The following is a 287,519-nucleotide window of genomic DNA, read 5'->3' as shown; positions in this document are numbered from 1 at the left end:
CCTCACAAGTAATGCTTCGAAATTTTTCAAACTTCTGCCGCTTTCGATATATGCAAAGGAAATATTAAGGTTAAAATGAGCTCAGCTTGTGCCTCGCTAATTCAACGACAATTTTGAGACTTTGCGTGTTGTTTCGATTTATTGAATATCCGTGACCAAGTTTGAAAATTGTTGATTATCATTTAGGAAAAATATAGGCCATTATGTAACAGCAGAACATGAGAGAAAAACTAGAAAATTTCTAAGCTCAGTTCGCTACATTGTAAACAGAATGACGCTAAATTTAAGCTCTCTTTTTCCCCTCCTTAATTTGTCTATAAATTTCTAGCTTGGCGTGATACATAGGTTTAATGAGAAAATATACGAAATAATTAGTTTGAAAATTATAGGTTAATATTTAGGGAAAATATAAACCATTATGTAACAACAAAACATGAGAGAAAAACTAGAAAACCAAGTTCAGACGCTGCATTATGAAGGGAGTGGCGGTAAATTTAGGCCCGTTTTGCTCTCTCCCTAATTCGTCTATAAGTTTGCTACTTGATGAGGTGTGTAGGTGTATTGTTATACTAAATTTGGCCCAATTTGAAAATTATATGTGATTATTAAGGAAGTACATGTACAATATGCATGCATATCTTCATATAGATTCAGAGAACACGGCTAAGGGATTCTAACCCATTCTCTGTAGATTCACTCTCTGACGGCACCATTATCTGTAGATACAGCGTAGCTTAGTTACGATAAATCTACACAAAAAGTGTCTGAATTTCAAAGCTGCAACGAATCTTTAAAAATAGAACTTAAAAAATATTATAATTTTTTTTTTTTTTTTGTATAAAGTTAGCACTTTGTAATACTGTTGAAGCCAGTTTAGAAATTCCAGACACAGTCCAGAACATTTTTCCAGAAACTGTGCAGATAAAATATTTTGCAAGTTACGCTAAATCTCTTAGAGTAGATCTAACAGAGGAAACGTTTCCATATTTGCTAAGAAAATGGTAGGCCAATGAGTAACGTTTTAATGTATCAGTATGATAGATCAGGGGACATTTGTCTCAACAATTAGTTAGAAGTATTGAAAAGATACTTCACAACTCACTGATACTAGTAAATCTAGAACTAATAGTAACATAAGGACATAATGTTTGATCAACTAGTCTTATGTTTTAGTGACATATGAGTAGTGAATTGGCCCGAAGAACTGGTAACTCTAAGATTTATCTTGGGTCTCTTGATCATTGTACACGACCTAGTACCACGCAGCCTATGACTCACTTGTGGGCCGCGGGCTATGGGATGAGAACTGCTACACTATTTACATTCATTATCAAGTTAATCATAGGTTACAGAGTGGGTGTTGGTTTGTATTATCTTTGACTTTCCTGAAAGAGATTTTTTCAGAATCCATGGGAAATCTAACTTTTTGTTTCCCGAATCTTTGTGCCACCAGACTACATCTTTCCTTTCCTTCTTTCCGTTATATTTAATTTGATAAACTGACTGACTCAGTTTAAAAAAAAAAATGAACAAAAAAACACATAGATAAAATTTTTTATTATTTTTTTATTGAAACAACAACAAATGACAACAAAAACAATGTAGAAAAGTAAAAATCAACTTTATCAAAAAGTAAAATGTCACATTCATTATTCAAATAAAAGCAATCGAAAAGGATGTCAGATTTCAAATTTTATTGAAACAATTGGATAATTTGTTATGATTATTCTCGATAGTTCATGCCATTTCTATATAATGTTAATTACATTTCTCTCCAAAACTGACAATACGAAGATAAATTATGCAAACAAGACACAGTTGCCTGCTCGAAAAATGAACAGACAAATATTTACCTTATGAGTATCTTTATATATGATTAGTTTCATTTAGAAACTCAATTTATAATATGAAAACTTGACAATTACAGAAAGTTTCATGAAATTTTTTTATTTTTCTTCTTCACTATATATTCACATCCGATTCATTTAATATTTTTACTCACTTTATATTCTATTTTTTAATACTCGAAACATTATATTTTAATAAAATAAAGCATATTTTGTCAAGTTTTGTGTTACATATTATTATATACATATCTCCTACCGCTAAAGTGCAGAAAACAGTTATTCTGTGGATTATAAAGGTAACGCTAAAGCTACGGAAATTGTTTCATTTCTCAAATTACCTAAATAATTTGCACATTATCCACTAGGTACAATTTACCTGGATAATCTACCACATTATCCACTGATCACTCGTTAAAGTGAAAATCGGCATTCTCCCCCCCCCCGTTTTAATATTTATTAGAGATCTCCTCTATAATCATAATATTTTTTTTTGTCTTTTTGACAAAACTTTTAACACGTTGAATGCCATGGGGGTCACCGGTCACTGGCACTGAGTTTATTCGTAGTGCCACGGTGGTCACTGGTGAACCCAAGATTATTAGAAACACATAATTCAAGTAAATTTTTAATGTTTTTTATTTTTTAATATTATTATCGTTACTGAAATGGTTTGAAGAAATTAATGCGATACATACTAAGAAAATCATTTTGGCCAGACGGGCAAAGCCATGTAAAATTAGCGTGGCATTCAACGTGTTAAAAACATACATTAAGGATGGATATTGTGACACACATAACAAATTTTAAATGGATTATATAAAGAGAGGTTTACTGATATGCTCCTATATTAGAGAGCAAATCCTAAGCTTGTATTCTTCTTGAATCAACATATCGATGTCATATGGCTCTGTTCTCAGAAAATATGATGGAAAAACCATCATGTTTCATTATGAGAATGTTTTTTTTTTGTTTTTGTAATTTCTTTTGTTTTCGTAGTGGAATAATAGGCTGAGCGACATTCTGAAAATTCTCAAATTTTCCAGTATGAAGATATATTACAGTTGATTGAATAACAGGGTATTATTTAAAGACCGTCTTTATTACAATTTTTGAATCCTTATCAAAAATGAAAACAAAAAAGTTCGAACCTGGGGTTCGAATGTTTATACGTAAGCAAGAAAAAAATAAAAACGCTATCAAAATCTGATAAATCGCATGGCAGAAGAGCGGATGTAATCAACATAATCAGATTTGATTGGAGGTAAAAACTTGAAGGTGTTCCTAATGATTGTCTGGCAACTCCTCTTTATTTTCTACCGCAATCAAGCTTGTTATGTAGTTTATTACATGCGCATTCCTGTACTGCGATTTGTCATATTTCGAATGTTTTTTTTCCGGATTTAAATCTTATACGACACCTAATGTATATACTTTTTTGTTTTCATTTTCTGATAAGGATTCTAAAAATTTTTTTAACTGGTAAACATTGGTAACTAACATTGGTTTAGAAGGGACGGTATACACTGTATATACAATTAAATAATTCTGACATGTTTTTCAAAAGAAGGTTTTTACATACAAAATAGATACTTGATGGTAAACAGATACCTGGTTTACCTAAAGTTACTGAAATTTCGCTTTAAATTTTCTACCAAGCTTTTCCTTACGAGAAACGATTATAGTTGATCTAAAAAGCTTATTAAATTCTTTTTTAAAAAAAATATTTTATAAGTTTTTAAAACCTACGAATTTTAAATTGCATTTTTAATATATATATATTCCTACAAAATAAAGAAAAAAGTATGAAAAATATTTCAAACAAAATTTCTGCCTCGAAGGATTAAAAGATAAGGAATTCGCTTTATTTTTAGTCAATTTAAACTTCGCTTTTGATTCTGAGAAGTAATTTGAAGTCTTCAGTTTTTCCTCTTAAAGCATATATTTTTCCTTAAATTATTCCTTCCAGAACAGTAATTAAGGTAAAATATATCCTTGTTTTAAAGAACATTATACTGTTAAAAAAGAAACATTATACTTTCTTCACAATTAAAATATTGCTTGATTTAAGTGCATCTAATAATCAATTCAAACTGTTTAAGTTCTTTTCGTTTTTCAGTTTCTTATTTACCTTCCAAACAACTCACGAAGTCTTCTAGCATCCAAGTTATTGTAGTATCCTTGACTGAAATACATGAAAAAACAAATTAGTTTAAAAATTAAGTAATTACAATTTGGTTGTATTATAATAATACAAAATTTTTATTAATTGTAATCACTTTAAAGGACCTTTTTTGGTTCATAGGGTGAGTATGGGTCATTTGGTCATAGTGGTGAAATGTAGCTAGTATCTTCACTATTATGCGATGTTTAATGCTAAATTAAATATAAATTTCAAATTTCTATATTTTGCTTGTAACGATATTTGATACTTGATAATGATCCTTGTTTGTAACTATGCGTGAGGTATTATGCGAACAAGAATTAATGTATCCATATACTGAGAAAAAAAGTATGGCCAAAATTACCTGAATATAGTAAAATTTACAGTGTTTCAGGTTTTATGGAAGCATCAAATTCTCGGTAATTCTTATCAAAGCATTTTGGTAATGATTTTGGTGAAATTAACGATAAAATAGGTTTTTTTAGAGGTTCTTTTACCACATGTTTGATAGTAAATGCGATAAAATTTGGTAATTTTATCATGATATAATAGAGTAGTTGTTTCCAAATGATGTACCGCGGAACCCTATAGTGGAAGAGTTAAATGAGCTCCATGTTTTATTACTTTTTAAAACCAGTGATGGGTTTTGAATTCATTATTTATTTAATCCTTCAGTTGCCTTTATGAAATTATTTCAAGTAAAGGAAATTATTTCAAGAAATAGAAAAAAAAATTTTTTTAAGGAAAATATATTTCCAAGAACAATATATTGAACAGATTATAAAAGGAATATATTAATTTATAAAATTTTGAATTGATATTTCCTATCTCGCTTTTCAAATTAAAATATAATAATTAAATTCTTTAATGAAAAAAAAAATGTTTTCTTAATAACCATTTTCAACGTTTATATTAGTTCTTTCAAGTTTTGGTAGGGCGTCAAACTAAATACTAACACCTGCCCAACTATAGTTTGTCTAAAATAGGAACTCCCCCAGACATTCGTCTGGACCTGTGGCGGTGACTATGGTAACGAGGTATAACTATTTCAAATAGGGGTGCAGGGTCACTGTTTTGGAGTGGTTTCGGCTTGGGTCTCATGGTCTATTGTGTTAGTTCTAGAGTGAAGCTACCCTCACTAAAATGCACCATTCCTGTTTCCATAGCACCAGATGACTTCAAACTTTGTGGCGGGAGAAGTTCTTAGCTTAGACAAAATATAAATATTAATCCGGCCCAAGTAAATACTAACACCTACATACATATGGTGCACTGCTTCCGACAAGAACAAATAGTAATAAACGAGTCAAAAGAACAGGACTGCCAAAAAAGATAGTTTTTAACAACATATCTATAAATAACTGAAGTGAATTTTCTCTTCAAACTCTTCAGAATTATACTTAATATCATACGATATCAGCAGGTTTGAGTAGAGAAATTTTTTCATTTATTCCACTTATAGAAAATATTGCCTCACACAACAAGCTGTAGTAGTGAAGGTAAGGAACTCAAGATTTGTTTTTGTTTACATTTATATTGAAAACGCCATAAATGTACGAAATAACATCAGTTGACTGAAAGTTCAGGAGAGACTACTAAGAACATATGTGCGCATGTATATATATCTATATATACATACACACGCACATACACATACTGTAAATCAGTGTTCCCCAACCTTTTTATCACCCCGGACCTGTCAACGTTTGATAATTTTACCACGGCCCGCTGGGGGTAGGGGCGTTGATTGTTTATATTATAGATCATTTTGATTTTTTAATTTTAATTTAATTGTATTTAAACACGCGTTCAAAACAAAATACAGTTACACCAAAAAATAAATATAAAGTGATTTAGCATTTTAACTTACTAGAACGTTAAATCAATGAGAACCCTAAGCTTGTTTCTTTGCAATGAGACGGTTACATCTGGGGGTAATCGGAGACAATGATACATTACAAAAATTTATGTCACTATCTTCGGGGGCCCCTTTTTTTTAAATAAATTTTTTTTAATGGAACACAGATATTTTTAATTTGGGGTGTAAATTCAGTTTCAATGAAATGGGCGATCCAGTACCATTTGATCCACGGACCGGTACCGGTCCGCGGACCGGGGGTTGGGGAACACTGCTGTAAATGACCAAAATTGGTGGTTGTTGACTTCCACCAGTGAATGTTGGCGTTGGTAAATGTCCGAAATATATACTAGGACCAGTTAAGTGCCACTGCCCGGTATACATTTGCCCATTATGCCCTATAACTACATCAATGTTTTTTAAGGTCAAGTGCCCCTGCCTAGTAGGCATTTAACCAGTTCTCCGAATACTAATGTTAGTCCTAATCTATCTTCAGCAGATATTAAGATATCGAATAAATACAATAATGTCAACGAATATCTTAATCTACTCAATCAAACACAATCCAAAATGATACTCATTTAATTAAAATGAAAACTTTAAAAAAATATGACCGAAAATATTACATTTAAAGTCACAAGTTGCAAAATTTATTAAAAACTAGCCGCATTAGGCGGCCAGCTGTCCGCCACGCTAAAGGTTTTCACAAATAAAGTTTTTTAAAACATAGCAGGAAATCTGAAGATTAGTGGACAATTGGGTATACTATAGCCTACGTCACAGATCGTGTTATTCCTACTAAATTTAACTAGTAAATTACTAACTAGTAAATTCCTACTAAATTTAACTAGTAAACAGCATTTTCTGCGAACCTGATTTCTAGCAACAAGTAAAAGCATCAAACGAAGTGTCTTGTTATAAGTCGCTACTCGCCAAGTTGGAATTGTATTAGTCTAGTTTCTTTGGAAATAATTTATATTGTTGTTTTACCGAAGTTTATGAATTTAGTAAGCATATTTAAAACTCAGTTTATTAATTAAACTAAAAGGTAAATGTTATTATTAGTAAGTGGAAGTAGTTGTGCTTTTTTCATATTATACCCAATTAAAGTGTTCCTGTCCTGCAATTTTGTCTTCATATCCAGTTCTGCTGCAGACTAAAGTTAAACTTTTCTCCACTTTGATAAATGTAAACTAATGCGAACCTTACAATTAAATTATTAATTCCTTCGTATATTATTGGTTTAATTTGTCGAAAATTAATATTTCAATTGTAAGGTTCGCATTAGCATACATTTATAATAGTGGAGAAAAGTATATGCATTTTTTAATAGTTTTTTGAATATGACTCTTTGAAGACGAAAAAGCATAGATTTTCTTACAAAATGACTGATAACTAAAAAACTAATCCAAATTTTTGAAAAAGAAAAAGAATACTTCTTCATTATGTCAAAACACAATTATGTGCCGAGTTTCGTGCCTGGGCGAGGCTTCTGGGGCGATATATTGTGATTACAGATAGACAGACAAACAAACACACACACAGCCGCGTTTATTATTATGTATAGATATTGTTCTAATAATTTTAACTCTCCATGGTTTTCGTTTATAATAAATTTCAATTTTATCCCAAAGAATTGCTCTCGTTATATTAGTAAACATGAAACACTCCAGGTACAGTTACCGAAAATGACCACAAAGAAAGAAAAGAAAAACCTTTCCTTCGGAAAAATTTTTAAAAATGGATTGCCTTTTTTCTATATTAAAAACCTCATATAATATTTATTACAGAACAAAATAAATAAAGAAATCTTACCATCCTGAGACACTCTCTGCATCATCGCAGGATCCAGTTTTTGGATTGAATACAAGCCCCGGATCACAAGCTAGCAATCGGGGAGCCCTTGATCCATCAGGAGTCAGAATGCAAATGTAGAATTTCCTGCAATCACCAGCATAAGGATATCGAGGATCTTCGAATTCCTGTAAATCTCTCTCTGTTGGCTGTGGGCATTGGAAACGAAGCAGAGCTGCAATTTATACGCCATTTTAATATTTACCTTGTTAAGGAGCATTATACTGGATAGGTCAAATAAAATCAGACCAAAGAAGAAACAGTTTCAATAAACTTAAAATCAACGGCTATGTTAAAAAGAGAAAATAAATTGTAAGAAAAAAGGGTCAATTTATCTGAGGGATTATCAGATGAGTGTGGTAATCATGAATCTGCCGCAATCAATGGCATTATTTTCGGCACTGAATGATAATCTTTATATGCTTAGTTGATCGTTATTTTGTTGAGTAGAACTTCTGAAACTGCGTTTTTCTTAATCTAACAATGTAAAGTGACCGTAACGAGCAACAAATAATGATAAAAGATTGGAGTTATTTTAACTATTTCAATTGGGGGGGGGTCGTAAAAGCAGCCATGTAACCTTTACGTAATATTGATTAATGCTGATTCATTGATTATTTACTTTTTTTAAACTTCGTTTAAAGAATGAACACTTAGTTAGTACTTATACACACAGGGTGATCTGTAACCACCACCCTTGATATATATTTCAATAAACTTTATCAAAAAAGATATTAAGAGAGGAAAAATTTACTGAAACCCGAAAAATCATTAATAAGGAAAAAGTGAGATTAAAAAGAAAAGCAGATTGATTGCTGTTGGAAGGAAAAGTGTACCGACTATCCTCATGTTTCAATAATTTCATGGGTCAATCAAATTGATTTTAATGTTTTTAATCCTGTTTTCCTCTAGCTGTGAATAGTGAATTTTGGTATGATGAAAAATTCCTTATTTCTTCCTCACTTTGATATTTATTTACAACCCCTTATTTAAGTACTTTTTTTGACATATGACATCCCATATGACAAGGACTCTCACTCTATGCGTGTATATATATATATATATATATATATATATATATATATATATATATATATATATATATATATATATATATATATATATATATATATATATATATATAGATATATATATATATATATATACATACACCGAAGAGCCATTGCAGTATGATCACCCTGCTAATAACATGTAGGACCACCTTTAGCCCTCAAAACTGCTAGCACCCGCCGTGGCATTGATTCCACAAGGTGCTGATAGGTAATTTGATGTATCTGGTACCAAGCGCTCACCAACCGGTCCTGCAATTCCCTCACATTGTGAGGGGGTAGCGTGGCAGCACGAATTTGGATTTCCAAGTAGAACCACAAATGCTCTATTGGATTACGATCAGGTGAATTTGGGGACCAAGACATGACTTGAAAGTCACTGGAATGTTCCTCGAACCAATCCATGACGGTTCGACCCTTATGACCTGGTGCATTATCCTGTTGGTAAACACCATCCCCCGCAGGAAATGGTGAACCTGGTGTGCCATGAATAGGTGAATCTGGTCTGCAACTATGTTCAAGTAGCTTACAGACGTCAGGGATAGTTCTATGAGGATTATGGGTCCTAATGTGCCCCATGAAAACATTGCTCCTGGGCGAGAAACCATGAAAACCTGGGCGAGCCCATTGTTATAGATGGAGGGTGGTCATAATGTAATGGCTCTTCGGTGTATATACATATATACGCGATATTAACCTCATAAAAAGAGATACTCACACTCAGAGTCACAGTTTTCCACTTGATCTGGCCAGTCACAGTGAGCGCTGTATTCGTTATAAGCTAGTCCCTCTGGACAATAAAATGAGAATGCGTGTCCCTCAACGCATTGCCAGAAACGGCTGCAGTCTGTTTCGTGTGAGTAAAGACCATACAATCGGGGACAATGCTCCGTTGATACGGGAGGCTCTACAAATAATAATAACAAATTATTAATATGTAGTAACAGTTCACGCTACAGGGTGTAGTAAATTAGATTGATAGTTTATAAGTATTTATAACAAGGAAGCGGTTTAGTTTAAGAAGAAGAAAAAACACCTTGGCGAATTCATGTGATGGGGCATAAATTTTTTCTCTCAATGTTCCTGCATTTTACTCAAACTTTTTTCGGCCGATGGCGCTTCAAGCAGTAAAAACAAAGAAAAGCTAAGTGAAAACTTTTTTTGAACGATGTTTTCGAAAAACGATAAAACGATGTTTTCGAAATGTCCACGGTGAGCTATAATCTTATGTCGCAATTATCGGAAAGCATACAAATTGAACCAAAAACTGCTGTGAAAAAATATGTGCCTCGTCATGTAAATTTCATGCAAGAATTGTTTTTCTTTTTTAACCTTAATTGTTATAAATTTTTGAAAACTGTCAATATAATTAGGACTTTAGACCCTCTAAAAATGTACGATATTTATATAGTAGGTAATAAAACTGCAAGAAACAACAATAATTGAATTTGAGAAATTTAATTAGAACAACAATACTTAATTGATACAACAATAATTTCATTAGGGAAATCTAAGGAAAGGTTGAAAAATTGTTTGCTCCCATTTTGTAACTTTTCTCGTTTATTTTCTGTAATCAAATCTACTTATTTTTATCCTTAACTAAAATTTATTAGAAAAAAAAAGAAAAAAGACCAAAGCACCGGATAGTACGAAAGAGCGTCGACAGATTTTTTAAAATTTATTGAATTTCATAAAATATCCTTGTACTTAGTGGATACTTATAAAAATTCTGTGACATTAATATATATATATATATGTTTATTTTTAGAATGCATAGATCTGTGCCGTTGATTTTGATGTTTATTAACGAAATGAGACCGAATACACATTATGCATGCACTGTTGATGATACAGAGAATTCCTAAAAAAAATTGCGTGTTTTGTTTGTTAATTTTTTTGCATTGCATAAACACTGATAAATCTAGCATTTCTTAAGAAAATAATAAGTATTTGCTTTACATGAAACTTTTATTTGACGTAAGAGGAAGATGAAATCAGAATTGTTTGTTGTAATTGTAGTTGTGGCTCATTTCGTTGCACTAGAGCTGCACAATGGGCTATTGGCGACTGTCTAGGAAACATCCCTGAGGTTGATCCAAAGAAATGCCATCACAATTTTGATCCTCTGCAGAGGGGATGGCACCCCCTCTTCGGTAGCCCGACTACATACAGGCGAAGTCTAGCACTTTGCGGTAGAACAGTTTAACGAGGACCAATACCTCACACCCTTGGTCCCTACACAGACTGATCCAAGTGGTCACCCACCCGCACACTGACCGCAGTCAGTGATGCTTGACATTGGTGATGCTGGGAACTGAGTCTTAACAATCAGTCCATTGCGGGACCAGAATTGCTTGACTTTTAATAGCGAGCGAGCAACTTAATCAAGTCAGTTTCAGTAATTTTCTTAACAACTTCGGTTGTTTACATAATGAATTTTTAAAGAATGAATGCCAAAAGTAAAAATGTAAAAGAAGCAGCCTTCTTCTTTAAAGAAATTGACTCTTTTTAATTATACGAGGGTTGTTTTTTTAAGTAAGGACCGTTTGAAAATAAAAATCAAACGAAGGAAAATTTTCATGAATCAAATTTATTTTCAGATTCTAGATACATTTTTTTCAGCTCTGAATTTATTTATTTTAGTTTATTTTCTGACCACCCATTAGGAATAAATGTTTCCTTGAAAAAATTTTGTAAATGGCTGTGCGTTGAAGGTAGAAGAATCTAAATATGCACCGTCAAATTCAAACGGCGACAAGACGCGTCACAAATGTCAAATGTCACAATGGTCTTAATAAAACAAAAAGATGGGAATTCCCTTCGGATTCTCTTGAAAAGTCATTAGGTACCAAAAGTGAAACTTCTAGATTTGAAAAACACATTCAAATCACGTTCTATATTCTCCATAAGGATAAAATAAACAGAACAGGTAACGTTCGTTTGGGGATTCTTCCAAGCAATCACTCAAAGGTTTACCTTGCCGATGGCCGAATTTAAATCATGTGCTCGCGCATCCTTCTTTATCTTGATGAAGTACCAGACAGCACAATGTTGCATTAATGATCTAAATGGAGGTCTAGAGTGAAGAATGAAAGTTTTATTTTAAACCTTTAATTACGTTGTCTTGTCGTTACGTCAGTAGAAATCAGCCTTTGATACAAACTGCCAAATTATTGATGGTTGTTGATTGCTCGTATGAAATGAACAATCAACGCTATGAAATGATCAATCACTATGAAATGATCAATCCCTATGAAATGATCATAAGTGAATGTGATTGGGGTAGGAATTAAAAGATCTGAAGTTTTAGAATTTTTCGTTTCTCAATTTACAGTTTAAAGAGTGCAGAATATCATCCGACGATGCTCAAAAGCTTTTTGGAATGCATTTCCTCGCAAATCCTTTGCGGTTTTCAAAATTGAGAGAAAATATTATTGTTTCGGTCACACAGGCTTATTTTTCTCTCTCCCTACTTATAGATTAAATAATTTTTTATTCAGCTTTACCAGCATTTATTTAAATTTCCAAATCAATTTTTATTTGATACGAATTAAAAATATTATTATTTCATGTTTTGTGGAATTTTATAAAACTAAACATAATTTCTCATTAGGTAATTTTTTATTTACATGTCAATATAACAGAGCAAAAAAGCTGAAAATAAAATAATTTTTTTCTTTTTTTAAATGTGTATGGTACTATAACTCAGTATGTATGGAAATAATGTCTAAAGATCTTATGTAGAGCCTGATTTACTAACCCTTTGACGCAGAATTTTTCTTAAACATATTTTTCATACTTTTTCATTATTTTGTATTAATTTAGATCAAAGTAAGTGAAAAATATTATATTTAGTATTTTGATAATAGATGATTATGAAATACAGCATGAAATACTAATGTCTTGTTCTGCGTAAAAGGTAAAATCTTTCAAACACGGCTCAGTTCAAAACAATAATTTTTCAAATTTGCATTTATTTGCAGTTATTTTAGATCTAAGAGAAACAGTTACTCATCGTTGAAATTTCTTTAATTTACAAAATCAATTATTGATAAATGTTTGAATATGAATGGAAAAAAAAACTTTTTTTTCCAACTACTATTTTTCAATTTTATATTTTAGTACAAATATAATTCCTATAATCTGACAGATTCTAATTCTAATTATTCTAATCTTTAGTAACTATTAGACTGCTCTTTTATAATTTAAAAATATTAAAATGAATTTTTGCTTGTAGTTAGAGCGTCAGAAAAGGAAATATATATCCCATCTGCGTCAAAGGACCTTAGAGGACCCTTAAAAACCATTTTCTTTCCATCTGAAGAATTGCTTTCTAAAATTCTGAATTACGAAAGTTGTCCTCACACACCACAATTCTCTTACGTTATGTACACATATGATTAAAAATATTTTGTACACTGGTATTTGGTACAAGATTACGTACAGTGTTACGTACAGGCTGTTCCGTGCCTAACTCCCCCGGATCTCTAAATCGAGCCCTGAAAGGAACATATCAGGGAAACAAAATCAATTCAAAATCAAGTTAAATTATAAAATTTTAGTTATTTGTCCGTTCTAAAGCCTAGATAAGTCTTTATGGTAAGATTATAAATATAGTTTAAAATCATCACTTTGCTTCGAGTATAAGGTACTTAAACAGTAGCGTTTTTATTTTCCCTGGCGACAGAGCTTCGGAAAACCTTATTAGCAATCACGATCGGAGCATCCTATAATCTTGATTCTGGTGATAAGAGATGTATCATGGTTGTTGTCCGAAATGGCAACGCTTTTAAGTTACGTAGCACATATTGACTTACAGTCATGGCGGATATAACTTGTACTGTACCTTTCTGCGCACGTGACTCGATGTCAGGAGTGAGGAATGGAATGTTCCAACCCAGCTTTCATCTAGAAATTTAAAATATTCTTCTACCAACTGAGGCACCAGGATACCTTATTTGTTACATCATGCTATTGTTTTGATGATTAAAGCATAAACATTTGTTGGTTCCCATCACCATAATTTGATTGATAGAAAGGAAAATAATGCAACTTACGTAAGGCGGACCTGTAGCTGCAATCAATTTCGAAGGGTAGGTCGCATCGCAAGACGTCCGAACCCTGCCTGTCATCGAACACCAGGCCATCCGGACAGATGCCCTCCCTCAGAGTACCATTTTCGCATTTGTAGTACATGTCGCAGTTACGTTCGTGCGCATAGTACAAATTGGAAGTGCCTGATGTGCACTGACGCTGAGAAGCACCTGCAAAATATTTTTTTAACCCTTGTTATCTTTATACTAAAATTTATAAAATTATCAAACTCCAATTTGGTGCTTCATTCAGATAGTTACTAGTAAAGTTTTTGAAAACCACAACGAAGCTGGATAGACAGAATAGTGTATAAAGATCACCACATTTTTCAAAGGTTTCATATCAGAATGCTTGAAAATTAAATAATTTTCAGAGATGTCCATACTGATGTCCCTTAAACGTCAACTTACCTGCACTAGTGCATTAATTGATCAATTGGTTGCCAATAACAAACAAAGGTGATTAATGTCTCCATTGACAAGCAGAAATAGAAATAATTAGTAAATCGTTGAAGGGCTTTTGGTGAATCGTTACTTTGGTGAATAATTAGTGAATCGTTACTTTTTTACATTGCATAAAAGAAACTCATTTTCACTCAAGATATGGGAAATTAAGACGATTTTATAGTTTAGCCAGGAAAGTAATCTAAGGTTTGATCCCCTTTTACTTTTTGCGCATTTTTCTTCGAAAATTATTTACGTGACTCAAAAAATTTTTGCATTCATCTGCAAAATTATTTTTACCTAATCATGTAAGCGATAAAATTTAATAACTGTTTATTATTTTTTATTATTTGATTAAATAATGTTAAAAAAAATTTGAATTGTAAGGTTTACAATTTTTTACAACCTGAACAATATCATTTTAATTGATAAAATCTAAAATTGTAAGAATTTTTTCTAAGCAAAAATTTTTTTTAAGAAAGTCGTAGATATTTTAAAATTTATATTTCTCAAGAAACAATTTGATCGATTTATTACAACTTTCGGATTTTGTCAGTTAAAATTAGACTTATTTTGACATTGTAAAAACTTTCATGCGTTTTATTTCATAATCTTTTCATTTCATAAACGAATTTTGTGATTGTTTGTATAAAGTGTTTGATTCGCATTAAAAGTTTCAGAGGTATAGCAAAAAGTAAATTTAAAATTAAGGGGTTTCAACCATTATCATGGAAAAACTATCGGGACCATATTTTTAGAATTATGATTGTTTATCTAGGTAAAAATATGCTTTGGAGTCTTAATTCAAAACTTCTTATTTCAGGAGGATTCAGAGATATTTCTCAAAAATTTGTTGGTAGAAAACATGATAACAAGCAAGAATCATTTAAAGCTATATGATCGCAAACGCAATGCAGATTCACTATATGCGTAGAAGGGGTCACAAGCAGAAATAATTTATTACACAAAGTCGCGATTGCACATGATTATTATTAAAAACTAAATTTCAAATTAATAATTCAAAGTTACGAATGCCAACAACTACAAATTTTTGGTGTATCGGAAATAACTCCATTTGCAGAATCAATTTATGCCAGCAACTCTAGTGTTTTCATGTAATTCCACAGAAGATCAATAGGGGATAGATCTGGTGAATAAAATGGCCACGGGATGAATACAGAAATGAGTTGTGATAGATTCTTTACGTATGATATTATTCTTGCCAATTATCACGTTCCTGACTGCACAAACATTTCTGAATAATAGCTCTGAATTATCCTATAAATCCCCTGCAGTATTACAGGAAATGGAAATAACTACTACCACATGCTTATAATATTACATCAATATCAATTAAATATGTCTTCCTATTTTTCGAGTTGAATAAAATAAAGGGCATTCTTATCAAGTTAAAAACAATAAATATCTGATTAATTAAGATTATTTCTAAATTTTTTAATTTTACTTTATTTTATTTTTTGTGAGCTATTATTAAAAAAAATAGAGCATGACGATTGAGAAAGTATTAATTCTTTCGTGTATATCAGTGCGTCTTAAAATGATAATAAATAAACCGAGCGATTATTAGTAAAAGAGCTGAATTGATCAAAAGTCTCATTAGATTATTTCGCTTCAAAATAAAAACTTGTACAATTTCATTGAAACATGAGCAAATATTCGAGTAAAACTTAAAATTTTATTTAACGTGCATAAATTATGTGTTGATAAGCTTTATTTTATGGGTGTAAAAATTTTATTTAATGTATGCTATCAGAAAAGTTGCAAATCGGTCTTGATATAAAATACTTTAAATCGACCGGGAAAACATAAAAAACTTTTTATTTTGTACTTATCGTATGACTATGTTTTAACAATATTAATTGAACTTAATTTCTTAGTGCAGCAAGTAGGTTCATATTTTAATTTGCTTTCTTTAATAAGTATTAATGTTTTTTCATGTTATTTTTTTTTTAATTTTCAAATAATTTTTTTATGAAATTCGTGTTTTATTATAAAAGTGATTTATTGAATAAATAAAGTTTAATTTTTCTTATGTTGTCAACTCAGTGATATTTCTTGAAAGAAAAAGAAATCGGAGAAAAAATATTTCACATTTTCTATGTTAGGTTTTCTCATAGATAAGTTAGTGATAGTCATATTTTATACTTTACCTAAAGAGTATTAGTCATTGCATACACTGCCTAAGTAAAGTAAATAATTATCATACTTCTAATTTTGCCAGTGAACATTATATAAATGAATATTCAATGAATTACATACGTAATTGATACGGAATTGTTATAAAAATTATTATCTAGATAAGGTCTTAAAATTAAAGTTAAAAATCGAATCACAGTATAATGTTATAACTTTCATCAAAAGAAACTTAGATTATATATTTATCCTTTAAAAGAAGATTTTTAAATAAAAACGTAAATTATAATAGATTCGTATGCGTGCGATTTACTGCTGCAAAAATTACTGTTTATTAAATTACTTGAAACTATTATTACTTAAAACCAAACTAAAAATATCAATTTATGACGGAAATAACAAAATTTTTAAATTCATTGTTTTAATGAATGCAAGTTAAAGACGTTCCACGATGTTTAAGTTTCGCTTATCGTAGGCGGAACACTTTGAAACCTTTTTGCGGGTTTAAAAGATTACGAAGGGGAAAAAAAAATAAACCAATACAGCGTTGCCACCCCCGCTGTTATAAATGTATTTACTTTTAACACATCTCAACAAGATAACATAAAGGAACTAATTTCGCTCTTTCAATTTCCGCAGACGACAGCAGTTTCGCAAGAACTTTAGAATTGTTGACAGCTATTATCCTTGGCGACCTGAAGACGAAGTTAGAAAACTATTACTTTCGAATTTTCTTTTGTAAGCGATTCGGGGTTAATCCATCTGACAACACAACGAGTTGCCCTTTGTAGGTTATGCACACACAAACTTACGATTAAATGTTTAAAAAACACGCTAGTGGGCAAAACCGAAAATTTTGTAACAATTTGTTTCGTATCTAATATTTTAAGTTGAGATCGTCTTTTCCTTTCCAGTGATAAATATTATGATTATTTTGTTAAATATATGATTGTCTTTAAACAGTGTACACTTGGTAGATGAAGCTAATAATTCGCACTACGTATGACATTTAATCTCGTATTTTCAGTGGTATTTACTAAAATGATAACTGAATACAAATTAATTGATTAATAAATTTAATTTTTTTCCCCTAGACATAGCGAAAGTTTATTTTTAAGTCAGACCTAAAAGGAAAAAAGATATATTATTAACCAAATATTTAATATGTGAATGAAGCTTTTTAAAAGAGGGTCAAAAAATGACTCTTGTCAAATTTATGTTTATGAAAAAATAATGTAAGTGAAAAAAAATGGTGAGTTTATTATGCATTTTTAGAACTTTCACTAAAAGAGGAGATGATGCATATTAAATATATGATTTTTTTTTCACTTATAAAATTTTTTTCAATGTTACGGCATAAAAAATTTTACATTATTTAAAACGCTGCCATGGCAAATTCAAAATGCTGAAATTAATCAGTTAAGTATTTTTGAGAAATAAAAATTTAAAAATATGATTAGGATCTTCAACTTCTGACAAAATGTCAGGGTTGTATTTTCGAAAATGTGGGTTCTTTTCACATATTTTGGGGGTCAAAATTCTGAATCGAACGATTAAATAAGCAAATAAATAGAAGTAAAGTAATTCTGAAAATTCATGCATGGTGGTTTAGTATTTTCACTTTGTTGGTTGTACAAGTGTAAGCAAAATAATGTTGTTATTTGAGAAAAGTTTATAATTTAATTATCATCAAATTCAGATAATAACTTCATGAAATTCACAATAAATTTATTAAACAATATTTTTTTAAAAATTCTAATGGAATTTGACTCATACAATTATGATTTCAATTAAGCTTAAATTATACAGTACAATTCTTGAATTTATAATTCATAATTTCAATATATGATTACATATTCAACAATTCATAGTGATTTCATTCGTATCAGTTTTTTAACGCAAGCAAGGTTGTCTAATTAATTACATATTTCATACAGAAAATAATAACTCATCAAGAAAACCCACGGTGATGATTAATACTAATGCCTATTCGAAGAACCGTTCACTTTCCAAAGATTGCCTGCGGATTCTATAAAGCTTGCTCATCGACCTAGAGCCAGAAGGCGAAGATCTCTCGACCCATTTCGAATTGTCAGGGTCGATAGGTCGACAACGATATAACTTCGATTAATAGCGGCTATCTTCAAACGTGTATTCCATCTCGTTCTTCGCAAAAGATAATTTTGACAGATAGAGATTTCAAGCGCGAATATTAGGCGTGACATATAGAAATCAAGCAGCGGTTTGTCCATTCTATTTGACAAGGGAAAGTTCGAGTACAATTATTTCTAAATGATTTTGATTGCGTTATTTATCTTGTAGGAATCATTTGAATTAATTTATTTGACAATTTGACGGAAATATATGAAATTATATTCGTTTCATCAACTTAAAATCTTTATATAAATCATCAGTTGACGGAACGTTACTGTTATAAAGATAATGTAGGATTTAAGGTTAGAATTTGAGTCCTAATTTGAACTTGTTTATTTTAAAAATTCTTATTAATACTCGTAACTAATCTGTTATTCAACTTCATAATTTATTATGATTTAACTTATATCTAACCTTATTAATAATTACCGCTTATCCGTAATAAACATTTATCAATAACTACCTCTTATACATTGTATAATTTTAGTAACAATCACTCCTCACCCTGTAACTACTTTTGTTTATAATTACCACTTATTTTTCTTGTTTAATTAAATAGCATTAGCGTGTTTATTTAAAATTGCTTGTATAAAACATGACAAAATATTTGAAGGTTAAAACTTTAAATAAAAGAAAAAATGTACATTTTTTTTAATTTTAATTTAATTTTTTGAGTAAGCAAACTTAACGGATCAACTTAACAGGTATGAAAAATTCACGTTCAATGTTCGAAAAAGATTAAAGACAATAGCAAAAATAAAGTTTCCTTGTACCACTATATCAGGTGAAACTTTCCCATTATAAAAATTTGACTTTTCAGAGTCTTTTCTAAACTATTTGAATTTAAAAAAATTTTGATCTCATGAATGATGCAAATGATGTAAAAAAATAAATAACTTTACTCCAAATAGTGAAAAAAAGGTGAATTTTTACACTGATAAAAGTATAATTCTAGATCAATATGATGCATCTATTTTGAACTTTCTATTAACATTCAACTTTCTGTCAATGCTACTACCTTTCTTTCCATAGGTTGAGGTCGTTAAAAAATTACCCATTTTCAACACCAAGGGGTGCTAATCTGCATAAAAAAAATATATATGTAAACCAGTTTTTCTTGTCAGAATAGACGATAACGTGTAAAGAAGATACGGTGATAGACTGCTTAGACCTTGAAGTTAAACCTTTTTTTCTTGACTTTTATTTTTTTTGAAGATGGCCTTATCAGAAACAGTTTCCCGCTTTCCTTGCCAGACTACAATTCCTTAAGGGAGCTTCTTCAAATGCAATCAAGAAGCAAGTTTTAACAATACGGTAAAGAAATAAAATCTTTATATGGCGTAGTAGCGTTAGCAAAATTTTTCTTAGGAGATTCTGAGTTTTTTATTCACGTTGTCCATGTTCCCAAAATTCTGCTAAATCTAATTTTTTTTATTTTATTATACTCTATTTTTAGTCTGCCCAAATACTCGTAAAAGAGAACTATAATAATGATAAATGCACTTTTTAATTTATATATTGGACTGAAATAAGCATAATAATCTCTTGAACTTTATAATCTGGAATATTTCATTTTTACAATAAACATATTACAATTATTTGCGGGGGTTAATAGGTTTCGGCCAATGTCTACCATCATCTATCTAAAGGTTCCTTCGGTGCAAAACTGAGTTAACATGTTTTTATATCCCAGTGAATTATATTTGCATAATTGTAGTAGTAGCTACGCTACAATACTTTCCCACCAGAATTTTATCTGGGATAAAATTCGACGAATGGATATCACCAATTGAATCATTGTAGAGGTAGCTATGCTACTTATCAACTGTTTGAAATATTGACAAATATTAACTGAATACCCTATTATAATCATTTATCAATAAATATTGAACATCAAGATATCACGAATCGATCAATATATTAAGTGTTTCATAACAAAAGTTACAAAGTCAAGCAAAAATTACATATTAAAAAAAAACATTAATTTACACGAGCATATGAAAATATTAATGCATATGCCGAAGGCTGATTGAAAAACCCTGCTCTTAGCTAACTGCTGCTTTCATTTTGCAATACTCCAGGTAAATTGGAAATATTTCGTGTGTTTTCTAAGTAGACTAACACATTTTAGTCATATTGCAATGAGCCATGACAGTTTTAAGTTATTAAAAAATATATAATTCGTTGCTCAATTGACTTAGGCTGTTCCCAAATTCCGGTTACTAACGTGTCTCTCATTAAATAAATAATCCCAAGAACTGTAAGATATTACATTGATTAAAAACTTCATTCGCTTCAAAAATATACAAATTGGAAATAACAGTTGACATGTTTCAAACCCTGACGTCTGGGAAGCATTGAAAATGGGCGTCTGTTTTTGAGCACTTGTAACTGTTATTTTCAATTGGTAAATATTTGAAGCGGATGAAGTTTTTAATCAAGTGTCTTTTATTAGTGCCATTACTTTGAATACATCACATTAACTCCAATTAATTACCATGTAATCTGCATAAATAAGAAATATTTTCCCATTGAAACGATTGAAGTGTAATCCTGATGATGCGTTGTTGATTCGTAAAACTGTTTTCGGTTAAACCCAGTCACAGTAATTGGTGCGCATGACCACATTAGATTTTTCAAATCTTCTGGAAACAACTGAGACAATTTTTCGTACTTATCCCTATCCCCTCAGTTTTCTCAAAAAGTAATGAATAAAAGCAAGCGTATCCCAATGCTTAATTCTGAACCACCTTGTCTTTTGTTTGGGATTTAAAATTACAAGGTTAGCGAATTAAACTTTTTTTAATGCACATTTGTTACTTAATAAAATAAGATGATTTTTTTTTCTATAATGACGTTCCAGGGTCTTCTTGTTTAACTGGTAGCGTAAGAATTTTATGAGTTTATGTTTACTTATTTCATGTCCTCAAGTAAAATAAGATTTAAAATAATAGTGGAACGACAGGATAGTAGCTTATATCTCCAGGCGAAATGTTAGGCACGATTTTCAAACATGAATTTAAAAAAAGAAAATGACAAGTAGTATCAATAACGTGGTTTTTCAAGTAGTAAACATGTAATAGTTTTTGTTGAACCAATGGAGAAAGAAAAAAAGTTAAAAGTATGTAGTTTTTTTGTTACACTCACTCAGTTGCTTAAATTTAAACAGCAATTTTATTACATAACTCATAAAAAATACAAGATTTTTTTTTCTGTCATTGTTTTCTATACAAGAAATTGTGATTCGTCTAGCTGAAGTGTAATAAAACATTTTTGTTTGAGTGATGTATCCAAAATTCGCAGTATCTCCTCAAGAGATTTACCTTTCGTAGGTAAATACGAATTTGGCTAAACATCACCCTCATATTTTTTCAATTCGTTTATTTTATTACTTTGAATTTAAACACTAATGACGTGAGATTAGGATCTATAAAGTCGCTTCCGGCTTGTAGACTAAATTTATGATTCTTAATTAACCAAAGAAAACATCGTTCAAGGCCTGAGCTTCTCGTCATTGACAATTTCAATAATATTTGTAAGATCTCCCTCAGGCTTCACAATTCAAGAAACTCACCAAAAATATCAATGCATAATGAACTTAAAGAAGAAGAAAAATTCTGAAAGATTATTAAACATCAACGGTCGCCATCGCAACGCATGCAATGACGAAGAGTGCGTACTGTTTGCTCTTGAGCACAGATCTTTGTGCCCTTACCTTTCAGTAATTAAAATCCAAAGTATAGTTTGTTATAGAGTCAAAAATAGTTTCTCTCACCGTTTGATGGTAATATCGTAACTCTTCACAAAAAGTTAGACTGAGTGTAGCCAAGCATCTAGTGGGATTAAACCTTACTTTCATTCCACACTAATCTTAGCTAGGCCGAATGTTCTGGAATCAAAACTTACATATTACCGTAACAGCTAGTTATCACATCTATTCTATAACAAACTGTCGATTTTTAAATTAAATGATGAATTGTTTTTATCTCCTCCTAATCTCAACGTATCAATTATTTTAAGAGAAAGTTTAATTTAATAAAGGAAGTTTCCTTTCTCATAACTCTCTGTTGCAAAATTTCAGCAATTTCCATCATAGTAATACACCTTTGAAACAACAGCAATATTCGGGGAGGTCCGGCCTGATGAAATTTCACTCCTAAAAAAAACTATCCATACGAAATTACCTCCAAAGAGAATATAATAAAGGTAATAGCATATTTTCCTCGTTTATGATTAGTGACTTGAATGACATGGTGTGTATTTAAAAGTAGATGTATTGCCTGTTATAAAAAAAATCTCCCGGGTATCATTAAAGTGTAAATGGAATGTATAGTAGTGTACTTTTTATGTTTCCTGTGCCGCTTCCGATTTTATGGCGATAAATTTTTGCCTTTATGGTTTAAATACTTCCTTGTATTTTGCAGAAAACTAATTTATCAGTGTGATTGTAATTTTTATGAGTAATTTAAATGGTTATTGAAAAGATATTGCGTGATAATATCTGCAGATTCCATGAAATAGCAAAAACCAAATATTGTGAAATTTTCTTGTGTACTATTTTTAATATGTGTAATTTAAATGATTCTGTGAAAACATATTACATGATCAGATCTCTAAATCCCGTGAAACGCTAACATTCAAATATTTTAATGAGTTCATTTTTTCTTTTCTTTTTACAAATGTAGTTTTCTGCTAAGTATATCATTGCATTTTGGTGCAAGGAGAACAACTATGGGATTTTCATGAACCGCATTTTTATTTATAAATAGTTTTGTAGTATGCATGCAGATTTAGGAACGTTTCTTAAACAGTTCACTGTCTGAAATTTTTTTAAATTTTATTTTATAACAGCCACTGCACAAACGACCCAAATTTGGAATTTAAGGCTACCTTGTAATTTTGAACCCAATCCAGAGGACAAGAAAACTCTTGGATCAAATATTGGAAGAAATCATGAAAGACATTTGATGAAACTAACCCACATTTACGTTACATGGAGAGAGAAGCCACGAAAGCCTCCCACGGTTAGTCTGACAGAAAGAGGACTCTAACACATAATCCGTCTACCACTGAGGAAATTTTACGCAGCTCGGTCGGTGCCACTGGGTTCGGATCTCGTATCGACCCGCCATAGCTACATTCTTACCAAGGGCACCTCATTGGGAGGCGAGTCCTCCATCCCCTGAACCATCAGGACTCTTCTTTAAAATTTTGGTAAGCGTTTTGCAAATTAAAATTCTTAAACTAGATTACTTAATACTATGGGCCAGTTCCACGACACGGAACTTTTGAAACCAGCTCCTCCAAATTATCTTTACTCTTGAGAAGTTTATCGTTTAACGGTAGTAAATCATTTAACTATTGATTTTTCGTTTGAGTCATTTCATCATTTTCACTTGATGCTATTATTCTTTATTTAATAATAATTTTTAACCAATATTTTAAATATTTCTTACAGAAAATTTATTTATAATAAAAAAGTTGAAATCTCAAGGAATAATGAAATACAAATAACGATTTTTACAAACTATGGGGACATTCCTACTGAATGTGTTTTATCGTATTACTCTAAATTCAGCAATCAAGTTCTTATTTTCTAAATGTATATTTTACATGAGCTTTTATTTTGATTAAAAAAAAGTGGCAGAAGAATAATGGCAATAATGTCATTGCAGCGTTGAAAAATATTTTGTATTAAAATGATAAGTTTGCAGTCAAAGCATATGAATTCTACAAATAATCGTTTATTTATAACAGGGGTTTCCAACTGGCGGCCCGGGGGCCGCATCCGGCCCGCGGAGCCTTTTTTTGTGGCCCGCGAACTAAAATATATTAGTTGTTATTTTTTTGCGGACAATTTTCGTAAAAAATCTATATGAGTTTAAAATACTTTTCTCGTTAATAAAAACCTAATCTCTTCGTTTCTGTGAAATTTAACATACCAACGGTGCAAAGAAAATTATTTCTCAGGTTTTGCATCCATGGAAATATTTATTCAAATACAAAAATAATCGTGTATGTTGCTCTTTTATTTCAATTTTTTGTATTTTGTGAATATAATTTAGCATGTGCGTATCAGAAATTTTCTCGAAGATATTCTCCGATTTAACTTTTTGAAACCACTCATTTTGGACGAAAATATTTGCACGCACATTTGTAAATTTAAAATGTAAATATCTATTTACTGATGGTTGCAGCAGACAAGCCTCAATTTTCTTATTGAATATTTTGTGGGCTACTATGTAAGTTTTAATACCAAACATTTTAAAATTTTACATCTTAACAATTAAATATCTGTTGCACATTAATTGTTTAATACATTGGCGCACATTACAGTTATTGTAGCCCAAATTTTTATTATTTATTTAATATTTTTTTAATATTTTTTTAAATATTATAAATAACAACTAAATATTTTTAAAAATCTTCTTCTTATTTTAATTTGTAATTCAATACTTTTGTTTTGTACAACTTGGTAAAAGACTGACAGTAATATTTAATGTTCCTTCAAACATTAAAGAGTCCTACATAAAATTTTGATAAAGTTGCGGCCCGCCATTTGATTTGTGTGTTTAATTGTGGCCCCCGGCCTCATGTAAGTTGGAAACCCCTGATTTATAACAAAGAGAAAAGGGAAGAATGTCTCCACTCTTTCCTTGCAACGAAAACCGATTTAAACCGATTTTTATTTGTTTTCAAACGGCATCATCGGAACAGTTTGGAGCGAGCTCCAAAAGATCTGGTTCGTTTTAAGCGAGAGCACGAGGTTCAATTTAAAATCTTATTAAAGTTGCAGAAAACTAGCACGATATTATGGTTCAAGAAACAGGTATTCTGGTTACGTTGAACCGAATTTTTTGCAAGTGTGAGTTAATGCTGGGTAAAGAGATTTTTGTTTTAGCCTACATACTAGTTAAAGAAGTCTTATCTAATTTGAAATGGCGTTTTCTGGAAACGTTATTTTTCATTGTGACAGACAAGTGAAATTCTCAAGCTTTTAACTAAATTAAAAGGATTTGACACGGATCTTGAGATTAATTAGTTTTAATATTATTTTGAGATTAATTGTTTTTAATGTTATTAGATGTTTTAAAATATGGTGCAATAACTATGCTTTCAACTCAATTAAAACAACGCTTGATAAGACTTTTTTTTTTTCTTACTCGCTTGGCAACTTAATTTAAAATTTCAAATCTAAAAAATGCAATCCACCTACGCAACTGAGATATAAACAAGTTGACTTTTTTGTGTGCATATTATTAGAATTTTTTCACCGCCATGGGCCTTATTTTTAATGAAAGTATTTCTGTGAATCAGGGTTACCAGGTAAGTAAAAAAAAATATGTTAAATTGGGGTCGCCCACTGTTATAATGCGATTCCAGAAAGTTCGGTTTGTTTACTGTTTGGGATCGTCATACCGAGCTTTTACCTCAACTTGCATCTGTAGACACAGGCGGAGACTTCTTTATTTCAGGTCAGAGGTGAAATAAAGGGTGTGGGCTCACATCTTCATTTGCTACTGTGCATTCTGAAGAATGATATCCGAACTTAGAAGCATTTGTTAATGGAATTTTACGACAAAAAGTGTTCTTCAGAATGTTTACATTTTGAAGACAATCATTAAGAGCGAATCGAAAAAGCTTTTTTTAGAAAAGGCGTGCAAATTGCTTGGAAATTGATGACAATGCGCTTCGCATCCAACATCTAACAATAAATGTCTACTTGTAGAAATAGCTTTTTTCTCTCACTTGCTTGTAGGAGAGAAAATCGTAAAAGCAGATACTTTATAAAAAGCGCAGAGTTCAGACGTTGTCATAACCGCCAGCGTTAAGGTTATTACGTCATGACTGCTCTTAATATATATTTTTAAAAATTTTATAGAAAAAAAAGAAAAGAAAAACAACTAAGGTTGATAGATGTCGCAAAATAATATTTAAGTTAGGTAAAAACAAAGATATTATTAAAATCTGATGTATCTAGAACTATTAGAGCTAAGGAGACATTTAAGTCATATAAACCCAGTTTGTTTATAAGGATAAAACCTAAAAAACTAATAAGCAGTTCATAAAGAAGGTCGGAAGCATTTCAGTTCCTCTATAGAAAAAAAAATCGGTTTTCTCATTTCTTATAATCAACCTTGATAATGATTCGTTAGAATTAAAGATTTCACGTTCTTCATGATTGATTTGAAAATTTTAATTGCGATCATTTGTGATTATTTAATCAAAAAATAGCTCTGAAAATCTATACCAAGAGTGGTCGTTACGAAATACATTAAACCTTTTCACCTTTTCATTACGCAATCAGCTTCTCTGAAATGACGCCACTAAACGGCGCACAGCCCAGCGAAGTGTACATAATTCATGTCTGTAATTTGATGTTCAAATTTTTTTATTTCAGTATTATATAACAATTCATTTGGAGATTTTCGGTGGCTCACAGGATTGAGCATTTGCCTCCAAATGAGGTGACTCAGGTGCGAATCCCAGCTGTGGCTGGTCAATACGAATTCTGCGCCAGACTCGCATGGACCACAGTGCTGACGTAAAATATCTTCAATACTAGACGGATCAGGGATTAGAATCCTCTTGCCGTCGAGCTAACCGTGGAAGGTTTTCGTGGTTTTTCTCTCCATGTAACGCAAATGCGGGTTAGTTCCATCAAAAAATCCTCCACGAAGGCTAGTTTATCCTATGCTTGATCCAGGAGTTCCCATGCATTCTTAGGTAGATTCAAAATTATAAGGCTACGGAGTCATAGTCGTGATACATCACCTACATTGATAATCTTATCGTAAACTCAAAATTGGGTCAGCTGTTCAACCCCGGAATAAAATTTTAAAAAAAAGTATTATTAATAAAAATCCAACTATCGACTTACAAAACATACTAAACAGATTCAAAATGTATTTTAATTGGTACTAGTCTTATATGAAATATTATCCAATGAAATATTAGCCAGTGATAGTTTATAGCATATTGGGACTGTTATCTAACGGTATCAAGCTGACACCGGCTAAGTAAAGCGCGGATACACATACGCATCGCACGAATGCCGAGAAAATACGGAGATCGTAAAGAAAGGGTTAAATTATATATATTATCCCTATATATATGCAACCTGATATTTGAGAATAGATCATAACTATAATAGATCTATTCTCCAAAAAGCTATAAAAACGAAAGCGTATTAGTACAGTTAAATGCTTTTTAAAAACCTCTCAGCTGCGATTTTTTAAAACCAAAGTCTTAACTTATAGAAAAAGTATCCGATTAATTTAAACATAAATATAGTACAACTTTTTCACGGAATAAATTTTCAAATCATTGAAATATGAACGAAAATTGGTTTAAACTCATAACTGACCTCCATCCGCCCAAAGTGGTCGGTCGCCGTGCAGTACCGTGGGTACAGGGATCTGGAGGAAATTTCCTTTCCCTTCAGATATATGTCTAAATTGAGAAAGTTACCTCGCGAATGAGATTCCTTCTGCAGAGGATCAAAATTGTGATGGCTGGCATGTCTTCGGATCACTCTTAGGATGTTTCCCAGAGCTTCGACAATAGCCCTTTGCGCAGCGATGTAGACTTAAATAAAATATCTACCTACCTATCTCCAGTACGATTTATGAAAATAGGTAAGACATTTTAAGTGACTAATAAAATCACTTACAGTCTCCGAGAAAATAAATCCATTTATAGAAACTACCGCTTTAATAAGTCATTCAAAAACTGCACAAAATATTATTTTCTCTAATTTAAAAAAGGGATTTGCAGAACGAAATTAAGTCTTTAAATTACATTTTTTATCAATCAATCTAAATTAAATCTTTTAAAATTGCTGTTTTATTGTATATTATGAACAATTATAGAATATTTGATGTGCGTCATCGTGTCATTTAGCAACTGAGATTATAGGTCATATAATAAATCCTATGCGGTATTCGCATAATGTTCGATTGTTGATTATAATCGCTATCATATCTCATTTCTGTTATTTGCTTGAAAGAATAGACTTTGATATCTTTTAAAAAATCTCTGACTGTTGTTAACATACATTTACTCTTAATAAATGTAACTTTAATGTCATTAAGAAGCTCTTATTCTCTCGGATATATTGTTGAGCTTGCCATATTATCATAAACTGTATTGTTAGCAAAGAATTTTAAAGAAGATATGACATTTCCGTTTCTTATGTCATGGTGATAAAAAAGAAAGGTCAGATAGACTTTTACTGTTATCGTTAATATTTCTCGCTCAAAATAAGTAGAAGTTTCCGAACTGAATATAGAAATAATAAATCAGGTGGAGAAATTGCCATTGTTTTGGAATCTTTCCTTTTCTTTATTTATAGTTACTTATAACTTTAAAGTAGAAGAAAAAAATTTCATAAATTTTACAATTACAATTTGGTTTGGGGACTTAATAGTATCCATAAATCAGCGAAATCTTGTACTCATTTTTTATGTTCACTCAATAAAAAATATGCCTTTTCCGAGGTTTATTTAAACTATTGATCATAACTTTGCGAATTTAGCCTTCAAAGCATCAACCTCCAACTCCAAATTTTCAGAAACCTTACACTCCTACTCCAACTGAAATAGTATAAAAAATGCGCATGCAGTTGTTTTATACAATTGGGTATACTATAGCCTACGTCACAGGTTGTGTTATTCCTACTAAATTTAACCCATGAACGGCATTTTCTGCGAGCCTAACTTCAAGTAACAAATAAACAAACGAAGTGTTTGATCGTTTAAATAGCTGCTCGCCAGATTTTATTGCATTATAAAGAAAAGTAATTGATATTCGATTTTTGATTAATAATTGATTTATGTAGATAGTGGCATTTATGTGGATAGTGGCATAGAATTTAGCATTGCGTCATGGTAAATGTTATTCCTACTAAGTGGAAGTAGTTGTGTTTTTTTTATATTATACCCAATTATAGATAATATTTTATGCTAATTTATTAAATTTATGAAGTTTTTAATTTTTTTGCAATCACAGCTTAATTAAGGGACTTAAGTTTATCCATAGATCAATAAAGTTTTGTGTCTATTTTTTTTATTTTCTCTCAATAAAAAAAACTCGCAAACATTATTGCATGAGCAGGTAGATATTATTTTAAACGAAGTTACGTAGTCAATCGTAGCTTCTCAAAAGATCTATGATTTTAACTTTAGTTTTTAAAGAGCTTCTGAGTTTTGTGTATAATTGATGGTTAAAAAATGCGCATGGATGTTTTACCGTGCTACAGAGGAGCCTTTTCTGAAAGCTCACTATATTGGATAATGTTTTTAGTTTTAATTGAATTATGTTTTAAATTTCAATTAATTTACGCAAAAATTAATGAATATACTATAATTACCTTCATATCAGCCGTAGCTGTATGATATAAAATAGTACCTAAGTTAAACGTATTTGAAATTTTAAAATTGAAGCAAAATTAGCTCATTGAGCTAAAAAAATAAGTTATTGCTTGAGAAATAATAAGTTTAATTAGTGTTTTTGTCATTGTTATCTTATAGTGTTTTTCTTAATATGGATTGAACCCGCTCACTGAGGTGGCCACTAACATGAACCAGCATCTTTATTATACACTTCATGGCTTACCCTAGGTTTATGGCTTACTCAATTTTTTTTTACTTTAAATTTAATTTACTTAAAGAGGTGAAAAAGAATTTACTGTGAATGGTTTCTCCCGTGATATAGAGTTCTCTCAAAAAGCTACTAGTAAGTAATCTGCGTGTTAAACCGTGAAATACCTAAGTTCCTCGAGTCAACAAATTATAAAGGCTAATGATTTTACAAACTGCTCGCCGCCAAGAATAAACAATTCGATGTGATTGCAGGTGTAGACCAATGTTGAATTACAGAACTGGCAACAATTACGAGGCCAAGCAGTTGGGCGATCCATAAATCACGATGTTTTCCTGTGAAAAGCGTATAATGAGTTACCAAAGAAAACTACTTAATATGCCCGAGGTCATAGATATAAAGGATTTCGAAATATTTGTTTCCAATTTTGCAGAACAAATATTTTGTCGTATGTGAGGAGAAAAAAAAATTATTTTAGAATGCAATATAGAAAATACTGTTGGCAACAAGGACGGCTATAATGCAAAGAACTAGTAAAAAGCAATTTCTAGGAGATAATAGTTTTCTAGAATTTGGACTTTTTGACTTCAGAAACCAGAACGTGTTATTTATTGCGAAAAGAGTGTTTTCCCTTTAAGATAACAACGCAATTTGAATGAGTAATTTAGCTCAACAAATACCATAACGTAAGATTTTGGCCGTACAGCGTTTTTTATGTGTATTTTATGATATCTTTGGGCGAATCGAATTTTAAAAATACTTTTCGTCGATATCGTTTAAAAATAACTCGTTCCTTTATTTAAAACCAACCTTATTGAGCTCTACATTTCTTAACAGTTATGCTGCTATTTGTATCTATGCAGAAAAAGTTATTTTTGATGATCTTAAATTTTTTGCGATTCTAGTTTATAAAGTGCGGATTGGCCTACTTTTTATTTTTGTTTACTAAACACTTCTTTACGTTTTTTTATCCTAATCTCTAAAAACACAGAGAATTAATTTATAGTTTCAGTTATTTGTATGACGCCACACATTATATAGATATGAAAAAACAATGTATTTCATAAAATTAATTTAGCGATATAACTGTCAAAATATTTTTAAAAAAGATCTTAACATTAATCCTTACGGTATTATTCGTCAATTTCGATTTTTAGAAAAACCAAAAGCCTCATTCAGTAGGAGTAAATTTTTTTATACAGAAAATACTTATCTCTCACAGAAAATAAAATAATAAATCCACACAATTTTTAAAATTCTATGTATATTCACACTGAAAATTGAAAATTAACATCAATAAGATGGCAGTGGTGTGTGGATGCCCTTGAAAAGTATCGTGAAATTACTGAAGGATGTAAAATAGAAAATAAGCGATTTCATTTTAAAAATATAAATTTATTGAAAAGATATGTAGTAATAAAAAAAGCCAAACGCATATTTAAGATGCACTTTTATGTAATTATAAGCGGAAATTCATCTATGTTAAAAAAATATATTATTCCAAAGGAGTTTTAATTTCAATTGACCAAAAACTTCACTATTAAACTTGTTTGAAAATCATAGTTTATTCTTTATGAAATATTTTGATTGGGCCAATATTTATCTGTTAAATAGCTTTATTTATTTATAAGAATAATAATTGTAATAAATTTAAAAGCAATCGGAGTCAAAAATTTTAAAAAAAAATTAAAAACACGTTTAAAATCCAAAAAGAAAAAAATTATTTCGGAGATATAAGAAACGAATAATTCCGATTTCTAGAACTTAAGGAGTTTTCTACTTCATTCTTTTTGGGCTCTTAGTCAAGACCTTCAAAATAGTTTCCTTTCGTTTTGTGTTAAAATGCCTAAAAATATTATGTGTAAACATTTTTTTTTATCTTTTGAAAATTATATTTCTTATTTTTTCTTACTTTTTAAAAAAAATATTTATTGTATATAAATTTTGCAATTTTTTCATGGGTCTTTCAGTTCAGTTTTTCAGAATGTCACTATATCAAATAATAAAATACATCAAAATATAAATATAAAGATGTCTTTTTCTTCATATTTTAATCCAATAATTTTTTGAATTTGTCAACTAATACTAACCTACTTTTGATAAAATAAAAAATTATATAGAGAATTTGCATGTAAGGGTTCTCTCTTCACACTGAAAAAGAATTCTAATAAAATAAAAACTCAAAACTTAAATTTCGTAATTAGGCCCAATAAAACAAATTTCAATGAATGGAATGACATAAAAAATATTAGTTAGTTATTTAAGTAATAAATAGCATTCATATAATCCTCCATAGAACATGGAAGAAGCAGAATCCCTGATCTGAATTAAAGACACCATTATGGAACTAACGCCTCATATTATGGAATAACGCCTCATATCTCAATTAACAAGCTTGATTGGAAAATATTTTAAATCATAATTTAATATATTTGAGGAAAAACCTGTTTAGAAAGTATAAAACTATCATATAGCCGTTTATAAAGGATATTTTTTTATTACACATTGCTTAGTTGAAAAAAAAAATCAAATACGTTACTGTCTTCTCTCACAACATAGTTTCATGTTTAGATCATGAATTTATGTCCCATGCCTTGTTTAAATCCATGACATGATCTTAAATCTCTTACATGCTCTAACATCTCTTAAAACCATAACATAGCCTTATCTTGGCTTAAGACTATTTCATGGTTCTATATGGGTTCAGTAGCATGCCAAGAAGGAGGCGAAGGATCTAAGGCCCTAAGCATCCATCCAAGGGGGTGGGACATCCTACTGTTGATTAATGACACAAAAACTTTAAAACCATAACTATTTTTATTATTAAATTTAATTGTTTTAACAGGAAAATACTTGGCTGAAGTAAACTATTTTACAAAGAATAAAATATGATTTTCAAACAAATTTAAACAGGAAATTAGAACATTACAATTTAAATATCCTCAGCATCAACGAAAAATATATAAGAATAATAAGTCATAAATCATTTAACGTAGAATAATTTCTACGTATATGAAATGGGATTCAGAAATTTTTATTATTATTATTTCTAGCAGTGATTGTATTTCTCTTCTCAGGGGACCTAACTGACGAATTTTCTCCGGATATCTAAACACCTATGTTCGCCATTGCATTGTTTCAGATCAAAACATTGTTTTACTTGTATTTAACATCATGACTTAATTGTAAACCCATAAATTTTTGAATGCTTTAAAATATCACTAATTATTTTATAACACTTAGCTTTTCAATTATAATAATACCAATTTAACACAAAATTCTAAAGTCGATTCTCTCATCAAAATTTAAAATCGATTTACGATTTGCCCTGTTTTTCTGTAAAAAGAGCAGAAGAACAATAAATAACACTTACCAGGTGAGACAAAAGAAATTATAACCAAGAACAAAACACCAGTAGTCACCGCCAAATTCATTCTTTTTCGAATAAGCGGCAAAGGGATCCTCTTTGTATTCAAGTCGAATCGATAATGATGTCGGAAGATGAAACTTCGTCTAAGAAAGTTAAAGTTTTTCTTTCGAACAAGTGAAGAAGACTGGTTTGTAAGGTCGGAGGTAATGTTAAAGGGTCACTTCGCAGATGCGCCAAATGTGGACATGAAAACGGTATATTTTGTAATAAGACAGGTGGATAAGTTGCCTGAAATCTAATTAGAGAGTGTTCCTTCCGCCATTTTTTATTAGCTTAAAAAATGGCGAATAAAATACGCTTTGCATAGCTGTGTTTGAATTTAGAAGCAGTTTATTATAAGAGTGACCTATTTTGTTCTAAAGGAGGATTTGAAAATCAGCATTGATTTATTAGCTTTGACCATTGCGTATAATTTAATTGGAATAATAAATGAATAATAATAATAATAAATGAAATATTTTTTTTACTATTCGAGACGAAAATGTTTTGCGAATTTAATTTGCTGTTTGCATTTTTTTAATATACTCAATATAATTCTACTTACTATATAAAATGTAAAGTGGTAGCTAATGAGCATGATACGCCAAAATATTTTATTGTTCATAAGAAAATAAAAGTCAGCAAAAGCTACTTACGATAATTTAATTAGAATAATAATGCATGAAATATTTTGGAGTAGAAAAAGTTTTGATTTACTTTAGAGTTTCTAAATTTAATTTTTAAATTTATAGTTTGCGCCTCAATGATAACGATTAAATGATTGTTAATAAGTATGATACACCAAAATACTTTGTTGATCATGAGAAAATAAAAGTCATTTGAAATTACGATTGATTTGAAAGCGAACATAGTTTACAGTACAGAAAAGAGAAATAATATAACCATTTTTCTACTCTAACAAAATGAGTATTCACTATATATTATCGTTTGCATTTCAAAAAATTTCTCAGGATAATTGGGTATACTATAGCCTACGTCACAGGTTGTGTTATTCCTACCAAATTTAACCCATGAACGCCATTTTCTGCGAGCCTAACTTCAAGCCACAAATAAACAAACGAAGTGTTTAATCGTTTAAATAGCTGCTCGCCAGATTTTATTGCATTATAAAGAAAAGTAATTGATATTCGATTTTTCATTAATAATTGATTTATGTGGATAGTGGCATTTATGTGGATAGTGGCATAGAATTTAGCATTGCGTCATGGTAAATGTTATTCCTACTAAGTGGAAGTAGTTGTGTTTTTTTAATATTATACCCAATTATTTTCATTTCTAAAAACTTATTTCGGTTAGAATTCTCTTGCAGTTTTATTGCAATACAAATTATATTCATATTTTATCATAAATAAAATAAGTTTAATTTAATATTATCATATAAATTATTCTTCAATGCATTTTTCGATTATGTTTAAACCATTTTGTCTGTAAATAAACAAAAAAAAAATCGTTTGCCCACGAGAAATTACCGTTTACTGCTAGTTTATCTAACTGCGAAATTTTGTGTTCTATTTTTAAATTTATTTGTTTCTTACATAACATAATCAAAAAACGAACTTTTTAGTTGCAATTGAATTGTGATAAATATGAGAAAGTGACAATATGGAGCTACGTTTTTCTTTAATAAAAATATCGAGATGGCCAAGCTTACTTGATACGAAGTTTAGCAGAAATACAGCAGTGACGAAAACTTATAGGAAAATCATTGTGGTAAAGAAATCCTATAGCCGATATTTTGCTGCAGTTTCAAGAAACATTTAAGATATTAATTCGTAGGTAATCAAATAAATGTTTACATTATATCTTTAAATTATTTTTTAATTATTCATTGTACGTTAAAGATTCAATATAATTTTTATGAATTTAGCTAGAGTTATCTAATAGCTACTACGTTTTGTTGAAATTTATCGTATCAGTTTACGATTTCAAGAAAGAAAAAAATTTACCAAATTAAATATTTTTTCTTTTTCTTTTTTGTATTGAAATAATTATTTCTTATTTATGCCCTTTAAATCTTGAATTAAGGTATGATTTATTTCGGTAAAAAAATGGTTTGGAACAAGTACAACTGACAAGGTAATAATTTAATTTCTGTAATTGCTTACAGAAATTAGTTGCATAACCTAATTTTTTATGCTCTTGAAGATAAATGTAACAAATATTCAGAGAGAAATTTGAATTGACATTCAATAACGGTGAAATATAAAACCAGAGTTTATACATTTAATAAAAAAGTAACTAAATTGTAATTTGACTTTTTAAATTATAATACCTAAATTTAAAGGAATTATAAAATTAGTTCTTAGTATAATATACTTGGTTTCTTGTCAACCGATTAAGTTAAAATCTTTGTAGGTACTTTCATTGTTCAACTCGTATTTACGCAGTAACATTGTCACCAGTATAACACTTTCAAATCTTGTTTAATCTGTAATTTTATTTTCTGCATATCTAAAACGTCAAAACCGAATATATTGCTTCTATATTTTATATTATATCATATGTATAGATTTAAGAAAAGATTTTTTTCATAAAATGTTCCAATTTCTATGCAAAACAATTTTTAAATAAGTTATTATGATAATCACCGCGAAGACTTGCAATTTTAGTACACTCAAAAACTACAAAATCTTTTTTTTACATAATTTATTCCAAAAGTAATGTAATGTACAAAATGAATAAATAATTATAATTGGTAATCTAATTATAAATTAAATCAAATTCCTAATGAAGTTATTTTGTATTCAGATTTACGTATAATTATTCAGATTACATGGCTTGCACTCATCATTCTTTGTAAAGTATATTTTACACAATAATATGTTAATAAATTATTTGGAGCTTGGATTATTTGAGAGTTGCATCCAACTCATCTTTGGTCGTAGAAAACAAGTGCATTCTGCATGCAAACATTGCTTTTTCCAATCTTAATATTGGTAACTTACCTACATAGTTAGAAACTTGCCCGTTGTAAAGAAAATTCTGTGAAATTTTGTTCACAGTGTAGAACTTGAACGGTTGAATATTTTTGATGGAGCAACTCGCATTAGCGTTACATAGAAAGGAAAACCATGGAAACCTCCCGTGGTTAGCCCAACTGCAAGAGGATTATAATCTTGGATCCATCTACCACTGAGGATATTATGGTCGGTGCAAACCGGGAACAGAATTCGTATCAGCCAGCCACAGCTAAACTTCGAACCCTGGTTACCTCATTGGGAGACGAACGCTTTATCCCTTGACCCAACGCGACTAACCTTCACGCTATTGCAAAAAATGTACTCTAGAATTTAATTCAAACCTGACTTCAAAATTTTGACAGAAAATCCTTTATAAGACAATCGCATGCTTATAGGCTTATCAAGCAGAAAACAATTACAACACTAATCATTATTTAGCTTTAATTAGCAATTTTAGTCTCCAACATAGGATCAAACATACTTAAACAATAAAAAATAAAATGAGTTTTATACATAGAAAAGAGTAGCTCTCCTCACCGAAACTACATAGAACATTGACAGCATAAAAGTTATGAAAATGAAAATAGATTTTGCGTGTGTCACCCTTAAAACTTAATTTTGCCATCGTGTATAGAACTGTTTAAATTACCGAAAATTAAGCAAAGCGGTCTTTCTCATTAATAATATGCATGTAAATTGATAAAGTGATTTTAAAAAGAACTAAATTATTGTAGAGTTGTTTGTGTTCTTTAAACAATATAGTATAATTATGTTGTTTTATCGTCGGTGTAGGAATGTAGTTCTATAATGGAAGAATCTATGCATTCATCAACATCCTTTCCCTGTTTCGTTAAAAGTCGGGTTTTTATGAATTTTTAGGACGTATACGTATACATTTTAATGAAACTTGTTTTTGCAGAAATAGTTTTATACTTATTGGTTATTTTTAACAAGGAAATGATATAATATCAACACTTATTAGCAATCGCAAATTCCATTTATGTTCAAACTATGCTAAATACATAAATTCCATTTATGTATTCATGTATTCCATTTATTTATTTATGTATTCAAACTAATTGATTCAACAAAACTTTCGACAATTCTCTGTTCCAGAGCTAAGAATCTAAGTTCCAATAAAAAATATCCAAATATTTAAAAATATCCAAATCTCTTCCGTGAATTAAAATTTAAAAAAACTCTTTATTTAAAGCATACTTAATTCCATTTTGTAGTAAATGTGTTCATTATTCTATGACTATTAATTTTAAAATAAAATTATACTATCTAAATCAAAACTAAATTTAATACCTACATTCGTGAAATAACTTATTATATAAAATAATGTTTCATTCTTTTCAATTTTGCATCAATTCCATACTCAAACTGTAAGTTTTTTAATAAGAAATTTTGCGATATTTTGACAATTTTATTCAAATTCTAACTAACCCCTACGCTGATGAAACAGATCTATTCACTTTGATATTCAGGTAAAATAAGTAATTGCTCGTATATTTTTGCAAGAAAATTGAAAAGATTCGACAGATCGCCATTAAGATTTTTTTTACTCGACTAAAAGCTTTTAAATTGTATCAGAAACCTTACATTAAAGGATCATTTAAAATAAAGAGTAAAAAAAAAAATTCCATCCAAAATATCATTAGGCAGAAAGTGCAATTAACTCATTTAGCAAAGGAAATAGAAGAACGCGGTCTCATTTCTGTGGAATAGGGTGTTCTCCATTAATCGTTACCTCATTTTTCCCACTGATTTAGTACCTTCGTTTTGGCAATTCTTTGACGGAATTCTTTTTGAAGTTGATTGAGGATGGTCTCTATCCCACGACCTTACAGCCTTGAGGATCGTGTACCTTGTCTTTGTTGTTACCTACCCACGAACTGATTGAGGAGGAAGAATGTATAAGTAACATTGGAAAAAAAAACTTTCTCTTCCGCACTTTTTTTTCCTTTTTTTTATTTTATTGTAATAACGCTCGCCAATGTCAACTTAGATTACCATCTGAATAGTACTTGAGTTAAAGGCCAAAGTGTGTGCGCAGAGATAATAGAAACAAATAAGTGTGCGAAATGGAACAGTTTTTATGAATTAGTTGAAGAATTCTAATTAAATGCGTGAAGTATTGGATAATACGAACCGAAGCTAGTCACTATCATGCATGATCTAACATTAAAATTTTTTATTTGTAATTCATTTGGTATAATTTATTTGTTATTTGTTTTTAATGTAATCAATTTAATTGATAGCATATTCTTGATTTCTTAAATTAGTCGTTTAGTGCTCAGATCAACATTAATTTGTTTAAATATTTTGATAATATAAATATATTTTTACAAGATATATATAGTTTTATTTCCTATTTTAGAAGGGAAGTGAGAGAAATTTTCGAATTTTAATATTCGACATTTAATTCGAATGTTAACAGTTAAAAAAACGCCATACTATCCAGAAAGTTTTGGATGCTTGTTCTTTTTATTCGGTGATTAAAAACAAAATATTTTGAATGGTGCAGGGGAAGCTTATATAACAAAAAGTTATAGTAGAAAATTTGAATTAGTAATTATCGATAATATTTAAAAACAAAAACCTTTTGTGCAGAAAATCACTAATTTAAAACATGGTAGTACGCGAAATAAAAAATCAAACACCTTAAAAAAATTTTTAATCTGAAATATAAGGTTATTGATGCAATCTCTAACCTTAAATATACTCATTAATTCATACAAAAAATATTTTAAGTTGCGAAATCAGACACGAGAAACGTACTATCTGTAAACCTTGTATCAAAAAAACGTGCAAATGCATCTTTTTAATGTACTTGTATTTTTAACACTCAAAGTATTAGCCATAATCTAGATAAATTAAATATATATATATATATATATTAGCCTAATGTAGCCATAATCTAGAAAATATGATTCCCATAGTTTAGGCAGGAGACCGATCAATTACTTTTTGCGTATTTCGCCATATGTCTGGAACAATTTAAACTAATAAAAATAAATGATTCTGCACACAATTATAAAACTCGTTTTTTTTAAATCAAAATACAATTTTTAAAAAAATATTTATTATTTTCTTCAAAATAATCTGAAATTTCTTGATAATTTTATATTTCGATCAAAGTACAAAATTTAAACGATATCGGCCAAGTAGTTTCCAAGGGAACTGCAAAATAGTTGTATTTTTAAATGTTCATTTCTCAATAACTGCTTAAGCAATTACATTTAAATTTGTCCATTCTGCTTAAAATTATGTAAATATTCCTGTGCTTTACAATTCAGAAAGTTTTTGACCTTTAACAATAAATAATAACAAATAACATCACATAACAATTTAACAATGAAAAATAATGAATAAATGTAAAAAATAATATTTTTAGATAGGATTATGGTGTAACGTTTTACTGTTAAGTTCAAAAATTTTAAAATTCTCTTAAATAGTTCCATATATATGGCAAAATGCTCAAAAATTAAAAGTAGCATTAAAAGCTTTTGACGGCTTACTAAACTAAACTTTTGGAACCTTATTTTTCAGATAGCGGATTATCCTGTATTTAGAGGGTCAAAAATCCAAACTCAATGGAAAAAAGAATGTTTATTCAGGAAAAGTACGTGGTTGTGAATGATTTTGTGGCTCGAAATATCATCTATAAAGTAAAAAGAAAAGAAAAATTTAGACTCTTCATTCAAACCATTCTTAGCGCATGAAAAAGCAATTAGATTTAAAGTTATTAAGATGCTTTATTATTTTTTTTTAATTATTATTTTTTGCTTTGTCAAGCAGCAAATCCACTGTATGTATTCGCTCTTTCGATTCAGTTACTTACTTATTTTTTAGTAATTTATCGTTTAGTGGGAACTCAATAAGAAAAATTAATCACTGAAGCAATTTTAACTCTACACTTAACTCAATAGTACCTTTGTCTTGTGAGTTGGGCTCAAAATTACCATGTTAAAATGCTAAATATTGTTACCTACTGAAACAGGAGTTCGGAGACATCAACAAAATTGCAAAAACTAAATTATTTTTTACGCAATTCTCTGTTTCGGGACAAGTTACAAAATTAGATACAAATAATCATAAGACTAACGAATTAACTGAGCAAGAGGTGAACAGGACATCGCTACGAGTAAAAGTGATTTTTTTTTCTTCATGGCACTTATTGGATTAGATGATTAGATGAACTTGCTAACACATTCATTTTTTGTCTTGACAATAGGTTGAAATTGACGCTTTGTGACACAAATACGTTATTTAGTTACTACAGTAGTGAAAGAAAATCATTATTTATTCAATATAGAGAAGTACCATTTATGAGCATTAAAATATAATTCTCATAGAGCAGCACTAATACGAAGCTATAAGAATTTCATGCTCTAATTATCTCTTATTATTTTATCTAAATATATAACAGCTCTTCTCTAAATTATAATGAAAAATATTTATAAGTATAAAATATTTTTAAAGAGTAATTTTTGACTGAAAAGCTGTAACTTGTTACTGTACCTTTTGAAGAACTTACTATAATGTTCATTTTTTTGTCTATTAATATTAGGTTGAAATTAAAACATTTTTGATTTTTTTTTCTTTACCGTAAAGCTGTAACCTGTTGTTTTAAAACTGCTAACCTGTTGCTGTAAAGAATTAAACTGTCGAGTAAACATTAAAATTTAGTTTCATTCAAATTTTATCAAATAGAGAAATTTATGATTTGAAGTAAAATAACAAATATAAAAGGTGTCCGATAATCAGGAACACCGATTATCTACAGACTAAGATTAATCATTGATTGCTCTTACATCTATGCTTGCTTAAAGATACTCGTTCATCTAAAAATAACTCTTAATATGTCATTTATATTAAGATATCTAATTACATCCTTATGAATTGACCCAACTAATATTTCAAAACTAAATAATAGCTCTTCGTTGTAAAAAAAAAAAGCACTCATTATTATAAGAACAAATAGACGAATTACATTTAATCACTGAACATCGGCAACTTTCATGTAAGGTTGTAAAGAAACAAGCTTTTATGGGCATTGGAAAGGTAGATGACATATTACTGTTATAATGAACCAATTCAGCTGCGCAGAAACAAAGAGACATATAATTAATGTTAAAATAAGTTTCTTTTAAAAAACTAATTACTATTGCTCGCAACAATGTGCGCTTAAAATTATCGTTTCTGTAAAAAAGAAGCCTTTCTCAAAAAAAAAGCGTTTTTTTTAATAAAAAAAAAGGGAATAGAAACTTTTTTTTCTTACACTTGTACGAATGAAATTCCGCAAATTTATTTATTATTCTAAATGTTATAATCATAAATTTAAAATAGAAAAAAAAATTCTATAAAACTCAATGCGTGTATGTTAATAACATAAAACCCTTTTAGACATCTGCTAACAGTGGGTTCCAATTAATTGGTGGTTAAAATTAGTGGATTCCATTAATTTACGTTACATTTTGTTTCGCTGCCTAAAAACTTAAAAATGCGATGGAGTCTAGAATAAAAGGACTACGATGAATGAAATAAGAAAAACAACTTAAAATTGATTACTAGCACGAAAATTAATGATTGTTACGCTTGTAGTAAAAATAGAGTGTTGGCTGAAATGCAACAAAACGGTTAAATTTTTACGGTTTGACATAACACAAGTTTTTTTCTTAATTCCAATTTGTTCAGAAGTCATTGCTTATTTTTAGTGCTTTAGTAGCACTTTTTTTTTTTTTTTTTTTTTTTTTTTTTTTTTTTTTTTATCTGAAGGATGACGATTTATCCATCATTGAAGAAAAGTTTAGATCTCTAGGAACCTTATTTTATTAGGTCGCGCTTGATTTGATGTCGACAGCAACAAAAAAAGAAGAAATAAATATTAGATAATGCCATACATAAATCTTAATATTTATATCGAAATTTTAAAAACTCAACTCAAAAGAGATATAAACCATTTCCAATCTGAACTGTCATATAATATAAGGTTATCGTAATATATTGTTAACATGTAAAATCACTTTTTATTTATTACTTCGCATTATGTAAGAAATTTTGTATTCCTTAGTTTAAATGCTTCTTTTTTCGAGTGCAATTGATTATTTTTCAACTCCAAGTAATAGTTCATTTTGTTACGATTAGCATTTTAGCAAAATGTTCTTACTCAAATTTATAATAATTGTATATCTTATGAGCAAAGTGCCCTTTGTTACCTTTGAAAAAAAATATGAACTTTTAGGAAAAATAAACAAAGATGAATAAGAAGCAACCACGGGAGTTGGTGAGCCGAGCGTGTAAGGTATTGCGCCTCCTAGTGTAAATAAAATAGGTAATTACTGTTTTTCTGTTAGGACAGGGCGGCATCTTTTAAACTATAATTATTTAATGAACATTTTTCATAATAATAAATATATTTATATGATTTTATTTATTTATTTAATTGTGTTTTTTTTTACGAAATAATGACTTTTTTATATCTTAAAGATGTAAATCTATCGTGATGGTATTGCCCTTATACTTACTTACTCAGGCTCTTCAAGCTGTTTGATGAGCCAAATCCATGATTTTCCCTTTTTGATCTTACTGTTACGTCACTCTCATAAAATGACGTCATTCATTTAAAGTGTAAATATTAACTAAAACGATTTTTTAGCCTGTGTATATATGAAAAGTGTGAGTGGCAGCAGAAAGAATGTTGTGCTAGATGTGTTCTACGAAAATAAAATGGTTGCTTTTGTAAATATGTGTACGCAGGTATTTCTTGTAAATTTATGTTATTTCATCGCTGAATAGATCGGGTAGATTTATCGGAAGCACGAAACATTGTGGTGACCCGGATTTTAAAGGTTAGTTTTCATTTGCAATATTAATTGGCGACTGTAATTATGGATTCTCTTATCGCCAAACGAATTCCTGTTCGTGGAACATTTACAAAACGTTATAATCAGTTATTGGCGATGTGTAAGGAAAATAAAAGTACTCGTAAAGATATTGAAATTAAATTTTCATCTTTTGAACGTATTGCAAACGATTTGGCATTATTAGATGAAGAAATCTATAAATTATTAGTTGACGCCAAATCAGAAAACTTATCTGAAGAATACGATAAAATTGAAGAGTACAAGGAAAAAACTGATGTAATTCGTATTGAAGTGAAAATATATTTGGAAAAATTTCTCACATTTCCCGAAACCGCTTTGTCTGTGGCGGCTGAAAAGACAAAATTAAATCTTCCCAAAATAGAATTAGTTAAATTTAGTGGGGAAGTCAAGGATTGGTTAAGTTTTTGGAGCCAATTTAGTCGAATCCATGATGATGAATGTATGAGTGATGAGGACAAATTCCAATATCTCATTCAATGCATGGTTGTCGGGAGTAGAGCAAGGGAAATTGTGGACAGTTATCCGCCGTCTGCTGATAATTATGCCAAAGTGGTAGAAAGTTTAAAAACGAGATTTGGGCGGGAAGAACTCCTCGTCGAATATTACGTAAGAGAATTATTAAATTTAGTGGTGAAAAATGTAATGAACACAAAAGCAAAGATGAACATAATGCAACTTTACGATAAATTAGAGTCATATCTGCGTTCACTGGAGTCTATTGGCGTAACAAAAGAGAAATACGCAGCAATGTTGTTTCCGCTTGTGGAATCATGTATTCCAGAGGATTTATTAAGAGTGTGGCTGAGAAATCCTGTAATTACTAAGGAAAATGATTCAAGTGATTCCTATGGCAATAAATTATCGCAGTTATTAACATTTTTGAGAGCCGAAGTCGAAGGCGAAGAACGTATTTCTATGGCGAAAACTGGTTTTAAAAATTATGACTCTTCGCATCGTAAAAGAGACAAAGATTTCGAAATATCAACTCCTGTTTTTACTGCAAATGATTTGCTCTCTGAGAATAGGCCAATAGCACCACATTTTAAACGCAACTGCATTTTTTGCGGGAAACAACATAATTCAGAAAATTGTTTTAAAGGTAAGAATTTATCATTAGATGAGAAACAGGAAATAATAAAGAAACAGAAGGCCTGTTTTTTATGTCTGAAGGTGGGACATCGCTCGAAACACTGCAGGGCTAATATTCGATGTATTGTCTGTAACAAAAGACATTGGCCTGTAATGTGCCCAGACTTGAGCCAAATAAATCAGACATCGGCTGTGGATACATCAGCTGAAGAAAATACTACTTTGTCGAATCAAAGTCAACCTGAAGTCTTATTGCAAACCCTTATGGTAGCTATTGAAGCCAATGGACAACGGAAAACTGTTAGAGCACTATGTGATACAGGATCTCAACGGTCGTACATCCTGAAATCAACGATAAATGAAATGGGATGGAGGACCAACAAATATGAAACTTTAACACACGTAGTCTTTGGTGGAGCTAGTTCCAGAAAAGAACTTAAAAAATACACATTGTGGATAAGAAATATGAAGAAAAATAAAAAGTTCGAAATTCAAGTTTTAGACCAACAGGTAATTTGTGGCTATATTCCAAGTTTGAAAAATGGTCCTTGGTTAGCTGAATTACGAAGTAAAGGAATCCATATCTCTGATGTAGGTAAAGATTCTCAACAAATCGAACTTTTGATAGGAGCGGATTATATTGGAAAACTATACACTGGTCAAACCATGCAATTAAAGTGCGGACTGGTAGCAATGGAAACGTACCTTGGTTGGACGGTAATGGGAAAACCAAACCATACTTATAGTTCCACTGGGCTTATCTCAACATCACTTTTCATTCAAAATACTTCGGTTACTGACTTATGGGAATTGGAAACAATTGGTATATCTGATCCTTGCGAGACAATTACTTCAGAAGAATACGATGCTCTAGCAACGGAACACTTTTCTAGAACTGTCAAAATACACGCAGATGGTAGATATGAAATTAGTCTTCCATGGGTGAAAGATGTAAGCGATATGCTTTGTAACAGAGATATTGCGGGCAGAAAATTGAAAACGATGACAGCTAAACTTATCAAGGATAACCGTTTGGATAGTTATAATGCAGTTTTTGGAGAATGGATAAAAGAAGGTTTCATCGAAGAATCAAACGAAGGTACCGGCCATTATCTTCCTCATAGAGGAGTTTTCAAGTCCAATTCCACCACGAACGTCAGACCAGTTTTTGACGCTTCTTGTAAAACAAGAGATAACTTATCGTTAAATGACTACCTGATGAAAGGACCAAACTTGTTAAAAATGATCCCTACCTTACTAATAAAATTTCGAGAAAAGAAAATTGGAGTTATATCAGATATAAGGAAGGCTTTTCTCCAGATATCCGTAAATGAAGACGATAGAAAATATTTAAAATTTCTGTGGTGGGAGGATAAGGAAGCGAAAACAGTTAAAGTTTTTCAACACGCCAGAGTTGTCTTTGGTTTAAATTGCAGTCCTTTTTTACTGGGAGCTGTTATTCAACATCATTTGAACAAGTATGAATCCTCCAATGTCCAAGAGGTGGCTATGAAGCTGAAAAAATCCTTCTACGTCGACAATTGTGTCACGTCTGTAGATTCTGAACAACAGTTAAAAGAGTTCATTCAGTGTTCTACAGACTTAATGGCTGCAGCAAAATTCGAACTGCGAGGTTGGGAGTTTACAGAGAAAGAAAACTTAACTGAAAAATTTGAACCGTCACCGTGTTGGGTCTTTTGTGGGACAGATCAGAGGACGTATTGTTTTGTGACACTCGAACAATTATTTATCCTCCAGAAATTATCACCAGAAGAGTAATGTTATCTTTTGTTAATCGAGTATTTGATCCAATCGGATTTACTTGTCCAATTATGTTATATCCGAAGATTTTATTGCAAACAAGTTGGCAATCAAAATTAGGTTGGGATTCAAAAGTTTCTGAGGATATAAAAATGAAATTTCTCAAATGGTTGGAAGACCTGAATATACTGCATACAGTGAAAATTCCCCGTCACGCTATTTTGAGAAATAGTAGCTTAAGTCTTCATGTATTTTGCGACGCTAGTGGTCTGTCCTATGCAGCTGTTGTTTACATTAGATGTGAGACAGAATATCAAACAACAGTACAATTGTTACTTGCTAAATCAAGAATAGCACCTTTAAAAAGAGTATCTATTCCTAGACTTGAACTTCTAAGCTGTTGCATTGGTACTCGTCTAGCAGATTTCGTTAAGAAAAGCTTAGAAATAGAAAATGTCAAGATTCATTATTGGTCCGATTCTACAACTGCTTTACAATGGATCCAGAAAGACGAGCCATGGAGTGTGTTTGTCAGAAATAGAGTAAAAGAAATCCGTGCTCTTTCATCAGGAAATTGGCGACACGTTCCCGGTCACTCTAATCCAGCCGATCTACCATCACGCGGCTGCTCGGTAACAAAATTATTGAGTTCAAGGTGGTGGGACGGTCCTTCCTGGTTGAAATTACCTGAAAACACATGGCCTCTATCTGAATATATAATTGATGAACAAGTTATCAACAAGGAAAAAGAAAAAAGAACAGCCATACTCACAGAGGCGTATCTAGAGAAAATGGCGCCTATGGCAAACCTCCCTATCGGCGCCCCTTCTTAAAATATTTTATATGTATATATATATATATATATATATATATATATATATATATATATATATATATATATATATATATATATATATATATATATATATATATATATATATATATATATATATATATATGATATATATATATATGATATACTGAAGCGCGTTTGATTTGTAAGTTACCAAGGATTGGCTCGAAAATGGATGTGCGCGAGTTGATATTATTCTGGATAAGTTAATAATTAATAGGTTGACATTTAATTATACAATTTTAATGATTTTAGAAAAATAACATTTATTTAAGAAGAAAAAAAGAGAGAAAGAAGCATGAATTGCCGTTTGGCGCATATTTTTAGCCACGGATTTGCCCGAAATAGATTTGCACGTGGTAAAAATTATATAAATTAACCAAGAAGTTTTTAAATAACTTATTTATAATAACATACAATTAACTCAATGATTTCACATAGAATTTTATCACTTTAGTTGGGTATCAATTGTTTTTTTTCTTTCAAGTTTTGAAGAGTTTGTCAATTTTTTTGGAGAAAAAAACCATTACTTTATGTTTTTTTATTTCTATTCATTTGATTAAACATCGTATTTAAATAGATATTTTAGAAACATTAAAATTCTAAGTAATTAGTTTATTTACATTAAAATCATTTCTTTTATCGTTCAAATCAACAAAGCAAATATTTTCTTCTTTTATAATACCCAAATCTAAAAAATTTTAATTAATGTTATCATCATGATTACAAAGCAAGATTAATTCTTTGCGGTAAATATTATTTAATAAAATTGCATAACTTCGAAAATTAAAGATAATTAAATCACCAATAAATCTAAAAACATATTTAATAATAAGTGCATGATTTTTTTCTTCATAATAGTGCAAAAATAAATTAGCTAAGAGAGATGAAAGATTAGATCCTTGTGGTATTCCATCAATTTGAAAAAATATTCTTTTCCATTGTTAAGGTAGTTATTAAAAATACTATGAAAATCGCAATTAAGGATATTTTTAAAATCATAGTAATAATTCAAAAAGACATCTTTTAGTTTAAAAAGGGGAATGCTATTGAAAAGATCCTGGAAATCAAAAGTCGCAATCGGGTTAATTTTATTATCTTTAATATATTCTAAACTCGAGTGATTATTAGTGATAATTCAAGAAAAAGTTTCTTTAATGATATTGTTAATAATTAATGTTTAAGTAGGTTGAGAAAATGGAAACTATTATGAACATATTTTTGCGGCATCGTGCTTGAAATTTTTAAAAGGAAAATAAAGACAATTAAAGTATAGACATTTTAGTTTCGTTTCGAATTTTTCTTCTTTTTAGGATTATAAAACTTTTTTTTTAAATCGTATGGTAGACTTGGAACTATTCAAAAGATTTAAATATTTAATTAAAAGTTTGTATATTTAAATTAAAAATTCTTATCTTTAATTCTTGTTTGTTCATTTTATACACATAAGTCCGAAGGTGGTTGGAACCCATCAAGTAAACTAGAAAAAGAATTACCTTTGACCTTTGGTAATCCTAATTATTAGTATCAGATAATCATGTATTATTACAATTTTAATGGTTCGATAGGGAAACGTTAAATATTTTATTTTAAATTACAAAATATTACGATAAAATTGTAAGTTACTTTATTTTTCTTTAAACCCATAGAAATTAGTGCATACATTAACTTGAGCAATAAAATCAAATGTAAAAGCATACTTCCCCTTAATAAAAACATTTTTCATCGAATTTAGGTTTTTGATCTTCGTATTCCCCAGAACCTTAGACTAGAAAACAGGTCCTCCCCCTAATATATTTCCTTTAAATTTGAGCTAAATAGAATATTATTTTTATGTAAAGAAACAAAAAAGTAACAAAAGTACAATAATAACTGAAAACACATTTATAAAATCTGCACTAATATTAAAATGTTAATAACACACATTGATTTCTTTTGTTCATTTTTAAATTTGTCACATAATTTTCGCATATTTCACAAAATAAATAAAATGGAGGATAAAAGCTTTATTTCTAAGAAGAAATATTCTGAATTAATGCAATAAATTAAAACTGTTTTACAATAATCTTATTTTTCCAAACATGGCCATGGCTAAGGTACCAAGGGTATTGTTAAAAAAATCCATAAAAGATATGATAAAAAAATTGCTAAAAGAATTAGTTTAAAAAAATATTATTTCGAGCGGGCATAAAATGCTTTTTAAGGGAAGGTAATGTAATATTATTATTAAATATTTTAAATAGTTCTGAGAATTTTCTATAGTTACGGTTTATTAAAACCAAAGTAGGCTGTTATGTGACCAAATTACTACGTTAAATCTTAGTTAATAAAAATGTCGTTTCTTAAAATTTGCACTCAAGCGTCAATTAGTTGAAAATATTAAAAAGAAAGAAGGTAGAGACGAAATGCACGTTTATAGAAAAAATAATTTAAAGTTCATATGATCAAATTTAATCTTAACACATAGATCGACAAATACATAATCTATACATAATAATAAAAGCGGCTGTGTGTGTGTGTGTGTGTCTGTAATCACAATATATCGCCCCAGAAGCCTCGCCCAGGCACGAAACTCGGCACATAATTGTGTTTTGACATAATGAAGAAGTATTTTTTTTCTTTTTCAAAAATTTGGATTAGTTATTTAGTTATCTGTCATTTTGTAAGTCTATGCTTTTCGTCTGCTTTTTCGTCTTCAAAGAGCCATATTCAAAAAACTATTGAAAAATGCATATACTTTTCCCCACTCTTATAAATGTATGCTAATGCGAACCTTACAATTGAAATATTAATTTTCGACAACTTAAACCAATAATATACGAAGGAATTAATAATTTAATTGTAAAGTTCGCATTAGTTTACATTTATTAAAGTGGAGAAAAGTTTAACTTTTGTATTAAAAATGTGGCAACATATTCGATACGTAAATAGAACGCTTTGCTTTGATATATTTGTCGCTGTTCATAATTGTTATAATAAGTTTTTCTTCTTCTTTCCACGCTCTATTTTTTTTCTTAAGCGAAAACGATAATTTTTGTAGCGATATTGTAGTACTTTGTACAACTAAAAATTCTTTTCACAACACTTTAAAAATATTTACTTTATTTTCTTTATATATTTCTTTCAGAGAACAGTCGGCAAAGAATTCGATTAGGTTGAAAAACATTTCGCTAAAAAGGAACGAATTCCAAAAGAAAAAATAAACAACTTAAAGAATAAAAATGCTGATGCCAGCCAATTTTTTGAAAGTTAACTTAGAAATAACAAACCAAACGATGTTAAATAACAAACCAAACGATGTTAACAAAATGACGTAGAAAGCGCAACTAGATCAAAATTATACAAGCACAACTAGATCAAATTATAATACCTGAGTGCTTGACGTAACAGATATAGAAATAGAATTTGATACCATAAAAAATTATATAGAAATAAAAATTGATACCATAAAAAATTTATTCGTTTTCGTGTTCTTTTCATGTATTTGGCATTTTAGTTTTTTTTTTTTCTTAAGCGTTGTAGCTATATAATTTCAAACATCCTCAAGAGCTATAACACATCTGCAGCAGAACTGGATATGAAGACAAAATTGCAGGACAGGAACACTTTAATTGTCCACTAATCTTCAGATTTCCTGCTATGTTTTAAAAAACTTTATTTGTGAAAACCTTCAGCGTGGCGGACAGCTGGCCGCCTTAGGCGGCTAGTTATTAATAAAGTAAATTTTTGCCTTAGCGGTTATTCGTTTAAACATTTAATGGTGCAGAGACATTTTTTTTTAAATTTAAATATTGTCTGGGGTAATAAGTAAGTTTAAAATTTTAAGCGGTTAAAAATTTACCCAATCGAAAACCTTTAGATTAAAATGCAACTTCAGTTTACAAGCAACAAATAATTAATTTATCTATAAATAAAGGATTTAACCATCGATATTTTTTTGACAAAGCCATTATCCGAATAAATCTTTTCAAAATTAATTGAATTTAATTAGTTTTAAAATACTCCTTTTAAGAAAAGGAGAAATATAAATCTTTTGAATATTTTGAGGACAGAGGGCTTTTTGAATTTTTATAAAAATGCATATGTTTAATAAATAAACAAGCTCAAATTTTTCTATAAGATGTTTATTATTAATTTTTTCTTATTTTCTTAAAATAAAGGGAATTAATTAATGAAAATTTTTTTTTATTGTGCTGCTTTAATAGATAGTTATAAAATACATATGTGCCTACAAATAAGCCTCAAATACATATAAACCTCAGTGATATTTTTTTCCATTTTATTTTAATTATAATGGACAAATAAGATGCTTTGAAATTAAAAAAAAATACTAAGTAAGGTCTTGATAAATTACACAACTCTTTTTTTTCTCAATTTGTAAACAAAAGAATTATTTAAACTTGAGCTTAAGTTATTAATTTAAAATTAAAATTGAGTTTGAATAATATTTCTGTGACTTAAGGGCAAAATTAAAAAAAAAAAAAAAAAAAATCAGTTTGAACAATTAACGATACGTTCCTTAATCTATTCATTCAATAAATAAATTAACCAATTAAAAATAAATAAATTTAACTTTTATGAGTGTTTAAACCTAAAATCTATCTTTTAATGAATGAAAGGAAATCTATTTCGTAATGCTACGTAATTTACACAAAAATATTTACTTATTGCAATTATGTTTCCAACATTTCAAATTTTAACATTCGTTTTTTCTTCCCATTAAGACATTGTTTTTAATAATAATACAATAACGAGCATTTAATTCACGAAGTTCACTTTTTGTTACCAAAAAATCATTGTGCATATTAAACAATTTTGTTTTATAAAAATAATTATATACAAAAACAAAATATTATAATGTAGTAAACGCCCCTCTGAATCTGCATATACAGAGATGCAAACTTGCTCTGCTCCGTATAGAAAAATATTTTTTATTGAGTGCAAAAGTTACATTTATTGTATGATTCTTTGTTTATTTAATGCAAAACCATTTTCCCTTTCTACGTTTAAATAATAAATAATTGAAAAAAATCACGTGAAACATACTTCTGTTTACTGTTATTTTGTTTTGGTTATTTTGAGAATTATAAATTTTACCAGAATTATCTTAAATTCTGCATGGTTTCGTTTTTAACTACCACTGAATAAAATATTTTAAAGAAAGTGGAGCAGTTGGCATTGCTAGAAAGTATATCGATCGCTATAAAATATAACGTGAAATAATGAAGTGAGCATGATTTCAATACATAAGAAATGATTACTTACAATTTAATCCTTGATTTTCAGAAAATCCTAATACTTCGTTTAAATTACATTTATGGCTGTCTGGTTTAGGCAAGGCAGAGACACCTCCTGTTTTTAGTATTTAAATGTTTTGTGACAGTGATTCCCACCATGTGTGGCAAAACTTTCCTTTTTGAAAGGATTTACGCTAATTTACAGCAAGGGTTCTATTTGTATATTCAACAAATTCGAAAGCCGCTTTTCAAAGTGATTTTCACCCCTGATAAAATTTAAGATAATTGGGCTAAACTGGACAGGGACACCCCATGGTTTTTACATCTCTTTGCCCTCTGTCACCACCAAAGGGCTATTTTCTATGCCTGCAGGTGTTCTATTCATCCCCAGATAATTGCCCTTTTACATGCTGGTAATGTGATATGAAGAGATGTTTATCTTGTCTTTTTGCTTGTGGTACTGGAAAAAGAAAGATTTATCTGAGGATCCGATCATTGGAAGTTTTTATTCTGCTTTCTGGAGAGTTTTCTAAATGATTCTTTTCAATGTTTTATTTATTTTTTTGAAATTTGTATTATTGTTTTTAAAATTTGTATTAGTATACGAGTTAAATTAATTTTTTTAAAACAAGCAAAATATCAAAATATTTTGAAAAATTGAAAAAACGAAAGAAACGTTGGTGTTGGTTGATTTTGCGCCTTTTTCAAATAATGCGCCCATGGCTCTAGCCATGCCTGCCATACCCTAGATACGCCACTGCATACTCATAAGTAAAAATTTGCTTGGAACAAATCAGTTTTTTTCTTATTTTTCAAGCTACACAAAAAATGTCAGAATGGTTGGATGAATTCTAAGATTCCTTGAAAATTGCAAACTGTCTGAAAAAGATAGGAAAAAGGGTGGACTAACTCTGGCTGAAGTAGAAAATGCAGAAATCAAACTTATAAAAGTTATTCAAAATGAAGCATTTACTGCAGATTATATAAAAAGCTTAAAATCATTGAATGTCTTCAAAGATGAAAAAGGAATCTATAGAATTAAAACAAAATTGACAGAGAGAAATGATACCGAGAATTTTAGACTGCCTATTTTGCTTCCAGAAAAACTTATGTTGGTTGATATGCTAATCAAAGAGAAGCATTTGAAATGTTTACATGCTGGACTGCAAATTTTACTGTCCAATTTAAGAGAAAATTATTGGATTATTAATGGACGTCGAGCAGTTCGTCGCATCCTCAAAACCTGTGTTAGATGCAAACGATATAATGCACGAAGTATAAAAACTGTTCCCGTAGGTTTACCTGAAGACAGAGTTAAAGAAGCTTCTGTTTTTGAAGTGGTCGGGATAGATCTTGCCGGACCTCTTCATTTAAAGGAAGGTGTGAAAAGTTGGATTGTCATCTACACATGTGCCGTTTATCGATCAATACATCTCGAACTGGTGCAGTCACTTTCAACTAAGGCGTTCCTTTTGAGTTTACGAAGATTCATTGCTCGCCGAGGAAGACCTCACATCATCTATTGTGACAACGGGAGTAATTTTATAGGAGCTGAGAATCTACTTCAGTCCTTAGATTGGAAGTCAATTGAAGCTGAAACATCAGTATACAAAATTGAATGGAAATTTAATCCACCGTCTGCTCCCTGGTGGGGAGGCTTTTGGGAGATTATGGTGAAATTGGTAAAAAATATTCTTCGAAAAATTTTGGGGAAAGCATGCCTTTCATACGAAGAAATGATTAGTGTTCTGTGTGACTGCGAGTCCGTTATCAATTCAAGACCTCTCACATACCTCTCAGAAGATCTGGATGACTTAATACCTCTTTCTCCGTCCATGTTTTTACAAGAGATCTCGACGGTGGGAGTACCTGATTTAGATCAGCTGGATACAATAGATCTTAAAAAACGCTATAGGTATCAACAGACGTTAAGAGAACAGTTGAGAAGAAGATTTCGCCGCGAATACCTAGCGACACTCCTTCAACCGCGCAAGAAGAATAACTATTATGATCTAAAGGTTGGCGAGATTGTGTTAATCGAAAATGACTTAAAGAAAAGATTACACTGGCCGATGGCTAAAGTTATTGCCGTCTATCCTGGTAAAGATAAAAGGATACGCGTGGCTCGACTTAAAACAGCACATACCGAGTTTTTGAGGCCAGTGCAGCGGATTTATCCGCTGGAAATACGTTCGACACCAAATGAAGGTTCAACTCCAAACGAAAGCGCAACTTCAAATGAAGGTGACAAACATAATAATTTCTCTAGTACCTTACGAAACATCGTTACCACAAGAAGTGGCCGAACTGTTAAGATGCCATCAAGATATTTGGACACATAATTTTAACTTTATATTAGATTTTTTGTTATTTTGATTATTGGAATACACATAATCAAAAGGTGGGAGTGTTACGTCACTCTCATAAAATGACGTCATTCATTTAAAGTGTAAATATTAACTAAAACGATTTTTTAGCCTGTGTATATATGAAAAGTGTGAGTGGCAACAGAAAGAATGTTGTGCTAGATGTGTTCTACGAAAATAAAATGGTTGCTTTTGTAAATATGTGTACGCAGGTATTTCTTGTAAATTTAAGTTATTTCATCGCTGGATAGATCGGGTAGATTTATCGGAAGCACGAAACACTTACCATCAGGAGCTCAAGAAAGAGAAACAAGAGCTATTTTTTTTTTTTTTTTTAACATTTTTAATGCGTGTCCTGTCTATTTCCACCTTCTCTAATTGATTTTATCATCTATTGTAGTAAGGTTAACTTTTTCTAATATTGTTTCGCTTCTAATTTAACAAGTTAAATGCGTTGTTAAATTTTCCTGAGACAATTATTTGAAAAGCCTCAAGTTCTTAGATGTTCGTCTTTTTAAAGCACCATGTTTCAGAGACAAATAAAAAATAAAAAAAATGCCCTGACTACTAAATTTTAGATTTCACATTTATTCCTATAGTTTGGGTTTTATTATCGTTTCACAATATAGTTTTATTATTAAAAAAACGTCCATAAAATATTTTTTTTTTCAGAATAACTTTAGCTGAGTTATTCATTTGCTTTCATTTTTTAAATTTATTTAAAGTAATAATACATAACTTTTGCCGTCTTATAAAATCTCTTTAAAAAAATTATCCAGTGTCCTTTATTGTAAAAGCGTATCCTAGCGAGATGAAACACGAACAATTATTTAATCTTTTGAAATAGCTTTTCGAGGTCGTTCAGAAGGAAATAATGACGTGGTGGGAGTGCACTAAAGGAAGTTAGGCAGTGTCTATTGCACCGACTATCGGTAAGATAGCCTCAGAGCTATCACGCCGACGTTGACAACAGCGCCACTTTACAGAAACTAATTCAGCGGTACAATAGCTATAAGTTATGCTTTTCTACCTGTGTATGTGAAATTGGTAATGGGTTGTCATTGTTTCACAAACAACAAAAAATTTAAAAATAAAAGAACATTATTTCTTTTTTCCTTAAAGCGTATAAAATTTTTCATAGAATTTTTAAAAACTAAATCATTTATTAACATTATATTTGATTTATTTAAATATATTACTTGTTTCTTTCGACTCATTTATATTTTAATTAATAATTTAAATAAAGTTTTTAATAAAGTACAAATAAAGGGGTCTTTTCCTACTTTTTTTTCTGGTGAAATATATATATTTTTTATTTATCATTTATTTCAAAGGGTACCAAAATTTTCGAAATTATTATTTTTCTTTTAATTTATAAATTTTTTGAGACAGTTTTAGGGGCGATAGCTATTACGGTTATTTAAATAAATTATATTAAACTTAATTGTCTGGTTGAAAAATATTTTTTAACAATAATATTTCATAATTATAATTTAAATTCAACTGTTTTTATAATAATAATAATACACTACATAAAGTGACAGAGGAATTAATGGTATACCATTAATATATATATGAAAATATGTTTTGCGATACAGCTTTTTATAATACATCTAGCATTTGAACATAATATATTAATATGTATTAATAGTTATTTATTTTTGTAGAGAATTGTTGGGACTGCGAGAAAAAACATTTTGCCTTATAAATTATTAATGTTATTAACTTCATATTTATCAAATATATTTTATGTAATTCATTTTCGGTGGTTGACTTATAAATTAAATGAAGATTAAATAACTTTTTTCAATAAATTATGTATCCAATCAGTAGCCCCCCCCCCCAAAGCTCTTGGGCGCATTCTTGGGCAAATTCTAAATTATTCGTTTTATTTAGTTCGTTTTATTAAAAACTATTCGTTTTATTTAGTGTAAAAATTCCCCCCCAAGCTTTAAGTGGGCGCATCGTGAGCCCACCTCCCCCCCTGGTGGGGGCCCCTGTATCCAATAACGAGGATTTAATGGCAAAAAAATTTAATTTTTGTCTTATTTAACTATCAAAAGTAATTTTAAAAATAATTTTATTATCTATTAAAAATAATTTTGCTTAGTCATTTAATTCCAAAATTCTTAGTGAATGACGGATCCCAATGACAAAATCCAACCCATGGTACAAGAAAACCTCTCACTTGGTTTTATAATGCAAAAATGCAGAGTGAGAGCTCCAAAGATAGATACTTTGAAATCGTGTTTTAGGAATCTATATCTACACTCAACATTTTGTCTTCAGATTAATGTTTTTAAATTTAAAATGATGGGGAATTCATCGGCAATATTTAAAATGTGCATTCACATTTATAATGCTTGGGCTCAACATTCTTACTTACTTGCGTTAAAAATAGCCATTTTAGACTCTAGTCAGTTTTCTTGTTATATATCTGTAATGAGAGCAGCGAACACTTCACGTTAATGAAATATTACCTTTACAATTGTCAAAAAATACACTTTAGGCAGATCCAGAATAACTTGAAGTGTTAAAATGAAGCACCTAAGGTTGTTGAACAAATAGTTCCATAGGTGTAAAGAATTATATTTCAGGTTGATAAGTAATAACCTAAGGTTGAAAAAGAAACACCTTAAAGTAGTAAATATCTACCTCTTCTCAAATGTAAGATGAAACACCTCAGGTTGTTACATATACCTCTGGAGGTATATTTGAGGTAAATTTTGAGATATTCATTTTGACCCTTTTCAACCTAATGACATATTTAAATATTAATTTCATTTTTACCTTTGAAAAATACCTCGATTTATCCTTATGGGCACTCTAAATAACTTTTGATCTAATGATCAGAGACCTTCACGCTTAGGGCTCAAATTTTTAATGGTTCAAGAGATGGGTGACCACAAATATGCTAATTAATAAGAGCCGACGATATTTTAAGTTACGAAGAAGTCAGACAAAAAAAAAGTACTTTCTCTGAATAAACATATACCATTTTTGGAAGGCTACAGACAGATTTACGAACAACCCTAAATATAGGTGGAAGCGGCAACAATTTATAGCCAGGAGAAGTTAATGTAAATTTTACTATTTTGTGTATTTCGCTACATCTCGAGAACTTTTAAAGCAAATTAGATAATTCTATGCAAAAAATTAATTTTTAGTGAACTTCCATTATTTTATTCAATAATGGTTGAAAAACTTTTTAAAAGTAGGTATACAATTGTTTGCACCCATTTTAAAAATTATAATTTTACACGGCAAAATTTGAGCGAAATCGATCAAATAGTTCCTGAGAGATCGAAGTTTAAATATCTAGCCTTTTTGAAATTCAATTTCTAAGAGACTATTCGACTGATTTCGCTCAAATTTTGTATTTTGCCATGTAAAATTATATTATTTAAAAACTGATGCAAAAAAACTTGATAACTTTTCAAAAGTTTTTTTTTACCAAAATTGAATAAAATAATAAAAAATAATGAAAGTTTACTAAAAATTATTTTTACGGAGAATTATTTTCGGATAAATGAATTTTATAAGTGTGTGAAAATTTTCTGCGATTCGCTTAAAAAATTTTGATGTAACACAATGCGTAAAGTAAAATTAACATTAAGAGGTCCAAACTTTGGAGCACTTTCTTGACCGCCATATTTCATGGACTGCTGCTGCCCGTATATTTTGGGGTTTAGAAATCCAAATCCGTCAAAAATGGTATGCTTATTGGAAGAAAGTGCGATTTCTATTTAATTTTGGCACTTAAAATATCGTCTGTACTAAAATTAGCACATTTGAGGTCACCATGGTGACCTCAAATGTGCTAATTTTAGTTCAGACTTGCAAGTCCTAGACATCTTATCATCAAATCAAAAGTTATTCAGGGTGGTCCAGTTCGTTGTTTTTTTCCTTTTGTTGCGCATTGTACATTCCAGGCTGAAAAACGAATGGAATGTATGTTACGATACATTTCAGGACAAACATCCCTTTCTGCCATTAAAGGATAGTCAATTCGTTTTTACTATGGAAAAATATTTTCAGTTTAAAATAGCTTTGCTTCTAATCTTGATGGTTGAAGGCTTATCAGTTTCAGGGACAGAGGCAATGTTTTAAAAGCGTACTTGTTTGTACAGTTAGATCGGATCATGATCAATTTCCAAGAATTTTTCTTTTGTGTTAAACTAAAACTACATATGTAACTAATGGATGAAGGGTCATATTACTTCCTAATTCAGTCAGGATGCAAAAAAAAAAAAAGCGTTAAGTTTTTTTTCTTCCATGATTTTAGTCTATTTCAGATTTTTCCTTTTTTTTTCAATATTTCTTAGTTTACTTAGAATATATTTAAAATTTTATACATACCTATATTTTTTACAAATACAGTAAATCCTGTTTCTGTGCGGTCCTTTTTTATGCGATTTTGGTTTTGTGCGATTTATTTTTATGCGGTATATGAATCTTAGCGGCGTTAGCGCCAGTTTAATTTTTCCTATCAATGTAGTACATATAACATGTTGTGGACGAACTCTGATTACGTAGTCTCTCCTTGACAACGATGTATCTGGACTTCGCGATGCTCTGTTCATTTATTTTAAACAATCTTCTGATAAGGCAGAGTCAGTTACGTACATACGAGGGTCACTCTGAAATTTTTGAGATACAATTTGGTGTTTAAAGTTACACTTCATGAGGTTTACAAGCAATTGACCAGTCGACCGTCGTCATAAAACTGATCACCAATTTATGGTACCAAGAAACAAATCAATTGAAATCCTATCTTCAAGCTATTGTTAACCATATCAGAAGATGCGCGTTTTGGCTTACGACGAGTAGCAGCAAACTATTTAACGCATAATTTGAAAACTTCTTCATGTATATGTACAATGAAGAATTAATTATTTTTAAAATTTCTTTAGGTCTAATTTAATTGAAAGCATTCTCTCATAAATCATTGATGTATTTTTTTTAAGTCCAACTTTTTTTATGCGGTCCCTAACCACCGCATAATTTTTTTTTTTAGGTAGTATATCGTACAAAGTTGTTTATTATACGTAATAACTTATAACAATTTTTTTTGTATGATTTCTTTTATGTGGTCCCTATCCAACGCACAAAAAAAGGTTTTACTGTATGTTTTTCTTGAGTTTATGATTATAACCATTTACTAATAAAAAATAAATATTTATCAGGAATATAAGCTTATAAAGTATCTGGCTCTCCCTTACAAACAAATAAAATAAACTGTGTTTTTAGGTTTGGCCTTTGAAAATTTGATTTCCAGAAACTTTTGTGATCAATGATTTTTTGAAACGTCTGAACCTTCGATCTTAGGATCACTGTTAGCGAAAAATCCGGGATTTTTCCAGAGCGTAATCAGCCCTGCCTATTGACAAAACAAGTTACGATTACTTTTGGACCACTGAAAGCTAAATTTGTCATTTTACCACTTAAGAGAATTATTGTAAATAAACTTAGAATTTTTTCTGCCTTACGGGTAGAAGTCTCAAATTTCAACTGAATTGCTATAGATCTGTGTCTGATGCGCAAAAAACTAAACATCTTCAAAGTTACAAAATAATCCTTTAAGTATTTCTTGAGAAATTTGAAGCACTTGTTTTTTGAACCTGGGACATAGTATAAAATGTCCTTTCACTAACCAGGAGTAGACACAAAAATAAGTTAAAAAATAAGATTGTGTGAAGATAAACTGCTGAAATCTTAAGTAACTCAGATTCATTTGTATCATCATTTAAGATTTAAAATTAATTAAATACGATTTAAATTTTTCAGTGCCTGTATCAAAGTAATACCATGTTTGGTACTATATATGTTTGATATTATACATATGTTGTGGAGGTTAAAATTTTTTAAGTTCCACTTAAATTAAGAATCAAATATAAAAGATAGTTTTCAAAGTCAGAGGAAGTTGATAAATAGGAATTTTATACTCAATATTTAAAGATTAAGTGTAGGAAAGAAAGGAGTAGATTTTTTAAAAATTTATTCTCGAAACATTTCTATAAATACAAAAAAACCTACTAATTTACATTTAGTGAGCTCTGTCTTGTATATTATCAAAATTTCATTAAACACAAATGCAGGAAGAAACTAAACTTTTATTGGACAAAAATGTAGCAGATTTAAAAAACTAAATATAAATTTATACAATTAGGATTAGAAGCAAGCAATCACGAAGTTGAAAGAAACATATACTACATAAATTACAGTTAAAAGAAACATACTGAACGCAAATTTATTGAAAGTAAAGTACTATTCTATCAAAATAGGTAACACCTATACCTAGAAACTTAATTATTTAACATCTTGGTGGGAAAATTTATGTCATTGAAGTCCATCAGAAATTAATAATGAAAGGTAAATGATGAGTTTTTATGTGGACATTCACTTGAAATTTGACAATGGTTAAACAAATATTTAAAAAAAAAAAGCAATAAAAATTACTAATTAAGAAATAAAGTTTGTTTCAGAATTAAAAAAAAATATAAAGTTGGCTTACACATGACAAATATTTATTCAAAATTGGCTTACACATGACAAATATCTATTCAAAATATATCTCACAGGAAGAAAATCAAAATAAGCAACAAAAAAAAAAAGTCTAAAGATCTAAAAAGTTTAGATTTTTAACAATACTTTTGTTCTGGAGGCTGCAGAGGGCCGACACAGGAATAGTGATACCACTGCGAATAAGAGTCGCACAAAATAGTATCACCATACCGCAATCTTGTTTGCATGAATGACATTCCCATGTTATCATTCTCGATTTTGTAAAATCACATTTTTAACCAATAGCCACCCATCAGAAGTAAAGAACAGCTTCACTTCATTAATTTCAACACATGATTCCATACAAGAAGAAACCTTCTCTATACCACATTCTATAGCAGTTTCTTCTTCAAAATGCCTTTATTTATGGTCTTCGATAATGTCTCTTCATCTACAAAGCAGTTCATAAGCATATTTTTTTTCCTCCAAAACTGCTTTTCTTGTAAAAGGAGTGGGCCTATTACCTTTCTTCCTCTTCAAACCAACAACTGTTGTTGTTAAACCTAAAAATATAAAATATTTTAAGAAAAAAAAAAGCCAGATAAAAGAAATCATTGCAGAAGATAAAAATTGCTAAAATAAAAATAAAGCAGTTTTTAAGGACGATGGGAACCCGGCATAAATAATAGAATTAATTTTTGGGCCATTTAATGAGTGATTTTTTTTTAAATATGCAAAACAAAAAAAAAGGAATTTTTTTTTTAATTTTAGAAAGAATTGCTAAATTGTGTATTGTAATCTCATTTGCTAAATTGTGCAGTTAGAAAAGCTAAGGAAGGGAAAATGATAAATCTGACCAAATTGAAATTGTTTTAATGCAAGATTAATATACTTGTTCCTTTCACATTATTGTTGCATTTATATTTTATAATGTTAGAGTTAAAAATTGTGTCTTTAACAATAAAAAAGATTCAAATACAGTGGTACCTTGAGATACGAAAGCCCTGACATACGAGTTATTTGAGATACGAGGAATGGCCTTGCAAGCCCTTCTCGTCCTCGACAATGCTCCTGTTCACCCACCGAACCTCGAAGTCTATAGCCGAAAATTGTGCTGTCGGCTAAGTCCGTAGCTTTGAAGGATTCGAACTCGAAGTGCCAGCGGAGGAGGAGATTGTGCCTCTGAGAAAATCCATGGACCTGGTGATGGGTGAGCATTCGGGCGTACTGCAAGAAATTGGTTTCGAGGAAGAACCAGAGGTGGAGGAGGTTATCTCTACAAAAGAGATAAAAGAATTCTTGGGAATGAGGAAGAGAATTTCACAGTTCTTGGAAAAGAAACACCCCGAAAAAGTTGAAACTGGTCGTACATCGGAGCTATTTAATGAGACTTGCCTAACTCATTTCTGCAGCATTCTGAAAAGGAAGAAACAAACCTCCTTGGACAGGTTTTTTTAAATCTGGCTAAAAAAGCAAAGACCAGTGAAGAGAAAAGCAGTGACTAAAAGTAAGCATATAGTAGCATTTAAGTTGTGTGTAAGTTGCATTTAAGTAACCAAAATACAAATATGCATGTACACTTTATAAAAGCAGTTTTTTCTGCTTCACATTCTCTTTTATTATGTTTTTATATAGTATTTGTCATTTATAAATACATTTTTCTTATTCAAAAACACACAAAAAAAACAATTGAGGGTAGCATTTTTGGGGACGGAACGGATTAACGGCATTTCAATGGGCAAAATTGCTTTGAGATACGAGCAAGGTTAGGGAACGAATTAAACTCGTATCTCGAGGTATCACTCTATATTAGTGAGTTGGTGACGATGCGTTATTTAAACTCCTTTTAATTTTGTTACATGCATTTTATATTAACTTTTTGGATTTATTTCTATTTTTAAACTTTTACAATACTATTTAAATAAAAATATTTACACAGTAAAACTTATATAAAAAAAGAACATTATCATAAAAAATACTATGTCATAATTTAAAGTGAATAAAGATATTTAAAGAGATATGAATTACATTAAATGTCAGCACAAAATCACTATTTATGATAATAACATTCTGAATATATTCTTCCTCAATTGGAAACAAATTGTTTACTAATATAATACTATTATAAGGGTCATGCATTAAATTATTAAAAAAATTATATTGTTATAACAGTTTGCATAACTAAAGTCAATGTACTTGCTTTACTTACAAGTATTTCATTGAATTTATTTTTAAAACACAAACATTAAATTTGCCTCAAAACTTATTTTACTTGGCCAAAAACAAATTCAGAATTTGAATTTTCTATGTGTCTCTGCTTCTAACCATATTTTATGGATACATAAAATTTAAAGCAAGGACTGCATATGAAAATTTACTATACTCTTATATATAACTAAAATACATTTGACATTATGTCAAGGTAAAAAAACAGGGGATATTTCGTATTGTGATCTGGCGAAGGAACTACAATTGTCAAGGTGCCAAATAGATTTTAAACTTGCAAATTTTTTTAAAAAATATATGTAGATAATTGCCTAGGGGTAACTACAAGTTATACCTTACGAGTCAGTCCCTTTCTATGACATTTCTTTTAGTTTCTCGCGGGCCACTGCCCGGAAGTTTCCTGGACTTTGCGATTATTCTGCCGCAGATCACGATACAGAAATCTCATTTAACAACAGTTTAAGCAACAACAATAAGTTCAAATAGATATTATAATATTCACACGTAAGTCAGTGTAAATCACTCTGAGTAACAAAATAATTTCTTAACTATACAAACAAAATTATGATAGAAAATGGAGATAATTAGAGTAAATGAAGGAAAAATTTTTACCTATATGAAATGGAACAGAAATATAGATACTTGGAGATTCACATATTTTTGAACTTTCTCTTGGTGCTCAACAGGTATCAGGCTTTCTTTAGGCGAAGAACGGAACAAAGATTCGGAGAGGACATGGTCATGATCCTCATTCCTTGATTTTATCTCCAAAATTTGTTTATCTGGAGACAGCAGCTGGACAATTTTGAGTAAAGGTTCTGGAAAATAAAATTTTTTTTAAACAAACTAATTTTAACAAAAATGTATAAACAAACTTTTAAACAAAAAATTTATAAACTAAACTCTATAAGGGCTTGCAGACACAATATAAAATAATAGAGATAGCAGGTCAGAGAACATATAAAACAAGAGTGTTAAATTTATTTAAAAAATGTTCTTTACAAGGTAATTATAGTGACTATTGACATGGTGACATCAGGAACGATGTTGCTAATCAATTAACACATTTTAAATAACACATTTTAAAAATTAATTAAACAATACAAAATTTACTTACTTGGATTGGCGACTGTTATCTGTACATTTTTTTTAATGAATTCTTCCACCATGTGTATTTCAATTCCAGCTGAGCTGTATAAAATTTTTTAAATTTCTTTGAAGCATTTTGTAAAGTTTTCGCTTCTCTCTTCCAGAAGATCGTCCTTTTTTCTTTTTCAAATTCACGAATGGCTATTTGTTATTCTTCATATGAAGAAAATCAAAATGCTACAAAAATTGTAGCTGCCTTGACTATGATAAACAGAGCTAAATTATTTTTGAAAAAAAAATCGGAGAGTCACGTGGACAGATATGCTCTATGATTGGTTGAAAATTTGATCGGTACGATAGCAAAATGAATTTTACTGCGCCGATAATCGGTGCAATAGACACTCCGTAAACATTAGGGATAATAACTCGTTTATCAAGTAGCAAAATCATTTTGATATCATAAAATCATCTGCTTTGACAGTGGTCGCGCAAAGCGAAATTTCTAAACGTTTTCTTTCAAAAATGAGTCAAATCACGTTAGCTTATTGGGATATAAGAGGTCTCGGAGAACCAATTCGGTATCTACTTCATTACAAAAACGTAAAATTCGAAGACAAGAGGTATCAAGATCCTGATACCTGGCAAAAAGAAAAGTTTAACTTAGGCTTGGATTTCCCAAATTTGCCTTATTATATCGATGATAAAGTCAAGTTGACACAAAGTACCACGATTCTGAGGTACTTGGCTAAAGTATATGATTTGGAAGGAGAAACCGAAGAAGAAAAACTAAGAGCCTCGTTAGTTGAACAACAGATATCGGATCTTCGCATGTTGTTTGCCCGGAACGTTTGTTACACAGATTCTGATGAAACACGAAAAGAAGTTTTAAACACCATTCCTGGTATGTTGAAACTTTATGCGGAATTTCTTGGGAATAGAAAATTCTTCGTCAGCGATAATATCACTTACGTAGACTTTCTGGCTTATGAAACTTTTGATTTTTGTGTCTTATTTTCAAAGACAGTTTTGGATGACTTTCCAAACCTCAAAGCTTACCAGGAAAGAGTCAGAAATTTACCTGAACTGCAAGAATACTTCAGTTCATCGAAAAGATGGCCAATTGTTGGACCACTAGCTCATTGGGGAGGTAGTGGTGAAATGCCGGAATAGGTATAATAAGAACTCTAATGAAATTTTATTCTGATTTAAAAAAAGAAAAAAACAATTAAATGTCTCCTTTAATTACTAAGCAACGCTTATGTAAGTTACTTTTATGAATGTTCAGTGGCAGTAACATCAATGCAAATAAATAATCAAAATAAACGAAAGATATTGCTTCATGTAGCTTAGTAATAAAAAATTTATGTGCGGTTCGTACTCTAAATTGATCTTTTTGTGACTATTTAGGTAAGTAAACCTATAGAAGTAAGTAAAACTATATTATCGTACCAATTATAAAATTGAATGAAACCAATTTTAAATTATGTAAAACTCTGTATTCATATTTATAATGCATATAAAATTAATTCATTCATATTTATATCTTAAAATTGACATTCAAATTTTGCTTTTCTTAGAATATTTTACTATGACAAGAAATCGAGAATGAGGGAAAATTTTAAACGTGGTAGCAAAAGTATGAAAATATACTATGCGATAGAATAGTTTCAGCTTACCTTTTAATTTCAATGTATCAAATTTATATTAGTTCAATATATACTCGACATGAATTTTATTTTGAAATGAGCTAAGTGAATAAGTCAAATCTTTCTTATTCTGTCAACAAATAAATTGATGAGAAAATAGTTAATTACTGCTGTTTTTTTTCTTTACTGATCTTTTCTGATCATTCTAAAATATATCCTTTTTTACTTTTTATTCGAAAATTTTTAAAAATAATATGTAACGCTACACATTATCCTGAGAGAAAATTAAAAAATAATTCTATCATCGGATCATTCCTGCATCGGATTTTAATTTTCAATTTTAAACTTTTGCTGATAAATAAGGCACGTTACCCTTTTAATGGGCCATTGGGAAAATTTTACCTATCTATTTTATATTAGCTATAATGCGAACCATTAATATTGTGAAATAATTTATCTCTGAATTTTCATGGTCCTCTTTTCCTACCATTTTCCCATTAAGATCGGTATTAAATATTGAAATATTTTGATAATATGAATATATTTTCATAAGATGTATATATTTGTACTTTATGTTTATTGTTTTTGAAGGGAAATGTGAAAAATTGACGAATTAATATTCGAAAAATAATTCGAAAGCTAACAGTTTAAAAAAACGCCATACCATCGAGAAAATTTTGGATGCTTGTTCTACTTATTCAGTGATTAAAAAGAATATTTTGAATGATGCAGAGAAGCTTATATTACTGAAAGTTATAGTAGAAAATTTGAATTCGAAATTATCGATAAATATTTAAGGAAAAAGCAACAAGGAAAAACAAAAACTTTTGTGCTGAAAATGACACCGCACAAAATAAAAAGTTAAACACATTAAAAAATTTTCATCTAAAATACAAGGTTGTTGATACAATCTATAACCTTAAATATACTCATTAATTCATACAAAAAATATTTTAAGTTTCGAAATAAGACGCAAAAAACGTACTTTATCAAAATAAATATATCAAAAAATGTAGAAATGCAAAAGACGTATTTCTATTTTCAATCTATTTGTAGTTTTAACCCTCAAAATACTAGCCATAATCTAAATAAATTTTAAAAAAATATTAACCAGATGTAGCCATAATCTAGAAAATATGATTCCATTAGTTTAAGGCAGGAGAACGATCAATCACTTTTTGTATATTTCGCCATATCTCTGGAACTATTTAAACTAATCAAAAAAATATTTCTACACACAATTATAAAACTCGTTTTTTTTTAAATCAAAATATAATTTTAAAAAAAAAGCATTTATTATTTTTTAATAACAATCGACAATTTCTTGATAATTTTATATTTCTTTCAAAATATAAATTTAAAGCAATATCGGTCAAGTAGTTTGTGAGTGAACTGCGAAATAGTTGTATTTTTAAATGCTCATTTCTCAGTAACTGCTTAAGCAATAACATTTAAATTTGTCCATTCAGCTTAAAATTATGTAAATATTCCAGTGCTTTACAATTCAGAAAATTTTTGATCTTTAGCAATAAATTATATCAAATAACATCACATACCAACTTAACAATAAAAAGTAATAAATAAATAAATATAAAAAATGATATTTTCATATTGGATTATGGTATTACGTTTTACTTTTGCACTCAAAAATTTCATCATCCTGTATTTAGAGGGTCAAGAATCTAAACTCAATGGAAAAAAGAATGTTCATTCAGGAAAAGTAAGTAGTTGTGAATGATTTAGTGGTTTAAAATATTATCCATACAAGAAAAAAAAAAAAAATTTAGACTATCCATTCAAACCATTCTTAGCGCGTGAAAAAACGATTAGATTAAAAGTCATTAAGATGTTTCCTTTTTTTTTTATTTCGTGCTCTGTCAAATATCAATTGTATGTCTTCGCTCTTTCGATACATTTATTTTTATTATTCATACTTACACACTTATTTATTTCTTAGTTATTTATTTTTTAGTGAGAAATCAATAAGAAAAATTAATCACTGAAGCAATTTTAACTCTATAGTTAACTCAATAGTACCTTTGTCTTGTAAGTTGGGTTCAAAATTACTAGGTTAAATAACTAAAGATTGTTACCTACTGAAATAGGAGCTCGATAATGGAGATACAACAAAATTGTAAAAACTAATTTTTTATGGAGTTTTCTGTTTTGGGACAAGATACAAAATTAGATACGAAGTAATCATAAGAGCAATGAATTAACTGAGCAAGGGGTGAACAGGACATCTCTACGAGTAAAAAGTGATTTTTTTTTTCTTTCTTCATGGCACTTATTGCATTAGATGATTAGATGATCTTGCTAACACATTCATTTTTCGCCTTGGAACATTAGGTTGAAATTGAAGCTTTGTGACACGAATGCATTATTTAGTTAGTAGTGAAGGAAAAGCATTATTTATTCAATATAGAGAAGCACAATTTATATGCATTATTACAATTCTTACAGAACAACAGTTATGGTAGTAAAAAACAAGCTTTCATGAGCATTGGAAAGGTAAATGGCATATTACTGTTATTATGAACCAATTCAGTTGCGAAAAAGCATAGAGACATATAATTAATGTTAAAATAAGTTTTTTTATAAAAACTAATTGCTATTGTACGCAACAATGTGCGCTTAAAATTATTTCTTCTGTAAAAAGGAAGTCTTTTTAAAAAAAAGCTTTTTTCTTTCTTATACTCGCATAAAAAGAAATTCCGCATGTTTATTTATTACTGTATATGTTATGACCATAAATTTAAAATAGAAAAAAAAAATTCTATAGAACTAAATGTGTGTATGTCGATGACGTTGAACCCTTTTAGACATCTAACAGTGGGTTCCATTAATTAGTGGCTAAAATTAGTGAATTCCATTAATTTACGTTACATTTTGCTTTGCTGCGTAAAAACTTAATGCGAAGGAGTCGAGAAAAATGCAAAGAGACTACGCTGGAATAAAAGAATTTAAAAAAATTAAGATGTGATAATTAGCCCAAAAATGAATGATTGTAGTAAAAACAGAGTGTTCGTCGATCCACTGAAAGCTGAAATGCAACTAATGAGTTAAATTTTTACGGCCTGACTAACGCAAGTTTTTTTTCGAAATTAAAAAAATGTCCTTAAAAATATTTTATTTTCAGAAGAGGCTTTTGGGGAGTTATATTTTTGCTCTCATTCGTGAAATTATCTAAACTAATAACACATAACTTTGGCGTTTTATAAAATCTCTTCAATAAAAAAAAATTATCCAGTGTCCTTTATTGTAAAAGCTTATCCTAGCGAATTGAAATACTAACAATTATCTAATCTTTTGAAATAGCTTTTCGAGGTCGTTCAGAAGGAAATAAAGACGTAGCGGGATTGCACTAAAGGAAGTTAAACATTAGGGATAATAACTCGTTTATCAAGTAGCAAAATCATTTTGATATTATAGACTCATCCGCGCTTTTCTTTGACAGTGGTCGAGGCAAACCGAAGTTTCTGAACGTTTTCTTTTAAAAATGAGTCAAATCACGTTAGCTTATTGGGATTTACGAGGTCTTGGAGAACCAATTCGGTACCTACTTCATTACAAAAATGTAAAATTCGAGGACAAAAGGTATCAAGATCCTGATACATGGCAAAAAGAAAAGTTCACCTTAGGCTTGGATTTCCCAAATTTGCCCTATTATATTGATGATAAAGTCAAGTTGACACAAAGTACCACAATTCTGAGGTACTTGGCAAAAGTATATGATTTGGAAGGAGAAACCGAAGAAGAAAAAGTAAGAGCCTCGTTAGTTGAACAACAAATCTCGGATCTTCGCATGTTGTTTATCCGGAACGTTGCTTACACAGATTCTGATGAAACACGAAAAGAAGCTTTAAACGCCATTCCTGGTATGTTGAAACTTTATGCTGAATTTCTTGGGCATAGAAAATTCCTCGTCAGCGATAATATCACTTACGTAGACTTTCTGGCTTATGAAGCTTTTGATTTTTGTGTCTTGTTTTCAAAGACAGTTTTGGATGACTTTCCAAACCTCAAAGCTTACCATGAAAGAGTCAGAAATTTACCTGAACTGCAAGAATACTTCAGTTCATCGAAAAGATGGCCAATTGTTGGACCACTAGCCCATTGGGGAGGCAGTGGAGAAATGCCAGAATAGGTATAATGAGAGCTCCGATAACATTTTATTCTGATTTGAAAATAAAAAAAGCAATTAAATGTCTTTTTTATTTACTAATCATCGTTTATGTAAGTTTCTTTTATGAATGTTCAGTGGCAGTTATATCAATAGATATCAATAATCAAAATTAACGAAAGATATCATGTAGTTTAGTAATAAAAAATTTATGTAAAGTTGATCTTTTTGTGACTATTTAGGTAAGTAAACCTGTAGTAGGTAAGTAAAACTTTATTATAGTTCCAATTACGCAATTTAATGAGACAACTTTTAAATTAGGTATAACTCCACATTTATATTTATTATCCATTTAATATCAACTCAATTACATTTATATCTTAAAATTGGCATTCAAATTTTTTATAGCTTAGAATCCATTGCAATAACAGGAAGTCGACAATCGGGGGAAATTAAAAATGTGGTAGCAAAAATATGTTTACATACTATGTGATAGATTGGCTTTTGCTTCCCCTTTAATTTCAATGTATCAAATTTATATTGGTTCAATATACACTCGTTATGATTTTTATTTTGAAATGAACTTGGTGAATAAGTCAAATCTTTCTTATTCTGTCAACAAATAATTTTAAGATAAAATAGTTAATTACAGCTGTTTCGTTACTTCCTTGATCATTTCTAATCATTATAAAATGTACTTTTTTTCTTTTTATTCGAAAATTTTCAAAAATAATGCTTAATTTTACACAATATCCTGAAAAAAAATTAAAAAATCATTCCATCACATCGCTGCATTAGATTTTAATTTTCTAATTTAAACTTCTGCTGGTAAATAAAGCACGTTACCCTTTTAATGGGCCATCGGGAAAATCTTACCTGTCTTTATATGTATATTTTTATTTTATATTTATTGTTTTTGAAGGGAAATGTGTGAAAAATTGACGAATTAATATTCGAAAAATAATTCGAATGATAACAGTTTTAAAAAAACGTCATACCATCAAGAAAGTTTTGGATGCTCTACATGTTCAGTGATTAAAAAATATATTTTGAATGATGCAAAGAAGCTTATATTACTGAAAGTTATAGTAGAAAATTTTAATTTGAAATTATCGATAAATATTTAAGAAAAAAGCAGAAGAAAAAAAATTTTTGTGGAGAAAACATGACATGTGCAGAAAACATTTAAAACATGACACTGCACAAAATAAAAAATTAAACACCTTAAAATTTTTTCATCTGAAATATAAAGTTATTGATACAATCTATAACCTTAAATTAACTCATTAATTCATAAAAAAAATATTTTAAATTTCGAAAAACGTACTTTCTCAAAACAAATGTATCAAAAAAACGTAGAAATGCAAAAGACGCACTTTCTATTTTTAATGTATTTGCAATTTTAACCCTCAAAATATTAGCCATAATCTAGATAAATTTTAAAAAAATATTAACCAGATGTAACCATAATCTAGAAAATATGATTTCAATAGCTTAGGCAGGAGAACGATCAATCACTTTTTGCATATTTCGCCATATCTCTGGAACTATTTAAACTAGTAAAAAAATAATTCTGCACACAATTAAAAAACCCGTATTTTTTTTAAATCAAAATACAATTCAGAAATTTTTTTATTGTTTTTTAAGAACTATCGACAACTTCTCGATAATTTTATATTTCTTTCAAAATATAAAATTTAAGTGATATCGGCCAAGTAGTTTGCGAGTGAACTGCAAAATAGTTGTATTTTTAAATGTTCATTTCTCAATAACTGTTTAAGCAATTACATTTAAATTTGTCCCCATTCAGCTTAAAATTATGTAAATATTCCTGTGCTTAACAATTCAGAAAGTTTTTGACCTTTAACAATGAATTATAACAAATAACATCACATAACAATTTAACAATAAAAAATAATAAATAAATAAATTATATTTTTGTATTGGATTATGGCATTACTTTTTAGTTTTGAACTCAAAAATTTTTAAATTCTCTTATATATCGCAAAATACTCAAAAATTAAAAGTAGCATTAAAAGCTTTTGACGTTTTACTGAACTAAACTTTTGGAACCATACTTTTCAGATAACGGATCATCCTGTATTTAGAGGGTGAAGAATCCAAACTCAACGGAAAAAAGAATGTTCATTCAGGAAAAGTACTTAATTGTGAATGATTTAGTGGTTTAAAATATCTATACAAGAAGGAAAAAAAATTTAGACTATCCATTCAAACCATTCTTAGCGTGTGATAAAACGATTAGATTAAAAGTCATTAAGATGTTTCATTTTTTTTTTTTAATTTTGTGCGCTGTCAAATATCAATTGTATGTATTCGCTCTTTCGATACAGTTGCTTATTTACTTTTTAGTAATTTATCGTTTAGTGAGAAATCAATAAGAAAAATTAATCACTGAAGCAATTTTAACTGTATATACTTAACTCAGTAGTACCTTTGTCTCGTGGTTGGGTCCAAAATTACCGGGTTAAAATGCTAAAGGTTGTAACCTACTCAAATAGGGGCTCGGTGATGGAGATACAACAAAATTGTAAAGACTAAATAATTTTTATGAATTTTTTTGTTTCGGGACAAGATACAAAATTAGATACGGAGTAATCATAAGACCAATGAACTAACTGAGGTGTGAACAGGACATCTCCACGAGTAAAAAGTTTTTTTTTTTTTAATTGCACTTATTGGATTAGATGCTTAAATGAGCTTGAAACATTAGGTTGAAATTGACGTTTTGTGACACGAATACTTTATTTAGTTACTACTGTAGTGAAGGAAAAGCATTATTTATTTTAGAGAAGCACCATTTACAAGCATTATTATAATTCTTACAGAACAACACTAAAATGATGCTGCAAGAATTTCATACTGCTAACTTCTCTAAATTATAATGAAAAATATTTATAAGAACTAACTTTTTTCTGAAACTTCTGCTGCTTTTTAGCGCATTTTTTTCGAAGAAGTTTTTTCTATTTTGAATTAAAAATATTTTGTGTTTTCTTTTAGTATTATAAGAATAAAATCTTTTTTAAAAAGAAATTTTTGACTGAAAAACTGTAACTTGTAACCTGTAAGAGCTTACTATATATGTAGCTCATTTTTTTGTCTATTGATAATAGGTTAAAATTGACGTTTTGAACCACGAATTATTATTTAGTTACTACGCACATTTATGACAAATTCACATTTTGTTATTTAGTAACTACAGTTAAGCACACATTTATTACTTAGTTACTACAGTAATGAAAGAAAAGCATTATTTATTCAATAAAGAAAAGCACCATCTATTTTTTTTATAAAGATTGTTATAACTCTTATAGAACAACAATAAATTGATACTATAGGAATTTTATGCAGCTAACTTCTCTAAATTGCATTTTTTTAAAAATGTTAAATCAAAAATTTTTGAATTTTTTTTTTACCGTAAAGCTGTTAACCTGTTGCTATAAAGAATTAAACTGTCTAGTGGCATTAAAATTTAGTTTTATGTAAATTTTATCTAATACAGAAATTTATGATTTAAAATTAAAAAAATGTAAAAGGTATCCGATAATCAGGAACACCGATTAAGATTAATCATTAATTGCTCTTACATATGTGCTTGCTTAAAGATATTCGTTTATCTGAAAATTACTCCTAATGTCTCAATGATATTAAGATATCTAATTACATCTTTATGAATTGATCCAAATAATAATTCTAAACTAAATAACAGTTCTTTATTATAAAAAAAAAAAAGAATATCATTATTATAAGAACAAATAGATGAATTGCATTTAACCATTGAACATCAATAACTTTCGTGTTATGGTAATAAAAAACAAGCTCTTATGTGCATTGGAAAGGTAAATAACATATTACAGTTACAATGAACCAATTCAGGTGCGCAGAAATAAAGAGACATATAATTAGTGTTAAAATAAGTTTAAAAAAACTAATTACTATTGTACGCAACAATGTGCGCTTAAAATTATTGTTCCCGTAAAAAGAAACATTTCTAAAAAAATAGCTTTTTTTTCTTATACCCGTATAAATGAAATTCAGCATATTTACTTATTATATATATGTAATGACCATAAATTTAAAATAGAAAAAAAAAATTCTATAGAACTAAATGTGAGTGTGTCGATGACGTAAGACCCTTTTAGACATCTAACAGTGGGCTCCATTAATTGATGGTTGAAATTAGTGGATTCCATTAATTTACGTTGCATTTTGTTTTGCTGCGTAAAAACTTAATGCGAAGGAGTCTAGAAAAATGCAAAGAGACTAAGATAGAATAAAAAAATTAAGATGTGATTTTTAGCCCGAAAATTAATGATTGTTACACTCGTAAAAATAGAGCGTTGGTCAATCTACTGAACGCTGAAATGCAACTAAAGAAAATTTTTACGGTTTTTTTTTAAATTAAAAAAATGTCCTTAAAATCATTTTATTTTCAGAAGAGGCTTTTGAGGAGTTATTCGTTTAATTTCATTTTCGAAAATTATCTAAATTAATAATACATAACTTTTGACGTTTCATAAAATCTCTTCAATAACAAAAAAAAAATTATCTAGTGTCCTTTATTGTAAAAGTTTATCCTAACAAAATGAAACACTAACAATTATCTAATCTTTTGAATAGAATTTTTTCGAGGTCGCTCAGAAGGAAATAAAGACGTGGTGGGAGTGCACTAAAGAAAGTTAAATATTAGGGATAAGACTCTTTTATAGAGTAACAAAATCATTTTGATATCATAAACTCATACGCGCTTATCTTTGACAGTAGTCGCACAAGCAAAATTTCTAAACGTTTTCTTTTAAAAATGAGTCAAATCACGTTTGCTTATTGGGATTTACGAGGTCTCGGAGAACCAATTCGGTATCTACTTCATTACAAAAATGTAAAATTCGAAGACAAGAGGTATCAAGATCCTGATACATGGCAAAAAGAAAAGTTCACCTTAGGCTTGGATTTCCCAAATTTGCCTTACTATATCGATGATAAAGTCAAGTTGACACAAAGTACCACAATTCTGAGGTACTTGGCTAAAGTATATGATTTGGAAGGAGAAACCGAAGAAGAAAAACTAAGAGCCTCGTTAGTTGAACAACAAATCTCGGATCTTCGCATGTTCTTTTTCCAGAAGGTTGCTTACACAGATTCTGATGAAGCACAAAAAGAAGCTTTCAACGCCATTCCTGGTATGTTGAAACTTTATGCTGAATTTCTTGGGCGTAGAAAATTCCTCGTCAGCGATAATATCACTTACGTAGACTTTCTGGCTTATGAAGCTTTTGATTTTTGTGTCTTGTTTTCAAAGACAGTTTTGGATGACTTTCCAAACCTCAAAGCTTACCATGAAAGAGTCAGAAATTTACCTGAACTGCAAGAATACTTCAGTTCATCGAAAAGATGGCCAATTGTTGGACCACTAGCCCATTGGGGAGGCAGTGGAGAAATGCCAGAATAGGTATAATGAGAGCTCCGATAACATTTTATTCTGATTTGAAAATAAAAAAAGCAATTAAATGTCTTTTTTATTTACTAATCATCGTTTATGTAAGTTTCTTTTATGAATGTTCAGTGGCAGTTATATCAATAGATATCAATAATCAAAATTAACGAAAGATATCATGTAGTTCAGTAATAAAAAATTTATGTAAAGTTGATCTTTTTGTGACTATTTAGGTAAGTAAACCTGTAGTAGGTAAGTAAAACTTTATTATAGTTCCAATTACGCAATTTAATGAGACAACTTTTAAATTAGGTATAACTCCACATTTATATTTATTATCCATTTAATATCAACTCAATTACATTTATATCTTAAAATTGGCATTCAAATTTTTTATAGCTTAGAATCCATTGCAATAACAGGAAGTCGACAATCGGGGGAAATTAAAAATGTGGTAGCAAAAATATGTTTACATACTATGTGATAGATTGGCTTTTGCTTCCCCTTTAATTTCAATGTATCAAATTTATATTGGTTCAATATACACTCGTTATGATTTTTATTTTGAAATGAACTTGGTGAATAAGTCAAATCTTTCTTATTCTGTCAACAAATAATTTTAAGATAAAATAGTTAATTACAGCTGTTTCGTTACTTCCTTGATCATTTCTAATCATTATAAAATGTACTTTTTTTCTTTTTATTCGAAAATTTTCAAAAATAATGCTTAATTTTACACAATATCCTGAAAAAAAATTAAAAAATCATTCCATCACATCGCTGCATTAGATTTTAATTTTCTAATTTAAACTTCTGCTGGTAAATAAAGCACGTTACCCTTTTAATGGGCCATCGGGAAAATCTTACCTGTCTTTATATGTATATTTTTATTTTATATTTATTGTTTTTGAAGGGAAATGTGTGAAAAATTGACGAATTAATATTCGAAAAATAATTCGAATGATAACAGTTTTAAAAAAACGTCATACCATCAAGAAAGTTTTGGATGCTCTACATGTTCAGTGATTAAAAAATATATTTTGAATGATGCAAAGAAGCTTATATTACTGAAAGTTATAGTAGAAAATTTTAATTTGAAATTATCGATAAATATTTAAGAAAAAAGCAGAAGAAAAAAAACTTTTGTGGAGAAAACATGACATGTGCAGAAAACATTTAAAACATGACACTGCACAAAATAAAAAATTAAACACCTTAAAATTTTTTCATCTGAAATATAAAGTTATTGATACAATCTATAACCTTAAATTAACTCATTAATTCATAAAAAAAATATTTTAAATTTCGAAAAACGTACTTTCTCAAAACAAATGTATCAAAAAAACGTAGAAATGCAAAAGACGCACTTTCTATTTTTAATGTATTTGCAATTTTAACCCTCAAAATATTAGCCATAATCTAGATAAATTTTAAAAAAATATTAACCAGATGTAACCATAATCTAGAAAATATGATTTCAATAGCTTAGGCAGGAGAACGATCAATCACTTTTTGCATATTTCGCCATATCTCTGGAACTATTTAAACTAGTAAAAAAATAATTCTGCACACAATTAAAAAACCCGTATTTTTTTTAAATCAAAATACAATTCAGAAATTTTTTTATTGTTTTTTAAGAACTATCGACAACTTCTCGATAATTTTATATTTCTTTCAAAATATAAAATTTAAGTGATATCGGCCAAGTAGTTTGCGAGTGAACTGCAAAATAGTTGTATTTTTAAATGTTCATTTCTCAATAACTGTTTAAGCAATTACATTTAAATTTGTCCCCATTCAGCTTAAAATTATGTAAATATTCCTGTGCTTAACAATTCAGAAAGTTTTTGACCTTTAACAATGAATTATAACAAATAACATCACATAACAATTTAACAATAAAAAATAATAAATAAATAAATTATATTTTTGTATTGGATTATGGCATTACTTTTTAGTTTTGAACTCAAAAATTTTTAAATTCTCTTATATATCGCAAAATACTCAAAAATTAAAAGTAGCATTAAAAGCTTTTGACGTTTTACTGAACTAAACTTTTGGAACCATACTTTTCAGATAACGGATCATCCTGTATTTAGAGGGTGAAGAATCCAAACTCAACGGAAAAAAGAATGTTCATTCAGGAAAAGTACTTAATTGTGAATGATTTAGTGGTTTAAAATATCTATACAAGAAGGAAAAAAAATTTAGACTATCCATTCAAACCATTCTTAGCGTGTGATAAAACGATTAGATTAAAAGTCATTAAGATGTTTCATTTTTTTTTTTTAATTTTGTGCGCTGTCAAATATCAATTGTATGTATTCGCTCTTTCGATACAGTTGCTTATTTACTTTTTAGTAATTTATCGTTTAGTGAGAAATCAATAAGAAAAATTAATCACTGAAGCAATTTTAACTGTATATACTTAACTCAGTAGTACCTTTGTCTCGTGGTTGGGTCCAAAATTACCGGGTTAAAATGCTAAAGGTTGTAACCTACTCAAATAGGGGCTCGGTGATGGAGATACAACAAAATTGTAAAGACTAAATAATTTTTATGAATTTTTTTGTTTCGGGACAAGATACAAAATTAGATACGGAGTAATCATAAGACCAATGAACTAACTGAGGTGTGAACAGGACATCTCCACGAGTAAAAAGTTTTTTTTTTTTTAATTGCACTTATTGGATTAGATGCTTAAATGAGCTTGAAACATTAGGTTGAAATTGACGTTTTGTGACACGAATACTTTATTTAGTTACTACTGTAGTGAAGGAAAAGCATTATTTATTTTAGAGAAGCACCATTTACAAGCATTATTATAATTCTTACAGAACAACACTAAAATGATGCTGCAAGAATTTCATACTGCTAACTTCTCTAAATTATAATGAAAAATATTTATAAGAACTAACTTTTTTCTGAAACTTCTGCTGCTTTTTAGCGCATTTTTTTCAAAGAAGTTTTTTCTATTTTGAATTAAAAATATTTTGTGTTTTCTTTTAGTATTATAAGAATAAAATCTTTTTTAAAAAGAAATTTTTGACTGAAAAACTGTAACTTGTAACCTGTAAGAGCTTACTATATATGTAGCTCATTTTTTTGTCTATTGATAATAGGTTAAAATTGACGTTTTGAACCACGAATTATTATTTAGTTACTACGCACATTTATGACAAATTCACATTTTGTTATTTAGTAACTACAGTTAAGCACACATTTATTACTTAGTTACTACAGTAATGAAAGAAAAGCATTATTTATTCAATAAAGAAAAGCACCATCTATTTTTTTTATAAAGATTGTTATAACTCTTATAGAACAACAATAAATTGATACTATAGGAATTTTATGCAGCTAACTTCTCTAAATTGCATTTTTTTAAAAATGTTAAATCAAAAATTTTTGAATTTTTTTTTTACCGTAAAGCTGTTAACCTGTTGCTATAAAGAATTAAACTGTCTAGTGGCATTAAAATTTAGTTTTATGTAAATTTTATCTAATAGAGAAATTTATGATTTAAAATTAAAAAAATGTAAAAGGTATCCGATAATCAGGAACACCGATTAAGATTAATCATTAATTGCTCTTACATATGTGCTTGCTTAAAGATATTCGTTTATCTGAAAATTACTCCTAATGTCTCAATGATATTAAGATATCTAATTACATCTTTATGAATTGATCCAAATAATAATTCTAAACTAAATAACAGTTCTTTATTATAAAAAAAAAAAGAATATCATTATTATAAGAACAAATAGATGAATTGCATTTAACCATTGAACATCAATAACTTTCGTGTTATGGTAATAAAAAACAAGCTCTTATGTGCATTGGAAAGGTAAATAACATATTACAGTTACAATGAACCAATTCAGGTGCGCAGAAATAAAGAGACATATAATTAGTGTTAAAATAAGTTTAAAAAAACTAATTACTATTGTACGCAACAATGTGCGCTTAAAATTATTGTTCCCGTAAAAAGAAACATTTCTAAAAAAATAGCTTTTTTTTCTTATACCCGTATAAATGAAATTCAGCATATTTACTTATTATATATATGTAATGACCATAAATTTAAAATAGAAAAAAAAAATTCTATAGAACTAAATGTGAGTGTGTCGATGACGTAAGACCCTTTTAGACATCTAACAGTGGGCTCCATTAATTGATGGTTGAAATTAGTGGATTCCATTAATTTACGTTGCATTTTGTTTTGCTGCGTAAAAACTTAATGCGAAGGAGTCTAGAAAAATGCAAAGAGACTAAGATAGAATAAAAAAATTAAGATGTGATTTTTAGCCCGAAAATTAATGATTGTTACACTCGTAAAAATAGAGCGTTGGTCAATCTACTGAACGCTGAAATGCAACTAAAGAAAATTTTTACGGTTTTTTTTTAAATTAAAAAAATGTCCTTAAAATCATTTTATTTTCAGAAGAGGCTTTTGAGGAGTTATTCGTTTAATTTCATTTTCGAAAATTATCTAAATTAATAATACATAACTTTTGACGTTTCATAAAATCTCTTCAATAACAAAAAAAAAAATTATCTAGTGTCCTTTATTGTAAAAGTTTATCCTAACAAAATGAAACACTAACAATTATCTAATCTTTTGAATAGAATTTTTTCGAGGTCGCTCAGAAGGAAATAAAGACGTGGTGGGAGTGCACTAAAGAAAGTTAAATATTAGGGATAAGACTCTTTTATAGAGTAACAAAATCATTTTGATATCATAAACTCATACGCGCTTATCTTTGACAGTAGTCGCACAAGCAAAATTTCTAAACGTTTTCTTTTAAAAATGAGTCAAATCACGTTTGCTTATTGGGATTTACGAGGTCTCGGAGAACCAATTCGGTATCTACTTCATTACAAAAATGTAAAATTCGAAGACAAGAGGTATCAAGATCCTGATACATGGCAAAAAGAAAAGTTCACCTTAGGCTTGGATTTCCCAAATTTGCCTTATTATATCGATGATAAAGTCAAGTTGACACAAAGTTTCGCAATTCTGAGGTACTTGGCTAAAGTATATGATTTGGAAGGAGAAACTGAAAAAGAAAAACTAAGGGCCTCGTTAGTTGAACAACAAATCTCGGATCTTCGCATGTTCTTTTTCCAGAAGGTTGCTTACACAGATTCTGATGAAGCACAAAATGAAGCTTTCAACGCCATTCCTGGTATGTTGAAACTTTATGCGGAATTTCTTGGGCATAGAAAATTCCTCGTCAGCGATAATATCACTTACGTAGACTTTCTGGCTTATGAAGCTTTTGATTTTTGTGTCTTGTTTTCAAAGACAGTTTTGGATGACTTTCCGAACCTCAAAGCTTACCATGAAAGAATCGGAAATTTACCTGAACTGCAAGAATACTTCAGTTCATCGAAAAGATGGCCAATTGTTGGAAAACTAGCCCATTGGGGAGGTAGTGGTGAAATGCCAGAATAGGTATAATGAGAGCTCCAAGAACATTTTATTCTGATTAAAAAGAAAGAGAAAACTTAATGTCTTTTTTATTTACTAAGCAATGCTTATGTAAGTTTCTTTTATGAATGTTCAGTGGCAGATACATCAATAGAAATAAATAATCAAAATTAACGAGAGATATTGTTTCATGTAGTTTAGTAATAATTTTTTTTGTAAAATTGATATTTTTGTGACTATTAAGGTAAGTAAACCCGTAGTAGGTAAGTAAAACTTTATTACAGTTCTAATTATAAAATTTTATGAAACTGCTTTTAAATTAAGTGAAACTGCGTATTTATATTTATTATAAATTTAATATCAACTTAATCATATTTATATCTTGAAATTGGTAAGTGAAACGAGAATATAGAATCCACAGCAATAAATTGTTATATCAATTTCAGGAAGTTCATTTTAATATTAAAATGGTGTTGTGTTATCACCACCCTTAATACTTATTTTTTGAATTCTTGTAAAAATGAACAAAAAATATGCATAAGAGGAGTTTTGAATTGATATTTAAGCGAAAAAAATGTGTATCGCTATTGAAAAAAGCGGTAATAAAAAGCAACAAAATCATTTTGATTGCCATTTGCAATTTTAAATTATTTCTAATAATCGCTTTTCAACTATCAGTTTATCAGTTTTCCCCCGGCATCAAACACATTTTATGTTTCTAATCATGCTTTCCTTGTTAACGATTCGTCAAAGTTTGATGGCATTTTTGATTTTCAAACACTTAAAGAGGCCTCCTTCCTTCCGAACGAACTCAATTTTCCAAAGTGGTGGAGATGGATGGAGAAATTTCTAATAATGATTTTAATCCTATTTATTTAATTTTCCCGAATACACTGATGGTAGATATTTTCTCTAGCAGCTTTGGAAAAATGTAAAATTCAAAGGTGTCAATAAGAAGTTGTGATGTAAAGTGTATACCAGTGCAATTCTGCAATCAGGATTTTTTTGCGAAGTATTTTAGCATTATACATTTGTCTGTTTTTAATCTTTCGGTAAATATACTTCTCTACGCGTTTACGCGTAATTTACGTTTTTTTTTTTTTTTTTTTTTTTCAGTATCATTCAAATTGGTTTTTATTAGTTTAAACTGTAATAAAATTAAATTTAAAAAGATCTTTGAATTTAATTTAAAAATAAAAAACAGGCAAAAGTGTAGTTTTAAATTGTGTACTCCAAACTACAAATTGCGAATTTTGCTGCTTTAACAATAGCATTCTGAAAAAATCTTTAGAAATTGTAAAATTATTAAGAGCTATTTATTTAAATCAAATAAAGTGTATTTAATTTTCCACCTTTTTTTAAAAAGGTATTGTCCTTCTGAATGATATTTCATGATCAAAAGTTTATTAAGAATGAAAATAGTCAAGAAACCGAAATTCTAGTAGGGAAAAGGGCTCTTTAACAATATGTACTCTTATGTGCATATTTTTTTTCAGCTTCGTTTTTTGTCATTATATTTAATAAGGGTAGAAAAATTTTGAATCGTGAGGAATAGAAATTCAAAATATAATGCCAACAAATTCAAAATTAAAAACATAAAAATTAAAATTTAAAAAAAAACTTTATTTTTTAAATTCTATTTTTTAAGATCTCTTATTTGAGTTTCATCTTTTAAAATTATCTAATTAAAAATGAATATGAATATTAAAAATGAAAGAACATTGCAATTCATAATTTTTCGAATATAAATGAATAAAATAATAAGAAACAATTAAAAAAAAGCTATTGAAAACGAAACAGAGTAACTGCTTACTGTACAATTTGTATTCTAATAGGGAACTGGGTGCAAATCTAAACTGTTTAATGGGTAGACCTCAATTATTTTAACTAATTAGTGCTAACCATTAATTTAGTTCCGAAATCAAGCATGATAACTTAATTTCTCTGAAGAAACATTTTTTTTAAATATTTGGATTTTCAATCGTCATAAAAAGGTCCTGAATGTTCGAAAAGTTTGGGCCCATTTATCTTAAAGTCACATTTCGCGTATATTCCCGTACCAGAGTAAGTATTCAAGCAAATCGAAAGTTATTTGAAAACAATTATAAACTTCGTGTATTCAAAGATAAATCAAAGTGAAAATTATTATTTTATTTAACAATAATCGAACATTTTTGAACTCTAAGGTATGCAGATTTTTACATAATTTTGAACTATATAATTTTAAATGAATAATTATAAGACCGACACAGGTCTAACTGAGAAATTAGAGTTTAAAAGTACGTCTTCTTTATTTTTAATTTTATTAATCCAAAACTCTTTAACTGATTTCGTTCAAATTTTGTAGTCTATCATTTAAAATTGTGGAGTTTAAAATTAGATATGTAAAAAATCATCAATCGACAATGCACAACTTTTACAATCACATAAAGTAACAAACAAGAAATAAAAGAATAATACAATTAGTAGTTTAGATTTGGGATTAACGGGAATTATTTTTGGTGGTGGATTAGATTTCGAAATTAATTTTTTTCGGTTGGGATACTGTTTGAATGTTTTTTAGTGGGAATTATTCTATTTTGCCAAGTGCATTATATCTTCAACTGAAAATTTACATTATAAGGAAAACACGTTGATAACCAGTGAATTGGCTGATCTGAAACATTAGTTTCAATTTATTTTTTAAGATAGGGGATATTTTTAAAATCTTTTTGGGTAACGTTTTCTTATATATAAATTAATTTTTGTTACATTTTTACTGAATTCGAAAAATATGGTGGAGTTCTAGAAGAAATCTAAGTTTTTACACAAAAAAAATCCTTATTTCTTGTAACTGCAGTATTAACAAGTCTCCTTTCAAAGAAGATGGAATTTATAGCTTTTGTGTTATTTGATGTGTTATTTCTTCAATTTTGATAACAGAATTAGATCCTTTGGTATCAGTTGACATAGGACTGATAGCATTGACGACGTAAACGATTTTCATAGGGAAGAAGAAAAAGATTTTCCTGAATATAATGAAAAAGTAGAATTAAGAAGAAAAACAAAGAGAGGCATGGGTTTTGAAAAGTTTCATGAAACCAAAACCCCTTCATTTATAAAACCGATTCTCTTGTTTTCCGATTATTTTTTAAACAACTTTCTTACGCTTTACTATATTTTCTAACTCATTCTACGACGATAACTTTAGAGTTTTATTAAATATTAAAAAACAATTGCTACTAACTGTTCTACAGAAAGGGTAGTAAGCAAAGTTAAACTTATAATTATCTTTGCCATGCATGAGAATTGGTATTCTCATAGGTAAGCAGAAAAAAAGCTCATGAAAAACAGCTCTGGAAAAAAGCAACAGAAATTAAAGCATCAGAAAAATCACAGGAAAAAAGCATCGCGACTCAAAATTTGAGCTTGAATTATAATTAAATAGTACTAATTGAACAATTTTTAATTAAAAAAAGCAGTTTTTATTTAATTAAACATTATTTTAAGTTTAATGTACAAGGGCTAATATGAATGGTGTTTTCAGAAGAAAAGTAAACAATAACAATTTCGAGCTCGGGACCTACTCTAGTTCCGGTTAAAAAGTTTGCAGCTGCTTACTACATGTTATTCTGATAGGCGATGTTTTCAAACGGATAATTTTGTTTTCAATAAAAGAAATAAATTAGATAATTTCTGAGCTCAAATCTGCTGTATTTCATAAGATATTAATGCTATTATGTAATTCTGAGGAGTTTGGAGTGAAAATTTGTTTTAGTTATTTTGTTATTTATTATTAAAAAAGGTGACATGACTGCTAGATTTTGAATAACTCGCTTTTTTGGCAGTCTTGATTTGGCCTCTTTCCATTTGTTTATTACTGTTTGCTCGTGTTGTAAGCTGTGCACCATCTTACGTTAGTGTTAACACTTTTAATATTGTAAACACAAGTATTGTTAGCATTGTAAACATAAGTAATCAAATACATTGTTTTCAAGAATCTCAAAACACAATGATGCCAAATGGCTTTAAAATACAACTGAAACAGTAACCCGGAAATTTAAGCAGCGTTCCCTAGTGTAGAAAACACCATCCATAAGGTTTGCACAAATGAACTCCTAACATTTCACTTATATTTCATGTTCTTATATAAGCTATAAATATGTTCTGGTACCAATAATTACACTTATCGTATTTGTGATAAGAATAAGAAAAAAAATATTTTTGACCAAGTGATTTCTTTTAAAAACATTATAATAAAATTTTCGTCATTTTTATAAATATTTCAAACTTTCCATAAGATTAATATCCTGAGAGAGTATTGCTTATTGATACATAATATATGATAGCATACTGGAACCTACAAAATTAAAAAATACATATAAAATTTTAAAAATTTCTATCTGCACGCTTTAAATTAATCCTTGTACATAATATATTCTTTTTTTTTTTAAAAAAGCATCTAGTTACATTTGGATTAATATTAAATGAAATTTAATTTGGGCTCAATAGCCTGCATGGAATGGGTTTAAATATGACAACGTATCATCGTATCAATATCACTTAGCGTTTGGATAGTCATAGGAAAAGGAAGTACGCTAGCTTCTCTCTTGATTTTATAATAGATAAGATAGATCGATTATGATTATCGTAATTAACTGTCAAAATATCATATCATAATATTTTGAGCAGTTAGTTACGAAAAAATATTAAGGAAGGGGATAACAGTATATTCCCGCACAATTAAGAAGAGGAAGAGAAGGTAGGGTTAAAACATGGAAACGATCCTCTCCCCAGACGGCATATTCGAGCATCGCTATAGCGAATAAGGTTTTACAAAATATTTCCAACGGTGAATCCAATGCAGAAATGTTTGCAGAAATTGGGACATTTTTCAAATTTAGAGGGTATGTACCCATTAGCTTTTTAGGGGCTGGACATCCCTGGTGTGAATGCTTCCTTATGTCAGTGTTAAATTATATTCTACTCAAACCAGTCTCTTAATATAGTTGTGTAACGTGTTTTGTTATTAATACTTCACGAAAAGCGTAGCTCCCTAAGTACAGAGGGAAATGCCATGTTAAAAGGAGAAACTAGAGAGGGAAGAGACTTCACGATGAACGTCATCATTAACCTCGTCTATTCCTTTTATTTCAATAGCGAGCTCTAAGCCAAATGTCTTATAATTTTCATATAAATTTCCACTGCAGAATGGTTTCGAAGATACAGAAGTAGTTAGTCAAAAGCGTCTAACCATTTATGGCATGTTAAGACGTGAATTGTGCAGTGGTCGTGAAGTTGCGCTGTTTATTATTTGTATCACAGGTTTAGTTAAATTAAAGTTTACTGTTCTTTGATTTTGTATTATTATTAATGGATCCACTAAGTAGGCAGTTAATTAAACAAAATGAACAATTAATCAAACGTCTAGATATTCATGTCTTAAGACCACATTTGAAGAACTCCAGAATTTTCACTACTTCTATGTTGAGAGATATTTATGATTCTGATTCAGATTGTGATTTGTTTAGTGAATTACCATCTCGTGGACCCCATGCATTCTCCCGATTTTTAGAAGTACTGAACAAAGCCGGATATAAAACTGAAGCAATTAATCTGATGAATGGCAATGACCCTAATTATGCCGAATCTGAATTTGGATCTGTATTTTATCCAATGAAATCTAATCCTTTAGGATATTGCCTAATAATAAACAATATAAATTTTTATAGAAATGGTGTGGAAGTCATAGAAAAAAGAAGAGAAGGATCTCGTGTAGATGCTAAAAGATTACGAGATTTTTTCGAAAAAAATAAATACTTAGTCGAAAAGCAAACAAATTTAAGATGTGAAGAAATGAAAGAAAACATGGAGAAGTTAGCAAAATCGGATGTTTTAAAAATAGTTGATTGCTGCTTTATTATAATACTATCGCACGGTTATTATAACAATGTTATTCACGATACTCATTTTTGTGAACTTCGTAAACAAGAAGTTTGTGATATTTTTAATAACATAAACTGCGAAAACCTGAGAGGAAAACCCAAAATAATTTTATTTCAAGCTTGCAGAGGGAAAAAGAGAGATGATGGCGTATTTGATGAAAATTCCGATTCTCTCACTTTATCTGAACCAGATCTCGATTTTTCAACTGAATGCACTGATGCATCATTAAATATTAATGTATCAGCAGAAACAAATAGTTCCAAATATCCTAAATTAAGTGATATGCTTATAATACATGCGTGTTTACCAGACCATGTAAGTTACTTAGATAATTTTGATGGTAGCTGGTTAATTCAAGATCTGTTATCTGTGTTCAAGGAAAACTACTTAGTCCAAGATATTGGAAGTATGCTTACTGCTGTAAGCAGAAAAATGCATGACAGATTATCCCTTAGGGGTCATAAAAAGCAAGTTCTTCATGTTGAATATTTTGGTTTTAGAGCTTTATTTCACATCTGTAGTAACGATGACTACGAAGGTCCAAATAAAAAATTTATAAGATACTTACCGTAGAATTCAAATGTGACGTAAAAACAATCTAATTAATTATTTGTGTTTAAAGGTGTGTGCTAAATATTTTAATGAAATGATTTGAGTAAACTTGATTGCGTTATACTATCTGCTTTTTAGAAAAACATAATCAACCTGTGAAGACAATAATTATTTAATTCTAATTATGCATCTATTTGTTATATTAATAAAAATCATGCTTTTTAGCATTCATTTGATAAAATATTGTTATAATCTTATTTATATATTTATTCTATATTTAAATATACTATTTATATATATTTTTATAAAATTTATATTAAAGGTTTATATATAAAATTTATAAACCTTTTTAAAAGGTGTAATTGTTATATGTATGATATATTTATTTAAAAATTGTATTAAATTGTTCCTTTTTATAGAATGTTTACTAAAGAAAATTCTTCAAGGAATAAAATGTCTTGACTTTTCTTTATAAAACTTGTTTCATTTTCTTGTTCTGTACAAGTATATTTTATTAAAAATTTATTTGTTTTACAAATAAACTGAACTAACTGAAACTGTGAAATTCACTGAACTATCAATTAACTTGTTCTCTAACTAAAGTTTTCAAATAAATATTTATTCAAATTAACTTATAGTTTTTACATAAGAATATTATGAAATTAAAAATATGGTTTGTTATAAGTTGTCAAAATATCTTTTTAAATTGTCAACAGAAATTTATAAAAACGATGGTAAAGTCAGCTACTAAGAAAAAAATGGAATACTTATTGTGGTCTTCTTTTGAAAGTATGTCTCTTCTCACGTTAGGTCAAGGGTTGGCAACCCTTTAGGGAACAGTGTTACTTTCTGATGAAGTAAAAATAAAAACTATTTGCCTTTTCAAGTTTTGCAAGTAGCACCTTTTTTTTTCCATGTAATTTTGAGAAATTAAATTTCAAAAATTAGTATAAAGCAAAAGTGTAAAATTATATTTTAAGCATTTTTAGAAGTTTAAGCAGTTAGGTTAAATTGAATATGAATAACTTGTAATTGGGGAGATTTCCGTATCCTGATCTGTGGCAGAATAATTGCCAAGTCTTGAAAACTTCTGCGCAACTGCCCGCGAGAAACTAAAAAAAACATCACAGAAAAGGACCAACTTAATAGGTATAAATAGCCACACTGGGCAAACATGTTTTTTTTTTTTTTTTAATTTGCAAGTGTAAAATCTATTTGGCGATTGTAGTTGGCGTGACAGATCAGGCTACGGAAATATTCCCTTAATTAATTAGGCATTTAAAGTTGAAGTTTTTTAAAAACTGGGACAGACCTTTCAAAGTTCCAACAGTGCCAAAGTAAGGCATCTCAAAGAATTGGGCTCTTCCCATGACCTCACCCACGCTGTTTTACTGCATAGTTTTACTGCTGTCAAACAATTCCGAGCATATTTCTAACTTGTTTTATTCAGTAGTTAATGAACTAAGTTTTTGCAAATTTTGATGAAGTTCCTGAGGAGGAGTTTAATTATATTTTTAAAAGTGTTCACTTGCCACTGTTAGAATTTTCTGTTGTGGCATGTGTGCTGAGGGTTGACTATCCATGAATTTGGTATCTAGTTAGAAGGGGCAGTTTTGTTGCTTCTGTATATGAAGAGTAATTTTAAATAAGTGTAGATTGTGTAGTTCTTAATATGGGTTTTTAGACAAAATAATAAATTTAAAAAAACCGAATAGTTTAAATATACTTAGGTGCATGAAAAACTTTAAGCATATTTTTTAAAAAGACGAATTTGAATATTAATTTTGTAATTTTAAAATAAAATATAGTCATGTATAGTAGTAAATGTGTTTTTATTAAATCATCATCCACATGAAGAATATCATGATATTGTTAATTATAACACCTTCTAACAGTAAAATTAGACATTCCTAAAACTTCATACTAGAATATCCCATTAACATTCTATGTTTAAGGAAGTTGATTAATCATGCATTTTGTGTTGATAGTTACGCAATTATTAAGATAAGCCACTGTTGGAAAGCAAATGTTTTAAATACTAAAGTTTTTTTTCTTCATATTTTTCCTCTAATTTTTCTTTTTAAAAATGTTATACATACATTATGACTGATATTGAACATTTTTCTTAAATTTTGTATTGTTTTTGAAAGGTCTTAGATAATTTAGTTCTAATAATTTGAGTTTTCAATGTTTGACTCTTATTTCTGTGATGTATATTCTTATAACATTCAAACTTTTTAAGACCCAAATCAGTTATGTATATCATTTATCTATATTATTTTTATACTTTTGAATTTATCACACTAACTGAAATACTTGTTTCTTTTTCTTAACTGCAAAAATCTCTAACCTTGGTAAAAAGAAATTTTCTCTATAATTTATTTTAACTAGAACCAATAAATTTTGTTATATACTCTTAAGCTGGGAGTTAAATGCAACTAATATACTTCATTAGACTCAAAACAAAACTATATTATTTAAAGAAATGAGTTCTATTACTGATTACAATTTGCCTTGCTATTTATATAATTAATGGAATTGTCGAGATTGCTTTTCTATTGAAAGTTTTCCTATGTGTGACTCTATGTTGACATTAAAATTAAAACATTAAAATTAAATCATTTTCAACTAATGACTATCGCTTTCTGTATTTGGTTTTTAAGGCCACCAGTCCTAAAATACCTTATTCAGAAAGATACAATTGCAAAGGACATTAATATTTTTAAAGCTCTGATGACACAAACCTAGATATTCATGTCGATGGGCAAGCTTAAAATTGTCCAAAGCATGGTAGGTGAATCTATAATAAACAATAGTCCTTACTCTCTCTTCAAGAAAAAGAAGAAGAAAAAAAAGAGACATATTGCTCATCTTGATATTTAAAAAGGATTCTTAAGTTACTGATTATATATACAGTCGAACTCGCTTATAACGAGCTCGGATTTACCGAGGGAAATGAGAATATTTGGTTGGATCAATGTTAAGTCTATGGAACAGAAGTCGCTTTTAACGAGAAAGACCCGGTTTTAGCGAGCAATATTTTTCTGTCTTGCAATCTTTTTTCTCATCTTTCTGTCTTATCTTTTTTTCAAAATTATAAGAAATGCGCGCAAAATCAAAAAAAAAAAACACGAACTGAAACTTAATTGCCCTTACGCTCTAGTCTAAAGCATGGGAAAAGTCACGTGAGAGTAGGCGGTGATGTATCGATTTCGTGCCTTATCGGTCATGACCGATAAAAGTAATATAATTAAATTTAGTAGGTAAGAATTAATTTAATAAGCAAGAAAAGTATTTAATTAAATTAATTAATGTAAATAAAGTAAGTAAGTATTAATTAAATTTTAAGTAAACTCAATCATTTGACCTCCAAAGCCTCCCCCCCCCCTCTTCTGGTTGCACGCCTGCCTTAAGCCTTATTACGAGCACTCGGATTTAACGAGTACAATATTTCGGTCCCTTTGTGCACGTTATAAACGAGTTCGACTGTATAATTAATTTAACAAATTTTCTTTCATTAACTATAAGGGATCACAGCACATGAAATTTAACTTCAGTATCAAGTTTTTTTAACTGCTGACAAAAAAACTTTCAATGGATTTTAAACACAATTTTTTTTTTCATAGATTAACAAATTATTTGAATTCTTAAGGGGTGTTCTTCTATTAACGCTTTGAAATTTTTTTTTCCACAATCAGCATGATAGTTGACTATTTAATAAGTGTTTTGGAAATTATGCTTACTCAATAAGTTACTTGAACATTCGAATAGTGTTTTGGAAATTATTGAAACGTTTTTAGTGTGTTCTTTACAGCATGGAACCACAGAAAACATTATTATTGATATCTAAGCAATTAAATGTCGAAATTTATAGATAGATTTAAATTATTGATCGCAAATTAACCCATTCGCAGTTCTGCACGTAAAAAGTCCTAATTTTACCTGCAGTCTTCTACGCATAGCAAAACTGGTTTTCCAATGTTATTAGATGGGGAAATAGTGTATAGGGAAGAAACATTCTCCCAATTTTGCTAAGATGCCAGTGGGTTAAGTATACATGTAAAGCATTCATAACATTGTTTATATTATATTATTTTTCTACCTTCTCTTTAAACCTTTTTAAGATAAAAGTAATTTATAGATCAATTGTTTGATATTTTACTTGTTAATGGTTCACTTAATGAAGTTTAAATCAAACTATTAAAAAAAGGAATAACAAATAATGGTTTTTTTGTAATTTTATTAAAAACAAGAGATTATTTTCAACAGCAGCAAATGCATAAAAATGATTTAAGATCAATATATAAAACAAATTTGTCACATTCATTAAGCTTTTGTAAAAGTTTGGGTACCTAGTAACAACAGTGCTCAGGTAATGGACGAAGCAGATATAAAAGGTAGAGTATATAGGGGAAATAATCAGTGGGACGGCTGAAAATATATTACAGTTTCTGATTAACAAAATTAATATTTATCAAGCATTTTTTGATAGCTGAAACCAAATGAAACACATTGTAGTTAAACAGAATACTTAGTTTTTTTCATTTTAATTACACACTTAATAATAATTTCATAGTAACTTATACTCATAAAAACTCAAACTAAAAAAGAAAATTTTTCAAAATAGAAATTCGATTTAAAAAAAAGAATTTAGATAAAAATAAATACAAAATAAATAAAACATAGGTTATAGGAATTCTATTCAAAATTAACAAAGATTAAATGCAGCTTTTCAAACAATGAAATTTTTTTCAACACCACCGGGATAAGAAATCACACACTTGACATTCCAAAAATTAACATTTCAAACTAACAGGGGTGATTGTGAGCCCAAGTCAAAATTCCGGAAAATTTCTCGAGTTAAAAAAAAAAGTTTAAATTGAAAAATTAGGAAAAAAATTTAAATAAGGTTTTTTTTCCTTTTTTTCAATATTTCTTAGTTTACTTAAAATATTTTTTAAATTTTACACATACCTATACCATTTACACATACCTATGATGACCTGGAGAAGTAATTAAAATTTACAAATATGTCTTTCTTTCTTGAGTTTATGATTATAACAACTATTTACTGATAAGAAATGAATATAAGCTTATAAAGTATCTCTCTGGCTCTCCTTTACAATCAAATAAAATAAACTGTGTTTTTAAGTTCCACCTTTGAAAATTTGATTTCTGGAAACCTCCAGATCACTGTTAGCGAAAAGTCCGGAAATCCGGATTTTTTCCGGAGCACAATCAGCCCTGAACTAATAAAGAATGCAGTTTTTTAAAAGTAATTTTTTTAAAGAGCATTATTTCATAACACTAATAATTGAATTCCAATAAGAAATTTCTTAGACTTGCAATTAAAAGCAATAATTTCATCAAGTACTGATGCAAATTAGATAAAAAAAGAATATTAGGCATGCCCTGAAAGGAACAGAGACAATTTTTATGATCACATTTATCATTTTTATAATAACATCATATTTTAAAGCAGTCTAACTACCCCACCCCCAAAAAAATACCTTGCCTTAAGAAAAATAATTTTTCTTTACCACCATTATAGAATTAAAAAAAATTTTCAAAGAGAAAGCATTGTGAAAGTCTTTCCTCAGTAGAAAATCAATTAAATAAAATTCTATTGACCTCTACGTATAACAAGACTTCAATCTTAAGGTATATCCCAGCTAAATTTCCTTTCAGAGTTCGACTATTGATATCCAAATATACCTGTATAATTTAAATATTAATTAACACAGTAGAATTAGTGTTAATTTATAACATTCTTGCTGTTGTAACAATTTTTTGTTTAAATAACACAAATGAGGCAAGAAAAACAACAGATTGTCTTTCAAAATATCATTAAAACAATTTTTACATGAAATTACATCAGAAATAAGGTAAATATCTGATTATTATTAAAAAAAATTAAAGGTGCATTAAAATAACACATATGGCACTTTATATAAAAACACATTAACTCATAACAAAATTTAATGCATTTATTTTTACAATAGCAAAAATCTAAGAATTAAAATATTTTTTTCATAACAAAAATCGTAATATAGTAAAAAAAAAGTGCACAATAAACAATAAGTTGCAGATAAATTTGACAACTAACATTAATGTGAAAGCTACAATAGAAAGGAGAAAAAATAGTTTCCTCTCAATTGTTAATGATTCCAACTTTATATAATGGCAAAGTATAATCTTTCCTTTTTTTTCATATCAAAAAGAAGTGATACGATACAGTAAATGTGCTTGAATTGTTTGTAAATTTAAATACCAAGATGTTTTATATCAGTAAAATCAGAAATAATTACATTTTTATACACTAGCTAGGATTAAGAAAAGCACTGATAATTTTGTATCAAATCTAGTACTAATTTCTGAATTTGTTCAAAAATTTCAGTTACACAGCAATATAAGTAACTGAATTTGAAAGACATAAAGGGAAAATGTATAATATATTGTGAGAGGAATTAAAATGCATGAGTTTGAATTTAATAAAATGTATAAATTTCAATAATAGTATATGTAATTTTCAGTGAGAATTTTTGTGCCTTAAATTTTCATTCATAAACCAGATTGTGCCTTAGAATAAAATTCTTAGGCCATCTAAATAAATTAAAATAAGATACTATATTTTTCTCTCATAGAAAGAACGGGAAACTTTATTTATCAAGAAAACTGAACTATATCTAAATCAGAATAGAAAAACCCCCAAAAAATAGATAAACAATTAAATGTATAAGTAGAAATTGTTGTTAAAATTATAGACATTAACAAACCAAAAAAGTACGTGTAGGTAAGCATACAAAATTACAATACTTTAACTATGTTTTGTAGATTTTGGAACTCTAGTTGCTTATAATTTTTTTCATTTGAGCTGTTATGTATTTAGTATTCACAGCTATTTAGCAAAACACTTTTCTCAACTGCCGCTATATAAAAAAAAAGATCTCTTGCAATGAATCAGCTCGCTCAATGCCAAGTAGACGGTTAACAGCCTTCAATTTTTAAGATAGGGTGTTAGAACTCTTTATTTTAAATAAATAGTTGACAGCATAATGGTACAAAATAATGTGCAATAGTCTATTGCATGTTAGCACTCGCATAACTGTATTTGATATGAAAGTAACATCAGAGAATACTTAAATGAATAAGGGAACTCAAAGAAAGTCCAAGTTCATATACTAGAGGGACAGTTTTTCAAGATTGACCGTTACTGCAAATGCATTTCATTGAAATGTAATTGGGTGAAAGTTGTGCTCCCTAAAATAAGTGAAAAAAAATTTGAGAAATTAAAATTGTTCAGTAATTGTAAATTAGAATTGTAGAAAATATCATGGGTTCAATTTGTAAAAGAGATATAGCAAATTATTTACATATATGAATACTTCTTTAAAGAACAAGAGACATGTGCTGAATGCTAGAAAGAAATATTTTACCCAACCGCTATAGAATATTAGCATATTTCAAAGGAAATGAAAATATTTACCCCGACCTGCCCCAATTCAGGGCATACGGGTAAATACTTCAAAGGAAATGTATATCGCACTGAATATCAGTACATAACAGTTGTCCTTTGTGCAAAAAACAATATGTTAAAAAACAATATATAAATTTCTAAACTAGGATTTCTTTAAGAAAATATAAAAAATTTTTTAAAACCATGTCCTTGAAATTTTTAAGTCAGACTTATAAAAATATACAGGCAATTATTTTCCAACTCAAATTCCAAAAAATAATTCATTAAAAGTGTTTTCCATTGTTGAGTACCTATGCCTTTATAGAGGAATTAAATTTACTTTAAAAATCAAATCTATGAAAATCTTGACTTAAGTCAATATATGCATATGCAATAAAATTGAATTAAAAAGTTGTAAATAATAATAAATTTAATGTTTATATAATGTAATCAAAATTACTCAGAAGAATGATGTTTTTGCCCAATGTTAACTGCAATAGACTATTACAATAAAAATATAAAAAATTATTTTTATAAAAACAACTAAACTGTTAAGAGTGATATTATTTCAACACATTTATAACTCTGGATAGGACATTGAGTTGCTATTGCAAAACACACTCTGAATAAGACATTGAGTAGCCAAACTCTGATAACTGAATACTATTACATATTTTTCTACAATTTACCTTTATATCATTCATATACAGAATATGTCAACTATAATCTTCACATACTGAATCTTATACTTGATCGTATAACTCATTTAATAAAGATTACAGAATTGAAAACAATTAAGTTTTATTAAAAATGGAAAGAAATTGGTTCGAAATGAAACAGATTTGAAAGATTTATTGTGATATGTATACAATAAAAAGAATCAGTGATAGTTTAAAAACTATATACAAATAAATACAAAAATAAATTTTTTCTAATACATAGAGAAAAAGACCAATTAAAAAATAAAAAAGACCATAATTAAGTCATATAGATGCATAGCACCTACACTATTCTTAAACAAGAGAACTGCATTCAGAGTTACTGTCTGCTAACTACTTTATTTCTTCACTTCCATAGATTAAATCTCAAAATAGCTATAAATGGTTAACTGAGCGTATACAATAACAAGTCATAAATGCATCTGACATATTTCTCTATTTATGTCACGTGAATGAGACGAGTCCGATATTCCAAGGTAATTTTATTATTGAAATTGTATTTATATCGACTTGTAATTTTATCATTCATAAGATTTTTCCATATTTTATAAATTCTTAAGAGTCATTAGCTATATATCAATTTAAGAATATTAGCAAGTGCAAAGGTTGCCGTGTTTTGAATATTATATCCAGATTTATGTGTTTTTAGGAAAGTTTAATAAATTTAAAAATTGAATGGTAAACAGTACTATAACAATACAGGGTGACATGTTTAAGCTTAAACTTAAAAGTAAATCACAAGTAGTAACTTATTACTGATTTTAACCATGAGCGGTGTTTAGCTTTATACAATTAACCCTCCATTATTCAATTATGAGAATTATTACATCCTAGTATAATGTAAGCAATATAATTTCTCAATTCAAAATTACCATAAGTTTTTTCTAAGAAGAAAACGGTATGATATATAGAAATTCTAACAAAAAGAAAATGATAATTGATTGAATAACAAACTTTTAAAAAGAATATTAAGAATAATTGTTTAGGTTAACAACTGCTAGTCATTTGTCATTGCTTAAAATAAGAGAGATCAGCAGGATATTAGAAAAATTATTTTGTAAAGCATTTCTTAACTATGGGATTTAAAAAAGGTATTGAAACTCATATGAATAAAAGCTTTGAGATATATCTCAACAAAACATGCATTTGGGAGTACTTGTACGACTTAGTTTGAAATAAAAAAATTAAGACAATAATAATAATTATGTGATAAATAAAAAAAATTCAGTGAATACAACTACAGTCATGACCATGCATTTGCTAATGAAATATTACCCAAAATAAAGAAAATAAAAAATGAATTAACTCATTCTACTTAAGCTAAAATTTATAACAATGTTATTGCTAAATACTTCAAACAAAGTAATCTAATACTTCAAAAGTTCATACACCATTCATGAATATATTATTCAAGTATGATGTATTCAACATGCTTAACAGTTTATGAATGAATTATTGCATATAAACAACTATTGCTGTTATTTAGACTAAATCACAAAAAAAGAGTTAACTAGTTGTCAACTAATGAAAGAACATTTTAATACAAAATGCAAGTATTAATACATTACATTTTCTATGCCTAATTTTCAAACTACAGGTCATACATAACTACTGAGACAGAATTTGGCAGTTCGTTTTGTACACTATAGCAATATTAAAAAGTTAATTTCTAATATTAAAAAAACTATCAAAATGTAAGCCCATACTGTATTACTTTATGAATGTTAACTAAATATGTAACAGCAGTTGTTCATATACATAATCATTTGATGTATAAAAAGCTGTTTCTTTTATTCTCCTAATCTACTGACAGATATATATATGTATATATACTTTTTAACTAAATTCATTAGTAATTGAGACTGAATTCATTTTAAATAAAACTAGTTTAAACAGATAAATAACATAATACTAGTTAAAACAGATTTTTATCATTTGTAAAGTAAATTATAAAAGGATTTAGTTTAAATGAAGATTTTGGTTCATAACTTTAAAAAAAAAAAAAAAAGAGTTTGACATATAACTTTTAAAAGATATTAACATTCAATATAAAGTAGAAAAAAATGCATTGAAATTAAGCATATTACAACTTTATATATTACAAAATACTACACTAAACAAAAAAGTCAAAATAACATTGAATTTAAAAATCAATTTACAAATAGAGTACCATGTCAAATATAACTAAACATAAAATCTATTTTTTAAAAAAGTTAGAAATTTAAATACTAGTTAATTTTATAGTAATAAATATCCATCACTATATGGAGAAAAAAATACAAAGTACATCTGTAGTGCATTTTTTTTTTTAATTCATAGCAATGAATTTTAGCTGTTTTCTTCCAATTTAGTACTTGAAATACTGTAAACCACTTTGGCAATGAAGATCACAATGAAATAAAACATGAAAGTGAAAAGAAAAAAAAAAGACAAAATAACATTTTTTCAATAAAAAAAAAAATTTCAAATATATACAAGGCTACATTTTAAAATAGAGTCAACATAGTACTTGAAGTTTGAGAAATGTAATATTATTGATATCTGAAGAAAAAAAAAAGTAACAAATAAAAAAAATCAACAAACACAACGAGAATCGAAATTATTGTATTTCTTAACAATTTTAAAAACACGGATTTTTATAAATTTAATTTTAAAAGAAAGGCAACTCCTACCTTTAAACTTTAGAAGCTTATTAAACTTAAAAAGAAAACTAGTTATGTTCCACTAATAAGGCAAATTAAAATTACTGATCAAGCCTTGTAATGAGAACATAAAAAATTATTTCATGTATTTGGATAAATAATAATGAATTAGCAAATAAATGTAAAAAGAGAAAATATTAAGTGCCAGGGAATTAGAAGGTATAAGCTAGCATTGTGAGATCACTAGATTGCCTATTGACATAATAAATGCAATAGCCAATACTACAGAATAATGTGAAAGGAAACTTCTCTATCACATTGAAAAACAAGTCGTAAAATGCTAAACACATTGTCACATTGCTAAAACAAGTCGTAAAATGTACATAAAACTTAATGTTATTTTTCAATATTTTTACACAATATAATGTCTATTCCATATTATTATTAATACACTATACTTGAGAATAATGAAAGAAAGGAAAACAACTTATAGATCAATAGCATCTAAAACAGAGGATTAAAAATAATACTGGAGATAAGAATGTGAGATCTATTTAACTTAGCAATAGGAAAATAATAAATGAATAAATAACAATAGCTTTTTAAAAATAATAACTAACATAAGGAACAGATTACAAATTCATGAATAAATAGGAAAACTAACCAAGTTTTGCTAAAGAAGAACTTTATTTTTAACTAAACATTCTTTGCCTCTGAATAATGAGCTATTTAATTTCAATTTAGTACATCCTTTTAAAATATTACTTAATTTGGATAGCAAAGGATAAATGAAAGATAGTGTTAAATTTTACTGTCATAAAAACCAAATTGGAAGAATGAAGTTCAAATTTAAACTTCTCTTCCCACTAAAGAGATCAATCATATCAAAGCAATACAATTTGAATCACATAGCGGCACACACATTTGAGTAATTAAAAATAAAATGTACATTCTAATAAAATATGCAATTTTATTAAACTCGACTAACACCACTATAAGTACAATGTTGGCCAGAAACAAATGTAAATTTCAAAAATACATTAAAAAACAATATCATCATGAGCAATGTTTTAACATTAAAAACTCATTACTTGTAAATGATATGATAACAAGAGCAAAGTCCCATGTCAAAATTTAGCAATGGATTTGTTTACATTGGGTCCTATTTGGATTTAAGCAAAACAGAATTTCAACGGCAAGAACTAAAAAGGCACAATAGATAGATATATACAACACAAATATCCATAATTAATAACAGTTTACATTGAAATATTTATCTATATGTCAACATCAAATCAATCACATAAAACTGTCCCAATATTTTTACTCAAAAAAGAATAAAATTGTGAATAGATAAGCATAATAAAACAAATGGCATGATATAGTTTAGTGGGGACAAGTCTTTGTCATTCAATATACATTTAACAATTAAAAAAAACCCTAGGTGATAATTAGAACTGTTATAAAAGTTCCAAAAAGTACCACCAGGCAATGATACATCACATTCTAGTTTCTAAAATATCTAGCCTTTATTGCAAATCAAAGCGTTGTTGCCCTTTGCAATAGTTCTGTTATGAATTTCTGAAATAAACAAAAGATTAAATAAGTAAAATAACAAGTTAATAACAAAAAATGACTATTTAAATAATTTGTAAAAAAAAAAAACTGAAACATTTAATTAGTTTTTGTTTTTCAAAGGTTCATCTATTATCTACCATTTTTTTTTTTTTGTTGTTAGAAATTTTTCTTATTTTTAACCTACAAATCATACAGATTCCTCTTTACTCCCGATTAGAGCATATGGCCTCTATAATTGCTTACTATTTGCAGCCTGAAGTTTTGCATCCTTCTATAAGCGCTTTACTTTCAATTTATTCGCAATAGTACTTCATCAAACTATTTTCAGCCTCCAACTATTTCTGTTACCTTGAAGATTCCAACTGAAAACTTGCCTTACTACAAACTTCTCAGATTTACAGAGAACATGACTGATTCATTTCTGTTTATGTTTCTTAATTTTAAGTTCTAACGGTTTCTGCTTCACAATTCTAAGAAATTATGTGTCGAAAATTCCTTTGGACTACTTGATATACAAATTTCTTTTTAAACTGTTGTTAATAAAAACTTTTAGATTTTTCATATTATTGTTGAAGTGCCAAATTACTGATTCATAAAAAAAGGACAAATTTTACATTGGTACTAAAATTTATAATTTTTGTTCAAATCTTAAAACACAGACAAATTCACTTAAATATGAATTTTCTTTTGAGAGTTAAGAATTGGAATTTGTCAAAAAAAGGGGATGTTCATTCAGGGATAGTACATTTTTGTATTTGATTACGTAATATGATTATTATTGTTGAATCATATTACTGAAATTGAATATTATTGAGAATTGAATTGAATATTATTGTTGAAGTGCCAAATTACTGATTCATAAAAAAATGACAAATTTTACATTGGTACTAAAATTTATAATTTTTGTTCAAATCCTTAAAACACAGACAAATTCATTTAAATATGAATTTTCTTTTGAGGGTTAAGAATTGGAATCTGTCAAAAAAAGGGGATGTTCATTCAGGGATAGTACATTTTTGTATTTGATTACGTACATTAAAATACCATCTGCACTAAATAATTAGTATATTTAGGTAAGGCCCTTAAACTTAAACAATTTAGTTTTAGTTTGTGAAAATCCAGTCATTAGATTTAAAGTTATTTAGAGTTTTGACTTTTTTAATTTCTGCACTGTACATAAATATATAATTTCTAGACATTTTTGAAGATAGGTTTGTTAATCCTTATACCCAACAGATTTCTTCAGACTACTAGAAAAGGCCTTACGAGATTCGTTAAAAAATTGATTCAAATATGACTATTTAATGAAAAAATTAAATGTGTAAACGTTTTGCTTTACAAAATCTTGCCTTAACATTTTCTCGTAACTTTAACTGATATTCTTGTACCATAGCAATCTAACTTACTTATACTAAAACTAACTAATGCTCTTTTTTTATTAAGTTAAATCTTTGTTGCTTGATTTATTTTGTTAGAGTAAAAAATTTTCATATTACAAACAAAATATTTATGAAAACATAGCAATTTAAATATACACACCTCAACAGCATCTTCTGATTGTTTCACACCAACTAACTTTTTCTAAAAAGATATAAATAATAAAAAGGTATTAAAATAGAGTAATTAATTTCTTATTAAAGACCTTGATGAAAAAAATTGCAAAATGGCATGCCAGTGAATTCAGGAAGATTAGCTTATTATCTTTAAAAAACATAGCAAAATAGGAGGAATCTGTTTTTGGTGATTTGTTATTACTGTTTCACTTAACAGTTTAACAATAAAAAGAATTAATCGGTTTTAGAAAAATTATACTCCTTCAATAAAAACTTTTTTCCTTTAAGAACATTCATTCAAAGTTATTAATGCTAGAAAAAATAGTAAATAATAATCATATTTAAATTTTTTCTATTGAAAATGCCATAGATATTGTATAAATCAACCCCAAGTTTCTAATTATGAGATAGCAAATTTGTGGTATGTTGGGTGTGTAAGTTAACCATTAAAAAAAACAGTTATGAATTTTTTTTTTTCTATTGTAAAATATTTTTAAAAAACATGGTATTTTGAATTATTTTGGTGGGAGTGAAGACTATTTTTTGTAAGACTTAACAAATAAGAATAAAGTAAGATCCCTCGCAGAGTGGAACCTGCATCACACCATTTCTAACACTATTGAATCAAGCACAGATGATGTTTTCGAATTTATAAATTTGTAGCTTTATGGTATTATTTTAAAAGTTTTCACAGTGTTGTAATTTTTAAAATAGTCTAGTATAAATTATCTTAATTTTTCTAATTCTTTTTTTTTCTGAATGTAATTTAAAATATTGTCTCTAAAAAAAACATCTACATGGAAAGGAAATATGAGAGAAAATACAAAATTAATTGTGTATAACTTATTAGAAATTGTTTTTGAAAGGGGTAAATTGATATAGAGTAATTTATATTTATTACAGTGCTAAAAGTGAATTGATATTTCACGATTAATGAGTGTCACACCTCATTACTGGTATGCAAGTCTACCTCCCGATTTTTTCATAAAATTTTTGTTTAAAAAATTTACTTGTACACCAAGATATACAGTAATAACAGAATTTCTAAGTTTATACTACACATTCAAATGTATATTGCAATACACATTATAATAATTCACACAAAGAGGGGAATGAATATGAGATACATAAGATAGATAAGATGGCTAAGTAACAATTCACATAGATTATTAACAATTATGTAATTGGTTCTCAAAATTCTAATATTTAACTATATTATTTCAAATAAGAATTATGTAATTGGTTCTCAAAATTCTAATATTTAACTATATTATTTCAAAGATTAATAGAAAAATTCCATAATTATTTTCATTTTTTAAATTGCTCTATAGATAGTAAATTTAGAAAATTACAGTTATTGCACTATGTATCACAAAAAAAAAAAAACTCATACTGCAAAAAATATGTACAAATCAGATATTAGAGCAACAAATTCCGTCAATTATTTAATGAAATCTACAAAACAAAGGAAAAATATATAAAATAAAATAGAAAAGTTATTATGCCTAGCATTTCAATCTATAGCAATACATTTCAACTAATTTTATTTTGTAATTTAAATTTAATGGTTCTCAATAATAAAAACTTCAGGATTCAACATGATGTAGCCAATAAATTACTAGCTAACTAATTTTATAAACACAACATAATTCCTATAATTAGCTTTTATCATTAATAAAAAGCATGAACTTTGCTTAACATACTAAAAAAAAGATAAGGATAACATAATAAAGGAATCTAATATAAAGCCTAGGACATTTACCTTTAACCACTCTCGTCTAGCTGGCTCAGATTCAATATCTAACAATTCATCTAAATCTATTTCCACTTCATAATGTGATTCTTCCTAAATAAAGGAAAAATTAATTATATTAATATTATTACTTAAGAATAAACTTAAAACAGTGTTCGCGGCATGTTCAGTACAATTATGAATTATTCAGAAAATTCAAGTAACTAAACATAATTTCAGCTATTAAATCCTACAGAATAAGGTAGCAGGTTCTACTATAGAAGATTTGATGATAACCCAGTTAAGAACCTGATTATTGGAAAATTAACAGGCTAACGAAAAAAGGGAAGACCAAACATTAAATGGATTGATTCTGTAGAAAAACATCCTAAAACCATGGGAATCAATAAATGGAAAAACCTAGTGCCTGATCGAGTCAGATGGAGATGACTAGTTGAGACGACTATGTAAAACAAATTTTATATATATATATATATATATATAAAATTTGTTTTAGGGTTAAAATTTTAAATACTATGTAGTTAACAAATTAGAAGCAAAGGAACTAAGCAATATTTTAAAATGAATCAACACTCAAAAAGTGAAGTAATTTACTCAGTACTGAACAACATAATTTAATCAGTTTCCAAAATACAGTAAACACAATCCCAAAAAACATTAATCTACTCGGCATTTTGTAATAATTCATTATAATATTAAACATTTTAAATATTGTAAAAGTATTTGAGAACATTAGGTACTTAAAAATTATACATAAAAACCCTATCTTGTTAAACTTAATTTAAATTTTATGCAAAAATCCTTATAAAAAAAGTGAAATAAATCCTTATACTGTAGAAGTCTGTAATTGAGTAACAGAAAAAAAAAAAATTTCACTTTTTGTTTTTGTAGAGTTCTCTCATTTTAACTTTATAGTTTCGGTTAGAAACAAGTTTAGAGATGTGTTTGGAAACAGGAGCCTCAGCAATTCTTTTCATTTCTTTTGAAAATCATTCTTTCTCCAAATCCTATGATGATCGGCTGTAAGAATGCAAGCGGAAAGAATGACGCATATAGATTGTAAATTCTTATACTTATGCATTATGAAGCACAGAAGTGATGTGCACAAGCTAATGCTAAAATATGGGGATCTGTCTCTTGTATGTCTCTTTCTTACCGTTTGCCTCCGCCGCGTGAAGTCCCCCTTAGAGGGGTTTTGAAATCAAGTCTATTGGTAAAACAAGTTAAACTAAGATTTTACTCATCAATCAAGGTTTAAATGCATAAAAACTAATTTTTACAAAGAAAAAAAATAAGGAAAGTTCAGAAGAACATTATTTGAAAATGCAGATGTTTTAAAATATAATCATGAGTAAAAGAAATAATACACTTACGGGAGTATCGTATAAAACTTGTAGTTGATCGTACATCCACATTTCAACACTTAAACGTTTTCTGATGAGGCTCATCTGATGCTGACCATACTTTGCAGTCAAATACTTCTTCTTCCTTTCATGCATTTCTTCATTATCTAACTCAAAATTTACATGCAACATAGATTTCGGAGGACTCTGTCCAGGCTGCAAATTTTTAACAGCTGATGATGCAGCTTTACTAGAAAAAGCTTGAGGTATACTACACTCCATCTAAAACAATGATTACATTTTAAATTATCAATATTTTATAACAAAAAAAAAACAAATCAAGAGCTTAGTAAGAATCTTTAAGAGACATTTTTAAAAAAAATAAGCTTCTTCAGTAAAAAAAAATTTATAGTCATATTTTAAACTGTAAAACATTAATTTATTTTACCAAATATTTAAATTATGTAGAGCTCAGGAAATGAGGTAATAAGAGAAAAATTTTGAGGACTTCCAGAGAGGTAGTAGATTTCTAAGGCATTTGGTAACAAATAATTGATGATTTTTGGTAGCAAAATAAGCACCAAAAGTGAAAAAGCTACGGCATGCAGAATTTCAATAAAAATTATGGACTTGTAAATTTTGTCAATTGGAAACTTGCCATCAACAAAATAAGGAAAAGCATAATCGTTATTTTTTCCCCCTACGAATGGTTAACCCAATAAAGCTAAATGCAAATGGCATTAGTAGAAAAAATAACAAGATTATCGGGTTAGTATTACTTATTAATATACCATTGTTAAAATGTTCAAAAGTTATATTCGTCCATTGTGGAGTTAATACTATATTCAAACTGTTGTTTTTCATGTGTTAATATTTAAGATGATATTGAGTATAAGGAACAAAATAATCCCAAAGAGAAAATTCAATGCAGAAAAAAAATAAAAAGCCAAAATGGGCAATAACATTTTAAAGATAGATTTTCATTTTATTTATTCATCGCTAAAATATTTTTTAGTTCTTGAGTTTGATTAAATATATAAAACTTGCATAGAAATCTCATACATAGTGATAGATAATAGAGAAAAATCTCATGCATAGTGATAGATAAAATTTAAATCCTAATCTTAGAAATAAAATTTCTATAATATTGAGCCTGTTTTTACATTGACTCCAATATACAACATTAGCAGAGGTTTATGGCCAGAATTTTTTTCAAATTCTATTCTGGTTTTAGGAAGTTTATTGTTGTCAGATATCCACCGTTGGAGGATGAACTTTAAAGTTAATATGTTTAAATTTATTAAAATTTCACTTCATCATTCCTTGAGCTTCTTGATTGCAATAACTGTAATTTAAAATTAAATGAGTCATAAAAATATCAGTCATTTAATAACTTCTATTAGAAGAATCGTTCTTCACAAGGATTGTTCACTTGTGATGGTATTTAAATTATTCTAAAATGACTAAATTTTTAAAAAATAAATAAAATGTTGCTTTTTAATAATACAGGTTGATTTGAAAAATAAATAATATTTAAACCATATTATAAAGCTTAAAGCTAAGGAATAAATCTATCAAATGTCAAATTTAAAATATAATCATAACAAAAAATTAAAAGCAAATATTTCTTACAAAATAGGAGAAAAAACTTAATAGCTGTTATAATCCTAATAATTTTAAATTCTTAAAATGAAGTTCACAAATAAAAACAGCTGTAGTTAAATTCTTGTTGTATTGATGTACTTCTTTAGTTACTTCTCTTAGTTTAGTTACTTCTCTTTAGTTTAATTACTTCTCTTAGCTTTAGTAGTTACTTCTTCTTGTTAAACTCTTTGGAAAACAACAATAACAAGTCTCCTAAAACAACTTCCATTGTCATGTTAATGTTTGTAATTTGCTAATGTTTCTAAATTTACTAGAAAACTTTGAATGAAAAAAACATTCAAAGACATATAAAAGAACAATTAGCTTGTATCATAAGAGAAATAAAAAAATTTAAACGCATTTTAATATTTAAAAATAGAAAGAAAAAAGTTTGTGCATACAAAGTAATTGTTAATTTATTTGGTAAAATCTAATGTTTCACTAGCATTCAGTAATTTAACCAAAAATTATAAAATAATAGATCAATATACAATTAAAACAGCAATACTGAAAAATAGTTTACTAAGATTAGAGCTTCAATAGCTTTCAGTCACATTAAACCAATATGCACTGTGAAATTTCTTTGTGCGCTGTGTGTCTTATAATGACATGGAATTTGGACAAGGTTAACATTACTTCAAATCATGTCTGTGCATTTGATTTGTCGTTGTTGATGTTAATTTACGTCGCACTAGAGCTGCACAATGGGCTATCAGAGACGGTCAGGGAAACATCCCGAAGGATGATCCGAAGACCTGCTATCACAATTTTGATCCTCTGCGGAGGGAGCATTTGATTTGTCATAGCAGATTAAAATTTTTAAAAAAGTCCGTAAGTTCACCTAAAGTTACATAGGTAAAACACAGTTTACAAAAATAGAGCATATGCCTCTTAAAAGAAGTGTTTTTAATTTATTGAAGCGTGATGACCATTAATATTAGTGACTTTTTAATACAAATCAAGAATTCACCATCTAAAGTGCTTGTTATCTAAATTTCAGATTATCATTAATTATATAATGCCTTGGCATTACAAACTTTTTACTTTTTAACACATAAATATTTGATTTTAGGCAAAATATTTTATGAAGAATAAAATAATTCTAATTTTGAAACAACTTAAAAAAGAATTTTTAGGTCACTAAAAGTAATTATATACTTTATTAGAGAACAGCATAACTGTCAACAATAGGAAATTGGATTTAGATAATCATAAATACATATCTTTCCATCACTTTGTACTGCCTCTCCTCTTTTTAGGAGTTTTTAATAAAAGCGACCTCACACCTTTTCAACTAACACTATTAACACCAAATAAATAGTTTAATTTTAAAAACCATGCACTCTTACAAGCAAAAAAAAATATAATAATAATAACATCATTATTTGACACAAGTTTATTTTGATAGTAAATAAAGATACACAATACATAAAACAGAAACAAACCACTGCCATCTCTTTAAATTTATAACATAGCTCTTATGATAAAAATCCCAATTTAGAAAAAGATTGTTTTCCTATTGTTTGTTAGCACATTCAATGAAATTATATTTTTAAAGTCACCATTTATAATTATTATTTTTTAATAATTAAATTAGAAATTTAAATTACCTCTGTCATTTAACAAAACAAATTGTCTTTATTAAACAATGAGTTCTTTCAATAATCAAAATCATTTATTTAAAAGATATCAATTGATTTTAATCATTCATTCTCATCGAGTTGAAAGAAAAATGTTTCAAAAAAGAAAAATATTTAAATAATTTCACACTTCAATAGTTAAAAATAAATAAAAAATTCCTAAAACTGCAGAAAAAATGTAAGAGAAATTAATATCAGTTTTCGCTAAATATTATGCACGTAAATTTCATCCACAAAATTTTATCTACACACTTTAAAGTGATTAGAAGAAAGATGTACGACTTTTAATTCACAACATTTTAAAGAACAAAGCTCATTGTATGATAACACAAATTTAAAAAAAAAGAGTGAGAAAGATAAGAGTAAATTAAACACAATGAGCCATATGAGTCACCGGACATCCGTAAGAACAACGGGAGCATTTTTTTTAAAAATAAAACTTCACGATCTGAATAAGAATAACATGCAAAGATTAAAGATCAAAGTATCATCAAGGACTTAAAATATCTTATTTTCAAAACTTACTGAACTATATAAGATAGCTAAAAAAAATAAGTGTATCTCTTAAACAACACACGGTAAAAACACAAACCGCCTCTGTAGCAGAACAAAAACAAGGAGCTTTGTTTGACTTCATTCATGTTGAGGTGCAAAAAGGCTGCTGAAGTAAAAAATGCAATAGAATTAAGACTAACATGATGTCTGATGTGCATTTTTATCAGTTTCACGCCTAAAAACAATTTTAATTAAAAGTAAAATTATAATTTTTTCAATCATAAAATTATAAATTTGAAGTAAAAGCGATAAAATGCATTATTATCCGAGAAAACTTAAAGAATCATTCCCACAGAATGCAAAATTTTCCCTTACCAAAAAAGTCGCACACAATTGAGAACCAGATTGGTTGAAAATATTTCCCCGCGAAAAACTTGCCAGTCCAGTCACAGTTTCACTGCAAGAGTAATCGCATATGAGAATCGCATTACAGTAAGAATGGTCCATAAAGGGCCATTCACAATGCATACCTGCCAACTTTCACTCTTTCCGAGAATGGATTTTCAGAGTGGTTGTAAAACAATAAACGAAAAACAATCTGACTCATAAATATATTTATATTTTGATCCCGTTGAAGTTCGCTTGGGCAAGGATTATTATGCTTTCATATATTTATATTTTGATCCCGTTGAAGTTCGCTTGCGCAAGGATTATTATGCTTTCATATATTTATTGTAATTATTTATATGTAGTGGTGGTCAAACTCAATTCATATAATTCAAAAAGTTAATTGGAATAACCCGAGTATTGCTACCACTTTAAATATGAAAATAAAATCTTCCGGAAAATCCGGAAGAGTTGGCAGGTATGACAATGCATGTGAAAAAATCGCGTATACGATTTTTTTTATTATTACAAATTTAACAAAAAATATGCGACTGATTTGAAGGTTGATTCCTCAGGAATGGAGACTTACTCAGGAACTATTCGAACGCTTTCATTAAAATTTAGTAATTTACTTATGAAATTACATTCTTTAAAATGGTGAATTTTTGAATAATGTAATTAATGATATTGTCTTTGGATAAGCAAATTTTATATTTCCGTACAAAAGTTTTCGAATTGCCTTAAAAATTCTCGTGATATAACGAAATACGCAAAAAGAAAATTAATATTATTGCGGGGTAAACTTTTGACCGTTCTCTAAAACAAACTATTAGAACCATATTTCCCAGATTGCAGCATACTTCAAGGTCGGCAATAGGCATGGGCAAGGTGGGTGATTGCCCGGAACACCATGTAAGGGGGCACCGAGCGAAACCCAGATTTAATGGCCTGAAAATTACTCACTTTCTAAATTTTTAATACAATATTGTTCTTTTTTTAAAAATATTTGCAGGTTATTTTGTATTAATTAGTATATTCTTATGCTAACTTTTTAATGGTTAAAGTTCTCTAAGTAAAAATTTTATTAAAGATGGAAAGAAGAGTGTAAAACAGAAAAACCAAGTGCTTGACATTCAATAGAATGAGTTCCGTATTTTCCAGGAAGGATCTTTCCTGTAGGGATTTATGGTTCAGGAAACCATTCAACAAACAAGCCAATATTCTCAAAAAGCGAATGCAAGACAAAGTCAGGGAGAGGAATCACTTTTGAGAATCGCTGTGAGCTCAAGTTTTGTGCCATTTGAGCCTGTGCGTCAAACGTACTCTTAATACAATGTAAATTTGCTGATACAAATCTAAATATTTTATATATAACTTACTTCTATTTCGTCTCAAAATGTAATTTAAATGTAAGTTTTTCATTCAAATCTCGACTGATTTTTTGAGAAATCGGGACTATTAAGAAATAAGAACAAAATGTTTTTTTTTTTTCCAGATTTTTTTTTAGATTATTACCAAAATTTTAATAAATTTTAAGTTAAAGTATATACTTTTGCAATCTTTTACATATTTTGTTCTCTGATGTAGATTTTAAATAATTATTAATTCTGAGAAACTGAAGTAAGACTTTCTTTTTCTCTAAAAAATATTTGCTAATAGTGGGCTCGATAGCTTCGTTATTTATCTGATTTATCTAAACGTTTAATATTTTGTATTTAGCGTTGCACGTAAGTTTTTATTTATATATTTTTATATGTAGCTTTATATACCAATTGTTGAAGTATCAGCAGCCTACAACTCAACTCTATCAATAGTTGTATATTTTGATTAAGATATGTTATTCGAATTTGTAATTAGGCTTCCAAAATTATTGTAAATATCGCAATTAAAGCGTTTTCATTTTATAAATTTCCATAGTGTTTAATTCGAATCTTTAAACAAGTGGCGTCCGCGACAAGGACTATGGAAAATTTGAAACGTGAGAGAACGCAACTTCGGCGATTATTTACAAGATCTTTGAAAGAAATGGAAGCCGTTTTGAAGACAGAAAAGGTAACTAAAAATGAATTGATGTCTGTTTTCAATATTTTACAAGATAAAGCTGAAAGGTTATTTATAATAGACGAAAAAATAAAAGTAATTTGGCTAGATATAGAAAATTTTGATGAAACCGAGTTTGCTAACGAAACAGATTTAACAGAAGATTACCGCGATAAATGAGTTTCCATGAAAGCAAAAGTGGATTTGAATTTGGCGAAAATTGAAAAAAACGAGGAAATTCTTGACGCGTTAAATGAAACAAAACGAAATTTTCGTCTCCCCAAATTAGAATTGAAACGTTTCGACGGCAATATTAAAAATTGGCTTGGATTCTGGGGACAATTCAACAAAATTCATGAAGATAATAGCATTGATTCAGACGATAAGTTCCAATATCTTCTGCAAGCAACAGAAATCGGCACTTCGGCGAGAGATTTAGTCGAAAGTTTTCCGCCATCTGGTACCAATTATTATAAAGCGGTTGAGCAATTAAAATCTCGTTTCGCCAAAGATGAATTATTAATCCAAATTTATGTTCGAGAACTGTTGAATCTTGTTTTAACCCAAGCAAAAAGTGGTGAAAATTTTACATTGCGTGTTCTTTATGATAAATTAGAAACTCAACTACGAGCTTTGGAGACTTTAGGAGTAACGTCAGAAAAATACGAAGCTATGTTATATCCATTAGTTGAGTCTGCTTTGCCGGAAGATCTCATCAAGGAGTGGGAACGAACGCGTAGTAGAGTTGACGATAAGGATGATGCAAATATTTTAAGCAGCTTGTTAGGATTTCTTCGATCGGAAGTTGAAAGTGAAGAGAGGCTACAACTTGCACGATCAGGTTTTGGAAGAAATCAAGAATTACCTATGTTCACCATGAGAGACAAAATTCCTACTGCATCTTGCATTGTAGCAAGTGAAAAGAAATGGCTTGATAAAAATGTCATGCAATGTTTATTTTGTAATAAATCCTCTCATAATTCAATGGAATGTTTTAAGGTTATCGACATGTCGCTGGAGGAGAGGAAGGAAGCTTTAAAGAAGAAACATGCATGTTTCATCTGTTTTAAACCAGGTCACCAATCAAAGTTTTGTAAAGCCTATATCAAATGCCTTTTTTGCAAGAAAAGACATCACAATTTTATGTGTTCCGAAATACGACAAGAAGACCGAGATAAGCCTCCAGAATCAGAAGCGAAGGTTCTCTTATCGCCGAAAAATTCCTCAACCTTGTTGTTAACTGTATTAGTGAAAATTGTCAATAATGAGAGGTCTGGAATTGTACGTGGATTGTTGGATACTGGAGCACAGAGATCTTTTATAAGAAGAGATATTGCAAATAAACTAGGATTAAAACCAGTAGATCAAGAAGTATTGAGTCATGGACTTTTTGGGGGAAGTGAAACTAAACAAGAATCACATCAAGTGTATAACATTACATTGCAAAGTTTATGTTCAGATTTCAAGGAAAACATTTCCGTTTTGGATAAAGAAAAAATTTGTGGTTATATTCCACGCGTGCAAAATTCTAATGTATATCCTATTTTGAAAAAGAAAGATATTAGTTTAAGTGATACGGGTGAAGATGTACCAGAAATAGGCTTACTAATAGGAGCAGATTACATTGGCGCATTATTGACAGGAAAAATTGAGCCAATTGACAAGAACTTAGTAGCTATTAAAACAAAATTCGGATGGACACTCCAAGGTAAACAAAGAAACTGCTCAAATTCTTCGCACTGGAACCAAACTTCCTATTGCAATACGAATTCAGTTTCTCCAATTGCGTCTAAGAAAAAGAGAAAGAAATCCAAGGCTGCCAAAGCTCAACCAGCTGAAGCCAAAGTTGAAAACTCAATTATAAAAGAAGAGGTAAAAGCTGAAGAAAATTCTACTGAAATGGTTAAGGTTGCCCAAGATCTAGTTGCAAAACTTGAAAGATTAAGAGATCATGGTGATTTGCAAGAACTGTCTACATTGCAGAGTGAATTGACTTACCTTACTAGCAAATTAAATAATCAGATAGTGGAAATTGAGAAAAAATTAAAAAATACTGTTTTAATCGATAAAGTTGAAGTATATACTCTACAAGGAAATGGAGAACAGCCCACTGAAGAAAAGAAAAAGAAGCGTAAGAAGAAGAAAAAGAAAAATGTACCAGAAGCAGTGAATGAAACTGTACCACCAAATTAGTAACAGATTTCGTCACTAGAATTGGTCGACGGGTTAAAATTCCCAATAGACTAAACGTATGAAATGTTGCAATCACCTGAATTGCAAGGTGGGAAGTTGTTGAAGTATCAGCAGCCTACAACTCAACTCTATCAATAGTTGTATATTTTGATTAAGATATGTTATTCGAATTTGTAATTAGGCTTCCAAAATTATTGTAAATATCGCAATTAAAGCGTTTTCATTTTATAAATTTCCATAGTGTTTAATTCGAATCTTTAAACACCAATATTAGTCTGAGTAGAGAATATCTCATTTTTCCCAAAAATTATTTAATAGGAATAATCATTTAATTTTAATATTATTATGACAGACGCCCGGTGGCTGAGTGGTAGCGCTTCGCGCTGCCGTGCCACAGGTCCTTGGTTCGATCCTTGGGCCGGGTAAGGCCGACTCAGCCTTTCATCCCTTCAGTGGGTCGATAAAATGAGTACCAAGCATGCTTGGGAACTAACACTGGGGGTTCCGCGTTCGGCTGACCACCTGACCGGAACATATGCTCCCGCACCCCAGAGCCCAAGGTCAAGAAAACTGAGATGGGCACAGTCGGCCTTGGCCCTCTTAATGGGCTGTCGCGCCACTGAGTTAGTTAGTTATTATTATGACAACTGTCAGTTCTTTTATTAATGTGCTTTATACAAGATCCTTAGGTCCAAGGTTAATTTATCTTTAACGATTAACGATTTTAAGATAGTATATTTCATAAACAATTCATTACGATTACACTTTTCTCTTCCTCATGAAAATTGTCATCATGAACAATTTAGGTTAAGCGAGAACTATAATAAACTAAGAATGAAGGATGAAAGGAATCCAATCAACAGATTAGTGAATGGATGAATTAATACGAATCAGAAATAAATAGCAGTGAATTAATTTATGGGCGAATCATTGAAGGATATTTTCGTGGTTAGTCGGATGAAGAGGAATGAGTTCATAAATGCATTAAAAAATAGTGCGTGGAGTCCCTCCGCGCGGAAGAAATTAAACTTCGCAACCTGCGACGTTAATTGTAGAAGAATCAACAGTCGTAGAAGGATCACTAGTTCTATTCAACGAGTCATTTTCCTGCTCCGCTCGCTTCCGTGCTTTGAAATCACGGTAATATTGTGCATTTTGCTTGTGGTTGCCTCATCGTCTTGCCCTGAAAAACGTATTTGTTTTAATAATGTATGTGAATGCGTCATAATGTAATTTCAGAAGAGAAAACCTAACAATCAATTGATATTCACAAGAGACATACCTTGACATAACCTTAAATCCGTCGCATTGTCCGTAGGATTGTTTTCACTCATTTTTTACAATTGTTATCCCCTAAATTTGAAAATAAAAAATACTATCCTATTAAATATCTGTGTATCAAATCAAACTAAAAAAATATTTATAGAAAAACAATACTTTCATGACTTTTATTATTTTTATGCTAGTGAGAACCAAAACAATATGGAAATGAATGAGGGAAAACTGGATCTTACCACGTGATTTCCCGGCCAATAAAAATGTAGCGTTAAACGTTTAACGCAACCTTGTTGGAAGTCGCATAAGAAGTATAACTTCAAAAATATTTATAGCGTTAAACGTTTAACGCAACCTTGTTGGAAGTCGCATAAGAAGTATAACTTCAAAAATATTTATAGCGTTAAACGTTTAACGCAACCTTGTTGGAAGTCGCATAAGAAGTATAACTTCAAAAATATTTATAAACCTATAAATTGATTTACGGCTGTCGACGACAAACAATTTCATTTTCAAAGCAATTTCTAACAGAAGGACAGCACATGGAATAAAAATTACAACAATAATGTATATCGAAAATGATATCTTCAAAACAGTTGATTGTTGTTGTTGTTAATTTACGTCGCACTAGAGCTGCACAATGGGCTATTGGCGACGGTCTAGGAAACAGGGGCGTATATATGGGGGGTGCCGAGGGGGCCAGGGCCCCTCCCGAAATCCGAAGGAAAAAAATTATATATATACACGTATAGTTAGTTGATATTCGGATGGCTTTGCTAGCAAATAGTTTCCGAAAAAAAGTATAGATGGCGCTAAGAGTATCGTAAATCTAAAATGAAGGCGTACAATGAAGGCGTGGCCTATTTTGAAGACCCAATCGAGATTTTGAATAGGTTCCTTTTCGAAGATTTTAGACTGTTCCAGAAATCAAAGCTTCTCGAATTCATGCGCTCTAACTCAATCTATATAAGCGGGAAACATTTGTTGTTAAGTCAATTGCATTCATAATGAAGAGACAAGCTTCTATTATAAATTTTTTTGCAAAAAAACAGATTGTAAATAAGTCTATTAGCGACAGTACTGAAGTTGGCTGTGCTACTAAGAATGTTTCTTCTGGTTTCGAAGGTATTGGTACGGTTGATCCACATCCAGCCCCACTTACAGAGGACTTCAACCAGGTAAAAAGAAATATCTATGATATTGGAAACTATTGTCAAAACGATTCCGTTCGTTCGTTAACAAATGAAGAAAAAATTTCGCTTGTAGAAAATGTTTGGAAACCACAACCTGCATACAAATTTCCTTCTAATTCCAGTTGTTCTACTTCAACCCATACTAGAACTTTTCAAATGAAATGGTTAGAAGAATTTGAGTGGTTAGCTTATTCTGAAGAAAAATCCGGATCTTTTTGTAAATATTGCGTAATATTTTCACCTTCCAATACTGTAGGAAAAGGAGATGATCAAGTAACAGGGGCATTAGTAACACGGGCATTTAATAATTTGAAAAAAGTCAAGGAAATATTTCATAAAAATGAAAATTGCATTTATCATAAAACATCAGTTTTGATTGCTGATGACACTAAATCCATTGTAAAAAAAAAGCTGACAGTGTTATCAATCAAGTCAATTCTCAAAGAAAATTGGATATTGAAAAAAACAGAAAAAGATTGATTCCTATTATACAAACTATAAGATTTTGTGGAAGGCAACAAATAGCAGTGAGAGGTCATCGTGATGGTGGACGAATAGGCCTAGAAGAACCCGAAAAAAATGACGGAAATTTTCGATCATTGCTGAGATACCGAGCTAACAGTGGAGATAAAGACCTTAAAGATCAATTAATGAACAGTGGTGGGAAGAGTATGTACACCAGTTCTTTTATACAAAACGAAATCATTGACACGTTTGGTCATTTAATCCAATCTCAAATTGTGACAAATGTCAGGAAGTCTATTTTTTATTCCATTTTAGCAGATGAAACCACTGACATTAGCCAAGTAGAGCAGTTTTCTCTTTGCGTACGGTATGTTGAAGACCAATCATACGAAATTAGAGAAGATTTTTTAACTTTCGTCCCCGTTCATGACGTTACTGGTGCAGGCTTAGCTAACACAGTGTTGGAGACCTTGTCAAGTTTAGGATTTGACTTAAAGAAAATGAGAGGTCAAGGATATGACGGTGCTTCCGCGATGAGAGGGCAATTCAGAGGGGTACAAGCCTTTATCAGAGAAAAACTTCCACTGGCCTTGTATACACATTGTTCATCACATAGTCTAAATTTGTGTTTGTCAGATGCAAGTAACATCCCTTCTATAAGAAATTGCATGGGCGTTATCAAAGAAGTCTGCGGATTTTTCCACAAGTCAGTCAAAAGAACTGAAATACTGAAATCGACGATATCTGACTGCTGTCCTGAACAGAAAAAAAAGAAACTTATTTCACTCTGTGAAACACGATGGGTGGATAGGCACGACTCTGTGTTTTTGTTTAAAGATATTTTAGAACCAATCATTCTCTCTCTTTTGAAAATAGAAGAAGAATCAAGTGACTCAGCACCTAAGGCACATGCTCTAGGTAGTTCTATCAGTCAATTTCAATTTCTTGTCAATCTTTTTCTTTTGAGCCGCATGCTGTCAACTACACATAACTTATCCGAGACGCTTCAAAAAAGAAACATAGATCTTTCTCAAGCCATGGCAAATGTTACAAGCGTCTTAGATCTGCTATCGAAGCAAAGGGCAAATGCTGAAGACAACTTTAAAACCCTGTATGTTGAAGTAAAGGAATTTGCTGAAAAACTCGACATTAAAGAAGAGATTTCAAGAATTTGTCGTCTTCAAACAGCCCGCAACAACGTCCCTTACAGCACAAAGGAAGAGTACTATCGACGAATTGTTTATGTACCTTACCTTGACAATTTTTGTAATTCCCTAAAGGAACGCTTTCAATCTCACAAGGAAACAGTTGCATCCTTACAACACATACTTCCAGAATTTTGTATAAAAACAGATTTCAGTTCTCTGGAAGCTGCTTTCAATTTCTACGAAGACGATTTGTCCCATAAAGAGATCGTGAAAAGTGAATTTATGTTATGGAGAGAAAAGTGGAGTCGGGATAAATCTGAAGATCTTACCAAAACAGCAATTTGTTGTTTAGAAAAATGTGACAAGACTTTCTTCCCTAACATTTATATTCTTTTAAAATTACTAGCAGTTCTACCTGTTTCTGTTGCGACTGTGGAAAGAAGCTACTCAAGTTTAAGAAGACTGAAGTCTTACTTAAGAAACACCACTACGGAAAATAGACTTAATGGACTTGCATTACTTTCCATCCATAGAGACGTTAAAATAAGCGATGAAGAAGTACTTGATAAGTTTGCAAGTGTACCAAGAAATCTGAACTTTGTTTTGTAAATTTTACTTAAAAAGACAAACTTCTTATATATAAATATATATATATATATGTATGTACAGTCGTCAATCCAAATAAAATCAATTGTTACGTTCAATTTTGTTTACTCATAGTTTATAAACTGAAAGCATGAAAAAAATGATAACGAGATTGTTTAGTTCCAACACTTAAGTTTTTTTAAAACTAAAAATAAAATTAAATGTTGGGCCCCCTCCAAAATTTTAACTTATATTCGCCACTGCTAGGAAACATCCCGGAGGATGATCCGAAGACATGCCATCACAATTTTGATCCTCTGCGGAGGGGATCAAAACAGTTGATAATCACGCACTTATGTGAATAAAAGGTAGCAGAGCTAAATATTGCTTTCCTTTGATTTGTGCATGGTCACTTGTGTTGTGTTCACTTTATTTACTTCTTTGCAACATAGCCTACGAATATTCCTTCTACTCCTTTTTCATCCAATTTGCACCTTTTACTCTTATGAATGTGGGCAAAGGCTTTTGCACCAAATGTTTCGATATTTGAAAGATCAGGTTCGAAGCCTGTCCAAAGTTCATAAGGAGTTTTTGATGGTAATTTGATTGAAAGTCTATTTTGGAGTTAGTTAGCCGTCATTGCCGCCTCTGCCCAAAATCTTTATGGTAGGTTATCTTCGCATAAAAGACATCTTGTCATTTCTACCAATCTTCCATTTTTTCTATCTGATACTCCGTTTTAAGGAATTGAAAATGGAACAGTTAGCTGGTTTTCAATACAATATTCAGTTAAGAAATTTTCAACATAATTTCCAATATATTCCCCTACGTTATCGCTTCGTAAAACTTTTAGCACTTGACCAAATTTATTTTTAGTTACAGCAACATACTTTTTAATTTTAGAAAAAACTTCGCTTTTTATAGACAGTAAATAAATTGTGGTATATCTGGAATAGTCGTCTACAAATATTAAAAAAATATCGTTTACCACTATTGCATTGGACCGCAAATGTCACTATGAACCAAATCAAGGGGTTCTTTAGCTCTATATTTAGCTTCTTTGAGTAAGAAAATTCGGAAATTTTATTTTTAGTACAATGAACACAATTTTCTACTTGATGACTACCATCTATTTTAATACCATCGGCAAGATTATTTTTGACTAATTGTTTTATGGCTTCACTGTTTCGATGACCAAGTCTCTTATGCCATAAAGCTATACGATTATTATTATCGCATTTGAATGAATAGTTAACATTCATTTCATCATTACTTAAATTTACTTTATATAAACTATTATTTTAAAAAATAGCTTGCATGCAGGTTATGGATGGGTGATCGTGTAAAGCTAAGGGCGGTGGCGCTAGTGGTAAAATTGCTCTTTCTAGACTTCCGGGTTACTGCTTCCGATATATTTTTATGCCGCAGATTGAAAAAACGCGCCATCATATTATTGCATCATATCTTTTGCAGTATTTCACATGAACCGAGTTCTTTCTTTCAGCCTTTAAACTTCAGCATTATCATATTAATATTAAAATCATTAGAATATTTTCTAATTAGGCTAACTTAACAGATATTTTCAAAGATATTTTTGGCAACATTTTATTCAAATGTAGCCAAATAAGGGATAAAATACAAAACATGGCAAACCTTAAGAATTATTCACAATGAGATATTAACTTTCCAAAAATTTTTTTGTCCTTACGACCTCTGAGAATCAATACATTTCTGAAAGCTCTTATGAATGGTACAATTATGTTTAGATTTGAACCCAAATTACAATAACAAAACTGCATAGAATATTTGGCTTGTTCACACATCGCCTCATAGTCATAACATAAGCGGAGGGATACACCGGAAATTTTCTAAATTTCTTCCGGTTTAAGGACGCTTGTTATTGTTTACATTAGACCACCCATCCCATCTTTATTTACAAAACATTGATCTTTATAAAAAATTACTGAGGAGCCATTTTCTGTTATTCTCTTAACTGAAATTAAATTACTTTCTAATTCAGGTATGTAACATGTTAATATACATCTTTCAATGATAAGTTAAAAATGCCATTGTCTGTATTTGTTTTGAGACAAACGTCGCTAAATCCTTCCGAAAATAAACTTTTCCCATCTGAAATAGTTATTTTCAAAGGTTCTTTGCTTTTATTGAAATTAAAAAATAATTTTCTATTATTTAGTAGATGTTGTGATAAGCCGATACGAGGGTTGCTATTTATATTTGTGGCCTTGGCAACAGTAAGTGTTGCTAGGCGACCGCAGACGATTTTAATCGAAAGTTTGATATTTTTAAACATAAATTCAGCAGACGATTTACCATTATAGCTTCATTTGTGTTGTTGACAGTAAATTGAAAAGTTTTTCTCTTTCAAAAAATGGAATTGAATCGTGAACATTTTCGTGCCATTATTTTTCATAACTTTCGACGTGGATTTTCAAGACAAGAGTGCTTCGATGAACTTAATTCTTTATTCAGCGATAAAGCGTCATTCTACAGCACTGTAAAAAATTGGTATAATGAATTTAATCGTAGTCGATGTTCGATCCAGGACGAATCGCGTGCAGGTCGTCCAAAATCCGTTGTTGTGCCAGAAAAGATCGATGCTGTGCGTGAACTGATAAAGCAAGATCGTCATGTGACATACCGTGAGATAGAGGCGTCTTTGGACATTAGTATGACTAGCATCAATAAAATATTGCATGAACATTTGAGCGTAAAAAAAATTTGTTCGCGTTAGATCCCGCTTAATCTGACAAACGCTCAAAAAAAAAGGCTCGTGTCGATTGGTGCAAGGAAATGTTGGAAAAATACGTTCAAGGTACATCAAAGGCTGTGTATAACATCTACACAGGTGACGAATCATGGATGTATGCATATGAGCCGGAAACAAAACAGCAATCAACTGTATGGGTCTTCCAAGACGAGGCAAAACCAACAAAAGTTGTTCGAGGAAGAAGCACATCGAAACAAATGATTGCCTGTTTCTTCGGCATTAACGGTCATGTGGCAACAGTGGCGTTAGAGCAACGCAGGACGGTCAATTCTGAATGGTACACGACCATTTGTTTGCCAGAAGTCATCGGAGAAATTCGAAAAAAGCAGAAGAACAGGCGAATCATGACAATGCGAGCTCTCACACATCGACTCAAACAAAGGCATTTTTTCAATATCGCCCAGGGCGTGACAGCGTTTTCCTCCGACACTGCGGCTACTCCATATATTTTGAGAGTCAGGAATCAAAATCCGTCTAAAAAAGGTATGTTTGTATTCAGAGGAAGTACGCTTCTCTGTCTGATTTTGTAATATCGGCTGCACTAATTAATTAGCATATTTGAGGTCATCCCCTCGAACCAGTCAGTCCCAGTAGTGGAAAATTTGATCATTAGATCAAAAGTTATTCAGGACGATTATTATTATTTATTTTTTTCCGTGCTGCATATCTTAGTTGCAATTTTCCATTTTGCCAGAAATACTAATATAAGCTAAATCTTAGGAAATAACAGTCAATTCCATTCGTTTTGTAAAACTATTTCATTATATAACGAGGAAAATTTCCATTTTCAAAAGCATCAAATCCGTGTTTGATGATAACCTCAAAGAGGTAAAAGTAATAAATCAAATCAGTATTTCTTCAAATATTTTTACATTTTTGCATTTATTTCCAAGGGGTGCAAAATATTAAAAAAATATTACCCAAATAAATAATATTAATGGTATAAATTAAACATAATAGGTAAAAATAAAACAATAGGTATAAATAATAGGTATAAATTAAACATATCTCTTGTCATTAAAGTAAAGTGGGGAGGGGACTTCGAATGAACGTGAAATAATGAATGGGTATAGTAAAAAAGTTAAAATACATTTTATAAATACACATTCTGTTAATTAAAATTTATGTAACCAATTTTTCAGTATAAAAATTATCGACAAAACTAAGTATTTGTTTGTTCTCTAAGTCAGTTGAAACTTCAAAGGATAGACTGTAAAAATTTCGAATTTATATTATAAATTTATTTTTTTTCTACAGAAAATTCCGCCAGACTGATTTACTTTTTTGATGTGGCATTATTTTTGTACTGTTTTTATTATTGTTTATGAAAAGTCGAGGAAGGAAATTTATTGCAGGTATGATTAAGAAACAGGATCCTGATATCACAATTCCTGTGTAACTTTATTCTACAATTTCCTTTCTCTGATCTTTTTCGAACTAAGGAATGACAAGATAGCTATAAGAACGTTCTCAATAAATAACTAAATAGGAAAGCAACTTACCAAAACAAAGAATGTTTTTTAACCATAATTATGTTAATTAAACCATAGATATGCAAATTAACACCTTTTATATTTTTAGAAAATTTGTCAAAAATGAAATAAAAAAAAGGAGAGCATTATGGGTTGCATATTTATATTTAAAAGAAGGAAGCAGGCTGTTTTATTGGCAGAGGAAACAGGAGTTGAAAGGTGATTACGAGAGACACATTTAGTCAGACAATCTAACTGGTTTTTCAGTTTTTGTCCCGCCTTATTCACTAGTGATTCAAAAATTTTTGTTCCCTAAATATTAAATCAAATAATTTAATCTTAACATCATTTCTTAATTATTGCTCCCCATTTGCATATTTTTTCCTTTATTTTTCACAAGAATTTAATATATATATATATATATATATATATATATATATATATATATATATATATATATATATATATATATATATATATATATATATATATATATATATATATATATATATATATATATATATAATATATAATATATATATAATATACAACATATACATAAACAATATATATATATAATATACATAAACAATATATATATATATATATATATATATATATATATAATATATATATATATATATATAATATACATAAACAATATATATATATATATATATATATAATATATATATATATATATATATATATATATATATATATATATATATATATATATATATATATATATATATATATATATATATATATATATATATTGAGGATGGTGATTTAAGTGGTTATAGATGGTGACAATTCAAACGGTGTTATTCTCAAAAAACATTTTTACGCATTTGATAAACTACAACTTCTTTACTTTTTATTAAATTTATTCAAAATAATTGCATGTGTATATTTTCTAAGGTGCAATAGCATTTTATTAATTTATATTTTTATATTTGTCTTTATAATGCTTTTATATTTGTCGTCTACCGAGAGATATTGGGAAGCAAGAGCGCTCCTGAGGAAATGACTTTTTACTTTTTTGTTTTGTTCCTGTGTTTTTTCTTTTCAACATGTTAATTCACTCCTGCCATTTGAAATAAATAAATAAATAAATATTTGTCTTTATAAAGCAAAGGAATAGAAAGACTTAAAATGCCTCCAAATTTCACCAGGCAATCAATCTGGTCTTGATCTCTTTCATCACACCTTTTCACTAGTGATTCAAACGATTTAAATATTTCTCGATATCGTTTCTTAAATATTAATTCATGACTCCTAATATACATTTCCCCCCTTTCTTTGTAAAGGATTTTAAGAATATGCATTAAGGGTGGTGGTTACAGAGCACCTGTGTAAATAACAAGTCTGAGAATGTATTGACGTGGAGTTTGAGGTGATATTTTAAACAGTGTTATTCTCACAAAGCATTTTTCTTAGTTGAGATAGCTACAGCGACTTTACTTTTTATTTGACTTCTTTGATATAACAGCATGTGCATATTTTCTGGACCATAAAAGCTTTTTGTTTATTTATCGCGTTATTTATCTTCATAAAACAGAGGGACTTTGATTAAAAACAACTGCGAGTTTCACCAGGCAATTAAACTGGTTGTAATGTCTTTTAGGCCTCTTTTTTACGTGTGAAAATGACAAAGGGTTTTTCTTACTTGTGAAAACTACATAACTTCGTTACTTAGAGCCGTGGTGGTCCTAGAGATAGAGCTCTCGCCTCCCAATGAGGTGATCCAGGTTTGAATCCCATCGATGGCAGATCGATATGAATTCTGCACGCGATTTGCATCGATCACAATGCTGACGTAAAATATCCCCAGTGGTAGACGCATCATGAGTTAGAGGTTAGAGTCCCCTTGCTGTTGGGCTAAACGTGGTAGGTGTTCGGGATTTTCCTCTCCATGTAACGCAAATGCTGGTTAATTCCATCAGAAGTCCTCCACGAAGGCTAGTTTCCTCCAATGCTTGATTCGGGAGTTCTCTGGTCTTCTGTGTTGGGTTCAAAAATACAAGGCTAAGGAGTCGTAAACACAGAATTGGGTCGGCTATTCAACGCCAGTTATAAAATTAATAATTTCTTTACTTTTCATTTCATTTACACAAAAATATAACAGCCTGTGTTTATTTTCTGTAACATAAAAATCATTTAATTCATTTATTTGTCTTATTATTTGTTTTGATAAAACAATGAGAGCATTTTAAAGACTTTGGTTTGAAACTCCTCTAATATTCATCAGGCAATCAAACTGGTTTTTCACGTCTCTTTTTTCCCTAGTGTTTCGAAAAGTTTTGATAGCCCTTTTATTTTCTTAAATATTGATATGTTACACCTAAATGCATGCTTTTTTTCCTACATTTTCGACAAGGATTTCAAATATATATTACATTAAGGGTAGAGATTGCTGTGTACTTTGTATAAACCAGAAAGCTCTAACTGTATTGACGTGGAGATATGGGAATTTAAACGGCGTTATTCCTCAAAAAACATTTTTTTTTCATGCTATAATTACAACCTTTTTAGCTTTTGATTTAATTAACTCAAAAATGTAAAAACCCGTATTTTTTATACATTTATTGCGACAAAAAATATTTATTTTTTCTCCAATAAAATGAAGAGGAATTAGAAAACTTTGATTAGAAACTCCTGAAATTTTCCTCCGGCAATCAAACTGGTTTTTATGTAGTCGATTTAAGTTTAAATAAGAATTTTTAAAAAATCATAGCATCAAGGGTAACAGATTTTTTCAACAGAGAAATGCTAAACTTCTGAAAATAATGCGGAGAAAGAAAAATTAAAACTAAAATCAGCTAATCAAATAAGATATACCAAAAGAGGTTCAGGAACTAATATTTTCATTCAATAAGTAAAAAGTAAATAACTATTTCTTCATTCGTTATGTATAAATAAATTGGCCAACGATGCTAAAAACTCAATTTTCCGTTTAACATAAAACGCTTTATATAACGAAATGGTGTGTAACTTCAACTATACCTTCTTTTTTTTCCTCTATGAATCTTTCAAAGGAGTTAAAAGCAGAACAGGAAAAGGTTGAAGTGCTTGGCGATAAAACAAGACGTAATCTAAACACCCTACTATTTTTAATATTGTATAGCAGACTTTTTTCTCGCCACAAAACTTAAGATTCTTACATTGTTGATGGAAAGATATATTGTTAGAACAAAAGATTGATAAGTATAATAACTAATTGAAATGTGTTATAAAGGTCTATAGTATAAAGATTTGGCCATGTAGGAAATAATTGCACAGTGAGCAAAATAAAAAGCGGACCACCATGAATAACTTTTGATCTAATGATCGGAAATTCAAATTCCAATCCTTTAGGGTTAGTGATCATAAATTCGATAATTAACTAGTGCAGGCGATATTTTAAGTTACGAAATCAGACACAAAAACGTACTTTCTCTGAATAAACATACCTTTGTTGCAATGGTATCAAATTTTTGTCCCCCAAAATATTGGATAGCAATCTGGGAAATATGGTCCCCATAGTTCGATCAGAGCAATCCAAAGCTCGGACCTTAATGTTAATTTTATTTTTTGCGTATTCCGTCATATCTCAAAAACTTTTTAAGCGAATTGAAATTTTTTTACTTGCAATTATAAAATTCATCCCTCCAAACATAATTGCATGCGAAAATAGCTTTTACTAAATATTTTTTATTTTTTAATTATTTTACTTAATAATAGCCAAAAAAATTTGAATTGTTAAGGTATGCAGTTTTTAGCATCTTTCTAAAGACCATAATTTTACACGGCAAATTGCAAAATTTGAGCAAAATCGGTCAAAAAACTACCGAGAAATTAAATTTTAAAAATATAGTTATTTTAAAAAAATAATAATAAATATTTATATAAGTTTATGCAGAGAAAGTACATTGTTTTTGTCTGATTTCGCAACTTTAAATATCGTTTGCATTAATTAATTTGTGTTTTCACCCCTCAAACCATTAAGATTGAATCCCATAGAACATGAAGATCCGATCAAAAGTTATTCAGAGTGATTCGTTTTTTATTTTTGCTCTCTGTGCAGGTAGAAGACTGGAAACAGTTAAATAATTTGAGAAAAATACTCCTAATCAAATTATTAAAACATAATGAATTAAATGTTCAAATTTTAACTATACAAGAATACTAAAAAGTACTCACGAATCTGATGTAGGGACAGTTCTTATAAACAAAAGAAAAATATGATAATTTTAAATTCTTTCATAATTTTTTTCAGTCTTGAGTATTCCTTGAAAAATTTACACCCCTTTCGCAAAAAAGTTTATTAAAATATTTTATTTTGATGATTCTTTGACCAAAATTATTAATAATACTTCGATAGATTAACTTTTTGCCCTTTCCTCTCTAAAAGTTATCAAAAATTTGCAAACACGACTGGTTTCATAAATTTTTATCACCTTGTAGGGAAACACAAATAATTTCATTTTAATACTTTTTTTTAAATCTTTTAATCCTTAATATTTTTTAAAATTTTAAATTTTGTTCAACGAATTGAATTTTTCAAACTTTATTCTCCACACAAAACCAAAAACTTTTCCTATTAAAAATTCGATCTATACAAGGTGTTTCGTAATGCCCACCCTTAAAATGTTGTTTTAGTACGGCTCTAAAGAATGCACCAGTGTTATATTTGGGTCTTTATAATCTTAATCAGAATCATATGCTCATAGAAGCAAACATCTGCATATTATTATTTTAACAGAGTTCATGCGGTCTTTAAAACAATAAGAAAATTGTGGCATCTATATTGTAATTATTATTGTAATGTAGTTGTCTTTAACTTAAAAATTAAAATTTCAAAACTTAAGATTTTATAACCAGATATTTAGAGTTATTAAAATTGATTTGTGGTGAATCTAAACGTAATAAAATACATTTTTCTTCCTAGTATTGCTGGGACCATTTAAGTTTCTTAAGGAGCTTACGAAGCTTCTTTTTAACAGGAAACTATCGTATCAGATATATGATGGTAAGAATCATGAAATAAGTTTGTAGTAAAAAGAATTAAGCAGAGGAATATACAGTAGCTATATTTGGTGATAAGCTGTTCGTAATTGAAGAATATGTTGAGCGAAATTTTATGGCAAATATACAAAAATTGGTTTTAGAATGTATAGAAACATTAAGATGCTATTTATAAATTATCTTTATCCAAAGAAAGCCACGTAATTCACATATTTAGCAGAATGAAACGATCTCGTTTAAAAAAGGAATCGTACAATATTCTTAAACATACATGTTTCAGTATTTTTGAAATGCCACATAATGTTCACTAATTTCGTCATATATAGAAAAAAGAGAATTATCTGGAATTATATAAAACCTTGTGCTTTCGCTTGATAGTTAAAATCTCTTCCATAAACTCGACATTTTTTTTTCGAACTTTTTCGTGATTTGTTCTGCACATCCTTATATATTTAAATTAAAGTAAATTTGGTTTTAGTATAAAATCTTCCTGTTTAAAAAAGTTAAAAGCAACTTATAAAATATAAATAATGTCATATTAGAAGTTTATGTGCTTAAATTTTAAAATCTTGGAAAATACTAAATATTTCATAATTAATTTAAATTTTATTTTCAAAAGACATGAAAACGAAAGCAATCTTTGCCCTTTGTGACAAAAATCAGTCCTAAAAATGCCTGTTGCCTAGAAACTTCGAAATAATTTTTTACTAACTATTAAAAAAGTCTTACCGAGCTACAGCAAAACGATTAGTGAAAAGGCTTTAGTTTTTATTTCATTTTTTTTTATTGTCTCCCAAATATATATAGTCTCCCAGCACCCCAATTTTATATTAAATTTTTTAGAAATTTTATCTACCCCTATTTTTTTTGAAGGTCAGGAATCCAAATATATAAAAAGAAGTATACATATTTATTCGGAGAATGTACGATTTTTGTGTTTATTTCGAAGTTTTATTAATAGCTAGCAAAAGTTAATTACCTTGTTCGAAATCACCCCCTAGAACCATAAAAACTGATACTTAGTTCGTGAAAATTCAATTATTAGGACGAAAGTTATTCAGAGGATATCTGTTTTTTTTTTAGCACACTCTACACGCAATGAATTTTAAAGCCTAAAAAAATGAAATAAATTATATAAAATTCACCAGATGCCTAATTGATAATGTAAATTTTGTCGTTGATCTCTGATGTGAAAAATTTAAATTTTTTTTAATTCTTAATGGTGACTTATAGCTATATTACTTAGATTTGTTGAAAAGTTAGAAGTTTTTCTATTTGTTGCATATTTTGTTATTTAATGGAAAAAAACAAACACAATTTTATACAAAAATCCACTTATTACATTTATGTATTCTTTTTTTAAATTTTAATCTAATGATTGAATAGTTTTAGAATGAAAAAATGTATGCTTAATTTTAAATGTTCTAATTTTTATTGAAAAATCTAAAATTGAACGAAATCGGACAATTATAGATCGTATTTTGAAATTCTACGTTATACAACAAACACACTTTTGCGCCATCTGTATCAAGTAAAGAATCTTTATTTACTTTCTAACTAAGTTCTTCGATTTTAGAATCTGGCAATCTCGTTGTCGATGCTTAAAATTCCATTTATACTTTCGTATTGTGTCCGCACGTCAGGTGCATGTGAATTTTTATGGTGCAATTGTTTATTTCTCTTATTTATTGTACAGTAAATTTCTCCTATTTGCAAAACATTGCTGATGTATTGAAATAAAAGATATCTTTTACTAATTTTTCAACAATAATGAGTTTCTTATTGTAAGTTTTTGCTACTAAAACATAGCTATTATTGTTGTCGTGAAAATTATTAAGTTTTTAAATAAACTTTTTTTTTACAAATTGCCTACATGTTTATGTAAACTTAATCATTTCTTTTAATAAATTCTTTTAAACAACCATGAATATTAATTTTTTGTAGCTTTTAGTTATGCTCCATTGTCTAAATAAAAAACGTCTTTTTTTTGCATTTGATATTTTAACTCAAAATTAATGCATATAGATGATTCTTCTTTAAATCTTTGTGTGCAGTACGACAAAACTACTTGTTTGAAACTCAATTGCAATGAATCGGAAGGATTGAGTTGATATAAGTTTACAAATTTTATTTAATGCTTACTACACATTAGTTACATTTAACAGGTTGTTTATGATAAATTCAATTTATCTAACTTGTTATATGTTTAACATATGAAGTTTATATGTTTTAAAATTCGTATGAATAGATGAATAGTTAAGTCCTGTTTTCTGATCAAATCAAGATGCTTTTTGTTTATTTTCTGTGATTAAAGTATTGTCATAAATTATTAATGTTGTTGTTGACTCTCAGATTAAAAAATTTATTTTAAGTTTTTAAAAACTGCAACATGATTTTTTTGAATTTATTTGTTTGCAGAATGCAAAATTGACTTCAAGTAATTTTGAGGTGTATAACAAATCAAAATTTCTTAATACTATATATCTTAGTTGCATCAGATCTAAATTAACCTATTACTTCTATACGTTAATTATTAGTTAACCTGTATGATCCCTTTTGAAGGAAGGATTAAGAGATGCAAGATAGGCTTACATGTTTTGTTTTTTACATAAATTTGATGTATAAATTTGCTTTTATATGTTTTCTTTTATATTTTATTGTTTAGTTGTCAGCATTTTTTTTTCTCTTAATAATTGATTTAGTGATGTTTTTCCTTTTTTAGAGAAAGTATTATCGTTATTGTTTAATTATTTGGAACAAATAATTGAGTAAATTTAAGAGAGAAAATATATTCTTGAAATCTTAGCTGACTGCATGAACTTAGATTTAGAAATTTTTTTTCTAAGCTGTGTTGTATGGTATAACATTTTGTACATAAGCAAAAGCATTCAAAATTCAGTTAAAAACATTCAAATTAATTTCACAAATTTATATATTTTTAAAATTTTGACTTGTACTTTAATGCATTTAGAGAGTTTAAGCTATTCATAGATTATTTTGCTTTCATTTATTTATCAGGTTTACAAAAAAATGAAAAATAAGCAAGTTGATTTTTTTGTTTATAGCTTTCTAGCTATAATATAATACAGAAAAAAATTTTTTTGTCTAATTTGCTATGGAAATATTATCTATCAAAATTTTGCTTCTAAATTTTTTTTCCCCTCTGAATAATTTTTAGTAGTATATTTTCATAAATATGACTGTTAAATATGGATTTTTATAATATACTCCCTTACTATTATTCTGCTATTTTTCTCTTCTTGACAGTCCTGTGTACAGAGGCATATAATCAAGGAATTTTAATCAGTTTATATAATCTATCTCCTTAAGTTTAAGAATTTCAATAATTTATATTTAAAAGTTTCTTAAGGCAATGACTTCAGTATGCATACTCTCTGTGTTTTCACTACAGTGCGAGAATGCAAGAATCTCACATATTTTTTTCTTTTCTCTCAATAAAAAGTGATTAACGCCAGAAGTTCACGCACTCTATTAATCAATTTCAAAATGCGGGAATTTTGGAAAAAATTTTGTTTTTTGCCATTTTGAATAAAATCCGTTTCACTTTTCTTTTGTGATCTTTCATTATTTTAAACATCGGTCCTTGTTATCTAGCTTCCCTATTTACCAGTATTGTTCAGAACTGGTGCGAACAGCAGATCCCCCCCCCCCCAACCGAACCACGGAACCCCTTTCAGAACACATTTCTCTTCAACCACGTATTCACCGTAGGTAATGTTTCTTCATGTAAGACGTTTAAATTTTTTGTGCATGAATGTAAGATGAACAAATACCTTGTTAAGTCGACATCTTCTACTCCGTAACGGACAAATGAAAATGAAACAAATGTCGGTACAAACGGTCAAAGCAAAACAAATACGGATATTTTTCAGCCAAATAAATATAGTAGCTGATGAAAAAGTAGATATAGAACATTTTTCATATGATGATGCAGCAAAAATATTCAATTAGAAGATGTTGAAAATGTATTATAATTAAAGAAATAATTTTTTTCCAAGTCTATTCGTGTTTTTTTAATTTATAGAAATCTCACTTAACTTTTTGAAATCTCACCCTGTTTTTCATAAATTCTCTTCCTTTTTTTTTCTGTAATGAAAACACTGTCTCTATACGTTTCATGCGGGGGGGGGGGGATAGTAATTATTGAAGAGAAATTTGTAAATCGGGCAATGCAATCCTTTTTTATTAATTTTAGAAGAACTTCGTAAATGTTTTTATTCAAATTTTTTATAAAAAAATATTTGATTGGTATTATACAATGCAATTTGTCACATTTAAATTTATAAGAAAACTTGATATTTTTGGGTAGATGTTTATGATATATTAATTTAAATTATATTAGTAATATATGTTTCAGAGATTCAGCTTACTTTGAAAATATTAGTTTTAATAAAATGTCCGGTTGTAGATAAAATGTACTTTGTTGTGAAGCAAAATTAAATGAAAACAGAGGTAGCAATAAAAAACTTAGCTGTATGGTATGAACTAAATTTTAAGCTGTTTTAGAATTGTTGGAATCTTATTATGATATGATTTTTGAAAAATTTGACCTGCATAAACAAAATTGAATGACCTTCCAATTATTTCTTCTTTTTAAATTTTTATTATGAAGTTTTTATTTTAAATAAAATATCTAATTATTCTTAATGGACAAAATTTATTTTACACCTGAACTTTCTGTGTATATGTGTGTTATAAATATACATTAATGAACAATGCTTAAGGTTACTGCCTGTTATTCTTTATTATTTTTTTCTCATAATTTCTATGTAGAGGGTTTATGGTTAAATCAATCTTAATTTTTACATTTTGCATAAGATAATATTCTAGCTTACCTATTTCAGAAATTTGAATAACTTATGTTAAATAGCTTGTTTTCTGTTGTACCAGCTATATCAAAAAGTTAGCAAGCGATTAAAGCGAAACAGTGGCATAGGCATTGGAAAAATTACTTTTATAATTTAGAGGGAAAAAAAACATAATTAGAGTAGTTAGGAATAAAATTGTAAATAAGTAGGAATATTGCTTAAATAAAATTTGCTCTTCTATTAACTGAGATGTAACAATGCTACTAAATGGTTAACAAATTTATTGGTCCTATTAATTAGTAATTTTAAAATGTATTCCATTCAAAATACAATTTAAATTTTCTCATATTTTATAACATAAAATGATTTTGGGATATTTTGTTTTGCTTATAGAATAATTTTGAGTAAATAATGAAGAGTAATGAGTATGTAAGTACAGTCAAACCCCGCTATAGTGAACCTTCAAGGGACTGAAATTTTGGTTCACTATATCCGTTGCGCAGGCAATTTAACAGATGGTTCCCAAACTGCTCCCTTTTATTATGCGTTATTCAAATAAATGACTGAAAAATATTATGTAGTAGCAAAACATGCGTTATTTTTCATTACTCAGCCTCTTACATACAAAAAAAAATTTAGTAATCTTTACCTCAACATTAGATATGGAAACACTTCCCGACTCTCAGATAATTTTTTCTGAATTTCTGTTATTCCGCTTTTTAAACCTGTCTAACCTGCCATTAAAGTAGTATCATAAAATCGCTTAGCAAATTCATTGATACTGGAAGATTGCGGCTTCTTCGATTGGTGAACTTTTTTAGTAATGCTTCTTCAATATCCTTGTGATCTGCTTTTCTCAAATTTTTTTCTGCCATCTGAATTTTTTTTTCATGAGCAGAAGTTATTAATTGTGTATTTTTCCATATGTTTCAAACTGCAGATTTGGATAGTTAATATTCCCTGCAAATATCAGCTTCATTGCATCCATTTTGAATTTTTCTGATTATGTCCATTTTATCATCAATGGAGAACGTCTTAAGTTTACTGCTCGCTATAGTTAAATTTGAGACACTTCTTTGCAGGATTTTTTTAACTGAAATGAGAGCAAAAAGGAGTTGAAATGAGGGCCTTATCAACACATATTTGTGTCCAACCCTTAGACCAATTATGAATAATTACTCATTCCCTCTGACAGAAAATTCATATTGATCCCACTGACACCTTACAGGTGCATTAGGGATGAGAAAGTGAGATAAAAGAAGCAAACAGGAAAAAATGCTTATCGCTACATTCCCCTCTGTAGATGGTTTTAAAAATCGGTATGTGTATTTATTTTGAAGTAGAAATTTCGAAATCATTACAAAAAAAAAGAAAAAAAATCTGCTGAAGACAGAAAAAAGTTCATTATATCCAACTTCCTCACTTTTTTGGTTCACTATATCCACGAAAAATAACATTATCCATGTATAGCAAGGCACGGGACCTAACATTTCGTTCACTATATCCGGGAGTTCACTATAAACCGTGTTTGACTGTATTAATAAAGAGCTTTGTTTTTGCTGTATATTTATTATTTTAGTTATTAAGCTTTATTCTGTTTGTTAAGCATTCTATTAATATCTAACTTTTCCAATAGTGGTGGGCGCTCGTCTAAAACTTTCAAACCAAAGAAAAATATACCTGAGGGCACTCATCAATATGACTTGATGAAGCATGCGGCTGCAACTTTAGGCAGTGGGAATTTGCGTTTAGCTGTTATGTTACCAGAAGGAGAAGATTTGAATGAATGGGTTGCTGTTAATAGTATGTATGAAATTTGAACCATTATTTAATTTGATTTATTTTATCTAAATATATTTATGAAGCATTTTGTTATGTGTGACATACTTTATTCTTTTATTCTATAAAATGTAAGTTTTTAACGATTTAAGATGCATTAAATGTTCATTAATAATTTTCTATGTAGTCAAACCTTGGTAAAATAGACATCAAGACTGAAAAAATTGTTTGCTTAGAAGAATGAGATGCTAATTAGGAAATCTGTTGCTGTAAACTATTTTAACAAAATTTAAGGGATATATTTAATCTATATAATTAAATACTATATTTTTCTCTCTTGTAATATTCTATAACTTTCATTTTTTTCTTTTAAATAAGTCTTATTAGAATGATAGGAGTTCCTATAAAAACAGGTTCATATTAAATTAAAATTTATCAGCTTGTAATCTTTTTAAAAAAAACTAATTCCAGTTTTTTATTTAGAAGAATTCAAAAATAATAATAGCAAATCAAAAATATTTTCTTCATTGAATTCTAGTTAAATGTTAGTGAACTACTGTTAGTGAAAATTATTCCAAATTCAATTCATCATTACTTGAAATACTTCTCTGAAGTTTGATATGTGTTGCTGAAATTATAGCAATTCCAAGCTGTTAAACAACTAGCCCATTGAGCTCTTGAGAAGGAGAAAAAGGTACTCGTTACAATTAGCACTATGATAGAAGATCTTTATAATGTAAGCCTTGAAACTCAAAGCTTTGCATATTATAGAATTTTGCATTATATAGATCATTTCACGTATCCTTAAACTTACCTTTTAAACCTGACGCTATTAGTCTGGAACAAATGAATCTAAAAATGCCTTAAAATAATTTTTAGATACAAATAATGAAAAAAACATATATTCTTTAGTATTTATTATTTTCTGAAAAAAATTGAAATTTTCAAGATTTCAATCAATTTTGGTTTGTTCAGCTTTTAAAATTGTAGGTTTGTTCAGCTTTTAAAATTGTAGGTTTGTTCAGCTTTTAAAATTGTAACCTCTTAATAAATAATTAAACAAATTGTGTAAAAACTTAACAGCTCTTCATTAGTTGCAGAAATTTGCTAACTACAATTTTTATTGTTACACCCACAACGTTAATGTGATTTATGTAGAATTTTGCTTTATATTATAGCATTATATTGATCTTCTGCTGTATAAGTATACAATAAAGAAATTATAATAATAATGCCATCGATCATTCAAATAAATGTTAGCTTAGCCATAAATAAATATTAGGTGAGCAATTTTCTTCTCATCACCTTCCTGAGTATTTATCTTCCCCTTACTCCATATCAGCAAAAGATAATAAATACAGTGATAAAATATATTAAGTTAACTAACATTCTAAATTGATCTCAACCAATCTGGAAAAGCAATCAAAATTTCTCTTTATATGTTAACCACTTGTCTAAATGCGTAATAAAATTGTTGCCCAACAAGTCGTCAACTAATATAGACTTCACTGTATTTGCCATTGGCTGAAATTATTTTTCAGAAATTTTATTTCTGGTGTATATTAGTTATTGAAGGCAGAAATTTTTGCACTCAAAGATTTATTGCTTTTCTTTTATCTGCAAAGTTTATAAAACTTTGTGAATACAATTAAGCTGCAATAGAATTAAGCTAATAATAATCTAATATATCTGAGATTCGACTCTATGAGATAAGTTAAAAATAAGTTATTTATTAATACAGTGAAACCTCTCGTGAGCGATCACCCTCTGTTCCACAAAAAACTGGTCGTTAATGGAGGTTGGTCGTTCTTAGGGATTACCTCTATTGACTTCAAAATGTTATTGAAAATACATGATTTTTTAAAGCGATTTTAGTTTCACTCAATGTCATTTTCTTTCTACTCAAATGCCACTTGTGAATGCGGCATCAAAACCAGATTCGGTGAATAAAATTTAGCATCAATAAAAATTACCCCTACTTATATAATTATGTGTTAACTATTTTAAATAAATAAAAAATTATGTTTTTTGCTTAAGTTTGCATTTGATTTAATATCAAAATTTAGAGGTTTGTTTGAGATGCTTAGTTTTTTCTAAAATTACTTTTTTTTCTTCCTAATTTAATTTTTAACTCTAAACCTAAATGATTGATAGTATCATCTTTAGTGTACGCTGATTGTAATATGAGGTTGTCAATCTCTGACATCTTCAAAAAGAATTCTCTAAACAAGAGCCACTCACAAGTATTTTAAATACATTTGAATCTCCTTATTTGTTTTGTTAATATTTTTTCGTGTTTCCTTATTTGATCTTTTCCGCATTTGGGGCAGAGGTTTGCCTGGTCACTAGGAGAGGTTTTGGTGGTCTCTCCTATTGCTCTCTCCTCGCTTCACAGAGCCTAGACAGAAGTTTCACTGTACTATTGTAGGAATTATTGATCCTGGAAATATTCTTTTAATTTCGCCTACAACATTTTGAATCTCCTTATTTGTTTCGTTAATATTTTATCTTAATTGACCTTTTCCGCATTTGGTATGGAAATTTGCCCAGTTGCTATGAGAGCTTTTGTTGGTCTCCCATATAGATTTTCTTGTACACAAAGTCTGTGGAAAAATTCCATGTCTCCCAAAAGTGGTCGTAAATAGAGGTGGTCTTGTTTCACTGTACTATTATTATAGGAATGATTGATCCTGTTTATTTTTCTAGGAAATATTAAAATATGCTGGTAATAATAGCATGTTCTTTTCGCTTACAGCTGTAGATTTCTTCAATCAAATAAATATGTTGTATGGAACAATCACAGAATTTTGTACAGAAGAGAGTTGCCGAGTGATGTCTGCTGGACCAAAATATGAATATCACTGGGCAGATGGGCAGACAGTGAAAAAACCTATTAAATGTTCTGCTCCTAAATATATTGATTATCTTATGACTTGGGTACAAGACCAACTTGATGATGAAACTTTGTTCCCATCAAAAATAGGTATTCATTTTTAAAAATTAATCTTTTCTTTTTTTTTTTGTTATATTTTCTCAATAACAAAAACTGATGTACGAATAGTGAAATTATTAATAATACCTTTTTTTCATGTTATAGTTTAGCTATCTTTTTATTAACCTTCCAAAAGTTCAACCCTTGAGTAAAATTGTACTAAAATTTCCCAGTTACATTCCCCATTAAATAGCATGAAGGAAAAACTCAAACTATAATAAATAACAGGATATATAAATAACGGAAAGGAAAAACTTTTTCAAGCAAGAGCACATCCAGCTTAAAGTTAACTAATGTTCAGAGAAATATTTATTTCACTTGAATATTTTTATGTATTTTACAAAAATAGAAATTCCTAATTTCTAAAACTGTTAGTAATAAATTTTTTATATGTTATTAAATGTTTTCTGATATTACTATATTTATTATTTTTTTAAATATTTTTTGAGTATTATGATGGTTTAAAGTTATATTTTTTCATTTCTGTTAAATTACAATAGTTTTTAATAAGTAGTGTAATATTACTAAATTCAAACATTCAGTATCAAATTTAGGCTATTTTACATGTTACCTTATGTTGCATATCTTGATTAATTTTGTATATTATAAGGTTGCATGTATTTTAATATAAAAAAATTTCCAATATAGTCATAAATTTGTTGTTTTTATTTATGCTTTATGGAAACTTTAAAATAAAATCTTTAGTTTTTGGTCCTGTAATAATTTGATTATAATTCTAAAGGAGCTTAAACTATTAATATGTTTAATTGTGGATCTTGAATCATAATATTTATATAATTTTAATTAGAATAATTTAGTATTAATGAAAATATAAATCATTTTTTTAATTCTTTAAAAAAAAAATTTTTTTACAAATGATTGCATAAATTATGGGTTGCTAAGGGTTTTTTAATTTTAAAATTTTGTTTTTACCTCACATGACAAATTTTGTGTTTTAAAATATAATTTTGCATTCAGTATATTTTGCTTAAGCTCTAAATTCAAATTTAAAAGACAGCTATGCACATTATATTGCCCTTTAAACCAATAAAAACTTTTAGAATTTTTTAAATTTCCTTTTAGAATTAGTGTTATATTTTAACTTCTCTGCTATATACAATTAACAAGTTTACATTATTCTGAGACTTCTTGAAAGTTTTAACTCATAATACATCTTAATTATTATTTTTTATTAATTTATATATAAAAGCAATATTGCTGTCTTTCAAAAAGCACTTGCACTGCATTGCTCCAATATATCCTAAGAATTTATAAATCTTGCCCCTAAATCTGCATTTTTCTAATTGTACTAAAATTGTCTAAAAAATAAAAAAATTTCGTTTAAGTTAAAAATTTGTAATTTAAGTAAATTATTTTGTCACATCAGAGATATGTGATTTAGTTATAATATGATCATTGCTCCTAAATAATAGATTCTTTTTAAACTTATAAGAGAACTTAATTTAAAACAAAAATTGCTGGTATTTTTGAATAGATCTAATTTTCCAATTGTACAGTGAAAATTCATATACCAACTGTATATTTTTATAGTAACAACTTAATAGTAACTCTTATTTTATTTGATAACATTTGCATTAAAATAAAAACTTAAATGGAATGCTTACTTCTTTACACAGTTAAAAAACACATTATTTTTTATAGATAATGCTCACTCTTCAGTTAAGAAAATTTAGAAACAATATAAATATTTTGTTTCTTGTAGTCTAGTAGTTTCTTGTAGGTATGTTTTGTCATTACCTATGGACACTGTCATAGTTCAAAAATGAACTGCCTTTTGTTCCATATACTTTGTTCATTGTAAGGAAACCATTCTTTGTTTACATGTAACGGAAATTCAAAACAGTTCCTTAATAAGTATGACAGCAATGGAAGTTATATCTAATTCTTAATCATCTAGAAAAAAAGGAATGATCTTAAAATTATATGGTTATTTTTTTAGGTTACTTAAAAGTTTTCCTTGATTGAAATTATGTTTGACACCAAAACATGTGAAATGTCTTAATTTAAAAATTCCTTTCTTAAATTAAAATTGGTGTGATATTATGCCTATATGCATAATGCTCCTACCTAGAATAAATTGTTAAAGGTTATTGTTAAAATTATATTTATTGATCAAAAGATTTCTTTCTCTCATGATTTCTAATTTACCCATATTTTTATGCGATATTGAGATACAAGAAATTCATATCACTGGTTTAAAATCCGCTATTTGATTCTATCTTAAATCAACAAGGTGAGTTTAGGATTGCTGCTATTGATTTTCACATTATTTTTAATTTCTTGATATTATTGCAAGTCATGAAATTCAACTTGTGTATTTGAGTAGCCATTTTTTAACAACTGCATTTGAACCTGATTCCTTTTCTTTCTTTTTTTTTTTTTTTTTTTTTTTTGATGCTTTGAATTTCTACATATTTTTTTGATTCAGGTATTTATCATAAGATATTACAGCACGCAAAATTCGAATCCCTCATTCGTTTATTCACTTTCTCTAATGTCTAATTACTGATTTTTTTATATCACTTTCTCATTATTTATTGCAATTGATTTCTACTCGGTTTTCAAATTTCCTATATTTTTAATATTATGTATGAATACAACACACAAATCTTGAATAGCACTTTTCAGTAATAACTTTTTATGCTTCTGATTTGCATGATTTTGTCGTAAATCTATGTTTTCTCCGTTCAGCGATTTCTTTTTCGGCAGTTATTGTCCAACTTTTACAATGTTTGAAATACTTTTTTTTTTTTCTGTAAAAAAAAAATTATCACAATTTACAAAATGCAAGAAAAAACAAGGATTAAGCAAATGTTTTTGCAATTTGTTAATTTTATGTGTTAGAAATATGTTTACAAATTTTCATAATTGAAAACGAATGATTGATTCATCTAGCTTGAATAGGATTTTTCTTTAATGTGCTTAATACTAAAATAATATTATAACTATTATCTGTGTATGATTTACAAAAAAGGGAAGAAAAAAAAGCTTAATTTTTATAGTAGATTTTTATAAGGATTGATAATTTTGAATATTTTTTTTTTCTTAAATTAGATAATATAAAGATTAGATTGGTGGGTAATTAAAATATAGACTTTAATTCACAAAATTAAAACATGTGTTTATGGTTCTATTTTATTTTTGTTTCATAAATTGATATCGTGGTGCCATGATTTTTGTACGTAAAACTTAAGGGATTACTTTGAGTCACTACCACCCCTGTACTACTTTAGGGTCTGAAACTGAAATATGCTCTGATCCTATACAGACTGTAATTTAAGGCATGTACAGGTTTCAAAGTTTTCTTCAATCTCAATAGCAACTTTTTTTTTTGCAATAGGGTTATTTTTCTATTATGATAATGGATAAATTATGTAATACTTGGATAGTGCAGTTGGACTTATATTTAAAAGCTTCCATTTTGCGAATTTCTCTATTTACGATTTTTTTTTCTTCGAGCAACCAGGAACATTTTGGAAATTTTTTCATAAAATCACTTCCTAATAGTGAAGTGAATTTTCTATTTAATGAACTTTTCTTTAAGAACCACTTTCCCTATTTCCCAAAATATTTCAGAACATTTCAAACTTGTTAACGCATTTTATGAAGAAAATGACCTGGAATCGATTTTCAAAGCGACTTTAACTTTTAAGAAAGCAGTGAAATCCATTTCCCTTTTTGTTTGAATTTAAGCAAAAAAACTCAGACAAAATTAACGGATTTCATCAGTAGCAATTAAACTTAAGAAAATATGTGGTTAATGTATGTTTAAAATTACTTCCAGACGTGCCAACTCTCCCGCATTTTGCGGGAGTCTCCCGAATTTTGAGTTATTCTCCCGCCCTCCGGAATTGATTTGAAAAACTCCCGAATTTTACTGCGATCGACGGCCAAACTCAAAATTACCTAATTTTTCCGCGAGTGCGAAGGTAAGTTTTTCTTTCAGCTTGAATTCCATCCCCTCTTATCAAACTACCATCTGCCTGAAGCGTAGCTGAACATGCTTTATTTTCCCCCCTCTTCAACGTTACCTCTAAAAACACTCCTATTTCACCAGCCCCCTTACACTGGGGGCGGGTGAAATCTTCCTCTTCTTTCGTGTGGAGGTGAATGCAATGACGTCACATGTCGTTATCGAGTGACGTCCGTTCAGGAGTCGGGAAACTCGTACTCTCGATAGTTGGAATTGATATTGTATCTTGCTGTTTTTATAGTTTTTAATGTGTATTTTTCCACGGTTGGCAACAAGCTCGTAAACTAGCAACGTGATATCAATTATTCGTTTAGCCTTCGTATATTTAAAAAAAAAAAACAAATTCAAGGATGTCTTAAGTCGAAACGGAAGTATGGATCAATTTCAACAAATCATGTACCAATGACTTTAGCAAGACTTAATTGCGGAGAGCTAAGTCTGCAACTCTTTTTTTCATGCATACAGTAGAGAACCATTTATCTGGTATCCAGATAATCCGGAAAAAAAATTTGCTCGGTTCTCCCGCCATTTTGAACTAAAACGATATGGAAAAAAAAAGCGGAAACTGGACTAATCCTTGAAGTTGAGTAGAGGAAAATGTGAGGAAGGGAAGAATTTTTTTCCCCGTTTACCCAGAGAAACGTCATTTCTTCCGCGACCTTGAAGATTTTAGATCTTTATTCTCTTTTAGGTCGTTAAACTCAAAGGAGTGGCATGATGATTTCGTTTGCTAGTTTGATTTACGAGGGGGTGGGGAAAATGCGTTGCACATGCATATCAGTGAACAGAAGATGAAAGAGAAAAATATATTTATCTATTTGACATCGATTAATAAAAATAAAATGTTTTTCTTTTGAATAAATTCTGATTCTTTGGAAGTGCGGTATCATTCGCAAGTTTTTCTTGATGTGGAATCACACCTGCTTTAATTAAAAATCGCGTTTTTATAAAAAAAAAAAAAAAAAAAAAAGGAGAATTGTTTATTAATTTAAGCATACAATTATTTTATGAAGCAGATTGCAGTTTCGTTTTTCTGATTCCACTACGTTTTTTTTTTCTTTTTCATGATAAATTTTGCACTCAATAAAATTATTTGTATTACCAAATTTTTTCATTAGTTTTTTTTTTTTTTTTTTTTTTTTTTTTTTTTTTTTTTTTTAAGTCCGTTGATCTTGCCTTGTTCTAGGTTTTAATATTTATGCTAGTGCCGTTTTTTAACTATCGTTTCGGTTCGATAATTTTCAAGTGTTGTTTTTATTTAGATTAATAGGTTTTCCTTTTATTTTCGCCCCCCCCCCCATGAAATATATTGCGTTATTTAATCATTGGTTTTGTTTATTAGTTGATTTTGGAATCGTAATTATTTTTTAAACTTGTTTCTCTTGTCTAAACTTGCAAATTTTTTTATTCTTTTAAATTTTATTTTTCTACAATTTTTTTCCTTTTTAGATTTAGGAGTGCTTTTCTTTTTTCTCTTACTTTAAAATGTGTTTACATTTTTTCCTTGTAATTTGGGTTTGATAAAACATCGATTAACGACACTTTTTTGTCGATCCAGGAAACCGGGAAATTAAGACATCCGGGATAGCGATGGTCCCGAGCATCCCGGATAATTGGTTCTTTATTGTACAGACATTAGTATTGAATTGGTTTTTTAAAATAAAATACTTATTCAATTTGTTTATTTTTTAAAAGTTTTTGTGTATTTTTACTACAGTGTCGGGTTTTTGAATAATGTTTTATTAAGGAAATGGTATTTATTTAAAGAGTATCTACCTAATATAGTTTTGTGTTGCTAAATCTGTGTTTAATTATTTTATTTCCATTTAATATTTTTAAACAATTATTGCTCTATTAGTGTGTAAAATTTCTTGCATTCTTATATTTAATAAATTTTTTACTTAAAATTCCTTAGAAGTGCCAAATGTTGCATACCATGCACCTTTTTTTACCCCTCCTGAAATCTCCTGAATTCTTGTTAGGGAAACTCCTGAATGTTAATTTTGCTAGGTTGGCACGTCTGTACTTCTATAATAAATGCAACCAAAATTTTATACATAAATTTAGCTTTTTTTAGTTGCAAATGCATGTTGCATGATAATGTAACACTGCATTAAATTTTGCTCTATTCTTGCTTTCCATGTAGATTTCTTTTAATGTTAAGATTTATAAAAAAAATTGTAGATACTAGTTTACAAGATAAAGGTGTATTAATTGCTATTTTAATTATCTCTACTGTTTATGAATTTAAAACCTGTATTGTGTTGTTTAAGTATTTCAAAAGGTGATTTTCTATTTAAGGAATATTCCATACAACGAACTTTTTATCGGGATTTAGCAACTTTGTTAAGTAGAGGTTCAACTGCATTTTCCTCTTTTGTAATCAATTTGTCAGAATTTTAATTTTTCACTGTCTTATCTTCCAGGTGTTCCATTTCCAAAGAACTTTTTAACTATAGCAAAGATAATCCTAAAGCGACTGTTCAGGGTTTATGCTCATATCTATCATCAGCACTTTCAAGAAATTGTACAACTGGGAGAAGAAGCTCACCTAAACACAAGCTTTAAACACTTTATCTTTTTCGTCCAAGAATTTAGTCTCATTGAAAAGCGAGAGCTGGCACCCTTGCAAGAATTGATAGAGAAACTTACCTCAAAGGACAAGGACAAAGAGGGAAACTCAACTCGCTGATCACTCCCTAATTAACAGAGTCATATCTATATATATATATATATAAAAGAATACTTGCCATAATGAGATTAGATATGCTTTATAGGTGACTTGCCTCTCTCGATACTGGATGTGAACAATCAGTTAAAATAAATATTGTGTATTCCAGAAAATATTGAGATGCATATTTTCTTAGAATATTTTTTTAAGATTGACTTATTTTGCAGTGGCGCTTCTTGCGGAAGCGTTGAGTCATTAGTTTTGAATCTGACAAGTGCTAAATTATGTCTACATACTATTCATAAAAATAATTTATGTACCTAGTTGAATATGTCTCTTTATCACTATTTCATATTGAGTCATTAAACTTGTTAAGTCATGTTGATAATTACTTGCCATTATCATTTTTCTTTATTTCTGTAAAATAGTAGAAATTATACTTTTTTCGTATTTCAGATAAGCTCTGTTTGCAAGTTGATGCTATTAATCTTTGAACTGTACGGCATATTCTTGAACATATGACAGTCTTAATTCATTATATCTCTTCTTTAATAGCTTGATAATATAGAATTCAGTACTATATACTGCAATAGTTCATAAATTTGTTTTCATATGTAACTTATCCAGTAAATGTTGAATAATCAATCTTGCTATTATCTTTAGTTCTGTTACACAAAATTCATTATGATTCTTTTTATTATAAAACGTGAAGAAGAAGAAAAATTGTAACTCTAATTAATTATGCATTATAATTGATTTTTTTTTTTTTTTTTAATGTTAAGTTACAATATAATGAAAGTATTTTCTATGAAAGTTTACCATAGTGGTTTTGAATTTGTGATTACAAATTCATTCTTAATTTGTTTTATTTATTATAATAATTTTGTAACAGTTGGAGTTAGTTGCGTAATGTATTTCTTTTTTTTAATTAAGATGTAAAAAGTTATCTTTTTTTTTCCACGTTGAATAATTTAATAGTTAAACATTGGAGGTTTTTAAAGTTATTAAATTATTTTATAATGCATAATTTGTATTTAAGTTAAATTGTGTTAAACTTTTATTTATTTAATTTGAATTATAAACTTTTATTTATTTAAATTCTTACCAAAAAAATTCTTACTAAATCTGTTGCCGTGTAGTGACGTTTAGTTATTTTGAAGCTCTAAAATTTGCTATTTTTGTAGTTATTTTATTACTTTTGAAAGATACTGGCAATTTTTCATTCCTCCATTCCATTTTAAACGCATCATGGCTCATGCTTTAAAACTGAGTAACTTTATAAGCATGGCAAATAAGTCATATTTTTACTTAAATGATATTTTTATTTTAATAAAGGAAGTGATTTAAATTCTTAGTGAAATGATTCTAATCTGAAGTTAGATTTATTTTATATCAACCAAAAATAAGAATAAATTTTTGAATACATGAAACTTTATTTTTTTTTTCTACTTGTCCTTTAGAATGGGGAAAAAATTGCAATAATTGCTTTATTTGTTTATATAAGCTGAATCAAACACTTGAGAATTTTTTTTCTCCCAAATAATAATTTTAATTTTTGTAAAAATCAAAAACATTTTTTACTTGTGATTTGATTTTCTTTTAAAAAAAAATTTTTTGTCTCTTAATTTGGACTTTTTACCAAAAGATAGCCTTCATCATTCTCTGAAGTATAAATATAATTTGTATTTTATAGCTGAATGAATTTTTCTTTATTTAACTTTCATTATCTAAAAGTATGATCATATCCTAGATATTCACTTACAAAATTTCGCATTTCTAAGTACTTGCTTTTCTTAATTTATTAGTGTTTTGGTATCTATAACATTTAAAAAAAAAAAAAAAAAAAACTTGTTGCACAGGATTAGGGAAAGAAGTGGCCGAATTTTAAATATTTATGCTTTTAAAACTACTTCACATACTGCAATGAATAATACACAAAATTAACAACAGAAAAATACCAAGTTTTTTCAGTTACCAATCTGGGGCTTCAATGGTTCTCGAAGCCCCACAAATGCGTAATTTCAATTCTTACTATGTTTTTTGGCATCAGTAGTTTATAAATAGTGTCTTTTACATAACCCTATAAACGGAAATTACGCGGATTGAGGTCATGGGATCTTGGTGGCCATATGATCAAGGGTAAACCACTGTCACCTGCATGCAGTTTATGAACCACCAATTCCGATTACAGTGCAAGAATGTAAGGAACCTAATAGTGCTATGTTGAACTATAAGATGTGTGTCAAATGAACATTAGATGTTACACATTCACCCGTGCACATTAGATGTTCGTCATGTAATAAAAGAGTTGTTGAGTTGCCCAGTTGTAACTGAAAAAACTTAGTATATTTTTCTTTAATTTTTTGTATCATTTATTGTTTTTTGTGTGATAGATGAAATCTGGTCATTAATCTGTACCAACCTTGTATTAATTGAGAAAACTAAAGAATTATATCTAGTTTTTTTTAATTGAAAAATGGCATAGCAATTTGTTTGTGAATAATTCACTTTTATTTTATTGAAAATTTTAAGTTGCACATTTGTTTAAATGTGTTAATGGTTGTGCTTTACTGTTCTCATATTGCATTAATTCATAATTTTAATAATTCACAGAGATAATGTTTTAGTTATCTTATGCTATGGAATAAGAGTTCGTCATTGTAGTTATTGCCCTTATGAAGTGTCCTTAAATAATTGGTGCTTGATCATGTCCCGTATTTAACTGGTCAAGACACCATTGGGTGAATGTTAGATGGGCTTCTAATGAATGTTTTGCAGCGTGTTCTTAAAATTTCCATCAATTGGGATGCGACTACAGGGAATTTTCCTTAGTTATTATAATATATCATAAATTAACAAAATTGCATTTTGTACAAATTAAAGTATTTTCTTAACTCCAAAGAAAAATCCTGCTTTTGCTTACTTGTTTCAGTTTGATTATTGCTGGAGTATAATACTAGAAATGTGTAAATTGTCATTCAAGGATAATTAATAGCTTAAAAAACCAAAGGGTTTTAAATTATACAAATAGCTATAAAATTTCTAACTTCTGTTTGCCTATGTCAGCTATCAGAAAAATTTCTCAATTGTAGCATTTAATATGTGTGCTACTTTTCTGCAAATTCTGCTTTTTTTCCCCTTAACTTTTAGCGTATACTAAACAATTCTAATATTTTTTAAAAAATGGGTTTTTTTTTTACTTTCACAGATTGTACAAAAGTGATTGAAGTATTTTATCGATTTTACCTAATATTTTGTTTTTTAGTTTTTCTGACACTAGAGTGCTATTATATTGAGAGAAAAATGACTTTTTTATCATGAAATATATAATGGCAAATTAGAAATTTTTTACTTGTTAAATGAAATCAAATATTGTGTGATGGAGATAAGTTGTTTAAAAAAATTTAAATTGTTCTCTTTATTCGGTTTATCTAAAATGATTTTGATCTGATTCAATATACTCAATAACAATAACGATGGTAAACTAAAGATTCATTCACAAATTATTTTGTTTATAATTATTTTATTTTATTTAAATTTTTAGTTGCATTCTAAACTACTATAACACTTGAATTAGAAATATCCTAATTCCAATTTTCAAATGAACATCAAGTCTTAGTATTGGATCTTAGTAAGGAATTTTCCCAAATGAGATTTTAATATGTAATGGAATTTTGAAACAGCTAGCAGTAAAAAACTTATAATTTTTGGTGAATTAACTCTGTTTTTTTTCCTAAAAAAACTCTATTTTTCATTTAATATATCTACATTATAATTAACTTAAAGTGTTAAATTTTATTCTAATTTAATTTGTAATATTGAAAACCTCTTGAAGTTTTGTTGCGCTGCAAAATTCAGCTTTTTTTAAATTTGTTAATGGACTTTTTTTTTTTTTAAAGAAAAATTTGATAATTGTAATTTTGCATTGATATAACCTATCTGTTTCAAATTGTTTTTATAATTTTTAAAATGTTTTGACCTATAAATTTTTTGGCTGTATCTGTGATGAGAAGAAATTCTATTCCTATAGATTTTGCATAATGGTGTAGAAATTAGACTATATTTGAATTGAAAGTTACATTTCCTGCGTAATAAAGTCAAAATTTGGTTAACTTTTTGAGAATAGTTTATATTTCCTGTTTCAATAAAACTAAGGAAAATTCCCTGTTTTCTACGAAAGCATATGTCTGCAGGTCGACATCTCTGTCTTTAGAAATTGAAGGAATTGTTTTTTATTTATTTATTAAGGATTAAGGTCATTGTAAATATTTTATTGCTTTTTTAGCTTCATTATGCAGAGACTAGATGATTTTATTGCTGATTTTTGTTTATTTAAATAAAAATTGGTGTTATTGTACATCATTTGATTTGTTGACATATGGAATGATTGTTCTATACAATGCAGTGATGTTGCATTAAGATTATTTTGTATTTAACTGAAGTTTTCAAACAAATATTGTTTGATGTTACAAAAAAATCCTCAGACTAATATGTATAAAGTAAGTGGATAAATAAAATTGTGATGCTTTACAAATCATTGAAAGATTTTTCTTGCAATTTTTGTTTTGTTTTTTTAAGTCCTTTCTTTATATAAGTTAAACGTTCTTATTAAGGAGAAAACAGTCATATAGCTGATGTTACTTAAATTCAGAAACCTTTTGGGATAATTGTGAATCAATTATGAAGTAAATTTTTGGAGTTGATTTAGATATTAAAAAGTTAATGTTTGTTTTATATTAAAAGAGTTTTTTTTTTTAATGTAACCTCAAAACAAAATTCTTGTTTTCAATAAACAATTTCACAATTTTCTGAAATGTTTCAATTGTTTTTTTTTATTTACTTCGCAGAGTTTGTATTAATGTAAATAAATCTGCTACATTATATGAATTAATAATAACAATTCGTTAAAAAGATGATTGTAACAGTCCTGGGTATTTTTCTGTTTTGATATGTCCAGCAGAAATTTTTCAGATATATTAAAGACAAAAAAATATAAGTAAAAAAAGATCCAATCTATTAAAATTAATAGAGAAATGTTTCCAACTAAATATGTTGATCTAGTCATTCTGATTTAAAATCTTAAGATGCAAATTGTTCGTAACTCATAATGTAATATAAAAACTAATGCATGCACAGTTTCAATTGCAAAATTTTCAGTATTTTTGAAGTCATTATCAATGTCTAAAAATATTTTGAATGTCATACATATTTCCAATCCAGTGAAGATCTGTTATTAGGTAAAAAGATTTAGATTAAATTGAATACATTAGCCTTCAAGAAGTTATGTAATTGCTAAATGACAAAAAATTTGAAAAGAATAACCCTATTTAAGGTTAAGATTTCTATAAATTTAAACATTGAAAGTTATTTATTTAGAGATCACTTTATAAAAGGCCATTGTGATAAGAAAAGTATAGTTCGTTCACTAGGAGTTGGCACTTGGCTCTGCCTTCGTCTCATGGTATCCAACGATACTATTTCGCTATTTTTGGGAGAAGTATGTGAACAATCCTGAACACGGTTGCTATTTGGTTATTGCATGACATTAAAAAAGATTTCGCAATGTTTATGTGCATTTTTTTAACATTAAATATTTTATACATTTGATGATATTTCTCTCTTTTTGACAAAATTGTTTGTCCTTATTCAGACATTTTGCTGGGAAAGCAGCAGTTTTTAAATTTAAGATATATTTAATTAGCTAGAGTAACGAAAGTTATAATAGCAGATGATAAAGCGAAGTAAGTGACTGAAAAAGAATTCACTGTTTGCGTTTGGCGAGCATTAAGGGTTGTCTCAATTTAAAGCACGGCGGTGTAAGGCTACTATACTAGTCTAATTCTGAGGCTCTACGGCGGTGGAGCAGCGTCGCCCACGTCACACAACCACAAACCCGTTTATAGGGCGGGTCACATTCACACAAAGGAGAAAGGGCATGTAACACAGAGAGAAAGAAACATCCATGTCCTGAGCGGGATTCGAACCCGCAACCATCGGCTCCACAGTAAGGAGCGCTAACCACTCGGCCACCTGGTCGGCACTGTTATTTAATAAATATATAAAAAAAATTTCTTTTTTGCTTGAGATTTCGTAATTGCGAAAGAAAATCAGGGATACCCCCACGTGTGACCTATGACGTCAGCTGGTCGTTTATCAGCAAAATGGCTTGTTAAGGTTGAGCTAAGTTTCTTACATAAGTTAGAATGTTAATTAACTTGAAATTAATTAAATACAGAGCCCTATCACACACCGAATTTGTTGAATATTTATCGTCTAACTTAGATATATTATATGCTTACATATTTTATTGTATCATGGTTATATAACAAAAATATATAATCATGATACATTTTTGTTTTGTGTACCTGGCAACTTCGATGCATAAAGTTTATGTTCTACATCGTTTCGTGCCTATATTTGTGTTAAGTAAGAAATATATGGTGAAAGAATTGAAATCTCTGAAAAAGATTGTAGAATTCGTCCCTTTAGAGAATTTATAGACTTGGCTTTCTCGAAATAGAATGGAAAGAACAGTTACTAACGTAAACAAATACCACGTTTTAACAACCAATCAGGATCGAGATACCCACACTACGTAACCTGCAGGTATCCCAAACGATTTTTATAATTGTATGCAAAAATTTTTCAATTCGCTTAAGAAGTTCTCGAGATATGGTGACACATGCAAAAACTAAAATTGACATAAAGGGGTCCAAACTTTGAATCGCTCTGACCAAACTATGGGGACCATATTTCTCAGAAATCGGCTGTTTGTGGGACAAAAATCCGATTCCATTGGAGAAAAAAAATATGTCTACTCAGAGAAAGTACGTTTCTGTGCCCGACTTCGAAACTTAAATTATCGCTTGCACTATTTAATTAATAAATTGTGGTCACCCCTTTCAACCCTTAAGATTCAGTCATAGAACATGAAGATCCGATCATTAGATCAAAAGTTATTCCGGTTGATCCATTTTTTATTTTGAGGACTGTATACCTTGTTTGTGCATTTTCTGGGAAAGAAATGAAAACATTTTCAGAATTTTGGAGTCTCATAGAAATTTACAGGCCTTATGAATGTTAGATAAATGAAATAACTCATAATCTAATTTTTAGCAGGATCACCTTACTAAATACAAATTAACGTTGAAGATCCGCTCCTGGGCTAAAAATATTCTGTCTGAAACAAGCCAAAGGGAAGGGATCCACCACTTAACTTTATTTTTTTACTTTAGTGATTAAAAATTTTTTATAAAATCAGCTTTTATGATTACTCTTCATTTCAAAACAGTTATCATAATTCAGATATTTTTGTTTTACACGAAGCTTTGTTCCTATGAATTTGGGTTGTTACTGCCATCTAGTGAATGTTTTCGGAAATGTTATCAGCCTGGTTTCTAGCATCATTTCGCTCACGACTTGTTTATTTTGTCCACGATGTTTCTTTTCGTAACTATGTAAAGAAACTGAGCTGTGATTGAAACTTTTTAATTATTTTTGTCTTTCCGTCGATGTTCTTCTTTAGTTTTGAATGCAGATCACCATCATCACTATTAAATGGTATTTCAATATTTTACAATTTCGAGGAATTATTGAGTCCGTGGGAAACAAATTTCGAAGTTCCTGTTTTGAAAGGCGGGAGTGACGTCACTCGCATATTTCATTGGTTTATTGCTGTCACATGACGTCAACAAACATTGAAAATGGCGCCTTTCTTGTCACGACTGTTTAGCATCCAGAAAAAATTTTCAAATAATATTCGCTCTGAAGATCAAAGGTCTGAATCGAAAAGGTAAGACACATTTATTTAAAATGTTTCATACATTTTAGTTTGATAAAATTTTCGCTCTATCCTTACGTTTTAAATCTGACCTATAGCAATGTTACGTCATCAATGAACCCAAATACTACGGTTGTGTATTGTTTATGTTTGGGTTAGGCTTAGAAGCTATATTAAATTATTGAGTTTTGATTTATTTACGTTGCATGAAAATTGTATATAAATATTTTTTATTTATTAATTTGAAGGCCATTTTGATTCATACACATGTTTCCTGTTTATTATTGCCTTATTTAATATTTAGAAGACAGTGATTACTTGTATGCCAATGTAAACATTTGGTACTAAAAGAACAATATTGACACATTCTTATTTAAATCGCTGTATTTATAGAAGCTTATGAAATGTATTAAATTTTAATTTATAATGTATATGTAAGGTTGAGAAATGTTCAACAGATATGTCCAATTGGGGGATATTTCCGTATAGTTATCTGTGGCAAAAAAACTATTTGTTTATGTCAATTTTCTGTTCATTTTGAGGTAAATTGCAAATCCTATGCCAACGTTAGATTATTTATGTTAGTATTATTATCTTAATACCTATTTTAAAGAGACGCTTTAAATATTTTCTGAGCGCTAGTTTTATATAATTTCAACAGATATGTCCAATTGTATGTAATTATTAAAAAAATGTATTTTTCTCTATATTTTGGTAAAACTAATATTTTACGCCTAATTATTACAGTTTTTTAAACATATTTTCTTTTGCTGTAATTATTAATACAGCATGAATTTTTTAAAATTATTTTTGTGTTTAAATTATTTAATTATAATATATTTATTTTTTAAATTATTAATTCAGAAAATTATTTGTTTTATAGAATTAATGATTTTTTGTAAACTGGTAAAGACCTAAACAGTAAAATTTCGTCAAATAAAATCAAGCAAAAACAGCTGCACACAGACTTTATTAAGCAATTCTATTTTGCATTTATCTAAAGAATAATCTCTTTCTAGGTTATAAATGCTTATACGTTTACATAAAATATTGATATTTTTGACTTTCTAAAAGACTCCTGATTATTTCATAGATTAATGCATAAAACATCATCAAAATTAAAAGCATAACCTCTCATTTTTAATTCTGAAGTTATAAGCGTAACTTCTAATTTCTCAAGCTGTAAGATTAACCTTTCATTTTTTGTAATTTTAGAGAAATGAATAATCAGGGTTCTACTGACCCTTGCGTTATATAGCCATTAAAGATTAATTCTAAAGACATTTCTTAACATATATAGTTGTTGCCCAATATTTCAGTAAATTTTGCTTTCTTTTTTATTTTATTAATTCTAGATTTTCTTTTCTTTTTAAACATAGTATCCTTCAATTATTAACTATAAACTTGAACTCAATTTTTCAACTATTAAATTTTGTTTCTTTGAAATGATTCCGTTTAAATTACAATTTTTTTTTTATAAAAATTACTAACATATTTTAAGATAATACTAATTTAACAATAGCAATTATGAAATAATTTACTAAATTTTTTAAAATTAAATACATATCTTTGTTTAAGATGCAAAAAAATAAGTTCTTTGCTTTACCAAAATTATTAGGTAAGGTACACTTGCTCCAAGTGCTTTCAAAGCTACACCTATTGCTATCAATTTATTTCATAAGTTCTGGCTCTTTAAAATTGTTTTTAGCTCCGAGAGATTCCAAACTTTTGTGGATTCTTTTGAATAGTTAATATTTATTCTGATAATATTACACTTTTGTTAGTTTAAGTTATTTCTTTTAATTGTTTATGTTTACATTTTAAATTATTAGTAATAGAGTCATTAAGAAGGAAATTTAGAGTAGAATAATATTACAGGGATATTTCCATGCCGTGATCTGTTGCACCAATTACAATCTCTAAGGTACCAAATAAATTTTAAGCTTGCAAATGTTTTAAAAAAACATGTATATGTTTGCGCGGGAGTCGTATGGCTTATACCTTTCAAGTTGGTCCCTTTCTGTTTTTTTTTTTTTTTTTTTTAGTTTCTGGTGGGAGGTTGACCTTAAGTTGCCAAGATTTTGCGATTATTCTGCCTCAGATCTTGTTACAGAAATCTCCCCAATAATAGTAGTGGTATAATCACAGTATAATTATGTTCTAAAAGATGTATGTTTATTTGATTGGAAACAAAGTTGTTTTGCTCTCCTGGTATATAAATTTAAGGTATTAAATTACGACACCCACAGGAAGTTTCTATTTAAATGCAGTTTTTTCATGCTATAAAAAAAAATGGTGTATCCCAGATTTTTTAATTTAATAAACCGTGAGTGTATTAAACACTATTGCTTTTGTTGCAGTATAACTAACAATACGTTTAACATTTTTCTATAGTTTGATAAAAAAACTTTTTTAGCTGTTAGAAATGTTTTCCTTGTATCTATCCTAATGAAATGAATATCCAATGTTTTTTGTTATTTAGGACATAAAGTTAATTGTGAGAGTAACTGTATTTTACTGCAGTTAACTTATTTTAAAATTATTCCTCATTTGTACTGATCCTATAATGGCGCTCGAGTGTGATGTCAGGCTTAAACATCTGACCTGAGCCACTCGCAAGGGCCATGTTTGTCATGGCGGTATTAAGTGTAAATCGAAAAATATTCTTATGATATCAGCCCTGTGGCAGAATTTTTTCGGGCTTTTTGTGACATGCCTCTCTAATACTAATGTTTTTCTGCAAGATATTTTTAAAAATAAAAAATATACATGTTACTAATTTAAAGTAACGTAAGTGTCAACTTCGAAAATAAATAGTCCCGCAGTGGATTGATCGTTAAGACACGGTTCCCAGCAGATCACCGAAGTCAAGCGTCACTGGCTGCGGTCAGTGTGCGGGTGGGTGACCACTTGGATCAGCCTGCGTAGGGACCGAGGGTGTACGGTATTGGTCCTCGTTAAACTGTTCTATCGTAAAGTGCTCGACTTCGCGTGCAGGTCGTCGGGCTACCGAAGCGGGGGTGCCATCCCCTCCGCAGAGGATCAAAATTGTGATGGCATGTCTTCGGATCATCCTCAGGGCTGTTTCCCAGACCGTCGCCAATAGCCCATTGTGCAGCTCTAGTGCGACGTAAATGAACAACAACAACAAAAATAAATAAATTCATAACTTTTCGGTTGAATTAATATAATCTACCTTTTTTTATTTGAATATGTAATTTTTTATTTTTTTATCCTAATATAATGGCCGATATTCTTGCATTTTGTAGGGGGAAGCACACTAATTATTTCTTTTTTTCGCATTTTATAAATCATCATCGCATTAAAAAAAAAAAAATTTAAAAAATCGTAAAATCCGTAGCAGTAACTAATGAGAAAAAGATCGACGGCGACATCATGCGAGTCGGACTCTTCGAAATGGGGTTACTAAATGTGTGTTTTCATTTCGAGCTACAGTTGTAATAAACAATATCGTGTTAAAAATAAAGGATTTTAAAAACTATGTGGAAATCAATAGCATTAATTCCATTGAAAAAATAGAATGAAAATTCATACAGAAAAGAAAACCAAAAATGTTCTCTTCCCAAAGGAAAAATCTTTCTGCAAGAACTCATAACGCTCTGCGACAATGTCGCCATGATTCTGCCACGGGGGATATCAGTATCATAAGAATATTTAGTTATATCAATTATAATAATTTAGTTATATCAAAAGGCTATTATTTAAAATTTGAACTCTTTATTACTGACATATTTTTTTTTTTTGACTGGCTTTCTTAAAATTAAGTGCACTTTTTATCAAAAAAAAAAATTTAATTAAATTTTTTTTTCTCGAAAATTGTCAATGATTTTTGTTGATTGTAAAAGTAGAATTTTAATACGTTTTTCAGGAAATGAAGAGCAATAAGGTAGTATCAGAATAATATTAGAATTAAAGTAACATCAGAATAATATTTATAGAGATAAGTACTTTAAAGGAACATCGTTTTTAGTTTCATTATAAATAATGTCATAGTCGGTGATAATTTCGTTAAATTTTTTTTTAAGTATCTCTGTAATCAAAATAGAACAAAATAAAAATGTTATGAAAGATAAATAATTTATGTATTATATATACGGTTTTGACTTAATTTTATTTTGTTGATAGCCTAAGATTTGCTGATCACATTTGTTAATGAAGGGTTGAGAGTCTTTGATTTTTTTGATCAATAAGAAATCACAGACTACAATAAGCATTTTAGGCCCTTTGTCTTTTTTTGTTATCTAGTGTACCACAATTTATATACATCTGTATTTAAATTCAAATGTTTATGTTTGTAATTAAGAATGCATTTGCTTGTAGCAGAAAGGACAAAATTGATACACTATTTTTACTATCTTTCTTGATCAATAAATTTTAAAGAGTCCGTTCAGGCCAAAAAATATCTTACTGAATTCTTTACATTAAAATAACTTTTAATTTTTTAAATGGGAACTTTTTCTTCATATTTTATTATGCATAGAGATACTTTTATGCTAATGTCTTCTGACAAAAAATACTGGATCTTTAAAAATATTATCAAAATTGCATTATGAAATTAAATTTTAAAGCATTATGAGGAAATTGAAAAGCACAAGAAATGGAATTTTAAAATGTAAAACTTAAAAACATGAGGCAACATAATGAGCATTAAAATATCAGTCATGATAAATTAAAATATCAGTCCCTTTAAGTATTATTTTTTTTAAAGAGAAATGATGAAAGCCAGGAATAAAATGGATGCTAAGTGTTAGTATTTTAATAATTGAATTTCATATTTAAATTAAAATAAATGTTGAATAAATCTTGAATCTTAAGCTAAACAAATGATCATTTGCTTAGTTTAACAATCTCATGTTGATCAATAAAAATACCTATTAAAGAGAAATTCTAACTAGTGCATTTTAGTTTTTTTGTTTAGTAAATATTAAATATGGTTATTTGCTTCAATAATTTTGATAAGATTATTTTTATGTTTATCAAGATAATTTTTTTTATTTGTTAAGATTGCTGAATCTGTGTTTCAGACAGAGTTGTTTAATTTATTTAATTAAACAACTAGAATTTAAAAAATATAATTATGAAACTAATTTCTTTAATGTGAAGGGTAAGTAAGCATTTTTCAAAATTGAAGTTGACATTTTTTAGATACTTGCAAACGGCCCTTTTTAATTTTTTTTCCCACTCACTCTCTGCTATTTTGAAATAAAAATTTTCGTAAGAAATTTTTTTACTTCAAAATTTCTTAGGGAGAAAATACGTTTAAGTTCTCTTAAAAAAGATTATTAGTAGGTGCATGTTAATTTCATGTCAGGCAGTATGCGTTTTAGCGTATAACATAAATAATTCTTTTTCAACAATCAAACATATTGATAATTAAACACTAAAAAATATCCTTTTGTTGTCCCTGTGTTGATGTGTATAAATTTCGTTGAAGGGTCTGTGACCCTTTGTCACATCCCTTGAGGTGGAAAGTAATCGGAACTGTAATTTTATTGATAAACACGTGATGGCAGAAGCATGTGAGTTGTGATGTAAACTGCCGCATCCTGATTGGTCCGCTCTCTATTCAGAGTCATGTGCTTTTATTTCTATTTCAGGGTTCTTTTGAAAATTGTTGGGAAGGCATTTTGTAAACCATTTCTGATTTTATTCGAAAAACGTTTAAAAAGAATCTTTTATCTTGGCACGGTTTTGACATTTTAAATGTTTAAGATCAGTTAAAGTTTTAAAAATTAACAAAAAAGTGTATCGAAAAATCTAGAGTCAAGGTTGTATTTCCTGTTTTATCAGAAGAGAGTTATGAATTTTTATATCCTGATTAGTTGATTTTTTTTTAGTTATATGGAAATAAGTTGCTATCTTATCTTTTAGAAATGAATTTGTTAATAAATGTAAATTTAACAGTCGAACTTTATTTTACCTCTATACTTTTTGACTATACTTTTTATACTCTTTTCTATACTTTTTGAAGGAATTTGTGTATATTCAAGGCTTAATTAAGAAAAAAAATATTTTCATTAAAAAAAAAGATTTTTATTAAAGAAAGATATTTAGACTCGTTTATTTTTTTCATTCTTTCAAGAATTATATGGTACAAACTTGTCACTAAAAGTTAGTTTCATCTGCATGTACTATTTCTATGGAGGGCAACAACTTCCCTGGAAAATTTTATGCTTCAAAGTTAAGATATTTAAAAAAAAAATCGTAATTAAAACATCCCAAAATTATATTTATTTTTATTAATACAAAATCTATACGTCATTCTATTTCTTTTTATTTCTTTTTTGCGTCTTAAACTGATTTTGGACACTGCACATGAGATTTACTGTCCAAAAATATATGGAAGTGTCCAAAACCAATAATTCCAGAAATAGTAAACCACTTTAACTCCTAACTACTGTGTACTGATTGCAGATAAAAAATTTTTTTTGATGTTATTTGATTTTGATGTTATTGAAATTTTTCGATGTTAGAATCCATAAGAAACCTACATTTTTAATTAAATTTAATTTAAAGGAATTGATTCACAATTTCTAATTTAATACTAGTTTTAATAGGTTGTTAATTTCATATTATAGACTATTGCTGTTTTCTGAATATTTTTGCATTGCTCAAACAAAACATTTCAAAATCTAGCTATGGACCGAAGACCATTGTTTAGAAAACCTTCTCAATTCTGCTGTCATTATTTGAAAATGCTCACAAAAACGCAATTTTGAAGTGAAACTGTGACTTGCTTTTAAAGTTGCACAGGACGCGATTCTCCAATCAGCGGCCTTTAACTGTTTGCCATTTTCTTAAATAATAAGTCCCGCAGTGGACTAATCGTAAAGACACGGTTCCCAGTGGGACACCGAAATCAAGCATCACTGACTGCGGTCAGTTAGCGGGTGGGTGATCACTTTGATCAGTCTGCGTAGGGACTGAGGGTGTTTGTTAAACTGTTCTAGCGGCTGTCTTATAGATCTCGCCTAAAAGTTTCTCCCCTACCTGAATGATTGATGAGGTGGGCGGAGGAGCTCTATTGAAAAACCGCACCTGTTCCTGTAGATGATTACTCGCCAAATCTTTATGATGCCAATGGCGATAAAGGGTCTCAAATGGAAAACCGATTTCTCTCCGTTTTGAGAGACATAGTTGATTAATTCTTCCTTTAGTGGGAGAGTGAAACTTGCGGAATTTTTCGGATGTGCAAGGGATTTTTAGGGATTTGAGTTAAAACATTACGCGACATTTCCGAGTGTTTTTTTATGGGTACCGTTCAAATGACAAGGGGGGTGGGGTACTCCGATGCTAACTTTTTGAAGAGATGCACGAAGACACATATCGTGTGTTTTCGTGCATTTTTTATACTTAAATCTGAAGGGCATACTGCATTGCATTATCCGATTGAAAATGCTGGGAATAATCAAACTGTAGCATTTGCTTTTTTATTATTTTTTTGAAACCTCAAAATGATAGTAAAAAATAATCAGTACACCACAATGATAGTTATTTATGGAATTCAAGTGAAGATGCTACCGTTCATAAAAAGGTGCTTTAGGAATAGTAACATGATATTACCATAAAAGATGCTTTATGATTAAAATTTTCTTACTATGTAATATTCAAAAAACTCATAAACATTAAAAGACTCGATTAAATTTTTTTTTTTACAAAATAATAAAAAAAGAGCTATTAGTGGCACTTCAGTTTAATAAATTAATGCTTTAAATTTTTTTTTTTTTTTTTTTTTTTTTTTTTTTAATGAATGCTTTTGTTGCTGTTGATTCATTTGTCGTCGTCGTAAAGTGTAGGCGAAAAATTACAAAGGTAACATATTAATAATCTTTTGACGTAGATTGGAGAGTGGTGTCCGTTTTAAATTTTTTTTCCTGACACTCTAATTATAAACAAAAATATATTTAGGTATTTTTTAACTTTAAAAAATACTCGAATAGTTACTAAAAATTTGTTTAGATTATCAGGAAAAAACTTGTGCATTTTTTTAAAAGAGTTATTCGAAAGTTTTTTTTATAAAATTGTATCAATAATTCTTACTCAAAAGTATATCAATAATTAATTTTGTAATTTCAATAATGAATAATTGTTTTTCTTAATTTAACTCTAAATAAGTGCACATTTGAAGATTGGTTGGAAGCGTCATGTTTAGAAAATTTTAATGCAGGAAAAACAACGGTGTTTCATTTTGTACTTCGCAATCATAAATTATTAAAATACTAAATATAATATTTTCACTTATTTTGACTTAAATTATTCTAAAATAATGAGAAAAATTAAAAATTCCAGTTAAAAAATTAACGATTTAAAATATTGTAGTGTAAAATAAGTGAAGGAGTAAGAGTGAATCAGTACAGGAATAAAAAGTATTAAAAATTAACAAAACAAAAAATTTTTCTTTTATGAGCACCTGTTATATTGGGTATGGGTTGATAAGGAGTTGAATTTCCAGTTTTGTTTGTAAAAGAGGGAAGAGATAACACCACTATCTTTATAACTTTTTAAGGTAGGCTCCAAGATTTACATGCAAACAAAATGGCTCAGTTTGAGTATGCCGAATCAATTCGAGGTGGTAAATTGGTTTTATTTAGAATAAGGATGAAACACAGAACGAAAATCTATTACAAGTGTATTTCAGATGATTGTAAAGCTTCCTTAATTCTAGAAAATGATCATATAGTAAGTCATAAAGCTCAGCATACCCATGCGCCTGATAAGGGTAAAATTGTAAGAAAAAGTTTTTACAATGAACTGAAAAAAAAAGGAGCCCATTGTGCAGCTCTAGTGCGACGTAAATGAACAACAACAGCGAAACCCATGAGTATTCCCCGACAGGCCATTATTTTTTTAATCGTTCAATGAAAGTCGTCAAGCCAAATTTACCAAATATTCTAAACTTAAAGGGGAAAAAAATATTGATCCTATGTGAAATGGAATTAATAGTAGTTTACATATTCTTCAAATTATTGATTATACAAGTCAATCAGATAAAAATTCAAAAATTGAAACAAATTACAGTTTGTGCATACATTTAAGACTATTTTTAATGCTCACTAACCTTTACGAATATTTTGCGCATTAGAATATTTTGTGCACTCGAACAATCTCTAAATATCTCTCAATAGATAAAAGTTAAATTTAAAAAAAGAAAAAAATTCAGAAATTATTAATTTTTGAGATCTTTTAAACCTTTAGGATGGACACTTTGTCAGTGATCGTTTGATTATAGTCTATCAAAATTAATTTGGTGTGACTTTAAAATATTCTCACAGATAGGAATGATTTACTGTGGATTATTGTTAGACGCTCTACTTCCACATGTTTGTGAGAGTAATTATTTAACGGAGAATACAACTATTGAGTAACAATAATACATACTGCCCTACAATGATGGGCGAGAAACTTTCAGATTTTGACATTTTCATTAATTTCTCAAGAAATACTAAGAAGATTATTTTATAACTTTACAGATACTTAAGTCATTCGTAGGGTTTAATTTAGCAATAAAAATTTAGTCGTCCAAGGGCCACCTTGGTATTTATTTATTTGTCATTAAATTTAATATGGTAGACAAATTTTAAAAAAAATTGAACTTTACAATTGTACATTTTCTTATAGTACACATGAAAAATTAACAAAATAATATTAATAGAATTAGTAGTATAATATCAATAAAATTATCATTCAAGTAACGCAAACTCAGTTCTTTCACACAAAAATTAGTTCTGAAATTAAGGGTTTCCTTGTCTTCTGAGTTGGCTTCCTTGATAAAATAGCAATCACATGGTATATCTTTTCCCTAATCTACATGATGATTAGTTTGGAGTGGAGACGTGATTTTCATTACTTTTTAAAGAATGCATTAAATTCTTAATCACCTGTTTAATATATAATAAATATATAAAAATTATAAATTGATGAAAATGTTACATTTCTAAAAACATTTCTAAAATTATTCCGCGCATGCATGAGTGAAGAAACTACTTTAAAAGCTCATATATTGAGAAATTGTTAACAATTTTTTTTATAAACTTTAAAATAGCAATTTCAATAGTAATTGAAAATAGTTCCGAAAATATCGTTGATTATCTACAGAGTTATAGCCCAAAAAGATGCAAGAAAAAAATTACTATTCTATTAAAATTTTAAGTATGGAGGGGTTTGCAAACAACAAAAGTAATCAATGCAAAATCATTTACTTCATCTATCCATCATCAATCTTTTTTTTAAAATCTTTCATTCAAATTAATTGCTTTATTTTTTGGCATAGGGTGCTCAAAAATACTTGTTTTCGTTTGTAATTCATTGCTGCTCTTTGAAAGCTTTGGAACATTTTTTTAAGTATGAGAAATTTCATGACCTAAACACGACTAAAGTATTTCTTGAGAAATAATTATAATTGGATTTAAACTACTTTCTTTTAATTCTGCTATTCAAACTTTTTTCAATGTCTCCTACCTCATAAATTATTGGTCCAGTTTTTAGTAGATTTTTCCATGATTCAATGTTATTTTGTGACATCTAATAAAAACTAAAAGTTCAACTTTACTTTTAAAGAATTTTAAAAATGTAGTTTACAGGCGTTGTTTATTGGGATATTCTATGTGTAAAAAAAGTTTTCTGTACATTTTTTTTTCTTTTTGTATAAAATATAATTTCATTTCAATTTTAAAAATTTTTTGGATTGATCAAATTGATTTACATTCCTTCATTTCGTATGACAAAAACCAACTAACTATATTTAATTAATTTTAGTAAAAGGTGATTTTTCTGAAAACTAATAAACTGTCGAAAAATTTATTTGCGAAAAAGAACAATTAAGTTTTAAAAAGAAAATCTTCAGGATCAAGATTTTTGAAAAAGTAAGAAAAAAACTTTGGGCTGGGGAAAAAAAGAGAGTGAATTATAAAACCGCATTTAACAATGTTGTGCTTAATAACAATAAATAAAATTGTAGTGAAAATATTTTGTTAATACCATTAAAGACTATTGAATGATTTCTCAGTTCTGACATGATTCCTCAGTACTGAACATGAATTTAATTTAGTTCTTTAGTTCGCAAGTCTGTATCACGGCTTGAACATCAATACATAGAAATAATTTCAATCATTATCCCATAAAATCTTGAAAAAAATTTATTATTTCTAATTGGGTATAATATAAAAAAAACACAACTACTTCCACTTAGTAGGAATAACATTTACCATGACGCAATGCTAAATTCTATGCCACTCTCCACATAAATGCCACTAACCACATAAATCAGTTATTAATCAAAAATCGAATATCAATTACTTTTCTTTATGATGCAATAAAATCTGGCGAGCAGCTATTTAAACGATCAAACACTTCGTTTGTTTATTTGGGGCTTGAAGTTAGGCTCGCAGAAAATGCCGTTCATGGGTTAAATTTAGTAGGAATAACACAACCTGTGACGTAGGCTATAGTATACCCAATTATGTTTTTACGGTGCAGTTACTATATTATGTTAAATTCTTATATGTCTTGCATTTTCAAACCTCATTCATACAGACGATAAATTTTATGGTTTAAAATTATTAATCATAATAGTAATAACATTATGAACGATTTCATTAAATTTAATTGACGTAATAATTGTACTCAATGAAAAATTAGATTTGAACTACAATTAAAAAAATTCTTAAAGATTTCAAATATTTATTTAATGCGATTGTTAATAACGACTTCCAATGCTTAGAAAAAAATGTTCTGATAATTGAAATTTTATAGCTTATTTAAAATTGCAGAAACACTACATAAATCTATTTCACTTCGCTAGACAAGATAAGCTATTCATGAAATGGTGGTAAGTCAAGGTCAAGCTTCTTTCATTCTTAGAAAATTTTCCCTCTGATAGCTAAGACTTTTCCCTCTCATGACTAAGACTTCGATTACACACTTGCGGACAGGAAAAATCCTTCTTCATACCAGGAGAAATAGTAACCTTGTTATAAGAAAAGAGCCAAGAGAATTAAACTATATCATGCCAACAGAGTATTAAGCCAAGCCCGTTCTAGGGGGGCTTTTTAACGCACCTGAAAGCAATTATCCTTATCTTGACAGCTTAACTTTAGGCGAGGTCTACAATGAACCGTTCTAGCGTAACAGGCTACCAAAGCAGGGGAGCCATCCCCTCTACAGGGGATCAAAATTGCATGGCATGTCTCCGGATCATCCTCAGGGATGTTTTTCAGACCGTCGCCAAAAACTCATTGTGCAGCTCTAGTGCGACGTAAAGGTACCTACTTGAAATAATTAAAAAAACTTGATTCTTGACTTTTTTTTAGTTCACCTGGCAAATTTTAAAATAAATAAAAACTTGCACTATATTTTCGACCAGTTACAGCCAAGTGGAAAGTCGTTTATGGCCGATTAGATTGTAAATAAGTACACGGGACAACCTAAAAAATAATTTTCAAATTTGAATTATGAAACCTATATTTTTTGGACAGTGAGAGTCGAACTTAAACCCCATTCAAAAGCTCTACTGTACGGTTAATTAAGTCTGTAAAAGGTAAAAAAAAAAAAAAAAAAAAATGCTACAGCATGTATTTAATCTTAGTTGGGTTGAGATGTTCCCGAAAATCGATTCTGAAAATTTCCCTGAAATATACACAACCTTGTGTGGAAAAAACTTTTTTTATTTTTTTTATTCAAGTTCATTTTTTGAGATTGGATCTGCCTAATACATAGATAATTTTCTGATTACTGTAGGTCACAGTGTATCCTCCACAAACGACAAATTTAGAATAAATCGTTCCATCGATAAAGATTCATCAGTTTTGATAAAGTTTGATTTCAAGTGATATTGTTTATTATCAGCCTTGAGAATATTAACTAAGAACTTTGTATATGACACGTCATGTGCTTTTATCGTTTTTATTTATAACGACACGTGTATACAGATGGCTGAACCTTGCGCCCCTCTTTTACTCCATTTTTTTTTAAACAGGAAATAATTCTTTAAAACAATGTTTCGATATGTGTCTTTACTACCACATGAACTTTTGATGGAAACATAACATTAGAACATAAAAGAGGTCAGGCGAGTTTTTATGGATAATAAGAGTTAACGGTTTTATTACCATGCATAGCATATTACAGAGTTATTATTTAACTTCATGCAGTTGGCAATTTTAGTAGAAGACATAGGTTTTGAATTATTATTTTCTGTGGTTTATGGTTGTGTATAGAATAACATTGAAAGGGATTTGCGATTTTGTTGAAATTTTCAAAGGCCATTTTGCATAGATATGGTTGAAACAGCGCCTACTTTCTTCCTTCAAGGCGTTAAGGGTCATGGGCTTGTTGGCTTAAATTTAAGACTTTAATGAGAATCAAGGAAAGCGATCTTACAGTGTTAAATCTTGTGTTTTGGGCAGGATCACCAAAAACGGAAAATTTTATGTGATGACTAACAAAGCGCAAGACATTGCTCAACATAGAAAACACGTTGTTCTTTTGTGTAGCACTCTTTTTCTTCTTCTTTTTTTAATCCTTGATTTCGTTGTCTTTTATCCAGTTGTCTTTTTTTCCCTCCTGCTCAATATTTTGTTGCCCAAATGGCGCGAAATTCAATTACTGCGTTAAGTTAGGGACACCTTTTGAACAATAATTTTCTGCGTTTCTTGTTCATCGAGTTTAATGAAGATCCGAAACGCGATTTCATTGGAATATGAAGCATTTCTTGTCAGGTCTTTTATATGTCCTGGACAAAATATTTTATCCGGCTCTTTTCTAGCTTTTGCCATTGTTTTGCAATACGTCCAGTCTATTTTAGAACTGGCGTTGAACAGCCCTGCCCATTTTCTGATTTATGATTGTCAATGTTCAATTTTATAGCCTTGTAAGTATGATCCCAGCTCAGAAGACTAGGGATTTCCTGAAGCTAATATTGGGAACCACTAGCTTTCATGGGGGTATTTTTTAAGGATACAACTAAGCCGCATTTGCCTTACTTTAAGAGGAAAACCTCCCCGTGTTAGCACGTTGGCTAGAGGATTTTAAACCGTAATCAGTCTACCGCTGAGGATGTTTTACGTCATCATTATGGTTGGGGCAAGGCGAGAGCCTCATTTGAAGGCGAGCGCTCTATCTCCTGAAGCACCATGGCTCGCGCCAGAGTACTTTATTTTATCTTATAACCGGCGTTTAACAACCGGTTCCGAATTTATGACAATTAAAGTTTTATTCCGTTGCCTTGTAATTTTGAATCCAATCCAGAAGACAAAGGAACCTCTTTATCAAGCATTGAAAAAGTCTTCAAGAATTTTTAACCACTTAATTGCTGTAAGCCCTCGAAAAGTAAGTGGGTTTAAATTTCGGGTTAATGTGGTTATTGAAGGTTAATTGCAATAAGCCGAAGCAACTTCAGCCAGATTGAATATTCTTCGCATATTTTTTTAATAGCCTTTCAGTGTCTAGTCTGATTGTAATAAGACTAAAAAATATGCAGGAAAATACTATAAACTTTTTCATTTAGTCAGGGCTTTTAATTAGTCTACGACTAATCTATTATGCATAAAGGGCTTATACGAATAGAGGCCCTGCTCCATCTTTGATTATTTTGATTTACAGTGCATTTAAAATCAAATGAGTGTATTGTTATTTGTGGTGTCCCCTCTTTAGTCCTTTGTCTCAGAATTTTTTAAAACATATTCTTAATAATTGTTTCATTATTTTGTATTAATTTATGTTAAAATAAGTAAAAAATATTATATTAAGCATTTTAATAATTTATGGTTATGAAATACAGGATGAGACACCAGTGTCTTTTTCTGCATTAAAAGTAAAATTTTCCAAACACGGCTCACTTCCAAACAATTTTTCAAGTTTGCACTAATTAACAGTTATTTAGAATTAAGAGAAACAGTTATTCATCATTGCGATTTGTTTAATTTTCAACATCTATGTACATTTTTGAACTTGAATTTTTTAAACTACTTTTTTTGGATTTTATATTTTAGTACGGATATATTTTATATTTTAGTCCGGTAATATCTAACAGATTTTTTAGTGACTATTAGACTGCTTTTTATAATTAAAAAATATATAAAATGGACACCGGTGACCTGTACTGTTTGCGTCTAATAGTTAACAGCAGAAAAAAATTTGAAGTGTACTAGATTTAAAATGAGATAGATATGACTTGTATGAACACAAGAAATCAAATTTTTTTTTTAATAAGTGGATTTAAACCAACGTCAGATATGGCCTTCATATGAGGCCCTGGCTATTTCTTACTTTCCGAATTATAAATATTTATTGAGAAGATTCCACTACAAGGTTGAAATCCAGTTAAATTGCCTATTATATAAAAAAGGAATCAATCAGCAAATGATTCGAGTCATAAGATATTTTAAACAACCACGTGAATTTGAAAAATGCTTATTTATTGTGTGGCATTTAAAATAATTTTCAATTCTATTCCTTTTTTTTCCTCTTACATTAACTCATTTCATGTTTTAGATCAAAATAAGACTGAAAAACTTATTATTATTCATTGACCTTATGTCTTTTCTTTTTCTTTCTTTCTTTCTTTTATGAATTCGAAAAATATCACTAGTTTAAATGACTCTTTGAAAGTCAGATGATTTTCTTATATTAAAAAACAAATATTAGTTTCGGTTATTATTTTCCTGTTATCAGTGAAAAATATTTTGGACGGAAATTGTATGTTTAATTATAATTTTTGCTAGGAATATTAATTGATAAAAAATGATTAAATTATTTTAATATCACAGATAAATTATCATTCTTTTACTTAAGAATTTTCTCATATTAGCATTAAAATTTCCTTTATTTAAGAGGGTATTCAATTGTTTTCTTTAAAAAAAATATTTTAAGGCATTATTTTAATGTTATCAATGAATAGTACCTCGCCAGAAGTTATGTTATATAAGATTTTTGATAATATTTATTTAAGATCTTTGAGGATAACAAATATTTGATCTAAAAATACAATCTTATTGTAAGATCTTCCTGACTAGGATTTCACAAATTGATTTTATTATTGAATACATTTCCCTTATTTTGAGTAATTGAATTGATTTTATTATTGAATACATTTCCCTTATTTTGAATAATTAAATTGATTTTATTATTGAATACATTTCCCTTATTTTGAATAATTAAATTGATTTTATTATTGAATACATTTCCCTTATTTTGAATAATTAAATTGATTTTATTATTGAATACATTTCCCTTATTTTGAATAATTAAATTGATTTTATTATTGAATACATGTCCCTTATTTTCAATAATTAAATGCTTCAAATTACTGAAATCTATTTTTTCTTCATATTTTTTGTAAAAGGAAAAAGTTTAAATGAAAGAGAATTAGAAAAATCATAACCGAAATCTTGGTGCGAATCTTATACTTAGTGTTCACAATTGTAAAATTAATTTATGAAAAAAATAAATAAATAAAATAAATAAAAAAATAGAAAGAAAGAAAAGCTATAATTGTTCTTTAGACGTGTTTTTTGTGTTTATTTCTTTGTCTTGTAATGATAATTTTAACAAAGAAAAAAAGTAGATATGCCTACAGTAATTAGATATGCCTACGATAATTATGCCTACGATAATTATGCCTACAATAATTAGACATATGCCTACAATAATTAGATATGCCTATATATTAGTAGATATGCATACAATAGGTATCATCAATAATTTAGAAATTATTGATATAATTTCTGTTTATTAATTTCAAATTTTTTATGTAGAAAGTTAGCGACGTGTTGAAATAAAATATACCCTAGAAGTTGGAGTTAATAATTTAATTAAAATTTTTTAACAACAATCGGAAAATTCTAAATTTGACGAGTTCTTAATAACGTACATGTTGTTAAATTTTTATTTGTAACAATCAGATGAAAATTAAACAAGTTATTAATAAAAGGCACTGTTTTTATAATTTATGACCTGTATCATTCGTTATATGATGGAACTCTTTGTAGTATCCAATTTCGTTTAAAAAATTTCCTTGCAACACATAGTTGAGATCGTGGGCAGACCAAGGTTTTGCGAAGGTCGCCCTCAGAGGTTTGTGGCTGGTGTGTGTACGGCCTTAACCTCGCAGAAGGGAACGTTCGGTCATATGCAAAATGGTCTTATTGATTGCAGTGAAAACCTGCCAACTGTTTGTATTAACGTCATAAATGAAAATGAATTAATCATCCTAATGGTCTGTAATGACCCTTTCAGTGTTCTCTTACGTGCGGCTGTTAGTGCTACTTTGAAGCTAAACCTGAGAGAAAGTGACCTACATTAATCCATTCATTTTTAGGTCGCTGTGCTGATTAAAATGCAAAGGGAAAATCAAGTTTTGAGTAAATTACCCAGTTTTTTAATTTTTGTTTCGTAATAATTTGTATGATTATTCGTGTTGCTTAGTTGAACTGTGTTTAATTGCTATTTTTTTTTGTATCGCATTAATCTTATCTTGTCAGGGAGTGCAGGCAAATACGACATCCAAGATCCAAATAAACCCTTCAATAATCACGCAAAAAATCTCCCTTTTATTTTATTTTTTTTCTTACGCCAGACATAGTTTATAATACCGTTTTTTTTGTTTGTTTGCTTTGTATACGCAATAAAAGAGATAACCCTAGAAATGAAGGACAAGATGCTTATGTTTAAAATAAGGGCAACTTCAGTGTTGAGGCGCACTTATTTATTTATATGTACGTTAATCTTATAAAAAATTACTTGAATTAAAATTTAAAACCAAAAAGGAACTCGAATTAATATCAACATAAATAACGATGTTTAATATTAATTTAACATAAAAATAATTTTCAGTGGCTATGGCAATCTGAAACTCCAGTGTTTTTTGCTGGGGAAATTTTTTCTTTCTTTCTTTCTTTTTTCAAATAAATAAAAAAAATTAAAAAAAGGGTTATATTTCTTAATAGCAAAGAGGGCTACATTTTTACACAATTTGCAAGGAGGGTGTGTTATGCACAACATTTTTGCGTCCAGCTCTTTCTTACCTTAACATTAAACTCAATCAACTCTTATCAATTATCTGACTGCGGAATTAGTGTTTTGAAGCTTTAAGTTGAATCCCCCCCCCCCTCGCTAGAAGAGATAATATCAGTAATTAATAAAATCTGCAATTTTTCTTTGCTGTAATGTAACAAAAATTTTGTAAATGAAATTTAATGCTCGATAATAATAAATAAGGAGCCGCGATATATCAGTGGTTAAGGTGCTGAACTGTCATTGTGGAAAAATTGCGGTTCGATTCCCAGTGGCGGCCCTCTCAGCTTCAGATCGATATGTACCAGCTTGTCAAGGAAATAGAGGCGGCCTGTGCGCACCACAGTATCACAATCATGCCGTTGTTTACGAAATTGTCGAGTCTTAACCCCCATGACCCCCCAAGCCCATAACGGCCTGTTACGGGAATGCTTTACTTTAATAATAGATAAGGATATACGCCTATTAATTTCAATCTGGTCTAAGTAATAATAATTAAAAAACAGGTACTGTTGATTAATAATTTTAGTTTTGAAATAATTATATTGTTTTAAAATTTATATTCTGAATAAATTGTTATTGTTCTATTTATTTTTTAGAAAATCGGACCTTATTTAATATATATATATTTTTTTTATCGTTCTTCTAATACAGTGTTTCCCAAACTTATGACTTTTGTGTACCCTTTGTAAATTTTTCGTAATGCTGTGTACCACTAATTAAAAATTGAATGCATTTTTTATTTAAAAAAAAATTGCACAAAAGTTAAAAATCACACCTGGCTGTTGATACTACTAATTATTAACTGTTAACTCTGCAAAAAATAGCCAATAGAAAAATACGTAATCGTAAATTTTCATGGCTAGCTTTTATTTTTAAATAAATTTTGATTGAAATTTTTGTTTGTTGCAAGCTATTTCGCATAAGAACGCGTACCCCCGCTAAACTGTTCCCGTACCCCTGGGGGTACGCGTTCCACACTTTGGGAAACACTGTCTAGTAAATACGATCTTTTTGTATTAATAAATAATATAAATACTGTCTGAAAATTTGCTTGTGATGTAAAGCAATATTGAATTTATATTTTGAATGCTGTAAAGAAAATATTTTAAATGGGAAGCGTCCAGATTCCAAAAGTTGAAACAAAGTGTTTTTTATTTTACCTGAGAAAAGAAAAAAAAAAGAAGAAAGATCGTATTTTCTGTTTGAACGGTAAAAAATGAACGGCCTTGGAACGAGATTCGGTCGTTTAAGAGCTTCACATAATCAGATAAATAAACTTGTTTGATTGTACAGCTAAGGACACTTCTCCGTAAGCACGATGGTATGTTGCTGCCGTCAAATAATTGCACGCATGTGATGTGTTTGATACTAGTGAACTCAAAGCTATACATATATGGATATAATCACGGTATTTGGATTCGCGGATGTTCACAGTTTTAAAAACAAATTTATTGCCTGCTCTTGTTAGACAATAACGCAGACGACTTTTATGATGTTTACAATTTACAAAAGAATTTTTTTTTTTTCATTGGTGTTTAAATCGTTCCGTAATCCTCGCATTAGGTAGAGAGTTTTAATTGCTGTAGTTATGTTGGATCACTGGCATAAAAATATACAATGTTTCTGAGTACAAACGTAACTTTATTTTTGAATCCAGTGCTTCTTAAAATTACTTACATCTTTTTCAACGATATTTTCGAACGATTTTAAAGGTTTTTTATTTTATTATAAGGGATTTTTTTTAAAGCAATTATTTAACTTAAGTTTACTAATCTGAAATGACACAAATTCAGTAAAGATGCCACTTCGAATATTGATTCCTATCTTGTTAAACTCAAACCTATTTAGATGCAGCATTATTGCCTGCGATATTATAACTGAAAAGGTAAAATTATTTATCTCTAAATATCAGTAAAAAATAATTTAAAGAAAATTTGATTGAAGAAAAGTGACTATAACTACGGTTATTAATACTTTTCTTCACTAAGATGTTTTTCTAAAATGCCCTGCTTCTAAATTAATATAAAAGAAATTTTCTTAATACTGATAAAATTTGATCTCTCAACTGACGGATTAACGATGCGGGCTCAGCTGGTATGAATATTAATAACGTAATATTATTAATTAATATTAATAAATATTTAAAGGCTTATGGCATATTAATAAGCCATATTTTCAAAATGGTTTAGGATGGCATTTTTTAAGAATAGTTTTTGGCGAAAAACTACGTTTTCTATGACGGGAATAAGATTCTTTTGAGTATCATGTTGTCCTCTTGTGAAAACTCTTGAAACTTGTAACGTACGTACCTGGAAAGGATACTAAGGAAAAGTTCGATGTGAAAATAACACCTTTCAAAAAGTGTGACCCTCCAATTTAAGAGTATAGTGTCTTTTCTTAAATGTTATAATAACACGGCCTAATTAAAAGATACTGAGACATAAGGTATCTTTTAATTATATGCTAGCTACTTATAAACTGAGCTCAAAATTAATGGTTTTAAATAAAATTTTCTTTTTCGTAATGAAATTTTAAGGTTCCTATAAAAAGGACAAAGGTCTAATTTGCCATGTTATTTATCAGACCTGGTATATTAGTGGAGAAATTAAGTAATAGAATGTATAAATTTTTTGGCAATTAGACATTAATTTCTCTTTAACTCAACAATAATTCAACCACGACAAAAATATGATGTATGCATCGCTGTTTGTGCATGTGGATCTCTAGGATTTAATTCACAGCCTCTAATTTTCTACCACGGTTGTAGCTGCGCATCATTCGGTAGCAAAATCATTAGAAATCATTCAAATTGAAATTCTACTTTTGATCGTAGTTGCTGAACTATCAAAAATATCTAACCGATGCGATATCGATCTCTTATTAAACGCTTGACAATTCTTGCGTTAAAAATGTAGTTAGATAGGAATGTAAAAAGTCTAATTTTTTTTTTTTAAATCTTTTTTTTCTATTGCCAATCTGTGTTAAAATTTCGTCAATTCAGGCATTTACAGGGCAGATTTGTTGGCCACTTTTTCAAGGGCACCATATTAGATAGGCCAATGTTGCTTCCACAGAAAGGACAAGATAGTACAGAGAATGAAAGAATATGTCTTGTCCGGGGTTCGAATCCGGAACCTTTCTAATGCAAGGCCAGTTCGCTGACCTCTACAAGGTCCGGTCGGCTTTTTCAAAATCTTATTTGACACTTTTTAAAAGGAGTAAATTTTCAAACTTAACGTACAAGCGATTTCAAAATAATAAGTTAAACATCGAAAGTAAAAATACAAACTAATGCCGCCGAATGTCTATTTTTAACGATATATTTTCTAGAACAATCGCAACCCTTGCCTTAATAGCCTACGAAGACAACAGCAACAAGGATATTCTTTTATTTGCTAAAGTAAATTTTATGTATTTTCTCTTACGAATTGATTATGAATTTAAATTAATCGTTAATTTTGATTTACGCAGACGAGATTTCAATTTTTGTACACGTGACCTTTTTCTGTTGTTTATTTTTGAGTTCTTTCAGTTAGTAACTCTGATTTTTTTTTAACCTTTCCAGTAAAAAAAAAAAAAAAAAAAAAAAATGGACACTCTGAATAACTTCTTATATAGTAATCGGATTTTCATGCACCAATATGCAGTCTCCATGTTTTGAATCGTAGACCTTAAACATGCATATATTAAATTCAAATTTTTTTATCTTCAAAATCAGAAGTTTGCTCCCTTTTTAAGTTTAAGAAATCTGAAACTTTATTAAAAAGTCATATTTATTAGAGGATATGTTTATACAAAGGAACTCAGTTTTTGGGTCTAATTTAGTAACATCAAATATCGTCTTCTCTCATTTATTAGCATATTTAAAGTCTACTTTACTCAAAGGAACATTAGGATTGAATGTACTCGTAAGTACGTTAAAATCCCATCAAAATTTATTCCGCCTTTTGCATCATTAAACTTCACATTCACGATTCAATCAAGAAAAAATATTTTAACCATTAGGAAACTATTCTAGAATAAAAATATTTTATTTTTACAATAGTAGTCTGAGTTTTTCAATACGTAATAATGAAAAAAGGGGATATGTTTAATACTGAAAGCATATTCTTGAAAGTACGAGGTCGTTGTTTAGGTTACTAGTTTTATATTTATAATTGCAATATTTAATTTTAGCTTTGAAGAATATCATGGTTTTTATTAAATTTCTTTTAACCTCTTCAATCTTAACATTCATGTAATATCAATTAACGCTTTTTGTAAGCATTTTACGCTTTTAAGCAGGGTTCGTGATTTTATTATTTAAAAAAAAAAAAAAAACTTTTTGATTTGAATCCGGTTTTGTTTAAAACAGATTATTATTTTTTTATAAGATACATCAAGAACTTCAGTTCAAAGTTAGTAAAATTTTATAAACATAATAATTAAAATATCTGAAATTAATCACAATACATTTCTAACTTTTTTAATGCATTAAAATTTGTTATATAGTGATGCATAATACACGCAAATGTATGATTTCAATTTATTCATTCTTAACTACTCGAAAACAGTCTTAAATAAATCACTAAATTAATTTCGTCACTCTTTTTTTTTTTCAATCTTATTTGTAGTTAGAATAATAAATATTTTTAAAAAATTTTAATAGTATTGTATTGATTACACAAAGAGTACTAATGTAATTTTTGAAACTAAAGCTTATTAACATAGATAGACAATAAATTTAGAAACTTATGAAAATCAATAAAAATTTTAAACAATCTCTTATTAAAATGATTTGTAAATTTTTAAATCGATAATTTATTTTATAAAAATCATTTGATTTAATACTTTGATTTTTTTAAAAAATATCAGTTAATTAAAATTTTAATTTAAATCAAGCTGAAAAAATTTTCATCACCAGAATTTGTCAGTGTATAAAATAAATCATTTACTTTTTTTAATGAGAGTATTGAAATTGCTAGAATTACCGACCTTGTGAGTGGACTAACTCATTGTTTTAACCCGAATGTTTGCAATATGTATTTCAAAAAATGTCTTTTAATTCTTGGACATTGGCTAGACCGTTGACCCTCTCGAATGTTATTTGTTTATGTATCTTTCTTTCACCTCCGTCTTTCGAAATTTTGGAGCTTCTAGAAAATTGATTTTGATCTTCCCAGACATTTTTGTGTACAACTATTATTATTTACATATCTAACTTTCCTTGAATAGAACTTAACAGATACTGCTTTGTTTATTTTTTAAAGGTTATGTACTTGGAATTATTTTTATTTAGTTTGTCTGTTTTTGTGTGTTGTTAATCTATTTTTACGCTTTTTTGCTAAAAATTGTTTTTAGGCTGTTTTGTTTGAAAAATGTCATTAAAAAAAATCTCTATTAGAATGAATATCTTGTGATATAGCGTTGTGTAAGAATGCACGAATGAATTAGTATTAGGGGGACTGGAAAGTAATGTCGTTTCGGTGCGTTTGATATTTGTTGTCAAGATTTTATTTTTAATCATTAATGTTTTTACCCTCGTTAGCAGCAGCCTTTCAATGCATGTTCAAAAATGAATCGAAAAAAAAATTTATTTGTTTTTAGGACTAACGAATATTTGATAAGCCGAAACGACATTACTTTCCGGTCCCCTTAATTTTTTTGTGATATGCTGATTAGTAGAATGACTAGAGTCAAGGAATGTTTTTTGTTTTTCGTTCCAAGTTTGTTAGGAGATAGCGAGAATTAGAACTGTTGCAAAATATTTCGAAAGTAAACTTTGAATATGCAAAGTTGGAATCCTGATTAAAAATGGATTTTCAATTTATGTATGGAACTTGACCAAAAATTTCCTAAATTTAGTAACATAATGTACTAATAATTAAAAAAAAAGGGCACCAACATTTAACGGAAACAAATAAATTGAATAAAAATAGATTCCCTAGATAACACCAAAATTGCTCTATTTTAAATAAGTGACGCTATTTTTCCTTTAATGTGTTAACTTTTATTTATTTACTTTGTTTTCACAAAAAATAAACTTCATGGGTGTAGTTTTCTATTTTTCCATATTTTGGTCTAGTCGTTTTTAGAAGAAAAAAAAAAGAAATGGAAATAGCTGCCTTAAAAAAATGGAACTTTATATAATTTTTGAGTTAAAGGATATGTAATAATAAATATCAAATTTATTCCACTCTTTATTTCTTTATAAATACATTTTTTTTAATCTGTTGTCGTATCAAAAAGAATTCCTTAATTTAAAAGTTCATATAAATCAGGGCTCGATACAAATTATATTTAAAAATAAATTGTAAGATATTTAAATTTATGAATTAAACACCCTTAAAATGAAGAAACGCGTGTCATAATTCACTGAACCAAACGGTAGTAACACCTGCCGTGTTAAACGACCCTACTCTTAAGTTAACGTAAATAAATACGCACCAACTAGCGCTAATTTTTTTAAACGAAACGCCCAACAAAGATCTCATTAATGTCTAGGTTGTTTGGGTTTAACTTATCTCGTTCGTAAATAACTGTGGTAATTTCATCTCTATTACCTGCAGAAGTTCGGGTGCTCCTGGATTTTTTATTCTTTTTTCTGTACTACTTATTCATCGACCTCCACCTCTTTTTAATTCCCGAGTGAGAATTTGATTATATCAGTAGGACTATCTTAAGAGTCTTTAGAACGTCGGCATTGGATAGTATTTTGTTTTCATTCAATACGTTGCGTAGAGACGATATTCGATTACGCTCCCTTTTTTGAATTACTTCTTTTTCGAATTTGACCGACATATCGGAAGAATGGGGTCGTCTTTACGGCAGTTCCGTTCTGGAATACAATTTTTCACCCCCAGAAATAGACATGCGCCTTGACGAACTTTTTTGTCTCTTCTATGAATGAGATGGCAGGTTGGAAAATTGTAAAAGAATTTAATTTGAGTGTGTGTTTGTGAGGAATAGTGATTCTCTAACCAGATTAGCTTTTTTTGCTTGACTTTCTTTTATTTTTTTCCTTTTTAAAGAATGATATAAATTAGATCGTACGTTATACGACGTAGTGTTGATTTAATGATTCGATTTTCTTAACATTTTCCTATGTTAATTAACCTTGATCTGTCAGATAATCAATTACTAGATATATATTTTGATATTGATATCGGTATTTTATCGATATCGGTATTAGATATTGCAGTTTATCGTTTAAAATAATGTTGTTAATGCGATATTTCCCAATTTTATCGATTTGCTTTATTTTTACATTATGCAATGTTTCTTTACCAAACTAAATATTTTTTTTCAAAATTGTCTTTAGTAATATTGTTCATATTAAAAAAAAATAATAACTGGCAATAAAACTAGAGTTCTCATAATAAATTCTACATTCGATAATTATCTTGGTATCAATTTGCAATTATGCGACATTATCGTTTTTAATAACTATTAGTAATAATAGTGATCGTGGTATTATCGTATTCAGTAATATTCATTGTCGATAATTATCGCGATATTATCGTAAACTTGATGTTTATCGTTCGTATGATAAGGTGTTTAGGATATATCGTGGAAATTCAATGCATCGTTGTTTCAATATTAAATAATATTGTTGTGTAACGTTTTATCTGTATTTAAGATATCACCGAGATCTACTAATTAAACAATTGGATATAAATTATAAATTTGCTTTTTTATTACCAACCCAACGTCAATTGTATTCAAATTAAAATTTCGAACAGCCGAAAGAATAATAAAATCATTCGTTTATCTGCATGGTATAATAAAAATAACTAAATTTTATTATAATAAATATTATAGTTAAACGCTTTTTCTATTTGAAAGTGTATTTTTCTTCTTCAGATTTCCTATATTTTGTCGATATTTATTATAGTTAAAACTCGAAATACTTACTAATCATTTTTATTGCCTCGTTGACTTTATATTTTAAAAAAGAAAAAGTTTCATGAAAAAGATACATAATATTTAGCCGTTTTTACCTTACTTTTTTCTTTGTTAAATTCCTAGTTATTTATTTTATTTCTTGCTTTCTCCCAAGTTATGTGGAAATTCTGGAATCATTCGGTTATGCCTGTGACTTTTAAGAATAAAAACTTTTTTTTAGAAACTTCGCCATCACATACCACATTAAAAGTAAATTCGGATTGGCGCCGAGAAAATTAGTCATGGATTTAATTTAGTCATCTCACCTTGACTGTCTCATCTTATGAGATGCTAAATTGAAATACCTGAAACTATCATACGTAGTTATAGGTTATAAATGAGAAATATTTTGAATTTATATTAATTTATTATTTAGTATAAATAGGCACATTTGAAACTTTTATATTATTTACTTCTTCGAATTAAGTCTGTTTTTATTTTGTTTAGAATAAAAGTAACCCTTTTGGGTTTTGGCAACGGATCTTAAAGCAGACGATATTATTATGTATTTGCTTGTGCTTGCCTTTATCGCCTGATTTATTTTTCGAATTTGTATCGTACTCTGTCATAAGTTCTTTTTTTAGAAAGCAGACAGTGATAAAATTAAAACGTATTATGTTGAACTTTTTTATAATTTTTAGTGCTTTTTATAGCTGTGATTTAGAAACATTTTCCTTTCACTTATTATTAAATAAGTACTACAAAGAGAATCTACAATAAAAACTGAAGGGTTTAAATAACTGTATTTTTAAATTTGCTTAACATTCGGTTTAAGAAGTTCCTTCTTTCATTCTCTATATTATTCATTAATGGGTTATCACGTCATTCCCTATATTCTTCATTGCATTTTGAAGAAATTATATTTTTGAATTTCTTGCACACATTTATATTGTTTAAGTTTTGAAACTATAAATAAACTATAAAATTTAAAGGTTATTTTTCACGTAAAAATTTAGTATCTCTAATTGTTATGTAAAACTCAAACTATTTGTCAATAAATACAAAAAACAAAAGATTTAATTTAGAAATTATGTGCCCATGACATTTGAATAATCTATATGTATATCTATCATTTTGATAATCTATTTTTTATGATAAGATTAAACATTTATTGTTCTTCTTTTGACTTATTTATTTTTCCTAAAAACAATTTTTTTCTTCGTATAATCGTTGATAATGTTTCTAATGAAAACGTTATTTTTTGCCTTTGTGTTTCTCATTTAATGTGCTATATTTAGCATTTTGACTTATGCTCTGAAATCGATTTGCTACACGTATTAACGTTTTTAGGTAAAAATAATTGAAAACTAATGAATTTGTATTGTTTAACCATCTCTAAAATTAGGAAGCTTAAATAAAGTTTTAACTTGTTTGTACATGAATCAAGAGAGTGGTCAGTATATTGGAAGAACATCTTGTTTTGGAGACACTAAATCGGCGTACCAAGAAATATCGGTGGTCCCATAAATGTCCAATCATTTGGAAAGATACGTAATTAAATCTATATTTTTGTGGTTTGCCTCGTTCTGATTAGAATGCTAGGTAGTTTATTCTCACAATCTCAAGAACTTTCAAAACTAGTAACAAAGTTCAAAACTTTAAAAGCATGCTTCAAATGGTATGCTAGTTCCGTTTACAAGGATCCTGTGGATCGTACTCGAAATCGTTAAAGTAGTTGAGACCGTTGTCGTACTTAAGAGTTTAATAAGTTTAATCTTAGATCAGATAAAGGATATACTCGCTCTTTTCTCTCTCTTTTTATTCCTGATTATGCGTTATTTTTTTAAAAATTTTATAACCGTCGTTGAACAGCCGACTAAATTTTTGGGTTTACGACTAGTAATGTTCAAATCCGAAGTCTTGTAATTTTTAACCCAATCCAGAAGACAAGAGGATCAAATATTGGGTGAAATTTACCTTCGTGGAGGACTTTTTGATGGAACTAACCCTCATTTGCTTTACACTCAAAGGAAGACCACGAGAACCTTCCCCGGTTAGCCTGACGGCAAGGGGACTCTAACCCATAATCCGTCTACCACTGAGGATATTTCACGTCAGCAGTGTGGTCGGGCAAGCCGGATGCGAAATTCGTATCGAACAGCCATCGCTGCTGGGATTCGAACCTGGTTCACCTCATTGGAAGGCGAACGCTCCATCTCCTGAGCCATCGCGGCTCTGATTATATGTGTTAAGATGATTAAGTTATGAAGATTTAGTGTTAAAAATATTTTAACAGCAAACTTTTATTGTGATGCAATGTCATTTTCTAACGTTGCACCAACCATATTATCTATTGCAATTTTTTAATCGAAAAGAAAATTCTTTTCAAATATGCATTTTACTAAATACAGCCATTGAATTTGGGCCCTTAAATTCTAAATTTTATACAATCCTCTTTGACAGCAATTCAAATTCTAACAATAGAGTAGGAAAATTACGAAATTTTCAATTGAATTGTTACCTCTATTGCTTATTAAAAATTTTCACTTTTTTTTTTAAATTGAAAGTTTTAGCTAATTATTATTATTTACCAGAGAAGAGTAATTAATAGAGACATTTTGCTAAGAGGTTTGCCTTACGCACGTTAACCATGACGCTCAACTTATTTTCTATTTCTTAGCGACACTGCGATTATAACGTTTACGTTATTAAGTTAGGGAGAACAGTAAAGCTTTGTAAAATCTCTATGTTATTAGAACGACTTTGCATAGTGTTACGGTTTCCCTTATTTGAACTTCACAGTGTACGCATGAAAATTTTTCCATGAAATATTGCCAAGGAGTTAAATATGTGTTTAGCGTTACGGCTAGCATAAGATAAACGCTTTGCAAAATCTCTATTGCCATCTAAAAATAATTAATAAGCTTTCGAAATTGAAATGACTTATTTTGCTTAATTTTTTAGCTTGACGTTTTGCAATTTATCTTATCGCAAATTATTATTAATCTTATTTTTAATTGTGTACTGCTGTATGACTTGAATACTCATCGGCGTATCACTATCTGAATGTAGAAAGTTCCGAATAAACTGCATTGTAACTGTGTCCTTCAACTTAAAATAATGAACTCATTTTTTATTGTTTACTATAATGATTTTAATGTCTGCAAGCTTTTAAAAGTGCCAAGTAACTGCGTCCTTCGACGGGAAAAAAATGTCTGCCTTTGTTTACGTTTAATTTTTTCGTAAGATCTAGGCTTGCCACTGCTTTTGCTTACGGTTAATTTTTCGTAAGATTGCCGCATTGATGTGTCAATAAAAACTATAATAGTTATTGCAAATGCAATGTCATTTTCTTTTATTGTTATTTTTAAAACTTCCCTTGTGTTTAGCATAAGTAAATAACAAAACTATTAATAGGCTGAAGATAAAGGAATGCATTATATAAGCATAATAGCAGGAAAGGAAGAAGAAAAAATCCTGAATAACATATTATCGAATTTCTATTTTTTTATACAATTATTATTGTTTACGAGGACTCGTCTTAATTGTGATATTTATTTCCGCCTACCTTTTGTTTTAGTTTTGAAATCAAACACAGAAACGTATTTTTTGGAAATAAACATATCTTTTCGAAATTTGAAGTTTTGAAAAGTAAAAATTGTCAAATGCTGCTAGGACAATTTAGGCATTTTAAACGCGATATAATACACTGTAACTATTTTGTTTGAAAATTTGAACTATAATATAAATTATTTTTAAAAGTTTCATTAGTAAGGGTATTTTTACTTAAAAGTTTGTAAATTTTCAACTAAAAAATTACATTTAAAAGTTTCACTAGACTTGGGATAAAATCGGAATTATTATTATTACATTTTATTTTTATCTATTTTTAATTTTAAATTTTTTTTCGAGTAAAAATGTAGTACTAAGAGATTAATAAGAGTTTAAAAAAGATCAAGTAAAAATAAAGTGATATTTTATTTTAATATATAGTTATGTAATTCAAACAAAGTATCAATAGGGATTCTTATAACATTGTAATTTATTTAATTGACACTCAGTAAGTTAGTTTTTTTCCACTTAGTTTTATGTCGACTTTAAAAAACGTTTTTTTTTTTTTTTTATCGCTCTTCTTAAATCGTCTTTTTCTGAAACTATTCTTTTTTTTTATTTATAAGGAATAAAAAATAATTCATTAATGTCCTTGCATTCCATTCTAGAAGCGTACCGTACTTTAATTTGTTGTCTTTGCAAATGAAAATTTTTATTTTATTTTATCCAAGAATATTTATGGAATAATTAATCACTCATCTGGAACAGCTGTGAGCACCAATTTACTGAAAGTGAACTACAAAACACGAAGCTATTTACTAGGAATTTTCTCATGTTGATTTACGACAATTAAAAGCTCGTTTTTATTTTCTACAAGTTATTTTTCATGATACAAAATATCTGAATTTCTATATATTCGTGGATACTTCATTCAATAAAATTTAATCCATTAACATCATAATAAATTAAAACAAGCAAAATAGAAAAATAAACAATTATTTTTTTCATTCGTTAAAGCGAAGTTGGTTAAAAACAATCTTTTTAAACTTTCAAAACTACTGAAGTTGCTTAATTTGTTAGCATTGTTATAATTTATAATTATTAATGTTTTAAGTTGAGAACCATGACATTATTTGTTATATTATACAAAACACCATACAACTGAATTGTTTTTCGTCAGATTGTATTACAACTTAACTTTTTGAACTTTTATCAGTTGCGCGAATTGTCCATTGCATGCAGGAACAGGTGGTTTTCCAGAAACGCGGCAAAGAAATTGCTATCACCTGCTCCAGAAATGTTGCTCAAGAACTTCTTCACCTGCCCTTTTACGTTTAAATGTTAAAGGGACATGTGAATTTGTCTTTTCATTACTTGTTTTTTTTGAAGTTAATGTGGTTGAAATATAGGACGAGTAAAATTTATATGTTTGTAGAAAAGAATATGTATAGCTATAAAGTTCAAATTTTATTATGAAATAAATGCTGTTGCTGGTTTTATATACTAATTTAAAAAAAAAAAAAGCTATTCAAATGAAACTTCTTGAATTAAACAAAGGAAGAAACTGGAAACGTGTCCAGAGCACAAAAAATAAACATACTAAATAACACCTGATCTAATGATCAGATTTTCTCAACCTTAATGGTTCGAGTAGTTAACCTCGAAAATGTTAAATCGTTAGTGCAGACGATATTTAAAGTTTTGAAATCAGTCACAATAATATACTTTCTCTTAATAAACAATTTTTAACCATCTACGGATTAGGATTTCTGACAGCCAAAATACAGAGAAAGCTGTAATCTGGGAAATATGGTTCCAAGTTTGGACTCCTTAAATCTTGTTACTTTTTGCGTATTTTGTCATATTTCGAAAACTTTAAAAGCGAATTTTATTTTGTTTTTTTGCACGCAATTATAAAATTCTTTTGCCCAAAGATAATTCCATGCGAAACATAATTTTTAATAAATATTTATTATTTTATTTAATGGTTGCCGTTAAAATTTTGAATTGTGAGGCATACAAATTTTTTCATCATGTTTAAGACTGTATTTTTATACGGAAAAGTACAAAATTTGAACGAAATCAGTCGCCCCTAATCCTGAGAAATCGAATTTTAACTATACAGCTTATTTAAAATTTGTTTAAAAAGTTTTTGAGTTATGGCAAAATATGTAAAAAGTGAAATTAACGTTAAGGGATGGTATGTTTATTCAAAAATAGTACGCTTTTCTTTTGGTTAATCAGAGTTGGCCAAAAATGTAATCGATTACATTTTTTGATTACAGTAATCAATTACTTGTAATCATGATTACAATTTTCAAAAATTTTGATTACAGCTGTAATCATGATTACAATATTGATTACAGTAATCAATTACTTGTAATCGTGATAACAAAGTTTGATTACAGCTGTAATCATGATTACATAGTCGATTACAGTAATCAATTACTTGTAATCATGATTACAATTTTCAAAAAATTTTGATTACAGCTGTAATCATGATTACAATTTTGATTACAGTAATCAATTACTTGTAATCATGACTGCGATTACAAGTAATCACAACAAAAACGATTACAAGTAATTATGATTACAAGTAATCAAAATATATGATTACATGTAATTTGATTACATGTAATTTGATTACATGTAATTTGATTACATGTAATCATGATTACATGTAATCTAATTACACGATTACAAGACTATTGTATTCTTATAAATGATTATATTTTACAGTAGATAGTAGAATGTATTTTATAATGATACATTTTGCACGTATTAACATGTACTGCATTTTGTACGTATTTGTATACGTACAAATGAATGTAACTGAAATGTATGTACATATGATTTTATCTAGTGCATATGCTCAGACATTTTAGTATCATACACATGTACATACACTTATATTGTAGGTATAAAATATATGTACGTATGTATATAGATAATAATTACGTATGTATGTGCAAACAATGTAGGCATGTACATTTATACACAATGAATATATGCATTTTATGCAAATATTTGTGTATGTAAAATGTATATCTATGTTCATGTACGCATGTATATACAAGTACTTGTGTTTGTACGAACATACATACATTGTCGGTACAATGTATGTCCCATGCATGTATGTGCAATTTATTTATGAACAGTACAATATATGTATGCATGTACAATATAGGTATATCTGTAGGATGTACAATATATGTATGTATTGATATGCATGATATGCATGTATTGATGTACATGATATGCATGTCCAGTGTATTTATGTACATGTACATAATATGTTCATGCTCAATGTAAGTATCCAAATATGCATAATACATTTGTGAACTATTGTACGTACATTGGGCGTATTTATATTTCACATATATTCATACATGCATAACGTACGTACACACATTTGAGATGCATATATTGTACAGATGTATATACATATAGCGTACAGATGTATATACATATAGCGTACAGATGCATATTCATATAATGTACATATGATGAAATGTTCATGTAATGTACATATGTGTGTACATATACAGTACGTATGTGCATAAATATATTGGGCATAATTCTTTCGTACAAATTTTACATGTGTACATGCATGCTATCCCTATCTATGCATATGGTGCAATGTATATATGTACAATGAATGTATCCACTCATGTACAATACACGTATGTTCCATGTATGCATATCCATATGTACTATATATGCACGTACAGTACATGAATGTATGTACATACATTGTACATGCGTACATGCATTACACGTATACATATGTACATTACATTTATGTCTAAATATGTGTACAATGCAATAAATAAAATGCATGTAAGTTAACTTTTAATGACTCAAGCAAGTTAAATGACAAAATCAAACGATATTTAAATTTAGTTTTCAGCTTTAATTCGCGATCGCAACGAACTATAGGGGGCGTTGTTGTATGAGACGCTTACCTGCGATTTCCATATGAACCGTCATTCAGTTACTCTGGAGACGTCGTTAATGTAGCGTGTAGCATTGCAACGTTCCTTCTTTAATGTGGCTTATTAAATTTAAAAAAGAAAAATGCTTGATCTTCTTTCTTGTACAACCGAAAAAAAAATGGTATCTCTTTTTATTAGAGAAGGAACATCCAAAACACATCGGAAAAATATTTGTACATTAACAGAAAAAAATATGTATATTCTTATAAGAGTTAAAACCTAATGCCCGAGAAATAGTATTACTAAATTTAATGATATAACATGAAAGGCCCATTTAAACTTTACATTCTATAGTTTTAAGAATCATATTAGTTCAAAAATTAAAATGAACAAAAAGTATACATAAGCCTCATAATTTTATGAAATTTAATTTTGTAAACAACGTTTTTTGACAACAATTTTTATCAAAAAATTTCAAGTTTCAATAAAAATCATTATTTAGAAACTAAGAAACGTAAAATAAAGAATGCTGACGAAACAAAAAAAAAAACAATTCTTTTTTTGTCGCCATTTTTAGTACTACGAATATTCGTCTTTGGGATTTGCCAAAAACAATACAAGATGCAATTTTATTTTTTCAGGAGGGAAATATTTGACCGAAAAAACGAAAATGTACCAATTCCCACAACATAAAACTTTATCTTGGCAGACGTACGTTTTGGAAATGTTATTTCATTTGGAATCTTATTCATCAGAGTTCATATGGCGATATGATTGTTTTGAATCTATGCTAAACTCTATATCGGCTCATTTTCCACCGAAATCCAATTAACTATTTTGATTTTAAATAAAGTGTTTTATTTTATGAACTGTCGCAAAAATTTTAAGTGTAGATTGGCGGCACTTAAAAACCGCCAAATCTGTAGCGGCGGTGGCGTTAATACATCGTAAGTACCGAATTTTCATTCCATACTTTTCTGAATCATATTATTTCAAACATTGGAATATACAAGAAGTATACATAAACACATAATGTTATACCATTTAATTTTTCAAAAGTATTTTGAGAACAATTTTTATCAAAAAATTATAAACTAAAAAACGGAAAATAAAGAATTCTTAGGATAAAAAAAACGATTTGAAGAATTATTAACATTGAAATAAAAACTTTCATATTGTTTCTTTTTTTATTATTCTTATAGTTCTTAATCAGACGTAAAAAACCATTCTGTAGAGAATCATCATCAAATGAAAAAAAATATTTACAAGCAAATTTTTTATTGTAAAAATCATTGCACTTACCTGATTTATGATTCCCGGAGAATTCCAAAATGATAACTTCCTTGTTTGAAAACTTTATTCTCAAATAATAGATACATAGTTTATACCTTCATTACTTTTAGATAACATACTACACAGCAAAATTTTATAATTGATATGAATTTGAATATGTAGCTAAAAACAGAATAGCTGAATTCTAGTTGAACTTATTCTTTCAAAATTAAAAAAAACTTACCAAGAAAACTATTTAAATTAATTAAGAATCAGCAGAAATGGCACTATTTCAAGTAACTTGGATAATTTTTTATTGTTGTTTTCCGAATTATATGGATACAGAAATATATACTATTCTATAACGAAGAAGAATATGCTATAACTATTACAATTCTGTATGTTCTGTATTCATATTTATTCACTGGAATGACGAAAGCAATGTTGACTTCACTTTAATTCGTAATGAATTGAAGACAGAAGAAATGCATTTTACCTTAATACACACATCTGTAACAGTATCCGAAATCGGAAGTCATCAGTTGCAAGTTTGTTGATAATAGAAATTAAAAATTATTGAGGAATTTTTCTTCAAATGTTTGGCGTGTTCTGTTCCTGAAAGATTTACTAATATTCTGGAGATTTTTTTCAAGTTCTTCGGCCTTTTCCTTAGGGAAATTTTGTTTCTTATTTGCTGCTAAAAAATGGCGTCTGATTCAGTCAATGACTTTGATGGAACTAAATGAAAACGTGATAAATTAATGTCCGATATTTACAGGCTCCCGCTAGACGGCGTACTCGAGCGTTGCGATCGCGAATTGTTCTATATCATTTTGAAATTCTCTGAATAAAAAATTATTTTCAGGTATTTTCATGAAATGTTTGACAATACAGATTTGTTTTTTTTATAACATAATGCATGATTCATAGAAATTTTTTAAATGGTAAGAAAAACGGTAAATTTTATGTGTGGAATTAATATTTAGAAATTCCAAATAAAATTATCGTTTGCTTTCTAAAAAATATGAGGTCGAGTTTCATATACCTTAGAATAATTTTAAAACAAATTTTAATAACTTTACTCATATAAATTTTTTTAATGTATGCACAATGTATATGTATATTGTAATTACATATATTTAAATGTACGCACGTATTTGTACATTACTTGTAATTATGTACATGTATACGTTGTATGCACATGCATACATTGTGCATATAAATATTTTTTTGTACATCCATGCATTACATGCGCATAAGTATTAACAAAGTATGTAGTTATACAAGTACATACGTAAGTTGTACATAAGTACATACTTTGCGTGCACATATATCGATGTACATATAAATATGCATGTATACTTGTACGCATTTTATTTACGCAACTATGTGCATATATTGTACCTTTAAATAACATTTTTACATATTGTACGCAAATACGTACAATTTTATATACAAACGTACATTGTATATACGTGCTATTATCGTAAATTTATACAATATATGCACTTAAGTACATAAAAGCATGCAAACGCATAAACATTATTTTCATATACGTTCATACATACATTGTCTATGTATACAAAGATACAAAACATTGCCTTTTTGTACAAACTAACATACATGCGTACATGTATCATAAATGCATAATTATATGTACTAAGCATATGCGCATTGCATTAAGTATATTACAATATAATTAGGAATATTGTACGTACAAACAACGTTTGTGCATACATTGTATGTATAGGAATCGCAAATTGTACGTTCATGCGTGCGTACATTCTATGTACATAAAAATATGTAAACACATGAATACTTACATAAAAAATTTGACTATAGTATACAATCGTAATAACTTGTAATCGTATAGTTTGATTACAAGTAATCACAATTACATGTAATCAAATTACATGTAATCATGATTACATGTAATCATATATTTTGATTACTTGTAATCGTTTTTGTTGTGATTACTTGTAATCGCAATTACTTGTAATCATGATTACAAGTAATTGATTACTGTAATCAAAATTGTAATCATGATTACAGCTGTAATCAAAATTTTTTGAAAGTTGTAATCACGATTACAAGTAATTGATTACTTGTAATCGTGATTACAAGTAATTGATTACATAGCTGTAATTATCTGTAATCAATTACAGTTGTAATCGATTACTGTAATCAACGGCCAACTCTGTGATTAATATGGTGGAATTTGAGAATTAAGGATTGCTATTAATGGTTGAATCTTGAATCTCATGAACTATCAATTTTTAGACTACGTGTCAATGATAATTTTGATGAGAATGTTTTGAACTGCAACATATTAAATTTTCAGGCAATTTGGCAGAATTAATTTCCATAAAATTTGTGCGGGATTTTTTTTATTTTTTATTATTTTTTTTTTGAATCTTTATTGAAATCTTTTATTTGTTTTTAGTGACATTATATTTGATGTGCTTAAAGTTGGATTTAAAATTTTTTTTGATTAGCCTCCTAATTTTAAATACAAACGCAAAAAGAATTGTTAGAACTGTATTTAAAAAGTGTTAATCAAGTACTAAGATAGTTTAATGCTAAAACAAAATAATATTTCCAGGTTATTTTTTTTTTTGTTTCTTTTTATTAAGCGATCTTTCAAATCTGAGTACTATCACCTTAATCGAGTTGAATAAACCCATATCTAAAAATTTTTTTTCTATCTTTTCCTGTATGTAGACTAGCATCCTTTTTTGCCTTCACCTAAAATTACACAGACTCTCTCTTTCTCCCATCATTTCTGTTTTTTCCCTTTACTCTTTTAGGGCGGGGAAAAAAGAAAAATTATTTTATAGTTCTCTCTTACCGTTCTCATGTCATTTCGAAAAATCACGTGCTTTCGCAGACTTTGGCAACTTGCCAGGAAATGACTAGACTGGGAAACCTGTTGGCGGTGAGTTTTTTACGATTTACGCCAAGTTCATTCTGGTGTCGCCATAAATATCATTTCCATCCCATGTAAATTGTATGGCCACATTTCATCCGTCTGAGTAGCATTCTTCTAAAAAGCGCATTGAAAATGATGTGAAATTCAATGACGAAGTCGTAGAAGGAAAATTTCCATGGATTGTCGTGGAAATGCGTTGTAACTCGCGTTCCCAAAAAAAGAAAGAAGTCTGCAATAATGATGAGCGTGATCACGAAGGACATTTTATTCTAATTTTGCTTAAAGATCATTATTTTCTCCTTTTTTTTTAAAGTTGCGTAACAAATTCTATTTTCTTTTCCTTATCTTAATTCGAAATTTAAGTTGGTCATTATTTCTATTTTAATCTTTAGTATAATCATTGATAATAGTTTGGTTACGGCGACTTACCTTGTATCACGTGTTCGAAATAAAAAAAAAAAAATTCCTAAAAATTTATTACTTCTCAGTTTTGATGAAAGAAGTTCGCAATTATTTATGTATTTATTGTTACTTTTTATAGCAACTTAGAAGAGATACTTCTAAACTTTAATAGCAGTAGTTAGTAAAATTAGTGAGCCCCGCCCCATGTTCGCTGACAAAATTTGCTTTGCTATTATATATGATTAGTTTTGCTATACCAAGCTCGCTTCGCATGCTATTAAGTTAAACTCATTTGAAATGTGTTCTAGCGTAAAATCTTTAGAATTTAAATCAATTATTAAAGTCTTTATAATTAATACCTCTTTAAAAAATTAAAATTTTTAATCAATGATAGGTTATTGAAATTTTTTTTTAATTAAACTGAATGACATGCAATAGCAAAATTTGCGGAAACAAAAAAAATAATTATGCTTTTATGAAATAATTATTATGACAGCTCACACGCTTGATATTTCGAATATTCAATTATTTTTTAATTGAATTATTCTTTTTTTTTTTTACTCTTGTAACAGACAGACTAGTTCTGTCATTTGCGTTCGTGTAAGTAATTTGTATAACTATTAAATGGTGTTCAGTATTAAATAATGACGGGCTAGCAAATTCGACCAAGCTAGAGTGTTTGGTCACGTCAACGAGGCCACATCTACACGTACTAGAATACTGCTGGCCACCATATGATCGTCTTTTTACTGTCTGACCTGTTCGCCTTTATTAATTATTTATTATAGCCTTTAATCGCCTTTATTATTATTTATTATATGATTAAGTATTTAAAAAAATTTTTTTTACAACGATTGAACTGCAGAATTGACAGAGTTACATTAATTGCAAAATCGCATTAGATTTACGAACACAGATGTGTCTCATGTATATTAAATGCATGTGCACGGTGTTCCGTAATAACCACCCCAATACTTTAGAATCTTTTCGAAGAATAAATTTTAAAAAAAGTAATCTCATTAGTTGTGGTAATTCTAATATTCAAGCAAACGAAAAACAAAAATGCTATGGAAAGCTGAGGAAAGGGATGAAATCAAATCCACGTTTATTGCTAATTAAAGATTCCGAGCCGTATCAAATAAGTTTTTTTTTAAAATATTTTCTGTCCTTAAGTAATTTTTCAGCTCATTAGTTCTTTCCTGAATTTCACTATTTTAGTAGTGATTCTCTTGACTTACTTATGACCTTAGTTTTTCTCTTTCTCAAATATTAGTTTGGACTCATAATGCGTGTACTTATTTCACTTCATTCTTTTCGAGGCTTTTGAAAATATACATTAAGAGTGGCTGTTAAGGAATACCCTGTATAATATTGCGCTTAAATGGACTGTTATTGTCTTTTGCAGTTAATGGTAACTGCATGAAAGAAAGCAAAATACAAATAATGGAAAAACGATTGAGATTTTATTTTTTTAATATCTTATACTTTGTCACCTAAATGCTCCTATAAACATATCATTTCAAAACGTGAATGTGATTATTTCAGTGACTCGTTACCATGGTTTCAATCGTCATCTCTTAATCGGTATTTTTACCTATTTGAACTGAGTCTTTGAAGGTTTCACCAATATAGATCCACCACTTTTGATCTGTATTGTTCATTATAAAAATTTTATTATGACTTTAAACATTGTCTCTTCGATTTTATTGTTAGTAATTTAATAATATATACATTGTTAATAATATATTTTTGCCGATTATATAGCACTATGATAACTGTTGGGTACATTGTAAGTTTTCTTTTTCCGTGGTACTGGTGTTGTAGGGTTAACAGTTTTACAGACTGCTGTTGGAAAATTATATAAATTGATTTTCAATTATCCTCTAATTTATTTCTGTTAATCATTATTAATTATTTTATTAATTGTCTCAATTTTGAACTCTGCAGAGATGATAGCTCCTTTCGATTCGATAGACCTACAACATGCGCTCGAAGTCAAGTACTTCGGTAGAACATTTTAACGAGGACCAATATCTCACATCCTCGGTCCCTTCACAGATTGATCCAAGTAGTCTCTCACCCGCACAGTGACATTGTTTCAATTGACATTTTTTTAAATTTTAGTATTAATTATTCATCAATTTTTTATTGGTTTGTTTCCTTAATTTTATTTGAGTAATTGCCTGGGTTATGTAGCAAATTTATTTATGACTTTTTAACTATCTTGAATGCAAAATTAATAATTTAACAAATCATTAAATTGAGCTGGTTGTTTTTTTATTAGTAAAATAAAGTCAATATTAACACTCGCTTTTTTCTAAATGTATTGTAATCGAGATTTCAATTTAAATTGATTTATAAACTGTTGCTGCTCTACATTTTTATTTCAAAACAAGAAACAATTTTTTGAAAATTAAAAAGCATTCCTCTTCCGTCCTCTAATGAAATATTTTATTTTAAATTTGTTGTCTGCCATACGACTAGATATCAGTTTAAATTTTTAGTTTATTCATTTACTGTTTGAAAATAGGCCGCACATGTCACTTTATTTTATTATTTAATTAGTATTATTTTAAATATTATAACTATTTCAAAAAAGATATATACGAAATCGCCGAATCTATCGATTGTTACTATAAATAGATAATTTATCTGATTGATGATTTTGGTGACTTTTGGTATCTATCATTAAATCTCCACGTAATCGCTTTTTTCGGCAACTTCGATTACATAATAATCTAAATCCCTGGAGCTTTCGGTAAATATAAATCGAATTTCAAGATAAACATATCAACGCCGTCAACTTTCTCAGGACTTATTTATAAATATATTTGGTTACTGAAGACGGGAGTGCTAATGACCTAAGCGGACCTTTCTTTTTCAATCATTTTTGTTTTTATGAATCGGCAATGATACGTTCTCTTTTTATATTGTAAGGCAACTTTTATTCATAATGTAATGGCTCTTCGGTGTAGAATATAATGGTAAAATGGTTAGAGAAAGGGTTAAGTTAGAGTGCGGTATATTACTGAACGCAAAACTCCAAGGCAAAAAATAGTATTTCAATTGATGGTTTTAATCCGTTTGTGATCAGGATGTAAAACGGGGAGAAAAAAAAAAAGAGAAACGGGTGTTGTTTTTTTTACAGTGTGTAGTAACAGTGTGTAATAACTAATGTGTAGTAACGGTAATCTTTTCTATACTAATTGTATTTATATTGCAAGTGTTTATGATTAACAAATATTATTCGCAAACAGTTAATGTGTTAGTTTGTTATGAATTAGTTTATGTTCGACCTAGGATGAACCAGGAAGCTAAACGGTATTTTGTTTTGTAGTTAATCTTCTGGTAAGGGTGCATGCTACAGGTGCTTCCGCTAAATCTTTCCAAAATCAGATTGGAGACGGTACCATGCCAAAAACGAACTCATCCTTGTTCTGCTAGATTCAGTTTTATGAAGCCAAAAAATCAAAACACTGCCAAATTCAAAGTCTTGAAAAGAAAACAATTTATCTGAGTAACAGTTAGAGAAACGATACGATAATTTTCTTGGCAAGAGTGATCTTTACTCACGTTTTCCTTCTGGAACACTTATTTTTATTTCTATAGCCGCCTCTGAACTTCTAATTTAGTCTTTGAAATGTATTTCATAGTTCAAACATTCCTATGAAAGATGTATGTCAGTAAAGTTTTCTTTACATTGTTGGAGTGTCGTGATAGTAACAATTTATGAAAAAGTATTTTTTTTTTTTTTTTAAAAAGTATTTGTCTTTAGGGAACTTGGGCCCTTATTTAAATATTGCCGATGGAGTTAAGCGTCCTTATGATGCAATGCATGTATGTAAGAACTATAAACTGTAAATTCATACTAAGGTTTAAATTCATGTCACAATCTTTTTAAATTTAATAGTATAATGTAGATAGTATTTAGATTAGTAGTAATTCAGATAGTATACGCATTAAATTAATGCATATACTATCTAAATTTTAAAAAGGAGATATGTATCTGATTTTGTTAAGATTTTGATAATATCTACAATTTTTTTGTTACGAAATGTATAAATATGATTTTTTTTCTAATTAAATTTCAGTTATTTATTTGAAAAAAATCATGTCTATCGATTTGAGTTTAAAAATGCCGCTTAAAAGTATAATAATTATTATTGATCCTAAATACAAACACACTTGTTGCATAAAAGTTTTAATACTTACAGGACATTCTATTAAAAGTTATCGTTTTTATGAATTAAATACATGCTTTGGTCTATGAATTTTGAATCTTGATCTAACCTTAATCTTCCGTAAGGCGATGGAAAGACACTAAACACATTTTATGCCAATGTAAGTGCCTTAAAACTAAAAAAATGAATGATATAGGATATTTAAAAATCTAATGGGAAATAATAGCAGATAATGGATGTTCCGAGAAAAATATTATAAAAAATATTTAAAAAAATTTGACTTAGCTTTTAAATTTCATTATTAGTTTCTAAATCTAGTCAAGTTGCTTTTAAAATAATCGCTCAGCGCAGATTTAAAAATAACTTCTTTTTTTTTACCCCTTTTTTTTCTTCAATACTTGGCGCAGGATTTTATCTAGGCAGATGATTCGCCACACCTAATTCAATTGTGAATGTGAAAGTTGATAAGTGAAAAAAGCTACAAAAGGGTTTAAAGATTGTGTGAAATTTTTATGCGATGAAAAATATAAAATTAAAAAAAATATATATGTCTTTTTAACGCTGTGCTTGACCTAATACAGATAGTTTTGTGGTATAAATACAGCAAGTAGTTTTCCACAGTATTAACTACATGCTGTGTTTTCTTTGCAAAAAGCTGGTCGGATTCAAATTTAAGAATATTTTTATTATCGATATAAATTATTGAGAAAAAAATATTTCCAAAAATACTTCTGTAAAGATTGGGATTTCATAAATTTCTGATGGTCTTCTTTCTGATATATTTTAAATTACAGGAGTTTTATTTTGTTGTAAAAAAAAGGTGTATAATAGCAGCATAGAAGTAATAAATTCGAGTTTTAATAATTTGACGCAGATATCTATATGAGGCAGATATTTCCCTTTTATATGTCCTTTTCTGGCGCTTTAATTACTGGAAAATGTATATGTTTTGAAAAAGATGTTTTGTTATTTTTTTACTATAAAAAACAATATAATAGTTAATAAAAATATCTGTTAGATTATCGGAATAATAATTGTTCTAAAATATAAGAATAAGAAGAAAAGTTAGTTAGAAAATCTTTTTTTCATTCATATTCTAAAATTTATCAAATCTCTATCAATGGATTTTGAAAATTAAAGAAATTACGATGATGAAAAACTGTTTCTCTTAGATCTAAACAGCTGCAAATAAGTGTTAATTTAAAAAATAATTGTTTGAAAGTGAGCTATGGTTGGAAAATTTTATTTTTTAACTCAGAAGAAAGACACTGATCTTTCATACTGTATTTCATAACCATAAGTTATTAAATTGCTTAATATAATAATTTTCATTTATTTTGATCTAAATTAAACCAAAATATTGAGAAAGAAAAGTATGAAATTCTGCATCAAGGGGTTAATGTTTAAAATTTGATTTCCTATAAGATATTGTGAAATATGATAGTCAATACTTAATGGAATAGGCAAAATGTTCCAAATCTGTAAGAAAAATGTCAATAGATTCATATTTATATACAATTAAATGATGTTAGTATACAACGATGTGAGTAACAACAGTATCTTCAAAGCTGTCTATTATTTTATTTAAGAAATTTTTTTTTTCCTTTTCTATTTAGTATATCTTAAAGTTTCTGATATCTTATGAAAGCTTATCAAATCGGACCACTCTGCTTTGTTTTATTGACATAGTGCCATATGTTACTTTCCCTTAAGGAAATTGCCAAGTGTGCTAACCTGATTAAAATCATAATATTGATTTTTTTTTCCCTTTTCGGAAATGTTTACATATACCAAAACTTTGTTTTGGATGTTGTAACTGTTTTTATTTTTTTGCTGTATTTTAATTCACTTATTTTATTCATCCCTTTTAAAAGTGTTGTCTAATTTATATTGCATAGAAGAAAATATTGTTTTAATCATTTAATTTTATTGCTTAACTTTTTGTGGAAAAATATTTTACGTGAAAATATAATAATATAAATAAATCATTCGCCAAATCATTTAGTTGAACACTAGTTTTTTTTTAATGTCATATGTTTTATTTTTATCTTATTTACAGAACTTGCAACTTAAATCCACCATGAAAACTTATGTATAATTAATCTCGTATGGTAATTATACATTTTCAAGAGTCTTATTTGTCAATAACCTTTTCAAGTTAAAAAACTAGCATAGTTTAAAAAAATTTCCAACAGAAAGTGTCAATTCCAAATAAATTCCTAATATTTTATAGATGTTTTCAGAACCTTTAACAATAGCAGAAAAATAAAATTACTGAAAAATATACGTTACATTGTTAATGAATTTTTTTTTTATTGAATTGGTGCATTTATGAGCTAAATGGGTTTATAAAGCCGATTTCAAATCATACTTTTAGAATGCACCTATACTACCATAGAACGGTCATGCTCTCTCTCATTTTTTTCTTATTTTCTTTCGTTCTTTCTTTTCCTCTTTTTTTTTTTCTCTTTCTTTAACTGATAATCATGTCAATTTCCTAGCTGGGTTCAAATTTGGTTTAAAAAGAAAAATTAATAGTTAGCGGCTACTATTTTTTATTTGTATCTATCTAAGCTCTATATCTTTTGCACAAATGATGGGAAAAAAATGAAAGTTAAAAAAACTATTTCCGGTCCAACTGCCTTGTATAAAATCGAAAATAACCTTAAAAATAAAGTGGAGGGATAGAAAGAAAAAGGAAATTTATTTAGTAGCTGAATGAGTTCCGTTTCCAGTTATCAGAAGTGTCTGGCTGCGTTTTAAACAATCTTACTTTTGTAAAACATAGTCTTACAAACAAAAATTGACGAAATTTTTTTTTTTAAAAATACGTTTTATGATACGTTCGATCTGCTGTCCTTGCCTTCCAAATTACACCTGTTGCTTTTCAAATTTCATTGAAGAAGCAACACAGTAGAAGCAGATAAAAATTTATTTTTTAATGAAATTTTCAACGATTGTGATAAACTTAATCAATTTTTTTTAAATCTTATTGTACAGATTTTCTTCATTTTATTATATTACAAAAAAAAAAAAAAAATCTTCTTTTATTATATTGCAAACAACAAAAAAAAGTTAAAAATTACAGATTAGTACAATGTTAAAAATTTATTTTTCAAATTATCCATAATTCCTGTACTCTTAAGAGTGATAAGTAGATAATGTTATCATAATATATAGATACTCATAAGTAAAAAGTTATACCCAATTTGATTTTTTTTAAACTACATGAATTTAGTTTTCGTTGCCGTAGAATTTTAAAATTTATTTTTTCAGGAAATAGCAGTGTTTTGAATAAAAATAAAAGATTTAAAAACTTAAAATGAGTTATATTTTAGTGAATTGCTCAAGACCAGTCATTCAAATTAAAAAATCATTACGCGCTACGAAAACAATATTTATTGTGAACATTTTATTAAAATTTTAAGTAAATCGGTTGAAAATTTATTATTTAGCAATGGCTGGTATATACAAATTCCGCACCCGGCTCGCACCGACTACAAGGCTGTCGTAAAATTTCCTCAGTGGTAGACGGATCATGGATTAGAGTGCCTTTGCCGCCAGGCTAACTGTAGGAGGTTTTAGTGGTTTTCCTCTCCATGTAACCCAAATGCGGTTTAATTCTATCAAAAAGTCTGCCACGAAATCAAATTTCTCCCAATGCGTGATCCAGGAGTTTCCTTTTGGAGTGGGTTCAAAATTAAAAGGCTACGGAATTGAACATTAGTAGTCGTAAAACCGAAATCGGGTAGGCTGTTCAACGACGGTTATAAAATAAAAAAAAGCCTTTGCAAAATTCATTAAAAATTATCGCAGTTTTTTAAGTTGCAATTTCAAGATCAAAATTACAATCTGTTTATGAATGGATGTATGTATGAATGGGCTGCCCTATAAAACAGGCTGTGACGTGTGTATGACTGAAGCAAATGTTGCAAAAATTTTAAGCCACCAGCTACGGTTTTCTGGAATTGATGCTCCGGATTTTTAATAATCCTGTAAATCTTTATGCATGTAAATACAGCCTTTGCAATTTAAAATATAAATTCTCTACCACGCTATCCATCTGTTAATATGCTTGAAATTATATTACCCATTAATAATTAAAACAAAGAATTTCAAAACAAAAAAAGAAAACAAGCAAATATTTATATAACATAATATTTGAGCCGCGCTCTCAAGCAAGAAAGGATGTAATTTGACACACAGAATATTAATATTTTCTCCCTTAGTTATTAATAAAGAGAATTTTTATGTTTTTATTTAGAGTTTAATTAAGAATATATAATTGTTGGCGTGTTTTTCCCCGAGCTGAAGAATTTATAACTTATTTATCGCTTTTCTCCCTCTAAAATTTTTAGTGTGTTTGGCGCGTAATCGGAATCACTGATTAAAATTTATTCTTCGCACATGTTTTATCTTCATTTAAAACATACTTTTTTAACTCATTTTCGATAAATAAAATTATATTCACTAACATACAATCATTTCTGTATTCCAAAGCGAAAGAATAACAAAAAACGACATTATTTTGAAAATATTTCACTGGCGCATTGACGTCATTCGATATGTTTCGCTCATTTTAATACATTTTATGTGCTTACGTCATTCGAATTTCACGAACTCGGTCATAACTTTTCGAATCAATGGTTTGGTTTCATTTATAATCTACCCACGAATTAACTCGTCTCGACTGCTTTGTTCTTTCGTCATTTAATCTCAAGACTGAAAAAACATTAGATAGATACGTTTCTTACGCTCTTACGTTAGCGGTTAGAGCATCAAAGTTTCCGACGCCATATAATTTTCTCTCCTTTCAAAATAAATAAATAATATTAAACAAAACAATACGAAAAGAAATAATAACAATGAAATAATCCATTGCACATGGTATAGAAATCTATATAATAAAATTTAAAGAACGTGAAGAATTTTTCCATCTCTCTTTATTTGGCGAGCAGAGAATTCAAAATTTTATCCGTCTAAAAAACAAAGATTAGTCTGGTCCAAAACAGGAAATGCATTTTTTAACGACGGTAATCACGTGTGTAAACACTGAAGCGCGTGCTTGCAGCTTAAATAAAGGAGGTAAAATAAAAAGTAAAAAACTTCTCTCGCATGACCACAATGAATTGTAACTAAATGCATTTGAGCAATCACGAATACTATGTATAATTTATTAATACACCACGTTAAATGACAAATAATTTACATTTTAAATAGCTGAAATATTTTTTTTTCTTCTTAATTCCTTTTATCCAAATGTAGCTTAATAAAATTTCATCATGTTTTTTTCTTCCAAAATAGTTTTAAATTATTAATTTTAATTTTATAGTGCTATCAACTAAAATATTTAGTTTTTTACACATATAGCATATTTATAGAAAATAAAATAAATAAATTACTTTAATAATGTTAAATAAATTACTTTAACATGTTTTTTATAAATAAATTTATTTTATAGAAAATAAAATAAAGAAATTACCTGACTAATCGCATTATTGTGCAGTTATTGTTATATTTCCGCGTTTTTAATAAAAGCGGGCCCTTAAATTTGGATGAATTTGGGACCTGCAGTTTTTGAAGTACCTTTTTACTGTAAAACACAGGAGTAACGAGAGCATGAAGGTGTAAAATGAGACATCGCTTTTCAAAATTAACGAATTTCACTGGAGGTGAATAAAATTTTAATGTAAGGCTTCTGTTTTCAAAATTGAGCAACTAATTATTTATTTCATGGAAGAAAAATTATTAACCCCTCTTAAGTTGACTTTCTACTTTTTAAGATTCGAATGATCTTTTTTCCTTTTCAATTTGGTCCTTATACATAATATTTATTGTCGTTTTATTTTGAGTACGCAAGATTTCTGTTTAGCGCAATTATAGCCACCGCCGGCTTCTGTGCCATTAGCCAAATCTCCAGGAATTTAAATTTTATTTATTTATTATTATTTTTTTTACAAAAAAAATAATCCCCGATTTATTAAGGAGGTTAAGATTTTTCAGAACATTATACGTTTTTATGTCAGTGTAAATTTTTGTAAAATGTAACTCATCTTAAATAAATAAAAATTAAATAATTCATATTTAAGTAGTTTTTTAGCTCCTTATTTTTCAAATGAAAGACTCGCTCTTTGAAGCAAAATTTGCATTGCTATAGAATAAAAATTTAAATTTGTTTTATTTTTATGGTTCTTCCGTTAACATATTCCATGCAAAATTTATCAAATTTGCTATTTAGATGATTTGCGCAATTGTAATGACTAACTTAACTTATGCATAGAGAATACGTACAGAATTTGATCAAATTTAGTAACTGGAATATGTTGGAACTTAACTTCGTATTGCTATACCTTCCGCCAATATTTTAACTTTCGAATTTTGTTTTGCGAATTAACCATACAGTGCTGAAATAACTACTATTACTGTCATCGGATAGGATTAAATGCATTTGATTCTAAGAAAGCATTCAAATATGGAGAGAGAAAAAAAAGGAAAAAAAAAAAAAAAAAACATCAACTTCTTGAAAGGTTAGGTCAACAATTGAAATGACCCTCTTTTAAGTTAAAAAAGAATAAATTAATAATGTTGCATTTCTACTTTCACTACTATTTGGATGCTAATTTCCTAAATAAACTGAAATAATATTTAAAAAGAAACCCAAATTATGTTTTTCTTCAAATTTATTCGAGCTATGAAGTCGTATTCCTCGTATTTAATATTTATTTTTTTAAACGTTTATTGTGCTGGAAGGACGATAGAATTAGAACAGATTATAAATAAAAATAGAACTCAATAGAAATTGGAAATTATGTCTTATGACTGAAGAAAAAAAACTTGCACGGGACATTGTCAACTGACCGACTTAATCGTTACTAAATATCTCCCAATCGCTGGTAGTATGTCACGTTCTCAGCTCATGAGTGACTTAAAAGATATCTTTTTTACTAATCGTCATATTTCAGTCGTATGGCCATTGCAGTTCGTCCGACCAATTATATAAGACACGCGTCATTTCGTGGGGTTATTAATAGAGTTTATTTTTGGAATGCCACCTTGCGATCGACGCGTCTGGCCGCCTGGCAACGAGGATATTCGATCATTGATTTGGAGATATGTAATTAATTATTCAAATCGTCAATATTATTATTTGAACGGGATCCGAAATTTTCCTATTTTGATAATCATTGATAAATATTTGATTTTAATTGATGATTCAATTTTAATTTGCGTTTGTTCCCTTTCGATTTTAGTTGTTTAAAAAAAATATTTTATTAAAAGTGAGTGGAAATTTAGCCATTTCTGAGGTAACAACTATCACTCTTGAACTTCGTAGCCTTGTATTTTTGAACCCAACTCAGAAGACAATGAAACTACTGGATCAAGCAATGCGACAAACTAGCCTTTGGACTTTTGGGTGGAGCTAACCCGCATTTGTGTTACATGGAGAGGAAAACCACGAAAACCTAATATGATTAGCCCGACGGCAAGGGCATTCTAACCCATGATCCGTCTACCACTGAAGATATTTTACGTCAGCACTGTGGTCGGTGCGAACTGGAAGCAGAATTCGTGTCAACCACGCCTGGGTTTCGAACCTGGTGCACCTCATTGGGAGGCGAACGTTCTATCCCCCTGAGCCACCGCGGCTCAGTAAAAATTATTATTGCTATTTTTTTTATTATTTTATGATTATTGAAAAAAGCTTGGCTTAATAGAATCGCTATAAACTTTATTTTTGTATTAAATGCCATCGTTTGCGTTTTTGTTTGGAATAATCGTCCTTAAAATTAAGGATATTATGTTTCTTGTTAAAATTACTAGTCGATGCTTTTTAAAAACTTGATTATTCTGTTAAAAAACTCGTTTAAAAAACTTGTTAAAATTTTAAGGAAATAATGATCAATAAAGTTATGTATTTTTTTGGTTAAAAAAATAAATAAAAAAAACAATCACTTGTAAAACCTTAAAAAAATTCATTTTGTAAAACAATATGGATTTTATAGTGAAATTACGTATTATAATAGTCATTTTCTGATCAATTAATTGTTTTGATTTTGAAAATTCCGAGTCCACCTAATTTTTTTTTTTATCGACGCGTTTGCGCGTGCTTATTTACATTTAAATTCACAAAGGTCATTGACCAATCTCTTTCACGGGCTTGTTTAAGTTGTTTAATATTTCTACAGTAGATTTCACTCTATTTTAGAGCCTTAATGGGTTAAATTTCTCAAAGAAATCTGATGTAGATAATTTATTTGTTTCTCTAAAAGAAAGAAAGAAAAAGTTCAAAATTGAAAAATTAAGATTTCAAAAAGCTTTGTAAGCAATTGGATTATTTCCTAACAAAATAGAATTCCTTCTCTAACTTTCAAACGTAACTTTAAAAAAAATTAAATAAATAAATAAATATATGAAATGAGACGAAATAAATTGATATGAAAGAGACGGATGTAACGAATAGTTTTCCAACAATATTTTATAAATTGTATGAGCCACTTTTTTGGGGAACAGTAAAAAATTCGACTATCAATTGACGCCGTTGATGCTTAGTTAATTATCGAAGTAATACTTATTGCCAAAATTAATCATCATTGACGTTAATTATAACTATTTTGAAATTATTTTACTGTTGTAAAATCATTTTGCAATTATTTTACGACCTTGAGGTCGCTGGAAACGGGAATACAAGAATCCACAATCCAATACAAGAATAACGGAAATTTTTGTTAATTTTTCCAGCTTATACGGAAATTTTTTTGTGCTTTTTGTTCCCTAATTTCGCTTAGAATTCAAATTAGCCAAATTATCGAGTAATACCTATTACCAAAATTAATCATCATTGACGTTAATTGCAACTTTTTGAAATTATTTTACTGTCGTAAAATCATTTTGCAATTATTTTACGACCTTGAGGTCGCTGGAAACGGGAATAATATCAAATACAAGAATAACGGAAATTGTTGTTAATTTTTCCAACTTATACGGAAATTTTTTTGTGCTTTTTGTTCCCTAATTTCGCTTAGAATTGAAATTAGCCGAATTATCGGAGTAATACCTATTACCAAAATTAATCATCATTGACATTAATTGCAACTATTTTAAAATCATTTTGTAATTATTTTACAGTCGTAAAATCATTTTGCAATTATTTTACGACCTTAAGGTCTCTGGAAACGGGAATAATATCAAATACAAGAACAACGGAAATTTTTATTCATTTTTCCAACTTAAACGGAAATTTTTTAGTGCTTTTTGTTCCCTAATTTCGCTTAGAATTGCAGAAATTGCAGCTTGTTTGCAGAAATTGTTTTTTTAGTTGTTAAAATTAGATTTTTTTTTTTTAAATTTACTAATGGCACTAATAATTAATGATAATATTAAATAGGTTTCTCGCTCTCATAAATACTGAAACTCTTTGTTTTTCTCACAAATATAATTTCTTTTTTTGTACAATTAAATTATTTTGAAAACCGGGCGTGGAGGCGGCGCTTTGATCTTACCATCGTTCTATCGATCATTCCCCAGTAGGTCCAGCCGAGAGCCCACGTTTCAAATGTCGGCGAACGACGTGTCACGTGCCGGTGTGGACTCCACAACGAGGTAAGTCCCAAATTATTATGCAATCGCTCATCCGCAGCTTTTTATTGCATTATGTATCCATTCTCATAAAATCCTATTTATAAAATAATCCCTTTCTCCCTCATTACGAAAAAGAAACCATGTGTTCTGACAAAGCCGATAAGACGTGCGCACAGTTTAAGCCAAATTCGAGATAATTGCGCCAAGTTGTGGAACTTCGATTTTTTTGGCCTTGTGCCAAGATTCGGCCGTGATGTGCGTTTTGTTGTATGAGTGAATACAATGTGTGTGATTTTTGCGTATACGTAGTAGAAAGAGCGCGTGATTCTGAAGATCGTTTTTCTAAAACCGATTCACCTTGTTTCCAATCGAGGATGATTCGGGAATGTTTCGGATCTCGTGATTTCATAACTTTATTATGAATATTTGATTTCACTTTTAAGAGTATAGTTTTAGTTAAGTTTTTTTTTCTCAAAAGAAAAGTATGTATATTGGGTTGTTTGATATATGGAAGAGACTTTTACAGAGTCTGGGACTTATACCTCCTGGAAATTCGAGATATATATTGAAAGAGAATCCCGTCTTTGAAGAAAGGTATATATGTTTATTTACTTTTAAGTTATTTTCATTTTTTTATTATTATTAATCAAGAGAGTTTTTACAGTTTTAGGAGTTAAGATTGAAAAAATTTATAAAGTTGTTTACATTAATTTATTTTTATTATTTAAAAAATATTGAATTATCAAAATTATATATATTAGCAGTCTAAGATAATAAATAATAAGACTGTAAATTATAATTTCGTTGTGCCTCTTTTACTTCGATTTATAATCTTCGTTATAATTGAAATTTAACCAGAAAATTTGTAAAATATTTTCCATTAATCCTCGCCGTAATTTATCAATATGACTATGTTAATAATGTTCAAAATGACTTTTTTTCGTAATTTTCTTGTGTAAATAAACTGTAAGATATTAAACAAAGTTCAATTTTATTTTTTTACGGAGACAACAATTTGTTTATAGTATATGAAATATTTAAAACAAAAAATTTCGAAGGTCAATCTCACAAGCAGTTTATTTTCACTTTTAATACTTTTTTGTTGTTCTCCCCTTGTTTTTTTATACCCATATACGACTTAATAGCAATAGGGTCGTAACGCGGAAAATATGGCTTATGGGCACCCCCCACAGTCTTTTGAAAATTTTTATTTTTACATTTAAAAAAAAAAAAAATTTTTTTTTAGTAAATATAAAAGTTGTAAAAATTTTTAAAAAAAATTCTGTTTATCAAATTTAAAAATTTATTAGTAATGGCGTTTATAGATTTCAATTATAGCCCGTTTAACCCAAATTAATAATACCCATTTAATCTATCTAGTTATAAGTCTTCTGTTTCACTTAACAAGTAGTATAATGGAAATTTTAAAATTTCATTTTGTTTTGAAGATTTTTTAATTTTTTTTAAATATGTATTTATGTTATTCGTTTTTGCATTTTGCCTTGTCTCAAGATTTGTAGATTTCGTCCTCCCAAGTAATTAGCATCAAATACCATTTTTAACTAAAATGGAATGTATGCTGCATTAATTAAGGTTTAGTTTAAGGCAGTGTTTCCCAAACTTATGAGTTTTATGTACCCTTGCTAAATTTTTCGCAACGCTGTGTACCATTAATAAAAAATGAATGTATTTTTTTTAAACTTTTTTTTTTGTTCTTTCTTTTTTGGTACAAAGTTTTGTTAATAAGTTAATTTGCATCAGTGAGAAAGATATTATTTTTGCTATGATAAAAAAAAAAAAAAAAAAATTGCGCAGTTAAAAATTACAACTGGTTGTCGTCACCACTATTAATTGAATGTTAATTCAGCAAAAAATAGCCAATAGAAAAATACATACTCGTAAATTTTCATGGCGAGCTTTGCTTTAAAGTAAAACTTTTTGAAATGTTCGTTTGTTGTAAGATATTTCGCATAAGAAAGCGTACCCCTGGGGTACGCGTACCACACTTTGGGAAACACTGGTTTAAGGAAAGAAAATGTCATCGATATTCAAATATAAAACGATTTTTTTCTTTTCTTTTTTTTTTAATAAAAAATTGTCGTGAAAGATAATAAATTCTACTGTCACTAAAAGATACATCGACCTTAAGTCGAAATTACGGATGATGATATTATTATTTATTTTATTATTAATTCGAAATTTCTGTTAAGATGAATTTTGTTTGGCAACGAACTTAAATTACGTTTTTATCTGTTTAATTAAATTTATTTTTTCTGTTGAAAGAAACCAAAATAGCTTAATTAATTTCAAATCATTGAGAAAGCAAACATGTTATTTGTAAACTTCGCAATAATAAATGAAGTATAATAATTATTGCCGTTTGGTCGGTATGCAAGTTGTTTACATCCGACTGTTGTCTTAGACTGCAATTATTTTATTTCTTCTCCGCTGTTTTTCAAGTCTAGTGAGAATTGTGAATCATAATGCTTTGCAATCCGTTATTTCATCGTTTTTAAATCCGCAGTTATAGCTTATCTATTTGGAAGCCTGTTCGAGTGATCGTCATGTGATGTTTGGTGAATGATATTGACATGTGACTGTTTTCACCCCTTGAAGTAACAATTCATTAAAAAAAAAAAAAAAAAAAAGTTCTAAAAAAATTTGGGTTCAATATCTTAAGACTCGAATGGCGGAAGAAAAATTGAATTTTTTTTTTTTAAATTTGTTTTAATTTCAAAAGCCAAGCATATCAAATAATATGAACATTTCTTTTCTCGAAATTGTTTTTTTTTTTTAATTTTTTTTTATTTTTTAAATTATGAATAATTCAAAAAATTAACGAAATATATTATTTTTTATCAATAAATTATTTAAATAGTTAAACTATGTACCTTTATCACTTTACGTTTTTCACTCAAGAAAAAAATTGTTAAGGCCTCTTAAAATATTATCTTGAAATCTCGGGCTGTAAGTTGATGTTTCATCTTAATCCATATAAAAATAACTTATAATTTGACGTATTTTATGAAAATTATCCTTTTGTCAGATATAAATTTTGATTATCGTCATGAAATCATCGCTATATTTTAATGTGCAAGTTACGTTTAGATGATTTCATTTACTTTTATATTCATTGATCAATATTTAACGGTTAACTTTTTTTATTTTATTTAAAAAGACTATAACAATTTAAATGAAATTGCCTCTTGTTTCCAAAATCTGTATATTTCTTTTCTTTTTAATTTATTTCTTAATGAATAATTGACTTGGTTTACTTCGCCATCGATGCTGATCTTCGAAAGGAAATATGAAAAACATTTACTACATGAAAAAGGAAATTGTAGTGCATATCTTCTTACACCAAAAGCAATGTTCTTATAATTCAGACCAGATCAAAAATAATTATATTACAGTAGGGAACCGATTATCCGGAACGATCAGGACCATCGCTATTCCGGATAACTGGTTTTTCCGGTTTTCTGAATCGCTACAAAAAGCCGTTTTTTTATTGTTAAACCCAACTAAAAATAGAAAATATTTAGAAATAATCTTAAAAAGAAGAAAAAACGATGAAGTAATACACTAATGATTATTTCTAAAATGATGGTAAGGTAAACATCTTTCAAAAAAGAAAGAAAAATCCTAAAATCTTATGAGGAAATTTTTTTTTTTTTAAATAGCGGGAAAATTAATCGAATTTCGTTCCGGTTTTTTGGTTTTCCGGTTTTCTGATTTCCGGATAACGGGTTCTGTACTGTATTAATATAAAATGGAAGACAAAACCTTTTTTCGCTCTAGAAAAATATTTTTTCCAACTATAAAACACCATTTTTTGTTTTGTTTTTGTGGGGGAGAATGAAAGGGAACTGTTCCGTTAAAGGGAGCTAGTCTCAAAATTTATTATTCTAACTCTCCTCGAACAAAAGTAACTTTTGGTTTTAATATGCCTTTGAATCGCTCTCATTTCCCTTTTTTTTTTTTTTTTTTTTTTTTTTTTTTTTAAATAGGGGGTGTATAAGTTCACATGAGTTATTTTCTATCGCAAATTATTTTCAAGCATTCTTTACTTAAATATTATTTATTTACTTTTAAATTTTTTCCCAAATTCATGTCGTAATTTTTTTAGTCTTCAGAAGTAAAATGTTAATTCATTTATTTATTTACTAATTAATTTTGTATTTTTCCGATTTGTTAGTAGTATTTTAGAAGTCGAAATTCTAATTTTGACTTTTAAATTCTGGTTCTAAGATTTTTTTTTTTTTTTGGGGACGGGGCGATGTTTCTAAAATCGTATATTTAAAATAGTATTATAGTATTGTTCAACTATAAAATTGCTGTTTTGATTGCGTTTTCTTTTTACAAATGTAAAAAATCTTCAAAAAAAAATTTTTTTTTTCTATTGAAAAAAAATTAACGATTTTTTTTTTCTAGTAAATATTAATTTTCAAGGTAGATTTATTTCTTTTATCTTATGATATTTGTCCAGATGATATTACACAGCTTTTAATATTAACGCGAAAATTATTATTAACGAATTGCTGTTAGGGTACTAATGGTTTAACGCCCTCTAAATATACTGTCCTAATTACATAACAATAAACAAAGGAATTGTGACATAATCGTTGAATTAGCGTTTAGAATACAGTACCAAAATTTGATTTGAATTCACTTATTGGAATCCTCATTTTCAAATTCCACTTAAATTTTTTTAATTTTATTTTAAATGAAATCTTTCGTTGTTAAAACCGAAAATTCTCAGAAATATCCTGAACAAAAGTATCATAAACCGGACATAACGTTTGTTTACATTGAGTTGCAAAACAAACAAGACAAGCCGAAAACCTGTTTTCATTTCTTTATTTTCAATCAATTTTTTAAATTTATCTTAGAATGTGAAACTGTAGTCTTAATGTGACTTAAAAATACTGAAAAATTTCATTTGATGAAAAAGTGATCTTTGATTATGAGAGATGTTTCATTTTTAATTTATTAGTTAGGAGATTAGGATGTATTCGATGTATTCAGAGAGTTTGCGGTAAGATAATCTTATTTTTAATTTGACTTGGTTAAACTATATATCAATGTCCAGGGCTCCATGAATTCGAAAAAATGTTGGTAGCCAATAAAAATTTTTGCGCCTCTCGTCCCTAGTCCCCCCCCCCTCCAAATTTGAAACTGTATTATTATTTTACTAATAATTACTGCGTTTTATTATTATTATTTTGCTAAGATAAAATCGAGCCAAGTGCGTTTTTTTTTATTCATTTTTTTTTTAAATACGAGATTATTACGACACGGAAATTTCGCATTTGAGTAATCACTTTTGTTGAACTGTATTTTCATCGTCAATTTATAATACAGCTATGGTTTGATATTTTTAATACGATATCATAAAGGCACGTGAATTTCGAATAAATAACTTTTTGGCACATGTCCATTAGTGTCGATATACTCGTGAATTAACAACTCTTTTTAATCGCTTTTCTAACAGTTATACGCATGAATTTTTACATAGTTTTTAAAATTTTGATATTTCGATATTTTATTACGACCTACGAATATCAAATCGCTCATGTTTTGATTACCGGCCACGTTTGATCAATTTCATAGTAAATCCATGAGATGTTTCAGCAGTTATTTGTACAGATTCTCTCATTATTTTAGAAATTCTGCTGTGTTAATTTTATAATCTGCCTTGGGATCTGTCTTTTCATTAATAATTATTAATTTATTGATTTTTGTTTGCTTGTTGAACTTCATTTATCGAAGTTTTGAGGTTTCATTTTTATATTGAAAGAGGAAGAATTCAGAACAATTGCCATACAGTATGGAATAAATTATCAACTCTTTAGCTCGACTTTTAATAGGCTATTTTTGAATCCTTATGTCTTTGCTTTTTTTCTTGCTAGTAAAGAGATAAAAAATGTTTTATCCCTGTACCATTTTCGTTTGAAAGACTTAATTTATTACAATGTTTGATTTTCTTACTTTGAATGTATAATATCGTTTAAGTTTGGCGCAGTGCAGTTGCTTCTGATTATGACGTCATTTATTTCTAGAACCCATCCAGTCTTATCCAGAAGACACTTCATACATACCGATACATCTTAAGGTTTTTAAATATTTTATTTTAATTTATTTTGTAAGTGACTTCAATAGTTAAGACCAATTAAAATTCCTATAATGATTTTTAGGAATCGAATTAAGTGATCAACTCTTATGTTGTGTATTTCGAATATCTTAAAGCAGAAAGTGTAAAGAATTTCGACATAACAATCTCTGTGTTTTAAAAAGAATTATTTATGTCCACTTCCCTCTAAGCCGCGATGAAAATTTTATACTGCTGTTTTATTTTATGTTGTAACCGGCATTGAACAGTCGACCCAATTCAGAGATAACCATTATTAATGTTTAACTCCATAGCCTTTTAATTCTGAACCCCACCCAGAAGACAAGAAGACCCCCTGGTGGTTCAGGGGATCCTATTGAGTTGACCCGGTTTGCAGTGGTGACCACAGTGTTGACGTAAAATATCCTCAGTGATAGGCGGATGGAACTAATTAGCATTTGCGTTGCACAGAGAAGAAAACCACGAAAACCTTCCACGTCTAGCCTGACGGCAAGGGTACTCTAACCCGTGATTTGTCTCCCATTGAGAATATTTTACTTCTTATACTGCTCTTTAAAAATTTTTCTTTCATTAATGAGGCATTTGTACATAACTTGATTTATAAGTTCCTTTTTATTTTTGTTCATACCAGCAGAATATTTGCAATTAGTTAAATGATCGAGATTAAAATTCTTTAAAATTATTCGAAATAATTCTGCTTTTGGATCAATTGATAACTTTCTCCGGAATTACTCAGCCACACACCTCAATCCAATCACAGATTGAATCATATTTTCTTTTTCTTTTTTTTTAGTTTAAATAAATAATTTTTAACAAATAATTTATCGTTACAGAACTCGTTAACTTTCTTTCATATTGCTTATTTATTATATTTAACTGATGTCTAACTCAGGCGTTCACCCCAATTTAAACAATGAATAAGACATCGGAAAAAGAAAAAAAAACAAGACATCATTTCGGCTTCATCCAAAAACTGTTACGGATCCTATTTAAAACCTCATTCAATCTTCTTCTTTTTACCCGATCCAGACGAGTTCTTGTAAAAGTCTGGTATTAAAGTGATAACGATAAATATAATTCTTTGTAATTCTCATGGAGGCGTGAAGAATTTTAGGAATGCGCCATTGTTGACTTGATCTGCATTGAACGCCGATCTCTTCTTCAATGGCACTCGACCGTATTAAAGGGCCGATTTTTTTTTTTGTTTCTTCCTCTTCTTGCACCAATTTGGTTTTCGTATCAAATTCACACGTATGTTTTTAGTGATCTGAGGTCAAGATCCTTAACTGGGCAGACCTTCTTATTTCGGGACGGGGCGTAGGCTCCATCTTTGCCTAAAAAGAGAGTTTGCCGATTTGTGGTCAAGTCGCCACACCCGTGCTTCGAGGAAACAGACATGGGCATTGTTAGGCGAAATTTAGCTTCTTTAAAAATTCATGAAACCTGTTGTCCTGTCTGGCTTTAAACAGACATTATAAATTAGTACTTTATAAAGTTCAATTTCAATAGTGGTGGCTCATGACCTTAAAAAAATGAACCCGTCTATTCCTTACGGTGAAATTAGCCAAGTTTATGCAGTTAAAAACGTATATGGTATTAGTTTTCTTCTTAACTAATTATGTGTTTATCACAATCTTGGACGTTCTTGTTTGGAGGGAAAAAATATGTTTTTTGAAACATATTTACTTTGCTCTTTTTTTTCTCGGTGCAATCTTGAAATAAAAAAAGCTAAATTTGTTTAGATAAAATATTTCTAAGTTGATAATTTGAATGCTAAACTTGTGAAATCGTTTAAGTCCACTTTTTGGAATTCCTTAAATTGAATTTTTCAATTCAATCTAAGTTTTGATTATTATAACATTTCAATTTCGATGCCTAATTTAGGGTCCTGTGTCAAAAATTTCTAACTAACTATCAAAACAAAAATTCTCGAGTAATAAGTAGTAACACTACTAAATGACAATTTTTTTTATTTAATTAGATTATAATTTATCTTTCTATAAATTGATCGATTCGTCAAATGAGACGTTCAGTTATTATTAGTAATTGATTCGACTCTAAGTTAGCCTTCTCCTTCTCTTTGAACCATGTTGCAATTTGTAAAATTCCTATAATTCGAACAGAGTTGCGGTGGCTCAGGGGATAAAGCGCACGCCTCTCAATGAGGTCATCCAGATTCGAATCCCAGCTGTGTCTGGTTGCTACGAATTCTGCTTCTGCCTGACACTCACCACAATGCTGACGTAAAATATTCCCAGTGGTTGAGAGATCATGAGTTGATTCACTTTGCTGTCGGGCTAACCGTGGGAGATTTTCGTGATCTTCCGCTCCGTGTAACGCAAATGCTCGTTACTTCCATACAGAAAGCCCTCCACGAAGGCTTGTTTGTCCCTATACCTGGGCTAGGAGTTCCCTTGTCTTCTGGATAAGATTCAAAATTACAAGGCTACAGAGTTGAACAATGATCGTCTTAAACCCAGAATTGGGTCGATTGTTCAACGTCGGTAATATAATAAAATAATATTCGATCAAAATTTAATCAGCCTGTTTCATTTTTTATTTATATTTTTTACTTATTGCCAAAATAACGATTGATCAAACGAAGGCGTAAAATATTTTAAAATTTTCTTCTCTGTTTTATTACTAAGCTCAGAATGAAAATACTTAAACTGTTATTGATATCAGAAGAATGATTTTTTTTTCGTGTTTCAAAAACTTTTTCAAATGAATCGTTTTTTCTTCTTCCTTAATTTCATAATATTTTATTTTGCTTGCTCATGTGAATGGTTTTCCAAATTCAATTATATTTTGATTAAAAGAAACCTTTACCACTTAGTAAGTTAATGGAAAAAAAAATGTTTGTTTTGAGAAAAGTTAGTTAATTGGTAATTAAAATTTAAGTATTGCAAAAACGAAATAGTATAGTAATGTATAATTTGTTACCAATCCATTATTTTAATAAGATTAAAATATTTTTTTTAAAACTTTCTTTTTCCTTTCTACCTGTCTTAATAAAACAGACAGGTAATTGAATTATTCATTAAAATGTTTATTTGGTCATTTTTCTGTAAATAAAAAAAAAATATAGTTGTGAAAGAAAAATTCTCATTTAAGTGGGACAATTTAGAAGAAGAAAAAAACTCACCGAAGTGCGTAGTCTTTAGCTTTTCTCTCTCTTTCTTTCGTTAACGTTTTTTTTTTTTTTTTTTTTTTTTTTTTTTTTTAATCAAAGAAATAGCCTGAAGGATAATTATTAAAAAAAAAAATAATTAATAGAGCACAGTGAAAGAGAAATAAAAATACATTATCAAAAATCTACGATTTTAAAAAGACATACTTGATTATTGACAGTCGGTTCTTTGTTTGTTTGTTGTCAAAAAGATCTTTTGCGGATATGTTTAATGTTTATAAGAATTTTTTTTCCTATTTTTTTCTTCTTCTTTTTGACCGTGTTAGACAGCTGTTTAAGGGGGAGGTTGATTACTTTTTTCGATCTGCCTCTCTTTCATTATTGTATCACCATCACTTATCAGTCATAATGACTTGATGGCTTGTTCATAGATTGACAATGTGTTCTTTGAAAAATGACCTACATAATTTCTTTTATGAGGTTTGAAAAAAAATATTGTATATAAATTTGTGGATTTAAATTAATTATGCATTAGAGTTAGCATTCTTTAGTTTATAATTTGCATACACTTATAATTTTTATGTACATTCATTTATTGACTATTACCAACGAGGAAATAATATTGATAGGGCTTAGTATTAGGTGATTGGATCAGAATTTTAGTTCCATTTCTGGATAAGGCTCGGAAATTTAAATTTCGAAGGATCGCATTTATAAATTTCGTTTGGAAACCCACGATGGCTCTGCTAATTTATCCAATGGTATGCTGGTCAGTACCTACCGTGCTCTCGGCTCGCCTTGGCGTCACTGCTGATTATAAAAATATTTCTTGTGATAGACGGATCGTGAGTTAGTCCCTTTTTCGTCGAGCTAATAATGAGAGGGTTTCGTTTTTTCTCATCATATAACGCAAATTTGGGTTAGTTTCGCTCAAAAAATCCTCCACGGGGGCGAGATTGTTCCAATTTTTGTTCCAAGAGTCCTCTTGTCTTCTGGGGTCGACTCAGAATTGAAAGGTTACGGATTTAAACATTGATATAACTGCAAGTCAGATATAAAACTGCCTTTCTTAATATGAAATAGATTCTTATAAGACAAAATAAAACTCTGCAGGGGGGAGGTTATTTTTCTCCATTGAAATAATTAGATAAGCCTGCTTTGTAGAGTTGTTATTTTTATTGAAATCATCCTATATTAATTACTCTGTCACGAACATAAATCTAGAATACACTATAGAAGAGATGAGAGATTTAAGCTTTTAAAACTAATATTTGCGACGGTTAATTACATAAACTATTTACACTATTTTATTACACTCATTTATTAAACTAGTAACATTTCATTATTTACACTTTATTAATTTAATGATTTGCTTTTGCTGCAGATACACTTTTTTTTATCTTATAATAACCAACAAATAATGTTAATTGTAGTAAATTATAATTTTAAATTAAATTTACTTTGTGCAATCATATCACTACTTAAATTTCTTTTCTTTTTCAAAAAAATTCAAAAAAAAAAAAAAAAAAACTATATTTTAATGATGTCTTAAATATTATCCAACCGTTTTTGTCGATTTTATCTCAATCTTGAAGATTAAAATTGAATTTTGTCCTTAAGTTATAAAATTTATAATCGAATGCATCATTCTATTCCCGACTTGGTAAGTTTTAACGAAGATGAGATTTATGCAGATGGAAAAATACCGGTGGAATGTATTTATTCAGCTGCTATTCAGGACATCAACGATAGAGTGTAATCGTGTGCTATTAAGTTCTCTATTTGACTGCACAAAAAAGAGTTAAAAAAAAAAAAAAAAAGTCATACAGTGGTTGGCTAAAGATTTGAAAACGTGAATTCACGACGAGAAGGGTGAACAGAAAATCTTTATTCTGGAATTTCAGCTTAAAAATAATTTCATGTTGTAAATTTGCAACACAGATTTCAACACTTCTGCGTGTAACTTTAAGTGGGACAGGCTTCTCGTTCACCATGTTGCATATTAGAATCTATTTCTCGTGTTTTTTTTTTTTTTGTTGTTTTTTTAACCTCGGGTGCAACAGATAGCGTTATGATGGGTCACTGTGTGATACAGGACCAGACATCACACTTGGTCAAATAAGACGTGCAAAATGCATAAATAAATGTAAAGATCAGTGGCGTAAGCAGAATTTTTTCAAGGGGGGTGTTCATAATTTTCTGAAGCTACTAAAAGAAATTCGAGTATTTAATAAAACACTATTATTTCCCTAATTTAGACAGCTAGAGAGTTTTGACTTTTTATTTAGACAGCATTGTTTAGTTAAATTTTGATTTGATTTTTTAAGTTTAAGAACGTTTAGTTAACTTAACGTTAAGTTAAGTTTAAGTTTAATTTTTTAAGTTTTAAGTTAAGAAGTTTAATATCTTCTCGCATGTAATATCTTCTGAAAAAAGTCCAATGTCATATGTGTGGGAAGTAACATTTTGAGGGCCACACATTCGTCACATCATTAGATTCACACAATTCATCAGATTTTGTTATGCTAGAAACGTTTTCTTCAACGGAAGTATTACATTTCTGTACAACAGAAAAACTTACATTGTACTCCGTTCCTCCTTTTGTATAATTTTTCACCACATCTCCAAAATTCTCGAATTGTCTCAAAGACGACAGAACGTCTAAGATTCCAGAATCATCGCGTAAAGACCTCGCGAATGACAGCCAGTCTTGAAAACTATCGCGACTGGCAGAACAGAAAGGAACCAGTCCATAACAGTATCACGTGAATTTGGTTTCAAAAGTACAACCCTATTATAGTAAATGTTTTTTTCAGTATTCTGAGAAATACCGTGTGATAAAAAGGTAGGCATAAGGCAAATAAAAATATATAGTCTTAAAAAATAATACCCGCATAATTTTTACTAAAATGTTTATTTTTGCCATTTTGTCTGAGCTCAAGGGGGGTGTTCAAACCCCTAAACCCCTCCCTTGCGTACGCCACTGGTAAAGACTGCATACATTTCAAGTTTTTATAAATAAATAAGTAGATAAATTATAAATAAATACGGATCGCACCTTTGCTTCAAAATGTATAAGAACTGTTTCCATAGTTTTCATACTAATTGAATTCGATACAATATGTTTATCACGTTTATGACGTCGTAAATATGCAACACACGGTTTATTTGATATACGTACAGCGATGAAGAATTTTCTCTAATACAGAATTTTTCAAGCCTTTATTCAAAATTTCAAGTAAGAAAAAGTTTTTATAATAAAATTGTAATTTAAATAGAAATCAGAGGAGTTAATGACCTAGCTCTGCTATTAGGTGCTGTAATTGTTGGAGACACGAACCTGGGGTCTTCTCTGTAGTACTTTTAAGAACTTAGTCTTTGCAGGAGCCGGTCTAATAATGAGCTTTTAAATACCATAATTTAAATTGTGACTTGCTAACTCATCTGTCTTAGAAAATTATAGTATGTGCTCAAGGAGAGCACTTGTAATTTCTCGATCTGGTAGAGAGAAAGCCACTAGTTCGTTTTGTTTTAACTCGTTCGTCGGAACGAACTTATTACCTTACAGTCAGCTATACGTTATCCTGGTCAAACTGTATTTTAATGCTTTTGAGAAAGCATGTTGTGATTCATTGAACCATTCTATAGTAGGTGCGTCGCAAGTTACTGTAGAACTCTAGCGCTCTCTAACGAATGGCACTCAAAATTCGTTATTGAAATCGAATCAACTTTACCTATTAATTCAGCGATAATTTCTCTAGGTGTAATATTCGGTTATTTCGAAATTTTTAACACTACTTGAAACTCGCTACGGTATTTATCAGCATCTGGAAATTGCAAATCGCTTTCTAATTGTAAAAAATTTGATTGAAAAATTTTTATATCATATTAATAAAGAATATATTTATTTTAATTGTAGCATTTGGGAACCATTTTTGCCACAACTTGCTTTTTAAATTACGATTAATTAATGTTCTTTTTTTTTTAATCCATTTTTCGGTAAAATGTCCACTTTTAATGCAGTTCGGAGGAAAAAGTTTTATAGTTAACAAGTAGTCAAGAAGGCGCAATTTTATGAGCAATAATGATATAAATTAAAGTTGAGGATTTCAAATTTTTATACGGGTATTTGATGTATATATATTTGCGTTCTTTATTATTATTTTAAGATTTCTTATCACCTGTACTTTTAACTAAACTTTGAAAAATACTTAACAATTTCAATTTTTAAAAATCTTATACTTTCTATCTATTTTTTAATTAGCAATTAAGTATGAATTGTTTGACTTAGTGTGTGCTAAAAGTAGGCGGTTTTTTGTTTTGACTATGTGTTATCAAGACTGTTAAATAATACGTTCATCCAAGGCGAAAAACTTGATATATAACCGAGTTGTTTATTGCTTAATATCATTGGATTAATTACTGACTATTTTAATATTAAGCTTTTGATGTTTAACTTCTCAGTTCCTATAGCTTTAAATTTGAATTTGCTAAAAAATGTAAAGAAACCCCTCACGTGGTTATCGGACTTATTTAAATTTGAATACTTATATTAAATTTGAATACTTAATATTGACTTAACATGTGCGCAAAAGTCTGTTTAATTTGTGTTACGAGCCTTGTATTTTTTTTTAATTCCTTGGTCTCAAATCATTGACCAAAAAAATTATCAAGTTATTGACGAGACTATGAGCTTTACTCGTTTTTTTACCTTTTTTTAAAAAAACGTAAAATAGTTGCTAATATTTTCGTGATGGATTTTGAATTTCAGTCGTAAGTCTCATGTCAGTCCTTTTTTTTAAAAAAAAAAAATTAATAATAATAATTGAAAGCACATTTTTTTCATAATAATAAACTTAAGTTTGGTAAGATAATCAATGTTTAACTTACAGAACATAAACTTAAACATGAAAAGATGGCTGACATCATTTTCTAAACGAGCTTTTTATTTTTCAGCAGTTATGAAGTTTTCGTTAAATTCCTTTTTCTTTTTTCTGAACAGCAAAAGTTAATTATTTAATGTTACGCTGTAAATAAATATTTGAATTTAATTAATCGAATAGTATTTGTGCTGTTGGAATTAGTTTTTAAACACGTTATAAATTTTTTTAAAACTAATTAAATTTTAACACGTTTAAATTTTTTTAATTAGTAAATTACTTAATTTTTCTTTTTGTAATTGATTTATTTCATTTTAGTAGTTTTGAAGTGTCCGTTAATATATATGTTTAAAAAGTATTTTACTACAAATTTTAATGTTCCATTGTAAATTAGAATTTTAACTAATATATATGTTTAAAAAGTAATTTACTACAAATTTTAATGTTCCATTGTAAATTAGAATTTTAACTAATATATATGTTTGAAAAGTAATTTACTACAAATTTTAATGTTCCATTGTAAATGAGAATTTTAACTTATTTAGTCAAATTGCCGCTTAATGTTTAAATAGTTTTTCAAAATTAAAAAAAAAAATTTAATTTCTTTTTTTTCTCTCCACTATCTCGCTAAATATCGTAATGTTTGCTATTTTATTTGTTTACACTTAACTGCCCCACTATGAAAATTGCACGATTTAATCACGTTGATAGCAAGTTATACTTCCCTGTTTGTTCATCCACGTTTTCCCCGCCAAGTTTCACGGACGAAGAATTGGAAAAATACGTTAGAATGTTACTTGCATGCAACGGAGTTAACTCTTTTTTTGGAGTTAATGGAATGCTTTTCTTGTCTGTCAGTTGTTATAGTAAATTGTTAATTTCCGGTTGCGGTGTTTTTGAACTTTATTTCAAGGACAGTGATTTACAAGACGTTCTTTGATTAAATCATGGGGATGTTTATTATAAAGAAAAGCATGTTTGTAAGTTTTGTTTTTCTTTTCAATCAAAAAAAAAAAAAAAGATGTTAGATTGAATGAATTATTAGGAAATAAAAAGGACTTAATAAAAATATAGTTAAACAATTTATTTACAAAATAACATTGCTGCTAAAATTGAGCAAAACAAGTTTTTTTTCTTTCTTTTTTTCTACAGAGTGGATTTAAATGTGTTCCATTCAACTTAAATGTTCCTTTGCTGAAATTACTCATAATAATAAAATTTTTAGAAAACTTCGGTAAACCTAGTACCATTTGCATTTTCTTTAATTACTCTAGATTCGTTTAAATAGTTTTTGGTGTAAAAGTTTTAAAGTTGGTTTACTTACAACACATAAAAAAGCCCTATTTTTCTGGAAATGTTTTTAAACTTTTTATTTTGCAATATACATAAAAAAAAAAAAAAAAAAGACACAATACTTAATTTAGCTTAAATATTGTATTTCTCTGCTTTGCAGTAACTTTTAGATTAGATTATTTTGAATTTGAATTAGCGAATTTTAATTTTAATTTTTTTTTTTATTTTAGCACTGCAAATATATATATTATTTAAGATTCACGATTTTTTTTTTTTTAAAGAATTTCATGAACATACTGAAGTTAAATGTCTTAACTTGGTCAGGTTTACAAAATGGCAAGTTTTTTTTTTCTTTCAAATATAGTATTTAATACATAGAAAAAATTATTTTTAGATTTAAAAATTTCTACAGTTAAAATTAAATTTGATATTTAATCATATAAACCAAATCATAACACTAAAAATGAAGTTATGTTATTATTTATAAGCAAATTTAGCTGCCAATTATGGTTTATGCTCTTTGTATTAATGTTAAAAAAAATTTATAATTAATTACTTTTTTAATTTAAATTTTATGATGGATTTTTACCCTATAAAAAATGGTCCAAACCATAAACTAAACTTTTAAGAGCTGCTTTCGTGTAATTAAGTCAGTTCCATCTCTCCGCATTGTTCAGTGGAAAGTAAATTTATTGGTAAAAGAAAAATTGAAAGGGCTTAGGACAATACAGGAGTGCATTGCACATTTATTTCATTCAATGAAATTTAAGTGACGTAGATCATAAAATGTTTCGAACAATTCACTTTACATCAAATTTTTTAAACTTAACAAATGAACTTTGTATTTTTTAGTATTGTTTACTAATGTGTACTTTACTACTTTTGGAATTCCTTTTAGATAGCTGCACAATGTACAGACACATCTTATTTGATACATGAAATGCATTGTGTTTTTCACAAAAAATATTTTCTTGAGCAATTTGAAAGTGTGACTCATGTATTTGTTTTTCTTTATAATTTTGACCTAATTTCATTAAAAGATTTTATTTATTTATAAATAGGTGAAAGTGTAAGTTTCTAAATCTTTGTAAAAAAAAAATGTCTGAAATTATTCCTTTTTTAATATATTTGTAGTGTTTTTATTTGTATATTTTAAAAACGTAATTTCCAGTTTGGGAATTAATTTATATTTTTAGAAAAATTTTGGTGATTCTGGAAAGCATTAAAAAAAAAGGAGTTATTATTAACAGCTTGGCTTAAAAATTTAAAAGTTACTGCTTTCATTTTTATTATTACTATTTTTTTATAAAAAAAAGAGCTGATATCAATGTCTTATTTTTGATTTTAAGTGTTACTGTATAAAAATTTGAACTTTTTTATTCAGTAGTTCTTTATTCTACAGTTCTTAATTGTTTTATTCTATATTTTAATGTATTTCTACGGATAGAAATGCTTTTACTATATAAATTACAAATTGTGTTTTCTCTCTGTATTCTACAGAGTCAAGCCACCAGATTTTGACAGTACAAAACAAGTTCGAGTGTTGCTTTTTCGAGAACATAATGGACAAGAGAGGAGACTACTATTTGATTCCAAGGCTGTACGCAAGAGAGATCCAACAGCATCCCCAAATGGAAAGCCACCCCTCAACATTCAGGCCAGACAGAGGCAGGAAAGTAGCATTGAAAAATCTTTTAGATTGAATGAAGACCATAGCAAGGAATATGTTTATGAAGTAAGTTACTCATTACCTTTTTAGTGTGCACCTTATTTTTTTTAGATTGTTCACAATAATAGTGGTCTCAAAAATATCTACATCCATCTTTTTTTAATTAAAAATGTAATCCTCTGCATAAAATTCCAAATTGGAGTTGGAACAGTGTTGGAAAATGGAGAAGCTAGACAGGGATGAAGAAATCAGTATTTTATGTTTTCGATTTGTTAGTGATTCATGTTTGCTGAATGTACTCGGGCAACAATGAGAAGGAAGAAAAAAGGACAGTGATTTTTATGCTGCTTTTTGCTCTGTTTATTTAGTGTCGCCGCTTTCCTTGCTAAAAATATCTTCAAAGAAACTTTGATGAAAAAATAAATGTTGCTATTAGAAAATTTCAAAATTTGCTATCTGTAAACACAGGCTCGTGAGAGCACAGTTGTATATCAATCATAATTGCATATCAACAATCATAGTCTTGGATAACCTGCTTGAAATCCATACAGAGTAGTTTTTTTTATTTTTTATGACCACCCTGTATATGAGATCTTTTAGTCATGCTGTGATGCTTTTTTCAAGTGGCTTAACTTTTGGCAGAATAGCTGAATTTGAGAAATAAATAAATATTTCCTACTTTTATTGTTAATCCATTTCGTCTTCAATAAATCTTTCTCAAGGACTGTATAAGCTCGTACTTTTCCCATTGTATTTTATATAAGTAATATTACTCAATTGCTGACCTTAGAAAAATCCTGTTTGCATTGCTGCATGATACCATACAGGGTGCATTCTGAAAGTAATGCGCATTTTCTGGGGAAAATAGATTTATTGATCCTATGGGTACAAATAGTTGAAATTCGTCAAAATAGTTCCCTTGTGCATCAATACACTTGCGGAGACGATTCTGCTCCACCTGGAAGACACCCTGTAACTCCTCGTCAGGAATGCCTCTAAGGGACCTTGTAACATGAGCTTGGATGTTCTCCACAGACTCCCAGTGCTTTCCCTGTAGCTCTTTTTTCAGTTGGGGGAACAAAAAAGTCACATGGCACCATGTCAGGGCTGTAGGGAGGCTAGGGCACCAAGGGGGCCTTATTTTGGGTCAGGTTTTTGCTCCTCCGTCAACACCTTCGGCACAAGCTTCGCACAGACCTTTCGCATATCCTTCATCACAATCCCATGTACCACACATTTCGACAAGTTCAAAGTGTTAGCGATTGCCTGAATGCTTAACCGACGGTCTGACTTCAAAACTTCATGCACACGCTGGACGTTTTCATCGGTTCGGGCTGTTGTTGGGCGTCGGTGACCTTCTCCCGATCATCCTAGAAGGCCTTGTGCCACCTTTCACACAGAGATCTCAAATTGCATTTCACCTTAAAGGCGTATTGAAGCATGTGATGAGTTTCGTCACATTGTTTCCAAACCGCACACAAAACTTTATCGCGTACCGCTGTTCCAGCGAACACTCCATCACGCTGCGACTCGATGGAAAAAAGACTTTTCGCAAAGACACGTCCTACCTCTCCTACTGCTCGGAGCAACCTGAGACGAGGCTCGTTTGGAAGGACAAACCCCCACCACATTTTTAGACCAATCTGAGTGCGCTGCAAACGATAGTCGCGTCACAATAAAATCATGCGCATTACTTTCAGAACGCACCCTGTATAATGACCAATAAATAAAAAATTGTTACATTCCAATTTCATGTATTTTTCTTCCTGTACATGTTAATAAAATTTTTTTATTTTGAAATTTTAGTCCAAAAAACCAAGTTCTGATGAAACACTTCTTAGAGAAATGATCTTTGGTTCAGTGTCCATTTCCTACCATGGTACATTGTTGAAAGTTCATGCAATCAGGTACATCTTTATTTTTCTATATCTTTCTTAGAAAATCTAGTTTCATTTATACTAGTACCAAGTATATGAGTTTAAGCACACTACTGTATTAATTTATAGAGAAATAATTTTTTCCCCATTTCCTCTTTGGAGGTTTGATTCAAGTACTTACAAGTTCCCCTTTCTTTTGGTTACTTCATCCTATTTTGATTTTGTGTCATACTTAGTTATTACCATTGTTTAATTTTGTTGTCTTGTATTAAATGTTATCATTTTTTTCTTCATATTTTTGTTGGAGCAGCATAACCACAATCATCCCTTGTGCTTAATATATTCAAATATTTTGAATTTGTGCTTACATTCTATTAGGCAATGCTTTTGCAAATCTGATGTAAAAAAAAAAGAAAGAAAAAAAGAAGTATTTGAAAATTTGTGATTTTAAATTGTATTTTTATTGTTTGCCATCATTATCTTCTATTATGAGGTTTATATTCGCATAATTTTCTTTCAAATTTTAATTCTTAAAAGCAAACAATGTTGGTTAATTTATTTTAAAACTATTTTATTAACTATTTCCAGAAATGATCATCCTTGAAACAATATAAATGGGGTTTTATTTTTAAAAAATAGTCTCTTAATATATGTTCTAAATTATTTTACTTTCATTTGTTAACTACCATAGATTTTTAATCGATTCAGGGATAAGCACCATTGCAAAGGCTGTAAAAAAGTTTTTTTTAACTGTTACAGTAAACTTATTTTTTTAAGTGTCTAATGATCATGCTGTTCGTGGTATTAATATGAATACTAGATTTATACAACATGTTGTAAATTGAGACTCAACAAATCATGTAAAATTTGTGATACTCAAAGATTAATTTAAGAAGGAATTTTTTTTTGTGTTATTGTTACTTAAAAAGAAAGAAACTAGCTATTTATTCATGTTAACATTTCCTTAACTGAAAATAATGTTGCAATTTTTGCAGTTAAAATTTTTCCATTCTTTTCTGATTATTCATAATGATTTTTTTTATTTTAGGTCACCTTCCCAAGTTATGCTGAGCCTTGTGTTTCCTGCCCCATCTTTACCTCCATATCGTACACCGTAAGTGTTTTTGCTAATTACTTATCTTTAATTATAATAAATGAATAAAAATTGCTGATATCCTGTTTTAGTTTTTAAGTCATTTTCCGGACTGTTAACAAAATTAAATTCTAGTTATTTAAATAAATTATCTGCATTGAAAATCTCTGCTCATATACATTGCCCTTGCAATGTTAGCTATATTGGACGCTAGAATTGCTTTTAATTTTACACTTAAAAAATGTGATAAATATGTCAGTTATCAAGAATGCTATCATCTATTGCTGCACATTGTTAGAATTTTAAACATAAATTCAATTTCAACAATGCCAAAATTCTTCTCCCTTCCCCTCTCACATCAGCTTGTCTTGATGCCCTGGAATCTTGTTTCATTCCATCTGAATATAGAGTCTTTTGTTAACAACATGAGTTCCTCTGATCTTTTCCATAGGGTTTGGAAATGTCCTATATTGCTCTGATTAGTTACATTACATAAATAATTACAACATATATCAATCACAATTATTGATACACAATTTGTTGTCCAGATATCATTGTAGGGTATTATCATTTATTCAATTTTGTTTTACGATACAAAGGAAGATTTGTGGAAAACCCTTATCATTTAGAGCTGAAGGAAAAAAAAGTACATACAAAAGCTAATTGGAAAATCGTTAGTAAATTTTACATTTTCAAGTTATTCAAATCTGTTTTTTTTTCTTCTTTTTTCCCCCGATAACTTATCAAATAAGATACAGAAAAAAAAAGTCTTTAAATAATTTTCGAGTCTGCACAGTATGAGAGGATTATTTTAAATACTCATATCTTGCACAGTTTTTAAAGAATTTTCAAATTTTTATCAATATTTTTATTGTTATTTAAAAATTAGTCCCAAAATTTTGTTTAAAATTTTTTTTATTAATATTATGGGATGCTTTTTTTTTGACAGGTTTTATTTATTTATGTTGGATTGAGAAAAAAAACCTCGGTTCTGATTGCAGGGAAATCATTATTGCTCCAAATAGTTCTAAACTCAATCAAATTAATGTTCAAAATTGTAAAATTGTTGTAACAGACTGTTTCAAAACAATTAACAGCCAATCATATGACTTGAGTAAGAAAAAAAAAACATGAAACAGAATATGTAATGCATATATCAAAAACAATATGATATTGCCAATTGATCCAGAATGACATACTAAACATTTTGTGAATTTTATCAGAAGTTAATTTCTTTAAGATATTAAGGAAAGGGAAATTTTTTTGATTAAATGTTATACTTAGTCGCAAATTCTTTAAAATATTGCAGTTTCAAGACTTTATGTAAAAATCTATCTAACAATGTGTCAAAAAATCTCCTTTTCTATTTTAAATTCTAATTTACTTCGTTTAGAGAAAAACATTTCTTAAATTTTTTTTTACCATTTCATTTATTTTTCTTTCTAATGAATAGGGAACCTGAAACAGAAGAGTCAGGAACTTGGACGACATCAGTTGAGGTGAATATTAACAAATCGACTGATAAGTCTGATACTCATTTGGGTAAGTTTATTTATCTTTTTTTTCTCTTTTATCTAAAACTGAATGTTTTTCAATTTGTATTTATACTATTTCAAATTATACTATAAACTTGATAAACTATATATAACTTGAATGATATTGTTCTTTCTTTTTTGTATGGTTATAAATTTATAACATTAACCAAAAAATATTTTAATGATGGTAATTTAATTTAAAGCTGGATTTTAATAATTTTTTCCTCTGATTTTTATTTAGCTCATAGTGTGCCAGTCAATGTACCTAGTCGTTTATCTTGTCAACATGTAGAATCAAGAGACAGTGATTCTGGTAATAATTTTTTTTATTTATATTTTCCTTATGTCTTTGAAATTTTTGGAACATATATATATATATTTTAAACTTATCTTAAATATCTTTTTTCTGAACTAGAATTGATAATACTTAAGCAGTTTTTTTTGGTTTCTTTCTGTTTATACATAGTTGCAAATTCTATTCCATTTTAATCGTAAACATGAAATATTGCATTCAACTTGAATTCCGTTGTTATTGTAGAGTATCTTCTTTTTCATATTATCTTCTTTAACATAAGAATATTTAACAGAAGATTTTTATGAGTGTGTTGTTTTTTATTTTATAAATCATTATAAATTATTCTTGTGGGACGATATTTATTTGTCTGTTGCCTGTAAAATATTTTAAGTAATAATCAATCAAAATTTGAGAAGGTTGCAAATAAAACTATGTTGCTGATGTTAAAAACTTTAAAAAAAGCAAGTGGAATAAAATGTAAAAAGAATTTTCTGCAAAATATTAATCTCAAACTGAATAAATGTGTATTCATTCTAAATATAAGTTGATTCTATGCTGTGAAGTTCATTTGATGATAGATTTTAAAGTCAGTAAAAAGTATATTTTGTGTTAATTTATCATGTATTACAATCCTCATTAGAGGAGGGGTGGATAAATATTAAGGTAAATGTGGGTTCCATATTTCTGGATTACCCTAGTATTGTTTTTATACCCTTTTCGTTTTTTTTGTTTTCTGCTTTTTACTTCTAATAGTTAACAAACATTTCTTTTTCTTTGATTATTTTTTCCCCACCTACTAGACTCTCTACAATCTCATGATGGTCATAGCAGTCTTCCTACCACTCATCTTTCACCTGAAACACCTGTTAGTTGTCTTCCACGTTCCAGCAGTTATAACAGTTTGCAAAGGCGGATATTGAGGAACAAGGCTACCAGCATCGAACTTGGATTGCCCAAATCAGAAGAAATCTCTCCAAATGAAGTAAGTTATCCTCTTTGACAAAGCTTTGAGTTCAATCTTAAGTAATTTAATAACTGGTTCAGCTAAAGCAGAATTAACTCTTAAATACTGTACCAAACTCAGCTCTGCCTTTATAAGTAAAAACTTAAGATAGTAATTGTTGATTTTATTCTAAGGTTTAAAATAAAAGAAAACAAGGATTCATACTCTAATTTTAAAAAGCTGTTATTAAAAATCAAGAATAACACTAAAAAGAAAAAAATACACTGTTCATTAAGTATCTCCCACTATTTATTTATTTATTGCTTTTTTAGCATTACATATGTTAGGAAACTTTTTTTTACCTGTAAGAATCACAATCAATAACAAAAAAGGTTCATAACTTTGCTTTTTAAAATCTGGTTTTAACCTCTCAAATATTGTTTGATTAATCTACTAAAAGATACAGTACAGAACCCGTTATCCGGAAAACAGAAAACCAAAAAACCGTAACGAAATTCGATAAATTTTCCCACCAAATTTAAAAAAAAAAAAAAAAAAAATTTCCCTCTTGAGATTTTAGGATTTTTCTTTCTTTTTTGAAAGATGTTTACCTTACCATCATTTTGGAAATAATCATTAGTGTATTACTTCATCGTTTTTTCTTTTTTTAAGATTATTTCTAAATATTTTCTATTTTTAGTTGGGTTTAACAATAAAAAAACGGCTTTTTGTAGCGATTCAGAAAACCGGAAAAATCAGTTATCCGGAATAGCGATGGTCCCGATCGTTCCGGATAATCGGTTCCCTACTGTATTAAAATATAATATTCAACTTAGTAAAATAAAACTAAAAATAACTACAAATAATATTCAAATTGACTAGTATGTTTCTAAATGAAATTTGATTTACGACTATAATATACAAGGATAGAATCTTTCATTTAAAATGAAATGAAATTAATAAATAAATCCTAAGTTTATAAAATGACCAATGCAGAGTGTATTAATCCACTTTTCTACATCACTGCAGCTGCTTATATTGAATCACTAACAGTTAAATGTATTGTAATATTTTTATGTTTAACATGCAATATTTTAGTCAAAACACTTATCTGAATGTTAAATTAAGGTAAAGAGGTAACTGAAAAGGGTTTAAAAATAACCTTTAGGTTTGATTGCTAACACTTATTATAATTAATTCACAATCACTGTATATTTTTTGCTGCATTAAGATCACATATTTAGAAACTATAAAATTGTCAATAAACTTTGAGATTTGACAGTGCAAGTTAATATCTTTCAATATTTTTATTTTAAGTGTTCAAGGACTACAGTTAACAAGAGAGTTAAGCTAGGATTATCAGTTGTCATTAACTTGAGTGATGAGAGCAAGCCTGATGACAAGTAAGAAATGAATATTTTTAATTTAATAAAATTAGTATTTTCTCCTTTTTCTAGGTCTGGGGTAGAAATTTATTTAAGTTCCCTAAATGTGTTTTATTTGTGATTTCTAAAGTAAAGTTAGCTCTCTTGATCCAGAAATATTTAATGATTAAATTTTAGATTTGATTAAAAAAAATTTTCCATTCTGTAATTTTTTCCCCTTTTTTGTACTGTTTATGGAAGATAATTTTATTACATAAACAAATATTATGATCATAACTTTGCCTAATTGCACATAAACCTCGCTTTATTTATTTAGATATAAGTAAATTTGTTAAATTTAAAAATAGTCCTTTTGTATCAGATTCATGCAGTTAAATGTTAAAACTTGTTTTAAAATTTTGTTTTGACATCTTTCAAGTATTATTATATTAATATGCAAGTGGTAATTAAAAAGGTTTCTATTTTAAATAAAAAAAATTGATAAATATTTCTAAATACCATTTCTACATCATCATATACTAAAACCTTATACTTATCTTTTTTTCGCATTGTTTAAATCAGTTTTGTTTTGAGACTTAAAGAGACAAGCTTAATATAACACATTTATTCAGAAAATGTGATTCATACTGCATTAATATTAAATAAAAATATTTTTTAGAATATTAATGTATAGTAGTTCGAAGATCTTAGCTATGATTCAAATTTTCATTCAAGGAATATATTATGTCTGTATTAAAGTGCCTTATATCTAGCTCATACTATATTTCCTCTGAAATGTCTCTCCATTGATATGTGGGGATACTCACAAAACTCTTTTGGTTTAATATTGTGATTTTGGTCAAGACTTTTTAATAGAATTTGTTTAAAAAAAACAGATTTTAATAAAATTACTGAAGCTCTAATTAAAAAATAACAACAACAAAAAATTCAAGTGTTAGTCACTCACATGTTTGAGACATTTTAAGCCAAAAATTTTCTAAATCTTAAGAGTTAATAGCTAACTAGAGTTGCAATTACGAGGATTAAATGGTACTGACAAAAATAAAATAAATAATCTTCAGCTCCCTTAAATGAATGATTGTTTAATCATTTACTGTCTATAATGTATTAAAGTGATTTTATGCCACAATTGAATGATTTTTAATGCTTTCTTATATTATAATTTATAGACTAAAACTTGTTCTTTGTAGCATTACAAAGCATTTTTGTATAGAATTTAATAATACAGCAGCCTTTAGTAGTTTGTGATTCTCTCATTCCTATTAATCTCTCATTAATTAAATATTTTTTAACTATTTTATTTTTATCATATCTAATATACTAAAAAGTTAGTGTAATTTTTAATTTGGTACTTTTTTGTGCATTAATATATAATAAAATTTAACGAATTTTCTTTTGATTTTAGACAACTAAATAACTTCATTTTCACTCATATATCATTAATTGAAGGACATTTGATGAGTTTGAAAGATACAGTTATTAGAGCTTATTTGAATCGAAAGAGTTTTTTAAACTTAATGTTTGAAGTAAGTGATATTTTTTTAACTTTTGTCAAATAATGTTATGGATTATTATTAATTTGTTTTGTACCATACACTTGTTGATGCATATATACATTAAATTGTGTACACTTTTTTTAAATTACCATTTTTGTGCCTTATGTATTATATGGGTTATATATTTTGCTTTATTCATAACTTAAGTCTCCTGTTTTTTTAAATACTAGGAGGCTTCGCCCCCTGCTCGCTGGCGCTCACCAACCCCCGGAACTGCTTTCGCAGTTCATTTCGGATTGCTTCGCAATCCAATGCTCGCTTTGCAATCCAATGCTCGCTTTGCTCGCTCATTGGATACGTTCTTAACGTCTAGTTTTTGTATACTTTTTTGAATACTGAGGTTCCAAAAACTTTTCACTGTAGAAAATTCTAAACCTTGTACATTTCAATATTAGTTTGAAATTGCAAACAGCTCACATATTTTTTTTAATCACACTATTCTAAATTTCAGTTGTTGAGAAAAGTAACTGTTGTAAGTTTTGTTTTAAAGTCTTTCCCACCAGAAGGCTAAAGCCATGTGTTGTAAAACAATATGAAATAGTAGTCTGCCACTGAACGCCGGATGTAAAGCATCGGCTTTGATGAAGATAATTTTGTATTTTTAATTCTCTGAAGGGTGCCACCTTAATAATATGGAATTTGTAAAATAAATGTATATATTTTTGATTGTTGATGAAGCCCATCATTTTGTGTTTTCATCAGTGTTCAGAAGCAGAACAACTATAAGTTTTTTATTTTATCACAAAAATATAAAATGTATAAAAAGCAAAGAAAAGAGTAATAAAATGAGTATAGTCATAGAAAAAGTTAAAATTATAATATAGTATTTGTCAGTTAAAATAAAACTTTTTGTTTATGTCCTTGCTAACAATTCAAATTTCTCCGAGGCAATTCTAAAGTATAAATTAAGGTAGTATTGTTAAGTTGAAACACAATATTTTTAGTTTTGATGTCAACAATACAATTCAATTTTTCACAAAAACGATTATTTCCATTGTTAAGTTCAATGTCAACAATTCAAATTTTTCTGAGGCAACTCTTAACCTCTAAATATTATTTTTTTCTGTACACATTTCTAAATGTCAGTATTCAACCACAGAACTACTTAAAGTCCTCAAATTTAGCATGAAGTTGTAAAATGTAATGAAAGAAGGTCATAGCAATAATGAAAGTAGAAGTAAAGTTAGTACTGTAAAATTAAAAAAATATTTTTAATCAATGAGCCAAGTTCTTCAAGAAGCAGTTCTAGAAGTAGGTTGTTTATTTAAAACTTTTTATAGAATTTCTTTAAGAACACAATTGTTAATTTGGGCATTTGGCGATACAACACTTTTAGAATTGAAGGATTTGTTGCGTCAAGCGCTCAGGTATCATAATTTTGATCTAGTTGCACTTCTATGTCATTTTGATTTATGTTGCTAAGTTAACTTTCAAAAACTTCTATGGCTGGCAAAAGCATTTTTATTTTTTAAGTTGTTTATTTTTATTTCTTTTAGAATTCGTTATTTTTTTAGCGAAATGTTTTTTAACCTAACAGAATTCTTTGCCGACTGTTTTCTCTATGAATGAAGAAAATAAAGTAAATATTTAACTGTTGTGAAAAGAATCTTATTTAGTTGTACAAAATAAGCCAAAATTTGGGAGCCACTTAAGAAAATTATATATATAAGATCAGAAACACATCATTAAAAAGCAGAATGCTTTGGTGTTTTCAAAACAAAGCAAGCGTTGCCACCGGTGGAAAAGAAATACAGCCAAAATTTGGGAGCCACGTAAGAGAATTATATATAATAGATTTTATTTTGTTTAAAAAGTTAATTTTAAGTTAAGTGTGTGTTTAAAAGTTTTGTTAATAAAGTCACTTGGTGTTTGTCTTATTTATGTAATTAATTATTAGAAATTAAAGTAAATATTTCATTTTTAGGGCTCAAAAAGATTTCAGAAATCCCTCTGTGATTTGTATGCAGCCCCCAGGTTAGTAAACCCAGAATGGTTGACCATTATATCCTCACCCAATCATCGCCATTTGAGTTACACGTTTCTGGCTAAGTTTGCTGATTTACTCAAGTCATATGACAAAAAAGAAACTAACTTGTAAGTTCACAATAGCTCTGAGTATTTAGAAGTCTAAAATGATTTAATATAAAGATGTTCACAATATTTTATTTAATTTTAGTTTTGTAAGTACTTTGTTAACTGCTGTCCTCACTCATCATCTTGCTTGGGTACCTTCTGTTATTCCAACAGATTCTAAAATCCAGCCTGTCCAGTCCAGCCATAAACATATTCCTTGCTGGGTAAGTAATTGTTAAATTGTATTTGAAAATATATAAGAAGTATTTTGTATGAGATTTATTCTAAATGCGAACTAATTTCCGCTCAAATTATTAAAAAAAAAAAAAAAAAAATCGCATTATTCTGTGAAATAAATGTTCCAAATATTGCTGATTTTTATTTTAACCATGCTTTAAACCAGGGTTGGGTTTTTGACGTCAAAAAGTGGTTTTTGACATGACAAGGGTATAATACTGGTTTAAACCGTCAAAAACCCGTCAAAAATGTCAAAAACTGAAGTTTGCCAAGAAAATATATAAACTTCAAAACTACCAACAGTTGCCATGCATTATATTGAAATTTAATTATACTATAGGTAATCAGCAGGTTTTAAAATATTTTTTAATTAAAATTAAGGTAAAATAACAGATTTAAAATCTCAGAAATTTATATTCAAATGCATGTGCAGAAAAATTTTGCACAAAAATTGTTTAAATATTTATATTTAAAATTTTTTTCTTTTTGATACTTAAGAAAATTAAAAGTTTATTACTATGCATTTTTGACATATAAGGAACATATAACTAATATTTATAAGGAACTTACAAGTTATGTTGTATAAATACAAACTTGATACAAGATACAAGTGTATAAAAAATTTTTTTTAATGTTATACCGAATATCTTTATTATCCAGTATGTTAATTTGAATTTAAAAGTTGTTATATTTATGAATAATGATAAATATAATTCATATTGTTTATTATATTTATTTATAATTATTACACTTATCATTTTAAAACAATTTTTATCTCTTAATTTTTTTTTCTCCACTCGTATTAAGAATACAAATAATGCATATCTTGAAAGCAAGAAGTAATTATTCAACAGCTAAATATTTAGATATTCAACAAAACTATATCATATTCAGCAAAATGAATAGGCTGAATATACTGTAAATCGACACTAACTACTCTGTGTATTTAACAGAAAGCACTTAAATTTGTATTGTCTTATGTTAAAAAGATTATTAAGAAGATTTAAAAAAATATTAAAAAGATTTTTCTTTAAAAGAAGATGTCTAATGTACAAAACTGCTAATGTTTATCTTTGAAAATGTCTAATTTTTTGTATAATCTATACCAGTGGTGCGCAAACTTTTTTCGACCGCGACCCCTTTTGTAGAGAGAAAATTTTTGGCGACCCCTAGAGATAAATGTTCACAAATACGATGTATATTTCGAGCATTACTTTCGTTTCCTCGAATAAAAACATCATCATATTTGACTCATATTAATTTTATTTATAATTTTAAGAAAATACTTTTTGTATAACACAAAAATCAGTAAATTGCCCTTTAATGAGATGTATGTGGCTGCAAGTTTCTAATTATCTCATCGATGTTTGGATGTATGTTGCTAATTGCAATTCGCATATCATCTTCAGGTTTTAAACGCGAGTGGTATTTAGTTTTTATTGAAACTAGCTTGCTAAATCCAGTTTCACATAAATACGTTGATGCAAATTGTATTAACACTCTGATGGCATTCTTGCATAAAACGGGATATTGTTTTTCCACGGATAACCAAAATGTTTGGCAAGGCTGAGTCTTAAATTGATTTCGAAGAGTATAATCACTAATCAGATCTATCAATTGCTCTTTCTCACTAATTTGAAGCGTTGAACTGCATATGTCAAAGGAAAATGTATCACGAATCCAACCAAGATCGTTTTCAGGAAAATCCTCGAATCTTCTCGAAAAATTTTTCTTTAACTTTTCAATGTGATTGGAAATGATGTTTTTAAATGTAAATATATCTATATTATTTTCCTTGATAAAATCGTTAAAGCAAGGGAACATGTTGCTGTTGTTTTTATTCAGTTCAGTTTGCCAGAGACTAAACTTATTCTTAAAAGCTTGAATTTTACTGGCTGTAGTTATGATAGTTGAATTCTCACTCTGCAAGCTCAAATTTAAGTCGTTAAGTTTTTCGAAAATATCAACTAAATAGCTCAGCTTCCCTAGCCAAACTTCATTGATCAAACTTGCCAATCTATGTTTCTTTTCGATTTAGAACATGTACACTTCATTTCTCAAATCAAATATCCGTCATAGTATTTTCCCACGTGAAAGCCATCTGACTTCGATGTGTAACAGTAATTTCTCATACGTTGAGCCCATCTCATTGCAAAGTATTGAAAAGAGACGGCTGTTGTGGCTGTTGCATTTAATGTAGTTAATTGAACTAACAGCGTCTTGTAATACGTTGTGCAACTCTTCATCCATATCTTTTGCAACAAGAGCTTTCCGATGAATCATACAGTGATTAAATACCATATGAGGTGCCACCTTCTGAATTAAGCCTCTGAGCCCTTTATTCGAACCTGTTAATGCTGCAGCACCATCAGTACAAACCGCAACACAGTTTGCCCAGGTAAGGGACTTGGTTTCAAAATATTCATTTATTACTTCGAATATTTTTTCTCCAGTTGTTTTTCCTTCCAAATTTTTGCAACATAAAAACGTTTCTGTTATATCTTCATTAAAAATAAACCTAACGTAAATAATTAGTTGTGACATTTTAGTAATATCGGTAGTCTCGTCCAGTTGTAAAGCAAATACAGATGAATTTTGTATGCGTTTTATGACTTCTGACTCGATATTTCGTGACATTTCGAAAATCCAATTGCAATTAAACAGTGAGTGATGGCGCTTCACTCTTTATATGTACACTGTATGGTATGCAGCATGCAGGGATAATGCATTTCATAAAAATTTGGCGACCCCCAAAAAACTTCTGGCGACCCCTAGTTTGCGCACCACTGATCTATACTATACACTAAATTTGGTTATAAATAAATTTCTTAATATCACTGCAGATTTTCAATAACACATGAAAATGAATACATAATATTACAAAAGATGTGAGTTTTCAAAAGTACAAGATTTTGGTTACTATTCAAAATATAAGTGTTTCTTCAAAATTTTAAACTTATTTTTTCTAGAACATATTTAGAAACACTATCCTTTAAAAAATATATAAATTTTATGTATTAATTAAATTTCACATATGAATATAGGTTTTTGACATTTTCGACATTTTTGACAATGAGGTTTTTGACATGACGGTTTAAACCATGGTTTAAACTGTCAAAAACTGTCACATGTCAAAAACCTGCCAACCCTGCTTTAAACCGAAGGATACATATAGGGGAAGAAGGCTAGCTTCGATAGACATAATGTAAACTGGTCCCCGCAAGGCTTGGTGCAGTCCCTGTATATAAACAAAAAAAGCAACATTTAGGGGCACAGAAAAAGTTTTTGAAACAGGTTTTCACTTTTCCTCCCAACTACTACAGGGGAAGGGATAAAAATGTTATCTTTTTTTTTTCCCCCATTTTTGCACTATTTATGAACAGTACTGTACTATTTAGATATTTCTTTGAGAATACATTTAGATCATCCATGTTGATTAAATCTGCCAACATATTTTGATATAGAAAGAAAGAATAAAATATCAATTGGCCAAAGTAATTTTAATTATAATTTTTCATTGTGCATGGTATGTGTAAAACTAAGACTCCAAAAATTGCCTTTAAGCAATCACCTAACTGTTGTATTCAATCTTTATCTAGATAAAATTGTTTTCATTTCCTTAAATATATATGGTTATTGTTGAGGGGCTGTCTATTAAAACAATAATATTTTTTTATTTAATGTTAATATATTGTAAAAAATATTCTTTAAATGAAAAAATTATTTATTTTAATTCATAACTAGTTTTAATGTAAATGTAACATAATAGATATTTATTACTATTGCCAACAATTTGTTAAATATTTTTACCTCTCAGTAGTAGACATTGTTTTAAGATTTTCTAAATATTATGAGTTATTTCTAGGTATTTGACTTTAAATATTAAAACTAATATTGAGGTCTAGATAATTGAAAATTTGCAATTATATGTGTAATAAATATTGCTTAATATTTTAAAATTATTTTGTGGAAGTGATTCTGAGTGGATATTTCTTTTAGGTTGATTTAATTGCAAAGTCTAGGCCTTATAATCCTCTTTGGATGCAGTTAAGGTAAATATGCGCTTTTTTCTACCATTTGTGTATGAGAGTGTTCTAAAATAAGTTTTATTTATAAAACGTGAATATATTTTTAAATTTTTTCTGTTTAATAATAAATCCAAAAACTTTTTTAAATGAAGTTTTTTATGTTTTTTAAAACTTCTATAATTGCAATTTGTTTAAATTGCCCCCTCCCCTATATTTTTTTGAGACTATAAATGTTCATTTGCCATAGTTATTCTATCTTTCTGCAAAACTTACATGGATTGCACTTTTATTTTGTGTTCTATCTTTCTGCAAAACATACATGGATTGCACTTTTATTTTGTCAAAAATAATCTTGAAGCTTGAGTGTTTTAAAAGAATGTGTGAATGCTTAGCTACATTTTTACTTTATTCAGTTTTAAAAAAAATTAGAAAGAAGCCAAATAGAAAATATTAAATCCTTTTTCATCAAGTCAATGATTCCTAGCATTTTCAGAACAAAATTTTTTTTTTTAAACTTGGTTAATTAGATTAATAAGTTTCATTTTTTTCTTTTGTACTGATCTAATATTAATGAATAAACTGCCTTTACAGTGCCTTTAATTGCTTTTTTTTTTCTAGTGATCTCTATGGTGGGTTAGGCATTCCTCCCAAGCTGACGAAAACCATTGTGAAAGGTCAAAAAAAGGAAGTCATTCTTAGGTTTCTTAGAATTCTTAGTTACTTCATCAGGTGTAGTGATATATGTCAGCAAGAATATGACAAATCAGATGATTTGACAGAAGATAGAGAAACTCTTGGTGCTAAGTGAGTAGTTCTGTAATTATTTTAATATCCATTTATAATTTAACTCTGTTAAATATTATGCAACATGTAAACTGCTTAACAAGTAGTGAACTAATTAATGTGATTATTTTTAATTTAGCCTAACTAGTATTTAATATTTTACAGTATAAAGTCACATATCCGGACCCCTGTTTACGAAAGGGTCTCTTTTTCCATACATTTTTTTAACACTCAAATTAAACAAAACTCTTCCCTTTTAAAAAAAAACTTTTTTTTTGGACCTGTTAAAAAAAGTATGCAGGAATGAGAATCCTCTGCTTTTCCACTTCTTTATGGGTTTTTGCTGATTTCCGATTTAAATCTGATTCCCACTAAAATACGGGAAAAAAAAGAATTTCACTACTGTGTGAAAAAATTCTTGCATAATACTATTATTACTGTTAAGAATGATGCTCTCAATTTCAGAGTATGCAAAAAGTTGATATTTTGAAAAAAATTTTGGATTTGAGATTAAATTTACACGATTTAAGCGGGTTATAAAGTGATAGTTTCAAAGCTCATTTCGGAATTTGCTTAATTATATTATAGTAAAAATGAAATCAAATTTTTTTTAAACTTTGTGGAAATCCAAAACTGGTGAAAATGCAATCGACACTGGACAATAAAATCGACACAAGTCGAATGTGTCAAAAAGTAATTCTTCAGATGCACAATTCAAAATTTCCCGTGCATAAGAATGTAGCATCAAAAAGCTAAAAAAATCCGCATCAATAACTGACAAAAATGCTATCGTAAATCCACATGGAATTGCGGGTGATGCGGTTCCAAGTTTGCCGAACAAAATAAAATTGTTTTAAAACATTGAGATTTTGAAAGCCAAGTGAAAATCGGTTCTAATAACTACTGAAAAAACAATTGACAAAACCACGCGCATCCACTCTGGAATAATCGCTAATTGAGTGGATTGGGAAATTATAATTAACTGAAATGCATGATTTGGAATTCGCGGTATGTTATAATGGCATATTAAAATATTGAGATTTTAAAAACCATGTGGAAATCTCTAACAAAAGCTTCAGAAATAGCATTGTTAATTGAAATTGATGTTAATAATTATCGTCCATTTGTCATTTTTTATTGAATAAAGAAGTTTTGATGTTTGTTTATCTATTATGACCTATTATTTGGAAAAATCTGTTTTCCGGATTTGCCGAAATCCTGACGATTCTGGATATGAGATGTTCCATTGGATTAAAATTTTACTGTAAACTATTTAAATAAATTTGACAGGGTTCCCACAGATTTTAAGAAATGCTTATTTTCTTTTTTTAAACTAAATTTGTAGGACTGAAAATTAGCTAGGAATGGAGAACAAGGTAGACATCTTAAAATTTGGACTGGGTTTGGACATTGAAATTTTTTCATAGCATAACTTTTTGTATAGCTTTTTTTTTAATTTAAAAAAAAGTAGACTTAAGTATTGATTTTTTTTTTTAACTTAGTTTAATTAAACTGTAAAATCATTTCAATTCCTGTAAATTTCTTGCATTAAAGTTGGAAGTAATGTTTTCATTATATTTTGTTATAATGTCCTTATAAATTTTTATTTTTGTTTGAAAGGTAGAGTCGGAGCCTTGTTTAAAGTATCTAAGTATTTATTTTAAACTAAAATTGTTAAAAAAAAAACTAATTACAGTAAAACTATTTAACATTTAAAAAAGTCAAAAGAATGCGGACATGTTATCATACAATTTCTAATAATTTTTAAAGTTGCACAATATTTGCGAAGTAAATTAAGTTTGTAAGTTAAAGTGTATTTTTGTATTGGATTGTAGATAATAATTTTTAGATGGAATATGGTGTTCTGGAAATAATTTAGTTGAGGAGTTGTGTTAAAGAAATTGTAAAAGCGAAAGTGAATTAGATTGAAAACAACGCAATAATATGTTAGAACAGTTTTAAACTAGCTATACAGATTTCACAGTTCCTTAAATACTTTATTTCATTTTAAATATTTTTTTTTGTACAGGTGTTTGGAAGAGTTGGAACGTTCTCCTATTAATGTAGTGAAAAGGACTAATGAAAGCAACTCCAACACACCTGTTGATCTTCATAGTTTCCAATCTCATGCCTGCAAGAAGTGTCTTCCGCAAAATTCTTGTATACCTCATTCTACTGCCGCATTTTATGATCCCCTAGTTGAATGTGCCTCTAATTCCTCGAAGGACACATGTGAATTAACAATCACACCGACCGAAGAACGGACTTCAGAACATTCATTAGATTGTACTAGTATTAGGCCCGAAGCCACCCTTTTAGTTCCTACCAATTCTGAAACATTTCACACAAACTCAAAACGTTCTGAATTCGACAGCCTTGGTTACATGAGCTTGGAAGAGAAAGTGGAGAGTTTAGCAACGTGTTCCAAAAGACTAGCACTTCAAGAACAGCACCCAAACTGTTGCCAAGATAGTGTTGGCAGTACTCTGGGTGCTGTCTTGTCTAGTATTAGAGAAGGGAAGGAGAACAATCCTTTAGTAAATGTAACGTGCGTTGATGGAGCTGTGAAAAACTGTTTGACAAAGGCTTCTGCAGATCTGTGTCAGTCTTCAACCAAAGCCAGGTCTTGTTGTAAAGACTGTCCATGCTATGGTAATCAAAATGAATGCGAACAGACTCGGTGTTTTATTCTGGGAGATTCTTCAAAAGTTAGGGAGTGTGAATCTATTGAAGAAGGTTATCACAGCATGGAAGAGCCACACAGTCCTAGCAGAGAACCTGCACATTTGTCAGAAATGCTGAGAAGGTTGGATAATTGGCGTCCCGAAGGTTGTCAAGAAAAACCAATGCCTGGGTAAGTAAACAAATAATATCTTTCCAGACTAAGGTAAACAGAATTTTATATTTTGCTTTATGTTTTACTATAATTTTGTTAATTTAGTGTTTTACTTTAGCTAAGCTAATTGTTCCTACTAAACCTTAAATTTGGTTTGGTACAAGTTCACTCATTACTGTGGTTGTGTAAGTAATTTTTATGTCAAAAGTTAGGATTGATGAATTCTTTGCTATTGTTAAGGTGAGCAAGTTTTTGATATGTGCCATTATGTGATGGTTTTTAACCATGAATAAAACCGTTGTCATCAAAACCATAAAAAATAACACTTAAGAATTGGTTGTGTAAATATTATTCATAGTTTAAACAATGCATCGCAAGTAGTTTAAGGTTAAATATTAACCTTTTGGGCAAACCACGACAACTTAGTGGTTAAGGTACTGAACTGTCATTATAAGGAACTGGGGTACGATCCCCAGTGGGGGCTTGAAAACCACCCAGCTTCAGATCAGTGACAATCATGCCGTTGGTCACGAAATTGTGGAGCCTTAACCTCTATGACCCCCCTGACTCGGCTCATTACAAATTCTTACAGAAATGCTTTTTACTAACCTTTTGGGCAATTTCATGATGCAAAAGACAAAATAACAAAAATAAATAAACATTTAATATCATCCCTCCATTAACAAATTTCTTAGTTTTTTGTTAACTATTTTAGATATAAAGTTAAAAATTGAAGTTTATAAGTATTTTTAATGATAAAAAAGTCTTTCTCCTATTATTTTCTATTAAAGTTTATGCTTTTTTGTTATTTTTTCCTCTATAAAATTCTAATTTTAAAATAATAGATAGATTTATTACAATTGAAGGACTTAAAATTTTTTTTTTTTGGTAAATTTTAATTATATTAATGAAAAAAAGCATTTCCTTTTTAGTAATGCAAAAGCAGAAATAATCCTTGCAGTACATTAAAATTTCCTGAGTCTATTTGAAAATTCCTTGAAGATAAAATCTCTCAAAGTTAATTAATATAGAAAAATTAAAAGTGGAAAATATTTCTTCTGTTGCTGAAAACTTTAATTTTTTCTTTAATAAATTCATGTGACTTCTAACATATAATTAAATAGCAATTACGTATCAATTTGCATGAATTTTTTTATATTATTATCTATGTATTGATTTGATGTTTTGAATAAAGTAATATAAAAGTATATCATACCAGCTATAGCCTGTTATGACCAAGGAGTCCTGGGAGTTAATGCTACTGAGTATTGTGATGGTGAAAATGTGGTCAAAATTGTGCATCAGCTGCATGTACTTCCCAGGCAAGTTAGTACCCTACAATCTGAAGCTAGGCTAACTTCTCGCAGGCATCAAGGATCGAGCCTTTGCCCGTTATAATGCAGCTCCGTGCTTTAGTCATTGTGCTGTTACAGTACTAATGTTTAAAATATTTTATAAAAAAAAATGTTAGTTTTATTAAGTTACGTTTTACACATTTTTAGTCTCTTTTTAATGCTTGTCTTGTCATAAATTCAATTATGTCATTATTCAACAAATTTGAAATTTTTTCCAGGTTGAAACACTTGGGGGAGATTGTCGATTCATCACCATACAAGAGCTTTGGATGGTCTCTGATGGCAGGAGTGTCTGATCATTACTTAGCAGACTTTTGTCTGCAAGGCCTGAATGGGCAATTGAAGGAAGAAGAAGTCAAAGAAGATCTAAGACGATTCAGCCATGTAAATAATTAAGCTTTTTTACATTTTACAAAATTGGGTCCTAATATTTCTCCTAAAATTTAAATATTTGAATAAACAAATTGTAAAAATTTTAAATACAACATATCTTATTTTTAATGGAATGCTCGACCTCTACTGTTATTGTATATAAATTTTGCATTTAAAACTATTAGTAGTTTGAAATTTATACGGTAGGTAGAGCACCGATTATCCAGACTAATTTGTACCAAAGCCAATCTGGATAATGAAAAATCCATGTAATTGAACAACTTTAAAATATAACTTTGATAGTGTTGTTAAGTAACTTCTCTTCACACTTTTTACAGGCTTGTTATTGGGAATTATAGTAGTGCCTGTTATAGCATACTAAAAATGGCATCTTTAAAAGAATTTAAGTTTTTTAAAAAAAAAAAAAATTTTACAAAATTGACTGACAAAAATATTTTAAGACTGAGAGGCAACATTTCAAAACAAGGTTTTACTTTCTCTTTTTAATTTTTCGAAAAAGAAGAAATCTGTTCTTTTACTAGAAGCTACTTGTCAGTTGCCCCCCACATTGATGTGAACGAATGAATGAGAGGTTCCTTTCAAGGTCACCAATGGACAAATGATACCATTATTCTCTTTTTTAAGATATCCTGAAAATATAGAAGTATTTTCGTAAAAAAGTATTATTTTGGAGAAGGTGGGGGAAAAACACTTGGTCCTTGAACGATTCTGATAATTAGACAATCTGGTAAATCGGCGTGTGGATAATTGGCGCTCTGCTGTATAGCTAAAAAAATAACATTTTAGAATGTATTGAAATATTAGAGCGATATGTAATGTTTTTATTCTTTTTAGGTTGATATTTTTGGGGAGCCAGTTTCTGAATCTGTGTGTATAATTGCTGATACAGATAAATGGTAAATAACTGAGAACTTATTTTACTGTTAATAGTAAAAAAAATATCATGTATATCAATTCTAATATCAATTCCATATTGGGAATTTATTACTTTTAAAGTTAACTGCTTTTCTTACTATTTTATTCAGGAAAGTAAACCTATTGTCAAGTAACGCTGCTATGGGAGGAGGTAAATTAGAGTATAATGAATCAACAGTTATTATGTCATCGCTTGTGAGTGAGATATGTGATGCTATCTTGAACATGTGTGAGCTTAAGATACCAGCTGAATCGGTATGTATTTCTGTTACTTAAATTCTGTATATTATGACAATCAGTTTTGTAAAAAGTGTAGCGTTTCTACCACTACAAAATTACAACTGCAATTCACCAGTATATACGACATGTTAACTCGATTCTATGTCGGGGTACCTTTTCATAGATGAAGATTGACATGATCGATAACTACACTCCCCACATTGGTGACTTGGACGTGATGTGAACACGCCTACCTTGGGTGTAACGCCTACTTCGATATGAACACGCCTATCTTGATAGTAACGCCTACTTCGATGGATGGTCCACATTGAACAGTTGACTTGTTACTTGTGACTGCGCCATTATCCACCTCCTCGCACTGTTGCTACTCAGTCTCGTCTCGATCATGCCCAACGTCGGCTTGCATACGCTCGACTGCTAATGGCAACACAGAAACGGCTACGACCGTAAAGTTAATACGCCTCTCACATTCAGCACTCAGAAAGTACGGTGATCTTAGTACAGCTCTCCTGGCTTCTCACAAAACAGCAATAAATCAACTAGTTGTATCCGTGCATCGAATTCTATCACAGCTATAATTCTGGTGGGGGAGTACTGTAGCATTTCTACCACTACAAAATTACAACTGCAATTCACCAGTATATACGACATTTTAACTCGATTCTATATTGGGGTACCTTTTCATAGATGAAGGTTGACATGGTCGATAACAACACACCCCACAAAAGGCTTTTATTTCATAATATGCTACTTAAATATGATATTCATGAACCGTTTATTTTAATATTTTTTATTTTTAAATCCTGATTTTAATAAGAATTTGTTACAGAACAACAAATCATCTTAGCAATTTATAATTATTAATCTTTACAATTTTTGATTCATAATTATATTCTTTAATGAAATCTTTGAATTTTAAATTAGGTTTTTTTTTTTTTTTTTTTTATTGTGCAAGCTATTCCTTCCTGGGTTAACATTGTTGCTATGTAAGTAAATAAACTGTTATTTATAGAAATAATGGTTATATTTTAAACACAATGTATGGTTCTTATAATTTAGGTTAAATTCCTTAGCTTTTAATTACACCTCTGGAAGAAAAAAAAGGAAATTAAAAGAATTATGTGAACTAAATGGTTTTTACAAATTCAAATTCATTCTACCTATAACAGATGTTAAATTTACATACAGTTATAAGGAAGGGGTACAATACTATTTACTCATGAATGTAATCCAACTATAAATTTTATTGGAATCCTCAATACCTTAAATAAACACAAATTTTTTTTTTTTGTAAATTTATAGAAAAACATTCTAAGTTTTGTTAAATTTAAGAATCACATTCCATTTCAAAAGTTATAACTTATCTGTTTGAGTATTAGCCCTGTTTACAATTCCTTGGTAATTAAAACTGACACAAAATGTTTTCTTTTTGCGTTTCAGAATTATTTGATAATTCAATTTTCGGACATTCTAACGCAAAATATTAAAAGTATACTGATGAATGAAATAGGAAGAATGCATCCACCGATAACTAACATTGATACAGTGTTTTCATAATAGAAAAAAAATGGGTGAGAATTTCTCACCTTTTCCCAAAAACAGGGTGAGATTTCAGAAAGTTAAGTGAGATTTCTAAAAACTGAAAAAATACAAATAGACTTGGAAAAAAAATTTCTTTTGTTATAATACATTTTTAACGTCTTCTATTTTTTAAAGCATTGAATATTTTTGCTGCATCATCATAGAAGATTTTGCCTTTACTAGGTATTTGTCCATCTTACATTAGTGCATAAAAAAATTTGAACGTCTTACATGAAAAACCATACCTACAGTAAACACGTGGTTGCAGAGAAATGTGTTCTGAAAGGGGCTCCGTGGTTCGGAGGGGCTGTGTTCTGTTGTTCGAAAAGGTTCTGAACAATGCCTACTGGTAAATAGGGAAGCTGGATAACGGGGCAAATGTTGAAAATAATGAAGATCCAGGAAGAAAAGTGAAACGGATTTTATTCTAAATGACGTAATTCGAAGCTTTTTCCAAAATGCGAGAAATTTGCGAATTTTGAAATTGATTTAAAGAATGCGCGAATTTCTCGCGGTAATCATTTTTTAATGCGAGAAAAGAAAAAAATATGCGAGATTCTCGCGTTCTCGCGCTGTAGTGAAAACACTGATTGATATTTATATGGCTACTAAGTAGCTCGTTGTGTCTCGTTGTGAAAAAAAGAATTTTAACTCATTGCCCCCGAACCCATCAAAAAACTTGAATTTTTTTAGGTGAACATTGGTCAGTGACTCCGTAATGCACCTCAGCAATCCTTTCATCTCCTTAATTTGTTTCCTTGTTTTTTCCTTTGGTTGGCTGGTTGATTCTAATGCCAATTGCCACACGGGCAAGCCTGCTAGGCGAAACCAAACAAATTTAAGGCAGAGTGTGCGATTCTTGTTTTTCAGTGGCGCCATTTATGGCCAAGAATTCCACTTCTGCCGCATCATACGTCACACCTGTTTATAAGGCGGACCCATTCATACATCTATTAATTCATCCACCCAAAGATCGTAATTTTGACCTGAATCAGAGAACGATCAATCTCCAATCCAGTACCCCCAGACGTGTTGATTTGTTTTGGGAGCATGGAGGACTTTTGCGTCTCGACAGATTTATCGTGTATCAGTCACTTTACTACACGGGGAGTCTTCGGCCGGCGGGGTTTGAACCCACAAACTCTCGAACATAGGCCCAGCTCCCTACCGACCAGGTTATCCCGGCCTTTTTCTGATAATGAATGCAGTTATTTGTAAAGGAGTGGTTTTTCGATAACCTCCATTTCAATAATGTGACCTTCCGATCCAAAACAATCCTCACAACAACTGTTAGGGAAAATGCATAAACTATCAAAACACACTCTTATTTTGCGCACTTAAAAAAAGTTTCATTTTGTAACTTTTTTTTCAAACTAAGGGCATTTTGATGCTTTTGGTCATAAATTAAACGTGTAATAGAGTTTTAAGATCATGCTTAATTTTTTTATTTATACGTAAAAATGATATGAAATGAAACCAATTAATGTTTTACTTTCTTGTATTGGAAGATTCCTGCAGAGAAGAAAATAATTGTACTCGATAATCCTACTTTGCGTTAGGTATTTAGGTTCACGAGAGAGATTTTATGAAAATAAATGTCCTATTTGATAGAAAAGATTAAATATTAAAAATAGGTACCGTGATCTGTAATTTTATGGGTTTATAATGAACTGATCGTAAGACACAGTTCCCAGTAAATCATTGAAGTCGAGCAACATTGGCAGTGGTCAGTGAGCGAATGGGTGACCACTTAGAAGGAATCGTGGGTGCGATCTTTGCGACTCGACTTAATTTTAACATGCACCAGTCACCAACTACACGGGGAGTCTTCGGCCGGTGGAGTTCGAACTCTCGAACATGGGCCCAGCGCCCTACAGACCAGGCTATCCTGGCCTTTTTTCCCCCCTTTAGTTTTTCCATTAAACATAATATGTAGCACTGTTTTTTTTTTTTTTTTTTTTTTTTTTTTTATTATTTGGAGTGTGTGTAAGTACTCTTTTTTCAATTTAAGTTGGGTGTAGAAAATCCACCTCCAATTCTTCTGCCTATTGCTTATTCACTCCAATTCAATGCCTGCAGATGTTTAATTTTAGCTCATTGATTAAATAATGTAATACATTATACCTGAATGTATATGTTTTTCAGTAGAGTGCATTTATATGTATTGCATTACTAACAATAAAAAATGTATGACTGTTTTTAAATCTTCATTGGTTATGTGATTACATTTTCATAATTCTATATTTTAGTGTATCATCTATCTTGAAGATCGCTTGCAAGAACTTTACACTCGAAGTCAAACACTAGCTGATTTCATCAGAAACAGCAAGGTGTTACTGCCACAGTCCAAAGTTGCGAGTGCTTTAAATGTTGATATTAGTGACATGCCTCTCTTATTGTCCATTGCAACCACTCATTCACCTAATTTATCTGTATATAGTCGATAATTTGTCCATTTTTAATTTCAATCCTATTTTTTGGATTTTTATTTATTTTGTAACAGATTGTGGTGTATAAAGTGCTAAGGGCTAGTGTATTTTATTTATATTCTCATGTTTAATAAGGGATGTAATATTGGAAAATGTGCAACCCAAATTTCAACTTCCTTTTTTTAAAAAATATTTTGAAATTCGTGCTTAACAGGCACGCCTATATTTAAGGATATCTGGCCACTATGCTTAAAAGCACTCATATTCTGAGATAACAATGCAAAGCACTCTAGTAATAGATTGAAATGACTAAGAATTTAATTTGTAATAAATAACAAGTAAGTCGATTTTAAATAAATTTTTAATAATTAATGAAAACATGTACATTTTTTTTAGTTTCATATCATATATTATAGTGTCAGCCACTGGTGACAAACGTGGCACTTAACAGTTGTACCCCCATTAACTTTAAAATATTGCCATATTCTTTCCATGCACATTTCTTACAGTTATTGCTTTGTAATTTTTTTTTAATACTTAACACGTGATATAATTTTTAAATTTGTGCCAGATTTAATTCATTTTTTTTTGGTATTAAAATTTTGCGTAAGGAATGAAAGAGGACAAAAATAATATTGATTTCAAATAACAATAGTTATTAGTTGTATTCTTCCGGAAAGGTATACATGAGATGAATTACTTGAAAATACATCCTTAGCACTTTATTGCTGCTTATTTTGGTATGATTCCTGCTCATGTCCATTTGTGAATATTTTCATTACATTCCACTATTTCTTTATAAATAAATACTATGCAAATTTAAGTGCTTTCTCTATTGTGAGCTCAGAAAGTGCTTAAATATATTGAATTTCGTGCAATTGTCTTTTGATGTAATTGCATTGTATGTGTATGTTATGTTTTTTACTGAAATGGGATTTTTCTAAGATTAAAGTATTTTTGGATACTCTACATAAACATATGAACTATCAGAGGTGATTGTATTTTAGCTTTGTTTGAATACTTAGAACATAAAAATATTCAAGTTTTGAAAAAATTGAAAAAGTTTTTTTTTTTTGAATAGTTATAATACTGAGTAAAAATCAATTTAAAAGATTAATTTTAAAAAAATTGTTTGCATTAAATTAATTCAAAATTCTCATTTACATTTTTTTAATATTTTTTAAAGAAAAATATGTAATTTTTAAATTTTTGGAACAAGTTTCAGGAATTTGTGTTTCATGAGTGAACTAATTGAGAACTGAGTGTTTGATCAATCTAAGTAACACTTTAGGAATTTGAGTAGATTAGCTTTAAGGTTTATGCATTGATAATATGAAATAAATATAATACATTCCCGTGCAAGATTATACATCCGGTCGACGAATTCTACAAATCCATAATGCTCATTTAAATTGTTCTCCTAATAGTGTTCACTCTTTTGGTGTTTTATGTACCTGCCAAAAGAGTGGTTAATAAGGGTACTTCTTGACTGTTTTTTGACAAATGCACTTGGGACCTTTTTTCACTCCAAAAAACACTTACAGATATTCCATACACTGTGATTTCCAAAATTTTGCAACTTTCCATAGTTGATCAGTGTTGTATAGTTATATAATATAAAATAAAACCTTTCCCTTAAAAATGAAATTTTTTTTCTTCGAAAATTTGACTTAAAATCTTTTTTATGCTCTTTAAATGTTTGATATTTTGTTAAAATTTATCCAGTATTTCTTTTTTTTTTTTTTAAACCTTTATAACTTAGGTATTTGGCCAGTATTAAAAGTAATTTTATACACTACTTCAAAAATTTTTCTGCGAAAGCAATATTTTAAAATAAGTTTTCACTAAATATTCTTTTACAATATGTTTTGTATAATATTGTCTCAAAAATACTTGTTTATAACTAAACATTGTTATGAGGTGAAGATTAATTATATCTCATTGGTTTCAAAAAAGCTCATTGCACTTACCTCTGTATTGTTCTTGTTTTAGTTATTTATTTGTGGTGAACTTAAAAAATAAATTGTTTTTCACTATGGTTGTATGTATTTGTTTTTATAAAATAGTAAAAACTAGTTAGAGCATATCCTGCTGTTTTGTTGTGTTTCTTTTTTATTGAGTTCTACTTCAACTGTTCATTGTAAAAATAAAGAATTACATAACATTTCACTTTTCTTTAATTTGCTCAGATTAGACCAAAATGTGAAATTTTGCAATTTTAATACAATGAAACATACCTTTTATTTTTAAAAAATGAAACATTTTTTCCCTTTTTATTATTTGATTGCTAATAAATATAGATTATGACACTATGTTCATAACATTAGGACTAAATAGTTTGTTCTCATGAAATTATTTTTATACTATTTGGTGGTTTCTACCCAAACATTAATAAAATTTAGACTAAGAGTTTAGTTTATTAAAATAAATCTGCAGAATACAGTAATGTGTGTGTAAATAGTAATAAAGAAATTGTAAGTTTACTTTTATAATAAAATGGAAGGATTCTTTTCATTATTTTGTTTCATAAAGAGTTTATTAATTGTTCTATAAGAGGCATAATAGATATTAAGTCTGTTTCAAAATTTACTTTCTACCATCAACTATGAATATTAAAGAGAAATATTTTTGAAAAATGTTCGTTTTTTTTAAAAAATATATTTTCCTTCTGTGAATAAAAAATCTCTTTAAATGTAATGAAATTAAATGTGTCAAAATATCATAAATATACTAACATTTATTTATAAATAATTATTCACATAGTAAGGAGTGATCTGTGCCTTATTTAATAGCTAGTTGTAGAAATTAGTACTGGCATATCATTGAATCATAGTATAGGATTGTTTTAAAATTAATCACACAAAATTACTTAAGGAGCATATTATTTATACCTAAATAAAGATTGCAATAACTAACAAGAAATTGCAAGAAAATCTTTAAGATTTCTAAGTACTTCTGTAATATGGTTATTAAAATGTTTACTCGAAAGAAAAATTCTATTTATACAGAAAAATGCCTTAAATATAATTTTACCCGAGAAAATTTTTTTTTTTAAAAAGGAGCTGATTTTTTATATGCAATTACTTTATGAGCAAATAATTAAATACACTATTCTTAATTTATGATTAAATATGTGTTAAACTGTGAATAATTATTCCATAAAGCTAATTCCATTTTTTTTAAACAACTATATTTTTAAAAAAAATATTTATTTTTCTGAGAATTTGTGTTTACTTAGTCTTATAAAGCTCTTATCTTTGTGCATTAAAAGATGTAAATTAAAATAATTACATAATAACATTGCTTTATTAGAAAAAATCTCACATTTAAAGATTCAAATAATATTTTTACATAAAAAAAAATGCCAAATTCAAAGCGTTCTGAGATATTAATTAGTAATTTGCATTTCCTTATATATATTACATAATTAAGTTAGTATTCGGAACAAAAAAATGAATTAATGATATGCCGCTCTATTAATATATGTGTTACAAAATTATATTAAATATGGTTCTTAGAAAATTTAGAACATCATTCTAAAAATGGAATGTTAATTTTAAAGCACCATTTTTGTAATGAAATATGAAGTTTAATTAAGTTGATACTTTTCATCAGTTTTGCTTTTTTATTAAATTTTAAACCTTGAATTCAAGTTAAGTATGTATTTGTTATAAATAGATATTATCCAGTCCTTAAGTTCGTATTTTTATAAAGCTTATATTACAGTTGTATCATAAATTATGAAGTTCAGAAATTGTTAATAATTAGCATCTGAAAATACAGTGTTGATATTTTCATATGACATTTGTATAATTTTCATTGTTTCATAATAATTTGAATCTGTACATAAGATATTTTAAAACATATTCGTGAAAAATTTATGCACTGAATTATTTTTGATGTTTTTTTTTTCTTTTGCCACCTGCTTTTGAGAGAACTTCTTTTCTGTGATTAATTTATTGTATTGATATCCCAAAATGTTTGTTAATTTATTGACTTAAGGTTGTAATAAATAAATAAATGTTTACTATTTATTTAACTGTAGACTCTCATAATTTATCCTTTTGTCTATTCTTCTAAACTACTACTACTCTCTTTTGACACTGTGTAATCTACTCTTGAAACTTGTCTTTTATGCTTCTTATAACTCTCTGTAAATTGTCCAAATAAACTTTTTATATCAAAAATTTTGTTCTGAAGAATTTATTGATTGCGTTATTGTATTACATAAATTCTAATTATAAACATGCATTTGTAAAATGTTATATTACATATTTTACAACACTGGGTCACAGTAAAAAATTTACATTCAATTTTACATTGTCTTACTCTTAAATAAATTATCTTTATTTTTTTTATTCTTATTTTTTTTTTTTAAATTTAATTTAGTGTTTGTATAAAAAATATATTTTATGTTAAGAAATTATGAAAAAATCCATTATTAATTATTCATAAAACGTTAAAAATTTGATTTTGAATAGGGCAGCTTAATACAAATTTCTTCATATCTTTCTAATAGTTAATAATTCATCGATATTTCAGGAGCAGTGAAAGTCTGACTTTATTACTGGTGTATAAGTGGACCTTCCTAAATTGCGTAAAATTGCCGGGTTTTATAATTCGTCTTACCCGAATATATATACTGATATATCTCTCAATTCTGATCACCCCATCCATTTTGGCCTATCTTGGGCCACCAAAATTAGTCTCCTAGGCTTTTTTCTCTTAATAAGTAGATATATACTTACTAATTTATATAATTGCTCGTAGCTTTGCATATTAATTCATCATGACTCAAACTCTAAAAGGAGTTTAAAGGATTTTTGGAATGTCAGAAAATAATACTGATAAAAATGTGAGCGCTGCTGTTTGTGCGTAAAACCGACTTGTTAAGGGCGTGTTGCTTCTCAGAATCCCCCCTGGAAAAGTAAGAGATCCATATCCCCATATCAGTCACTGAGAGCCGCGATGGCTCATGCGATTGAACGTTCGCCTTCCAATGAGGTGAACCGGGTTCGAAGCCCAGTCGATACGAATTCCGCATCCGGCTTGCACCTACAACAGTGCTGACGTAAAATATCCTCAGTGGTAGACTGATCATGGGTTAGAGTCTCCTTGCCGTCAGGCCAACCGTGGGAGGTTCTCGTGGAATATAGGAAAATTTTAAAATTCTATTTTTCCAAATTATAGTTTATCTATCTAGAGTGTATGTGTGTAGGAGGGGCAGTTAGCACGTTTTTTTTTTTGCGATTCGTGATTAATTTTTGAAGTTATACTTCTTATGCGACTTCCAACAAGGTTGCGTTAAACGTTTAACGCTACGTTTTTATTGGCCGGGAATTCACGTGGTAGTATCCAGTTTTCCCTCATTCATTTCCATATTGTTTTGGTTCTCACTAGCATAAAATTCATAAAAGTATTGTTTTTCTATAAAAATTTTTTTAGTTTGTTTTGATACACATATAATTTAATAGGGTAGTATTTTTTATTTTCAAATTTAGTGGATAACAATCCCACGGACAATGCGACGGATTTCAGGTTATGTCAAGGTACGTCTCTTGTGAATATCAATTGATTGTCAGGTTTTCTCTTCTGAAATTACATTATGACGCATTCACATACATTATTAATACAAATACATTTTCCAGGGCGAGACGATGAGGAGCACTTCCACTGGTTCAAGAGGTCCACGAGGGAAAAATGCACAATATTACCGTGATTACAGAGCACGGAAGCGAGCGGAGCAGGAAAAAGAGTCGTTGAATAGAACAAGTGATCCTTCTACGACTGCTGATCATTCTACAATCAACGTCGCAGGTTGCGAAGTTTAACTTCTTCCGCGCGGAGGGACTCCACTATTTTTTTTAAAACTGGTTTGATGTTAAATTACAGGTGTAAAGTGTGCCAAAAAAAATTGAATAACTTGAGATTTAATGATCGGAATTTCACGTACAGGAATTCAAATTTAATGGAGGTGTCCTCGAATAAGCTAATTAATTTGCGCAGATGACATTTCAAGTTGCGAATCAAGTATCTGCTTACCTATTTTTAAACGGATTTGGATTCCTTACCCTCTAAATATAGGGGATATCTGCTATCTGGTAAGTATAGTCTCCTATAGTTTGGTTAGGAAAGTTCGGTCGCCAATAGCCCATCGTGCAGCTCTAGTGCGACGTAAATTAACTAGGAAAGTTCGGACTTTACTTTTTGTTATATCTCGAGAATTTTATTAGCGAATTGAAAAATTTTAGCACACAATTATAAAATTCGTTTATCTAAAGCAATTCCGAGTAAAATTAAATCTTTTTATAATTATTCATTAATTTTTATTATTTTATTCAATAAAATAACAATCGACTTTTTAATATATGACTTAAATAAAATTAAATTTTTCAAAATAATGAAAAACTTGTATACCTTGCAATGCAAAATTTTTCCGACTATTTTTTAATAATGTTCAAAAATTATTTTTTCTGTGAAATAAATTTTCAGATAAGGGAATTTTTTAATTGTGTGCAAAATGTTTTCAATTGGCCTTAAAAGTGCTCGAGATATGGCGAAATACGCAAGAAGTAAAACTAACATTAATTTCTTGAAAACTTTGGAACTCTCTCTTAACCAAATTATTTGGAGCATATTTCTTATAATGTGGCTACCGTCTATGTTTCGGGGATCAGAAATCCAAATCCGTTGAAAAAAGCTACTTTCATTCAGAGATAATACGCTTTTGTATCTCATTGCGCTACTTAAAATCTAGTTGACACTATATTATCATATTTAAGATCACCTCCTACGGCCATTAAGATTGGGTTCTAGATCTTGGAGATCCGATTATTAGATAGAAAGTTAGTCAGGATTGTACGCTTTTTTATTTTTTAATTTTTTACCACTGTTCGACGAATTCTTCGAAAACCACCGTATTGTGTCCGAAAACGTGACTTTTGAAATATGTCTCGAACAGTAATATCCAAAGACTTCCATTTTTATTTTTGCTTACTGTATGTTAAATTCTTCAAAAGCAATCATATGTGTCAGGAAAATGCGATTTATGAAATATAATAAAAACGATAGCATCCATGGGTTACCATGGAAACTAGTCTTGATTCAACTTCAGATTTTGGAAGCTGCTGCCCTCTATAAACAATACTGATTGCTACTAAAAAGAGAAATATGTTGTTAAGTAGTGGCTTTTTTGAAACGAAGTGAAAAGAGAAGCCGTATCCAGTAAAGTGAATGAATTTTTGTAAACAACACTAAATTAGTGTTAAAAGAAAAGTTAAAGTTAATTTAAATAGAAAAAAAAAAGAAATTTTTCCAAAAATGTTTCCATGTAGTATCTAAGTAATAGCTGCTTATACATCCATAAATTTGTTAATTTTTCAAAGTAATGGCGAGAGACAGGTTGGTGTTGATTTAAATTCATATTTTTCATTGACGTAATTATTCTAAATTTTTGAAGAATTGTTCCTTTTGTGACTACAAATTAGTATTAAAGGATTACATTTAAATGTCTCTTTAGTCATTTTTTTTCTTGTGTTATTGCAGTGTATATTAACGTTTATTTCTAGTTATTTCTATGTTCAATTTTAGTTTTTTCTATTAAAATAATTTTTTTTTAATATCTAATGTAACAATATTTAACTGGATCCTTGAATTTTGAAGCAATTTTACAATGATTAGTTTCACATTTGATAATTTAAAACATATACGATTTAGGAAAAGAAAAGCTTTACAAATAAGTTATGGAACACATTTTAATCTTTTGTTAAAGTTAAACAGTACTTATCATTTCGCTTGCACAAATACATTCAGCTATTTTATTATTTAAATTTTTTTTTATTAAAAAAAAGCTTGTTGAATTTTCTGTTTTTTCATTTGCACTGGTAAAATGGATAAGTACCAATTTTACTAATACGTTTAAAATTATTATAATTTGAAGAAAAATTGTATGTATTTTTTGCACTTACCAGTTGTCCCGCAGTGGACTAATTGTTAAGACACTGTTCCCAGCAGATCACCGAAGTCAAGCATCACTGGCTGCGATCAGTGTGCGGGTGGGTGACCACTTGGATCAGTCTGCGTAGGGACCGAGGGTGTGCAGTATTGGTCCTTGTTAAACTGTGCTACCGTAAAGTGCTCGACTTCGCGTGCAGGTCGTTGGGCTACCGAAGCGGGGGTGCCATCCCCTCTGCAGAGGATCAAAATTGTGATGGTATGTTTTCGGATCATCCTCAGGGATGTTTCCCAGACCGTCGCCAATAGCCCATTGTGCAGCTCTAGTGCAGCGTAAATGAACTACAACAGCACTTACGAGTTATATTCAGTCTTTGTTCCACAGTAGGCAGAAGACATAGTTTCTAGTAGATCACCAAAGTTGAGCATCACTTTCAGTGGTCAGTAAATTGGTAGTTGATCTTTCTATTATAGGATCATGTACCTGTGTTGTAGTGGTCCTCTAAACTAATCTATCATGAAATGTTATACTTTGTGCACAGATTGTTGCACTACTAAAGCAGGAGAGCCATCCTTTCCACAGATGATCAAAATTGAGATGACATGTCCTTAGATCATCCTCTGGGATGTTTTCCAGGCCATTGCTAATATTCTATTGTGCAATTCCAGTGTGTCATAAAGTAGTGTTATTTTGTCTTAATTTCACTATTGGTTTACATTTAAAACTTTGTTATGCTTCAGGAAAAACTCAGGATTATAAAAATTAGTTTTAAAATACCATAGAAAAGTTAACAAATGCTGAAAAATCTACATCCAACTGCCAAATCTAGGTTTTAGCAGGAAATAATATACTATATTTTTTTATTATCTGAAAAGACTAAATTATTTCATACTGATATGTTGTACAGCTAATTTTTTAAAAAAAACTTTAACTTTTTATATTCCTGTAAATATCAGACCTGTCAACTCTTATGTCCAATCTCAGGTCAACATTAGTATTTTCTCAGGCTTATTCAAAATAACTACGAATTTGAGGATCTGGACACACTTTACATACAGCCACAAAACTCTTTCTCGCAGATGAGAAATTGTAGTTCGAGTGTGTTTAGGTTATCGGTAATTCTTTTTTAGAACCTTTTTGGTTTAAAGTTTTTTGAAATAGTTGATGAACACCTATAAAATTTGTAACAATGTGTATATGGATGATGTCTCTTTTAAGCCTAATATCTTAATTCGTGCTAAAATAAAGTTGAGAAAAAATAGCTAGCTTTAGGATTTTTTCATTCTTTTGATAAAATAATGTAAAGTCAGTAACAAAAGAAGTACTATCTGTTGTTGTCCCAGTGAATGTTAGTGGTTGTTAAGAATTTATCAATTTATGCTGTGAGGTCGCACCCATGTCTAGATCATCAGCTACCACTTAACTTCTGAATAGGGTGCATCACACTATAATTTCACAGTGGTCTCTATGTTTTATAAATGTTAAATTTATAAATAAACTGCTATGTGTGTAATATTTACATATATTATAGATCATATACATATATTATAGATCAAGATGGCTAAAACTTATAGGGATGGCCTTGGCATGTCATAGGCTGTAGTGCCCAAAAAGAAGAAGAATATTATAATTTATCAATGGACACCTCAACAATGAAAAGCATTGTTCAATAATTCGTTGTAGCGATGTGACCTAGAAAAAATATTCAGCCACATCAATAAAATCAAAATCTAATTCTGTTCTTTTTTATTGAAACAAACTTTGAAGAATTAGTTGACAGGGAAATGAAATAAAAAAGTTTTTAAAACTGTTATATCAATCCCTCAAACTGAGTCATTAATTTTCAAGAGTAAAAGAATTACTCAAATAAATTTTTATTAAAGAATGTGTGAATTTTTTTAAATTTATTACTTTACATTAAAAGATATAATTTTTTAAAACGAGTGAAGAGTTTCATCGTTTGCATTGGATACACTACACCTTAATAAATTTGTTTTTAAAATACTATCAGGTGGTTTCAGGCATTTGTATTGAGTGTATGTTTTACTTATATTTGTCTTTATTTAATTTTTAAAAAATAAAAACAGCACTTTTAATATCATTCAGGTAAAATATTTACTTTCTGAAATCATCAGTTACTAGTTATTCAGTTCACATAAATTTAAAAAGAAATTTTTTTGGTTAAGCTACAGCTTATATGACTTCTCAATATCTGGCATGCGTGTTTAAATTTTAAGTTTTCAGATGTGCATAAGATAGTTTCATTAGGTTTTATGTTTTTACGGTTTTAGAAAATATTACTTTATAATAGGTGAAATTTTGATGTTCAATTTTTTCTTAATTGCAGCAGATATCGCAGGCGATCTCGAAGTAGGTCTCGTAGCTCTTCTGGTAGTTTAGACAGGGTTCGCAGAAGGCGAAGTCGAAGCAGGGATCGAAGACCTAGAAGTCGTGATAGAAGATCAAGAACACCAGAAAGATTCAGACGTTCCCGCTCACGAGAGCGTCGAAGGTATGTATATGTTTCCTATATAAGAAAGCAGGTACCAATGTTTACATAAAAGGAAATTTTAACATGATGAAGCAACTATATTAGTATTATGATAATGAGACTAAAATATAAAAACCATCCACAACATGTACAAAAAAATCGGGATTCCCATCGACACACAAAATATGTCAGTAGTTTCATTGAAAGAGCAGTGTTTTCATCAGAGTTCTATATAAATTACTTCACAACATTACGATGATAAATATCACTAACACTTCACACACTTTGAATAAACAGTTCTTTTTAGGTAAGCTTTTTATTCAGGAACTGAATATAAAAGACTTTATTTTTTATATTTAGTTTCTTGTAATTCAGGGGAGTTGATGTGTTCCCTTACAAAAGTTTAATAGTGTGTTGCAGATATTTTCTTTTTTAAATATCAGTTTTTGATTTTGGAATTTAATCTTCATTTCTTGTTTATTGTTTTGTACTACAACTCATATTGCAAGAGTGCTAAAAAGTGCATTTTAAGAATACTTTTTTTGTCTACTACTATTTTAGTACTTGACGAAGGTAACTAGTATTGTTCACATAATTCATAGCTGCCAACTCTGCCCAAAAAAATCAAACTTCCAAATTTTCAAAATTTTTCAATAAAATTTATATTTTTGCAATTTAAAATTTTTTTAAAATTAATCATATGCATGATTGCCATCACTATGCAAAGTGGAAGAGACATTAAAACTTGTGGGAGTGTAGTTGACCCTAGGTTTTGTACAAGGCACAAGAAACTCCAAGCCCCAAAAAGTTTTTAAATTTAAGTAAAACATTTCTACAGCAACCCTTTGTAGGCCAGGGACATTAATACCCACAATTATGCATGATTAGTTTTTAAAATATGGCTTTCTGTTTCAGGTCTAGAAGTAGGTCAAGAGATAGGGAAAGGGATCGTAGACGCCGCTCACGTTCTCGTGGCAGAGATAGAAGGTCTCGATCACGTGATCGTCGTGAAAGAAGCCGTAGTCGAGATAGACGGGATCGGCGCAGTTCCAGAGATCGCTCGTCGAAGAAGGATAAAGAAGATAAACGGAAAGAAGATGAGAAAGTTGAAGATCTTGGCGAGTTAAAATTTGAATTATTGGATAAGGTATTAAATTTATAATCTTAACTTCTTTTAACAATGTGAAGTTTGTTCAAGACAAAAGTGTCTTAAATGCTGTTTAAGACAATTATTTTTTTTACTCAATATGTTTTGTGAATAAAAATTAAATATTATTACGATGAATATCTTTAAGGCTATTATAAAGTGTAGGTAAACTCTGCATATTTTATGTAAGAAATTTGATAAAATGAGCTTGTAAATATAATTTGCTCAACATACAATCTTTTGCTGTAAAATAGTTTGTTACTTAAAAGATGACTGAAAAGTCTAATTCTATTGAGCAACAGAATAGCGTATTCTCAAAAATCAACTTTTTTTTAATTTAAAGTATTGTTCAAAAATTATTTTTTAATAGGAGGCACAAAATAAACAGCTTGAATTGGAAATGCAAAAGCGGCGAGAACGAATTGAGAAGTGGAGAGCAGAACGTAAAAAGAAAGAGATTGCCGACGGTGTTGCTAACCCTACTACTAATATAGTGTTGCCTTCTGTTAAGAAATGGACTTTAGAAGATGATGATGATGAAGATCTTCCTCCTCCTCCTGTAGAGACTGAAAAACCTGAAAGTGATGAGAAACCAGAAAAGAAAGAAATTAAACAAGAGGAGCAAGAAAAAATGGAAGTGCCTGAAGATGATGTTGATCCTTTGGATGCTTTCATGCAGGTAATAATTTAGTTACTTATATTTTGATAAAATGAAAATTATATTTTTAACTGATTTATTTACTTGTTTTATTGATCTTCCTATTTCCATCATTCGCTTTATATATATTTTTTAAAGTGTGAACATATGACTCTTAAGTTAGTAAAACATCTTTATGTGGTCCTTCTTCAAAAGTTTGGATTATTAACAATTTAACTATTCATTTTTTTAGGGTATACAAGAAGAAGTGAAACAGTTACGACCAGCTAATCTGAAAAAAGAAGATGGTGAGGTAATAGTTTTTAAGTTTTTACACAATTTAATATTCTGAGCCTACATTTTTCAACCGTTTGTTAGATTTTCTAATTATAAAGGGTTTTTTCCTTAAAGTAATGTCAGTGATTTTATTGGGAAGCAAATATACACATTGCAGCTTACTCAGATGAGCTACAGAAAGGAATAATTTTAAATGCACACTTGGTGATTCAATTATCTCTAACTATCTGGACAGTAAGGATTGGCATTTTTTAAGACTTGTTTTTGTCTCCTGGTCAAGCTGCTATTTGGTGTTAATTATGTGTGTTAATTATCAGATGGTGTTAGATGATGTTAATTATCAGAATACTATGCATGCATCAACACAAACCATTTTTTTAAAAATCCGAAGGACTGAGTTCTTGCAGCTCATTCTTGAATACCTTCAACGACCTCCTACAACAAAAATTTGAAGTGTATGACTGAATATCATCAGAACGTCCATTTAATGGCAACAACCCCAATAATCTAGATAATTGGATTGGTTGGAAACTTGCTTGTGACCCGCTTCTTGGACCAAAAGCCGTTTTAAAGTCTTGAAGTGACTCTTGACAGACTAATACTTGTTTCTGTACTTTAGTATTCATGAAAGAATATTATTTCAGTACAATTGACAAAATTGCATAGTGAGATTCAGAGCAAAAGCAAAAATTCTGATTGAAAAGGAGAAGGAAAAGGGAAAAAGGTACTGAGAGGGAAAAAGGTACCAGAACTGTTAACTTTTGTTTTAGGCATGGGAATGGCGTGTCCGAGACATTACTTTAGTACTTATTTTGTTTACTTAAATTTGTTGTTTAACCCGTCTAATTATTACTCACATCAAAATCTGTTTTCACATTGATTCTGTAAAAGGCTCCAAAGAACTTTCTGTAACGAATCCTCCAATGCCTATAATCCTCGCTTCAATAAATGTATCGACACAGGAAGAGTGCATGTTGAAACTTTTTAATGCGTGTACTAATCAGATTCATAGATGTTTTTTGATTGAGACACTGACATTACTTCATAAACCCCTTATATGTTTTAAAATATTTAATCATAGTCTATACTTTCTTTAGGATAAAGCAGGTGGAAGAGTGACAATGATTGTTGGGATGGCGAAGAAGAAAGATGCAAAATCCAAAGGAGAGTTGATGGAGCAAGACCAAGATGCCTTAGAGGTATGCTTTGAAAAATCACTTTAGTGGTTTCACAAAACATTGTTTGAATATTTTTATGCTGAAATATAAATGTATGTTTTTTTTTTAACTTTTTGTTAAAAGTTTAGTTAGTTTAATTTAGCATAGGATCATTATATTTTAAATGCTGATTGTTATGTTAATTTTCTTTTATTATGTAACCTACTCATAATTGCCTTAATCATAGAGACTTAAACAGAGAAATTGAAAAAGGTAAATTCATTTTACTGTTGCCATTGAGCTAATTGTAAAAAATTTTATTCTATAGGTTTGTTTATTGAATAACATAGGGTGAAACTAGTTGTTTTTGCCCAAATTAAATTAGTAGCCATCTTTTTTTTAAAAAAATAAGGATTAAATTAGTTTTATAAATTTTATGTTGATTACAGCAAATGATTTTTTGTTCTTTTGTTAATGAAGTATCCCATCATATAATTTTCTATCTATTAAAAAAGCAGGCACAATACTGAGAAATAGTTTTAAACCATTATCTTTTTTATGTTAATGAAATGAGACTTACAGTTAATTGTGGAACAACTGTTTTAAAATTCTTTCTTTTTTATTTCAGTATTCCTCTGAAGAGGAAACAGATGAACTTCAGAATGCAATGTCCAATCTTCAGGGTGGGAATAAAGCTAAAAAATTGTTAACTGTTACCAAAGAAGACGTAACTTACCAGCCATTCAGAAAAAACTTTTACGTCGAAGTGCCTGAGTTAGCCAAAATGACTATGGAAGGTTTGTTCATTTTCCCTCCTAAACTATTCTGTATATAAGTGTAAATTATGCTTTCTAAAAATTCCAAATTTGCAATATAGATTACATTTAAAAATAAATTTGTTGTAAATAAGCATAAATTATTAAGTAAATATCCAAAGAACTGTGAGATATTACTTAATTAAAAACTTCATTGGCTTCAAAAATAAAAGTTGGCATGTTCAAACGCTCTAACGTAGACGCCTATTCTCAACACTTGACAGATATGAATGAGAAGAAACAAAATTGCTTCTGAAATATTACATAAAACATAAATTTGTCTATGAAAAATAAAGGTAAAAAAAGAAACTAGAAAAACCACTTCAGCCAATGGTGGTAAAAGTAAATAAAAAAATAAAACTTAAATTAAAAATAAAGATGAAAAACAGAACAAACCACTGTGGCCAAGATTTATTCCAACTCATTATAGAGATGTGTTTACTCTGTGCGCTTTTTCTTAATCACTCTCTGTGGTTATGCTCTATGGTTTTTTTTCTTAATGGCAAGCGTTTATCAATCATTTCTAATTTTGTTCAAATCAGATGTAGTATTAGTAATTTTCTTCATGTTGATCAGGGTGTTAACAGCTGTGATATGGCTATTTTGTGCTGTTATTCAAGATACTCACAAATGCCTTTCAGATATTGAGAAAGAGGTTTTTAATCTTCATTTAATTCTTGCTAATTCTTTACCTCTGCTTAATTCTTTGGAAAAACAACTATGCTTATATAGATTTTTTTTTTGTCCTGTATTTATAGGATTTTGAATTTTATCCTGTAAACATAATCCTTTAAATTTTGATGAAAATTGACAAAAATGCAGGATGGGTCAGATAAACAGTGCCAAAGTTCAAGGGAAAAAAACAAACAAACCAAATTATTTTTAAAATGACCTAAATGTTTCTGAATTGAATTATAGAAATAAAAATTTATCATCCTAAGTTAGCTTATTCTTTTTTATCTCCCTACTCAAGTTTATTTTCATTAATAATAAGTATGACCCAATTATTATGTACTGTGAAAGCAAAACACAAAAATGACATCAAACTCAATACTCGTACTTGAGATCAGTTCAAATTTTTTATAAAATTTAACAATTTTAGAGCAAGTTATTTTTTTAATATGTAAAGTTTCTTTTATAATTCAATTCCTCTTAATATTCTTTTGAAATTTTTGAAAATAAAAATTTATGATCCTAAGTTGCTTTATTCTTTTTTTTTATCTTCCTACTCAAGTTTATTCCATTAATAATAAGTATGACCCCATTATTATGTATTGCAAAAGCAAAACACAAAAATGACATTAAACTCTATACTCTTACTTGAGATCAGTTCAAATTTTTTATAAAATTTTACAATTTTAGAGCAAGTTATTTTTTTAATATGTAAAGTTTCTTTTATAATTCAATTCCTCTTAATATTCTTTTGAAATTTTTGAAAATAAAAATTTATGATCCTAAGTTGCTTTATTCTTTTTTTTTTATCTTCCTACTCAAGTTTATTCCATTAATAATAAGTATGACCCCATTATTATGTATTGCAAAAGCAAAACACAAAAATGACATTAAACTCTATACTCTTACTTGAGATCAGTTCAAATTTTTTATAAAATTTTACAATTTTAGAGCAAGTTATTTTTTTAATATGTAAAGTTTCTTTTATAATTCAATTCCTCTTAATATTCTTTTGAAATTTTGCTTTGTCTATCTAGAAAGTTACAAAGATTATTTAGTGATAAGTTTAATATTAGTTTTTTTTTTTCCTTCTTAAATTGGTTATTTTCTTAAATTCATTGGAAAACTTGGTTATTTCTTTTTCTCTGTAAATATTTTTTGTTAAAATGTTTGGCCATTTAAAAGTTTCATACTGGCATGTAAATTGTAGTTTACATGTACAACAAGTCATTAAAAAATTTAGAGACTTTTTTAACTCTGGTATCTGCATACCTTTTTCTTATTATAAGACTAATATACATAAATGTATATATTTATTATTTTCAGAAGTTGAAACCTTGAGAGATGAACTGGAAGGAATCAAAGTTAAGGGAAAAGGTTGTCCTAAGCCTATTAAAAATTGGGCTCAGTGTGGTGTGAGTAAAAAAGTTATGGAAGTACTAAAAAAGTAAGACTTTTTAATTTTTTTTATCAGTACTAGTGAATGTAGCTATAGATCATTCACCAGGAGTTGGCACTTGACTCCGCCTTCATCGCGTGGTGTCCAACGATACTATTTTTGGGAGAAGGATGTGAACAATCCTGAACAAGGAAGGTAGCTATTTGGCAATCTTTATAGTTTGTCTTTTTTTGAGACATTTTGCTGTAAAACAGCGGATTTTAAATTTATAGTATATTTAATTAGCTAGTGAAAAGTTTAATAGCAGATGACAAAGCAAAGTAAGTGACTGAAAAAGAATTCACTGTTTGTGTTTGCCGCACGTTAAGGTTAGCCTCAATTTCAAGCACGGAAATGTTTCTCTTACTCCTCCGCTGAAATGAACTTAGCGCCTGAGGAGGTGGAGCCAAGCAGTGGCGTACGCAGAATTTTTTCAAGGGGAGTGTTCATAATTTTCTGAAACTACTAAAAGAAATTCGAGTCTGTAATAAAGCACTATCATTTCCCTAATTTAGGCAGCTAGACAATTTTGACTTTTTATTTAGATAACATTGTTTAGTTAAATTTTGATTTGATTTCTTAAGTTTAAGAACATAATGTAATATCTTCTGAAAAAAGTCAAAAGTCGTATGGGTGGGAAGTAACATTTTGAGGGCCACTTTCACATTCATGAGATTTTGTTATGCTAGAAACGTTTTCCTCAACGGAAATATCACATTCTGTACAACAGAAAAACTTACATTGGTACTATATGCTGTCACCTCACTGATTTCAGGTCGTAATTTTTTCTCAAAATAATTAAAAATTGTTAAATTCTTGCGTTTTCACATCCTAAAGATCCAAGAACAGCAAATATATATATATATATATATATATATATATATATATATATATATATATATATATATATATATATATATATATATATATATATATATATATATATATATATATATATATATATATATATATATATATATATATATATTGGCACAGAAATATCCGCTATGGTACGATCTCAAAGTTTCGAGCTGGAATGAATAACTTCAACGAGCACAATATCTCCAATGGTATTGTTACTGATTTCTTCACTAGTCGAAATAGTGGCGACGACGGGTTCGGCGATTGAATGGACTTTTTGTTAAGACAAAATAAAACAGATCTAGCGACAAGCTCCAAAAGACAAGCGGCAGAGATAACTCTTAGTCTGACTAACTAACTCCACTGTACTCCGTTCCCCCTTTTATATAATATTTCATCGCATCTCCAAAATTCTCGAATTGTCTCAAAGATGACAGAACGTCTAGGATTCCAGAATCATCGCGTAAAGACCTCGCGAATGACAGCCAGTCTCGAAAACTATACTGGCAGGACAGAAAGGAACCAGTCCGTAACAGTATCACGTGAATTTGGTTTCAAAAGTACAACCCTATTATAGTAAATGTTTTTTCAGTACTCTGAGAAATAGCGTGAGAAAAAAAATAAGCATAAGGCAAATAAAAATATATAGTCTTAAAAAATAATAGCTCGCATAATTTCTACTAAAATTTTTATTTTTGCCATTTTGTCTGAGCTCAAGGGGGGTGTTTAAACCCCTAAACCCCTCCCTTGCATACGCCACTGGAGCCAAGTGCCAACTCCTGGTGAACGAACTATAAATTCCTATGCTTATTGAGGGTTATATAATTTATTTTATTTATAGACATAACTATGAGAAACCGACTCCAATTCAAGCCCAAGCTATACCATGTGTCATGTCTGGTAGAGATATGATTGGGATTGCAAAAACAGGTTCTGGTAAAACATTAGCCTTCTTGTTACCAATGTTTCGTCATATTTTAGATCAACCTACATTAGAGTCTGAAGATGGCCCTATTGGTAATAAGTGAATTTTTTTTATTTTTTTATAATGTTCTTCTCTTATTAATAATTTTTTAAAAAACTTTTTGCTCTCATATTAATATTTTTTTACAATCTTTATCTTAATAATTTAAAGATTAAATGATCTTTTATATATTTATTTATGTTAATAGTTTTAATAATTTTTCATAATATGACTGCAAATTTTCTTTCTATAAATTTCGCATTTAAATAAATAATTCTTTTTTTTTCATTTTCCTTTTTTTTAAAAAATAAAATCGGGGGGACAAATCTCATATCTAAAGATGCTCTGACAGTAACCTTAGTTAGTGAATATGGATGCTTATAATTTTAGGAATAAAAGGTTTGGAATACTTTATAATCTAATTCTTTAAAACTTTTTAAATGAAAAAAATTGATTTGATAATTTTTTGAGATAATTTCTTTAATTTTCAAAGCTATTGAGTATTTCTGTACATATCCTGGTAATTATATCCATAATTATTAATAAAATATGAAGTTTCTTAAGTTAGTTGATAAAATTTTTAATATAATTTATTTTTCAGAATAAAAATATGAAGTTTTAACATAAATAAAAATTTTCAAAATTACTTAATTTTTTTAAAAATTTTAATTTAAGGTTATTAATTTTTATTAATTTATGTATACATATTTTTTGTTTGTTTTATCAAAAGCTTGCACAATAATTAGCATTTTTGTTAAAAAGCACAATATGAAAATGCTGACATCATTTGTATCTCTGAATGATTTAGTATTGGTTAACATATATTTATTTTTTGTATATTTGCTTTTTCTATATATATTTTTATAATTCATGTCAAATTTTTGTTTGAGCATAAGCTTACACAATAATTAGCATTCTTGTTAAAAAGCACAATATGAAAATGCTGATGTAATTTTTTCTCTAAATAATTTAATTTTAAAATTAAAAGTGTTAAAGTTTTTCATAATCTGTATTTTTAAAAAACATTTTTAGTTAAGAAACAATGTAAATTTTATCATTGGCAGGCACTTTTTGATGGTCAATTTTTTCTCTCTTAAGTTTAGTTTGTTACTAAGTTTTTCCTCTAAGTACTTTTGCCGTATTCTGAACTAAAAATTGTACTGTCAAAAATTTTATAGGATTTTTATTAATAAAGCACAATATGAAAATGCTGATATCATTTTGTATCTCTGAACGATTTAGTCTTAAAAGTGTTAAAGTTTTTCATTACTTAAAAAAGAATGTAAATTTTATTATTGTTTGGAATTTTTGCTGTTTATTTTTTTTTTACTCTTAAGTTTTAATACTTTTGTATTGTTCTGAAATAAAAATAGTTCCATTTTTTCTTGTTGAAATTTATATTGTTAAATATTTTATTTGACAGTATAATAATCATAATAAGAAAACAAGTATTTTCTAATCTACCACAGTGCAGAACCTCTTATCCGGAAATCAGAAAACCAGATAACCGGGAAGGAAATTCGGAACTGGAAATTAACTTTCTTCCATTAAAAAAAATATTTTCCCCTGCAAGATTTTGAGCCCATTTTGTTATTTATTGCGTATGGCGTATCGAGTTGAAGAAAGAACTGATTTAGAGGACGGATCAAAAGCCGTTTGTAGACGAATCTCACATAAGCACAAATAGCTTATATATGTTATTAATGTTAATAATAACATTAATAACATATATAAGCCTGTATATAATTTTTATTTCATAATTTCTTTCCTTATTTAAACTTAAGTGTATTATTATTTATAATTTTTTATTATTTCTAAAACTATTTCAAAATAATTTTTTAGTTTCGTTTTATAAACATTAAAAAAAACGGCATTTTGTAGCGATTCAGAAAACCGGAAAAATCAGTTATCCGGAATCGCGATGGTCCCGATCATTCCGGATAATCGGTTCTCTACTGTACTTACATAAGTATAAAACTACCTACGTAAGTCTTAATTGCTAACTTTTGCTGTAAAAATTTGCTTTAAATTAAAGTTGGATATTAAAAATTTTATACTTTTTAAAATAAAAATTTATAAAATTTTTTTAAAAATTAAACGTTTTTCTCTGTTGATTGCATTTTCAAAACTGTTTCATTATTTATTGTCGTAAAAGTATAATTTTTTTCCAGCTGTGATAATGACCCCAACAAGAGAATTAGCTATGCAAATCACGAAGGAATGCAAAAAGTTTGCCAAAGCTCTCTCCTTGAGAGTAGTTTGTGTGTATGGTGGTACTGGTATCTCGGAACAAATAGCAGAGTTGAAAAGAGGAGCTGAAGTTATAGTTTGTACTCCCGGTCGCATGATTGATATGCTGGCGGCCAACAGTGGTATGCTCTTAATTCATTATATTTATTTAACAAATATGTATTAAAATGGAATTTTTGACTGAATAAGTTTTATTTATCTGCAGGGCGTGTTACGAATCTGAAACGCTGTACATATATAGTCTTGGATGAAGCAGATCGGATGTTTGATATGGGTTTTGAACCTCAGGTAATGTAAAACTTTAAGCTGAATCAATGGTAAAGTGTAGAAAAAATATTCTAAGAAATTTGCCCATTAATCTGATATTGTATTAGTAACAAATTTTTTTTCTGAATAATAGTGAAACTTAACTTTTAGAGTGAATGTAAATTTAAACTACCTTTTTTGTTCTATGACTATAAATTTATAATTTGCTTCGTAATATGATAAGTATATTTCTTTAAATTTATTTAATTATCCTGCACATGAGAAAAAGATTATTTATGCATGTGTTGTAACTTAGTCATATTACTTTGAAACAAAATCTAAATATTCCCCTCATTTTTATTATTGTAGCATTATGTTAATGTTGGGCCCCCAATACTATATTTTTTAGTCTTTATGGCTCATTGCTTGAAAATGGTTGTGCATCCCTGTTCTTGTAAATGAAATTAAGAAATTTGTTCAAATATACACAATTTATATCAGGGATGAGATTCTTCTGCGGATTCGCGGATTTCCGCTTTTTTTCAGATTTTTTCATTTTTCCTGCTAATTTCCGCTGAAATTTTTTTTTGCACAAGTTAAAATATTTTATGAGGAATTTAATTTTCCGCGGAGGGAAATTATTGAAGTGCCTTTTCCTCCCACTGAAGTTTCTCTAAAAATCATTTCCTTGGGATAAAACTGGTTGACCTTTATACAGGGATGAGATTTTTTTGTCACTCGAATTTCAGCCTTTTTATCAAAAACTCCGATTCTCTAAAAGTTTCGTTTTTTTTAATAAATATCCCGTTTTTTTTTTTTTTTTAAATTCAGTCATTGAAGTAAAATAATTATATTTATTTACGATTTTCAAAGATAAACAGAAAATTCAATCTACTCCCTAGCTGCTAACCCTTCCGCATTTTTACTTATTTTAGCTATTTTCTCCAATTTCACGCACAGAAAATAAGATTTTCCATATTTTTTATCCGTCGGCTGGATAGCTCGTATTTTCGTAATTCAGACGTTGCTGCTTCTTGTATTCTGGCATGAAAACAAACAAAAAAAGAGGAAAAAAATAGTGGTGGATTTGCGGTGAAAATATTTATTTGCTCATTCAGTTAATCTTGTAAATTTTTATTTATTATGTCTAAGCAAAAACAATACAAACAAACCTTTTAGAAATCACAAGTCCAGACTCTGCAAATATCTCGATTTTTATTCACGCGATTTTAATATCAATCATCGATTTTTGTATTTACCTGATTTAAAAGTTGCACATTGCGATTCTTATTTACACTATTTAAATATTGTATATTATGATTCTTATTTACGACATTTAAAAATCCAATATCGTGTTTTGTATTTATGCATTTTTAAAATTGCGATTTTATTATCAAATCTCAATTTTCGTATTTACCTGATTTAAAAGTTTAACGTTGCGATTCTTATTCAGGCGATTTAAATATTGTACATTGCGATTCTTACTTACGAGATTTAAAAAATCAATATCGCGATTTGTATTTACGAGCTTTTAAAGCCCTATGTAGCAATTCGTATTCACGCGAGCTTAAAATCCAATATTGTGATTCGTTTTTGTGGTTGTAATGTCGCGCGATTTAAAAATTATGCATCGTTATCAAAAAATTAAAAAATCATGATTTGTATTTTCGCATTTTTTAAATTCGATGTAGAGTTTCATATTACGTGATTTAAAAGTCTCATATCGGGATTTATATTCACATGGTTTACAAGTTTAAAAATCACACTTTTTTGTCACATATATATATATATATATATTTGGATTTCCTCTTTTTTACTTTCTGACTACTCTCATCCCTGTTATATACTATTGTTGTGAAATTACATTTACCAACTATTGTTGTGAAATAAAATTTTAAAAAAACAAGCAGTGTAAAAAAAATCCTGTTAAGCTTCTCCAAAAAGAAGAATGGAAAAAAAAAATATTGGTTCTAAGTAGTGTTTACTATATACCAAAGTTTTAATTAATTATTTTAATTAAAAATTTTTATTATCTTATTTTATTATTTTATTATCTTACATACCAATAGTGTAAAACAACTTACAAATCAAGGAAGGCAGTGTAAATCAAATTCTGTTGAGTCCCCTAAAAAATGAATAAAAAATAAGTATGTAATTAAATTTGAGTTGTCCATAAAAATTGATTTTAAGTAGTCTTTTGGAATCTATTTTTATTCGGCCAATACTCTTTTTTATTTATTAAAGATTTTTTTATGGCTTATCTTACGAGCTATAGCTGTGAAATGATAATTTGAGGCAGGCAGCGTAAATCATTGTCAAACACCTTTCAAAAAGAAGAAAAGGAAAAAAAAAATTAAGTTTGAGCGACATATCAAATTTGATTCTCATAAGTCTTTAGTATATTACTTCATCTAACACTCTTTTTTTTTTTTTACATATTCCAAACCTCAATTTACATATTGTGAAATGTTTTTTTACTATTATAACAGAATTTTTTAAAAGAGGAATTGGTTGGACTTGCGAGGCACCAATATTTAAAACTTTTCCTATTTTTTAATAGGTAATAGATGAGATGTTTTTGTATTAATAAATATATAATTTCCAATACAATATAATTATACATAATAAATATTAGTACATTTTGAATTGAGAGGCTTAGTGCTAGAACTAGTTAAGTTCAAATCTTTCAAAATTTTTTAAAATGCATTTCATTTACAATTTGTGCAACAATAAACTGGAAAAAAAGTAATATTCTATGAGGTAAATAGTGTGGGAAAACCTATGTAAAACTTTTTTTATTTCTTTTCTGGGCAACAATTTGTGAATAATTGGTACTTACTTTCTTGAAACAAACCTCTCAATTGTTTAACTCTTTCAACCATAGAGGGCCAACATTTCTGAGAATAGTTATACTATCTGTCGAAAAAAATCATCCATGCCACTTCCAACTTTTCCAACAATATTGAAAAAAAAAAATTGGAAGCATTTTGAAGCAAATAGTGCATTTTTTCAATTTGTGAGACTGTAGTGTGGATATTTAAAAAAATATGATTATGAATTAAATAAAACTAAAACTTAGATTTTATTGTTAGTAAACATTTTTAAAGGTTATGTATAAAGTAACTAGAAATATTTAATTCAGTAATTGTTAAACAGTCTAACTTGCTATGTTTTTTTACCTAGTCATCTATATTAGTATTAGGTTCAATTCTTAAATTTGCTATCAAAATTAAGTGTCTTAAATGCATATCAGTTCATGTCAAATAACATTTTGATTTTATTATATTCATAATGGAAAACATTCTTATATATAAATTATGACCTAAACCTACAATGTCTTTCGACTATGCTTTTGGCTGACTTACCTCATAATTATATTGTAAACCAGCAGTGTTGTTTTTGGTGCTGTTATATATCCTGTCTCATACAGAGCAGGTTTATAAGGATTTGAAAAAAGTGATATTTTGTGAATTTTCAAGACGGCTTGGCGTGACATTGTTAAAACTCCGCTATAGGTTGGCCATCCATGCAATTCAAATTATGCTGTATCAATATAATCTTTTTTAATTGCAAAGCTATTATTTTTTTTAATAAAAATGTATGGTATAATTTGGAATGCCAGCATATCAGTGCATAAACTGAGTGTTTTTTTTTTGGACCTAAAATTCAAAACCCATATATAAGCCAACATAAAAAAATAAGACATGCTATCTTTGTGGGTAACATTTTTAACTTTCCTCTTGCACTACCCCAGCCTTTTAAGTCTATTTCTTTGATGTGACTTTTTTGTATTATATTCACTTAACCAAATGTTGGTGAGCATGCAGATTAAAAAAATAGATTCATTTCCTATTCATGTTATGTTATTTTCAGGCATTTTATTTCAACTATTATGTTGTGTATTTTTTTGTACCATATCATGATATTTAACAATCTATTGTTAATGCTCAGTCAATTTATAATTATTTTTTGAGTCCATATGGAATTTTGTAATGTTAGCGAATTCCACTGACTATAAGTGAATCTTCCTATTTTATCTTTCAAAAATTTTTCAAAAAATCTGGGCTTATGTTCAGAAATATGCAATTTTTTTAAAATTGATTTTTCTAATGCATTTTTATGAACAGCAAAATATTATTTGATTCGAAGTTTTAATGTGCTGTTATTCCTTTTAGGTTATGAGAATAGTAGACAGCACTCGACCCGACAGACAAACGGTTCTGTTTTCAGCAACCTTTCCTCGACAAATGGAAGCATTGGCGCGTCGCATTTTAACGAAGCCAGTTGAGGTGCAAGTGGGTGGTCGCAGCGTCGTTTGCAAAGAGGTTGAGCAACATGCTGTGGTTATAGAGGAGGATGGGAAATTTTTGAAACTTTTAGAACTTTTAGGATACTATCAAGAGCAGGGAAGTGCACTTGTGTTTGTAGATAAACAAGAAAATGCTGATATGTTGTTAAAGGATCTCATTAAAGCCTCTTACAATTGTATGGCTCTGCATGGTGGTATAGACCAGTTTGATCGAGACTCAACAATATGTGATTTCAAAGCTGGGAAAATTAGTGTTTTAGTAAGTAGAAGATTGATAATTTTTTTTTCTATCAAAATATTTAATCAAGGTATTTATTTGCTTATCTTTGTTTTTTCTAAAAAGAATTTTTTTTTTCCATTGCAATTTGTTTTTGTTTTTCTATATTATTTGATATTCTAAAAAAAAAAAAAAATATAAAATTTAGGCATTGGGTAAATTTTTTGAATTGGTTGTGTGTATTCGTTATAATTTATTGATAGTCGAAACTTTTTGCTAAAAATTTAAAATATTTTTGACATTTTCTCCAAGTAATGCATTGTGACTAGCATCTAGAGAAATTTCAACACATTTTTCAACAGAAATGAATTATTTATTAATAGTTATAAATGGTAGGATTCTGTTTACTTAATAATTTAAAACTTTTTCTTGAATATTTCACAAAATATTGAAAAAGAAGGGTGAAAAAAATACTTATTGATTATATTAATGGAAGAATTTTTTTTTTTTGTACTTCACAAAAAAAATGTAATAATTTTTTTAAAGTTCACATTTAATAAGCTCATTAACCCCTTGCACTATTTTCACGAGTCTGACTCATGATGAAAATTTTAGGCCAAACTTGAATATCACGAGTCAGGCTGTTTGTTTAATTTCATGCCAAACGTGAATATCATGACTGTGGCTCGTAATCGACATATTATTTATTGCTAACCGTACTCCTGGTCTTAATTTTGGGCTAAACAAGAACGTCTGAATGAGCTCTTATATATTCTTTATATGAATAGGTATTTTATATCTTGTCTTTTAATCTCTTATCCTCTGTCTGTCTCTCTTCGATTAGGCTCTTTTAGCGAACATTCGGGTGCAAAGGTTTGGCTCAGCTTGTTCCGAAATTCAGCATAGTGCAAGGGGACTCTATCCATCAAATTCTTTCATAGCTTTTCATCCCAAATTCTGTTTCACTTTATTAACTCATTTAAAATGTAGAAGTGAGTTCAGGTTAACCTTGAGTATGTTACAAAGTTTCAATTGATGAAAAAATTGGAAATATTAAAATTCTTGCAAATTATTAGAAGAGAACTTCTCCGTGTCGTAATCCAAAGTTATCCTCTCATAATTTGTTTTCATTTTGATGTTTTGAAATTTTATTTTCAGTATTTGAAACTTTATGCCTTACTCTTGGTTTGCCTGAACTTCCTTTTTCAATGCCTTAAATTAAATACTAACAAATAAAATAGTAAAAGCTCTAACTTTTTAACCATTGACCTCACTCTAAGATTAGGGTTAGTTGTAAGTTGTTTTCCTGCAGAAATATTTGTTTTCCTCATGTTATTCAATGCATGAATTGTGATGGTCAGGGACATTTTTTTTTCAAATTTACCAAAGTAGCGTCAGTTACAGGACTAAAAAGAGTTATGAAGATTTGGTCAGCTTTATATTTATATTATCTCAACGATTGCTCCATGGTTGGAACTTTGAACAATTTGTTAATTGCATAATTGATATTTCTATTTTCAAATATTTAGATAGCCACATCTGTTGCAGCTCGAGGATTGGATGTCAAGCATTTGATTTTGGTAGTGAATTATGATTGCCCCAATCATTATGAAGATTATGTTCACAGATGTGGGTAAGGAATTTCATTTTATTTAATATTCTAAGTTTGGGACAGAGTTAACAGTTTAATGTTTACTTCGCATAAAGTAAAATTTTTAAAAAGTGTAATAGACTATTTTCAAGGCTTACTCATGATTTTTTTCAAAATATAAGTTGTTGTAGTTTTTTTTAATGTAAATGTATTCTTTTTTTTTCATTTTGAAAAGATGATTCACAGTGCAACATTTCTAGGGTTCAACTACTCTCTTTTAAATCTACATATTTTTGAAGCTAAATTTAGGATTTTTTAATTTTCGTTAATTAATAAAATATGCTTTATTAAATAGTAAATTGAGAAAACTATTTTTCATAAATGTTTACGCATGTTTTTAAAATAATGAGCATACCGTCTAAAAAATGTTATTAAAAACTCTTATTTTGAATAATTTATTTTCAAATTTTAAGTAACAAGAAATTTAACAAGTATTTAAAAGCAGTTAAATTTATGTATAATGGTGAGGAAAAAGAATTATGGTTCATTATTGAAATAGTTTATTATACCTCTTGTAGACTACAAGTAAAAAAACGATCTCAACAATTTTATTTCTTCTAAAAATTTTAAGGCTGCTTTTACTTTGGATTGCAGAAAAAATAATAAGATGCCACATAATTGTAAGATTTTGCTAGTCGTGTGAATGGCAGGTTGCAAAATAGTACTTTTGACTGTTACCTATTTTTTTTTTCTAGACGGCATTTCTTCCCCTTAATCTTACATGCCTTTTGAATAATATAGAATCCAAATCTTGTGCAATTTTCTCATTGCTTTTTTCATTAAATAATATAATGCCGAGCAATATTCTTCTTTTACCTGTTTCACGAACAGTATATTTTAGAATATTTTATCAAAGTTACTTTATTTTAGATTTGTTTGAACCTGTAAATTAATGGCTGCGACTTTTTAAATGTTGAACTTCAATCTGAAACAAATTTTACTGCAAGAAAAATCAGAAGTTAGGACTATTGTGGGAAGTTTGCTGACTAAAATAAAGAAATTCATGAATTCCAGTTATAGTTATCAACATCTTAGAAGTATTCAAAAACAGGATGTTGTTGCTGTTTCAAAATTCCTGATCTGAATAATTTAAAAACAAATGAAAATTTCTGGTCTAATAATTATTCCAAAGCTCTAAAATTGTATAATATCATTGTCCTGTGTCAATGTTTCTCAACAGGTAGTCTGCAGACCACTTGTGGCTCTTCGGTCGTTTTCATCTAGTCCGCAGACCACTTGTGGCTCTTCGGTCGTTTTCATCTAGTCCATGCAATATTGATGTCTAGAAAAATATATAAAAACGGATTTGTCGTTTTTAACTGAGTTTAGAGCTGTCAGAATAATTAAATAGGTACCTCGCTGTGCCTTGTAGATGCCTCAAAATGCACTTTGTGAATAATTAAATGTAAATGTTGTTTATTAAATCTTTTTCAAACGAATAATGAAGCCTGTGAACTGATGCCTGTTCATAAGTTATCTTTTGGAAACTACAATAAGATTATCTTTTACTTAACTATCTATATTTTAGGAAGCATGACAGCACTATTTTATATTCAATGTTATATTTGACTTATTTATTTTTGCTCTTTTATACAGTATATTAATGGGTCAACTATTATGGTATTCAAATTTAATTAATGTGTAGTAGACACATGTATATACATGTTTTCATTCATTTGGTGTGTGTGGTTCATCAACTATGCTTAAACCCTTTGATACCAAATTTTCATTTAACATATGTTCCATACTTTTTTCATTGTTTTGTATTAATTTAATTCAAAACAAGCGAAAAATATCACATTTATCATTTTAATAATTTATGGTTATGAAATGTAGCATGAAACACTGGTGGCTTTTTCTGAAATCTTCCAAAAAATAGTTTTTCAAATTTGCACTTATTTGAAGTTATTTAGAATTAAGAGAGGCAGTTATACATCATTCAAATTTTTTTAATTTACAAAATCAATTATTGATAAATTATTAAATAATGAATAAAAAATGTTTTCAAACTATTATTTATATTATAGTAATTTTTATTATTACAAATTTTTACAAATTATTTAGCAATTTTATATTTTACAAATATAATTCAAATAATCTAACCTACTTTTTTTCATAACTATTAGACTGTTTATTATAGTTAAATAATACCAAAATATATTTTTGGTTATAAGTAAAGGATCAGAAAAAATGTATATAAAAGGGACACTGGTGTCCAATTAGCGTCAAAAGGTTAAAGCAATAAGTTGTCCTAAGGTTTGAAAGTGCTTGGTTGAATCTCCTGTTCTATAGCTGTTTCAATCTAAACTAGTACTAAGAAAATTTTTATGCTTTAGATATTTCTGTATACTTATATATTTCATGCCAGAGGAAATGTGTATTTTATTTATTGAATTAATTTTTTCCTATTTTATTTACTGAATTAATTTTTCCTATTTTATTTATTATATAAACATTGTATTTTCAAGGCGCACTGGCCGTGCTGGTAATAAAGGCTACGCTTACACGTTCTTTACATCAGAACAAGGCCGCCATGCTGGAGATATTATTAAGGCATTAGAGCTCTCACAAGCAACTGTTCCTCCAGATCTTCAGAAATTATGGGATGAATATTGTCTCAAACAAGCTGCAGTAAGTACTTTGAATCTATAGTCTTTCTTCTCTCCATTACAATTACAGTTGAACCTGTTTATCTCAAACCTCTTTATCTTGAAAACCTCTATATCTCAAAATTTCTATAATTCCTTATATTTACTATCTAAAATCAATATATTTTCCTTGTCTATCTCAAAATTTTTTTTCCTTCAAAACCTCTGTTTTTCGAATTTCTAATAATCGAGAACAAATGCCCAAAACAACGTACTAAGCAAAGAAGGTTAGACGTCAAAAATCTTTAAAAACATTATTTTCAGTGTTAAAGGTATGTTAAATTTTTTTTATGTAAATAGGTATATGTGGTATAATTGATTTACAAACTTCTAAAAACGATTGAAGCACTTCAATTGAATTTCTTAATTAAATTTAATTTTTAAAGTACCTGTATAACTTGAAACCTCTTTATCTCAAGTTTTTCGCCTTTACCGCGAGATTCGAGGTAAACAGGTCCAACTGTATATGATTAGGAATATGAAATTTTTTTAAGGAGATGAATGTTGTTCTGTTATAATTTACTTTTGTTTACTCTAAAATAATTAAAAATTATTTAATTTACACAAGCAATTTTATTGCTACTCTAATTATTACCGGCAGTGTCTCAACTTTCATTTAATTGAATATTTTAACTATTTCAAATTATTTTATGCCATTTTTTATTTTTTACCTTTTTTTAAAGAAAAGTATAAATTATTAAAGCTTTATAATTGGTAATAGAGATGTTCTAAAATTACATTCTTTATAAAATTGTTTTCTAGCAGAACAGTGTAACTATTTCTTTTTATAATTATTGAAATATATTCTTATCATTAGAGTTTAAACATTCTCTTTTGTCTCAAAGTTTTTTAAATTCTATGTTTCACTATCCTCTTTATTTATTTATTATTTTAAGTCTACATTTCTTTTTAACTAAAATAAATAAATGAATAAATTATAAAAATAAAAGGAAAGTTATGAAAAAAAAAACATGTAGTAAGTTTTTACTTTTTTAAAGCTTGTTTCGCCAATTTTTATTTTGTTAATAATATTTTTTATCTTTGCAATTTGTTATTACAAATTTGAAGTGCCTAAATATGTAACTTTATTGAAATTAAACTTGTCAATATAAAATCATACATTTAGGTAATACTATTTCATATACTAACAAAACGAAGATTAGTTTTTATTATGTGCAACTCAATTTGAACTGTTTATTTATTTAAAAGGTAATAAAACAGAGTTTGATGAAAATATTTTTTATAATTGCTTTTAAATTAAATTATTAACATTTCTTTTTTTAATTATTGACTGAATTAATACTTTAAGTCATTAGTTTAGTAAAAAATGTGATTTCTTAAATTTTCCTTTTTTAGTAGAACTATACGATGCTTGACTTATTTTTTAATTTATTTATAAGTTTTATCTTAAATTACTGAAATCAAAATTGCTTTGATTGGTATTTTTGCTTTTCTTATTTATTCTTAAAGTAAGGTATAGCAAAAATGAATGATCGTAAGAAATGTGAAATGTCATTATGTGTAGTTATAGAGTTAAAATGGTAAAAAAAAAAAAAAAAATGCAGTAATAAAAAAAATGTAATATACATATTTTATTGTCTCTCAATATTTTGAAATATTTTATAAACAGCACCCTGAAAACAGATTTTTTTGTGTGTGTAATTGTAGTTCATGTATTGCGTTCAGGCAATTTCTTTGGTAGAAATGCTTTGGGAGCTGTAAAATAATTTTATAAAAAGTGTATTTTCTCTAAAATTTAATTTGACATCATTGCGAACATTTCACTATTTAATTTGGTATTAACACTGGTTATAGTATCCTTATAAATTCTTTGCAGTATTTTTCATATTGATTTTTATATGCTGTACTACAGTGTTTTTCTGTATATCTTTTATGCATTTAAAAAGAAAAGAGTTGGCACTAAAGTTTTTCTCTTCTTATTTTCATAAAGGAAGGTAAAAAGGTGAAAAGTAGTAGCGGTTTCTCTGGAAAAGGTTTTAAATTCGATGAAGCTGAAGCTCAGCTTGCAAATGAAAAGAAAAAATTCCAAAAAGCTGCTCTAGGTTTGCAAGACTCCGATGATGAAGATGCAGAAGCTGACATAGATAAAGAAATCGAAACCTTGCTTGCCCCTAAGAAACGAGTGCAGGAGATAACGATATTGCCCACTGGTGCTACAGGTCTTGCTGGAGGAATTGCCAGTGCTGAGAAACTGGAACTGGCTAAAAAGTTGGCTTCTCGTATTAGTTTACAAAGAAATATTGGAGCTGAAGCTCAGCAAGCTGCAGAAGCTGTATTGAAGGGACATTTAGGAGCTACTCCCGTCATAACTGTAAGTTTTTAATTATCTTAAAATGTTTTACTTCTAAAGCTGGAAAGTGTGTCTTCCTGATTTTCAGTCTTAACTTTTTAAAAATTAATTTATATATTTTAATAATATCTTTTGTTTCAATGTAATATTTATTTTAGGATCAATACAATGTATAGTTTTTTTATTGCCTTTATAATTTATGCTATTAATTAATACTCGTGATTATTTTTCTCAATATTTTACACTGGTTTTAATGGATAAAATACTGACGAAAATAAAAATGAACTAAATCGAACAAAAATATTATTTAATGTATTTATAATGTGTGCTGGCTTGTTGTAAGTTTTTATTTAATTTGAAGTGTGATGTTTTTGTAAAGTTTAAATGTTTTTACACATTTATGTAATTTCTAAAAAAAAAATTTGCAGAATTACTTGTATTTTCAATGTATTATGAGTTTATTTGCTCAAAAGTGTTAATTTTTATGTCCTAAACAATAGCATTATTTCACGCACTATTAATCAATATTGTGAGAGAAGTGTTGAGCCAAAAATTGTATTTTTTAAATTTTTAACAATAGCATAATAATCTAGTATAATAATTTAAAACAAGTAATTGGTGGAACCCTCTTATAACCGATTTGCATTAGCAATTTGTTTTAAATCTGTAAGTTTTTATATTTGTTATATATTGGAAACTTTAGTATGTGATCAACGAAACTTTATTTATTGCAGCTAAACTAATATATTATATTAGCTTATATTACACCTTCCCCCCCCCCCCCAAAAAAAAATCATAAAATTATAATGAGTGAATTATAATTATATAAGTGTTTTATGCTTTATATAAACCATAATGAGAACTCATTATGGTTAATTTTAAGTTAACATATGAAATAAACTTTTTTTATTATTTAGTTTTATTATTATATTTATTACTGATTAACAGCTAAATATATGACAGTAATTTGAACTTTGCTGGAACCCTTATCCCATCAAAATTATAATTTATCTAGGACGCATGCACAGCATCATCATTAATTTTCCATAGTTTTTTCTCTTTATTTTCAAAAGGTACCTAATGTTGATTCCAAATCATCTTGTTTTAAAAGTATTTTAATCTGTTCAGTGAATGTCCTTAAAACCATAGAAAAAGCTGGTAAAATATACAGTTGAAAAGAATAGTTGTTTAAATGTAATATTTTATTTGAATTTTCCAGCCTGCATTACAAGCTAAAACTCTGGCAGAGCAAAGAGCTGAGAAACTACATGCAAAACTCAACTACCAACCTAAAGCAGACGAGGAGGATAAAGAAGATGAACCTGCTGTAGAGACCTTCCGAAAGTACGAAGAAGAATTGGAAATTAACGACTTTCCCCAGCAAGCCAGGTGGAAAGTTACATCTAAGGTAAGTTAATGATCAAATTTTTGTTAAATAGTGATGGGAAAGCATTAGTCTTTCAGTAAAGCCAGATATCCATTATTGGGTGATTTATCAAAAATTAAAACAATCTATTGAATAAGGAACATCAAGTTTGAAATTATATGGTGAAAAATAAACATTACAAATATATGGCAAACTTGTAATGAGCTTTAATTTTTATGTTTAATGTGTTATGAGTTTTAATAAGAGGTTTTATAAAGTTTTTAGAATTTGATTTCTGCTTGTTTGCATCTATATGAAGAAGCATCTATATGCATATTTTTCAAACTTTTTTCTTTATTTTGTATTTATTTAGGTCAAAATAAGTGAAATATATTATATTTAACATTTTAATAATTTATGGTTATGAAATGCAGTATGAAACACTGTGGTCTTTTTCTACATTCAAGGTAAAATCTTCCAAGCAATTTTTCAAATTTGCACTCACTTAGATCTAAAAAAACAGATATTCATTATTGAATTTTCTTTAATTTTCAAAATCAATTATTGATTTTTGTATATAAATGAAAAATATTTTTTAAACTACTTTTTTTTCTTCGATTTTATATTTTAATACAAAAATAATTCCGACAATGTAACATTTTTTTTAGTAAATATTAGACTGTTTTTTATAACTAAAAAAATACCAAGATATATTTTTGCTTATAATTAGTGTGTCAAATATATATATGGGACAATTGTAGCCCATCTGTGTCAAAAGGTTAATGGCTAGAAAAGGCTTTGATGATTGAATATAAATGTAAGAATTGAGTAAAATTAAACGACTCGGAAATATGTAATGCCTTTAATGTCCTGCCAACCCTTTGCTTTGGCTCTTACAGAAGTTTTAATGGATTAATTAATTCTTTATTTATTTTAATTATGTATTTCAAAACTATTTATTGAAAAAATCATATTTATTTTTAATGGTTAGCAATTCTTATTATTAAATATTTGATTTTGACTTTTAGGAAGCTCTTGCCCAGATTAGTGAATACTCTGAAGCTGGTATTACAGTTAGGGGAACTTATTATCCAAATGGAAAAGAACCAAAGGAAGGGGATCGTAAGCTGTATTTAGCTATTGAAAGTACAAATGAATTAGCTGTATCTAAAGCCAGGGCTGAGTTTATTAGGTTAATTAAAGAAGAACTTGTAAAAATGGTAAAAAAAAATTCTTCTATTGTTATTTCACAAACAATATTTTTGTAATAATATTAAGTTTTATATTTTATTAAATATAACCTAGATTTCATGCTCTAGAATCTAAAAATTAAACTCTGTTCTATAAATCTGGAAATCTTTTATAATTTGAAAAATTCTGATAAATTTATTTAATGGCTTTTATAGTACCCCATCCTTTCCAATTGTTTTACATATCTATTTTCTTTAAATTTCTACTTCTTGAAACACCTGGGGTTTCATCTCATCTGTTTCTCATCATTGTTTTATCTGACAATCTAGATAAAGCTTGTTCCTTTCCCCTATGGATTAACCTACTATTTTCCTTCTTGTAACTTGTTTATAATTCTTCTACATCTCCTTGTTTCCCTCTTTCATTCTTCATTTTGATATTGATTCTGCACGAAATTGTATGTCTGTTTATGCATTATTCTTTGTGCTTCTCCCCCTACCTTGTTTTGCTTTATTCATTTTTATAGCAAAAAGTCAACCTTTTTTGCATTTTTAATTGGTCTTTTTTTTTAAGGGTATATTACAATAATTTTTTTTTTCTATCTGTTCAACTTAGTTTTAACTAACTATTGTATTGAAATTAATATATTTATATGTATATTTTTTTGATTTATTTATCTAAAATTGAAAGAACTAAGTTGTTAATATTTTGTTTATAAATTACAAGCTACTATGAATAAATCTAATAATATGACTTAGTTTTTAGTATTTTTAATGAATTCAGTGATATTTGAGACAAAAAAGATTTTGTTTTTCACAATAATTAAAAAAAAAAAAAAAAAGCTGGTATGCTATTTAAGCTTGTGGCATAACTCATTAATATGCTTACAGATTACCATTCTGTTTTAGAATTTTTTTACTAGTTGGATCACATGCTTGTGTTATGTAATATAAAATGCTAATTAATAATAGCAATACTCACATTGTTTAATATTTTATTTTACAGATTTATTTAATTAGTCACAATTTTAATAAATAACTTATTTAATGTTTTTTTTTATTTATTGAGCATATAATTAACTTATTTATGATTACATCATGACGTGTAATTAAAATTACAAGAAATTGATTAAATGCAATCATAGATTATGTTTACAAGTGATTGATTACTTATCATCCTTTAAACTTTTTCATTCCCTGCAGCAGAATTAAGAAAATCATATTTTAGTTTATATTTATCTCTGTGTAGGCTTAAATCACAACTGCTTACCACATTATTAAGAAAGAAAAAGTGATGACTATCAGCTTCTTTGATGCCTGTAGAAGCAAATCTGGACCTTGTGTCATTAATTAAATCTATCGTTCAATTTAATTTCTTAAGGATACAGACAGTTATTACTGACAAATGCCTCGAACTCACAAGCTTTACGTGTACTGCTGGATGTTTTAAAGTTAAATTTACTTTCTTAAGTGAAATATTCCTTTTCTTTCTTTAGATTGTATTTGTTAAAAATTTAATATCTTTTAAAAATATTTTAATTTTAATGTTATGTAGTGTTTTGCAAATGAATGAAACTTTTTCTTCGTATTTTTTCAGCAACATTCGTATCAACCCATCAACAGAGGGCGCTATAAAGTTCTGTAAAGTTATTCATCAATGTTTTATTTGTATAAATCATTAAAATAAAATCATACTAACTCTTTTAACATTGTATTTTACTTTCTTCCTTTTGTCAAGATTTTTCTTTGCTTTAACATAATGTGATTTTCATAATATATTTAATTTTTAGGCTGTTTAAATTTAAACTGTTTTTTTTTTAAATTATTTTTTTTCTTTTTTTATACACCATTGTTTATCATAAACTGTTATCTTAATTTATGCACCACTTTCATCTATACATTTTTTATTAATCAAATGTAAATAATAATGATTATAAAAACTGTATTATTTATAAATTTCCTATTTAATTTCTTGATTTTACTATTTTTCTATTTATCCTGAAATACTTAAAAAGGAGAAAAGAAAAGCTTAGATTTTAATAATGTAAAATTCCTTTTTAAATTCTTTTAGCTATAACTTAAAAGTTGCTTTAAAAATATTTTAATATGCATTAAATTTTTTCTTTAAAAAAATATTGGTTTTTTAGTTAAGTAATTCCTTTCAATAGTGAACTGCTGTAGAATCTGACATAAACTATGACCTAAATTTTTATGTAATTTTTTGTGAATCTTATTAATTCTGTAAAAAGCTTAATTAAAGTTTAATTGTACTAAAATATGCCCTTTTGCTCATTAAAATTAATAGGTAATTGAAGCAAGATATTTAGTTACCTGGATGACTTAATAATATGCAAATCAGGTAATTTTACCTTGATTCAGTAAATATTTAAAAAATAACTAACACAGAAAAATTAAGATTTTTTTTTTGATTTATCATAAAAGTTAAGAAAATTTTAAAATTCTGAAAAAAGTAAAAAAAAAAATTAAATTTGGTAATTTTCAATTTCTGTAGAAAATAGAGTTTTTTTGTCTGTTTAAAAAAATTCATGCATCTTGAATTTTTATCGACTCCTAACCGTATAAGAAAAGGGATTTAATTTAATTTTCACTAGATTTTTGTCTTATGTAACTAGACTAAATCGAAACTACTTATTTTTAAATTTCTCATTAAAAACATACATTATGTATTAAAATATGAATGTCTGTATCGGTTAAAATCTATTTTTTTTTTTAAACTGTTTCTCTATTCAATTATGATCTATCTTCACTACATTAAAAATTGTTTTCTTTACTCAGCTATTAACATTGCAATTTTTGCACTCTTTAAAAGGGTTATGTACTTTTTAGTTTAGTTGTCTTTTTGTTATCTTCTATTTAATACTAATAAATGTTAAAAAATGGAATTTAAGAGGTGATACAAAATTGCATGTGAATAGGATTTGTGTAATGTGTAACGTAAGAAAAATATATTAATAAATTTAAAGGAATAAGGAAAGTGAGGAATAGGGTTTTAAAGGAATATTTATTTTGGTTATATTTAATAAGTGACCAGGGCTGAATTACCCATTAGGCCAGACTAGGTCATGGCCTGGGACCCCCAATGATTAGGGGCCCTTTTAAAATGGAGTTTTTGAAATTTTTTTAAAAAATTAAGAAAAATAATGACTTTTCAAAATGTTATGATTATTTTTTAGTTCTAATATAATAAAATAATGTGAAATTTAATTTATTATTATTTATTTTTATTTTACATATGCTTTTTTAAATGAAAATATATATAAATACTTTTATATTTGAATAAATAAAACATATACAAGAAAAAAATGTAATCTACGGACCCCTAAAATTTGAATGGCCTAGGGGCCCTGTGTACGCTTAATCTGCCCCTGTAAGTGGCTGATTTACTGTCGAAAATACTAGATATATTACAAGCTTCTTTTACTAGTATAGCTTGGAGGAACATAGCATTAACGAAGAACTTTTCATAAAATACCTTAAAATTAATTTAAGTTATTAGAAAAAAAATTATGTGATTGTTCGTGAAAGTCTCATTCCTTTTGAAACTGTTTAAAAACATGTAAATGTAACTAAGCAAAAAAAAAAAACGTAGCTAAGCAATGAAGAATGTATGAAGCTAAGCAAAGAAAAGCATTTATGTAACTAAGTAATGAAACATGTATGTAGTTAAGCAGTGAAGATCTGAAGATTTTTGCCTGTCTAATTATGAATTTCTGCACTGGATGAATTAGATATTGTGGGTGAGTCTGTTTTTATTTTCTTATACAATTGTATATCAGAATCTTTGTAAGTCATATATCAGATCAGCTCTTTTTAGTGTTGCATTTATTTTATCAACGTGCAGCTTAAGTAACGGGTAAACATAAAATGGTTTCTTTTCTACCGAACAAGAAAAAACCATGAATTATAAAAATATTGCAAATATATAAAAATCTAAATCCATATTTTAATTCCATTTTATATAAGTATGAGCAAAAAGTATTATATAGTAAAAAATATATTATTTAAAACGAAGTATTTTTACTTTTTTTAAAAAATATTATCGATATTTAAATTTTAATAATCTAAAACTTCAAATTTTTTTTGATCACCTGAATTAACTATTTTTGCCCCCTCCAGCTATCCGAGGTATTAGCAATTAGGCAAGTGATATAATTGTATAACAACACATGAGTTGAAATTCCCTAACTGTAGCAACGAAATTAAAAATATAAATTTTTGAATCCAAATACATTTACTGAATTTGTCTAAAACCTGTATTTTCAAATAGCTATAAACAATTGAGTTTTTTAGCAGTTATTTAACTATCTCAAGAAGGAATTAAAAAATTAATATAATATGTAAAATAACATGTACAAGTTTACAAAAAAACAGGGATAATTTTGAATAATTTTTGATTTTATGATCAGATCTTCACGTTCTTGGACTCAATTTTAATGTCTCAAGGAGGGGACTTCAAACATGTTCGTGCAAATCATTCGTGTATTTTAAGTTACGTAATCAGACATAAAAACCTATTTGATCTGAATAAACACACCTTTTTATAAATTTTTTAAAATGGATTCGGATATCTGATCCCCAAAATATAGGGGGTAGCCGCTAGTTTGGTCAAGAAAACTGACTTAAGTTTGCACCCTTTAATGTTATTACCCGTATATTAATGCTAAAGTTTGGACTCTTTTATGCTATTTTTACTTTCTGTTCATTTTGCCATATCTCGAGAAACTTTTAAGTAAATTAAAATAATTTTGTCTACAATTATAAAATTCATTTATATGAAGATAATTTTATGCAAAAAACAACTTTTAGTAAATATTTATTATTTAATGATAGCCTGAAAATTTCTTAATTGTAAAGTATACAATTTTTTACATCTTTTTAAAGAATGTAATTTTACTTGACAAAACACAAAATTTGAGTAAAATCAGTCGAATCGGAGAAATCGAATTAAAAAAATACGACTTTTTAAAATTTCGATTTCTCAGATGCATATTTCATCTTTAAAATGATGTAAAAATTGTATACCTTACAATTGAAACATTTTTTCGATTTTTCCAAACATTTTTCCTAAAAGTTATTTTTTTGCATCGAATTATTTGAGTGCAAAAATTTTTCAATTCTCTTAAAATTTTTTCGAGATATGGCGAATTATGCAAAAAGTAAAATTAACATTAAAAGGGTCCTAATTTTTCTCCTTGACCAAACTATTTGGACCTTATTTTCCAGATTGCGGCTCTTTCCTACATATTGGGGGTCAGAAATTTGAACGTCTGAAAAAAAAAAGGTTTGTTTATTCAGTGAAAGTCCGTTTTGTGTCTGATTTCGTAACGTAAAATATCATCTGCACTAACTAATTAGTATGTTTGAGGTCACCCCTGGAACCATCAAGAATAAGTCATAGAACGTGAAGATTCGATTATGAAATCAAAGTTATTCAGGGTGGTCCGTTTACATTTTGCGCGCTGTGTATTAAAGTACAAGATTGTTTTCTTAAAAAATTGTTCTCGTAATAACTTTCTAAAATTAATACAATTCTAATAGCACGTATAAAAGTATTTTGCAATATATTTTATGTATAAGAATAAGGTATACTTGAAAAATAATTAATAAAATTTATGTCCCGAATTATATAGTCAGGGAAATTCGATAAAATTAGTCGTCTGGAGAAATCAGAATTTTTTTAAAGTTCGTGGCCACCCTGAATCAAGGAAAGTTCAGTATTAAACAATAATTAAAACAGTACGTATTTTATTTGTAGTTTAAATTTGTAGCACTTGCGTAGATGAAAGAATTGTTTTTGATGAATGACGATTATTATTTTTGAAGATACATACAGTATTCGAGAATTTTTTTTCTGTGAAGGCTTTATTTTTCTTTCCTTTCACATCATGTACAATGCATTTTCCTTCTATGTCATGAACATGAATAGCACGAATGCTGAAACTGGGTGAAGGTTTAATCTATAGAATTATTTTCACGTGTTTGTAGTTTTCATTTCATGGTTTTCTCAGATCGAGATCTATTAAGTTAAAAATTCTTTCTCTGTAGATGCCCCAAATGAAGAGAATAACCATTTGTTTAAAGATCTCTTAAATAAAAAGAAGAAAAAAATTAGAAACTGCTGTAACGAGAGAGGCGAATACTTTGATTGTAACTGAATTATATAAGCTATTATATTGGTTATTCATTGGCGTAATATTATAAAACTTTAAACCTATGTTAAAGAAGGAGAGAGAACCTGGGAGTTAGTCAACGTCACTTAATACTTTACCATGACGACTGCTTGTTTCTTTTAACGTTTTCGTTTTTTATGTGCTTGTGTTTTTAACGGGAAAACGTTTTAAATTTTTTGTATGTCGTTAGTTCAATTAGCTTATTTCACGGTTGATTTTTTTAAAAGATTTGTATGGAATTAGAAGACTTCGTTGTCTATTATTAAAATACGAGTAAAGAGTGGACAGTACTAGCATTCAAGCGACTGGAGGAAATGAAGGTTAGCAGAGCGAGATCGAGTAGTACCTTTTTTTGTGTGAGTAAATGTCAAATGCTGTTTCGAAATTTTTATGATCTCTAAATTCCTTTTTTGTCTTAATAAAGTTTTAAATTTTTTTTCAAGCTCAGTGAACTTATCTGAATTATCGAAAACTAACTCTGGGGAACAAATTTTGACATTGAAGAAAAGGAACTATTGAAAACAGTTTCAGTAAAATACAGGAACGCCTGCACAACCTTAAAGGGCGTGGACTTACATTAAGTTGTCGTACAGTACTTTTCAATGGCCAGTTTAATCAAGCAATTCATAAAAGAAGAGAGAATTTGAAACTGGATCCTTAATCTTGCAATTACAAAAAAAAAATTCTAAAGTTTTTTTTTTTGGCAGCTGGACATCCTTTTATGCCAACTTTCCAAAGTTGTAACAAAATAGGTGCAGCTCAGAACCATCCATGCCATTCACAGTTCCTTGGATTTTTTTTAATAATCAGACATTTCAATAAAGTCTGATTAGGTATTTTGAACTGATTAGACAATTAAGGAAGCTCTGATGCGAATGATGGAAACATCTGGTACAATGATGGAAACATGTAGAGAGATAACTGACGACAATGCAATGCTCCATCGTCGAAGCATTTGTACTATGAGGATGAAGAAAGAGATGCTATTTCACATAATGAAAAGATCGATGTATGTACAACTGGAGTGTGAAGGATTGAAAGTTGCCTCTGCCTGGGCATGATTGCCACGCTACACCATGTGTGACAAAAAAAACAAGCCTAT

The 287,519-nt window shown here is 28.8% G+C and overlaps 10 protein-coding genes, 1 long non-coding RNA gene and 3 pseudogenes across 21 annotated transcripts; 11 read left to right on the top strand and 3 right to left on the bottom strand.

Annotated features, from left to right (window-relative positions):
- Positions 1-1,546: 1,546 nt before the first annotated feature.
- On the bottom strand, positions 1,547-33,853 carry LOC107439301 (protein obstructor-E). Of its 2 annotated transcripts, XR_011636369.2 has the most exons (6): positions 33,610-33,853; positions 13,848-14,054; positions 9,509-9,697; positions 7,682-7,895; positions 2,601-4,029; positions 1,547-2,354 (listed from the first exon to the last, which is right to left on the bottom strand). XR_011636369.2 is itself a non-coding variant. In XM_016051857.4 (5 exons), exons 1-5 carry the CDS (start codon positions 33,668-33,670, stop codon positions 3,972-3,974), a joined length of 729 nt encoding a protein of 242 aa, XP_015907343.2. In that variant the 5' UTR covers positions 33,671-33,853; the 3' UTR covers positions 1,547-3,971. The 2 variants fall into 2 exon arrangements, 1 of the variants encoding a protein (XP_015907343.2); XM_016051857.4 differs by having other exon boundaries at positions 1,547-4,029.
- Positions 33,854-43,522: 9,669 nt separating this feature from the next.
- On the top strand, positions 43,523-46,387 carry LOC147808179 (uncharacterized). The gene is made up of 3 exons (XM_087166914.1): positions 43,523-43,598; positions 43,683-45,020; positions 45,111-46,387. Exons 1-3 carry the CDS (start codon positions 43,523-43,525, stop codon positions 46,385-46,387), a joined length of 2,691 nt encoding a protein of 896 aa, XP_087023040.1.
- LOC147808178 (uncharacterized) lies at positions 46,387-47,202 on the top strand. The gene has a single exon (XM_087166913.1). It carries the CDS (start codon positions 46,387-46,389, stop codon positions 47,200-47,202), a length of 816 nt encoding a protein of 271 aa, XP_087023039.1.
- A 6,378-nt stretch (positions 47,203-53,580) lies between these two features.
- Positions 53,581-54,801, top strand: LOC147808177 (uncharacterized). Its single transcript, XM_087166912.1, has one exon. The coding sequence runs from the start codon at positions 53,581-53,583 to the stop codon at positions 54,799-54,801; it is 1,221 nt and encodes a 406-aa protein (XP_087023038.1).
- Positions 54,802-60,918: 6,117 nt separating this feature from the next.
- LOC147808176 (uncharacterized) lies at positions 60,919-64,813 on the bottom strand. Of its 3 annotated transcripts, none has more exons than XR_015434758.1 (3): positions 64,673-64,813; positions 62,317-64,373; positions 60,919-61,892 (listed from the first exon to the last, which is right to left on the bottom strand). It is a non-coding gene; the product is annotated as an uncharacterized LOC147808176 (long non-coding RNA). The 3 variants fall into 3 exon arrangements; XR_015434757.1 differs by having other exon boundaries at positions 64,168-64,373; XR_015434759.1 differs by lacking the exon at positions 60,919-61,892 and having other exon boundaries at positions 61,914-62,745; positions 64,168-64,373.
- A 353-nt stretch (positions 64,814-65,166) lies between these two features.
- Positions 65,167-66,028, top strand: LOC107449798 (glutathione S-transferase Mu 1). The gene has a single exon (XM_043055964.3). It carries the CDS (start codon positions 65,167-65,169, stop codon positions 65,812-65,814), a length of 648 nt encoding a protein of 215 aa, XP_042911898.1. The 3' UTR covers positions 65,815-66,028.
- A 3,602-nt stretch (positions 66,029-69,630) lies between these two features.
- LOC139424798 (glutathione S-transferase Mu 1 pseudogene) lies at positions 69,631-70,631 on the top strand (annotated as a pseudogene). Its single transcript, XR_015434756.1, has one exon. The product of XR_015434756.1 is annotated as a glutathione S-transferase Mu 1 pseudogene (transcript).
- A 4,355-nt stretch (positions 70,632-74,986) lies between these two features.
- On the top strand, positions 74,987-75,958 carry LOC147808175 (glutathione S-transferase Mu 1 pseudogene; annotated as a pseudogene).
- Positions 75,959-80,508: 4,550 nt separating this feature from the next.
- On the top strand, positions 80,509-81,473 carry LOC107444884 (glutathione S-transferase Mu 1 pseudogene; annotated as a pseudogene). The gene has a single exon (XR_015434755.1). The product of XR_015434755.1 is annotated as a glutathione S-transferase Mu 1 pseudogene (transcript).
- Positions 81,474-86,506: 5,033 nt separating this feature from the next.
- LOC107444889 (caspase-3) lies at positions 86,507-87,859 on the top strand. The gene has a single exon (XM_016059138.4). It carries the CDS (start codon positions 86,652-86,654, stop codon positions 87,795-87,797), a length of 1,146 nt encoding a protein of 381 aa, XP_015914624.2. The 5' UTR covers positions 86,507-86,651; the 3' UTR covers positions 87,798-87,859.
- A 4,140-nt stretch (positions 87,860-91,999) lies between these two features.
- On the bottom strand, positions 92,000-108,788 carry LOC107444888 (protein phosphatase 1 regulatory subunit 14B). 3 transcript variants are annotated; one of them, XM_016059136.4, is made up of 5 exons: positions 108,630-108,788; positions 104,851-105,102; positions 103,487-103,570; positions 101,711-101,752; positions 92,000-100,174 (listed from the first exon to the last, which is right to left on the bottom strand). In XM_016059136.4, exons 2-5 carry the CDS (start codon positions 105,100-105,102, stop codon positions 100,133-100,135), a joined length of 420 nt encoding a protein of 139 aa, XP_015914622.2. In that variant the 5' UTR covers positions 108,630-108,788; the 3' UTR covers positions 92,000-100,132. The 3 variants fall into 3 exon arrangements, with proteins under 3 accessions (XP_015914622.2, XP_015914623.1, XP_087022228.1); XM_016059137.4 differs by lacking the exon at positions 108,630-108,788 and adding an exon at positions 108,357-108,525; XM_087166102.1 differs by lacking the exon at positions 108,630-108,788 and adding an exon at positions 108,075-108,093.
- A 19,954-nt stretch (positions 108,789-128,742) lies between these two features.
- Positions 128,743-147,960, top strand: mats (MOB kinase activator-like 1). The gene is made up of 4 exons (XM_016059134.5): positions 128,743-128,942; positions 133,624-133,790; positions 136,522-136,749; positions 143,179-147,960. The coding sequence occupies exons 1-4, from the start codon at positions 128,929-128,931 to the stop codon at positions 143,442-143,444; spliced, it is 675 nt and encodes a 224-aa protein (XP_015914620.1). The 5' UTR covers positions 128,743-128,928; the 3' UTR covers positions 143,445-147,960.
- A 2,833-nt stretch (positions 147,961-150,793) lies between these two features.
- LOC107456072 (folliculin-interacting protein 2) lies at positions 150,794-247,813 on the top strand. 3 transcript variants are annotated; one of them, XM_071178442.2, is made up of 18 exons: positions 150,794-151,215; positions 219,883-220,117; positions 221,858-221,958; positions 222,977-223,042; positions 224,475-224,563; positions 224,798-224,869; positions 225,652-225,833; positions 227,112-227,197; positions 228,585-228,705; positions 230,660-230,829; positions 230,912-231,032; positions 235,045-235,097; positions 235,692-235,877; positions 237,886-238,710; positions 240,266-240,431; positions 241,275-241,336; positions 241,466-241,610; positions 245,426-247,813. In XM_071178442.2, the coding sequence occupies exons 1-18, from the start codon at positions 151,127-151,129 to the stop codon at positions 245,621-245,623; spliced, it is 2,967 nt and encodes a 988-aa protein (XP_071034543.2). In that variant the 5' UTR covers positions 150,794-151,126; the 3' UTR covers positions 245,624-247,813. The 3 variants fall into 3 exon arrangements, with proteins under 3 accessions (XP_071034543.2, XP_042906960.2, XP_015929323.2); XM_043051026.3 differs by lacking the exon at positions 150,794-151,215 and adding an exon at positions 202,909-202,970; XM_016073837.5 differs by lacking the exon at positions 150,794-151,215 and adding an exon at positions 203,205-203,543.
- Positions 247,814-252,757: 4,944 nt separating this feature from the next.
- Positions 252,758-281,933, top strand: Prp5 (pre-mRNA processing factor 5). 2 transcript variants are annotated; one of them, XM_016073834.4, is made up of 18 exons: positions 252,758-253,006; positions 255,907-256,071; positions 256,966-257,197; positions 257,568-257,876; positions 258,088-258,147; positions 259,229-259,330; positions 259,917-260,085; positions 262,102-262,222; positions 263,916-264,091; positions 266,210-266,410; positions 266,494-266,576; positions 270,710-271,102; positions 272,590-272,693; positions 275,180-275,342; positions 277,311-277,691; positions 278,890-279,078; positions 280,065-280,256; positions 281,824-281,933. In XM_016073834.4, exons 1-18 carry the CDS (start codon positions 252,993-252,995, stop codon positions 281,869-281,871), a joined length of 3,102 nt encoding a protein of 1,033 aa, XP_015929320.1. In that variant the 5' UTR covers positions 252,758-252,992; the 3' UTR covers positions 281,872-281,933. The 2 variants fall into 2 exon arrangements, with proteins under 2 accessions (XP_015929320.1, XP_015929321.1); XM_016073835.4 differs by having other exon boundaries at positions 252,805-253,006; positions 255,910-256,071.
- Positions 281,934-287,519: the final 5,586 nt, after the last annotated feature.

Source organism: Parasteatoda tepidariorum, chromosome 6 (assembly GCF_982258835.1).
Source record: "Parasteatoda tepidariorum strain Cologne lab strain chromosome 6, Ptep-v5.0, whole genome shotgun sequence".
Taxonomy (NCBI): Eukaryota; Metazoa; Arthropoda; class Arachnida; order Araneae; family Theridiidae; genus Parasteatoda; species Parasteatoda tepidariorum.
Note: the sequence above shows the minus strand (reverse complement) of the source record. Positions and strands in the feature narration are given on the sequence as shown.

Coding starts and splice junctions, on each gene's coding strand:
- LOC147808178 (XM_087166913.1), top strand. CDS start 46,387: ATGTTATCTTTTGTTAATCGAGTATTTGATCCAATCGGATTTACTTGT.
- LOC107444888 (XM_087166102.1), bottom strand. Junction 101,753..103,486: donor CTAGACGAGAGTGGTTAAAG/GTAAATGTCCTA, acceptor ATATCTTTTTAG/AAAAAGTTAGTTGGTGTGAA. Junction 100,175..101,710: donor AATCAGAAGATGCTGTTGAG/GTGTGTATATTT, acceptor TGTTTATTTCAG/AAATTCATAACAGAACTATT.
- Prp5 (XM_016073834.4), top strand. Junction 262,223..263,915: donor GTTATGGAAGTACTAAAAAA/GTAAGACTTTTT, acceptor TTTTATTTATAG/ACATAACTATGAGAAACCGA. Junction 271,103..272,589: donor CTGGGAAAATTAGTGTTTTA/GTAAGTAGAAGA, acceptor TCAAATATTTAG/ATAGCCACATCTGTTGCAGC.
- LOC107456072 (XM_016073837.5), top strand. CDS start 203,434: ATGTATATTGGGTTGTTTGATATATGGAAGAGACTTTTACAGAGTCTG. Junction 221,959..222,976: donor TTGAAAGTTCATGCAATCAG/GTACATCTTTAT, acceptor TTTTTATTTTAG/GTCACCTTCCCAAGTTATGC. Junction 240,432..241,274: donor ATCTAAGACGATTCAGCCAT/GTAAATAATTAA, acceptor TATTCTTTTTAG/GTTGATATTTTTGGGGAGCC.
- LOC147808179 (XM_087166914.1), top strand. CDS start 43,523: ATGGATTCTCTTATCGCCAAACGAATTCCTGTTCGTGGAACATTTACA. Junction 43,599..43,682: donor TAATCAGTTATTGGCGATGT/GTAAGGAAAATA, acceptor TGGCATTATTAG/ATGAAGAAATCTATAAATTA. Junction 45,021..45,110: donor TTTAACACACGTAGTCTTTG/GTGGAGCTAGTT, acceptor TTCAAGTTTTAG/ACCAACAGGTAATTTGTGGC.
- LOC147808177 (XM_087166912.1), top strand. CDS start 53,581: ATGCTAATCAAAGAGAAGCATTTGAAATGTTTACATGCTGGACTGCAA.
- mats (XM_016059134.5), top strand. Junction 133,791..136,521: donor TGAATGGGTTGCTGTTAATA/GTATGTATGAAA, acceptor TTTCGCTTACAG/CTGTAGATTTCTTCAATCAA. Junction 136,750..143,178: donor TTTGTTCCCATCAAAAATAG/GTATTCATTTTT, acceptor CTTATCTTCCAG/GTGTTCCATTTCCAAAGAAC.
- LOC107449798 (XM_043055964.3), top strand. CDS start 65,167: ATGAGTCAAATCACGTTAGCTTATTGGGATATAAGAGGTCTCGGAGAA.
- LOC107444889 (XM_016059138.4), top strand. CDS start 86,652: ATGGATCCACTAAGTAGGCAGTTAATTAAACAAAATGAACAATTAATC.
- LOC107439301 (XM_016051857.4), bottom strand. CDS start 33,670: ATGAATTTGGCGGTGACTACTGGTGTTTTGTTCTTGGTTATAATTTCT. Junction 14,055..33,609: donor AATTTCTTTTGTCTCACCTG/GTAAGTGTTATT, acceptor AATATTTTGCAG/GTGCTTCTCAGCGTCAGTGC. Junction 9,698..13,847: donor CAGCTACAGGTCCGCCTTAC/GTAAGTTGCATT, acceptor TATTATTTGTAG/AGCCTCCCGTATCAACGGAG.